This window comes from Eptesicus fuscus, chromosome 10 (genome assembly GCF_027574615.1).
Source record: "Eptesicus fuscus isolate TK198812 chromosome 10, DD_ASM_mEF_20220401, whole genome shotgun sequence".
Classification (NCBI taxonomy): Eukaryota; Metazoa; Chordata; class Mammalia; order Chiroptera; family Vespertilionidae; genus Eptesicus; species Eptesicus fuscus.
The window spans coordinates 66,484,958-66,771,326 of NC_072482.1; the positions used below are offsets into that span (position 1 = coordinate 66,484,958).

At 38.7% G+C, this 286,369-nt stretch overlaps 1 long non-coding RNA gene across 4 annotated transcripts; it reads left to right on the top strand.

Moving 5' to 3' along the window:
* Positions 1 to 64,947: 64,947 nt before the first annotated feature.
* On the top strand, positions 64,948 to 225,044 carry LOC114230431 (uncharacterized). Of its 4 annotated transcripts, none has more exons than XR_008557283.1 (6): positions 64,948 to 65,043; positions 123,966 to 124,097; positions 159,907 to 160,020; positions 174,423 to 174,620; positions 176,571 to 176,688; positions 200,039 to 200,509. It is a non-coding gene; the product is annotated as an uncharacterized LOC114230431 (long non-coding RNA). The 4 variants fall into 4 exon arrangements; XR_008557284.1 differs by lacking the exon at positions 64,948 to 65,043 and adding an exon at positions 121,491 to 121,534 and having other exon boundaries at positions 123,950 to 124,097; XR_008557282.1 differs by lacking the exons at positions 123,966 to 124,097; positions 200,039 to 200,509 and adding an exon at positions 224,765 to 225,044.
* The last annotated feature ends 61,325 nt before the right edge of the window (positions 225,045 to 286,369 follow it).

Genomic DNA, 286,369 nt, shown 5'->3' on the forward strand with positions numbered 1-286,369 from the left:
TAAAATAATGGACCCTCAAATTCATTATATTTCTTATAAGACAATTTTAATTGGCCACTGATTTTTAAATTAAGATAAAAAATTTAAGAATTTAGCCCTAAATGGTTTGGCTAAGTGGATAGAGCATTGGCCTGAAGACTGAAGGGTCCCAGGTTCGATTCCAGTCAAGGGCATATACCTTGGTTGTAGGCACATCCCAAGTAGGGGGTGTGCAGGAGGCGGCTGATCGATGTTTCTAACTATCTATCTCTCTCCCTTCCTCTCTGTAAAAAATCAATAAAGTATATATATTTTTAAAAGTTAAGAATTTAAATTACAATTAATTAGAAATTTTAAGTTTATAGTGAAATTATTAAAAATTTAACAATTTATATTACTCATTCTAAAATTGAGCACAAAGCAGAATTTTACCCATAACAATCTCTCAACAAAGTTTTACCTTTTTTATTTGTTTGTTCTGTTTAATGAATGAATCAATGTGTTGATTCCTAGCAACGCAATAGCTTTCTGCCTTTGAGCATGTGGCATTCTCCCAAATGTAATTCTTCCTTACCTGCTAATTGATGAATGGATCAGGAGATGATTATATAAAATATGTACCACTGGCAAATTATAGATATCTATATTACATTCAGCTCTAAACAGTACTCAGTCAATACAATGAAAATTAAAAGGCAAAAAGAAAATAAAAGAATCAACATAGAAATAGAAAGGCAGCTCGCTCATTAAATTATTTGACATTGGAAGGCCATAATCCCAGGACAGAGAATTCATGACATTTCTGAATCTGCCAATTCTCATTATCTCATTTAAAGGCTACCAGGCTTCCCTGGTGTTTGGCTCAGTGGTTAGAATGCCATCCTGTGCACCGAAAAGTCACAGGTTCCATTCCTGGTCAGGGCACATACCTGCTTGAGGGGTTTGATCCTCTGTCAGGGCTTGGGCATGAGGCAACAGATGGAAACCATGTTTCTCTCTCCCTCTCCCTCTCCTCCTTCCTCACCCTCTCCCTCTCCCTCATCCTCTTCCCCTCCCTGTGTCTAAAATTAATAAAAATATATCCTTGAGTTAGGAATAAAGGCTACCAGTCGCACTAAGGCTCTGTTATTGGTCTCAGGTGCAGCTGGATGCTGATTGAAAGGAGTAAAGTAGAAACTAAAAATACACATTTTAGTGAGAAATTATATTACTGGCCAAAAAATTTCTAGAAGGTAAATTATATTATTGGCAAAAAACTTTCTGAAAGGTAGACCAACTATCTCACCTACTAGCATTCATTTATATGGAATTAACTGTAATTTATTGAGTCCCGAAGGATGTCTACATGACAATAATTGATTCACTACACCTTTTAACAGCATACTGAATTTAAATTATTTGTAAATTGCAGCAGAGATATTAATTAGTTTGCCTAGCTCAGGATTGTTTTCTAAATGGGTATCCTAGGTCCTGCTGAAATGCTGGGCCTGGGCAACCATATTTTTGAGCAGGTGACCATGTGTCCTGATCCAGACTGATTGGATCAGAGGCAGACACCTGAAATAAGCCAAGGCAAGAGATCATATGGAATATGGAATTGAATCATAAAGATGATAATTTGTCTGAACCAGGAGATCATATAGAGCTGGGACTGAAGCAGAGAGTGCTCATACTTTTGATGGGTCACAAGAGAATGGAATAAACTCAAATTACAAAGAAGTGACTCTAAGGAGGTAAAGAGTAGAGTCTCTATTCCTAATCTCCAGTTCCTAGTTCTTATTCTGTCTACACTTTCTCTCCTTCTTTGTGTAAACAAGTTTGAGTGGGTTCCTGGTTCTTCCAATCAAATATTCTTATAAATTTAGACATTGCCTGCCCCAGAATGTAAAGAAATGTAGAGATTTTGTAGCCATCTTTCATGACCATATTTATCTTCTACTCACAGTTCTCCCCAATGTTAAGAGGCTACTGCAACATCGAGCAAAGAATTTGTGGTTTAGCCTGGAATGGTTAAAAGTAATTGTTGTGATGAGAAAAGGTCAGATTCTGGATTATATTCTAATGGTAAAGCCAAAAGGATTTGCTGACCCGATGGGGCGTATGAGAGAAAGAAGCAAGATGAGGCCTCAATTTTTGGCGTGAGCACTTAGAAGGGTGGTGTTGCCATTTACTTTTCACATTTATGACTCCTGGATAATTTCCAGTTACCATTTGTACCTGAGTGGACTTGACAAATATCATCAGCTAAATAAACAAGCCTTGTCTGGGAACAAGCAGGATCCACTACATTGTGATCATCTTTGTCAAGCTCTGGCCTTTCTAGAAAAACAGATTAGGCAGATATTAGTGAGCCTTTCTTACTCCATGGATTACATCTGTCACTATTTAATAATATGTGTAAAAGTATTATTAAACCATATACAAAAATATCTAGGCAAAAATCTGTACGTTCAAGTGAAGAGAAAATTCCAAAAACTGCAAAAAAAAAAAAAAATTAAGTGAACCAAATGAACACTTAAATGCAAAATACGAGGCTTTAATGTTGAAAAATATTGTCAAATTCTTAAAACTTAGAAAATGGGCAATCAGGAGGTTCTCAATACATTCTCATATGTTTCAAATGTTATTTCTACAATGGGAACAATATTTGAGGTAAGGAAGAATGTTCCCAGTATTTTTAATTTAGGTATTATATTTTAGAAATTAAATATTGTTGTAAATATTTTTGAGAACTTTACCAAAAGTTCACCTTTTCTTTTCAAATAACTCCTTATAATTTGATCTGTGAACTGAAGAGCTAGTGACAAAGTGTGTACTTTATCCAATTACTCCCAATTAATATTTTGTGATTAATGAATAAGCTTTACAAAGCAGTTAAAGTTACTATTTTGTTTCAGTCTCCATCCTCTGGGCTTCTTTCTACTCTACCAGCCTATTCCGTCCCTTCAACTAACTAACCATCCCCTCCCCCCCCCCAAAAAAAAAAAAAAGAGAGAGAAAGAGAATAAATTTGTATCAGAATACTTCTAAAAAGTATTCCCTTAGGGCAGGTCAAGCATACTGAGTGTGTTTCTGAGGGAATTGCCAGGCCAAGCTTTTTTTTTTTTTTTTTTTTTTTTTTTTTAACATACATCAATAACCAATAAAAACTGATTTTTTTTCCCCTCAGAGAGAGTTGCTTGACATGGGAGCCCAGTGAGATAGTGTCAATCAGAGCTGACTAATAGGACACATTACCTTCCATCCCAGGCTTTGAGGTTTGACACAGAGCTGGGTCACATCCCTAAGTCAGCTGGTTGTAGAACATTTTGATGCCAACCCTTCTTCTTCTTCTTCTTTTCTTCTTTTTTTTTTTTTTTTTTTGGTCAACCCTAAAGACTACTACCTGAGAAATTAAAAAGAATCAGAACAAAGACTTTAAAGTAAGGAGAGTGGGGAACAATCCCCTCCCCAAGGACCCATCAGAGCCAAGATAATAATACTAACAATGAAAACATGCAAGGGATACTAATTAACTCTCAGAGGTTTTATGTAGAAGGTAGGGAAGCATAGTCTCAATACAAGGATGGAGTTTCTCAAAACAGGCCAAGTATTTTGTTTTAAACTCAGAATGGGTTCTTTGACTGTGTTTTAGCAAACATCATCCACTTAGTCCAACAACTTATAAACTTGTAATTGTAGTATCTCCTTCCCTCCAGCTCTGAGTCAAACATGTTCAACTTTCAGGTAACCTCTGGCCTTGTCACCTGCTCTTTTTATGTAACTCTGTCATTCTATTTTCACACACCCACAGTCTCAATTATTCCTACAGTGACCACTACACTGTTTCTGGTTTTATGACCAATGGCACAAACTAAGTTCCTTTTGGTATGCAATTTTTAATGATAAGTAACTTACTAACATGTTAGTAAACCAATACGTTAATAAAGCCAATATAAAAGATATGGACTATACCCCAATAAAACTGAGCCTTTTTATTCTAAACACAATTACACACACACACACACACACACACACACACACACACACACACACACACACACCTAGCTCTCAAAGCCTGGGAGATCAATTTAGATATTTTCTGAATTATTTTTAAGATAGTTTAAAGGAAGATAAAACACTGAGCATAGGAACACTTCCCCATGTTTCTCTTCACCTATTTAAAAATCCCCTCACCCCTCTTTCCCCCACTTCTCATCAGTTTTCCCAATACCTCCATCACTCTCTTTAAAAGCCCAGCCCTGATCACTGTCTCCAAATCCCCCTTCCTCAAACCTCCCAGACATTCTCTTATCTATCTATACTAATAAAAGGGTAATATGCTAATTACACCAGAAGACCTTCTGGTCGTCCTTCTGGACAAAACCATGGTGGTGGGGCCGAGGTAGAGGTGATCAAGCCAGGAGGGGAGGGCAGTTGGGGGTGATCAGGCCAGCGAGGGGGGAAGGGGTGGCAGTTGGGGGTGAGCAGGCTGGCAGGGGGGAGCAGTCGGGGGCAAGCAGGTTGGTGGGGGGCGGCATTGGGGGTGAGCAGGCTTGCAGGCAAAGTGGTTAATGGCAATCAGGCAGGCAGGCAGGTGAGCAGTTAGGAGCCAGTGGTCCCAGATTGCAAGAAGGATGTCCTACTGCTGGCATCGGGCCTAAACCGGCAGTCGACATCCCCTGAGGGGTCCCAGATTGGAGAGGGTACAGGCCGGGCTGAGGGACACCCCCCTCCCTGTGCATGAATTTCATGCACTGGGCCACTAGTATACTTATGTAATACCCTCCACTCCCTTTTATCTGACACTCAGCTAATAAGATAAAAAGGGGGTGGATATCTCAGAAGCACAAAGAATATTCTTCACAAAGGAGGGAAGAAGAATGTGACTATATACATTATAGTAGTTAGTTCCAGTTTTTCCTGGCCCATAAATACTCCCAGAGAGATAATAATCATGATGTTGGAGATGCAAAATGAAAGGGAAAAATGCCCTAGCCAGTTTGACTCCGTGGATACAGCATTGGACCACACTCTGAAGTGTCCCGTTGGATTCCAGTCAAAGGCGCATAACTTGGTTGCAGGCTTAATCCCTGGCCCTGGTTAGGCTGCACGTGGGAGGCAACCAGTTGATGTCTCTCCCCGCCTTCCCACCTCCTTTCCACTCTCTCTAAAAATCAATGAAAAACTATCCTCCAGAAAGGATTAACAACAACAAAAGAGGGAGAAGCAGAGGAAAAGTGCAAGACTAGTGCAGTTTCCAAAACTGAGCATCAGAACCTGAATCCTGGTGCTTTTGCTGATTGGCCAGCAGAGTGACCTTTAGCATTCCACAAACATTTGCTCTGTGCCCACAGTGTGACACAGTGGGTGTTGTGGGGAATATAAACAGGATACAACTTGGTTGTGGCACTTTAAAAGATGGCCATATAGTGATAAGGAAGCAAAATCCCTAAAAGGAGTGACCAGACTAATGCCAAGTGCATCCTTTTATTCTCCTAAGGATTATTATCATATTCCACTTCAAACTCTCCATAGCAACATTCTCCCATTGGGTATGTACTCATCATCTTGGTACCTTGTCTCAGAGGACGAGCTTCCATGGAAGCAGCCTCTGGGGTTGGGAAACATGGAGGGAGGATGAGGAAAGACCCTGGAATCACTCAATTCCCTATTATTCATCCAAAACCTCCAACCCCTCCCACTAGGTTTCATCCAGACCAGCATGACCCAAATATTTCCACCAAGACAGTCTTGTTCAACAGGCCCCAAATACAACTTCCCTTCCTTGGTTTCCTCATAACCGTAATCAGGCTGTAACTTCGAGGTGTGGCTTCATGAATGGGGTAAGTGGTGTTTCTCACATCCAGGTAAGTTCCTACTCACCCTCCAGCATGGAGTGATGTGCCCCTTTGATTCTGTAGTGATAGAATAAGTGATTATTCCTTTCAGCCCAGGCCCATAGAAAGAAAGGGAAGGAGGGGACCAGGCTTTTCCTTATCCTCATTGTTCTTGGCAGTTGGAATGACTGCCTTTTTGAGAAGCCACTGGAAACAAGGTAATGTGAGACTACCAGTCAACCAAAACACTTACTTAGAACCAATACATTTATGAAGGTGAATGCGACACTAAATGGATTTTAGTGGCATTGTGGGTCACAGCTATTGCTGAGTAATATTCTCTGTCTCTGTGCTGTTTGAAATGATTCATGTTCAACTTTCAGTCATGAGGTTTGTTTCCTGTGATTTAATAAAGGGTTGTCCAGTGTCCTATAGGATCACCTAATCTTAGCAACCTTCGTTGGCCTAAAATGCATGACACTGATGCATAAATTTCTCTGCAGTGGCTGCTTCTTCATTTGCTCTTCAACTATAAGCGTTCTGCTTATTCATGATGAAAGCGTTTGTTAAATTCAGGAAACTGAGGAGGAAGTTCCATGATAGCATTATCATGGTTCACCAGCCTAGTGGTTTCCTTCAAGAGGCTCCTCACTGTAGATGAAACTTAGAGCAGAGGTCCCCATCCGATGACCATGTGAGTGCTACCATGCAGCCTCCTGGGATAATTCTACTGCCTCCTTAATATTCAAATATGCAGAGCTGATGTTTACTTTTTTTGTATTTCTACTTCTCTTGTCATGGCAGAACAGACAAGCCTCAGATCACTATGGCAGGCATACTTGCATTCTGTCACTAGCTAAGTAGCATCAGACAAGTCATTTAATGCTTAATCTTGTATTTTCTTATGTGTAAAATTGGCGAATAAATACCTTAAGTAGAATGTTTTAAGATTAGTGACAAAGAGTATAAAGATGGTAGTTCAAAATCTGTGATACACAGGGGTGGGTAAACGTAGGTTTACACTGTGAGTACACAAAACAGAGTTTATTCTTATATTATTTATGAATTATTGTATTTTCCATACAAGTAACTATAAACCTACTTTTGCCCTACCCCACATATATTGACATTAAATGGTAGCTTTCAAATCATTGTCTCATGTCTATAGCCACTCTCTAGGTGATTTTATTCTGCTCTTGTGACTTAAGAGATATCTAATCCTTCATTACTCCCAAATTTATATGTCTTTTCATACCTTTCAGGTTTTATTCATATATGCCTCTTTGACATCTCCACTTGGATATCCTACAGGCATCTAAAATTTAATGTCTATAGTAAGTTATTCACTTCCAATTGTAAACTATAGCTCCTGGATAATTATTTGGCTGCCACTACAGCAGCAATCTGAGTTGTACAGCAGCCAAGAAAATCTCAGATCCTATGTTTGCTAATTGGACAGAACAATTCATGCTCAGGGGTAGCAGGCAAAATGGCCTTACTTTGCTGGAATTGTTTTGGAGTTCATTTTTTGGTTCGCCCCACTCCCTCATTCCAGGTTCTCTGACCCCTAAAGCTACTCTCCTGGCAAAATAGCGCTCCAGTTCTCCACCCAGGTATAAGAAATGCTCATTCCACTATGTTTGGAGAGGCCACGCTTTCTGTGGGAGATGAGGGTTTGCAGTTAATTAGAGCTTTGTGCTTCTCTGAAACTTGATCACTTTAGAATTAATAAAAGCAAATATTGGAATTAAAGCACAAGGGAATCGAAGTTGAAAACATTAAGTAATAATATTCTGGCCTACAAGCTTTCCATACAAATCAAATTATTGAGAGAAACAGGTGGGTGGATGATACAACTTTAGATTTAATTAATTAAAATTTAACAACTTTTAGTTCTTAAATTATAAAACGGAGGCCCACAGGATGGCCTCTATGTGATCTCTGCAGTGAATGCTTAGATTATTAAGGGATGGTTGGGAAAAGGGAAAATCAATTAGATTGAATCTTTAAATGATTCCTGAAAGTTTCCATTCTCCCCCCCCCACCCCCCCGGATATAGAGTTTGAAATGGAGAAAGTTACCATAAAGAAGTCATTTAGAACTTTGAATACGTAAAAGTTCTTTGATTTATGAAGAACTTACATTTTTCTAAAAGAGATTAGGGTACAGCAAGTAAAAAGCAAAACTTTTATTTCTATTTTTATAGGTTTTGAGGTTGTTGTTATTTTACACTTACCATTTGATTTGCTATCTACGGCATATCTTATTTTCCCCCATTTTACAAAGAGACATTTATAATATTAGTGGTTAAGTGACTTGCTAACGGGTTATACTGGCTTTTACTAGAAGCCAGAAGGACCTCTTGCCTTCTTGGCCCAGAGCCCGTTGATTCATTCAATCTGAATCACTGTTCTATGCCCCAGGGACACAGCAAAGAAGAAACAAAATCCCTTACAAATAAATGTATCGTGTGTCAGGTAATGCTGCTATGAAGAAAAATAAGGCTGAGTAGGGCACTGGAGTGGGGATGGGAAGTGACTGATTGTGAATATGTGGGGGGCAGGGATGAGGGCGAGGAGAGGGTAAACTTGTTCCTATTTTATGGGGAAAGTCAAGGAAGGCCACATTGATAAGGTGATGTTTGTGACAATTGGGCAGGGACATGAAAGAAATGTGGGAATAGATTACATGTGGGAATCAAATGTAAGGAAAGAGCAGTACTGGCCGGGGTTGGCCAAATCCTGCTCACTGCCTGTTTTTCTAAATAAAGTTTCATTGTAACACAGCCATGCTCAGTCCATAACGTATTGTCTATGGTTGCTCTTGCACTACATTTTTTTTTTTAAGTTGATGTAGAGAATTGGTCTTGTCACACCAGATAGGCTCAGGGCTTTTTCAGGTTTTCACCTCAGTCCTTTCGAGATGTTCGCATTCTGACCCTTTCTCACAATGTGGGCAATGAAGAAGTACTGGCGTCTTAGCCTTGGTTGGACTTGCCAGGTACTCTGCACAGGTCGTAAATCACAATGCTTCAGAGGACAGAGATGGTTTTGGGAAGATAACTCGACTTCATGCAGGTGACAATTGGCTGAGATGTAGCCATAGACTCAACAGGTTCCTACTAGGGAATGCCCATGCCATATCCTTCCAGCCCTTTGTCCAGTTGTAGGACCCAAACCAGGGGCAAGCGCCTTTGCAGCCCGCTCCTGCCTACCGCCATGCTATGTTTGTACTTGCCTAGTTGCAACCACTGAATCGGGGAGTATGCTTTCTTTCCTGGGAAGCTTGACATTTCCTCTGACCTCCCCTGGATCAGAAGGCACAGATTCTCTGCTTTGGATGATCACATTTTAGGGATCGAAGGGAGAAAGAAGACACGTGGAGAGATAGATGGTTTATGGGGTGCCCTTCCCCAGCTCTCCACTCCTCTCCACCTGGAAAAGGAGGCAGAAGGCATAGGACTCTAACTTTTCTCTTCCTTTCTTCCCTTCTCATATCTCCAAGGGGAGCACAGGAAGAACAGACAGAATTCTTTTTTCCTCCCGGACTCCTTTTGTCTGCCTCTTAAACCTTTCTCTTTAAAATGTAAGCTTAACAATTAAGATGTCTCATTTGATTACCAGTAAAGTTTTCATAATCTTCCAGCGGGCCAAACAGGGACCCACCTCTCTAAACTTAACAGCAGAAGGGTGGTAGGAGGGGTGGATGGTGAGTGAGAGAAAAATCATGCTAATTAATATGTTTTCTTATCCTGCCATATTACATTATATTCCATATCCTTGTATTATTATTATTACTAGTAGCCCGGTGCATGAAATTCGTGCACATTGAAAGGGAATTAATTAGATGAAATATTTTAATATTGCTATTTGCCCTTTCTCTATAATAAAAGTGTGAGAGATAAAAGGAAATGAATGCAATGTATATGAAAATAATACATAATTTTATTAATAACTAAACAATAACAAAATGATATAACAACAATAACAAACTCATAGTATAAAAACAACATTGATGCAAATAATGACTGATAAAGTGATTAAACTTATTCTAATATCTTCCTGTATACCACATTAAGAGTAAAAACACTTTCAGAGGGCTTGACTAATTTCCCTTGAGATAAAGTATTTACAACTTTAACTTTAACGTAACATGCTCTTTGAACTCAAGAGAGAGCAACAGCTGTAACTGGTTTGGCTCAGTGGGTAGAGCCGTTGCCCTGTGGACTGAAAGATCCCAGGTTCGATTCGGGTCAAGGGCATGTACCTTGGTTGCAGGCACATCCCCCATAGGAGGTGTGCAGGAGGCAGCTGATCGATGTTTCTCTCTCATTGATGTTTCTAACTCTCTATCCTGCTCCCTTCTTCTCTGTAAAAAAATCAATAAAATATTTTTTAAAAATACTTAAAAAAAAAAGAGAGAAAGCAACATATAACTGACCATGTCCAAAAACGGGTTCAGGTAGGAATATTCCTACTCTGTCTAGAGTTTGTCCTTGTGATTTATTAATAGTCATCACAAATGTTGGCATAACGGGAAACTATCTTCGAATTAATTTAAATGGGTGGCCAGTGTCAGATGGGGACAAATCAATTCTTGGAATCAGAACAATCTCTCCCTCTGCAGATCCTGTTAATATTTCAGCTTTGATAATGTTAGGTCGCAATCTTTTGATAATAAATCTGGTACCATTACAAAGACCCCATTTACTATTAAGATTTCTCAATAGCATGATGATTGCACCCACTTTCAATTTTAATCTATGACACGGCATTCCAGGAAAATTTACCTTTTCAGCATCATCTGTTGAGTCAATGGAATCATCACTCAAATAGGTGTGAAAATCTCCATCAAGTAAATCCAAAATTTCTTCATTTAATTTTTGAACGTGCTCATTTTTTGGACAAAGAATTGCACGTTTAGATATATTTTTAATATTATCTATAGATATACTATTTCCAAAGGTGGCTTTAATAATAGATCCATTAAAAATCATTTCATGGGGAATTTCAATAATATCCATTTCTAAATGAAAACTGCTATCAAGTTTGCCATCTCTAGGTTTTACTAACCATTCACTATAAGCAAAATCCTCTGATCTCATATTTGTTTTAAGAGACAACTGTCTGAAACATCCCCAAACACTACAGTACATTAAACTCGTTTGTACTATGGCCAATCGTATAGCATGGTGACACAAATATCCCCTCTGAAAAGAACTTTCCCCCCAAATGCAACATTCAAATTAGCGCCAGCTAGAGCTTTATATGTACGGCATGTGTGCGAGTCAAAGTTTATTTTTAAATTTCCAGTGTGCGTCATATGTACCGGTTGGTCGGACGGATGGACAAATGTCGGTCACTTAGCCTTTTATCTATACAGATTATGAGTCATGATTTTACCTTTTAAAAAATTATCCTTTAATACCTCCAAAGCACAATGAGTAAGAATCTGAAGGTTTATGTGGCTTCTATTTGGTTTCTAGGACAAAGTTCTTTCCTTTACCCACCATTCACTTCTCTCCTTTTAATTCTTGAATGTTAATTCCAACATAATTTTTGTAATACCTCTTGAAAAGGATCCCACCAAGTTTTTGATAGTACACATGATAAAACTTACAGAAAAATACAGCATGAGACTTTCATTCTCTCACTAACTTCTTCATATAACTATAATTCCTCATTCTCTATAGAATGAAAAAAGAAAATAAAGGTGCCTTCTCTCATTCCAACGCCTTGCTCAGTCAGGCAACCACAAAAAGAATGAGCTTACAATTCATGCCATGTAATCTCTACCAGGCATAATTCAAATCAAATCCCATCAGGCAAAGTCTGGTATAATTAAAATGTATAAGAGAACAGTGGTGACCTGGGGGAGAACTTATGAAACATTGTATCCTGCTTTTGCTGAATATTCGTTTTGTTATGCTAGACTCCAAGCCCCGTTCGGGGACCTGGTCAGGCGGCTGCAGGCGCTAACCCATGCAGCCTGCCCTGGTCCGTCATCCGTGATCATGGACCTGGGCAGGCGGCTGGCGGCGCTAACCCACGCCGCCTGCCCTGGTCCGTCATCCGTGATCGTGGACCTGGGCAGGCTGCTGGCGGCGCTAACCGCCTGCCCCAGTCCACCATCATGGCTTGGATCCCACACACCCCCGCCATCTTTGCTGGTTTAATGTATATATTTGCTCCTGATTGGCTGGTGGGCGTGGCTGGTGGGCATGGCTTATGGATGTAGTGAAGGTACGGTCAATTTGCATATTACTGTTTTATTAGGTAGGATTATTATTATTATTATTAGTAGTAGTAGTAGTAGTAGTATCTTGACATAAGTTTTTATACACTCTAGAAATAAGGAAGTAATTGATTTCATTTTAAAATAATACCATAAAAATCCTAAGAATTGTTTATATGCATTCAGTAATTCCTTTCTCCACACTTTGAAAAATGTCACACTGTTTTTCTCCATTTAGGGAAAAATAACATTGACATCTAGATGATCCGAAGTCATGGGTTCAAGCTAAAGCAAGGACTTCTGTCAGCTACATAATAACATACTCCTTTGTGATAACAGGCCAAGACCCTCTGACATAAATAATCAAAGATACCCCCTTCAATGACAGTGCAGTAACCTTTGTATGACAGCCTGGTTCCTCCACATAGCAACTCTGAACCTATGCTCCGCTGAAGGACTGAGGTGATCCACCTGGCCAGGCCTTTCGTCTTCCCCTCTCATTTTACCTAGGACAGGGGTAGTTACGAATAAATCTCAGAATTTATGAAGATGAACATTATTTATTTTTTACATTCCAATTTCTGTCTCTCATTGCATTTTTTAAAAAGTTATTGTTTATAGTATTGTAAAACATTTTGTCAAATTTTTATATTACTTTGCAACCTTGTGGAGATGATTAGAACTTAAGGATCAATGAAAAATTCAAGATACTGAAAGTTATAAGCAGCATCGGTAGTAAATATTCCATTGACTCACCTTGATTTTGCCTTTCCTCCTAGGTTTAATTAACCAGTCTCTAGGGGTCAGTTATCTTTTTCTTAGGTGCTCATCATATTTGACTTCATTTCACTTGTCAAAGTTTTTAGTTGATTTCATTCCGCCTACTATCTTATTATCTCTGACTTTATTTTTAAGAAACTTGATTATTTTTAATGAAAAATAATTTACAATAACTTCAATACTATATCCAAAAATACTACTGTTAATTAACAGAATTACAAAAATTACTGAGTTTTGGCAAGTGATCATAGAACAGCATTTGGGTGTTTAACATTTATATTATGTTACTTTTATTTTATAATAATTAATCCACTCACAATTCAATTGACCCAGATAGAAAACTATTTACTTTAAATTTTCACACCTACAAAATAATAAAATGCATTGTTGTTATCATTGGAATTGCTTTTCCTTATAGTAATGCAAATAATATGCCACTTAATTATTCTTAAAATTAAAAGATAAAACACAAAACATAATTGTAAAAATGACAAACTGATAATCTGTTTAGAAATCTATTTATAATAAAAGGAAAAGATGCATTGAAAGAAAACATATTTATTATTGACCACAGTTCTTCATGATAATGCACAAATATCAAGAATAAACTAAATATAGCATACTTTATTTTTTTATTGTTTAAAGTATTACATATGTCTCCTTTTCCCCCGATTGACCATCCCCCCTCTCCCCCTCGCCACTCCCACCCTGCAGGACTTTCTGATTTCTGATTTTCCTTTGTTGGCATTAACTTTTTACTTTTTTTTTTTTTTTTTTTTTTTTTTTTTTTTAGTGACTTTTCTAAATCAGCAATTTTGAAAATGTAGCATGGACTCTTGACTGCTCACAATGCAAACAATGAGAAAACTCAATGGATCACAACAACCTGAAGGTTCAGCACCCTATCCAGTGGTCATGGCGATGTTGCCACAATGGTGCCTAGTGCGATGTCCCCATTGTCAATAACTTAGTAATTAATTATTTATTGAAACATTTATGTGTAGTGGTATTTATTTAAATGTTAGAAAAAGGGATATATATTTATATGCACTCTGCTTATATCATCCTTTATTGCATCCTCTTTTAATAAACCTACTCTGAGCGTCAGCACAGCACACTGAAAATTCTCTTAGGCTGGTTTCCCACCGTCTGTCATAGCCCACCCTCATTGGCTCAGTCACTCTGTCCTGTTTCACTCTGGACCATGGCTCAGGCTTTTGTTCTGGCCCTATGGGGACATTGTGCGATTCTCTACTGTTACCCCTGGTTCTGGCCTTGCATTACCTTGGGTACAACTTATATATTTTACTGACTCCAGCCATCACCACTATAACTAAAAGACCCTTTGTTTCCCCTACACCTGGCTTTATGCCATCGCTACCCTCCCAGATACAACTGAGTTCACTGGGACAGAGTGATTAGGAGGGGAATTGTACTCTATGATATACAGAGTAAACTAACAGCCAGCACACCTAAACTTCTTCAAGATTTAGATACTGGGATCATAAAACACACAATCTCTTTCCACAATACAGATTTATTAAGCTGATCTTTGCATGGTCTGTTAGGTTGTGTTTAATTTCAAGTTCAGTCTTATTCCCTGCCTAGGACCTTGCAAGGATAGATTCCATGACTGGCGAGGATGGGCTGAGCTGACTGAAAGAGTCTATTGACTTAGGACTTGGTAGCCTGAGCATATGGTTGATGAAATATGGGTTCAGAAATTCAGTCCTGCATCAGGCTAAGAAACACTTTCTCTCTGGGTCATCTAACTGCCTTTCTACTTAAGAATTTCAAAAGCTCAGCATAACCAGATCCTAAGCTGATGGCAAGATACTTTGCTATGCCAACAAGAAAAAGGATCAAGAAAAGAAAGAATAATGTTCAGTAACAACCTGAAAGCATTTTACAGTTTTAAAAGCACATTATCTAACTAATATTCACAACATCACCTACATATCATTGGTCCTGTTTTAGGATTGAGGGAATAAAACCCAGGGAAGAAGAGAGACTTGTAGCCATACAGCCAATAAATAGCAGAGCAAAGGTGAAAGATCAGCTTCTTGGACTCTTTCTAGAAAACTTTTTTCTGCACCACACTGCCCTTGTGAAAACCCAAGTTATAAAATCATAAAACACGGGAGTGTTTGGCTTTATTGTGTTTGTCATGGTTTTATTTTAAAGATTAGTCCCTATCCTCTACCAGATTTTCCCCAGGTCCCTCAATATCCTTTTTCCTGTGAATTCTTCTTCTATGTCAAATCTAACTCAGCTCTAAAATTTCCTTACTCTCCAGATCTGCCAAATTTTCTTCTCCTCATTAAAAATCTTTAAAATTCAATTAATATGACTATTTGAGAGTGCCCCCTTAAATTTCTTTTTGAGTATCTGAATTTAAGATTTGAAGTTCTTATAGTATGCCCTGCTCCCTGTTAATACACAACACACATTAAATAATATTTACCAGAAAAGTCCCAGGGCCTAAAACTGTAGGTAGTACTGACTTCTTCAAACACATAAGGTACTTCCTCAAAGGGAATTGTGGGGTTTAGGTAACTTAGAACATCAAAACACTTAGAACAATGCCTTGTACATAGTATGTGCTCAGTAAAAAATTGTTCTGTTATTGCTATTACTATTATTATTTGTCAAATAATGGCTTATGAGAAATGATTCCCTCTCAGGTCAGATTGAGGAAGATTAAAAATGTACTAAATTCTAAGTCACAATTGTATATTGTTTTTCTGACTTGTATAATAATAAAAAAAAATCACTGACTTTATTTGGATGGTTTTTTAAAATAAACATTATCATTAATTTTTACAGGTAATAAAAGAATCCCAGCCTGATAAATTTCTGTTTACAAGCTATAGTTTGCAAAATCTGTTCTGCCCTGTAGTTACTTATGGTGAAGGTTGTTCGGTTGTAGTTATAAACATGTTTATTGTACCAACAATTTGTGGCAGAAATAATGTAGTACTGAAAATGTCCTGGATTCTTTTCAGTCCCTTTTATTTTTTCACCACTAAGGATATTTGGATGAAAATAATTTCCTTGTTATTCAGGAATTCCCCTTCTTATACAACTTATTTCTCTCACTTGAAATAGAAAGGCATTTTTAATTCTAGAATATGCATAGTATCTCTCCCCAAGAAAACTGACACAGTTCTCCTTTTATCAGGTGACCCTACTCCTTCCTACAAACCATTCTGGGCTGGTTCTTTTATATGGAAATTCTTCTGTTCCCAGAATATTTAAGCTCATCTTTCTACACAGAGCTAAAATTTTGTGTCCTCAATGAGTTTTCTTTATGGTTTGAAGGGAGATGACTGCTTCTCTATATTTTAGTTTGTCTCCATGTACAACTCTCTAAGCTCAACATTCCTCAAATTACATACTTTGATATTCATATATTTGTTCATGTTGAATACTTTAGACCTGAGCGGTTGTTTATGTCTGTTGGCCATTGATATTTGAACTTCTGTTCTCTAAAATCTCTTAGATGATGGACAGAGTTTAATGATTTTTATGGAATGCCTACCAGAGAGCTGCATCCAGTTATATTAGTAACATTTTTTTTAATGCTAGTATCTCAAGATAGCTAATGGTTTGTTTTTCTTAATTGGATGTTTTTAATTGAATGTGTGCATAATTAGCTTCATTTGTGTCTTTTGCATCTGCAAAGTCACTAGCTAAACATAATCCTGATCAGAGAGAAGACATACTATGTCCTTCCAGCATTTTCCAGAAAAGCAGCACAACAGCAAGGGACGATGCTTTAGATTTTACTTAGCACAGAGGAAACTGTGCTCCTGTTGACCAGCATCAGTCTGGGAGAAGGTTGACTGAGCCGCCAGGCCCACTTCCCTCTTCAGGTTGCATGGTCCTCGCATATGAGAGGCACCAATTCTATGCCAGTGATAAGGATACAATTCAAATATCCAGTTGTCACCTGAACATTTCCATGTGGATGCCCAACACAGGCACTCTCCATTCAACATGTGTAAAATGAAAGCTCCTCATTTCTTCCTTGGAACGCGATCCTTTTGTTATACAGCAAGTCTTCACTTAACTTCATTCTTCGAAACTGTGACTTTAAGTGAAATGACATATCACAAAACTAATTTTACCATTGACTGATATAAACAAGAGTTAAGTTTTTAGTATATTTCTGGTTATAAAAACTTCACCAAACTTATAAAGACTCAAACACTTCTAATATTAAATATTGAAACAAATGTAAGCAATTTGAGCCTGCTCACTTAGGAGTTAGAATAATCAAATGTTCACTTTGAAAATGGTAAGGGTTTATATACAATAATCATATTAATATTCTGAAGTAGAATATTGACTAAGTGACTAGAGTGATTCCTAGGTCCAAGATATTACACTACCAGTCACTAGTTTTTTTTTCTACATAAGAAAGGATGCTTCTTATCCCCAGAATAAAAGAAACATGTTAAGTTACTTCCCTACAATATGGTAGTGTGTATCTATGTATAATGCAAATATTTTTACCAAAAAGAATAATTGCAACTAAATGTAAAAGGTTAATAAATTAAAATATTTACGAAAGAAAAAAAGAAAGAAAGATGCTTCTAATTATATGCTACAGTTATTATGAGCACAGGCTCTTAGTTTTCTCACCTGTAAAATAAGGGTCCAAAGAATGTTAAGTATAGAAGTAAAGGTTAGTTCTAATCTTTGACCCAGAATAGACTTTGGAGAAAGAGGTTACTGATAAGAAGTGTGAAGGTGACCAGGTGTAGAAATGTGGTCCCAGGTGTAGAGTTTCACAGCAAGTCATCTCTTTGCATTTACCTAACACTTCAGATATAGGATAGGGTTCCTTGCATTTGTCTCCTGGGAGGTGGGTTATTAGTGGTCATTAATGCCTACTAAATGTCAGCCAATCAGATGGCATTTGTCTGCCACTCATTTGCCAACCTAATTTTAGATATAATTGTTTTCAACCTATGTCTTGATGAAGCATTGTAGAACCAATCTAGTTCAAATTTAGGAAACATTTCACCAGGCCTACCTAGTTTACTTATGGTATTTTCATAAATATTTGCAGAAAGCTATCATTGAAATCCAGTCTATATCCTAATATAATGGTGAATAAAATATATGACAATATTAGAATGAATATATCTTTATATGTCAATGTACAATAAATACACGGAAAAAGTAGTGAAAACTTTATGCATAATAAACACAATTTTATAGATATTCATTATCTTAATTAAATTGGTGACAACAGTTCAAGAAGAATTTTAACTTTACCTTTCTAGATTTTTGTTAAATTAATTTTGACTATTGTTCTGAATACATTCATAATTTTCTATAAGATGTAAATATCATGAATTATAGAGTGAAGAGTATATAGTTGACTAAAAGGAGTAGCTGTCATTGAGAAAACAACTTCAGTTTAATGTGGCAATAATACTAATGAACTATGCACAAAAGACATGTAATAAGCAAAGACATTTTACCATAACAGTATAATAGCAATGTAATATTATATTCATTTTTAGTAAACAAGGATAAATAGCTCCTTTGTAATGAAACATTGGGCATGCCTCTTTGGGGATTTATCAATCATTAAAAATATAAGATGTCCCCCATATCCCTCCCCTTTGCTCACCTCTACCCAGACTTGCCCTACCCTCCCTCTGGCCCTCACCACATTGTTGGCTGTGTCCATGGGTTATGCATATAAGTTATCAAGCTATTTCTTCACCTTCTTTCATCCCATCTATCCTGCCCACCTCTGCTCTGACATCTGTCAATCTGTATCATGTATCCATGCCTCTGGTTCTATTTTGGTCATCAGTTTATTTTGTTCACTAGAGGCCCAGTGCACAAAATTCGTGCACGGGGAGGGGGGGAGGAGGTGTCCCTCAGCCCAGCCTGCACCCTCTCCAATCTGGGACTCCTTGAGGGATGTCCGACTGCCCATTTAGGCCCGATCCTACTGGGATCCTACTGGAACCGGGCCTAAACGGGCAGTCGGACATCCCTCTCACAATCCAGGACTGCTGGCTTCCAACTGCTCACCTGCCTGCCTTCCTTATTGCCCCTAACCGCTTCTGCCTGCCAGCCTGATCACCCCCTAACCTCTGCCAGCCTGATTGATGCCTAACTGCTACCCTGCCAGCCTGATGGCCCCCTAACTGCCCTCCCCTGCAGGCCTGGTCACCCCTAACTGCCCTCCCCTGCAGGCCTGGTCCCCCACAACTGCCCTCCCCTGCAGGCTTAATTGCCCCCAACTGCCCTCCCTTGCAGGCCTGGTCCCTCCCAACTGCCCTCCCCTGCTGACCATCTTGTGGTGGCCATCTTGTGTCCACATGGGGGCAGCCATCTTTGACCACATGGGGGTGGCCATCTTGTGTGTTGGAATGATGGTCAATTTGCATATTACTCTTTTATTAGATAGGATAGAGGCCTGGTGCATGGGTGGGGGCCAGCTGGTTTGCCCTGAAGGGTGTCCCAGATCAGGGTGGGGGTTCCCTTGGGGCATGGGGCAGCCTGGGCGAGGGGCCTGTGGTGGTTTGCAGGCTGGCCATCCCCACTGGCAACCCAAGTGGAGGCCCTGGTATCTGGGATTTATTTATCTTCTATAATTGAAACTTTGAAGCCTTCAGTGGAGGCCTGGGCCGGCAAGTGTGTGCAGGAAGCTTGGCTTCCTCCATTGCCAGGGGAAACACAAGCCTCCTGTTTGCTCCGTGGCTGCAGCCATCTTGGTTGGGTTAATTTGCATACTCACTCCTAATTGGCTGGTGGGCATGGCTTGTGGGTGTAGCGGAGGTATGGTCAATTTGCATATTACTCTTTTATTAGATAGGATTAGATTTCACAGATAAGTGAGATCATATGGTATTTGTCTTTCTCTGACTGGCTTATTTTGCTTAAAACAATTATTATTGTTTTAAAATTAAACAGATATTTATTTGTCTTACAATAGAATCTCACAACAGCAACAACAATACCACCCAAATTCACACACATAGTACATAGAGTGTTAGGTTTGTACTGAATGATGCTGATGGGAAATAGTGGCTGCAGGATGAGGAATGGTGCCAAACTTGTTAGAATTCTAGAAGTTCATCTGTGGATCTTCCATATTTGAAAAGCCATTTCCTGATTTAATGCATTTTAAAAATTGTCATGTTTCTAAATTTAATATATAATTTAAATTCTACCCTATATTAATGTTTAATTTTAATTATGACTTTTCTTTTTAGGGTAAAGTGTAATTTAAAAGGAAAATGGTATGAAACTAATACATTATTTACAGATGATAGTTCCCAAGCCATCCATTGGGTTTGAAATGCTTTAGCCCCATAGGTACAGTCTCTTTTCAGAAACACAACAGGATTAAACGCTTGCTGAACTTCTGTTTTAAGTGCCGCAAAACACAACACCTCACGCCTAATATAAGCTAAGTGCTTTCACCAACTTTTGAGTAAGACTCATTCTTGGCTCCCTCCCCAGCATTCAAAGGCAGATGAAAAAGTGACTCTATGAAAAATCATTAATACAATATACAGATGATGTATTATAGAATTGTGCACCTGAAACCTATATAATGTTATTAACCAATGCCACCTAATAAATTCAATAGGAAAATAAAAATAAAGCAAAAATTTATGTTAGTTTATATATTATTTAAACAGCTTATTTATTTTGTTATTTTCGCTTTCCAATACACTTTTTGAACAGCTCTATTGATATACAATTGAACATAAACTAAATATTTAAAGTAAAAAAAGGAAAATCACTGAAAGTGCACTTATGTGAAAGCACATTTAGAATTTATAAGGCAACTATTTTTTAAAGCAGATTAACCATGACAGTTTGAGATTTTGAAGTATATCGATTTATGAGTTAATAAAGTAGGAATAGTTTTTCTGTTTCAATAATTCCTCTTGTATTAACACACATAACGGATCCTATATGTCAGTGGTTCTCAAACTCTGTTTATGACAAATCCCGAATTGTATATTAAAACTGCATGTACCCAAATTCTAAATTCCTGCCCCATCCAGTAGGTCTGGGGTAAGCTTGGGAATACGTAATTTTCATAGACCTCACATGATTTTGATGCATGTGGTCCACCCATCCTATATGAGAAAAACTGAGAGTTTTGAAACAATTATGGGAGAAAAATCAGTTAATGTTGTAAGTTATGCATCTCTAATTTTAACCAATTTCTAGAAACATATAGACACCCAGTTCAGGAGAGAAGTATATTTTAACCAATTAATAATACTTGTCTTCTGGTCCCTCTGTACCCAGTTGCATATTTTGTGCATCACTTCTCTCTCTCTGAGGTTTGGTCCTTTGTTGTTAAACAGAGGGTGGTACTGGTGGTGTGTGGACTCCATTATTTCTAATGTGACTTCCTTCCATCTTAAGTGATTCTCTGCTTCTGTACATCTGCTTTTCTTGCCTCCTGGGCTGGGTTTCACAAGAGCATGAGCTCACTGCCTAGCAGTACTGGATGAGATTGGAGTAATAGTAGATGTTCTTCTAAATCTTAATAAATTCAACCATTATTATTTTTGAGAGTTCATGATTATCTTCTCCTATCTTGGGAAGGGACAATTTGGTTGAATGAAAGTATAGTGGGTCTAACACTTTTACTTATCAGTGGGAATACAGGAAATAAAAAAAAGGTATGGAATATTTAAAGAGCAGAGTGTGTCTTGAATTTCATTGGTGAGCAAATGTGCTTGTGCCACAGAAAATAAATTTCATGTCATCATTTATTATTCACAAGACATGATTATTTCAGGATACTAGATGTCATAGGATCTTCTGTTTATTTCTAGACATTCAAAAGAATTTTTGGGTACCTTTTAAAAAATAAAAACCTCCAGAATCATTGAATGTGGAAACAAACTGGAATGAAGTAGCAGGGCAACTTATATCAACCTTGAGCATCTGTCAATAAGTTTCATGCTTCACTAACCCAGAAAGGAGGAAAATAAAAGTCCTTTGATTTCTCTGCCTTGAAACTCGGGGACAGAATGTTCCTGACTTTCAAATGGTTGATCTCCAAAGAAAGGAAAATGAAAACATAGCCATACTATTAATTGCTAGTATTTTTAGTATTTCAAAAAATTTGCTGTATACACTCCACTCATTAAAATATGCGATTATGACATTTTGAAGAAGCGATGGCATCTGGTGCTAAGGACAAAATAGTGGAAATTTACCACAGGAAGCCTGATTCTCCCACCTGTTCTGTCTGAACAGGAAAGTTTTCTGAGGCCACTTATGGTATCCATAGCTGTCTAATGTGAGACAGACGTCTAAGTTTGTTCCTTTCCCCCAACCCTCTGATTTGTGAATAATAATAGCAAATATTTAAGACAGTATCAACTTAGATATTATTGTAAGTACTGTATACGTACTCAACACATGAACAATATATTCTGTCATTATCTCCATTTTATAGATGTGAAACTGAGCAATTACATTTCTTGAACAAGGTCACATAGCTGGTAAGTGGAAAAGCCTGAATTCAAACCCAGGCAACTTCCCCAGAGCTTGTGTTCTAGTATATAACGTATCTCTCTATTTCAAGTTAGTTGTCCTGCCAAATAGCCTTCCAGAGAGGCCAAACAGTTTCATGTATGTTGGCATTACCAAAACATTCTTGGACTTTCCTTAATGCGAGTGATTGCTGATACACTAGAAGCCAATCCAAGCAGCAGCTCAATCTGGCAATACGAAAAGGAAGTGAGCTGTCCCTCAGGCTAGACACAGCCCACAGACATGCTGGGTTTGGTCTGTGGTTTTGGCCTGGACAATGTTTTACATTATAATTAGTTATCAAAATAAACACAATGAAATTTAGAAGGCTTATATGCAAAATCTGAATTTCTGCTCTCTCTCAGAACATTAGAGCCTCACCTTGGGTCTGTGTCTCCAGTTTCCCACAGTCCCCAACATCTGTATCCTCCAGATACTAGGGCTGAGGGTCTCTTAACTTTTCATAACAACTCACTCATTCTACTTCATTTGTGTATCTTACCTGCCTGGCTCCTGTAGACATTTGACTTTGTGACACTTGAAGAAAAATATTGTTTTTAAAGAGTAATAGAATCAAAACCATTATTAAAACTTGTAAAAGGGAATTTCAGAGGGTGGCTTTAGGTTAGAAGGACATTTCTGACTGGTGTGTAACTATGAGGAGTCAAAGGATGAATGCTGTGCATTATCCTGAGCAAAAGAATGAAGGGGCAGATTAAAACATGGGGACACACAATTCTGGCCCTTCCTTGTCTATGTGGTCTCAATCAAATTCATCAACTTTCATGTAAAATAGCATATTTTCCAAATTCTGGGTAATGTTCACACTATAAAATGACATGAAGAAATATTTTCATACCATGGTCAATGTGTACTATTCCAGAGAAGATCAAAATGTTAGCAACATAAATAGAATAAATATTCCAAGGCAATATTGCAAATCCTTCTCTCTTCTAAGGATGAAATCATTGGTTCTTTAATAAACAGGATCCATCAAACACAGTTACCACAAGAACAGACACTAATTTGGTCATGTCTGCTGAATAAGCAATGAGCCAATGTGTCTCTCTAATGGACTGCTGATATTTTTATCATGAGTAGAAATGTGTTCACCAAGAATTGTGTCATACAGAATTCAGTAACCAAATCTGCTTTGGCCTGAGCCTTTAAACTATTTTTCTTTATCCATGATACATACAAACTCATTTGTGCTCTGTTTGTTGTTGTTGTTTGCACTGTCAGGATTGTGTAGCCATATACTCAAACCCCTAGTTATTAAGCTATTGGTTCACTTAGAAGATAGTTACCATGCCAGGTTCTCAGCTTCATTATTATAATTTACAATCTGAGACATAGTTGGAACAATGAGGGATGTTCAAAGTGATTATCGAAATGTAGAATGCTCAATGCGCTCATTGTTATGTTTTATGGTTTGAATGGGGTTACTGATATTACTGAAGGGATATTTCCTCACATTTGAGTTCCAAATTAGTAGCAAACATCCTAGACATACATTGTTCTTGAGGTTGCTTCTTATGCAAGCTAGGAGAAGTGTCTCCACAGTAGTTTTGTTTCTCTGCATCATCAGTCAACTGGCACTGAAGGGGAAGAGATGATAAGAATTCAAAGTACGTATTATTGTTCTTTGTGGAAAAAATCGCCATTTATTCCCCCTCTCCTATCATTCCTCAAAGTCTGTCTCAAGCCTTTGGCATTCTGTTTGTCTAATCCTTCAGCCCATGTTTCACAGTTCTTTTCCTTTTCTTCCAACTTTACCCTTATTTGGTCCATATAGAGAAATATTTTAAAGTCAAATATACCAAGGTTTCCTTCATACAATATATAGAATATTTTCAGTTTTTTCATCTTAGATTGAAAAGGTTTGTAACCTATCATTCTGTTGGGTTCTCTTAAGGTTTCATCATACAGAGCCTGTGAACAATTATTTATAAGCCTGCTTCCTTTCCTTAACAGCCTCTTGACCACTTGTACGCTGAACTATTGCAACAGGTTCCGATTGAGACTACCAGCCAGAAGCCTGTTAGTGCCGTAATGAAAGCAATTTGTATCAACTAAGTCACAATGAAGAAACAAGAGGGAAAAGGTTAATCCTGCCAAATGGGTGTCTTATTGGATTAAATGAAAACTGTAGCTCACTCTTTCCCCAGAATCTGATGTGAAATATAAAGATACAAACTACATTGGCTAGAAGTATTTTGGGATTTTGTTTTCTTTTCACTCTATGCTTTAGCACATGCTCATCTGAAATCTCTACTTTTAGTTCACTGTCAAGAAGTTTCTCCTCAGATTTTGAATATGTCAGAGAGGAATGATTGAGATGTGTGTGTGTACGGGTGGGTGAGTGTGTGTGTGTTGAGGAGGAGGCAGTCCCAAAGAGAAGGAAATCAAGAGAGTTCTAAAGGTCTCTTTGTCAACTGTTCAACCAAAGAACACATGTTTTATTGGGTACTCTCCAAACTCCCAAGTCTGTACTATTTATCTAATAATTTTAGCTGAATCTAAGTCTATCTTGTTAGAATTCTTAAAATGTGGAAATATATTTGTGTAGGAATTTACTTTCTTTTCCCTGCAGATGTGCAGCAAATTAGCATCATCTTCAAAATTTGTGAGCAAATGGGATGAGGATATCCTTCTAGGTCTTGGAAATACAAGAATATGGGAAAGTGTAGGGCATTCTCTCTCTCTCTCTCTCTCTCACTCTCTCTCTGTCTCTCTCTCTGTCTCTCTTTCACTCTCTTTCTCTTAGCCATCAGAAGCATACAATTTATTTGAGAAACAGATTATGTGCATGTACATATGCAGATAAAGATAAATTGATAAGTTATATAAACAATAATGATATGAGAGGACGAGATAGGATCTGAAATGGAAAGTTCCATGGAGATGTATTAGCAGTTTAATTTTGCTGAGTCTTAATGCTCTATGGCATAATATTAACCAGAAGAATGACAACTGTTAGAAAGAATGGAGGAAAGTCCTAGGGGCAGAAAACACAGTTTCTTTCCTCCTAAGCATCTATTTCCTTTGGCCAGACTAACTGGGCTTAATCCTCTGCCTGGTGCTTTTGGTATTGACCCGAATAATTGCTATAGAACAAAGGTCAGTAAAGTTTTTCTGTAAAAAGAGTCAGTAAATATTTTAGGCTTTTTAACCCATGTAATTTTTGTTGCAATACTCATTTACACAGTTATAGTATGAAAGCAGTCATAGACAATATGTAAAATCTAAGCCTGGTAAGATTCTATTAAAACTTCCATTTATATATACTAAAATTAAAATTTTATATAGTTTTTATGCATCAAATAGTACTTATCTTTGGATTTTTAAAAACCACTTTAAAAATATAAGCCATTCTTAGCTCGTTGCTGTACAAAAACAGGTGGTATACTGGATTTGGCCCATGAATAGTAGATTAGTGACCTCTCATAAGAAGACTTCAACATTTACCAGACTTTAGCCTCACTCCAGCTCTATTCAGTTTCCTCGTCTGTGTAGTGGAAACTGGTTCCAGTTGCTATATAAGAACTAGGTAACTTGAAATCTTCAAAGCATAAAGCTAAATTAATGTAATGACTTATTTGTTAATAAATGGCTCACATCACTTCAGATCAAAAGAAGTCTCCTTGACATGTTAAGCAACAAAGACTATTGTCCAGGGAAAAGTCAAGTAACTAGAACAGAGGATGATTGAGTCAGAGTCTATATAACTGATAGTGCAGCCTGGGTCCACTTCCTCTTTGACCACCAGGGCAGAAAAACAGAGCATTCCTCTTTGCAGAAGACATCGCCTGAAAGAAAAGACTCAATGATACTGATATTTGTTGATTTCTTCAGTGTTCCATCTTATTTTGACATATGGAGGTAAATACTAAATGTAACAGCTTTAAGCATGGAAAGTGGATGCCGGAGGGGAGCAGGACCTAGGGATGGGGAGAGATGGCACAGAGAACCTACTGATTATATTTTAAGCCTTGTAATAATATTTAAATTTTAAAATACTTTAAACATTTTTATTGAATTTATTGGGGTGACATTGGTTGATAAAATTATATAAGTTTCATGTATACAACTCCATAATACATTATCTGAATATTGCATTGTGTGTTCACCACCCAAACTCAAGTCTTCTTCCATCATCACTTAACCAACCTTTACTCTCTTCTACCTCCTCCAACCCCCTTTCCCTTTGGTAATCACCATACTGTTGTCTGTGTTCATTGTGTGTGTGTTTGTGTATGTGTGTGTGTTTATTTATTATTTTAAATGTATTTTTATTGATTTTAGAGAGAGAGAGAGAGAGGAAGGAAGAGGAATAGAAAGATAGAAACAGCAATGAGAGAGACACATAGCTCGGCTGCCTGCTGCATGCCCCCTACTGGGGATTTAGTCCTCAATAGGGGCTTGTGCCCTGACGGGAATCAAACCCTGACCTCCTGGTACATGGGTCAATGCTAAACTACTGAACCACACCAGTTGGAAGAGAAAAAAATATTTAAATAGCAGCAGAGATTTGAAGGGCAGAGATCACTGTCCTTGCATTGGTGGAGTGTCCTCAATTTGTGTCAGACCAGCTACTCATCTGTTTAAGGGAGAAGATAATACTTCCTAACATTCACGGGGTCTTTCTCACAAAGAAAAAGTTAATGTCGTTTTTTTTTAATCCCATCACCTTTTTACCCAGCCCTTTCCACCCAACCCTCCCTTCTAAGAGCTGTCAGTCTCTTCTCTGTATCTGAGTCTGTTTCTATTTTCTTTGTTTTTTAAATACTATAAATATTTTTTCATAAATATATATAAAAATACTACATATTTTTCATAAATATAATAATTTAATTAAAAAGAAGAAAAAACTACCCACCCCCCCTTAGTGACTCTAAGGCTTACAGAACAATACCACACCTTTTATTTGGCTTGTCACACAGGACAGTGTATAACTTGGGGATAGCCCACCTTTTCAGTCTCACCACAGTCACTCCCCAGACACACCAGGTAAAGAACTATTCTGTTCAATCCACTTTTACATCCCTGTGTTCTTGTTTCTGTTGTTTTTTCTTTTGTTCTTTCCTTGTTCTCTGCCTGGTGAAATACTTATCCTTCAGAAAACACCAGCTTAAATATTGCCTCCTCTCTGAACCTTCCACAGACCCCAGGGGAATCATTAATTGGCTCATTATCTATGTACTCCCATCACTTTTGACAAGTTTACACCATAGCACTTAGCACAGAGGATTACTTATTTATTGGACTCTCATGGTGTTAGACTGTAAGTATCTCAAAGCAAAAATCAGGTCTCATTAATCTTTATATCACCATTTTCTGCCATATAATAGGTGCTCAGGTAATAGTCATGGAATTAAGGATGCACTGGTATTTGGCTACAGTCAGATGTTTAATGAGGAAGAAGCCACATAATTAGTGATCAATTGAACTTACACTACAAGGACAAAAGTCAAAGATGGGTCATATTTTAAATTTTTAAATAGTTGGTAACTAGACGGATGGTACTATTGATAGGTACCATTGAAAAGGGAGAGGCTTCTTTTGTAGCAAATATAACAAGTTTGGTTTAATTCTTTCTGAGCTGTGGATTGACAATGATGAGTCATCTAATAAATATTTATTATCAGAAGTCAGAGAAACCAGTTGAATTTCAAAAGAGAAGCTAAGGTTAAAAATATATATTGAGGGAGGAGAGAAAATGGCGACGGAATAGAGTCGGGTTTGGAGTCTGTTCCTGGGGCGGAGAGTCGGAGCAGCAGAGGCTCGCAGAGGGAGTGTATGTGGGCAAGCCAAGGGACAGCTAAACTCCAGGAGAAGGCGGGGGAGTGCTGGGCAGTGTTCCTCTGACCGCGCAGCACCCACAGGGGCTGGGTCCCCTCCTGGAGCTGCGGGCTCGCCGGGCGCCTCGCCATCTTGCAAGGAAAGAAGGATTTTCGTGGAAACCTGACTTTCCGCGACAACTGCAAACACTGAGCTGCTGGGAGCACCAGACCACCGGTCCCCTATCAGCGCAAACATTCGGATTCAAAGAAACTCTTCACTGCACCACGGAAAGGTCAGATTTCGCCTGAAATGAGGGGCGGTTTCTAATCCCCGCGGTGGGTGAGGGAAGCGCTGGGTGAGGGAAGCGCGGCAGCCGCAGGACCGCAGGACCGGCAGGAGCCGGGAGGTCTGTGCCTAGAAAAATCGGAGGCAGTTGGAACTGCCCTGATCCGTGAATGAGGAGGGGGGTCTTCTGAGCTGCTAACAGAAGTGACCTCTTGAAAGCAACTCATTTTAATCTGACGAGGAGGGTCAGACTAAGAATTTTCAAAGGAGTGCAGGCTCCTTAGTCTGGGGCACAGACCCACGGTCCGCACACCTGGGCTCTTTCCGACTCTGATTGCTAAGCCCAATACAGAGGTAAACCCAGGTGGAAACCCTGAAAGACTGCAGGGGGAAGGTGTTTTTTCGGAACCTGGGGCCAGAGCTGCGTGTGACCATCAGAGAGGCAGCTCTGAGGCGCATACCTCCACAAACCAGTAGTGAGTGCCATAGAGGGGAAAAAAAAAAAAAAAAAAAAGAAAAAAGAGCTAGAGAGGCCCGGAAGTCAATTCAGAAACACTGCCACCCAGGGGCTGAAACGCTAATTGTCTCTGGTGTAATTAAAAATAAATACGAGAAATTAAGACACGGCTGGCTTAAAAAGCAGGACTGGCTTCCAACACTGAGGAGCCCTGGAATGAAGCTGAACTGAAATACCGCCCAGACTGGGAAAAAGGCGTACCAAACAGAATAATAGAGGAAGTGAATGACAGCCGCTACTGCACATTTTAGTCTTCCTATTTTTTAATTTTCAATTCTTTTTTCAATTTTTAAAATTTTTTATTCTCATATTTTTTTATTTTCATTTTTTGCATCTTTTACTTAAGAAACTAATTTTTTTTCTTTTTCCTCACTCGATTTTCACCTTTTTAATTATTACATTTTTATTTTCAATCAACACTATTATTACTATTATTTTACTTTTTTTTTTTTTTTAATGTCATTTGATTTTCTCTTTCTTTTTTTTTTTTGGATTAGTGTCCTACATTCGATTTGCATCTTTCCCTTACAATCGTTTTACCCTATCTCAAAGCTAACATTATGCCATCACTCTCCTCCCAACCTTTCCCATTTTGGTCCCCAGTTTATCTTAACCCTTTCTGGCTTTAGATTTTCCCTACTTTTTCAGTTTACTCCCTGCTAAAACTTCACCCTACTTATATTATCTAATTCCCAACCCCCTGCTCCAAATCCATACAAACCTCTCTCTACGCTACCTTAAAAAAATTATTTTTCTCTCGGGCCTTTTGTTGTTGTTTGCTTGAATGTTGATTAGATTGAATTTTTATGCTTTTTTATGAGATTGTTTTGATTATTCTTTTTGTTGGTTTGGTTGGTTCTTTTGTTTGCTTTGTTTTTGTTTGTTTTTTACTTTTGTTTTCCCTTGCCTCACTTGATATTAGCTGCTGTTGCAGTTTGTATTAATCTCCAGGCTCGTGTTGCTGGAATTTGCTGGGAATAGTGGTTGTTCTAGTGGAGTTTACTCCCCATATATATAGTTTGTTCCCCTTTTCTCTCTTAGTATCATTCTTGTCTCTCTTACTTTTTTTTTTCTTTTATTTTTCTTTTCTGTTATTTCTTTTTCTTTTCTTTCTTTCTGCTCTTTTCCCAAGTTCAGATTCACACTCGTTGTTTTTTTTGTTTTGTTTTGTTTTGTTTTTTTTTCGTTGTTGTTCTTTCTTTTTACTCTCCCTCTTCCACTCCTATTCCCTAATTTGTCTTTCTCTGGTGGTTACCTTTATTGGAGGTTATTAATATCGTGAATACAATTCTGTTCAGTGCCTTGTCTGTTGTGCCTGGTTGTGTTGTATTTTATACCTTTAAATCAACGCCAGAGAGAGAAATCTATATAACCAGACATCCGGAGAAGAGAGACCATGGGGAGACAAAGAAACAGCCCCCACAGGAAAGAGAAACAGGCATCACCAGAAAAGGAAGTAAACGATTTAGAGGCAAACAACCTATCAGAGAAAGAATTCAGAGAAATGATCATAGGGTGGCTGAAAAGGATGGAAGACAAATTCGACAATATGAGTAAGAACCAAGAAGAAATGAAGAAGAACCAAGAAGAAATGAAAAATGACATTGCTGCTGTAAAGAACTCAATAGAAAGCATCAAGAGTAGACTAGATGAAGCAGAGGACCGCATAAGTGAGCTAGAAGACAAGATGGAAAAAAATACCCAATTACAACAGCTTCTAGAAACAAAAATTAGAAAGATTGAGGAGAGCGTAAGGGAACTTCGGGACAATACAAAACAAAACAACATCAGGATAATAGGGGTGCCAGAAGGAAAGGAAACTGAGCAAGGAATAGAAAACCTGTTTGAAGAAATAATAACAGAAAACTTCCCTGATATAGGGAAGAAAAAACCCACACAAATCCAAGAAGCTCACAGAGTTCCAAGCAAAATGAACCCCAAAAGACCGACGCCAAGGCACATTATAGTTAAGTTGGCAAACACCAACGACAAAGTAAGAATCTTACAAGCGGCCAGAGAGAGACAGACAGTTACATACAAAGGAACCCCCATCAGACTAGCAACTGATTTCTCAACAGAAACTCATCAGGCCAGAAGGGAATGGAATGAAATATACCAAGTCATGCAAAGGAAGGGTCTAAATCCAAGAATACTGTACCCAGCAAGGCTATCAATCAAAATTGAAGGTGAAATCAGGAGCTTCACAGACAAAAAAGGACTAAGGGAGTTTATCACCACCAAACCAGCAATGAAAGAAATGCTAAAGGGTCTGCTGTAAAAAAAAAAAAAAAAAAGAAAGAAATAGGAAGCAAAGAAGGTACACAGGGGTATAGAATAAAAATGGCGTCAAATAAGTACCTATCAATAATAACTTTAAATGTAAATGGATTGAATGCCCCAATCAAAAGACACAGGGTAACAGACTGGATAAGAAAACAAAACCCAGATATCTGCTGTCTACAGGAAACCCACCTCAAAAAAAAGGATGCATACAGACTGAGAGTAAAGGGATGGAAAAAGGTTTTCCAGGCAAATGGAAATGAAAAAAAAGCTGGGGTTGCAATACTTATATCTGACAAATTAGATCTCAAAGTGAAGGACATAACAAGAGATAATGAAGGCTACTTCATAATACTAAAGGGAGAAATCCAACAAGAAGAAATAACTCTGGTAAACATATATGCACCCAATACAGGAGCACCAAGATACATTAAAAAACTCCTGGAAGATATCAAAGGAGAGATTGACAGTAATACAATCATAGTAGGAGACTTCAATACCCCACTATCACCATTGGACAAATCCTCTAAACTAAACATCAGCAAAGAAACATCAAACCTAAATGACTCACTAGAACAGATGGAATTAATCGACATCTTCAGAACATTTCACCCCAAAGCCACAGAATATACATTCTTCTCAAGTGCACATGGGTCATTTTCAAAGATAGACCATATGTTAGGACATAGGCAAAGTCTCTACAAATTCAAGAAGATAGAAATCATATCAAGTATCTTCTCAGATCACAGTGGCATAAAACTGGAAATCAACTACAATAAAAACAACCCAAAGAAATCAAATACTTGGAGACTAAACAGCATGTTATTAAACCATGACTGGGTTACCAAAGACATCAAGGAAGAAATAAAAAACATCATGGCAACAAACGACAATGAAAACACAACAATCCAAAATCTATGGGACACAATGAAAGCAGTCCTGAGAGGGAAGTTCATAGCTCTACAAGCCTACTTCAAAAAACAAGAAACAATGGTAATAAATTACCTAACCCAACAACTCAAAGAGTTAGAGAGAGAGCAACAAGATAAGCCCAGTGTAAGCAGAAGGAAAGAAATAATAAAGATCAGAGCGGAGATAAACGACATAGAGACCAAAGAAACAATACAAAAGATCAACAAAACCAAGAGCTGGTTCTTTGAAAGGATAAACAAGATTGATGGACCTCTAGCCAGGCTCACCAAGAAGCAAAGAGAGAGGACCCAAATAAACAAAATCAGAAATGAAAGAGGTGAAATAACAACAGATCCCGCTGAGATACAAAGGATTGTTACAAAATACTACGAACAACTCTATTCCAACAAACTGGACAACCTAGAGGAAATCGACATATTCCTAGAAAAATACAACCTTCCAAAACTTAATCAGGAAGATTCTAAACAGCTCAACATGCCAGTAACTATGGAAGAAATTGAAGCAGTCATCAAAAAGCTTCCGGCAAACAAAAGCCCAGGGCCAGATGGCTTCACAGGAGAGTTTTATCAAACTTTCAAGGAAGAACTAAAACCTATCCTCCTCAGACTATTCCAAAAAATTCAAGAGGAAGGAACACTTCCAGGCTCCTTCTATGAAGCCAGCATCACCCTAATACCAAAACCAGATAAAGACAACTCAATGAAAGAGAATTACAGGCCAATATCCCTCATGAACATTGATGCCAAAATCCTCAACAAAATTCTAGCAAATCGGCTCCAGCAGTACATCAGAAAGATAATACACCATGACCAAGTAGGATTTATTCCAGGAATGCAAGGATGGTACAATATCCGCAAATCAATAAACGTGATACATCACATAAACAAATTGAGAGATAAAAATCACATAGTCATATCAATAGATGCAGAAAAAGCATTTGACAAAATCCAACACCCTTTCTTGATAAAAACTCTCAACAAGGTGGGAATAGAAGGCTCGTACCTCAACATAATAAAAGCTATTTATGATAAACCCACAGCAAACATCATACTCAATGGGCAAAAACTAAAACCATTTCCCCTAAGAACAGGAACAAGACAGGGATGCCCACTCTCACCACTCCTGTTTGACATAGTACTGGAAGTATTAGCTATCGCAATTAGGCAAGAAGAAGAAATAAGAGGCATCCAAATTGGAAAAGAAGAAGTGAAGCTGTCCTTATTTGCAGATGACATGATATTGTACATAAAAAACCCAAAAGATTCCATCAAAAAACTAATAGACTTAATAAATGAATTCGGCAATGTAGCGGGATACAAAATTAACGCCAAGAAATCTATGGCTTTTCTATACACCAATAATGAACTTACAGAAAGAGAGACTAAAAAAGCAATCCCATTTACCATCGCACCAAAAAAATTAAGATACCTAGGAATAAACTTAACTAAGGAGGTAAAAGACCTATACGCAGAAAACTACAGGACACTGAAAAAAGAGATAGAGGAAGACGTAAACAGATGGAAGAACATACCATGTTCCTGGATTGGTAGAATCAACATCATTAAAATGTCCATACTACCCAAAGCAATCTACAGATTCAATGCACTCCCCATCAAAATACCAACAGCATATTTCACAGACCTAGAAAGAACTCTCCAAAAATTCATCTGGAATAAAAAAAGACCCCGACTAGCCTCAGCAATCCTCAGAAAGAAGAATAAAGTAGGTGGGATCTCAATACCAGATTTCAAGCTGTATTACAAAGCCACTGTTCTCAAAACAGCCTGGTACTGGCACAAGAACAGACATATTGATCAATGGAACAGAATAGAGAACCCAGATATCGACCCAAACCACTATGCTCAATTAATATTTGACAAAGGAGGCATGAACATACAATGGAGTCAAGACAGTCTCTTCAATAAATGGTGTTGGGTAAACTGGACAGATACATGCAAAAAAATGAAACTAGATCACCAACTTACACCATACACAAAAATAAACTCAAAATGGATACAGGACTTAAACATAAGACAGGAAACCATAAAAATACTAGAGGACTCCACAGGCAACAAAATCTCAGACATATGCCAAAAGAACTTCTTCACTGACACTGCCCCTAGGGCAATGGAAGCTAAAGAGAAAATTAACAAATGGGACTACATCAAAATAAAAAGCTTTTTTACAGCAAAAGAAACCATCAACAAAACAACAAGAAAGCCCACCGCATGGGAAAACATATTTGCAAATGCTATCACTGATAAAGGTTTAATCTCCAACATCTACAGGCAGCTTATGCAACTTAATAAGAGGAAGATAAATGATCCAATAAAAAAATGGGCAACAGACCTAAACAGAATATTTTCAAAAGAAGACAGAAGGAAGGCCAAGAGACACATGAAAACATGTTCAAAGTCACTTATTATCCGAGAGATGCAAATCAAAACAACAATGAGGTACCATCTCACACCTGTCAGAATGGCTATCATCAACAAATCAACAAACAACAAGTGTTGGCGAGGATGCGGAGAAAAAGGAACCCTCGTGCACTGCTGGTGGGAATGCAGACTGGTGCAGCCACTGTGGAGAACAGTATGGAGCTTCCTCAAGAAACTGAAAATGGAACTCCCATTTGACCCAGTAATCCCACTCCTGGGAATATATCCGAAGAAACTAGAAACACCAATCAGAAAGGATATATGCACCACTATGTTCATAGCAGCACAATTTACAATAGCTAAGATTTGGAAACAGCCTAGGTGCCCATCAGCAGATGACTGGATCGGAAAACTGTGGTACATCTACACAATGGAATACTATGCTGCCATAAAAAAGAAGGAATTCTCATCATTTGCAGCAACCTGGATGGAATTGGAGAACATTATGCTAAGTGAAATAAGCCAGTCAATGAAAGAAAAATACCACATGATCTCACTCATTTAGGGATAGTAAAGAACATTATAAAGTGGTGAACAAAAAGATAGATACAGAGTCAGTAAAGCATCAAACAGACTTTCAAAGTACAGGGGGAAAGTTTGGAAAGGTGGGGGAGTTATGAAATCAAACGAAGGACTTGTATGCATGCATATAAGCATAAACAATGGACGCAAAACTCTGGGGGGGGAGGGCATGTGTGGGTGTGGGGTGGGGGGTAATAGTAAGATATGTACACATATAATACCTCAATAAAAATATTAAAAAAAAAATATATATATATATTATATTGTCATTAACATATGAGACCATCTGTGAATCCAGGAGATTTGATAAGATTTCAGGGATAGATAATTGCTTTAAACAATAATTCTCAATTTCAGATGTGCATAGGAATCATGGGGAGAGCTTGGGAAAATACACATTTATGTGGCTCCATTTTCTGAGATTCTGATTCACAAGGGCTGGGACTGGGCCCAGGAATATGCATTTTGACAAGCACTGTTTGGGAAATTTGATGTAGGTTGTCCTGCATCTACACTTTGAGGAGTTACTGACAGAATGAGGGAAGGAAAGGATTGAAGAGATTAATTTGGGAAAGATTTGGTAGGCGGGAGAAACATGTATACTCAAGGTATGAGAAAGGGATAGACAGATGCAATTTGAAAATGGCTTTGCTACTATCTGCAGAAAACAGAAAACACTGGAATTAGAATTTACCAGTTACTTTATCTGTCTTCAAAGTGAATTCTTCTTACTCGTGGTTTGAATTTTTAAAGTCCCCTCACGGACCTCATAAACAGGTTATTGTAAGGACTTAGAGAAGATGTCTGGGAACTCATGTCCTTTTGCTGATTGAGAATTTTCCTGCTCTAAGAATCATGCCTTTTTCTTCCACTTACCAAATGCCTTTGCAGTAATACAATAAAATATATTTTCAGATTTGACATCCTTTTGTAAAGCAAATCACATAGAAAGTCTTTATAATTATGAGCATTGTTTTTCACTATATAAAATACTCTTTGGTGATGACTCATTTGTACATGCAAAATTCAAAAAATAATCTGTAATTGACTGCATAAATTATTATTGAAAATTTGCTTTTACTGCCAACTCTGAAAATAAATAAAGCCGTGAGAATATTTTTTAAGCAGTCCAAATTCCATTTTTAATAGAGCCACAGCTTGTTCTATAATGGAAACAAGTTCAACTGAAATTTTAATAATCAGGCAGGGGAGGGTTGGGTGGGTAAGAGATCAACTAAAAGACTTACATGTATGCATGTAAGAATAGCCAATGGACACAGACACTGTGGGGAGGGTGAAGGCACGTGCCGGGGAGTAGGGGAGGTCAGTGGGAGGTCAATGGGGGAAAAAGGAGACATGTACTACTTTTTGTAATACCTTAAACAATAAAATAAATTTAAAAATATTTATCTAAAAAGATACTTATTTGTTAAATTATTTAAATAATTAAATAAATTATAAATAAACACATGTTAACCAAACATGTTACAGTTTAATTTGCCAACTGCTTCATTACAAAAAAAGAAGATATTAAACATGAAAGCTACCATTGCCCACTACATGTGGCGATCAACAAAGACTAACCAAATGAGAGCAAGCAAAGATTATCATCTAGAGCTTGTTGTAGCAAAAACGTCAGCCACTGTTACTAGAGTTTGGCAGAAATCCAAAGACAGGCAGGGAAGCCGAGGGTGTGCTAACTAGCAGTGGGACACCCTATGTGATTGGTTAAGGGTGCGTGTCTAGCTTTCTCTGGTTGGCCCTAAGTTGGAAGCCAGACAAAAATTAGGGAAGCCATCAGTTATTAACCAAGTCCTGGCCACTTGGGCTGATTGTTACAGGGATTATTGTTTGACTTCCTGCACCAGTTGCTAGAGATAGTAATCTCTATAAGACTTTCCTTGTAAGTCTGACTTGTGACTAACAAGCTGGCTTCCTGGGCTGGTTACTATAGCTAATGGGTTAGTTGTCTCTAAACTGGTTGCTAAAGATTATGGGCCAGAGTTCCATTTGTATATATATCTGTCCATTGTCTGTATAATCAGTCTCACAATCACAATGATATATATGATTTTTTTTTAAATATATTTTATTGATTTTTTACAGAGAGGAAGGGAGAGGGATAGAGAGTTAGAAACATCGATGAGAGAGAAACATCAATCAGCTGCCTCTTGCACACGCCCTACTGGGGATGTGCCCGCAACCAAGATACATGCCCTTGCCCGGAATCGAACCTGGGACCCTTGAGTCCGCAGGCCGACGCTCTATCCACTGAGCCAAACCGGTCAGGGCATATATATGATTTTTAAAGGCAAAAATCAAGTGACCTACTCTCCTTCTCTTCCCACATCACTTTCCTTGAGAAATGGTAGGAGTCTCTATTTTTGCCCTCAGAGTAACAAACTGAGTGCTTTTAATGAAATGCACATGTGCCAATGTAATCCACATGTATAATGGAACCTTTTAAAAACTGGCTTCATTCACATAAGTAAAAATGCAGGTGAAGTTTTATTCAATCCACTGTATAAAAACATCATTTCAACACATAATGAATGTAAAAAATTACCAATGAGATATTTTGCATTTTTTACACCAACCCTTCAAAATGAATTGTGTATTTTACACTTACTATACATCTCAAATTGGGTTAGTCACATTTCATGTGCTCAATAACCACATATGGTGAGTTGCTACAACACTGCACATTGCAGGTAGGGTTTGTAGAAAGAAAGGGAGGGCAGGAGGGAGGATAATGAAAGAAGGGAAGAAAAGGAGGAAGAAAGAAAGAAAGAAAGAAAGAAAGAAAGAAAGAAAGAAAGAAAGAAAGAAAGAAGGAAGGAAGGAAGGAAGGAAGGAAGGAAGGAAGGAAGGAAGGAAGGAAGGAAGGAAGGAAGGAAGGAAAAGAAAGAAAGAAAAGGGAAGAGAAAGGAGAAATTGGACATGATTCCTTCAAAGCAGTATTTATTTTTTCAGAGGTGATAAGTAAACATCAATTGTAATTAAGGGCTCAAGGCAAAAGCAACTAACTATGTAGCTTAGGTTCCCTAACAGTGTCTCCATCGAAAATGAAGTGCTTAAGATCAGGGACTTTTCTTATTAATCTAATTTTTGTTAGAGCCCAACACAGTGCCTGACATATATTAGACACATGTATATGACTATTGAATATGTGACTAAATGAATCAATGGTAGTATTATGTCCTAAATATGTTTACTTTAAACATTAAAGATACCTAGTTAGTCACTTACATACTAGCAAGGGATTTAGACAGAGTATGTATGTTGGAACCCCACTTCAGAGATAGGAAGAGAAATTGTGGTTATGTTTTGCATAGTTAATACTTGTTAAATAATTTAAAGAGATTAAGAAATATAAATATAAGACCATCATAATACAGCATGCATTTAAAAAGCAAATTTCTATAAAGGTAGCTGTAAGATACTTAACTTCAGAGGATTGTAGCCAAGTTCCCAAACTAAGTAACTTGGTTAAACCCTTCATAATGAAACTTTTTAGTGAAAGAAAAAAATTAAAAATATGTGCCACTGTATCTCTAGTTCGCATCTTATTTTTATAATTTATTTCTCTTTTTCTATTTGCTTTAACCTTATGAATTAATTTCATAAGGCTGTTACTTCACTTTTGAAAAGGATTGAGATCCCCCAGGAGAAATCAAATTCATAGAGTCTCAAAGAATCAAATTGCTTGGGTTTCAAGGACAAGTGAAGTATGTATTTCACATTTCAAAGGAGACTCAGAATGCCCTCAACTGCTTTCTGTAACTCAAACTAACCAGATATCACTTTAATATAAAAACAATTTTACTGAGTATGATCCTAACACATCTTTTAAAAGTTTAATTTTTCTTTCTTATTTAAAAAACAATTTCTCTACAAGATAAAACATTTATAAAATACTATAAAGGAGAAAGCTATAATCACCCATAATCGCACTATTCAGAGATACTTTAATGTTTTAGTGTATTTTTCTGGTCATTTTAAGAATATAAATATATATGACTTTTATAAAAATTGTTATATTACATATGTAGCTTGATATTCCACTTAACATGTTATAAGCATTATATATTTATAAATATTCTTTGAAAATAAGATCTTAGTGAAGATTTGATATATATAGTGAAGTGGAAGCTTGTTATTCACACCATTCTCCTTTTTATGGAAGAAATCATTGACAATTATTGGTAGAAAGTAGGCCTCTACAACTTTCCTCTTTTTCTCCCCAAACCTATGGGCTTAATTATTGTTGGTACAAAGGTTTTAGAGGCATTGGTAAGTTGCTTTGAGTGGGACAAGAAAATGAAGTTTGTTTTGCTCCTCTAAAGGCAAAGACAGGAAGAGGCCAATAAAAAGCAGAAGGTTATTGTAATGTGGATTTCTGTATCTTCATTCATTCTATTGATCATCCCTGGTGATTAAGATCAGTAGGTTGCTACTAAACTCAGAAATGTTCTGGGTGTTATTTTTATGAAAATGGATGATGGTGATTGATATTGAGGGTTCTAGGATAGGTTGACATGGGTGAAATAAAACCCAGTATACACAGATACAGGGGCTGTAGATAAAGGGTCATGAGAAGTTCATTCTTCCGAATTCAAAAATATGCTAGAAAGGTTTGGGACCACCATGGAACATTTAGGTAGGTAAGATCATTGTCTTTGGTCCCAGGAATTTCCCTTTGGAATGGACGTATTCATCTTTGCTTTTCCTCTATTTTCCTCCTCTTTTCTCACAGGGGAGCTATCTCACTCTCTTTCTTGCCCTCCTCATTCATATGCCTGCCTCTCAGACCCAGCATCTTTGATTTTTCTAACTCAGTTGGCTTTGTTCTTTTTGTACCAGCATTTGCAAAGCTTGGGAAAGTCTTCCTCAGGGTCCATTCTGACTATGCCTTTCTGGCCAAAAGCTTCTGACTTCTCCAGTGTCTGGTTGTAACTGAATGAATCATGATGACACTGCTTACTGTGTTTCCTTCCTGGCCTCACAAATATACTGCCTATCCACTTAAAAAATTGTGAACAGACAAACAATGCTTTCCAGACCTTGTATCTATATTTTATTTAAATTCAGATTTGTCATTTGTCTCTACCATGTCCGCTACATTTATTATGCTATTTGAGTTGAAAAATCTTCTTGGTTTATAACACTTTGGGAGAGATGAGAAGAAAATTAAAGAATTTACAGTGTCATTAGATGAATTAGTCCCATAATCAGTATGGAGTCTTAGTCTCAATTTTATATTTTGTCTAGAAAGAGAGACATTTATGAGTTCATTTTAGAGAGTATTATAGTGTCTATTTTATAAACACAATCAGAATATAAAAATAATATACTTTGAAAAATGTTTAATTTATTCTTCCTTGGTGACTGTTCATCCATGAAAATCGTGTTGTAAGAAGCAGTTCTGTACAGAGTGGTTTCGGGTAAGGGTATATTGTGCAGGGCTCAGGTTACTTCATATCCCTTTCAAAAAGCTGTGGTCTGTCTTATCAAAATGTAATCCAAATGTCATATGGTAGAAGAGGAAGCTTTTATATTTTTAAAGAAGGATTTAAGACTCAGATACTCTTCCCCATGCTAAAAGTCTTCTAAAGTATTTAGAGAACATAGGTAATTCTAAGCAAAAAGTAATCTCTTCTTCATAGGCTTTGTATTTATCATATTTTAGTTGCTTCTTTAAATATAACACCTGATTTTTATATTGCATATTATATTTTGTCAACCTACTTTTATATATATAATCTAATATGTTCCTTATCACAACCTCATGAGGGAGACAGGTCAACAGCCCCCCCAAATTATTAATAGAGTGAGGATTGGTGCACATATACCTTGGATCCAAGTTTGGAGTTTCTGAAATTGTGCTAGAGGCTGGTCCTTTATTTTTTTAATTCCTTACATTTCTTCTAGAGGAAAAGGATAAATACAGGAAGACTTGATAAGCTTTGTGGAATGTACTACTAAAACACAGTAGTACACTAGATTTTCTTTCCCAATCTAACAAACAAAACTCTGTAAGTACCTTAAAATAGTACAAAATATCAGAGACAAGGCTTAATAATTGCTGAAGAGAGATTCTGCTGGACTAAAGAAATCTCCTGGCAATAAACAAACAAACAACAAACGAACCTTATATAAAAGTTTCTCTCAGGAGTACCTAAGGTGACATCCGGAAACTTCTGAAGAAGGCAAAGATAAGTCTATGATCGGTTCCTTCTCAACCTGTTTCATTGAAAATGACTCTAGAATATTTATGCACTATTTCCTGCTGTTGCCCCACTGGGATTAGGACATTACTCCAGAGTGGAGAACTAGTAATATGTTCTTATGTGGGCATCTGGGGATGCTGCTAGCAAAACAAAAAAGAGAGGAAGAATTACACTTGCGACTAATCAAAAATTGATATCTCACAACTGTTCCCGACTTTTACATTCTTCCTGGTTTCCTATTCTCTCTCTCCATTTCCCCCCTCCCTTCCTCTCTCTCTTCCTCCCTCCTTTTCTTTTATGTCCTTCTCTAAGGAGGATTTATTTCGCTTTTGTGATATGAGAAGGAGAAGAGTGAGAAGGCCTCAGGAGGCTCAGCAGTTTGGGAAAGTCATAGGAGTAGCTCTTGCGTGTACTGGAAATGGATGGAAGAGGAAAAGGAGATTCAAGAATTAAGAGTTACTGAGAGTTTGCAGGTGAGTTTGCAAAGATAGGGTATGGCCATACCATCTCGTTCCTACGTAGGCTGAACATTCAGCCTACTCACCTGTCCTGAGCAAAGCTGCAGTTGGGGCTGGAGCAGACAGGTTTTTTGGTGTCAGGGGGGCTTTAGGGTCTTTGGGTTACTTGACAGGAAATGAAGAAGAATCTCCTTTTTCACTGGATCACAGCGGCTTGGAATCCAGCATTGGAAGGTGCTGGGGTAAGGAATGTGCATTCTGAGAAAGTACAAATTCAGAGATCTGTAGGTCTCCAGGAAGATCAATATCAACCCGACTTGAATGGGCCTGCTCTTTGTGGCACTCCAGGAACTGAAAAGGACCCGAACAGGTGGCCTGATGCCTCTCTACCTCTGACGCTGGGAGGGCAGACACAGACTAGAAAGCAGAGAGGCTTTCTCTGAGAGAGAAAGATGGAGAGATCAGCTGGGGTTAGGTGTGCCCAAAGCCATGGTGCTTTCTTTTCCTGTTGTCAGTAGATTCTTTCCATTTGTCTACTCCATTCCTGCACCTGGGTGAGCCCATCCTGAGAGTAGCAGAGAAGAGAGTGGAGGGAGTCCTTTGAGTGTAGGTGCTTTCATGTGCATGGTCACATTTAATCCAGTCTCCAACCTGGGGGGTAGGTTTGCTCATCCCAGATTTATATATATGGAAACAGAGAAGTAAGGAAACCTGACATCGCCACAGAGCGCATCTACCTGACTCCTGATACATTGATTTTCCCAACATGAGAAATGGAATTTCCCATGCTTGTGGAGTGGGATTGCGGAGGGAGAATGGGATCCTGTTACAAGTCAGTGGAGTGAAAAAGTGAGATGGGAAATTTTGAATCTTCTAGTGGAAGGAAGGGGAGGAGGATTTGCATATGTTTGGTATGTATGCATTTCAGAGTTTTCCCACGTGTATCTCCCTTCACTAAACTGTAAGCATCTTGAGGAAACCTATCCCTCTTACCATTTAACACACTCTATAATGGTGGAGGAATGAATGTTGAATTAGAGGACTGTCCATAATCTATTATCACAGTATTATTGATACAAAAGGGAAAAACTACTGAGAAAGTCATAGGCATTAGAATTCCCAAATTGCTGCACCAGGTAAAGTTTGTGGCTTTTTGAGATAGAGTGGGCAGGAAAGACTTCATGGAGAACTGTGGGAAGGGTGTTGATGGTGCTTGTTGCTCCATTTAAAAATTAACCCTTCTCAAAATGTATTAATTTGCGTTACACTGAGATATATTATGAGATGAATTACGTTTTTGAGATGAATTACGGAGAGATGGTGTCCCTAAGATGATGAATTATTTGCCTTTAAAAATAAAACTAGGACAAATTCAAAAGTAATATTAATGCTACTCCTTCTCTTTGCAATGTTCATTCAATAAGGGGAAAAGATGAAATTACATCCAGCTCACAGTGACTTGTGTCTAAACCTTCATAAGTCTTCAAGAGTGAGCATTAGGGCCAATGTCATCGGTGGAAACAATACTGAGAGCTATAGATTCTTGTCTGTTTGGTCCTTGGGGCATTGTGCTTTGTGTTTGTCATCATCTCTTATATGCACCCAATAGCTTTCCTGTTACACTGTAAGTGACATGGGGTAAGTCTTGTACTTTTTTCCCTGCAACTCACAGTGCTTTGCATATTGTTGGTGTCTAATATAACCACAATTCAACCATCAAAATCAGCACATTAACAATGATGACACATTACTGCTCTCTAATCTTCAGACGCCATTCAAGCTTTGCCAATATTCCAATAATGTCCCTTATAGCAAAAAAATCAGGATATAGGACAGTCATAATATGACATGTGTCAACCTTATTTAACTACCTCTTTCTCAATTTCTATTCTATGTGAAAACTAAACACTCTATACAAAATAAATTGCAGCTTCTCAGCAGGTGTTAATCTTAATATAGAGGGTGTATATGATATGTTTAACCAGGCACACCCTTAAAAAATCAGCCCTGTTTATGTTTGCAATGAACAAACAGGGTTGAGTCATCATGCATTAGAAAGAATTTCAGTCATAGAGTTCAAACAATCTTCAGGATGTTCTTTTCTCAGGAAGCTTTTCTTTTGAGGCTGAGTCTACTCATTACAGTACCACAGTGCTGACTAGAAAACATTCATCAGTCTCAGGAATAGATCGCTCCAGGAGGCTGCCAGGCATCTGTGCACTGATTCTCCTGGGCAGCCACTGCCTGGACAAGGAATGAAAATGAGAGATGGCTGGCAGGCCCTGGGCTTTGTCCTTCACCTTGTCCCTTCCCTCTGCTCCATCATATGAGGGGGCCTGGGGCCTTGTCACTAGAGTATACTGAATGGTGTTAAGATGCCTGCCTGTGTATAAAACCAGAGGCTGAATACAGGCTGCCCCAGAGTGAAGAAATTTGAGGCCTAAGGGAGTGCTACTCCAGGGTAAGAGTGGCTATACTTGGCAGCGAAGTGAAATTTGGATGGAGTATGGGGCAGGGTGACAGTTTATGTAAATCTCTCTGCCTCAGAGAATTGGAGATGACAGAATAGAGGACAACTTAACTTTCCCCACTTCTGAAATGCTGGTTAGACAAATTAAAACTCAATTTTGAAATATTAAACCAAATTTCTTTTTAAACTCCCCTGCTAAGAGGGAAAAACTTGGACGGAAATATACAGGGTTGGCCAAAAGTAGGTTTACAGTTGTGACTATGTGAAACAGTCACAGAGTCACAGCAGTAGCAGAAATGGGTGGATATCTACCCACCTATGTAACATTATTTATTGATTATTGTCTTAATATCCATACAAAAGACTGTGAACCAACTTTTTGCCCCACCCTGTATATTTTCTTTATTGGTTTATATGTACAACTGCTCTCATTCATGAGAAGAGCAGCCTGGGGAATTGAACTCTATGTTTCTTTTCCATTCTTTTAATTCTATCTTCTATTGTATCTTGTTAATAGGCAAGCTCCTATTGGACACACAAGATGCCTGCATCAGTTTCAGATGTCAATTCAAAACCAACAGCATTTAAGGGCATCAAAGGAAGCAGTTTTTTCCTGTGTCTTTTTTTGTTGTTGTTTGTTTGTTTTGTTTTATTTGTTTGTTTGGTTTTGTTAATCCTCACCTAAGGATATTTTCCCATTGATTTTAGGGAGAGTGGAAGAGGGAGGGAAAGACAGAGAGAATCATGGATATGAGAGAAACACATTGATTGGTTGCCTCCTGCATGTGCCCTGACCAGGGCCTGGACTGGGGAGAAGCCTGCAATCAAAGTATGTGCCCTAGGCTGGAATCAAACCCAGGGACACTTTGATCTGCAGGCTCAATGCTCTATCCACTGAGCCAAACAGGTTAGGGCCTTCCTGTGTCTTTTATTAAGAGTGAGGGATCTGTCCCAGAAGCACCCTAGAAAACTTCAACTCAGGTCTCAGATTTATTTTTTAACATTTAATCACCTGTATTTATTTATTTTTTTGTTTGTTTTTGTTACTCCTCACCCGAGGATTTTTTCCATTGATTTTTTTCCATTGATTTTTAAATGGAAGAGAGGGAGAGACAGAGAGAAACATTGATGTGAGAGTAACATGTCAATTGGTTGTCTTCTGCAGGAGCCCCGACCAGGGCCCCAGGCTGGGGAGGATCCTGTAACCAAGATACATGCCCTTGACTGGAATCGAACCTGGGACCCTTTGATCTGCTGGCTGATGCTCTATCCACTGAGTCAAACTGGCTAGGGCATGTCTCAGAATTTTATCACATGTCCATGTCCATCCATTTACCAGCAAGGCAAATGATTCTACCATTATTGTTGGAAAGGACTTTCAACCACCCAGGACACATCAGGGCTGGAGCTCAAGGGTCTCATGGTGTAAATCTGAATAGAACAAAATTGGGGTTTTACTAGGAGGAGAATGCAAGGATGGATTTGGGGTAGATATCCACCTATGTCTGATAGTGCTGTGGCACCAGTCACTGGGATATGGAATACAAGAGGAGAAGCAGAAATTAGGGGAATAATATTGAGTTCAGCTTTAGATAGATTACATTTTGGGTCCTGTCAGACCTACAGATGGAGATATTCAGAAGGCAGTTGAATATGAAGATGTGAAGTTCTAGAGAAAATTCTTGGCTGAAGATTATTTGGAAATCATAAATTTAGAGCTAGCGATTGTAGCCAAAGAAATGGACGAAATCACCCATGAAGAATGTGGACAGTGAAAGGAAAGCCACTAGGATACCTGTGAGAAAAACCAGCATATGAGGAATACAATCATGAGATGGATCTGAGCAGGGGGCTGAGAAGCATAGTCCAGAAAGCAAAAGACAAACTAAGATAAACTAAGATGTATTGTATTAAGGAAGCCAAAGAAAGAGCATTTTATACATAGGAAAAGAGTGATCAACTATATTAAGTGCTAGAGAAACTTCCAGTAAGATAATGTTTGTAAAGTGTGAGTTGTTTTGGAGGAACACTTGGTATGACACCCATATTTTAGTGATAAGATATCGAGGAATAGAGACAGTAAAGCAGACAACCCTCTTCAGACATAGGACTGGACAATGAGGTTTTTAAGGTGAAAAATAACATAGGAGGAAGTTTCAAAATTATATTTTAGACAGGACAGAGCAAGTACAACATTTGAAAATTTCTTTCAATTAATGGTGAAGGCTTTATAGTTTCAAAATCATTTGAATGAATCACTATATAGTAAAGAGAAGAGTTGAGGCAATTGTTGCCCAGAAAAGGGCTGGAATGAAATGGAAGCAGAAGAGAATTTCATAAATAAAAGAGGAAATAAGACAAGAGGAGAGGGTAATATGGAAATTTAAGAACTCTGGGAGCATATTATCTAAATGAAGAGACAAGGTTAAGACACATAAAACTAATAGTAGACAATAAAATGTTCATTTATGTAGTAATTATTGTGAGTGCTATAGGAAGTCATATAAGTGAGAGATTAAGGATTAACCCGACTGTCCCCAAGAGATAGCCAAAAGCTTCGAGGGATAGTCATTTTTTAAGCCATGTGGTGCAATTTAAAGGAGGATGGTAGTCCTATAAGTATAATCTAGGGGTTTGTGATGACTTTGTAGGAAAGGCTTGGCTCTGTATACACTTCTAAATTGCCCTCTATAATGATGCACAATGATTAACTTAATGTCTTTGCTGTCTGTTCCCCAAAAGGTACCAAATTAAAGTGGCTTTTTAAATACTGAATGATTCAACTGAAAGAGCACTTAGCCTGTGTCATTCTAAGACATACTCTATCATTTAATTTAGAAGTCTGTGTCTCCCAGAATAGTTCTATTTATTTTATCTACCTTATCGATTGCTGTGAGGACAAATATGAAATATATATGATTTACAAACACCTCATTTCAGTCAGAGAAGATTGCATTTAAAAGTAAAACTATTGAATAGATGACAGAAAATGTACAGATGCAAATAATTAGCAAATCTACTTTGTTTTCACATAAAGCATTTTTTTAAGTTTGTTTTTGTTTTAGCACAGTATACTGTTAAATTTAGATGCTTCGGTGTTTTTCCATTATGAACTCATTTGTTGTGTAGTAGAGATTTGTTTTTTTGTAGTGTCAGCAAATAAAAGTACAGTCACACACAAAAAGAATGTTTCTTCTTAGTTTCTTCTTCTATCATCAATCATCTTTGATGAGAGTTTAAGTACAAAGTGAGTTTAACATTATTATGTAGCCCGTTTCTAATAAAGTACATTTACTTTCATTTTAATGAGTTAACTTTTTAAAAAAATCCTCACTCAAGGATACATTTTTATTGATTTTAGGGAGTTAAGAAGGAAGAGAAAGAAACATTGATATGAGAGAGAAACATTGATCCATTGCTTTGACCAGGGATTGAACCCAAAATCTAGGTATATGCCCTGACAAGGAATTGAATCCACAACTTTTCGGTACAGGGGATAACACTCCAACCAACTGAACCACCAGCCAGCGCAGATGATGAGTTAACTTTTCAAGTAAATTTACTCTTAAGTTATTTGCTGCACCGGGCGAGGCCTCGTGCACCTAGGTCCAGGTGAGGCCACGTGCCCCTGGGTCTGGGAGAGGCCACGCACCCCTGGGTCCGGGTGAGACCATGTGTCCCTGGATCCGGGTGAGGCCTCGCGCACCTAGGCCCGGGTGAGGCCACGTGCCCCTGGGTCTGGGAGAGGCCAAGCGTCCCTGGGTCCAGTTGAGACCATGTGTCCCTGGATCCGGGTGAGGCCTCGCGCACCTAGGCCCGGGTGAGGCCACGTGCCCCTGGGTCTGGGAGAGGCCAAGCGTCCCTGGGTCCGGGTGAGACCATGTGTCCCTGGATCCGGGTGAGGCCTCGTGCACCTATGCCCGGGTGAGGCCACGTGCCCCTGGGTCTGGGAGAGGCCAAGCGTCCCTGGGTCCGGGTGAGACCATGTGTCCCTGGATCCGGGTGAGGCCTCGTGCACCTAGGCCCGGGTGAGGCTACGTGCCCCTGGGTCTGGGAGAGGCCAAGCGTCCGTGGGTCCGGGTGAGACCATGTGTCCCTGGATCCGGGTGAGGCCTCGCGCACCTAGGCCCGGGTGAGGCCACGTGCCCCTGGGTCTGGGAGAGGCCAAGCGTCCGTGGGTCCGGGTGAGACCATGTGTCCCTGGATCCGGGTGAGGCCTCGTGCACCTAGGCCCAGGTGAGGCCACGTGCCCCTGGGTCTGGGAGAGGCCAAGCGTCCCTGGGTCCGGGTGAGACCATGTGTCCCTGGATCCGGGTGAGACCTCTTGCACCTAGGCCCGGGTGAGGCCACGTTCCCCTGGGTCTCGGAGAGGCCAAGCGTCCCTGGGTCCCGGAGAGACCATGTGTCCCTGGATCCGGATGAGGCCTTGTGCACCTAAGCCCGGGTGAGGCCACGTGCCCCTGGGTCTGGGAGAGGCCAAACGTCCCTGGGTACGGGTGAAGCCGGATCCTGGGTCCGGGTGAGGCCGTGTGCCCCTGGATCCATCCGGGTGAGGCTGGGTCTCAGGCCCGGGTGAGGCCACGCGCCCCTTGGGTATGGGTGTGGCCACGTGCCCCTTAATCTGGGTGACGCCGTGCCCCTGGGTCCGGCCGAGACCAAACCAGAGGGAGTCGGACCTCCGTTACCACCATTTGTCCACCATCCAGAGCTGAGGGGTCAGTGCTGACATGTACACATAAGGAACTGCTAGACATTGAAATTGGGTCTCAAAAGAACTGTTGGTCCAGGGGGAAGCTCGCTACAGACTGATTCATTTGCCTGTCAGCATAACTATTATTGCTCGTCTCACATTCAGTTCTTATAAGTATATATCTAGTGACATATGATCTCGCTCATCTAGGGGAAATGATGAACAACATAGACTGAGGAACAAGAACAGAACCAGAAGCAAGGAGGCATCGATCGGACTATCGGGCCTCAGAGGGAGGATAGGGGAGGGTGGGGGGAGGGGGAGAGTTCAACCAAAGGACCTGTATGCAAGCATATGAGCCTATCCAACGGTTAAGTTCAACAGGGGGTTGGGGCATGCGTGGGGAGAGGGGTGGGATGGGAATGGGGGGATGAGGACAAATATGTGACACCTTAATCAATAAAGAAATTTAAAAAAAAAGTTATTTGCTGCAACTTATAATTTGTTTGCCTCATTTTAAAAATTGTAATTTACTCCGCCATTGAATAGTGTTTCTCTTAAGTAGTTGCCCAAGTACCTGTGTGCTTATATTTAATTGTTCTTCATATTTGTAGAAGATGTTGCTATGTCAATCCCTGCAGTTACATTTCATAGTTTAAATGCTGAAATGCTTGATTTACTTTAGTATATTTTTTATTTATTTTATTTTACTTTGTTATTTCTTTTAGTATATATTTTCTCTGACAGTATGCAAGATTGCACTGACTTACTGGTCAGTACTTATGAACAGACTGTACCACATTAGTTCAATTTTGGTAAGGTTAACTTACTACAGACAGTGATGTATAGTGAAAATGACATCCAATTTAAAAAAACTGGCAAAATAGTAAAAAATCAACTTTTTTTCTGAACTCTGGAAATTACCCAAAGGCTTGTAGCAACCCAGGAAACATTTATTCAGGAGGAACTGCTGAGTGAGCAGATCAGAGCTGGAGCTATTTTGAAGCTTCATTCCCAAAGGATTAATATCATTCGATCTGTTAGATTGTTCCCTGGAAGACCCAACTGGAAAGGCTTGCCTTTATTTGACCTGACTCAAGCTTGCCCAGTGCAAGCTAAACTTCTTAGCCTCCATAATCATGTGAGTCAGTTCCTTGTAATAAATCTCTCTCTCAGCACATATATATATATTGTTATATTATACATAATATTTAGTATATATTATGTTATATTCAATTATAAATATATACCTATATAATATTATATATTAATATTATATGATTTTAAATGTAATAATATAATATTGATATATATTATATACTAGAGGTCCGGTGCATGAAATTCGTGCATGGCGGGGGGTGTCCCCTCAGCCCAACCTGCACCCTCTCCAATCCGGGACCCACCAGGGGATGTCCGACTGCCAGTTTAGGCCCGATCCCCCAATCACCCCTCAGGGGCAGGGGGAGGTGGAGAAGCCCTCAGGGGTAATTGGAGCCTGCAGCCACCGCTTGCACCTGCTAATGGTGCCGTGCGATGGGGGCTGGCGCTGGGTGTTGGCAACAGGTGCAACTTCAGTGCCAGCTGCAGGTGTGAGCAGTGGCTGCTGCCCCAATCGTTTCTCCAGAGCAGAGGGAAGTGGAGAAGGCCTGAGGGAAGATGGGGGCTGGCAGCCACCACTTGCACCCAGTGATGGTGCCGAGCAATTGGGGCCAGCGCTGGGCACCAGCAGCGAGTGCGAGCAGTGGCTCCAGTGCTAGCAGCGAGTGCAAGCACCAGGCAGGACCACAGTGTGCGGGAGCGAAGAATTTTCAGTAACCACCAGAAGCTCACCCTGATGACAGTGACCAGCACCCTGCTTTGGTCTGGCACCCCTGCTCACCTGCAGCTGGCCAAAGCCTGCCATGATCCGCGCTCTGCTGCCTGCTGTCCAAGCCCACCATTTTTCACGTGTGCCCCCTGATGGTAAGCTCACATCATAGCAACTGATTGTTCAGTTGTTCCGCTGTTTGGTTTATTTGCATATTAGCCTTTTATTATATAGGATTTCTTGACTTTGTGGATCATTTTAAGCTTATAGTTTCAATGAAGAAAATTGTAACTAAATTTAGAAATAACCCATTAGTATGTGTTACTTCATGGATTAATTTGTAAAATGTACTTCAATTTTATTAGAATGAAAATTATACAAAATATTTCTGTACAGAGTCCCTTTCTAGGGAAAAGTGTGTTCTTTATAAAGCTGCCACTAAAAATAAATATTTCAGTGTGTCTCATTTTAAATACATTAAGCCTTCCCAGTTTTAATAATAGTTCTATTAAGGTGACTTTAATAATAAGTATAGATAATTGCATACTATTATTGTAAAGTAAATTATTGAAACACATAAATGAGATTGCAATTATAAGCATAAAATGGAGAAAATTCATTTCTCTTCCATATAAATTCTGAAATGTGGCTTCTGAAAAGATCAGAGTCAAGATTCACCTCTAACTAGAGCATATACATCCTCGAAAAATAAACTACAGCATTGTGTTTTAAAGTTCACATGCATTCAGAAAAATTAAAATAATAAAAAAATCCCAAATATTTACATGTTACTTACTTGGTGCAATGTGGCTCACCTTGATTTTTTTTCTAGTAAGGGTCACAGAAAAAAAACTGAAAGACCAAAGTGAAGAGTGGTATGAGACTATATTTGTTAAATTCTACAAATAATTCAAAGAATTTGTCAATTCTCCCCAGTGATACCAACAATAATCAAGGCTTAACTACAAAAAGACTGTGCACACAGCCCACAAAGGCGTGCACCAAGAGTGTCCACCTCAGGTAACTGGGGAGGCTGAGCCACTGGGTCCTATAGGACACCTAGCACACAAAGCCACTCTGTCAACTCAGGGAAGCAGCCAAAATGTGGAGACAAAGAAACAGGTCACAAATGAAAGAAATGGAGGAAAGCAAATGACTGGATATAGAGTTCAAAACCATGGTTATAAGGTTTTTCAAGAATTTTCTAGAAAAGGCCAATAAATTTAGTGAGACCTTCGAGGATATGAAAAGGGACCAACTAGAAATTAACCATACACTGACTGAAATAAAAAATAATATACATAGATCCAACAACAGTATAGAGCAGTGATGGCGAACCTATGACACGCATGTCAGCACTGACACGCATAGCCATTTCTGATGACACGCGGCCACTGAGGCGGCCGCATGCCGAGGATGAAACATTTGCTGCTCCTGAGGATGAAACATTTGCGAAATAATGTTTTTTCCTCAAAGTGATACACTACCCGAGTTATGCTCAGTTTTTTGGCAAAGTTTGACACACCAAGCTCAAAAGGTTGCCCATCACTGGTATAGAGGATCGTAAGAATCAAGTCAAATATTTGAAATACAAAGAAGCAAAAAACAACCAATCAGAAAAGCAAAAAGAAAAAAGGATCCAAAAATATGAAGATAGTGTAAGGAGCCTCTGGGACAACTTCAAGTATACCAACATCCGATTTATGGGGGTGCCAGAAGAAGAGAGAGAGCAAGAGACTGAAAACCTATTTGAAGAAATAATGACAGAAAACTTCCCCTACCTGGTGAAAGAAATAGACTTACAAGTCCAGGAAGCACAGAGAACCCCAAACAAAAGGAATCCAAAGAGGACCACACCAAGACACATCATAATTAAAATGCCAAGAGCAAAAGACAAAGAGAGAATCTTAAAAACAGCAAGAGAAAAACAGTTAGTTACGTACAAGGGAGTACCCATATGACTGTCAGCTGATTTCTCAACAGAAACTATGCAGGCCAGAAGGGAGTGGCAAGAAATATTCAAAGTGATGAATAGCAAGAACCTACAACCAAGATTACTCTACCTAGCAAAGCTATCATTTAGAATTGAAGGTCAGATAAAGAGCTTCACAGATAAGAGAAAACTAAAGGAGTTCATCACCGCCAAACCAGTATTATATGAAATGCTGAAAGATATCCTTTAAGAAGTGGAAGAAGAAGTAAAAGGTAAAGATAAAAATTATGAACAACAAATACATATCTATCAACAAGTGAATCTCAAAATCTAGTGAATAAAAAATCTGATGAACAGAATAAACTGGTGAATGTAATAGAATCAGGGGCATAGAAAGGGAGTGGACTGACAATACTCAGGGGGAAAGGGGTGTGGGGGGTGCTGGAAGAGACTGGACAAAAATCATACACCTATGGATAAGGACAGTGGGGCGGGGGTAAGGGCAGAGGGTGGGGTGGGAACCGGATGGAGGGGAGCTATGGGGGGAAAAAAGAGGAACAATTGTAATAATCTGAACAATAAAGATTTATTTAAAAAAACAAAAACAAAAGAATTTTGCTTCAGTTTGTTTTAAGATAGGGAGAGAAATAAGGAAATTGTCAGAAGAGAGACTCAGCTGGCACCAGTTGGCCAGGCAGACATACTTTTAAGAAAAAAACACACAACATTGCAGAGAGCAAGCAACAGGCCTGAGTGGGAGAGGTAGAAAGAGAACATGTAAGGGAAGATGGAACACATAAAGGAAGATGGGGAGGGGATAAAGAAGAAAAGGGAGAGTGACCCTAAACAGACAGAAAAAGAAGAAGGTTGGATTGAGAGACAGAGGGTAAAAAAAAAAAAAAACAAACAGAAAAAGAAGATTATTTGGAGAGAGATGTGGAGGCAAGGATCATATCAAGAAATGCCCATTTCAAATTTAACCTGTGGGAAAGCCAATCTCAGAACTACATTTATAAATGAAAGTTTATATATGACTTCAATAGGTGTCTATTTCAAATGCATTTTTATCAGAGACCTTTCTAGACCATCTAACTAAAGTAGCACCCCCAGTTACACTTATTTTATATTCTTCATGCGCTTATTTCCAGAAATGATCTAATTTGTCTATTTACATGTTTATCTCCTCTCTTCTTCAGAGTGTAAGAGGTTACGAATACTGACTTGTTTCCACTGCATCCCCAGTGCCTACCTGGTTTGGCTCAGTGGACTGAAAGGTCCTCAGTTCGAGTCTGGTCAAGGGCACATGGCTGGGTTGTGGGCTTGATCCCCAGTAATGGGGACATGCAGGAGGCAGCCAATCAATGATTCTCATCATTGATGTTTCTATCCCTCACTCTCCCTTTCCCTCTGAAATCAATAAAAATATTTAAAAAAATCATTTCACTCTCAAGATAATGTCTTGCTTCTGTTCAGTAACATCATTTGTAGGATATTTAACTCTATTACTTATTAATTTACTGAATTTTTACCAGTCTAAAATTTTATAGACTCAATGGAGAAGAGAGATCATTGAATCCCTAAAAACTAGATCTTCTCTGGAGCATCTTTATAGTAAGTAAAATTACAATAACCAGGATTTATGTAAGGGAATGGGAAAGGTGGCTGTGGTCATTTTGGGAAAACAATAAATAGAATATCATTCACTACTAAATACTAGAAAGAATTGTTTATTTCTACCTCTCCTCCTAGCCTGACACCCTTGGGCCATCACCATCATACTATCTTTTAGCTAATTAATAAACTCACACCTGTCCAGAACCTAACAGTCTGCAGATTCGTTCCTGTGAAAAAGCCAGGACTCCCAGGCTCTATCAAAACAGAGGTGGTTTTATAAAATAAATTTCATGCCCCTGACATATTTTTTTCAAAAAAGGAAACTTCATTGTATTGGGTGTTCCTTCACATTGGAATGAGTAGTTTTCAGTCTGCTTTAGCTTGGGGCTTAAAGAAAAGAGATCCTACTCCTCAATATTTTTACTCCTCCCTTTTTAGTGAGGCTTGCTCATTTCTACTATAATTTCTTGTTCATTCCTCACACCACTTTGCTGAACAATAGCATGACATAAAAACAGGGTGTCAGAAGAAAAATAATTTTGAAAGTTTATAGGATTTAAACTGAAAGGCATCGATGATTTCACTGGTCCTCGAGAATCAAACCTGTGGCATGGAGAAGAAATAAGTTGAGGATCACTTCACATTCCAAAATATGTCTATTTGCGAGGTAAAAATCAGCAGATGTATGGTTGTTTTGGATATTTAATAATAGAAAAAAGAAGTTTAATTAAAACTGCAAAGGCACACTTTGGTGAACTGATTGAAATTACTTTGGTTGGGAACTGAACCAAATACCATAATTGGGATAAATGTAACTTTGACCTAAAGTTGCAAAAAATAAGTTTGGAGAATATTTCTGAGCCTCTATTTTGAATCCTGCACTCTGTAGGCCAATCCAGAACCAATGTAGAAGTGGGATTTGGACCAGGGGTGGTGCAAGTAGAGGAAAGAAAGATTTGAGTATTTCACAGTAGCCTGGACTTATGAACTTCCCTTGGAGGAGTCTTTTAAAGGACTCAGCTGGCATGACTCAGTGGTTGAGCTTCAACCTAGGAATCAGGAGGTCACGGTTTGATTCTAGGTCAGGGCACATGTCTGTGTTTCAGGCTCAATCCCAAGTGTGGGGCATGTAGGAGGCAACAGATCAATGATTCTCTCTCATCATTAATATTTCTATCTCTCTCTCTCTCCCTTCCTCTCTGAAATTAATAAGAATATTTTTAAAAATAAAGGACCTGTATTCAGAAACCAGATTTAGATCTCTTTGTATGTAAGGGTTAATTTTAAGTTAAGGCTGCTGTGCTGGGGAAAGTTAAGGTGTTAAATATATTGCTAGGTTTGCCCCAGGGAAGACACATTTCTGAGGTTTGACTATAAGAGAATCTTTTGCTATAGTGATTGAACATGTACAGACATAAATCATATTTTCAGGGTCTCTGTGGAATAGAACAAGATACCTGAGACCAGACCCAATCCAGACTCTCTGGATTCGTTATGAAATCAAGCCAGTTTCTAGAATTAACTGGAGGTGAGGAAAGGTATAAATAGCTATGCTGCCTTTTATATGACATTGTCTCAGATTTCCATGGGGATCTAATATCTTCAATATGTGTAATTTTGTTTTTATATTTACTTAAAAAAGACCCAGTAGCTTTAAAATGTTATTTCAATTTAACTCCACATGTCATTTGATAAAATATACAATAGCAGTTGTCACAAGTCCTATGGTTGAAGGAGTTTGAGTACCACAAAACAGCTTAACTTCCTTTTGTAACTGACTTTTAGATGCATAAAAAGGCAACTCACTCAATGCATGCGCTCTCTCTCTCTCTCTCTCTCTCTCTCTCTCTCTCTCTCTCTCTCTCTCAATCATAGACCCCAAACTTTCAGGTGCACAGAATTTTGTAAGACTTGTGAATTACCAAGTATTAAAGAATTATAAGTTATATAAGTTGGCTGCATTTGCTTTTTCCATTTCTCTCAGAACCTACACTCTGTAGGAATTTTGGCAGGGTGGAATTTTGGTTGGAAGTAATTTATAAGTTAGAGTTTCCATCTGGACACACATTACCTTTACCAGAGGAAGCCTTTTCTTACCAGTGAACAAGGCAGGAGCACTGAGCTGGTCACCAAGTTACCACCTCACTTTATACTTCACCAAGAAGAGAAAAGGAGATACAATGAATAGAATAATGGCTCATAGCCTCCAAATGTAAGTTGTGGTTGGCTCAGGGTGGTTGCACATGGAGACATTTGATATACGAACAAGGCCCGCTATGGCTTGGGAGTAGATGAGTTGGCTTTGAACTTAATGGCACTGAGCACTTAAGAAATGGTAAAAAAGTCTCTTTCCTTGTATGTGTATTTTTCTCCTGACCCTTCTAAGTCGAGAGCTATTGTCACTAGGTGTTTTAGGACCATGAGAAGAACACAAAATTCTAAGTTAATGCTTATATGATTCTAGATATGTTCTCCTTGAGAACACTGGGAGATTTATGGCATGTGACATAGAGTATGCAGAGAAGAGATGAATGGGATGAAAGCCCTGGCTGGTTTGGCTCAGTGGATAGAGCATCAGCCTGTGGACTGAAGGATCCTGGGTTTGATTCCGGTCAAGGGCATATACCCGGGTTGTGAACTCAATCTCCGGTGTGGGGCATGCATGAGATAGCTGATCAATGATTCTCTTTCATCATTGATGTTTCTCTCTCTCTCTCTCTCTCTCCCTCTCCCTTCCTCTCTGAAAACAATAAAAATAAAAATCATACACAAACAACCCCCAAACACTATATACTAGGGAGAGCTCAACTACCTGTTTCTACTATTGCCTTTTATCTCTCTGCCTCATATGCACCTTCAAGCCCCCAAAAGCAGGAGCTTCACAAAAGATTTACATTCAGACAGTTACATTTCTAAGTTATATGGGAAGGGAAAGGTCAACTTACTGGAAGTATATAGAAACTTATGTTATTATAATAAATAATATAATATTATATATGAAAATTATGAATTTATCTTAAAACTCATATTGCTTAACTATGTCTTTTAGTTATTCCTATAATGGCTTGGATTTATAACTTTACACTTTTAAAAGACAATAGTGCCACATAAAATGTTCTGTGCATCATGAAGTTTATTAGAAGATAGTTTTCTAGAAAAAAACTAAAGCTGTAAATTCTGACTTGAGAAGACAAAGAATGAAACGCAGGAAACAAGTGATATAAAAATCTAATTTTTACAGGAAAATCATCAGGTATGGATTTGTGCTTCTAGTAAGTCAATGTAATTTGTGACCAACCTCTTAGTTTTGATAGTTTTTCCTTGATCATAAAGGGCAACTTATCCTTTGATCTATAAAACAAGGAATTCTAAATAATGGAGTACTTAAAGTATTAGGAACTGCCTATTAAGTATAAAAATCACTTCCATCAACAAGATTTTTCTATAGGCAAATTAAAGTGGGTGATAAAGTTGTTGAACATATCAGGTCAGGTTCAAGGAGGGTCTAACTTTAAGAAGAGATTGCATATGAGTTGAATCCAGTATAAGAATTAGGGTTAGTTGGAGCAATGATTACAAACATTGAATTTTTAATAAAGTCCTAGTAGTTGATTGGTATATCTAATGCTAAATTATCCACCAAATAAAAAACAATAGTAATGCTGGTTATTGTTTAGTTTTTCAATTTAATGTAATAGTTATGTTTTTAAATGTTTTCTTTTTAAAATAAAATTTAAATCTTAAAGCAGTGTAAGATAGTACAGAGTTCTCATATACACCATACCTATTTTTCTCTATTATTAATGTACTAGAGGCCCGGTGCACAAAATTCGTGCATGGGAGTGTGTGTCCCTCAGCCTAGCCTGCACCTTTTCCAATCTGGGACCCCTTGAGGGATGTCTGACTAATAAACGAGCAGTCAGACATCCCTCTCACAATCCAGGACTGCTGGCTCCCAACTGCTTGCCTGCCTGCCTTTCTGATTGCCCCTAACCGCTTCTGCCTGCCAGCCAGATCACCCCCTAAACACTCCCCTGCCAGCCTGATTGCCCCTAACTGCCCTCCCCTGCAGGCCTGGGTCTCCCTCAACTGTCCTTTCCTGCAGGCCCGGTCGCCCCCAACTTCCCTCCTCTGCCGACCTGTTCCCCCCAACTGCCCTCCCCTGCAGGCTTGATCACCCCCAACTGTCCTCCCTTGCAGGCCTGGTCCCTCCCAACTGCCCTCCCCTGCTGGCCATCTTGTGGTGGCCATCTTGTGTCCACATGGGGGCAGCCATCTTTGATCACATGGGGGCAGCCATCTTGTGTGTTGGAGTGATGGTCAATTTGCATATTACTTTTTTATTAGATAGGTTAGAGGCCTGGTGCATGGGTGGGGGCCAGCTGGTTTGCCCTGAAGGGTGTCCCAGATCAGGGTGGGGGTTCCCTTGGGGTGTGGGGCGGCCTGGGCGAGGGGCCTGTGGTGGTTTGCACCCTGGCTACGCCTCCCTGAGATCCAAGTGGAAGGCCTGGTATCTGGGATTTATTTATCTTCTGTAATTGAAACTTTGTAGCCTGGAGTAGAGCCAAGCCTCCTGCTTGCTCAGTGGCCACAACCATTTTTGTTGGGATTTATTTATCTTCTATAATTGAAACTTTGTAGCCTTGAGTGGAGGCCTGGGCCCGTCAGGGTGTGCGGAAAGCTTGGCTTCCTCCATTGCTGGGGAAACCCAAGCCACTTGCTCCCTCTGTGGCCGCAGCCATCTTGGTTGGGTTAATTTGCATATTCGCTCCTGATTGGCTGGTGGGTGTGGCTTGTGGGTGTAGCAGAGGTATGGTTAATTTGCATATTACTCTTTTATTGGATAGGATTATATTTGTATATTTGGGTGGTATATTTGTTGCAATTATTAAATCAATATTTGATGTTATTTTAACTAAAGTCTATAATTTATTCTAATATTCTTAGTTTTTACCTAATGTTCTTTTGGTTCAAGGATCCTATCTGAGATACTACATAACATTTAGTCCTCATATGTCCTTAGGGTCCCCTTGCTGGTTTATCAAAATTTCCTTGTTTTTGATGACCTTGACAGTTTTGAGGAGTACTGGTCAAGTATTTTTGTATAATGTTCCACAATTTGGGATACTCTCTGTGAGGCTATAAAAATCACAAGTGGAAATTCATCCAGTTATTTTCATTATGAACTGGCTCTATTGATGTGGTACCAATGAATGAAAGAGTGTTGGGGGTTGCCTTATTAATTAGTAAGAGGCTTAGATTTATTCTAAGATTTATTTTTAAAAAATATATTTCATTGATTTTTTACAGAGAGGAGTGGAGAGGGATAGAGAGTTAGAAACATCAATGAGAGAGAAATATCAATCAGCTGCCTCCTGCACACCCCCTACTGGGGATGTGCCCACAACCAAGGTACATGCCCTTGACTGGAATTGAACCTGGGATCCTTCAGTCCCCAGGCCGTGCTCTATCCACTGAGCCAAACCAGTTAGGGCATTCTAAGATTTCTTGAAAATACATTAGCTTCCCAGGGCTGCTGTAGTGAAGTAACACAAATTGGGTGGCTTATACAACAGGAATTTATTTTCTCATAGTTCTGGGGGGTAGGTGTTCAAGATCAAGGCAAAGTATCAGTAGGATTGGTTCTTTAAAAAAAAATCCCCCCAGTAATATTGAGAAAGAACAAAGTTGGAGGGATCACACTATCTGATATCAAGCTATCCTACAAGGCAATGGCAATCAAGACAGCATGGTACTGGCATAAAAATTGACTGATAGGTCAATGGAATAGGATGGAGAGCTCAGACAGAAACCTACTTCTTTATGGTAAATTAATATTTAACAAAGGAGGCAAGAGTATACAGTGGAGTAAAGACAATCTATTCAATAAATGGTGTTGGGAAAATTGGATGGATTTGTTTTCTTGAGGTTTGTCATGGAAAACTGTTCTGAGTTTCTCTCCTAGGTTCTGGTGATTTGCTGGCATTTCTTACCTACTAGATGCATCATTCCAATGTCTGCCTTCATCTTCATAGGGCATTCTTTGCATCTCTTCATATAGTCTTCACTCTGTGCATGTCTGTCTCTGTCTCTAAATTTTCTCCTTGGTATAGGACACCAGTGATGTTGGGTTATTGAACATTTAATGACCTTATTTTAAGTTGATTACCTTTGTAAACACCCTATTTCCAAACAAAGTTACATTCTGGGATACTGGGAGTGAGAACTTTAGTATATCTATTTTGGTGTAACCAAAATTCAACCCATAACAATATCACTGATGTTTATTTTGCTAATACAAAGCCAAAAGCCTCTACTATGCTGTAATCATATGCCTTTCTCTGGTCCTTCCCACTCACTCTCCTCTCAAACAACAGACTTCCTGGATGACTTTAGCCTGCTGGATGAATCTAGGGAGAGAATGGAGTTGGGATTTGCATTGTGTAATAAAATGGGATTACATAAGGCTAACTAAAAACTCAAAGAACAGAAATTTCTGGGTAATTTATACTAAATCTGTTCCTTAACTGACATGAGAAGATGTAACCTCTGAAAATATTAGCTATAATAAATTGATTCAAAGATCACATTCTGCCTATTTTTAAAAAATTGTCTTTATTGCTGAAAGTATTACAGATGTCCCCCATATTTACCCCATTCAGCCCTTCCACCATGCCCTTTCCCCCACCCAGGCCTTCACTGCACTATCGTCTGTGTCTAAGGGTTATGCATATATGTATTTAAGTTATTTGTTTAATCTCTTCTGGTCTTCCCTTCTCCCTTCCCTCTTTAGCGAACTGAATTCAACAATACATTAAAAGAATTATACTCCATGATCAGTGGGTTTACCTTAAAGTATTGACCTGCAGGGCAGGCTTCTAATTAAACACACATCTAAGGGATAACTGCAATCCGTTCCACAGACCCAGAGGGCAGATGCTCCCTTCATGCTCCCCCTTTGCCACACACCATCCATATATAATAAAACTTTCAACAATGCGAGTATAGAGGTAACAGGGCCACATATGGCAAGCCCACAGCTAACATCATACTCAAGGTTGAGAAGCCAAAAGCTTTTTCTTTAAGACAAGTAACAAGACAGGGATGTCCACTTTCACCACTTCTATTCAACATAGTATTGGAAGTCCTATCAATTAGGCAAGTCCAGAGCAATTAGACAAGCAAAGAAAAAAACAACAACACACACCCAATTTAGAAAGGAAAAAATAGAACTGTTATTATTTGCAGATGACATTGTATTAGATACATAAAACTCTACAGACTCCACCAAAAAATTGTTAGAATCAATCCATGAATTTAGTATATTTTCAGGATACAAAATAATCTACAGATGGTATGCAATCCTTATCAAAATTCCAATTGAAATAGAACAAACTGTCCTAAAATTTGTATGGACCCATGAAAAATCCCTGGAATAGGAAGCTGAGAGGAGAGGTCACAACCAAGGCCCAGACCTCGGAGCTGGCAGAGACAAGGCCAGGTGGACAAGGAATGGACCCATATCACCAAGCTGGGTCACCTGATGACTTACTATATGATAGAAACACAACGTTCAAGAATGAAGTTTATTTAGAAGATTGTGTTCTATTCCAGACACCTACTATGTGCCAGGACATTTTATTTATTTATTTATTTATTTATTTATTTATTTATTTATTTATTTATTTATTTATTTGTTTGTTTGTTTTAGAGAGAGAGAGGAAGGGAGAGGAATAGAGAGATAGAAACATCAATGAGAGAGGAACATCATCAATTGGCTGCCTCCTGCACGGCCCCTGCTTGAGATCAAGCCTGCAACCGAGGTATGTGCCCTTGACTGGAATTAAACCTGGGACCTGTCTGTTCGCAGGCCGATGCTCTATCCACTGAGCAAAACCTAATAGGGCTCAGGACATATTATTAATAGCTGAGTTGATAGATTTAAAAAAGACGTGATTTGTGGAAAAGACACTCATTAAGATACTTTATTGTATGTTTATGGTAAATCATAAGAAAAAATTCTGACCAGATGGAGAGGGAAGATGTGATTCTTAAAAGATAAGTAAGAGTTACCTAGTTAAAGAAATGAGGAATGCAGGTCTAGGTAGTTGGAGCATTATTAGGAAAGGCACAGAGGTGTGAAATGTAAGGTATGTCCAAGGGAACACCACAGTTTGATGTACTTACTGAAATGTAAAGTAAGAAGTGGAAAATAATAGATTAAATGCTATAATGGTTGAACTTGGAAGAAGAGGAGGGACACAGCATTTAATTACATTGCTGGATTTTATATTTTGTTTAGGATTTTTGTATTTTTGATCATAGGAGATATATTTAGTTTTCTTTTCTCATACTATTCTTGTTTAGTTTTTATTTTGATCAAATTACACTAGACTCAAAGTACTTTATTGGGATAGTTCTCCCTTTTTTCAATTACTTAGAAGAGTGTAAGATTGGAGTTACCTATTTTTAAATTTTAGTAGATTTACTTGTAACACCATCTATGACTGATTTTTCTATCTGGGAAGATTTTATATTTCTAACTCAATTTCTTTAGTGCTTCTTGATCAATTTTGTTTGTCCTTTTAATCTATGTTTGCAAATGTATTGACATAAAGATCATTATATCTTATTTCCTTTTCACTCTCAGCTGTATTTCTAATTGTGTTCCCTTTCTCATATCAAATATTGTTTACTTTTGCCTTGCCTATGTTTTCTTGATCAATCTTGACAGAGGTTTGTTAATTTTATTTATCTCTTCAAAGAACCAGCATGGCTTTGTTGATATTCCCATCATATATTGCATTACATTTCCTTAGGTTTTCCTTTTATTATTTTCTTCCTTAACCTTTGTGTTTCTTCTGCTCTCTTTACATCATTTAGGGTTGAATGCTTAGATTATCTACTTTCAGCCTTTCTTACTTTCTACTGTCTGGACAGTTCCAATTTTACACTTATTTATGTTGTTATTTGATTAATGCCTTTCTCCCCTTTATAGATACTCCTTTAATTTGAGGACCATTTTATTTTTTTGCAGTAACTTCATATTCAACATTTAGCACAAAGCCTGACTCATCATAGTGGCTCAACAAATAAATGCTGAAGGGATGAATATTTAGTATGATTTGCAAACTGCAACACACTCTACACATTAAATTATTAATATATTTATCTGATTTGAAAATAGTATAGTAGCTTGGAGCATATTAGAATATCAATGTAACTGTCTAAGAAAAGTTATAGAACCAATAGTTCTAAGGGAATAAAAATATCTTCAGGCAAACACTTTTTGAAGTGCTGAGTGTTACAAAAACAGAAAAGCCAGTCATCAAAGTATTTGTGAGGTCAACCTGAAGACCATCACCTGCTTTCTGCTTCAATGAATTCTATGTCAAGTAATTCTTGCTCAGTAGGATTATGATGCAATTCTTAATTTTTACCACAGTAACAAGAAATTACCTTTAATTCCCGTTAAAACATAAATATCTGGAGTCAGTTTAAAGTTCAAATGCCAGCTGTGTTTCTAATTACCTGTGTGACTTTAGGCAAGTGACTTTATCCCTCTGAGCTTCAGTTCTCTAACCTATAAAATGGGGATAATAATACCTGTCTCCCTTAGTGCATTATTGTAGGGATTAAATAAAAAAGTAATGGATGTCAAGTGTCTGGCATGGTGTATGGCACATGGCAACTACTCAGTAACTATTATTTGTTATTGTTACTGCTATTACCTATGTGAACTTTTCATGGAAAGGCCTATGCCTTATGCATCTTCTACCCAGTGTCCAATAAATTATAACTCCAATATCTAGCCCAAATGCCTACAGCATTGAACTAAGGTTCTCATGTTGGCCATGGTGTAAGATTTTTAAAAAGGAGCCATGAAAGAAAAGCTTTGCAATTATTTAGATCTGTTCTTCAAATTCAGATTTTAAAAATTTGATTGTGAAGATTCTAAATATCTCCTACACAGGGAGTGGATTTAATCCATTTAAATGGAGGCATTGGCGAGATTATTCTAGGGAATAAGCATGTGCAATAAAAAGGTGACCTTTACTATCGTTTTGTTAAAAATAGGTACACTTGCTGGGAAAAGTCATCTAAAACTTCCTTCATATGTGCAACATTTTCTGTACAACCTTTCATTATAATTTCAGTAATGGGAAAACTGGATTGAAAAATCATACTGTTATGAGTTTATTCATAACAGATAATGCATAACATTACTTGACTTCTGGAATGGCACAATGTGTGGAATAATTAACTGTGACAATGAGACTCTCTTCTGCCAGGATCATGTGGATCTGTGACATATAATCAGTGGCAATGCTATTTTTACTGGAGAGTTTTCATTAACAAAAACCCAAATATATTAGAAAAATGACTTCCAGAATGACATAAACAAATATAAAAATCTATATTTAGTATAGCTTATATGAAAGATTTCTTTTGCAGCAATTATTGTTGTAATTTAGGCTGAATAATGCCAGCTATCTTGCTACTCTGCTAAAGTCCTCTTTTGAGCCTTCAATGAACCTGTAATACTTATGAAAGGAGTTACCATAGCAACCTATATTGATGTCACAAGCTCAGGCTTCTGACTTCATTGCATAATGCAGTAGCAACTGGCTTTGCAGCAGAAACACCCTGCTAAAGAACAAGTATCTTGGTTCACAGCAAAGAGGACAAAGAAAAACAGCAAGTTATAGAGGGTTGAATGCTGGATTGTGAGTCAGATTGCCTGAGATTTTATTTTATCCCTGCTTCTCACTTGTTGCCTTGTTTTTAGTAATTGTGTTTACATGTGTGCACTGAGTCTTGAAGCCAGAAATCTGTCTATACGTAGACATAGAAGAGAAAACTCAATATTTAATGTTTTAGCATTTGGTGGACATCCTAATAAAGCTAAAGCACCCTAAAAATAACTTGGAAAGGAATTACTAATGCCTTATACCTACTAGCTAGCTCACAAAGATGAAGAAGACACTTTGAAATAAGAAAGCATCTAGCTAGTGTTTTTTATTGTTATTTTCTGAAATAGTAATGTGTAAAGAATAAAATTGAATTCCTAATCTCAATTTAAGAGAATTCTTACATAAATACATCATATTATATAGCTATATCTATTTAAAGATTTTTTAATGTTCAGAGTAAGGTGAAAGATTAAGTTATTAATGGATGTGATGCTTCTCATGTTTATATGTGCATATTAAATTATAAGTGTTTCTTAATTTTGCCATGAAAATATTCATTCTCATTGAAAACTAAATATCTGAAATGGCTTTGCTAATATGAAATGAAATTTTTAAAAACCCCAATCATATTCTTTTTTTAGAATGGCCTAATCTTTTCATTGTGTTCCTTATGTCAATTGGTCTAGTTTTTTTATTATACACTAAATTTCAGATTTGAGGTACAAATATTTTAGAATTTTAAAAGGCATTAAACTAATAAACTTTTTCACCAGAAACTAAGGTTAAAACATGAGATGGATTCTTATTTTATCTAAGGTAACGAACTAGAACATTTTGATAGAACTGTGGCACTTTCCACGCCCTCTATCCATATGCTTCAAAATCATTCCAAGCTATCAGCAAAAATTTCACATGCCACAAAAACTTATTAACTAAATTCCATGTTTAAAAAAAAAAAACACCCGCAGAAAGACACAAGTCTTAGGAAAATTTTAAGTTACTGTTGGGAATGTAGAATGAGGTAGAAGTTGTGGCCATGTTTGGGGTCTACACTCGCTCCACATCATGTTGCATCACAAGTCATTTGCACAAGTCTGAATTTTTCAAAAGCCAGAGTTTAGTATACAGTGTTTTATAGAAAACATGAGAATGAAAATTAGGTCGTTCATAGTAGGCATTATGCCTATCAAACTATATAAAATTATACGTTTTTTTTATACTGGGAAAAGTCTTTCTATGTCCTTATATAAATTCATCAGAGTTTTACTGACTTTCTTGATGTGAAGAAGTCTTGAATATACATAGTAAAATTTTGCAAAAAGAAAAAAAACAGGTTAGTCTCCACTTTTTTTTTCCAGCTTAAGCAAAGAGAGCAAGCAATATTGGTTACCTTCTGAATGCTACTTTGTTCCTTGCCCTAAGTACCACCATTTCTTACCTATATCCCCTCTTAATAGCAGAAACTAAACCTACACTGAAAAGTCACATCCAGGGATCATACCTATAGAAGGAGCTTTAGGTGTTTTGTTTTTAATAAAACTGAAGTCTGATTGATTTAAATAAGTTCCTCAAAGTTAATTGATGGAAGAATTCATAACTCAACAAAGTACTTTCTAGTACATCACATTGTCCTGTTCCTGCCTGATGGCTTTAATCCAGACTCACCTCCCTGATACATAGTCCTTTTTCTTTTAATATGCTTGCTCTTAGTTTTATTCACCCCCCGCCTTGGCAAATACCACTAGAAATTATAGAGAAATTTTATTAGTCTTTTCAAAGAAATAACTTTTAACTTTGTTTATTGCTTTTGTTCATTGCTTTGTTTATTGCTTATTTGCTATGTTCATCTCATTATCTTTTACTGGGTAATAAACTACTCTCAAAACATATTGCTTTTAAAACAACTACCATTTCACTATCTTATGATTTTGTGGGACAGGAATTTAGGTCGTTTGCCTGGGTCATTCTTTTGCTTCATGTGGTTATGACTGGGTTATGTGCTGGTGTTCAATTGGTAGTTGGTCTGGTCTGGAGGGTCCAAGGTCGCTTCACTTACATGCCTGATGCTTTGGCTAAGAAAACGACAGGGCTAAGCTTAGGCTTCTACCTCTATTCATTGAGCACAGGACCTCTCCAATAGTGTTAAGACTGCTAACATTATTGACCAGAACTCTAGCGATGTTCCAAGCAACAGGAAGTAGAAATTGCAACGCCTCTTAAAGGCTAGACACAGAACTGGCAGAGTATCACTTCTTCCGTACTCTTGGTCAGAACAGTCACAGAGCAAAGATTCAAGAGGAGAGGAAAGAGACCCTTCCTATCAATGAGAAGGGTGTCAAAAATTGGGGCTATTTCAATAATCTATCTCTTTATTTCTTCCTCCTCTTTCCTTTGTTTATATGCCACCATGCCCCCACAAATCATTAACCCTCAATTTTTTAAAATCTTTATCATTCATATTATTACAGATGTTCCTCTTTTCTCCCCCCATAGCTCCCCTCCACCTGGTTCCCATCCCACTCCAGGCCTCCCGTCCCGCCCTGCCCCCCCCCCCCCCCAGGCACTGACCTTGTCCATAGATGTAAGCACTTTGTCCAATCTCTTCCTACACCCCCCACAACCTTTTTGCCCCAAGAATTGCCAGTCTGCTCCCTTTCCAAGCCCCTGATTCTATTACATTCACCAGTCTGTTCTGTTCATCAGGTTTTTTATTCATTTGATTTTTAGGTTCACTTGTTGATAGATATGTATTTGTTGTCACTTTGTTGTTCATAATTTTTATCTTTACCTTTTTCTTCTTCTTCCTCTTCTTAGAGAATACCCTTCAGTATTTCATATAATACTGGTTTGGTGGCGATGAACTCCTTTAGCTTTTTCGTGTCTGTGAAACTCTATTTGACCTTCAATTCTAAATGATAGCTTTGCTGGGTAGAGTAATCTTGGTTGTAGGTTCTTGCTATTCATCACTTTGTATATTTCTTGCCACTCCCTTCTGGCCTGCATAATTTCTGTTGAGAAATCAGCTGACAGTCGTATGGGTACTCCCTTGTAGGTAACTAACTATTTTTCTCTTGCTGTTTTTAAGATTTTCTCTTTGTCTTTTGCTCTTGGCATTTTAATTATGATGTGTCTTGGTGTGGTCCTCTTTGGATTCCTCTTGTTTGGGGTTCTCTGTGCTTCCTGGACTTGTAAGTCTATGTCTTTCACCAGGCAGGGGAAGTTTTCTGTCATTATTTCTTCAAATACGTTTTCAATATCTTGCTCTCTCTCTTCTTCTGGCACCCCCATAAATCGGATGTTGGTACGCTTGAAGTTGTCCCAGAGGCTCCTTACATTATCTTCATATTTTTGGATTCTTTTTTCTTTTTTCTTTTCTGGTTGGGTGTTTTTTGCTTCTTCATATTTCAAATCTTTGACTTGATTCTTGCGACCCTCTAGTCTGCTGTTGAATCTCTGTATATTATTCTTTATTTCAGTCAGTGTATGCTTAATTTCTGTTTGGTCCTTTTTCATATCCTTGAGGGTCTCACTAAATTTCTCAGAGGTTTCTAGAAGATTCTTGAGTAACCTTATAACCGTAGTTTTGAACTCTATATCCAGTATTTTGCTTTCATCAATTTCTTTCATTTGTGAGTTGTTTCTTTGTCTCTGCATTTTGGCTGCTTCCCTGTGTTTGTTTTTATGTACTGGGTAGCTGCTAAGTCTGTGTTTGTTTTTATGTACTGGGTAGCTCCTTGAGTTGATAGAGTGGCCTTGTGTGGTAGATGTTTTATAGGGCCCAGTGGCTCAGCCTCCCCAGTCACCTGAGGTGGACGCTCTTGGTGCACCCTTTTGTGGGCTGTTTGCACAGTCTTGTTGTAGTTAACCCTTGATTGTTGTTGGTATCACTTGGAGGAATTGACCTCCAGGCCAATTGGCTGTGACGACCAGCTGTGCCTACCCTGGAAGATCTGTTGAGCAGGAGACACCCTTATGGGGCAGGACTTGCTTCAGTGGGGCTTTGGTGATCACTGAGTCTTCCCCTTGAGTATGTCTCTTATGGATATGAAGAGTTGTAATCTGGTATGGTCTCACTCTGACCACTGGGTACACTGTCTCTTGGATCTCCAAGGAGGTGCAAGGTCAGCCACTGACTGGGGCTGCCCAGCAGGAGCTACAGAGACATCTACAGATTCCTCCTCTTTGTATGGGGTTTAGAAATGCCCATATGAGGCCCAGCTGTGAAGCAAGGTAGGCTGTTGCTGCCAGGCCTTGGGCCTTCTTTTGGATGCTCTGGAGCTCTCCGACCCAGCTGCAGTTTGACAGGTTTTAGGCAGAGAAAGGACAGGCCATTCATATGCAAAAGCTGATGTGCTCAGCTTGGGTGGGGTTGTAAATTGGGTGGGGCGGGATCTCTTGGAATCACCAGGGCGGAGCAAACAGCAATGGCTGCCAGTCAGCCCTGCACCGGAGAGGTCCCTGCGTCTCTGTGTCCCGCACCCCTGTGCAGGAACAATGATCGCTGTGAGCACCTCTGAGAGAAAGCCATCCTTGCATCCCTGTCCCGATGCCAGACAGTCCAGTTTCTCTCCATATGTGTCTGGGTCTCCCAGAGTCTCACCCAGAACTGGAGTTCAGAGCAAGCAGGAGCTTATATCTCCCTCCTGATTAAAAGAGCAGCACATCCAGGTGCCAGCACTTTCCACGCTTCTGCACCTCTTACCAGTCTCAATGCTCTTTCTTCACCTCTCTAGTTGTGGAGCTTCCTCTCAGCCAGCTTTCCCGTGGTTCTGGGTGGTAGTTGTTCTGCCTTTTAGTTGTAATTTTGTTGTGGTTGTGAGAGGCAGCAAGTATAGGTGTTTACCTATCCTGCCATCTTGGTTCTCCTCCTATCCCCCAATTATTTTTCACTATTTCTGCTTGTAATCTGAGCACTGAAATGTAAATTTTTTCTTAAATGATTGCTTTCATTGCATTTCAAAGTTTTAGCTATTTTTATATTTTCACTTTGTTCAGTTATAATTATTTTCAATGTTTCATTATCATTTCTTTTGTGACCTAGGACTTATATGGAAGTGTGGTTTTTAAAGTTTCAGTTATATTTGGCCTTAATAATGCATCTACTTGAAACTTAAAAGTCATAATCCACCAAATGCATATCAATATATGATCCTTATTGGACCATGACTTGAACAAACTTAAGAAAACATATGAGTTAATCAGGAAATTTGAACACTGTACATTTGAGGAAATTTTATATATTTTTAAAAATATAGAATAATATTATGATTATATTAAAAGAGCCCTTTAATAGAGTTAGCGGCAAATATTTATAGATAAATTTGCTTCTGGAAAATTCAGATGGGAGTGGGTGTATATGTGATAAATTGGCTATGGGTTGAATAATTATTGAAGATACCTGAAACAGTCTTTATACTACCCCATTTACTCTTGTATGTGTTAAAAATGTTTCATAAGAAGATGTTAAAAGTTCATCTCCTTAAATAATAATTTCTGATATAATTGCATTGTGGCTAGAGAATGTAGTGTGTGTATATATATGTATTTACATATATACAAACACACATATACTCATAGATTATATATATTCTCTATATAGTCTACTGGCATGCTGTAGAACTTGAATCCTTTCCACTATTAGGTCCATACTTGTACAAGCATATGTAAGAAATAGACTTGTGAGAGAAGCAGGTCAAGAAAAAAAAATAGACTCGTCAAGTGATGATGCACAATGGCCATGAATTGACAATAGAATCAGACAAGGGAAAGAATCATATGTGAACCAATTCTTCATTTGTGACTCTTAGATAAACATAAAAAAGGAGAAAAAGACTTGAGGTTTTGCCACTTACTGGGGTATAGGCTACAGAAGGAGAAATTGATCATGGGATACAAGAGATAAACAGTTATAATTTTATTTGTGTGGAGGGTCCAATTAAAGTTAGATGTAATGTTTTCCAGCTGTATTCTTGGGAGAACAGCCAACACAACAGCCCTCTGACATGAATGCCCTGTCTTGAACCATAAATGTGTAGAACATATAATAGAACTGCATGTTATTGGTCACATCGCATAATAAGGTGGAGTCTGTTTTGTTAATTCTTGGTACCAGAAATTCTTATGTACAAGTATAGGCACCTGATTTTTTTCAAAAGTCATTTCGGAGCAAAAAGGGTAGGTAATTACTGTGTGGGTGGGTGTGTTTTTTGTTTGTTTGTTTGTTTGTTTGTTTTTGCGGTAAATCAATTAAAGTAATACCTTTTTTTTTTTTTGTCAGATTGGCAAAATATATAATTTTGGGTGTGCTTCAGAGTTTTAGTTTATGTGTACCATGAGATGAAAAAGGTTGAAAATTGCTGCCTGTCGAATAGGAGATGTAGTGATCGGGGAGAGACATTTCAGAGAGGCTTCTAAAGGTGAAGTAGTTAAGAGAGATGGTGAGGTTTAAGGTGTGGTTTATTATTAACTAAGTGGAGTTGAGTGGAAAATTCTAGTATTGATATGATTGAGGAAGTGATAGAAGAGTCTTGTCTTTGATTGCCGAGGAATGACTGGGTACAGAGGAGTGACAAATCAAGAAAGAAAATGAGAGAAAAGTGTCATTTTTTACTTAGCCTAAGCTACAGTAAGCTCCTACAAATAGGATAAGCACTATACCAGGTGCTGGGTTACACTGACATATTAATGAACAGTTACTCCTCCCTCCCCTACTGAATTGAGCAATTAGACCATCATGGCTGTCTTAGCACCTTCTCTCTTTATGTCATAATCTTCTGCTAACTAGCTTCACATCTTGTTTTTCTATTTCCCATTTCCCTAGAGAGGAATTCAATTTGTGCAGCTCATATTTCCAAACCAGGTCTAGATTCTTGTTTACTGCCTTAGTCGGTGGGTTGGGAGCCTTTGTGTTAGGTGTTCATCCCTGTTCAATATCCTCTGTGAAAAGTGGGAGGGTTATCTGGTGCAGACAAGGCCAAGTCCCTTCATCAGGGGCTGTGTGCTGTAGGCAGGTATTTTAGCCTGAGTACCCCAGAAAACAAAGTCTGATGTAAGAATGGATGCTACTATTTTTATTAAGGGAGGCAAGAGTGAATGTGAAAGGAACTGAGGGAGGGAAGGAGAAATTGCTGATCGGAGGATGTGTTGCTGAAGGAGTTAGCACAAATGCAGATGACGTCATGTCGTGGGACTGTCCTATGAAAGGGTACATTAACTGCAACTCAGAAGGAGAAGTATTTAGTTTGCTTGTAAGCCATTATTTAAAGGTTTGCTCCACAGACATAATCTCCAGAAATTCCAGACTGTGCTTTTGTGGACACTAAGCAAGACCACTCACACCTTAATGCCAGCAAGGGCAAGTCCTGGGTTAGTGAGAGACACTCTGTATTAAAGTAAGGCATTGTCAAGTTCTACCTGAATGAAATCATTCCAAACACATGCCAAACAAAGCAGCTGTTGAAACAAAAGACACATGAGGTTGAGAGATTATGAATTGGTATATAAAGGCATTGGATATAGAAAGCAATGGTGGACAAACTAGTTAAGGGCATGCGAGACTGACCAGAGGAGGAGGAAACAAAGATGGTCTCATCAGTCTCAAAGTTTTAAACAGAATAAATCAAATAAAGCCCCAAGACATTTATTGAGCCTTTACTATTGCAAGGAACTGAACCTATATCCCCACAGGCAGTATAAATCTAAGCAAGAAGCTTTACCATCAAATGGAGGAAATAGATGTATATAAATCTGTAATACAAGATATCACATGTTAACATCATCATCTAGCATAAACACGTGCAAGAGTAACACAGAGGAGGCAGAGAGGAACTATATTTGGAGGAGGAGAGTCTTCATGAAAGATTAAATGTGACTTTACTGCTTAAAGTTAACATTTTAATAATAATGCCAGGGCTATTTCTGTATTACAAGATATTTACAACAAACCTTTAGAGCAATTTTATCTTTGCATTCTTATCTTATTAAAATGACATATTTACAAGTTAGGTATTTCATATTAAAAATAGAAATGAAAATTTAAGTATTTAAAAACATTATTTTTCCTGTTATAGAAAATATTTTTTCATTTTATAGCACAATTCATCTAGGTTTATTTTAATACATATATTTTTAATTGATTTCAGAGAGGAAGGGAGAGGGAGAGAGAGAGATGAAAACATCAATGATCAGCTGTCTCCTGCATGCTCCCTATTGGGGATTGAGCTCGCAACCTCGGCATGTGCCATGACTGGGAATTGAACTATGACCTCCTGGTTCATCGGTCGATGCTCAACCACTGAGCGCCACACAGGCCTGCATCTGGGTTTATTTTAGACATAGTATGCCAGAAATCTTAACATACATTCTTAAAATAAAATTAATATAGCGTTTTCTTTAGGCCTGTCTCCTTGTTTTCTTTCTCCTAAGCTATAAGGGCCCTTCTTTGGCCTCTGTAACTTGTTTCTTAAGCCCACACAGTCCAGCTGGCTCATTTCCTCCAGGGCTCACTTCTACCTCTGTGACTTTCTAAATAAACTTTTGCTTGTACTTGAAAAAAAATTCCTTTTTCTTTCTATGTAAAAAGTAAGTGGGAGAGTAGGTGAAGAGTTGGGTGGAATAGAGTGGCAGGAAAACAAAATACAGATTTAGAGGTGGATTAGAGAGATTAGGTATTTAAGGTTGGTGGATCAAAATCAGAAGCTGCAACCAGGGAATGCTCTGTTGATCTGAATTCTTTTTTCTAAGATAAAAAAAAATCCATTTGAAGAGATGTTGTAAATGGAACAGACAGAACCCAGACTCTGAGAGCCAGAGAAAGAGAGCTTGACAAAGGATAAGGAGAGATGTGACTCCTGGGCTAACCAAAATAGTGACTTGATTTTGCATCCTGACCGAAGCTTTGTCTTAATTCCTTAAAATGTGAATATGTCTCTGATATGTTTCCTTTGAAGGGCAGAGTTATGAGCTTTCATACGTGGCCTGGCTTGTGGGTTCACCATTGATTGCAGCCTCATTTTACTAACAAAACAAAATGTGGCATGGTACCATGATTACTTTTAATTAAAGCATAGTTAACATATGCAAACACCATCATATTGTTTTGCAAAATAAACAAATGTATCAAGTAAATAAACAAACATGCAGGCTATTCCACCAGTTATTCCATTCAATGTGTGCATGGAGATGGGAACTGCCCTTTTCTGAGTTGGTCTTAATAGGAATACAAATCAAGTATTAGAATATATATGTGATTTTTTTTTTTATAACCTGGATCTCTAACTCAAGGCAGTTGGTTCACTCAGACTCAACTGAAGAACCAGCAATCTGTCCCAATAATGGATGGAACATAGACTGTGCTGGACTTTCTGAGAGACTATTCCAATGCTATACCTTCCTATGGGATTATTCAATAGTAAATTTGATAAGATTTCACTTTTGATGTTGACTTTAAAACCAAGACATAACTTGTATAGAATATAGAGTTTTCAGAGAAGAGAAGGTCTACCAAAAAGAGTAAATGTTGGTATGGCTTAAGAAGAAAGCAATGTGGTAAGATTGAGTCCGTGTTCCCATGGATAGCCTTATCATTACTTTCCCAGCAGTAGGAAAGGTAAGCAGATCTAGTAAAATTCAAAGGCACTATAGTTGTGTGAGGACCCAAAAGCAGAAGAGTTCTTTCCTTTCCCTTCCAGTTAACTCCCCTCATTTCTATAGCGTAGATGTTGCCCAATTCATACTTTGGTCCACGTGAAGGCATTTGGGTGTCAACCATGTTATAGGTATTGGGTTCAGTGTTTTACATAGTTTACTGGTATTACTTTAAAAATTTATAACATTATTAAGAATTGTTATCACCAATTTACAGACGAGAAAGGCTGTGAAGTCAAGTTGATTTACTCAGCTAATCAGTGAAGGAGGTGGGATTGGGAAGCAGGTAGGTCTAACTGTAAAGCCTGTCCTCTTTCCAGCATCCAATATTCTGGCCTTTGAGTTTCAGACTCTCGGTCTTATTCGGGTTCCTTGAGGTTGACTTGGGTGCCCTTTGAAGGACTAAGTTAATTTCTTTTCACCCTTGTATGAGAAGTCTTTCCTAAGAGCCCATGAATTATAAGGCTGAACCCCTTCTGATAGCATTGCCCAAAGTGGAAGTAGGTGTGGTATTAGAAAGGAGGCTGTGCCCAGCAGCAGTGACTCAGCTATGCTTTCCTTGATATATGTAACTATTTGGACTTCATCAAATTTTTTTTTGTCTCATACTTTTGGTAGCATTTAGGTAAAGCCTATATATGGACGTGATTGGTTTCGTTTTCCTGATGGAAAGTTTAATTTAGCTCTCCAGCATGTTGTTTTTTTAGCTTGCTGTAGATATAATCGTTTACTTAATGAGGATGCATCCTCCCTTCCAGAGTACTGACTTTAAAATGAATTTCCATAGATTTACATAAATTCCCTGGGGACCACTATAATGTGAAAAAAGAAAGAATTGCCCAGCTGTGCACTGATTTAATGGGATTATGAAGCTTTAGGGTATGGGCTTAAAAAAAAAAGATATCTAGGGGAAATAGTCCCTCACTCTGTTGGAGAAATAAACCGTTAAATGAATTTGTTCTCACTCCGACAGAAGATGATTTGAGAAGCCAGCATCAGCCAAGGTTTTAAAAAATCCATCTTAGCAAAAGCTTGTGAAAATTCTGTACATTTCAGCAATCACTGTTATTTCTGAGGAGGGATGTTAATATTTTCTTACAGCATTTTTGGGTAGAAGCTTTTATTTTAAGATAGTTTTGTTGACAATGGAGAGAATTAGCAAATGTCTTGTATCTCATGCTGTCAACTCAAAACCAATAGCATCCTCAGATACACTTACCTTTAAATTTAATACGGTCCCCAATCTCATCTGGGCCAGTGATTATCAATGGTGGTTTGTATGTCCTTCTACCTTAATTCCTTGTCAGTGATGTAAAAAGATATAAGAAGTTATCAGCTTCTGGGGCTCAGTACTTTTACAATCCATTTAACTTCAAATCTTTCTTTAGATGGTGGTGTCCCAATTATGTGGTTTTGTTCTCTGTGGCTAGTTCTATAGGTTGGTTAGAATAACAATAGCAAGAGGAAGACCTCATGATTGTCTTGGCCTTTGATCATAGCAATGTGAATTATCTATTTTTTCAAGATAATACCTCAGCATTAGCCAACAGTCTATAAATGCATATCTTTGGTTCAAAGAGGCTTATTCAAGAATATGAATGGATCAATATTAATTTATATTCTGTGCTGAAAAACAACCACTGATAGTGAGTCAATAGATTCATCCTTTTGTATGAATACATAAATTGGTCAGTAAGTATTTAGTAACATATAGAACACACTCAATGGAGGATGCAGCAAAAGAAGAAATATTTGTCCATGGCATTGAGTTTTTAGCATATATATCAAAGAAACAATAATAATAGCTCATACATTTTGTGCACACATCATTTGACAGGTTTTTTTTTGTTTTGTTTTGTCATCTACCATAAACTTTACAACAACCTTATATGAGTTGACATTTTGATCATCCCATTTCACAGATGAGAAAACAGTCACAGAAAGGCTAAATTACTTGTGTCTCAGTTAGTGTGTGGACTAGGGTGCCAGCTATAGCCTCTTGATTCTAAACTTTAGGCTCTTTTTAAAAATTCACATATTTTGGTAAAATGTACATACCATAAAATTTACATTTTAACTATGTTTAAGTGTACAGTTCATTGACACTATGTACATTCACATTATTGTGCCATCACCACCACCCATCTTCAGAACATCTTCATGTTACCAAACTGCCCATTAAACAATAACCCTCCATTTCTATCACCCTCAGGCCCCAGGCAATCATCATTCTACTTTTTTGTTTCTATGAATTTGGCTATTATGGGTACCTCATATTAGTGGAATCGCATAGCATCCTTTTGTGTCTGGCTTATTTCACTTAGCAAAATATCTTCAAGTGTTATGCATGTGAGATCATATATTAGAATGTCCTTCCTTTTTAAGGTTGAATATTATTCCATTGTATGTTTATACTACTTTTTGTTTATCCAGGCATCCATCAATGTATCCTTGGGTTGCTTCTATCTCTTGACTATTGTGAATAATGCTGCTATGAACATGGGTGTTCAGATATTTGTTTGAGTCCCTGCTTTCAGTTCTTTTGGGTGTATGCCAAAAGTGAAATTGCTATAACCTATGGTAATTCTAGGTTTAATTTTGGGGGAACTGTTATACTGTCTTCCATAGTGGTGGCACCATTTTACATTTCTACCAAAAATGCACAAGGGTTACAATTTTCCCATATTCTTGCCAACATTTTTTTTTCGAATAGCCATCCTAATGGTATCTCATTGTGGTCTGAATTTGCATTCCCTTAATGATTAGTGATGTTGAACATCTTTTCATGTGCTTACTGGCCACTTGTAGATTTTTTTTTTTTGAAAAATTTATATTCAAGTTTTTGTCTATTTTTAAACAGGGTTGTTTTGTTGTTGTTGAGTTGCAGAAGTTCTTTATATATTCTGGGTATTAATTCCTTATCAGATATTGGTTTACAAATATTTTCTCCCATTCTGTGGGTTGCTCTTCACTGTGTTATTAGAGTCCTTGGTACACAAAATTTTTAATTTTGATGAAGTGCAATTTACTTATTTTCCCTTTTCTTGCCTTTGCTCAGACCATATACTGTTAACCACTACACTGAAGCATAGAACCAAGATTACAACATGCTAAATTATTTGGTACCAAACATATCTCATGATAATGCATTGAAGATGAGGGTTGGTGTTGTCTAGTGCATGTTTCTTGATGAGTCCATCTTTGCATAAAAATTGATTGAAAAAAAATAATTTTGTGGCATCTCCCTATACTTTCCTATGTGTTTCCTGGGCACTCATTAAGGGACTGGAACGGCTGGGGAGGGGGCAGGTGGTGTCTGGCCATGAATGTAGATAGATCTGCCAATCTCTTAGGTGTAGACACATTGCCAGGACATTTTCTGGTAGAAGTTTTATTCAACCTAATTTGAAGAGCTGAAATAAAAGCTCTCTGCAGTCTCATTCACTGCCTGCCATTGGAAGCTCACTTTCCCTTGGACCTTAACCAAGAGAGAAAGTAAAAGAGAGAAAAACAATCTTTTCCCTTGCCTTTTGCTCTTTGCCTGAGTCACTAAGCTAGGTCCTCCTGGGTAGTATTGGGGAGGAGGAGATGGGTAGAGAACTGAGCCCATATTGTGCTCCGTCATCTGAAGAAGGTGTTGTGAGTGTGGCTCATGTTTCAGCTAGAGAGCTGTGATTCCAGCTATGTACCCCCACATTTCTCTTTTAGTTTTTGAACTTGGGATGCATGTAAGATAACCTTTCCCCCCACCATACTGCTTGTGAGTTATTAATTGCATCCATCAGTTTAGGGTGGGCATGGATAAAATAAGAATCTATAAAGTAAATAATAAGAAAAGTTACTCTCATGTAAGTACATGCATATGCATCTAGTGCTCACATTGGAAGCATTTGCTTGCTCTAGGCTTTTAACATTCTACATGTTTAATGGAATCATCAATAAGTCTGCAAACATGGTGATGGCTTGAGAGCTGTCAGGAAGTTGGAAGGAAGAAGAGCCCTTTTGTAAGCCTCCCCGGAAGCCTTCACAGCCACAGTATTAGTGTAATAGTTTCCTTCTCCTGCAAAGGTTTGGTAATCAGGGTGAGAGAAGATTGTAATGAAGATAGGACTTCTGGGCCCTCCTGACTGCATCCCATGTAACAGGCTTCCCCCTAGTCTGGAGACACTGAGGTCCAGAGACCATGCCTTCCTGTAAGCTTAGGGTCACAGTGTCCTGGTCATCTCCAGACTCCAGACCATTTCAATGCATCTTCCAAGGGCTACTCGAGCTTGGCTTTAATCCTCTTACACAAGGGAGCAATGGCATCTCTGCTCCATGCCAAAGGCCAAGAAAAAATACATTTTTAATGTAATTTTAATAATAGAATTTATTCATTGTGTTTATACTCTGAGCTAGGTGTTTACATAATTTGTTAAATTCTGATAACCACCCTGAGATAGGTTTTAAAACACTAATCCCCACTTATCCACAGGGGATACATCCCAAGTCCCCCAATGGATACCTGAAGCCATTGATATTACCAAACTAGATATATTCTGTTTTTTTCCTATATGTATGTACCTATGATAGAGTTTACTTCATAAATCAGAACAGTAAGAGATTAGCTAATAAAATAGAACAATTATGAGGATATATTGTAATAAAAATTATATGAATGTGATATTATTAAGTAAAATAAAGATTACTTTTACTGGGATACCACACCAGTGGATCTGATAACCACAAGGGCTACTAAGTGACTAACAGGTAGGTAGTGTATGCAGCTTGGATACACTGGACAAAGAAATGATTCATGTCTCAGGCAGAAAAGAGCAGGACAGCAAGAGATGTCATCATGCTACTCAGAATGGTGTGAAATCTAAAACTTATGAACTGTTTGTATCTGGAGTTTTCGATTTAATATTCCCAGACCCTGGTTTACTGTAGGTACGTGAAACTGCTGAAAACAAGACCGCAGTTAGCAGGGTCTACTGACTTTCCTTTTGCTGTTGAGAAAATTGAGGTTGGGGAGGGGAAGTGAATTTGCTCATGGTAGTTCAGAGTGTGGAAGGCAAGGCTTGCAGTCTGAGCAGGTCTCACTGGATACACAGTCCCTACTCCAGCTCTGTCTGAGCAAGGACCTCTTCCTAGAGTTCTCTCTTTGACCTTTGACCCTCCTTCTTTAAAAATTCTCATTGTAGATTCCAGGAAACAAAAGAAAAAAGGGATGCCTTTTTTTATGAGTTGACTAACCAAAATTAGCAACAATTATCACCTTTTTGAGGAGCGAGTTGCTGTTCCCTCAGCATCTTAGAAGGACAACATCAGGTTGGGTATAATCCAAGCATTAGGGGGTGGTCCTATCCTCATGATAAATGAATCTAGTCCACACAGCTCACTAACGAGATGTTAGATGCCGGTTTCACGCTGCTTGTGAAAACCCTGGGCAGGAAGAATTGCCGCACAGGTGGAGATAGCATCATTCGGTGGCAATGAGGAGAATTTGCAAGAGAGAATCGCTCCTGTTCGTGCTGAGGCCCGTGGCAGAGTTTCGGCTTCTCATTTTGTGGCAGAAACTACTTCCTGGCAAATTGTTTTCTTTCTGCAGCTTAGTATTGGCCTATTCTTACTTGCTTTTATCGGCAGAATGATTTTTTTTTTGTCGTGTCAATTTCACGACATAATTATTTTCCTGCCAAATCCAGTAATCAAGTGAATTATTTATTGATTTTTAGAAAGAATAGGTTTTTTTGTGCCTTACTTATTCTTGAATAGGCTAATTAGATACTAAAACCCATTAGGATTAGACAGTGCCACAAGTAAATATAATTTAACCAATAATTTAGAAAATGTTGTTATTTTCTTAAATATAGTGCAAGTGTCAACGGTTCTAAACATTTTCAGATGATGTTTCCAAAGCAGCAAGAAGAAATTTGCCTTTGCCTTTTGAAAACTAGAGCAGAGGCACTTGGCAGCTGCTTTGGCTTCGATTTTTCATGCAAAAAAACAAACAAACAAAAAAACTGCAATCAGGTAGAAAGTGTCCCACTTGGTAGCTGTCACCACAATCTATATGTTAAAGGATATAGAAAGGGCAAGCATACCACCATGTAAGTTTCTTAGAGGGTCATAGGCACCAGGAGGTATGGCAGAAAGCATGTTCTCACGCGGTAGGGTATTTTTAAGGTTAGTGTTGGGGGTGGGGCGTCATCAGCCTAGGGCGTCATCATTATTGCAACAACAATAATAGCAAATACATAGCATTCCAAGGTGGTAGGCACTCTTCTGAGCAATTTACATGTAATAAGTCATTAATCCTCGTGGTAACCCTGGGAAGTAGAAACTATTCCCATCCCCATTTCACAGATGAGGGCATTTAAGCACAGAGACGTTAAGTAACGTGCCCAACATCACAGAGCTAACAAGTGGGAGAAGCAGAATGCACAGCCAAGCAGCCTGGCTGCAGAGTGTGCGCTCTTAACCACGAGGTACTCTACGTGGCAACGATTATGGAGGGCCTCCTCTATGCCACCCATTACACTAGGCACTGAGACCCGAGAGAGAGAAATTCCTCACGGGATTTAGAGTCCAGTGCCTGTAGACAGGAATCTGCCTCCCAGCTTTAGAGGTCATTTGAAAGGTTTCTGGTGACAGGGAAAAGCTTTCCCCAACTGTCCATGCCTCGGAGAGCCATCACCAGAGAAGCACTGCTCTCCACGACGGAAGCGGCACAGTGGTGCCCTTTGCTCGGAGTTAGAAGCAGGAAGGACGGCACCAATGCCCATTCACTGAGGGCTTCTGTAGAGGCAGCGTTGTGCCAGATGCTCACACATAACTCATGGCATCCTCACCACCGTAGCAACCAACCGGCTCTCCTGTGAATGATCACCGCCCTCAATCCCACGCCTGCGTGTTTGCTTTCGGCTTGGACGTATTCCGAAGCAGCATCCCTGCCTTGTGTCTCCAGTCCCCGGGAGGCGAAGGATAGTCCCTTGTCGGTTTCATGGTTTCAGCCATAAGACATCTCTTCTCACATATAATTCAGCAATCACTCCCCGAACTCAAGCTAGTCTGCTTTTATGGATTTTGTGGGGGAAAAGAGTCAGCTAATTTCCACACTCCCCTGATCTTGTTATTTTCATTATCACACTTCTCTGCATTTCCTAGTTTCAATTAGGACTAAAACAATGTTCCAAAATTGCTCGCGCGTCTCTTGTCGGAGGCTTCTCTCTCCACGGAGAGGAGGCAGCTCATCACCTCACCGGGGAGGTCAAGAAGCTCATCAGGCCTCTTGCCATTTGTTGGGTGTGTAGACTCTTAGAAACCAGGCAACCGATGGAAACTTATCTAAAATTTGAGGTAAATATTTAAAACTGAACTTCACGAAAATGCCAAGGTTTGCCTATGGATGCCCTTTTTCCGTTTTAGTGCCCAGAACCGTGACCTGTTGACTTGGACAACACAGGGCTACAAATATCCAGGATTCCTATTTGAAGCCTTCCAGGATTTCATCCTAAGAGGGTTGGTTTGGTTAGATCCTATCTGAGATGAGGGTGAAAGGTCCTAATTCAGAAGACTCCCACATCTGCAAAGATCCAGCGTTTGCTGTTGTAACAGCTCTCTCTCAGAATTTGATAACATTAGCAATACAGTTTAACGAATGTTTCTATCTCTCAGTGTCAGTGTCCATCTCCCTATTCATAAACATGTGTCCACATATGCACCCATGCAAAGGATACATGAAGAATAGAATCAAAGGAGAGTAGATGATGTGGGATACTCATATTTTAATTTATACTTTTGTGTACTGAATTTAAAAAAAAATAAGTACGTATTTCTTTTAAAATGTTACAAATACTTTTAAAATAAAGAAGCAGACAGATCTAGAGTAATCAAAAGAAACCATATCCTCCCTTTATTGAGAATGAAGAATATTCTCAGGAGATATTAGCTGTTACCTTTCAGAAGCTTAACCTTCACTTGAACAAATCTCTGCATTTGCATAACCAGGTACTAAAGTAATTCTCACATTAAAGCAACCATTGTTTACCTGCTATATGACAAAATAGTTTTTGAGAAGATTGCATAATTATACTTTTTTGACGCTCTGCCTTGACTGCCAAAAACCAGACCTGCCAATTTAATACATATTTTTATGTGTAAACAAAGACTAAAAATAGGCGATTTTAAAAAGTTTGCCATTTCATTGTGTCATCCTTAGTAAAATTATAGCTCCAAAATTGGTATTTTGGAAGCATTTTTAATAGGACAGACCTCCATCACAGTATCAAATTGTTTGATGCCAATATCTCAAGTGTCTGGATCATTGACAGAATTGGAAAGAAAAAAAAATAGACTAAAGCCCTTGGAAACTTATAATGAAATCTACTCTTCACCATTACACAAATGAAAAAACATATCATATGATGTTGTTTTTAAAGAAAAGCATTTCTCATCTATAAAAACATCTGGTTTCCCCCTGCCAGTGCTGGAGGAAGCTTTAGCTGGGGAAAAGTTTGTATTCACAGCATCTGTTCACCTTTCTTTCCCCCGTGAACAGTTCTACCCTTTCTGGTTCTAGGATATTTATGAATCCATACTCTTTTTTGGAATGCCTCCGATAACCTCATTTCCATTTAGATGTCCATATCTGATAGCATGTTGTCTTCCTGCAAAAGAATATGTTTTTAAATTAAAGGATTAAATCTCTAATGGTTGAATACTAAGCGTCAGCAAGCAGGAGACACTTCATTTCCCAGTGCCTCAGAAATAATAAAATGAATGTGTATTAGAGTGTGCTTTACCTATCTTGAATCTTCCCATAAATTCTGTGTTGTCAGTTCTATTAGAGAAAGAGCATGGGCTGGATAGATCTTCCCTATATTCTGGTGGTAAAATATTTTTATATTCTCTTTTTGTTGCATTTAATTTTGCTAGCATCATTATCATAATTTTACAGTCCAGATTTTAGCCCATAATTTAGCATTAGTTTGAATTTAATTAAAAATAAGGTAGCTCAAGTCCTGGCCAGTGTGGCTCAGTTGGTTGAGCCATGCCCCATGCATCAAAAAGTTGCCAGTTTGATTTTCAGTCCAGGCACATATCCTGGTTGGGGTTTGTACAGGAGGCAGGCAATTGATGTTTCTCTCTAACTCCAATGTTTCTCTTTCTCTCTCTCCCTCTCCCTTCTTTTCTGTCTAAAAACCAATAAGAACATATTAAAAAATAAGTTATCTCAAATAATATTTTATTTCAATATCTTAAAACATTTCAAAACTTAAAATCACTGAAGCATCTCTCTGAAACATTACATTGTGTGAATAATAACAACAAAAATATTTATTGAGCACTTATAATGTGCCAGATACTGTTCTAAGTTCTTTTTATGGATTATATTTTTTAATGTTTACAAGAACCCTATGTGGCAGGAACTGATTTCTCCTAGAGGAGAAAGATGAGGCTGAGAGAACTCAACTTTGGTTCAACATTCAAAACTGGAGAGTGGTAGAATCAGAATTTGAGCCTGGTTCTGTTTAATTCCATAGTTCTTCACTCCTGATCACTGCATTCTAGATGTCATGATATGCCATGCCCATTCTTATTTAAGTGCCAAGTGCATACCAGGCACTGGTTTTGGGTACTTAATATATCTTTCCTCCTCATTTGATCATGTTTAAGTGGCCTGTTCAGTTTTTTCAAGGCTAAGAACTAGCAAAGCCAGGTCTCAAATCCAGTATCGAGTGATGTTTCCACCACAGGAGACTATTCTTAATCAGCCAAGAATGATATCAAATAGGAAGAATTCTATTTCAATTCTAATTTAATTCACCCAGGAAACATTTAGTTTGCATTCCCTTTAAAATAAAGACTCTAGGTGAGTATAGCTACAGAGATGATAAATATTGTAACAGGAACAGATTGGTGACTTAAGATATCTTGGGTAGGACTCATTTTGGTGACACTCATTCTCAAACTGGAAGACGGATAGCAAGTCCAAGTTCCCAGGAGTGTGCATAATTCTGTTTAAAAGTTCTACTTTTTCTGTGCATTTTGCCTTCTTTGTCTGCAACTATTTACTACCACTCCCCTAGCAGCTTCAAGAGTGCTCCCATCATCCCAATCTTTCCCAAGCAGGAATCTCTGTACTACACTGCATAGAAATGAACTCCATCAGCCTTGCCGAACCTCGAAAGCTCTCAGACATGAGGAGCAGAGACAGTTGGTTGTGTGTGGGACTTTCGTTATGGGAAAGGAGGATAAGAAGCACTTTGTATCTGAGATGTCAGATTTGATTAAGTGGATTAATTATATTCCATGCCACACTGACTTTTAAAGCAATCATACTTCATAATGCAGTTTTAAAATGTGATACCCACTGTATTAGTTTCCTATGGCTGACATAACAAAGTAGCAGAAATTAAGAAGTTTAAAACAACAGAAAATTATACTCTCACAGGACTGAAGGCTAGCAGTCCGAAATCGTGTCAGCAGGTCCATGCTCCCCCTGAAGGCTCTGGGGGAGATTCCTCCTTTGCCTTTTCCAAACTCTGGTGGTGCCTGGCAATCCTCAGCCTTCTTGGCCTGTGGCTGCATCCCTCCAGTCTCTGCTCTGCCTTCCCCTCTTCACATGGCCTTATTCCCTGTGCCTATGTGTCTTCTCCTCTTTTCGTGGGGATGCCCGTCATTGGATTTAGGGCTTGTAGGGAACCAACTCATTATTTTGAAAACTAGTAAACAAGAGGAAAGGATCAAACATTAACTTCTGCTGCCTGTATGAGTGTCCTCAGAATAATCATAGAGTTGCAGAAGAAAGATTTCTATCCATAGAAGTATGTCAGCTAATGGATGACAAAGGAATGAAAAAAAATCACCACATTATAAACCCATCATGAAATAATGGGCCTAGGCATTGATCATGGATAGCCAATAATATCATTAAAAGAGAGAGAGCTGAATATTATGTACAAATGTTTGACCCCAAGTTTGAACCTAAATTAAAGCATGCTTCTAGGTCTAACTACAATTTAAAATAATGTGATAGAGATGAAGTCAGCAAAATCTTAGGATATAATAAACTCTACTGGAATAAATGATCTGGTTTCTTTAATAAATGAATTGACAGGAGAAAAATGAGGGATGAGAGACCTATCAATTAAAAGAGATAAAAGACCCATGTCCAAACCAACCCAATGGTAAAAAAAAAAAAGATACATACATGTCTTATACAATAAAAACTTCTAACACAATCTGGATATTTGATGACAGAGATATTACTTTCTTTTGGGGTGCAAGAATAGTGACATTTTGATTATGTTTTTAAAAATATTCTTATTTTTTGACATACATACTGAAATATTTATGATTGAAATAATATAATAGCAAGGATTTGCCTCAAAGTATTCCCATTATTGGGAAGGGAAGAAGCACTTGGCAACATGGATGAAACAAGCAAACAAAGCCTTGAGTTGAAGGGTTTTGTAGGTGCATGGGGAAATCATATTCCACTTTTTTTTTTTATTCTTTACTTTTGCCAATGAAAAGTAAAAGGGAAAGAAACCGAAAATAGAAAAGAACACTCCTTTGGGAATTCCTGCTTCTCTTCTATGTCATCATAAGTTTTTTTGTGCTCAACTCTGGGTAGCACTGGCTTCCTCGAGAGTGGTCATTGAGGTAACAACTCTGTTGTGTCTCCAGGCAGGGAGTTTGGTAGAGTTATAAAGTCGGGATCCCTTGAGGTCTTTTAAGTGTTGAATTACCAACTACCACAGGAAACTGTGAAAGGAGATGACAACTACAGGAAACTGTGAAGAAAGTTCTGTACCTTTATAGTTTTTATTTTTTTTAACCTACTCACATGCTTTCTAAGGAAAAGATAAACCCAGGGGAGGATGTGCATGGCATACCTAAAAATAGAGACCATGTTCTTTTCCCCTTGAACATAGCAAATTAAAGCTAAAAACTAACCCAACAATTTAAATAATGACTACTGGATAGTAGATACTACTTTTGAGTGAACAATCAATATTTGCTTAGAACATTGCTTATATCATTTGGATTGGTCTTTTTTTCTGAAATGAATTGCTACTTGAGACTTAAGTCAAGTTAGATGCATTTGTTCTTAAATCACTTGCATTCCTTTCACATTGTCTGATGATTCTGTAATAAGTTAGATTTGTTGTCATTTTAGAGCCTATTGGAAAATCTTCTGGTGAAAGAAAATTTTTATGGCTTATATATATTGCTAAAGGCACAGGAGGAAATGGTGAATATGTCAATATCTCCTCATTATTACAATATATTAAGCACATATAGCATTCATAAAAATAAAATCATAAACATATTAATCAAGTATGTCTTAATAAAATAGTAATGCAACTCGTGGACGTCAGTCAAAGTAAAAATGCTGACAGCATTCAAACTTTTTTCCAGCTTTAACCTTTCTCTTGAGCTCTAAAATGACAAATTGACTTCTGGACATTTCTATCTGGATGACCTTCCCACAGACAACTAAAAATCAATAAGCTTAATTGAGTTCAATTCAACATTTATTTATTGAACCCTTTTCAGGAGGTGTGCTAGAAGCCGGGGACACAAATAACTAAGATTCAGCTTCTGATCCAAAGAGGTCTATAAAAACCTCACGATTATAGTTCCATCAAAACTTTTACTTCTTCTGAATTCCATGTCTTAGTTGATGGCAGCACACAATCCCCAAAGCCAAAAACATTTGAATCATCTTTGACACATTTTCTCTCAGAACTGGCATTCTGTCCTTTTCCAAGTCCTTTTTATTCTACTTCTAAAAATTCTCTGATTTTGTACTCTCCCTGGCAGTCCTGCTGTTACAGATTAGTTTTGCACTTTGTCATCTTTCTCTTGGACCCTTGCAATAGCCTCCTGATTGATTTCTCTGCATCTAAATAGTTCCCTTTCCTCCCTGCCCACCACCACCCTTCACAACCAGAGTTGCTTCATGAAAACAAAGATCAGATTATACCCTTCTTCTGTTTTAAAACCTGTTCTGAGTGCATTGTGCTCCTTTGGAGTCTCCAAGACTTTCTGCAGGGGCCATGTGCAAGTTTTGTATCATAAGCAGCTGACACAAGGGAGAGACTAGCACAGGCAGAAGGATATGAAGAACCTGTGTTATCGCTGAGGAGCTCTCCGTGTCCCCCACCTGCTGCTGGTGGAAGTGGGCTTCTTGTGATATCACAAGAAAAGGAATTTTCTGAGACTTGCATGGGAAATGAATGGTATTTATTTGTGTGAAATTAATCTCCTGAATTTCCAAGTTCCCATCTCCGTCCGTCCCACCAAGGAAAACGTCAGGCCGTGTCTTTATCAGAGCTAGGATTAAAACCATTGACCAGAATTTTCACCCCATATTTGCACAGTCCAGCCCAGCATCTGGCTAGGTTAGCTTGTGTTCCCAGCTGCAGTCCATTGTGTGTGGTGTCAGCATGGCCATGGGCCATGTAGCTTCTAGGGACACATAGCTATGGAGGGAACATGAGCAAGTGTAAGAAAGCTAGAGCAACAAGAGAGAGAGAATTCCTTTGTCTGCAGATATTAACCTCCTAAGATTTCCCGTGCTTGCAGTGGCTCCACTTCCTCTAGCCAATTCATAGTTTCCAAGTCAGACTGACAGGCAAGTATTTTCCCTATGCCACTTGGACTTTACAACACATGTGTCTATTTCCTCTTTGTTGGACCCATTCCCCCAGTGATCTGTCGGGAATGGACTGGTGGCTCTCTAGAGAGTGAAAAGTTGCAGCTTCCTGGTGAAGCTGCCCCAATGACCATGCCTATAATGTCTGGCCTTTCCTTTGCTTCCTTCCTATCTATAATAATAAGAGTGTAATATGCAAATCGACCAGACGACCTTCCAGACAAAGCTGGGGCTGCAGCTGCGGGATTGAGGCAGCTACTGCCTGTGCAAGGGATCAAGGCAGCCACGGCACCTGCGAGGGACGGATCGAGGTAGCCGCTGTGGTTGCGAAGGCCTACTCTTGCACGAATTTCGTGCATCGGATCTCTAGTTGTTAATAACTACCTAATTACAGCAGTAACACCTATACCCTATCAAAAAGGGGCAGAACTACTATGCTCCAGCCCCATGGGCATGCTGGAGGGCTCAGCTCGGTTTTGCTAAAACTTTTACTTTTATTTCCCCCATCTGAAGCTAGAAATCCTACTTTTTATTAAAGCCTCTTAGGTTTAAAATATTGCCTTATATTTTGAAACCACGTAGGAAGACAAATTATATCTGTGGCCTAGTTTGTTAGCCCTGCTTTTTTGTTTTGAACCTCTCATCATTTATTAGTATGGAAAACTCCTATTCACTTATTAGGACACAGATCAAATATTCCTTAATCTGTGAATCCTTCTCTAATCTTAGTCAGAATTAATAGCTCACTAGTCTAATCTTCCATAAACCTTGGTTGAACTCAAATGTAATAATAAAAATGTATAATATGTTTATTTCATTTACACAATAGATTCTTTAATTATTTAATAGTAGAGGCCCGGTGCATGAATTCATGCACCAATGGGGTCCCTTGGCCTGGCCTACAGGATTGGGCTGAAACCAGCTCTCTGACATCCACCGAGGGGTTCAGGATTGATAGAGAGTGCAGGTCATGCTGAGGGACCCCACCGGTTCACAATCAGGGTCAGGGAGAGACACAGGAGGTTGGCCAGCTGGGGCGGGACCACTGGAGGGCTCCAGGGCATGTCCGGCCCGTCTCACTCAGTCCCGATCGGCTGGACCCCAGCAACAAGCTAACCTACCGGTCAGAGTTTCTGCCTCCTGGCGGTCAGTGCACATCATAGTGAGTGGTTGAGCAGCCTTAGCATATCATTAGCATATTATGTTTTGATTGGTTGAACAGCCAACCAGTTGACCAGACACTTAGCATATTAGGCTTTTATTATATAGGATAATAAGTTTTCTGGAGACAAAAATCTCTGTTGATATCAGAAGAAAAGAGAAACTTTTGACTTTCTCTTCCTAGTAAAAGTTGTGATCTAACAAACAAGTAAAAACTTCAGAATAAATAACTTTTTGAGAAATCAAGATTTTGAAATGGGGGAAAGAGATTCCATTTAAGTAATCCAAAAAGGTTATAAAGGCTGAAAGGAAATAGGAGGTAAATTCTAACAATATAGCCTTTGGAATCATAATGTGCAAATTAATTTAAAAGGAGAAACTGACAAATCTATAATCATACTGGATTATTTATATAATCAATTAGAAAGAGATTAAGAATGGCAAAAATTAATGAATATCAGAAAATATGAATAACACAATTGACAAGTTTGATCCATACAGATGATTATGCATATAGGTACATAAAATCTTAAATCCAATATAAAAAATTGTATAGTCTTTTCAAGTTTATATTGAAAATGTACAAAATCTGAGCACAGATTTAAGTCATAGCACAAAGGACTCTAGAAAAGTGATATACAGGGGCTGGAATATTTAAACACAGTCAATTAGATGAGAAATAAGAGTCTAAACAAGTTATCTACAGAGACTAGAATCTTTTTTTTTAAATTTCTTTATTGATTAAGGTGTTACATATGTGTCCTTATTCCCCCATTACCCCTCCCCATCCCGCCGACTCATGCCCTCACCCCCCTGGTGTCTGTGTCTATTGGTTAGGCTTATATGCATGCATACAAGTCCTTTGGTTGATCTCTCCCTCTTACCCCCTCCCTCTCCTACCTTCCCTCTGAGGTTTGATGGTCTGATCGATGTTTCTCTGTCTCCGGGTCTGTTTTTGAATCTTTATACACAGTCACTTAGATGAGAAAAAAGAGTGCTTCTCCAGGACCCCTGGATTTTATGTCTTATAGGGTACATATACCTTATTCCCTTTCTAAAATCTAAAAATATTTTTAAAAAAATCAAATTTCAAGACACATTAGGCTCAGAGTTTTTGCATGTAGAATTGTGTACCAATAATAGGACCTACCTTATTAGATTCTCATGTGGATTCCATGAATATGTCAAGTGCTTAGTGCCTGCCACACAGTTAACAATACATGTTAGCTGTCATTAGCATTCTAAGACCTTTTGCTTTCTCTGATGCTTCTGGGAGTGAGATCTCTCAACTCCTTTATAATATATTTGAGACCTGTTTGTATCAGAGGGGCCAGGTAATGTGCATTATGATTATTTTCTGTTGTGAGAGCAACAGGGGAGAGGAGGAGAGCTTGTTTGGATTGTGGGAAACTTTGTTTTATAGGCCTTGTTTCTATTCTCACTACTCCATTTGGGTCCAAAGCACTGCCCAGAGTTTAAATTGGGTTCTCATGTGGATTCTACATGAGACTAGAATCTTTATACACTATGTGAGGTCATGTCCAAGGCCTGGGGAGATACCTGACTTGGGGTGGATCTTGTTCTTTGCATAGAGACCGACTGTACCTTCTTCACCTTCTTCTCCCCGACTGCTGTTCATATCACCAAAAATAAAAAAATAAAAAAATGAGGCTCTGCCTACAGCCTCATTGTTTGCTGGGAAGGAGTTGGGTTTTGTGGCCTCTTCACCTTAGGCTTCTTGCACTTTCAAAAGAGCTTGTTTTATGTCTCCTCTGTTCATATTTTCTTTGTTTTTGGTCTTCTGTTTTGCTAGATACATACAATTTGTTGGATATGTATTTAGCCTTAGGTCATTGTGAATAGCCTGACTTCTCTTTGTAGTTTTGTTCTCAGCTAAAAAAAAAAAAAAATAAGACACCAAATAGAAAAGGAGCTCTGGAGAATTTTTTGGATACTGAGAAGGCAGGTAGAATATTGTATTTCTTTTCTTTGGATTTTCTATATACGTATTTTGTGTTCTTTCTGGATTGTAATCAATTGTGTGTGTGTATAATATATACATACATATATACATCTCTCTCTCTCTCTCTCTCTCTCTCTCTCTCTCTCTCTCTCTCTCCCCTTCAGCTTATGCTTTTCACAGAGTTGGCAAGAAGGCTCTGTTTCTTCTTATGTTTGATTGTTACTGCTTTATTTTTTATGTCTTGTTTTACTTCAGTTTTATAAATTTCTCTAGTTGTGGTGGGAGAGAATTTGTTGATGGTTTAATTCTGCCAGCTTATAATCTTTTATAGTATGAAGATATATTGTCCTATAGGACATTTCATAGGAATTAATGGGTGAGGGTAATTAGACATAGAGTAGTTAAATGTTTGTGTTCAAAAGGGAGTGAAAAGGGGGAAGGGCCATAGGATTGATCACTACCAAGTGCAGCAGTGAAAGATCTCCATCAATTAAGGTACACCAATCATTCACTCCATACATTCATTCACTCTACACATATTTTTGAACATCTACTATGAGCTTCATGGAGCTTATCTTCTATTAAAGACAAACACAATAAACAAATACATTATGTAACTAAAGAAAACATGTAACTGTGGAGAAAAATGCATCAAGAAAGGCTAATAGAGCCTGAGGCAGGAGAGGGTTACATTTTCCCTATTTGTGGAAGGCCTGACTGAGAAGTCGATATTTGAAAAAAGATTTGAAAGATATGAAGAAGCAAGTCATGCATATTGGGAGTGGGGGTGGGTGGGGGGTTGGGGGGAGACATTCCAAGCAGAGGGAACAGAAAGATAACATTTTCTCTCCTCCTTTCTTCTGGACATTGTAGATAAAAGTCCTTTAATGATTGAGGCGCTTGGAAAACTGTTTCAATTCTCTATTTCAGTATCCATGTATAACGTAGCCTGAAGGGGCCCCAAACTTGAAAGCAATTATTCACATTTGTAATCAAATTTAAGTATCTCTTTTGGCTATACAAGAATGAGTGTGCATAAATTAGTAACTGTTGAAAAATATATGTCCTAATAAATTTAGCTTTGTGCTTGTTCTTCTTTGAGTTAGTACATGTAGTTGAGCAGTTAAAATCCAAGCAGGGGGCCTAAGTGGTTATCAGCAGAGGCAAGTATCCAAGAGTTACAGATCTCCCAGATGTTTTCAAGGAAAAGTTTATTCTTTGTGTTTCTATGTGTATCTTGTTCTCTCAGTTCTTAGTTAACTAGTGGTCTGGTTTGAACTGTGGTTTCCTCTCTAGTCTGCACTGGACTTTACTTCCTATAGCAGAATCTGATCTGAATGGAAACACATTTCTGCTTCAGTGAGTTGGATGGTTTTTATCCAACTCACTGAAGATTTTTATCAGGTGGTTTAAATCTGAAAGTAAATTGTTCTCTGGAGAATATATGCTTCTTGCTGATTTTTTACAGAAAGAATTTAACAATTTTCAATATATGCCTAGTTTTATTTGAAAAAGACATAATAAAACAGCATTTGGGATTTAGGACAATGATCTAAAAATAGCTGAGAAACTGTTCTCTCCGGTTTGGAAAAAAAAAATCACTATGATATGATTTTCTTTTTCTTCTCATTCTGAGCATTGCATAAAGCAAAACCAATTCACAGCAACTCAAGTGTATTCTCAACGAGAAATCTCAAGTCATTTTCAGCCCCGGACCCTGGAGACCTCATTATGCTGCCATTACGAACAGACCTGCAGCAAGTTGTTTACGCCTTTCTGCTAGTGAGTTAAGCGAATGGCAGAGGACTGCTAGGCAGACACATTAACTAGTTGCTGGCACTTGCAAAAATATGCCCAGTGTGCCTTGCTTTATGGAATTAATGTGTCCTCATTTAATTCTTTCTTAAAAGTTTAGCATCAGTGACTCTCAAAGGGCACACGCCCTGAGCAGGTTTATGAGAATCATGGAGGTTTATGGGTTTGTTTGTTTGTTTTTAATTCTCATGTACAACTCCCGCCCCTCCCCCCCTCCCGCCCTCCCGTCCTCTCCTCCCCACCCCCATCCTCTGGTTCTACTACATCTTTCGAAGGGGAATGAGAATTCTTCTCCTCTTACTTCCAAAGAGAGTGAGAATTTCTGCTGTGGAGAATTACTGCTCTTGTTTGGCCTTCAGAAATGTTGGAGCGGAGACAAGGTTGAGATGTAGGAGAAGGCTTCCCCTTCTGTGGTCCCGCAGAAGCAAGTCTGCACTCCAATCTCACTCCACAGTGCAAAGCAATGCTTTGTTCATATGTGTACACCCTCTTCCTAGGAGCAGCTTGAGGGCAAAAGTGGCTGTTGTTTATTTTGTAAAACTTGTACATAGCAGCTGCTCAATAATTATTTATGGAAAGGGTGAATGAATGAATTTAAAGATCATTGTATTTTGAAGCATCAAAATAGTATACGTTTATCACAGTCCTTTTAAGGTTATCACAGTCCTTTGGGATTTAAAATCTAATTAGCAGAATAAACTGTATATATATATATATATATATATATATATATATATATAGAGAGAGAGAGAGAGAGAGAGAGAGAGAGAGAGAGAGAGAGAGAGAGAGAAAACAAATCGGGTTAAAGCACAGAAATTTTCTAAGAATAAATTATATTAAATGAGATACCATTCTATTTGACTGAGCACCTTGATGGATTTGCATATGCAATTAGAGACATGATGCTAATTTTGAGAGTGAGGACAGGAGGGAATTGAATTGTTTTACTAAATAGAATTTAAAAAATTAGAGTTTCTAGAAGGTGTTCCAGAAGGGAGGGAAATGAATTGAGGATGACGGGCTTGGGGGGAGGAGAGGCAGGTAGAAGCCAATGAAATAAAGTGAAGCTGGGGTGTTACATAAGGTGAAATACTCAATCTTAATCCCCAGATTTTAATATTAATTGTGCTGCCTTTTTGGATTGGTGTGATGTAGACCCCTACCCTGTCCTCCCAGTTATTCAGTAATGACCGTTGAATGCAGATCTTCAGATTACAAGGTATACACATTTCTCAGTCCTTGAAGAGGATATGTATATACACTGAGTGGCCAGATTATTATGACCACCCCATCAGCACTTCGTTGGGCCACCTTTTGCCTTCAATACTGCGGCGATTCTTCTTGGCATTGACTCCACGAGATGTTGAAAGGTGATGCGAGGAATCTGACACCATGCCTGATGAATAGCACTGTCCAGTTCTGTGAGATTTGATGGTTGTGGAACCAGCTGCCTGATGGCTCTTTTAACTTCGTCCCACAAATGCTCAATTGGATTGAGATCTGGTGATTGTGGGGGCCACCTAAGCAAGGTAAAGTCTCCCTCATGTTCTTGAAACCACTCCTGCACAATACGAGCACCGTGACATGGCGCATTGTCTTGTTGGAAGAAGCCATCTCCATTGGGATAAGCCATCAACATGATAGGATGAAGTTGATCAGCAATAATACTTAGGTATGTTGTGCTATTCAGACATTGTTCCACACGAATTAAAGGGCCCAAATCATGCCAGGAAAACATGCCCCAAACCATAACACTGCCCTCACCAGCTTGAAGGGTTGTACTCATGCATGTGGGGTGCATGCTTTCATGCTGTTTCCGTGAAATTCTCACTCTGCCATCTGCATGATGCAACTGGAAACGTGATTCATCGGACCACATGACTTTTTTCCAGTGCTCGACTGTCCAATCCTTGTGTTCCTGTGCGAATTGGAGACATTTTATCTTGGTAACTGCAGACAGCAAAGGTGTTGGAACAGGCCTTCGGCTTCCATATCCCATACGATGCAGTGTATGGCTAATTTGTCTACAAACGTCAGGTGGTCATAATAATCTGGCCACTCAGTGTATATCACAAACAGAGTTCTGAATAAATATGGTGCAAAATAGCAACTGACTAGATATTTCTGTAGCTGTGGTATGCATTTTTTTCTGTTTTTCCAAACCTTTGGTTGTCAATCATTTACATAAAATCTTACATGAGTGGGGTTTATTTGCTTTGGTTGGTTTTGTTTCATAGACATCAGAGAAATAGGCTGAACTCCACTTCTGGATTGACCAGGGACAGAAAAGGAACAGCAAGTACAGAAGAGAAAGATGATCCACTCACTGAACTAATTTCACAGAAGAAAGGATTCAGAGCTGAGATGACTATGCGCGTAAAAGTCTCTCCTCCCCAGGAATTTGTGGCATGTTAAGGGTTGGTAGGAGTGGGATTTGAGACACACTTAAGCAGATCTTAATCGATAGAGATGGCCTAGCTGACACCTGAGTTACAGATACATGGAAATAAAAATTGAAATCACAGTGAAATATATTATGAATGTCAGTTAAATGACAGAATAAATAGCAGGGAAGTTCAAAGTGGTGGAATTCATTTGAGCTGAGGCAGATTGAAACTTTTTTTTTTAAAGGAATTAGGATTCAACTTAAATCTTATAAAAGAGAGAAGTGAATTTATGATAAAGGATTATTATTTATTCAACAAATACTCCCTTTATTTTATTTTAAATATATTTATTTGGCTCCTAGAATTTGTCAGGCACTGTGCTAGATTGTCCAGATATCAAGATAGTTAAGACATGATCCTTGTCCTCAAGGAACACAAACGCAAGGTTGAAAACAGTTTCATAAGCAAATAGTGACGCTATAATATGGTAAGTTCTATAATGGCATAAGAACAAAGTTCTGCAAAAACTACACAAGGAAATGATGCTTCCTGCTTGGGTTGTTTCAGGGAAGATTTCACTAAGAACTGACTGTTTGAACTGCACCTTGAAGGAAGCATTGTGATTTGATAGAGATGAAGAAGGGTATTCCCATCAAAGGGAATGACATGAGCAAAGCTAGGAGTACATGGGTATATAAAACATGGCCAAGCTCAATGTGGCTGAAGGGAATGTGTTGGGAGCATGCTGCACTGTTAACTCAGGGCAAGGAGAGGAAAGATTTGAATGACATTATTTATAGACAGAAGAAACCTTCACAGGCCTCTGAGCTGGAAAGCATGATCAGATTTATTTTTAAAAGGTAGTTGTGGAGGATGACAACATAAGAAGAGGATTTGATGGCCGACAGTTGTGTGGTATTTACTTTGTTCTAGGTACATTCAAAGAGACACATAGCAACTACTCAGAACAATGCTAAAATGTAGGTCCTATTAGTAACCCCATTTTATAGGTGAGAAAGCTGAACAGGTTACATATAGCAAGTAAGTGGTGGAGTCAAGTTTGAATCCGCTGGTCTAACTTCAGAGTTGTACTTTTAAATGTTACATGAAAGACCTCTAAAAATTATAAAACAAAGGCAAAAGTGCAAGGTAGAAATAGGACAATGTGTACAGAATAGTAAAATGGGGTAGAACTCCAAACCACTACAGAAAGTGTGAAAAAAAGAGAAGACAAACTGAGTCAATTTCTCATTTGGATTACCTGATAACTGGTGAAGATATGAATTAAGAGAGATATACCAATTTACTGAGAAAAAAAGAAAAAATTTTGCTTTTCAATGGATTGTGATCTTTATGCTCTCAGTTAGCTTCTAACCAAATGGTAACATTGATGCACACTACTTTTTCAGCATGGATGGGCAACATCAAATTTATGGAAAGAATAAAATGCTGATGCTACACCTGTCAGGTTAAATTTAAATCTGTGACACACAATGCCAAAAATCCAAATACAGAGGGGAGGCTCAGTTAATCAATCAATCACTCCATTGTTTGGTGTCACATAACAAGAACATCTGGAAGGCTGAATGAGTTTCACTTTTTATATAGTTTCTTTGCCATTATGTAGCTGCCACATTTAAGAAATGAGGCCAACCTCTGATATATATGCAAAGAAGCAGGCAATAATAGCATCTGTGGCTGTTTCCGGATTGTAAAAACACTCTTAGCCCCTGGCATGTGCATATAGATTGCTGAATTTTAGGAAATAATAAAAATAATAATGCTTCATATTGGCATAATGTTTTACATAGTTTTCAACACTTTCCCAGAAAAAAGATGCAAAAAAAAATATGCATTCCTAAATAACTAGTGATATATCAATATGTTTGATTCTTTAATATTTCTTTGTGTTTCTTGAATCTCCATAATGTATACAGAACTAAAATATAGGGATTAAAAGGAATTCTTTAGAGTCAAATCACACGTTTTGTTCCTTGTATATTTTCTAAACCAGCTGGGGGAATGTTAACATCTTTTCTTTCCTGTAAGCTGACCTATTTAGGGGATAACCTCCCTTTGCTGAGCCCTATGCTCCCATGTTGCTCCCATGCTTTCTACTTACTTTGCTTTTAATCTGTTTACTCATTCAGTTGTTCTGTGTGCAATAGTATGTTTGGAGGCAGTTTTCAATTTGAAGGCACTGGAGGTCAGGGGGCCCATCTGCTCACTCATGATGCACAGCATGGCACACAGACAGTCAGAGGAGTGCTGGTCAATGATTCTGCTTGATGACAATCTGATGAACAATAATTTATGAATACCTTTGAGGATGCCTGGATAATTATTTGGAATATAAACTCATAATTTTTGGTTACGGTATATGTTATATGTAGAAATATACAGTATAATAAATATCCTAATATAATAGTAATATGCAAATTAACTGTCACTCCATTACAAATATGGCAGCGCCCATAGCCATAAGATGGCGGTGCCCAGTCCCCTCAGCCCAGCCGCTGGAGTGTTTGGGCCTGTCAGCTGGACCAGGGGTCACGGGGACGAAACCCAGAGTCGGGATCCACCCACTCCAGTAGTGGATCAAGCCTCGCTGCTCTGCCGCCTCTGGAGTGACTGGGGCTGAGCAGCGAGGGTGGAGTGTTTGGGCCTATTGGCCCACCAGGGGTTGCAGGGACCAAGTGGGGAGGACAGTTGGGAGGGGACCAGGTATACAGGGGAGGGCAGTTGGGGGGTAACAGCCCTTCAAGTGAGGGCAGTTTAGGGGAACCAGGACAGCAGGGGAGGGCAGTTGGGGGGGAACCAGGCTTGCAGGGAGGGCAGTTGGGTGGGATCAGGTCTGTAGGAGAGGGCAGTTAGTGGGGACCAGGCCTATAAGGGAGGGCAGGTTGGGGGGACCAGGCCTTGCAGGGCAGGGCAGTTGGGGAACCAGGACAGCAGGGGAGGGCAGTTAGGGGGAACAGGCTTGCAGGGGAGGGCAGTTAGGAGTGACCAGGTTGGTAAGGGAGGGCAGTTAGGGGTTACCGGGCTGGCAGAGGAGCGATTAGGCGTCGATCAGGCTGGCAGGGGAGTGGTTAGGGGGTGATCAGGCTGGCAGGCAGAAGTGGTTAGGGGCAATCAGGCAGGCAGGCAGGCGAGTGGTTGGGAACCAGCAGTCCTGGATTATGAGAGGGATGTCCGACCACCTGTTTAGACCCGATCCTACTGGGATCAGGCCTAAACAGGTGGTCGGACATCCCTCAAGGGGTCCCAGATTGGAGAGGGTGCAGGCTGGGCTGAGGGTGAATTTTGTGCACTAGGCCTCTAGTAATATAATCCTATCTAATAAGAGGAAATATGCTAATTGACCCTCATGCCATCTCAAAGATGGTGGCATCCACAGCCAATAAGGAGGGAATATGCTAATTGACTGCCACACCCACAAAGATGGCGGCAACCACGGCCACAAGATGGTGGCGCCCAGTCCCCTCAGCCCTGCCTGGGCGGCAGGCACATGGTACGACCCGGCCCACCCCCAGGTGGGCCCGGCCGCTCCACTCTCCTGCCTCCAGAGTCCCCCAGTTCCCTCAGCCCCCCAGCTGCCCAGGGCTAGCCTGAGGCGCAGGCAAGCCTTGAATGGCAGCTGCCCAGCCAACGCCTGAGGCGCAGGCAAGCCTCAGATGTCAGCTGCCCAGCCACCAAGGGCTGCCCGAGGCTCAGGTAACCAGGGCTGGCAGAAGCTTTTGCTTCTGGCAGTGGCAGCAGCAGAGGTGTGATGGGGCATCACCTTCCCCTGATTGCCGGGTGGCCTCCCGCCCCTGAGGGCTCCCGGACTATGAGAGGGGGCAGGCCAGGCTGAGGGACCCCCCTCCAGTGCATGAATTTTCATGCACTGGGCCTCTAGTATAATATAATCCTACATAATAAAAGGGTAATATGCAAATTAACCATCACTCCGCTATGCCCACGATTGGGCTGGCGGGAGGCGCGGGGGGCGGGACTCGGGGTGGCCGGGGTGGACGATTGGGCCAGCAGGAGGAGCAGGGGGTGGGGACTCGCGTGTCCCTGCCAACCGCGCCTCCCACCTGCACGATCAGCCGCTGCGCCGCTGAGTGGGGACTGATGGGGCCAGCGGAATGCTGAGCTCGTGTCGCCAGCGGCGGCGCGAGCTCAGCGTCTGCGCCATGGCTGTGCTGCGGCACAGAAGGGGCCTCTGGGGCAGCAAACCCATGTCCCCACCCCGGCCGGCCGTGCAGTGGGAGTGAACGGGCCTGTGGGGCCCGGAGCTCAGCATCCGCGCGGCAGGGGAGGAACCAGACAAATGGATCTTTCCAGTTCCTGATGCTGACAGCCCTATGGGTGCCGGGGTCCTCCACCTGCAGCCCCCAGTCGCAGCCCATCAGCCCCAGTCGCAGACTGGAAGCCCCCTGCCAGCAGTCCAGACGGGACCAGTGTGGCGCCGTGGTGGTGGGTGTCAGTGGGCATGCTACAGACATCAAATCACTGCCACCGAGGCCACCCCCCCACACACACACTCGCAAGTAGTATGGTCCAAGGGGGTGACTCCTAAGGCAAGGCTCCCATGGCAGCTGATGCTCACCATGCCAGGTGAGGAAGCCAGACCTGAAAGCCCAAGCCCCCAAGTACCCGAATTGCAGGGCGTTGTGGGCCAGGTCCCTGAGGAGGCCCCAGGACAAGCATCTTCCCAGAGGCTGTGCAGAGGAGGGGAGGAACCTCTGGCTAGAGGCCGGGGTGAGGGATACTGGCGTCTTTGCAGGCCAAGACTGGGCTAAGGGACACCCCCCTCCCCGCACCCCCATGCACGAATTTCATGCACTGGGCCTCTAGTATAATATAATATAATGTGGGAAAAGATACTGTTTTTCCACATCAAACATTCAAGAAAGTCATTCCTGAGACATTTAAAGAATAGCACTTGATCATTTTACATAATGATATCAAGAGCTGCCGGCTATTAAATGTCTTTCCTGCCATGCACTTTACAGAGGAAAGTGCTAAGCATTAAAAATTTTTTAAAATCTAATTTAATATCTACAGCACCCTAATGAGGTATTAATATTATTCCTGTTTTATAGATAAAGAGCCCAAAGCTTGAAGAGATAGAGTAATTTTCTGAAGGTCATACTATTAATGAGGCAGGTTTGAACACAGGGGCTCCAAAGGCGATGTTCCTTTTACCCATTGCAACAACCAGGCCTGTGGGTTAACATCTCAGCAGACTCAGCAAGATTTGAGGGATCCAGGGCTATAAGAGCTTCAAAGTACCAATGCTTCAGTTGGAATACAGAAGCCATTCACAGATTATCAGTCAAGCAAAGCCCTGCCCCCAACACTGCATTGATGTTCAATATTTATTTAAGCTTAATTCCCCACTATGTGGACTTAGCCATTTACTCATTTGATGAGCTTAGGGAAGGCAAACAATTCACAAGTGCTATTTATATGACAAAGTACCAAAAACAATAACAACAAAACCCCCGCAAAACAAAAAACACCAAAACAGTGAAAGCAAAACATATTTGTACCAGTGTATTTAAATTCTATTTCTTTCAGTCTATTTCCACATGTAACTATTTATTGATCATCTATAATGTGCAATTTTATTGTGCTAAGCACTATAGCAAGGTGTAAAAAACAAACAAAAAGAAGAAACATAGTGGCTTGTCTCCTTTTAGCTTGCCTGGGGAAGAGTAGACCAACTGTTCCCTGCCTCCCCTCCCCCCCACTTTTATTTTTTTGCTTATCCACAAGGCACATCTGTTTAGATATCTTCTAATATCTTTATTCAAAATATTCTAAACCAAAATTACAAAACATTTGATAATTCTTTTAGTTTGGAGCAATATCATAAAATTGAATGAGTGAAACTGACACACAGTTGCTGTGTTTTGCTATTTGGGGAAGTAAGCCAAGAGATTGCAAGTATGATAAAAAAAAATATGGGCAGACACAAAATGCTGAAGAATCGGAAGGTAATCCCGGGCCTGAAATATTATTCGGATTAGAAATCACATGTAATTGGTGGAAATTTCACAGGGAAAACCTTGAATGTATAAAACTGTTACTTAAATTTTCTGTGAAGTTTGAGTGTTTTATTTTTCATGAGACACCATTTCCATCAGATAGCAGAGAACTAAATTTGTTCACATCCGGGTAAACTTGGTCAAAGTCATGACTTTTCTGTTTCACATGCTCAGTCAAGTCAGGGGTCAAGTTTTCCTTGCTTCCACTTTCAAGTCACAAACTGCTGCGCTTTTAAGACTATGCTCTCTATTCGGATTGTTTTGAATTCCACCTAGAATCTAACCTAAATTTAAAACATCTCTAGATATAAGAACCTCTGAATTCTCTTGTGACCCTTCCTTGTGACAAAGGGATGCCCTGTGAGGCACTAGAGGCAATTTCAAGGAGTAGCAGAGGTCATAGTATGGATCTAGGGGAAATCTCAGTAATTGTAATGAATTTTGTCCTGTGACACTACTATTTGTACTTATTTGGTGAAAGACCACATGAAAAAAAGAATTAATCTCTAAAACAGAATGATAGTTTGTGTGTGTGTGTGAGTATGTGTATATATATATGTATATTCATATATATATATATATATGAATGGTAATAAGGTGGGAGGAAAAACCAGTAAAAAAAAAAGAAAAATAAGGAAAACAATATATAATTGATGGCTGAACATTTTCTAGGACGCCTCACGAACAATAATGTCAATATTTATAGTATAAACTTGAAAACATAGTATAGCATGCCATGTGAAAGTCAATAGAGATGAAACTTAATAGAGCACTATGGTCAGGAAGCTAGTCATGGAGGAAGGGCAGCCATATTTTATTGAACCACTTGGGCATAATTTGCATAGCATAACACTATTACATCTATTTGTCCATGGACCTCCACCTTGCTTGTTAGCCTATAAATTCCTAATGGATTAATTAGCACCTCTATATCAAGGACATGGTCTGAGATCTTATGAAAGTCTCAAGAAGGAAACAGCAGAATTTTCTTAGAGCACTTGTGATGCTTTTAGATGATACATCTGAATCTAGGGTAACACTGCATTAAAAACAAAACAAAACAGGCTAAATAGCATTTGAAACAACAACAATTAACAATAAGATATTTGATATCCATGGGAAGTATTTACCTGGTGACTTACAATTGTCATACTAACCTCACAAACCTGCTGTGTTGTCCACCCACATGGTTTTCTCCACTCCATGGGACTCTGTGGGAGGTGCCTCAGACAATATCAATGCTAAGATACACCTACCTACTTTTGGAGAGTTTGACTCATTCTTTGGCTGATAACCACTTAGAAACTGATATAAGTCTTAAATATTTAAGCAAACATATGTCTTTTGGGGGAAGAAGGGAAAGTGAAGGGGAATTTGAGGACAAAAGTGAGAAATCTAGTACTCCTCATGATTCAGGCTTTCCATTATTTCCTGAATTTTCATAGAAAATACTGGTTTAGAGCAGAGGTTATTCCTTGAGTCAGTGGATCTCAAGATTAATAGGTAAACTTTGGGAGTGCCAAACTACTGGGTATAGTGTAAAAATAATTTTTTTTTTTGCATATGTGAATTTTGCTGGGAAGAGGGTTCATAGTTTTCTTGAATTTTCACAAGTTCAGAAAAAGATGAGAACTTGTCTAGAGCAAATAAGTTTTATCTTAAGCACAAAGATAAAAATTTCAATAGTGGTTTCTTGGTGTACTGTGATGAGAAGGATTCTAAGTTTCAGCAGAAAAGACTGATAAGCAGTATCAGTCAAATTTTTGTGAGGTGGAAGAAGTGTTTGCATTCTTAACTTAAACTGAATTTTTCCAGAAGACTCAGCAAATTCTTTGTTCTTAACCGGGTTACTCAAGAAATATTACTTGTGTTCTAAGGAGAATGCAAAGCAAAAGGGATAGTCAGCTTAGCCTGTGGCTGAGTTACAAAGTTGTTTTTTAAAATTCTTGACCATGGATTTTGGTTGTTAGTTTCAATTTCTTCATATTTTCATATTGGAACCATTTGTACTTCTTGAGTAACATTTAAGATGTACAAATGTAGCTTCAAGTCAAGAAATATTCCATGGTAGCAGATTCCGTTGTTAAATGCATGAACACAGCTGCTGATTAATTGAATAGCAACTGTGAGAATGCATTAAAGACTAGAATTTGGCCCATCGCTTCTATGATTATGAGGAAACAACATGGATAAAATATGAAGCTATTTTTAGTAGATTCATAATAGAAGTGAGATGAGCTCTACACTTAATATTGTACAAGTCACTGTCGGCTAATCATTTAGGTCTTCTGGGAAACGTATACGTATCCTTTCTTCACTCAATGTTCTTGATGTCAGGGAGTAACCCAGATTTCGAGAAGAGAAGACATCTTATCTCCACTTCCTCCTCATAAGGAAAAGGGGGAAGTTAAGAGTGAACAGACATAGGCACAGATTAAGTTAATCTAGGATTATTGCATCTTTCATTAACAAGGGTTCTTGCAAGTGGTGTGGCAATAAAAAGACTTTCCATTCCTACCATTCCCACTGGCAAAGGTGACCACCTAGGAGAGGCCCTAGAAGAGGTAATCCAAGCCCTTTATATGAGGCTTTAGTAGGTCAACAAATACTTACTGGTCATTTGGGTTTGGTGGTGGGGACACAGATATGAATCAATGATGGGTCCTGCCTTCATGACTCTTACAATCTAGTAGGAGACCTAGAATGTGTTTATCAATCATTCTAATAGGAGATGGGAAGCAAAAGTGCCTTCAGAGAGTGCAGATGAATTATTACAAGAGTTCAGAGGGAGGATGACTTCAAGTACACTCAGGTACCAACCAGTCCTCCAAGTTTGCTTGCTGGCTTCACTCCACTAAGTTTGTGTGTGTATGGTTATAGGGCGACTCCCCTTCTGGTCAGTGACCAGGTAAAGTGCTCTCTGTTCAGCTATGGAAGTAGCTAGAAAGTATTAGCATTCATCTTCTTAGCTTTGGTGGAGAAAAGTCAACTCAACATGTTTTTAAGGCATTACATATATTTTATGTAACTTGGCTGTTTATTTAATACAAGCACTCTTGAGTTTGTCTTCATGCCAGAATATTTTAATAATGTATTATCTTAGTAAAATGTCATGTTAATTTTATATTAATGGAACCTGGAGTTGACTTGCTGCTTCAATAATAAATTAGTCCCCCTGACATAAGTCAAAGGGTAAAAACAAAGAAAACTATTGTGGTAAGCAACTGTTAATAATATATGTTTAATGCTTTTAGAAATGTTATATTTAATATAGTCAATCTCTTACTAATTGGAGGATTACAAGTTAAAATTAGAAAAGTGTCAAATACTTGTTGGATATCTTAAAATAAAAATGTCCCCCATAGAATGTAGAAATTATTATTATTATTATTTTTTTAATATATTTTATTGATTTTTACAGGGAGGAAGGGAGAGGAATAGAGAGCTAGAAACGTCGATGAGAGAGAAACATCGACCAGCTGCCTCCTGCACACCCCCCACTGGGGATGTGCCCGCAACCAAGGTACATGCCCTTGACCGGAATCGAACCCGGGACCTTCCAGTCTGCAGGCCGACGCTCTATCCACTGAACCAAACCGGTTTCGGCGGAATGTAGAAATTATTAACATTAAACAGGAATCACTAGCAAGGAAAATGGAATAATTAATTATAATTTTTAATAGGAGTCATAAAATACATTTTAAACAATTTATTGCTGGACTCCAAAGTTGAAAGCCAAAGCCCACTGAAGGAATTCTGCATTACCTAAACCTCTGAGATGATCACACAATGAGGAAATTGCATACTGTATACCTAGAAGTGAACCAACAACCATTATCTCTTAATTCCAGGACGCCAAGAGAAAACTAGAAACTTGGAGAATTAATATCTATTAACTCCACCCTTGTCTATTCCTTCATGTCATTCTCCCTCTCCTTGTCCTTTTGGAGGCAAACTCCACCCCTCGACTGACAAATTTCATGTAGCTATCATTTTTGAGGAATGCAAGCAAACCAGTTTGTACAGTGAGCTGAGATTAGTGAATATGATTCCTGTTCATAATGACCTTTATGTTGTACATATGTGTTGGAAAACTTAAATTAACAGAGTCAACACTCTGCCAACGATGCAGTGTAATTTAGTTTGGTAATCTTTGACCTTCTTTTATGTCACGTTTTATTATTTAGCTTCTTCTGTACACAGAATCTGTCCAACCATTCATGCATGTACATGGCAAGAACCAGGTTTGCAGGATGTTTGACAGCTCAGGGAAAGTGATGAAGCGGTGTTGTCAAACAGCAACGCACAAGGCCTAGGAAGTACTAAGTGAGCCGTCAATAAGGCTAACTTCACAGTAAAATATAAAATCAGATTTCACATTTCCAACGTGAAAACACTAACATTTTGACTTCCTAGGATTCTGAGAACTCAACCACTTGGAATCTAAGGATTTTGTTAAAATTCAAACTTCCAGAGAAGAAGTGGGAGATGTATTATTGCCTTTGATTTGGATCCTTTTTCTGTATAGGCTCTGTGACATTGAACAAGTCATTCAATCCCTTTTTATTTTCCTACTCAGTAAAATATCACAGATGATACCTGCTCTACTCACCTTTCAGAGTTGCCACAAGGGTCAAAAAAGAGAATGTGTGGAAGGGCTTTGCATACTCTAACTGCTGTGCAAATAGTAATTCTATCAAGCTTAACACACAGGGAACACGGGCTCAATAAAAAGTAAATAAACTGTGATCCTAACACACTTCAAGCTTTGAAACTATTAAAATTCACACTGATCTCAATAATCATCATGATAAGTTTGATAACTAATTTAATATATTTTAGAGACAAATGAATGAGAATGGCAAAAGGAGTCATACCATTGTTTTGTTTCTCCAAACATTTCTAAGTTTAATTCATAGATCAGAAAGTTATTCTGACATGCAAATATTAGATAAAAATATCACCTTGACTTAGGGATGTTTCAATATAAATTCACAAACTCTTTCCTCTATAATTTTAATTTCATTTTCTGATTTTCTTTAAAGACCATTTAATTTACTAGGCAAAACATTTTTCAGACACCAAGCCACATACACATTATTTTGCTAGGCTCTTTGGAAAACAGAACTCCTTTCCTTAGAGACTGGGAGTGTCGTAAGCAAGGCCGGGCATATGCATTATTTTAAAAAGTCAATTCAAACAACTAGATGGGTGGGTCCCCTTATGAGAGTGATGGGAGGTCATCCAGGGAAGGCAGCAATAGTGTAGGTGGGATCTGAACTACGTGTAAAGGAGCCGGGCCTCTGGAAGATTAAACAAGGGCCTGACTGTGTCATTTCTCTAGCAGTATATTATTTTCTGATGAAAATTTCCAAAAACATTAGGAAAAACACATTAAAATGGTTATTGAGGTATAACTGACATAAAAACATGTTAGATTCTAGCATACAGCATAATGATTCTTTATTTGTATACTAGAGACCCAGTGCATGAAATCCATGCACTGGCAGGGACCCTAGCAGCTGCCGGCTGCCAGCTGGGGCCTCCCTTCCTTCCCCAGGCCAGACCTGCCCCCTGGTCGAACTTCCACAACAAACTCCTGGTCAGGGGGACAATTTGTTTTTATTATATAGGATATTGCAAAATAATCACCATGATAATCCTAGTAAATATCCATCACCATATATAGTTAAACATTTTTTTATGATGAGGATGTTTATGATCCACTCTCTCAGCAACTTTCAAATGTGCATACGTATAGTATTAACGATAATTAACTATAGTTCCATGCTGTACATTACCACCCCATGAGTTATCTATTTTATAACTGGAAGTTTGTACCTTTTAACCTCATTTACCTATTTGGCTCCCATCACTTCCATCTCTGACAATCACCAACCTATTCTCTGTATATACGAGCTTGTGGGTGTTTTTTAATTCTATTGCATAATGCCCTTAGGTCCAGCCATGTTGCCACAAATGTTAAAATGGCATTCTTTTCTATGGCTGAAAAATATTTCATTGTATCTATCAAAATTAATTTATCGGATCATCCATTGATGGACACTTAGGTTGTTTCCATATCCTGGCTAATGTAAATAAGGCTACACTGAACATGAGGGTGCACCTATCTTTTCTAGTCAGTGTTTTCACTTCCTTTGGCACAATATCTAGAAGTGGAATTGCTGGGTAGTTTCATTTTCAATTTTTTTTTTAAATATATTTTATTGATTTTTTACAGAGAGGAAGGGAGAGGGATAGAGAGCCAGAAACATCGATGAGAGAGAAACATCGATCAGCCGCCTCCTGCACACCCCCCACTGGGGACGTGCCCGCAACCAAGGTACATGCCCTTGACCGGAATCGAACCCGGGACCCTTCAGTCCGCAGGCCGACGCTCTATCCACTGAGCCAAACCGGTTTCGGCTCATTTTCAATTTTTTGAGATTCCTCCATACCATGTTCTATAGTGGCTGAACCAGTTTATATCCTCGCCAACACCTGTTATTTGTTGACTTTCTTATAAACAGCCATTCTGATAAGTGTAAAGTGGTATCTTATTGTGCTTTTGATTTGCATTTCTCTAATGTTAGCGATGAGCATCTTTTCTTGTACCTATTGGCCATTGGTATGTCTTCTTGGGAAATATGTCTGTTCAGATCTGCCCATTTTTAATAGGATTTATTTTTGCTCTTGAGTTGTATGAGTATTTTAGATATTAACACATTATCAAATATATGATTTGCAAGTATTTTCTCTAATTCAGTAGGTTGCCTTTTCATTTTGTTGCTGGTTTTGCTTGGCAGTACAGGAACCTTGCATTTTAAAGGCAGACTGTTATGTTTCTATGAGCATTTGAGTATTTGTTATTTTTGTTGCCACAGCTTGTTTTCAAATTAGATAATGTTGTTTTGAAACCATAGAAATTGTCTGCTTACCAGTCTTGCATTGTGATTTTTAAATATTAGTGATATTAGCATTTACCCCCAATTGATGAAAATATTGAGACATAAATAGCCAACTTCAAAAAAAGTCTCTAACTTCATCTCTAATACCCATTGCTAACTTTTGCCACATTTTTCTATGAACATGAATTTATTCTTTAAAGTTCAGCATGACCTCAGGTAGAATTCCACACTTAATAAAGGATTAGTCATGGAAGTCCCCTCACCCCACTCCGCCCAGATGTTCTCCTGAGATGCAGTAAGTGTTCTGGTACCATTTTCAAAGCACTGATGGGATTTTAAACCGTGAAAGTCCAGTTATGTATTCATTAGCTCTCTCTGGGTAAGTAAATTCAATATGGTCTGATTCCATTTCATGAATGCAACTTTGAATTTGTGCAGGTTTGTTCCAATTTTGAGTTATTTTCTTGCGATAAAATCACTCCTTATTTTTCACTGACAAGTCAAAGTAAGTACAATTTTCTCAAGAGGTTCAAGGCAATCCCCTCCCCCCTCTGTTGGCCTGGGTGGTTGCAAAAGGCAGCTCTCTACAGGGACTCCTCGCCTTACTGCTTCGGCAATCAGGACTCTCTCCTCTGGTAATTCTAATAATCGACTGTTCCTTTTATTCTAAATGACATGGCACGTAAACATCTTTTATTGCCAGTTTTAGGTAAATCACTAAAATCAAGCACCAGGGACTCAGTCGGACGGGGGAGTAGTGAGCAAGCAGTAAAATGGAAAAATACAAAGAGAACCTTAAGAGATTGAATCTGAAAGGGTCAGAGGCCCCATGCCAAATCAAATTCACGTTGAGAAGTCTTGTTCCGGTTTTCTTAGCTTCCAATTTGTCTCTTTTTCTGCCCTGGTTCTTTGTAGGTTTGTCAAGTTTTATCTCTCATCTTTCTCTTTCTCCCTTCTGACTTGCTTCTTTGGGGCTCCTACAATAGTCTAGCTTAATTTGTGGAGAGAACTATTCAGTCAAATGACTTTCCTGTGATGACAAAAAAAAAAAAAAACAAAAAACACAACACAACAAAACAAACAAAACAAACCGGTTTGAATTTTTAAGTTAGGATGGAACTTACTGGTTCAAATGGCACATGTCCCTGACTTGTCTCCCTGGGGCAGTCTGGTTCTGTGGTTAAGAAAACATTGCCGACACCAGTTTAATCCTGTCACCACTGGTCAAGATACAGATAGAGATTTTACAACTTATCTTCCGTTGATCTGCTTTCTGAATACACGTGTTCGGTTGCCCTGAACAGATATTCTCTTTAGAAGTTTCGGGGAAACTGTTGTTTGTGCAGCATGTGTACCCTGTTTCTTCTTGGCTGTATATTGGCCTGTTAGTCACACAGTGTCCCTCTCCCAGGTGTGTGCTGGGCATATTAATGGCTCCAACTGTGGGGGCACAAGGCCAGCCGTAGGAGCACTTGACCTGCTTTGACTCAGCTTCTGTGCCAGTGTTTACCTGCCTGGCAGTGGCATCTCGAGTCATAATGTTGTCTTTCAGTCTGATGCTGTCACCTTCAACTTTAATATATTTTTAACATTTTTCCACAGTGTCTCTTAGTCTAAGGTGTCAGGGGGATTTATAGCTAATTATGAAATACACTCACCTATATTCCACTTACTGACTCACATCCATTATTTTAGGGCAAAGCTTTTCGGAGAGTTGATTGATTTATTGGGGCTACACTTTTATTTATTTTTTTAGGCACTAGGTACCCTCAGCTTCCTTTTTTACTTATGCCTATTGGTCTCAGGTTGTGTTAAGCAGGGCTCTCAGTAGTATTTCAGGGAACTGACTCCCTGAGTTGGAACTACAGCTACAATTCTTATTAGCATTTTGATCTTGTAAACATTACCTGTATTCTTACCTATAAAATGTGGATAAAAGTAATATCAAACTCATATTTTGGGCAGAGAGATTAAATGAAAAAATCCTTTTTATGAAGTGCATATCAGAGTACATGGTATGTACTAAATACTCAATTAGCTTGATTGCTTTAATAATTCAAGGAAATCCAACACAGAATATCAGGAACATAGTACTGAAGATAGTAGGTGTCCTGATTTAGATGTCTAAACTTTGGCATTTTTGGGGTACTCTAGATTTGGGATACTCAAAAGGTGTTCCAGCTAGCATTAATTCAAAATGATTTAAAGCTTTTAAGTGTTTGCTTGGCAAAGGGATCTTGACCAAGCTTACAATTTGGATTGGATTTATGAAATTAATAAATAACTTCATCCAATAAACATAGATCAAGGGCTGCTATGTGCCTGACCAGGCACTTTGGCTCAGACTGAAAAACCACAGGATCCCTCCTTTTTAAAAGGTTCTTGCTCCTCTTTGAATACACACTTTCCTGATTTCCCTTCTTCCTCATGGGTACCCTTGTTTTCCTGTATCTTTATTAACCGACCAGGTAGTCTCACCTCTAAACACTGACTATTGAGGATGCCCTGATCATCCCCACATTTACATCTTCCCTTAATCTCTTTAAAAATGAAAGACAATGTTTAAGAGCAGTTTTATATTGATAGCAGAAATAAGAGAAAGAGATTTCTCATATATTCCTTGCCCCTACCCCCACATGCATCACCTTCCCCATTAATAACATGCCTATTAGAGTGTCATAATCACCCAGAATCCATAGTTTACATTAGGAGTCATGGTTGGTGGTGTACATTCTATGGTTTTTGACAAATATGTAATGATGTGTATCCACCATTATGGTAGCATGTATTTTCACTGCCCTGAAAATCCTGTGCTCCATGTATTCAGTCCTCCATGTCCAATCCCTGGCAAGCACTGTTGTTTTTGTTTGTGTTTACTTTTTCATAGTTTTACCTTTACTAGAATGTCATAGAGATGGAATCATTCAGTACGTATCCTTTTCAAACTGTCATTTCTTTACTTAGTAATATGCATTTACGTTTTCTCCATGTCTTTCTATAGCCTAATAGCTGATTTATTTTTAGTGCTGAGTAATGTTCCATTGTCTGTATGTACTACAGTTTATTTATTCACTTACTTACATCTTGGTTGCTTCCAAATTTTGGCAATTATGAATAAAGACGCTATAAACACCCGTGAGCAGGTTTGGGGGTGGACATACAACTTAACTCCTTTGGGTAAATATCAAGAAACACGATTGCTGGATTGTGTGGTAAGAGTATGTTTAGTTTTGTAAGAAACCACCAGACTGTCTTCCAAAGTGGCCACACTATTTTGCACTTCCCTGTAATCTTCAGACATCTTCCCATGTGATGTTCTGTTATCTACCTATTTGCCTTGAGATGGTTTCTTCGCTCACCTAGAATGTCGGTACCATGAAGATAGAGGCTGTCTGTTCACTGTGCATGCTACCCCGGATGGCCTTTGTGCCTTAAGACGTTCAGTAAATACTTTCTCAATGAAAGAACTCCTTCGTCCAGGGCTTTGCCGTATGCGGTCAGATCCCATACGGTCGCCGTTTCTATGTGTGCTCCCATTTCCTGGCTGCAGTTTCTGTCTGAATCTGGAGCCATCATCGCTAAGGCTTCTCTAGTGTGTTCTGCGAATGAGACCATATGTTCAGCGAGGCAGCAGTTTTTTTTGGGGGGAGACTTTTTTGACCTGTGGGTCCGAGACTGGGATGGGTACTACAGTTAGGAAGCTGTGCTTACTCGGAAGGTTTCATCTTCTGATTTACAAAATCATTTGCACTCAGAAATGAAGTCTCTGTGCTGTGCCATCTGGTCTCGGTGCTGGGTGGCGGAGTGCACGCTTCCAGATGGATGCTCTGCGCATGGATGCCGGCCCTGCGAGCACACGCAGGGAGGGCTCAGGGAAGGGAGGTGGACTTTGATGGATTTCTCCTGAATGCAGGAGCTTCCTGTCCCCTGGGCAGCAGACCTTCCGTTTTATCTTTCTTTCTTTACCATCATTTTTCTCTTTCAGAATGCTTATCAATTTTTCTTAGGAATTTCATTAAATAGCACTTTCCATTTCAGTTTTTATCCTCCCAAGTTCTCCTGGCTCATAGAAGAGACAGCCTTTCAGGGGACAAGAAGTGAGAAATGAACATTTGGGGGAAAGTAACAGTGAACTTCCATGATAAAATCTTCATTTCCTCTGAATTTAATCCTCTAACTTGGTATAAAAAGAGTTTTTAGATATTATGTCCACACAATAATATGAATTACTAACATTTACATGCACGTATATTCTAGTCACTACTAAAGTGTTTTACATGTATTATCTCATTTAATTCTCACAAAAATCCCAGGAGGCGGGTTCTATTATTATCCATCCTTGAGAGGGGGAAACTGGAGAGGCATGGAGAGATGAAGTGACTTTTCCAAGGTGTTTTTTTTTGCTAGAATGTGGGTTTGCTGGGACCTGAACTCAGATGTCCTGGTTCCAGGTCTGTGTTCCCAATGCCTAAACTGTGCCATGATTTTTGTGAAGTAAGCTGATGTTCTTGCAGATTTAGGTGAACTCTTGCTGTCATGTAAATTTATCTGGTTCTCTTGAATGTAAGTACCTATTTTGTGCAAATTTTTGCTTAAAAGCATTTTTTTTAAAGCTCCTTTACTTATTAAATTAAAGCAAAATTCTTTAACCAGACATTTGAAGTGTTACCCATTAAAAGCCATTTGCTTTTCTTATTATTTTACCATCACTTTTCCCATCAATTTTGTCTCCTCTGTTTTGAAAAACTGAAGAACTTTTGTAAGTACAATTTATTGAAAATGTAATTTAACAATTCCATATCATAATTAACTTGTATTTTTTAGATGTGATATGAGTTGTAATGATCAAAATAGCAAGCATTATTTGAGGATATGTTTGATGCAAAATACTCTTTACAGTAAGAAACTTCCCTCCTAAAGTTTTATTTTAACTAATTTGTTATTGGCATGCATATTTTATTTATTTATTTTTAATGTTTCCTTAACTAACACAAAAAAATTCTTAACAAACATGAAAATTGAAAAAAACAAAAATATGAGGGTCTTATATGTGGGCATGATGTATAGTTACTTTAAAGTTTTAGTAACTTTTTAGTTTCATTTCTAAGAACTGTAATTTCTTCTACCTATATTGTTGTACCTTATTATTCTGCATATAGACAATACCATCTCCTCCTTGTCATGCTCATTAGAGTGCGAATGAAAATGTGACAAGTATAACTTCCCAATTACTTAACAAGCTCACCAACCAAACATGGGCTTATACTCCCTTTATAAGTCCTGGTCCACACCATCTCCCAGGTATCTAAGATGGATGCCTTTTCCACTTATATTAAGCTAGACAGGTAATAATTGTGTTTCTTTTTTCTCTCCCCTCATTTCTCTAAAGATCCATATCACCTCTTGGTATATTTTTTCATGCAGTTTTGATCTGCTTCTAGCTTTGGCCTTAAAGAGCCATGCTCTGTTTTCTTCTTGTCTCAAACAATTTCTCTGACCTACTAATGACCTGGGTGAGGTGTTTCTTCAGGACAGCTTCTTAAACACAGATGATGATAACCAAGCCTCTTCACTCTGCTACCCGTAACAAGAGTCTGGGTAGCAAAGGCCTGACTGCCTTTCCCCATAATTACTAATTCAGTAAGAACAAAACACAAATAAGTATGTCCATTTTTTTTGTCTCACTTATTGTATTAGTGAACTTTTTCTTGATTCCGGATTAAGAGACACAAACACAAACCCTTACATGCATCTTCATGACCTTTGGGTTTTCTAGACTTCTGTGGGATAGGGAAGCTAGGAACCGATCACATATTTATAAAGCTAGGTTAGATCTCATAGCTTTGCCTAATTCAAGATGGAGGCTATCTCCTCATCCTTTGAAATTTTAGGTATTATCACATAAACAAATTAGTACAATAAAATATATTATATTCCTAGTAATACTATTTATATGTGAAGCTTTTCAATATATCATTTCCAAAAGAGAATTAATACTCATTTCAATTTAATGCTGCTATTAATGAATTTATTGAGCACCTGTTCTATGCTTAACATTGTGCTTAGAATTCTGGTGGTATTAAATAATCTATGGCATGGTCCAAGCTACAAAGGACCTTAAAGTCTTATTAGATAGAAATGTTTATAGAAAATTACAAATAACAAACTTGTAATTGAATATTACAAGCAAAATATATAAAAGCCTAAGCAACTGTTACGACCTAACGACTGGAATAACCAGAACGACCAGTCGCTATGATGCGCACTGACCCCCAGGGGGCAGATGCTCAATGCAGGAGCTGACCCCTGGTGGTCAGTGCACTCCCACAGCCAACCTCCTGCAGTCCCCCCTCCCCCGTACATGAATTCGTGCACCAGGCCTCTAGTTAAACTATAAAAATATAAAACAAAAATGTTTTCTAAAAAGGATTTCAAATACTTACAATCCAATATACTATTTTTTATATTTTCTTCTATATGTTTCATTCATTCACTCAGTTGGTCATTCATTCATTCACTCATTCAATATTCACTGAGCAAATATGTGTATAAATCAGAATAAATCTTAAGGAATCCTGAGATTTGTTGTAATAGAGTTGGACCATCATTTTGATAGACAATAAAGACAAAATGTTTGACAATGACAGACATAAGTGTTTGGGATATCAAACAAGATTATGGCTTCTGCTTCCATTAACATAATTTTAGGCTGGTATTTTATATATATAAAATATATATACTAGAGGCCCAGTGCATGAAATTCATGCATGGGGGTGGGGGGAGGGTCCCTCAGCCTGGCCTGTGCCCTCAGGGGATGTCTGACTGCTGGTTTAGGCCCCATCCCCAAGGGGCCTAAACCGGCAGTCAGACATCCCTCTCTCAATCTGGGACTCTGCATGCACCAGTGATCATACTTTTCATACAGGTGAAAGACATCTTGCTGTTGTATGGACAGCTACATTATTTTGCCCTGATTATAAAAAGTAGTACATAACATGATCCTTCTGAGGCAGTAGTGCCATTTTCCCCATCTTATGGGTAGAAAAACTGAAGCAGAGAGAAGTTAAGTATAAGTGTCAGAATCAGGGCTGATCACAAAATGTTCAAGCCAGAGTCCATGCATGTCATCACTGCATCATCCTGTTTTATCAGTGTTAGAGTAGCCTTGCCAGGTTTTAATTTTTAACTCTAAGAGACTGTTCCCAATATATAGGGTAGGGTCCCTAGGCCTGGCTGGCAATCAGGGCTGATCTGTGGGGCGACCAGTGGGCGGGACGATCAGAGGGGCTCCCCACTGGCACCCTCCTTGGTTGGCAGCCTGGCACTGCCTGCTCACTGGCCACCCCCTGATCACTGCAGCCGGTTGCCTCCCTCTCGGGGGGCAAATACATTCATAGCGACTGGTCATTCCACCAGTCGTTCCACAGTTCGGTCAATTTGCATATTAGGGTTTTATTATATAGGATAATTGTTTTAAATCAAACACTGGACACTGATAGACCACTTGAATGACTGATATAGTTTCTATTATTTTAGAAACTATATCAGTCATTGAGAATTTTAAAAATGAAGACATTTTTCCTGAACTCAAGGAAGGAAGAAAAGAGACAAGTCCGCAGTTGATTATAATGCAATGATGAGTGCTAAAAATAGAAGGAGGCAAAGAGTACTCTGGGAGATGGAAGCACACAGAGAGCACTTAGAACAGCCTGGTAGAGGTCAGAAACTGTGTCTGAGAAGACGCACCCTTAAAGGGGAGGAGTTATAGGGATAGAGAGCTTCCAAGTCCTTGGGTTGAAAGTGTGGATTATTTAGGCTTATTATAATGGAGGGATGAGTTAGAGAAAAAGAGGAAGGTGGGGACTGGGGGTGAGGGGTTGGGGAGAAAGAATGTGTGTGTTTATCAAGAACTTTTTAGAAAATTATTTACTTAGATTGTGTTCTTCATTTGATTCACATAAACAGAAAATTACTTGAGTCACTATTTATTGGTTCTCCCAAGGACAGTTCATAATTAGTATTGGAGATGTCAAGGAGAAAAGTTAATTCACTCATTAGTACCCTAGGATATTCTAGTGTGTTAAGGCTTAAATCTCTGAGGAGCTCCAAGTGAGAAAAGCTTGAAAATGACTAAGATGAATGAAGGTGATTGTTGAATGTGACTCTTTGGTATAAAATTTTTGAATTCAAATTACTTTTACTTTTGGTTTTGTTCTTCTTAAAATATTTGTTCTAAATTTTGGGATATCACTTTTTGAGTTACTGTTGCTCCCTTTCTTCCCATCCTTCCTACCTTCCTTCTTACCACTTTGAAGAAATCCTTAAATAATTGATCAATTTAGGACTTTCTTCTCCTGCATGGGCCAGGGATTTTGTTAAAGGCTTTAAACTTTAGTATAAAATCCTATACTGTTGTGCCCACTCACATTCTCTGCATTTTGATGTTAAGCAAAAATTTCATAGCCAGAATCAAAGTCATGGTCTCAGTCATGGTAAAGATGAAATCTAAATTGGCCCAGAGGTATGTAAGCTGATTTGAGAAAGGACTCTATTTTCAAAGTGACTGATTTTCCAGAGTAAATTTTTGTAACAAGTTCCTAGGCCTTCACAGTCAAGGAAACTTTCTCTCTCTCTCTCTCTCTCTCTCTCTCTCTCTCTCTCTCTCTCTCTCTGTAAAGGTTAATGTTTTCAAATGTCCTCAAAACAAAGTACTGGGTGGGGAGTTAATCAGCATCTCTCCTAAATGTTAAGTCGCTCCTTTTGAGAGCAGATAAGATACAGCTTCAGCCCTTTGACTCTGCCAGCATATTTCTGCCAGTCAGGACACAGGCTTCCATTTAGAAAGCTTCCAACTTTTTGTTTCAGGGGCCTCCTGGCACAGCTTAGGAATAAGCAGGTCTAGGTTCACAAAGGTTGACCCACAAGCTGGCATCTGGTCCTCGCAGTTCTGCATGTGGGCCAAGAAAAGCAACTCTTGTGACCTCTTCCGTTTGTTTAGAGAGGTGCCTGCTTCTTCATCTAAGCCCTGAATATAAATTCTGCACAGAACACAGTGATTTGAAAAATCTGGTTAAAGTTACTAAATTTAGGGAGAGAGAGTTTGTGTGGTCATCCAAAAGGGATGGCCTCAATTGGACAGGATCAAACTTAGAAACAGTATTGGCTTATTTTCATGACGGCATTGTGTGACCCAGACTACATACTCCTCTAGTGTCATTCCTCTGGCCATGCTTTGATTAAACAAACAAACAAAAATGTCTTGAATAAAGCTGCTACGGGAGTAGAGAATACAAAGTCTTTTCTTCTTAATGAGAGAGAAGCAAATCTTTTTTTTTCACATAGATTATCTATTGATATATTATTAGACAGAAAAGGCTGAGTTCCATGGGCCACAAAACTGATCAATTGTCAAAATTCATATGTTGCTATGTATAACCAGTCTGGTTTTATTGGGCCTATTGCAGTGAGATGATGGCCTGCCTGGATGTAAAATGAAATCTGCATTTCTTTGTTTTTATCTTGACCAGGGGTCCTCAAACTTTTTAAACAGGGGGCCAGTTCACTGTCCCTCAGACCATTGGAGGGCTGGACTATAGTTTTAAAAAAACTATGAACAAATTCCTATGCACACTGCACATATCTTATTTTGAAGTAAAAAAACAAAACGGCAAAAACACCCGCATGTGGCCCCCGGGCCGTAGTTTGAGGACGCCTGATCTTGACAGTTTCTGGTGCCACCATTGTTTTTTGTTTATTTGTTTGTTTTCTTCCTATTTTTTTTTTCTTTCTTGACCAATCTCATTATGTGATCTGAGCATCTAAATAAAAGGTTCTTTTCTGCCAGCACATCGAATAAACCCTACTCCTGCTTCTGGAATCTGTATGAGCTCCTCTGTGTAGCAAGCAGCTGCATCACTTTATAGGAAGTGAGTTTGTTCCTAGGCCAGTATCTCTCAGTTAAGGGCATGCTTGGCATGGCAAGGCTAACAATGAAATCACTGTGATAAACAATGCAAAAATCTTAATGACAGCATGCTCTTCTGAGGTCTCTTTTCTCTCTAAACTTTAGCGTCTAAAGCAAGTAAGTTAGATCCCAATTTTCCAAATATTTACAGTAGTAAATTATATGCTTTTCACTGTTTGAAAAATTCATACTGCACAATTCTCCTGCCAAAATTGAGACGAAACCTCATTTTCTCATTTCATTTGCACTTTCTTTCAAGTCATCAGGAGTTCCACATAGAAACTGAAATGGGAATCAAGACTTTTGCTATAAAATAATTCTTTTGTGACCCTACCTGATATTTAGACATGGAGTAAATTCTAAAGAAAAGGCTATATTCAAACATTTCAGTGAAACTAATAATGCCACTATTTTAAGTTATTAACACATAAAAATTTCATAATGGGTTTTCATAATGCATTGGCTTAAAAATGTTGAAATGATATCCCAAGGGTAAATTATTGTGATTTTATTTATAACAACTGGGAGCTGTATATTTTTGCTCCCAAGATTTAAAAAATATATACAGCTCCGTGGTTCCATCAGAAGTCTATTACTTCCACATTTTCACATTTATAACTTACTACACTTATGTGACTTCAGCTAGCAGCAAGGATCTTGAACTTAAAAGCACAGAATCATTTTTCTCTACAAAAGAATCCTATTAAAGGCTGTAATAAGATTTTGAAAATTAAAAATAATGTTCAGGCCATTGACTTATAACGGTTCACCTAAGAGATCCCATTAGATGAGGCATGCTTGAATCTTACATTTCAGTTTCTAGGCTATTATTTCTCCTACCAGATTTCAGGGAGGTGAAGTTGATGCCATTAGAGAGGGATATGAGGAGGGTGTGCAGAAATGACAGCTCTCCAGTTCTGAAGGACCCTGTCCTTCCCCAGGCTGCAGGCTCCACAGGGCCATGGCCACTTCAGATACCCATCCAGCTTCCATTCTGGCTTCCATGCTGCTGCCCTTCCCATCAGGTTTTCAGGCACCAACTCATCACTGTGAAATCTTATTTCTTTGATCTGAGTTCACAAATCAGTGTCTGAAAGCTTATCAGAACCTTGACCTCATTATTTCTCATTTGGGTCACTCATCACTTTTAATGGCCACATTTGATGGCTGTTGATGAAAAAGAAAAAAGCAATGGTTTGGTGGAAGTATAAAGCCCCCACTCTATTTCCTTTTCTCCTTCACTTTCAATGCATTTTCATATGCACATGGGGCTGGGGGTTCAGGGACTTCCTGCTAGCATGCTTACTCTGGTGGCTTGTGGACCACCATGTAATTGAAATGAGCACAAGGTCTTATAACGGCACTGAATGAGCCTTAATCACTGCAGTCTGAGCTTAAGGAAGTCAAGTCTTGGTTTCCCTTTCCTTTTTCTGTTAAATGGGGCAATATTATCATCTTATGTCCCAAAGTCTTTTGGATAATAACATGGGATAATCCATAAACTTAAGTTTTTTTTTTTTTTTTTTTTTTTTTTTTTTGTTACAGAGAGGAAGAGAGAGGGATAGAGAGTTAGAAACATCGATGAGAGAGAAACATCGATCAGCTGCCTCTTGCACACCCCCTACTGGGGATGTGCCCGCAACCAAGGTACATGCCCTTGACCGGAATCGAACCTGGGACCCTTGAGTCCGCAGGCCGACGCTCTATCCACTGAGCCAAAACTTAAGTTTTTAAAGGCTGTCATTAAATGGAATGTGTCGATTGCATAGAGGATGTAAAACTCAGTATCTAGGCACTTTTACCTTCAAAAAATAAGTATGCAAAGGAAGAACTCTGTCCTGATATTCTTCCCTTTCTTTCTTATATTCCCACTAAGAACTAGAATCTGTGAGTGCTGTATAAATCTCTTTTGGATTTTTTTTTTAAAAGAGCCCAAAATATTGGAATGGATGTGATCATGTAAATGGTAGAAAATTTTCTATACCCATGTTGTGGGCCTTCTGCTTTTGTACCAAGAAAAATGGTAAATAACAGTTACCACTTACTGAATATTGTCTGTAATATGCTGTCCTTTATGCTTCCTCTGTAGTGTCTTTTTTAAAAAACATATTTTATTGATTTTTTACAGAGAGGGAGGGAGAGGGAGAGAGAATTAGAAACATCGATGAGAGAGAAACATCAATCAGCTGCCTCCTGCACACCCCCTACTGGGGATGTGCCCTAAACCAAGGTGCATGCCTTTGACCAGAATCGAACCTTGGACCCTTGAGTCCGCAGGCCGATGCTCTATCCACTGAGCCAAACCGGTTAGGGCACTGTAGTGTCCTTTTTAAAAATTAATGTTTTAAAGAGAGGAAGGGTGAGACAGAAACATTGATGTGAGAGAGAAATATTGATCAGTTGTCTTCTGCACAAGCCCTAACTGGGGATTGAACTTGCAACCTGGGTATGTACCCTGATTGAGAATCGAACCCTCAACCTTTTGGTGTACAGGATGATGCTCCAACCAATTGAGCCACATCGGACAGGGCTGTATTGTCTTTTAATTCTGACAAGATTCCAATGATAAGTTTTTATTATTATTCTCATTTTAGCGTTGAGGATATATAGCTCAAAAGAGGTTAATTAACTTGCTTAGTAGAGAGAAAATCTTCAGTGTGTGGAAAATTGCTCTTTAATATATATTTTCATTCCTTTTTTTTGTTTGTAATTGTGTGAAAATAAACTACAGCATCACTCAATATTAGTCTAGAAGGATCTGAAATGTGACAACAGCATTTGGTTAGTGGATAGCCAAACACAGATGTTGGAGGTGTGATGTCACAAAAGCACAGAAGCATCCTGGAGAGCTGGAATAATTAGTCAATAATGATTGTGACACTGGGCATTTCCTAAGGGAACATTTAACCAGCTGGGAGGAGTTGATGGACAAAAGCATGCTACAGGTCATTAACTATAAGTCATTATTCCTGTGAAATGTCTTACTTTGAAGGTAATACTCTGGCTCTAATATGTGTATTTAAAGAAAAGTGCTTGATATTTTTTGTGTGCTAGATGGACTGAAGTGCCTATGATAAGTGAAAGTCTGTGAAAGGGACCGATTGTAGTTCTCTAGAGCAAAATATGAGAAAATAAGTATGTATGTGTGAAAGGGAAACAAATTTGAGTAATTTAGACTCCATTTTTTTGGTCATTGAAATTGTAATTTTTATATCATCCCTTCCCCTCCTTCCCCCATGGCAATTGCAAGCATAATATGCTTCCAATGAGATCAAATAAGATCACCTGCAGAGCTCAGCCAAGCAGTGCTGCAGGGGAATGTTGAGCTTAAGATAAAGGCCAAAGGCAAGGTGGAGTGGGGAAGAGGGAGGAGAAAGAGAGAAGGGAGAAAGACAGTTTCAAAGGAAGTCAGCAGGAAGAATTGGCAAAATGGAAGACAATACGGAAAAGGTAGGGAAGTAATAGATGACCTCATAGAGAAGCTTTCCCCTTTTTCTCCTATCAGCCCCTTGTACAGTTGCTATCTTCACTACCTATCGGTGCCACTTTTCTCACAGAATCTATCATCATTCCCATCCTCTCCTCAGATAGCCTAACCCACCCCCCACCCCCTGGATTCTCAGCAGGTAATTTCCATTCCTAATGGAGGCCAAGAGTGGAGCACCCCATGCAGGCTGGATGTTTGGATAAAGGTTCCAGAGGAAGGAAGGGCTGGTGCCAGCTCAGCATTGCTTCTGTTAGTGCGTGCAGTTCTGCTTTGGCCCCAGACCTGCCCACCTCACTGGGCAGAGCCTGAGCTCTGGAGGTCTCAGGGCCTCCCTTCTTAGAAAGCAGCGCAGCAGCCTTCTGTTATTGCAAGGACTGAGCCTGGGCTGAGGGAAGAATGTCTCACTTTTCCCCACCTCAAGAAGCCACCAAATTTATGTCCCTATTAAATATAATATTGTAGTCCCTCTCTGAGAGAAGTTCAAGTAAAAATAATTTTCTCCAGTGACATTTTAATGCCTCAGGTAGATTGGTCCATTGAAAAGCTTTACTCTGGCTTTCTCCATACTTTTACTAACCAGATGGGAGTTCCCTCATCTTCCATAATCTCTTTCTTTTCTTTGACTCTACCTCCACCCTCTATCTCTAGTACATACACACTTATACTAGTAAGCTTAATTAAAAAAAAATGATGCTATTGACATTACTTGTGCCTTGTTAGAAAATCATTGTCCTTATATGTGTGGATCTATTTCTGGACTCTTTATTCTTATCCATTAATCCATGGGTTTGCCCTTCCAATAACTTAACTGTGTTAGATTTTTGTTGTTATTGTATATTTTAATGCTTTCTCAAAGCTCTTTGTCCTGAAGATCTATTCATTAATTTTTGGGCCTAGTAACACCATATGATTAATTATAGTTTTATAAGTGTTTTAATATCTAGCATGGGAAACTCTATTATTATTAGTTTTCTTTTGCAAAATTTCTTAGATTTTTTTGGTGTTTTCTAACAGGAAAATTTAGAATAATTTTATCACTCTTTTTGGGGGGATTTTAATTGGACTATCGCTAAGCCTATATTTTAATTTGTATAGTACTGAGTCTTTCCATTTAACATGAATAAATTCTGGAAATTTCATGTACATCATGATAATGGTGACTATTGTTAATGACATTATAATATGTACTTGAAATTTGCTAAGCAAGTAGATCTTATGTTTTTACTACTCATAAAAACGTTAACTGTGTGAAGTGACAGATGTGTTAATTAGTTTGATTGTGATAATCATTTTATAATGTATATGTATATTAAATCATCATGTGGTACATCTTAAATATATGTAATTTTTATTTGTCAATTATTCCCCAATAAAGTTAGAAAAATTGTACTATTTTATAACTTTAATTTTCTATTTCATTGATTGTATGTGGAAATATATTTTGTGTATCTCATAATCAAAGAATGATGTTTTTATTACCATTATATAAATGTGAAAATCTAGGCTCAAGGATTTTTATGACTAGTAGTAGCTAGTAAGAGGTAAAGCCAGGAATTGGACTCAGGCCTTATACAACTAACTTGTATGTTTTTCAGACCCTGCCATAACTTCCTCATATATGCAAGCTATAGGTCTGATGTAGTAAAGTAAAAATTCAAAGAGGTAATTCCTTGTTATGGTTTCTTAAATCACCTAGACAAAACATTCTCAACCTGCAGGCCTCAGCTCAAAAATACTCAAATGGATGAGGATCTGGAAAGTCATTTTCCTTTAGCCTCTTCCTATCTTTCAAAGCCTGATTTATCTAAGACTGTGCACATGTGACCATGTCACCCCACAGCTAAAAACAGACTCTATTTCAGGGATGCCTTAAGTTCACTGAAAATGAAACAAAATCCCAGATAATGACAACCATTTTAGAGTCCGTGTCCTCCAGGAATCAAAGACAAAGGCTCACCAGCATGTCACGGAAGGATGGACTCAGGAATGAAGCAGATTCAGCGGCACCTCCTGAAAGTAATGATGAAGCACTGACTCATGTAACGTCTCGCTGCACTGGCTCGAGCAGGTCATTGCTAATTCCCTTTCCCTTTCTGGCTATATATAGATCAATGCTTGGAATATTAAAGTGCCATGTAGACCAGTTATTTAATTGCTACAGATTTGGTTTCACGAAGGAAAGAAGAAACAGATTAGAGTCTAAGATGTAAATGTGAAACTTGACAGACTGCTGTGTGTTGCTCAGGTCTATCAATAGAACTGTCAGCCCACAGTTTCTAGCTGGCTAGTATGGATCCATGTAACAGGAGAACGCATTTGACAACTCTAGGAGCAAATGCAACTGCTCTTCCCTCCAGAATAGCAAGACATGGTGTGTTTTTGTCTTCTTATTTCCCACGCTACCTAGCATATTATGCATTATAAAAATAATTTTAGATTGCAATAGCTTTCGTGTTTGCTCATGAAATGTTCATGCTTTCCTTTTGCTCTTTTCTCCCCCTTGTTGATTTCCCACTTCAATATCCCAGGTGGTATGCTCTATTTTGAACACTAAGAGAAGCAAGTTTCATATTCTTGCTGTGTCTCATGACTACAAATGAGAAAGCACATAAAATGCTTTTTTTTCTGGATTTTTGCTTTGGAAAAATCTTGTCATTTAAGCCTAACTAGAGGAAGAGATATTCAAATAACAGAAAATTGGCTTAATATCACTTTAAAATTCATTTATTTAATGTTCATTTGTCCAGCAAGTATCTATACTGCTGTGGTTCAATGCTGCTCTATTTCAGGGATGCCTTAAGTTCACAGAAAATGAAACAAAATTCCAGAAATGACAACCATTTTAGAGCTCGTTTCCTCCAGGAATAAAACACAAAGGCTGAACAGCATGTTCTAGGGAGGTACACCAAAGGCAGAAAAGTAATGATAGGCCATACCTAAGTATAACAGAGGTATATTTATTGGTGCAGTTAATACATATTTTCTTTTATTGCAATTGTGAAGGTAGGATAGTGTATTTGTCTGCTCAGGCTGCCATACACACACTAGGTGGCTTAAACAACAGGAATTTATTTCTCCATATCTCTGTGCACATACATGGGCTTTCCTCTGTACATGTGCAGAGAGAGAGAGAGATAGCTCTCTGACATCTCCTCTTACAAGGCCAATACTCTTTATTGGATTACTAGAGGCCCGGTGCACGAAATTCGTGCACAGAGGGGGGTTGTCCATCAGCCCAGCCTGTACCCTCTCCAATATGGGACCCCTCAATATGGGATCCCTCTCACAATCCAGGACTGCTGGCTCCCAACTGCTTGCCTTCCTGCCTTCCTGATTGCACCTAACCACTTCTGCCTGCCAGCCTGATCACCCCCTAACCACTCTGCTGCCAGCCTGTTTGCCCCCAACTTCCCTCCTCTGCCGGCCTGGTCACCCCTAACTGCCCTCTCCTGCAGGGTTGATCACCTCCAACTGCCCTCCCTTGCAGGCCTGGTCCTTCTCAACTGCCCTCCCTTGCAGGCTGGGTGCCTCCCAACTGCCCTCTCCTGCTGGCCATCTTGTGGTGGCCATCTTATGTCCACATGGGGGCAGGATCTTTGACCACATGGGGGCAGCTATATTGTGTGTTGCAGTGATGATCAATCTGCATAGTGCTCTTTTATTAGATAGGATAGAGGCCTTGTACAGGGGTGGGGGCCAGCTGGTTTTCCCTGAAGGGTGTCCCGGATCAGGTGGGGGTTCCCTTGGGGCGTGGGGTGGCCTGAGTGAGGGGCCTGTGGTGGTTTGCAGGCCGGCCACGCCCCCTGGTAACCCAAGCGGAGGCCCTGGTATCTGGAATTTATTTTCCTTCTACAATTGAAACTTTGTAGCCTGGAGCAGAGCCAAGCCTGGGGCTCCCTCTGAGGCCGGCAGCCATTTCTGTTGGGGTTATAATTGAAACTTTGTTGCCTTAAGCGGGTGGGCCCGGCCAGGGTGTGCGGAAAGCTTTGCTTCCCCTGTTGCTGGCGGCAACCCTGGCCTGCTCTCTCAAGCTCCATCCTGCCGCCATTTGTTTGAATTTGTTTACCTTCTATAATTGAAACTTTGTAGCTTGAGTGGAGGCTTAGGCCTGGCCAGGGCAGGCGGAAAGCTTGGCTTCCTCTGTTACCTAGGAAACCTTGCTCTCTGTGGCTGTAGCCATCTTGGTTGGGTTAATTTGCATGCTTGCTCTGATTGGATGGTGGGCATGGCTTGTGGGTGTGTTGGAGGTATGGTCAATTTGCATATTTGTCTATTATTAGGTAGGATGGTCCCACTCTCATGAGCTCATTTTACTGTATTTACTTCCATAGAAGCCCTATCTCCAAATGCAACTACACTGGGGGGTGGGGCTTCAACATATGAATTGAGGGAATGCAAACATTCATTTCTCTCTCTCCATATATATATATATGCACACACATATATATATATCACATCAAATCTAATATATAATTATTAATATTTTCTATATAATATAAATTTATGTAATTTATAGTGTATGTAATTAGATTGTACATGGTTAGCAAGATTAGAATGTTAATACACTTTTAAAATTAAACATAGTTTAATTACTAGCTCCTTTCCTATCAGGATTTTCTATTTTGCTGTTGGAGTAGTAGGCTTTATTCAATAAAATACATAAGAAAATATATTAAACATTGAATTCTTTTATCCTTCAAAAGTTAAACACTAACTCTGTTATCACTGTAAAGAATATTGTAAACTTTGGTTAAAAAGTTGTAGTCACATGATTAAATGACAATTTTTGCCTGTCCTATCTGGATGCATCATATGCTTTGGGATTTATAAAACAATTTCCTACGTCCCTGGTGCCTTGGGTTGCCAGATTACAGGCTACTGGGGGCAATCTTGTCTTGATGAGGAAGTGGGAGGAATAGTGCCACACCTGCCCTGGAAAGGATGGAATGATGGAGAGAAGAGAGGGTAGGAGAGTTACGTTAGTGTATCACTTTCTGTATGGAAAGAAACATGAGGCGTGGGCAGGAGCACCCCCCCAAAACACACACACACACACACACACACACACACACACACACACAAAACAAAACAGGAGGAAATCTCTCTGCCTACAGTTTGTGAGTCCTACTTAAGTTCTGCTGAGGAGTAATGAAATTATGTGGTCATCCAGCCTTGGTTGTGTTCAAAGAAAGACCCAGTGTAACAAATAGGTTCCTATTAGCAGGGATGCAGAGACTTCTCCGTGACTGAAGAAGTAACTATGAGAGGCATCAGATTTTATTTCACAGAGGTTGAATCCTGATGAACCAAAAGGATATTCCAAGCACTAAGGATTTTGCCTTGCAGCCATCATTCCAGCTTGAACAGAATTTGCATGGATCAGCTGTACCAGATGCAGTGTTTTGGCTTGGTCATTAGATTTTATATTACTGCAGTGACAAATAAAATCATTTCAGAAGAAGAAGCTTATTAGACTTCAGCATTTTGGTTATGAGTCGCCTGCTTTTTACTGAATATGAATTTAAATCACTGCAAAACCGAGAGAAGAAATATTAATTTTTGGTTACTTATGATGTGGGACTAAAAGCTCTTTAAAAAATAAAAGGAAAGTGACCATATTAAGATTAGGAGATAAAAGCTTTAATACATTAAATATTTATGTATAATTCCAATTTTATCCCATTAATAATAGTGTTGATTGGGCTGGTTAGCTCAGTTTTGGAGAATAACAGTTTTCTCCTTATATCTGCTGTTTCTCATGGCTGTGTTCCATGGCCAAAGGTTTTATTCTTCTAGTCTTACATAGATGTCTCACTTGTCATAAAGAGAATAAAAAAGAGGAAGAGAGAGGCATCCTATAAAATAAAAGGCTAATATGTAAATTGTCCCCTCAACTGGGAGTTCAACCGGGAGTTCAAACAGGGCACGGAGCCTGCCTTCGAACTGCCTGTGGCCCCTCCCCTTGGCTGGCCCCACCCCCAATCCCCCCCAATTGGGGGCGGGGCTGACCGGACCTCACCTGTGCACGAATTCCTGCACCGTGCTTCTAGTCACTATCCTATATAATAAAAGGCTAATATGCAAATTGACCAAATGGCAGAATAACTGGTCATTATGACATGCACTGATCACCAGGGGGCAGACACTCAATGCAGGAGCTTCCCCCTGGTGGTCAGTACGCTCCCACAGGAGGAGCGCCACTCAGCCAGAAGCCGGAATCACAGCTGGCGAGTGCATCAATGGTGGCGGGAGCCTCTCCCACCTCCCTGGCAGCACTAATGATGTCCGACTGATGGCTTTGTCCTACTGATGGCCTAAGCTGAGGGACCCCCTCCCCCCCCAGTGCACAAATATACTGGGCCTCTAGTATAATAATAATAATAATAATAATAATAATAATAACAACAACAACAATACCAACACAAGGCCTGGAGTTAGTTGAGAAGGGAAAGGACATGGATGGGTGCCCCTACACTGTGCCCAGGATCTTCCCATTATTATTTTATTTGAATACACATATGTCTTAGGGGCAGGGATTGCTATCATTGAAGTTTGGAGATGTTCACTAATTTGCTCTGGGCCACAGAAAGTTTTGAGATCCAAATTCGTATCCATCTGATTTAAGAGTTGTGGCTCCACCTGCCACAGAGCTTCTTAGTAAAGGAGTTCTATTTGATAAGCCTTTTAGTATTTCTATAATTTAGGAATATAATCATAGAATATCACTGTCAAAATTAAAATGACACCATGTATATGTGAATGTGCTTTGCAAACTCTCAAATTCCAGACAACAGAGATGATGTATTGTGGCGACATTATTAAAAATTTAATGCAATGGTTACAATGGGGAAGACACTTTAAAACACCCATGCCTCCAATGTGGTATTGTTCACTCGAGTAACCTTCATAATCAACATGGACTATAATAATTAAAACACACATTACTTGAAAACTCTTGCCGAAAGCACCATGTAGAAAACCAGGATCACTAAGAAGGAAACATCTGTAACTGCTTTGATGCTGCTAATTGACCACTGAAAATCATTATGTACCTAGGTATGGTTTTCATAGGTGAGACACAGCTGTAGCATAGGAAAATATTACTATGATTATAACTTAGCAAGTCAGTGGGTATTATTAAATATAAGATCTTTTTCTAGGGATGTCAGGGAAATCCTTATGCTTACTACTCTTGTAAAAAAGGAGAGAAGAATAAGTGGTGATAAACATATACACAATTTTACCCTTCAAACATGCATCCTTTTCTTTCTTTCATATATAGTAATCAAACTATTTCTGGCTCACAAATCGTTTGCAAATTGCCTGGCTACCACTCACCTTGTTTTATCCTTGCCTACATGTTTGTCAGCCATCAGAACCACCTACAGCAGCTTCCACTCAAATGGCATGGTTAGTAACAAATCCCCTCAAAGTGAAAATAAATGTGAGCAGTTGGGTGACACCTTCCTTTCTCCTCCTTCCTCATGGCTGGGGCCCATTTGGCATCAAGCGTCACACTGTCCAGATGGTGGCCACTTCTCTGCTCCAGCTTTAGCACATTCTCTGCCAAGGCACCGAGTGCCAGTTTTCCGGTGAGAATCTGCTTTCAGGAAGATAGCTGCCTGGGTTATGTCACCTCCCTTGTAGTTGACAATGAAAAATGGGGCCTAGTGAAATAAGGGCTAGAGCTAGAGAGAGGGAGGAGGCAGGCCAAAATCTAGTTCATACGAAAAAGGGAATTATTGGATAAATGAGAGGCACTCACTTACCTGTGTGCCTTTTGGTGAGGTGAGTCTCCAGATTTCAGTCTTCTCATCTCTACAATGGAGTTGAACTCAAGGATGATCTGTCACTCTTCTACCATTTGACAGCCTTGTGATCACTTACCATTCAGGAGGGTGTCTATGAGCAAGATCCGTTCTACATCACAGTGATGACGACATTATGGCCAGCCAGCAATCTGGGAGAGGAATAAATAAGTTTCAGGTACATATGGGAGGTAGTTTCTTTATAGCAAAACTAGATCTGCCTGATGAAATGTCTTCAGTGAGATCCTAATTTCAGATTGTCATGGTCTCCAATGTCGAGAAGAGTTTTTTAGGCAAGTGCTGATGTCCTGTGTGCAACTGTCTAGTGGGTACTGTGCTGTTGATGTAGGAAACGATAATTTACTGGGTTTCTACTGTAAATTAGGCACTGGGGACACTGATGAATAAATTTGAACCAGATGTCCAAGGAATAGGCTGTGTAATGGCTCACACCAGCAGACTATGGACACTTTTTCCACCAAGAGTGCCAAAGTGGATGCCCTTCAAATATGTTGACCAAAGTGAAAGCTGTCCTGAGAGGCTTTCAAAGGGGTCTGGCCTTATCTTGTTTCCTTACTCTGGCCATCAGAGCAGCAGTGAGAGCAAAGCTTAGGAGACCAGGGTGCATTTCAGAGCTACCCACTGTCCTTATTTCCAGAGAGGGAGCCCACAGCCCTGACATAGGGCTTTGGGCTTTGGTCCTACTCTGCTGTGCTGTGCTGTGTGGCTATAAATATTTCTTTGTAGATTCTGTTATCTACTATGTAAAAAAGTAGATATCAAGAAGAATGCTCGTAGAAAGATCCTGCTGCTTTGATATTCAGCTTACTCTTGTCTAAATTATGAATCATTCCTTTATTAATATAATTTTAATAACTGTTTAGAATGTGCAATAACACTGAATATTTTGTCATGGCCTACCCAATTTTTCATCCTATTTAAAGTTTCAGCTTGGGGCTGGGGATGTATACACATAGCTTGACAGAAAAATATTGTTTTTTCTCTTCGAATATGCTGAGGTTCTGCAGTTGATTCTGTATTAAAATGGACTGTGGTCTTTTGTTTCCTATGCTTTTCATTTGACATACATTTTCCCCCTGTGGCATGTACCCTGTTGTGCATTGGACTAATTGGGGTTACAAGAGTTATATAAGGCTTAGACCTGGGGAGCTTCAGGTATCAGAAGTGTATTAATACACTCAGACTGCCATAGCAAAATGCCAGGCTGGGCATTAAACAACAGAAATTTATTTTCTCACAGTTCTCCAGACTAGAAGCCCAAGATCAAGGTTTCAGCTGATTTGGTTTCTTGTAAGAATTCTCTTTCTGGCTTTCAGTTGGCTTTCTTTCACTGTGTTTCCACATAGCCTTTCTTCAGTGTATGCGAGGGGGGTGAGAGAGAAAGAGCTCTTTGGTGTCTCTTCTTTAAAGACACCGATTCTGTTGTATCTAAGCCCATCCTCTGAGCTCATTTGATCTTAATTACTTCCTTAGAGGCCCTGTATTCAAAAATAGCTGCACTTGGGGTTAGAGCTTCAACATATGACTTTTGGGGGATGCAAACATTTAGTCAATAAGAAGGTTATAGCTTCTCAGGGGATGTGTATTATAGGACCGGAGGTGGTATTGTTTAGTGACTAAAGTGTATAGTTTTTGGAGTCAGTCACATTTTAGTTTGGTTTCTGGGTAGGATTTGAATTTTAAAAAAGGAGATAAAGGGGACTGCCTTAGACCCTGAATATATCAAGAGCAAAAGCAACATTGCACAGGCAGGGGTGAGGTTTTGTGTGAGTTCTGTATCAGGAAATTAACTTGGAAAGATACAGAGCAGGTCTAGGTATAAAAGGCCATTCAAACATCTGGCTGGGAAGTTAGGGATTGCTGGAAAGTTTTTAAGCAAAGATGCAATCTGAGAAAATGTGTCTTCATGCATTTGGTCAGGTAGTGGATTGCAGAGGACACAGAGTAAAGCTGGGGTAGATTCATGGATTTGGACTAGAGAACAGGTAGCAAAAATGATAAGGAATTTATTCTGAATGATGTTTAAAAGAAAAGCTAGCCCTAGCTTATTTGGCTCAATGGATAGAGCCTTGAACTGTGGACCATAGGGCCCCAAGTTTGATCAAGTTCGATTCCAGTCAAGGGCATGTACCTAGGTTGCAGGCTTCTCCCTGGCCCGGACCTGGTCAGGGCGTGTTCAGGAGGCAACCAATGTTTCTGTCTTTCCCTCTCTCTTCCACTCTCTCTAAAATCAATAGAAAAATATCCTCAGATGAGATTTTTTTAAAAAGCTAGATTTTGGGACAATCTCATTATAGGGGATTCAATCAAAGGAAATATCAGAGATGACTAAGACTTTTTGTTTTGTTCTGTTGGATTTCTAATAAATGTTATCATTACCATACTACTCTGTTTATGTCCAATACTCAGATTTGAGTTGTGTGTGTGTTGTGCTATGATATAAACTCTGTTATTCCAAAAACTTCTGTGAGGTCTGCCATACATAAAAGAAGTTTTGAACTGTTCTTTTAGTTTATTTGTTCTGTTTTTGGTGGAAATCAAGTAAAAGAGCCGAATTACTCAGATGATAGATATTGTGTATCACTTGACAGTTTGTGGAAACCGTGAAATGAAGCATACACTGAACTTATCTAGCAGAAGTAAGCGTTTGGAGGTAGGCCATCACATTAAGACCTACCCTGCCCACCCCAAACACACATCCCCACCTACCTCCTTCTTAAGGCTTTTATTAGACTTTCAACAGGATGTGGACTGGAAATTGTCCAGTCTTACCTAGATCAGGAGAAAACCACAACTGATGAATGTGTTACATATGGAACTGTAATTAAGGAAATTAGAAAGGAAAGTCAAGTCATTAACAGTAACCTAAATGAAGTAGGACAGTTCTAATCCTATGAGATTCAGTCATAGCATGATTATTAATACATAGCTTTACTTATTATTTTATGTCCCTTTATAAAAGCCCATTGGAACCTTCAAAAATGAGGAAGCCAAGATAGAGACAAATTCTTCTAAAGCACTTTCTGGCAGATTTTCAGGAAATTATGCATTTGACAGTCAACATTGGTTGAGTACCAGTTACCTTCATAGAGGGATAATATTAGGTCCTGTGGATTCCCACAACAAAGGAAACTCATGATCTCTGGCTTGTGACAAAGAGTTTACTTCAGGCACATGGGGTCCTTTTCTATTGACAGGAAGAGTAGTAGCATGGAATCTTAGCTTTTGAAAGGAAGTTAGGATACTAAACTACTCGTCCTAGCTGGTTTGGCTCAGTGGATAGAGCATTAGCCTGCGGACTAAAGGGTCCCAGGTTCGATTCATGTGCCTGGGTTGCAGGCTTGATCTTGGGGACGTGCAGGAGGCAGCCAATCAATGATTTTCTCTCATCATTGATGTTTCTATCTCTCTTTCCCTCTCCCTTCCTCTCTGAAATCAATAAAGATATATTTAAAAAAATACCAAATTACTCTTTTCCAAATCTGCTATTTCTTCCTTGTATATCAAGAGATATTCCAGCAGCATACTTTAGCCTGTTTTTTAAAATCTTTATTATTGAGAATGTTACAGATGTCCCCTTTTCTTCTTCCTCCATTGCCCCCCCTCCACCCAGTTCCCAATCAGCCCCAGGCCACCACCCTATTGTATGTATCCATGGACAATGCATATATGCATATAAATTATTTGGTTAATCTCTTCCTGTCCCTCCTCACCCCTTTTCTTCTGAGATTCATTAGTCTGTTATATGTTTCCATGCCTCTGGTTCTATTTTATTCATCAGTTTATTTTGTTCATCAGATTCCACATATAAGTGAGATCATGTGATATTTGTCTTTCTCTGACTGGCTTATTTTGTTTAGCATACTAATTTCCAGGTCCCTCCATGTTATCTCAAAGGATAAGAGATCCTTCTTTTTTAAAAAAAATATATATTTTTATTGATTTCAGAGAGGAAGGGAGAGAGAGAGAGAGAGAGAGAGAGAGAGAGAGAGAGAGAGAGAGAGAGAGACATCAATGATGAGAATTATTGATCGGCTGCCTCCTGCACACCCTTTACTGGGGATCAAGCCTGCAACAGGGGCATGTGCCCTTGACTAGAATTGAACCTGGGACCCTTCAGTCCAAAGGCCAAGGCTCTACCCACTGAGCCAGACCAGCTATGGCAGAGATCCTTCTTTTTTAACCTAAGTCTGAGAGAAGAGATTGAGGGAATTGAAGAAATATCATAGTAGTCTTTATAGTGATTAGAATTTGTGTGTGTGTGTGTGTGTGTGTGTGTGTGTGTGTGTGTGTGTGTATGTGTTGGGAAGCAAAAGGAGAGGGGCACAGAAGATTAGTATACAAGATTGAGAGACAAATTGGGAATTTTTAATATAATGGAGTACTTATAAGTCTTACAACTTTTTCAGCTGATTTAGAAAGCTGGAAAAATTACTAAATCAGATTTTTATTTGCAAGTTATTGAGTTTTATTCTATGTTTCATTTGTAAATATATTCTCCATGTTCATTTGCCCAAATGATACATTCAGTACAAGGTAGTTAAATTATTTCATGCATAGAATAAAAGTATCGTAGTCTGACAAAATATTGAGATTATGTAGTTTGACCACTAACCCCACAAGTTTTTCATTTATTTTAAATCTTCGAGGAGAAACTTGTTCTCTCAGTGGAAGCTTAGGACATCCTTGGAAAGCTTGGATTATGTAAAAGATTCTGAATTAATTTAAAATCAGTCTGCCTATAATTTTCATTTGTTTATAACAGTTGATCATTTGGAAATACAACAGAATAGGATAATTCCTATTCACAATAGACCCCTGAAATATTGAAGCTTTCTACCATATGAAACCAATCCATCCTCCTCACTTCCTCCTGTATCCTCCTCCCTAGGCAAAATCTCATTTTCTTCCTCCATTCTTTGTCAGGAGGTATAAATTTATTTAGACAGATATGTGCTGACCTATAAAGTCTTTGGCTTCATTGAACTTAAATTTCTCTCTATAGTGTTTAGTCTGAGTTTTGGAGGTTGAAAAACGTTATCTTTATATCATCATTATATCATCAGTTCAAAGTTATGGCCTTCTCATGCTCCAAATAAGCCATAAGCTACTTAGGTATTTTATTTTCCCCCCAAATCTCAACTCATTCAGGAGCTTAATCTCCCTGACATGAGTCTTACTGGGCCTACCACTCTTATATCCAATGTTTGTTTGTTCATTCATTCATTTGACAATACTTTTTGTCTATTTGCTATGTTCTTGTAACTGATGGACTAAGACAATGAATAAGATAGATAAGGATACTTTTCAGTTGTATTTTATTTTTATTAAAATATCTATAGCTACATTTTTTAGTATTCTTTCTACTTTCCTGTTCATTTTATTACTTGCAATTGCACTCAAAATTGTATTTTTGAGAACATAATACTTTTGAGTCATAATCTCTTTAGGAGTCTTATGCCATGAATAATGCATATCTTTTCCTCAAACATTTTGAAGACATTCACAGAGTCTAGAATACCCAATTCATGATGTCCAGTCTTTTTTTCCTCAGAAAAAAATAAAATTCAAGACAACACGGTCACCTTATTCTTTGAGACAGCATGGAGGGACCTGGAGAATAATATGCTAAGCAAAATAAACCAGTCAGAGAAAGATGAATATCACATTATCTCACTCACATGTGGAATCTAAAGAACAAAGCAAACTGATAAACAAAATAGATCCAGAGACATGGCATCATGGAACAGACTGTGGAATCTCAGAGGGAAGGCAGGGGGTGAGTGGGTGGGTGAGAAGAGATCAACCAAAGAACTTGTATGCATATATGCATAACTAATGGACACAGACAAAAGGGTGATAAAGGCCAGGGTGGGGGGAGGTGGAGGTTAGAAAGGGGTCAATGGGGAAAAAAGAATATCTATAATACTTTCAACAATAAAGATAAATTTAAAAAAATAGCACGGTCACTTGCAAAGTTCACATTATTTTCATGTTATCAATCAATGCTTTTTGTTGTCAACTTGGTCCAAAGTAGTCATTTCTTCTGGCTGTTTCTTTCTTTAGAGGTTAAATTGTCATTTAAGATATTTGAGTACCTGTTACATGGTTGGCTTTTAGCCAAATAAAATGTTTGGCCTATTCATGGATAGTTGAAGTTTTCTTTTGCTGCTCATAGGGATAGAAACCTCACCTGCCTTGTTTACCCCTAATTTGCCTCTTAAAAATCTGTTTTTTTTGTGTGCATGTTTTTTTTTGTTTTGTTTTTTTTAGTAAGATAAGTCCTTCTAACATGTTCTAATATAGAGGATGATTATATCACATACTGGAGATTCATTTTTTAATATTTTATTCATTTGACTTTCATTGAGTGCCTATACTAGTATAAGAATAGTAATAATAATTTATTGTACATTAACTGTGTGTCAGCCATTTTTTTAAGCACTTTAAATGAATTAACTAATTTGATTTTTATAATCTGAGATATTAAAAACATTTTCCACCCTGGCCCATGTGGCTCAGTTGGTTGAATGTTGTTCCCATGTACCAAGAGGTCACTGGCTACTTCCTGGTCAGGGCACAAGTTTGGGTTGTGGGATCAATTCCCAGTAGAGGGCATGCAGGAGTCATCTGATCCATATTTCTCTCTCATCGATATTTCTCTCTCTCTCTCTCTCTCTCTCTCTCCTCTCTCTCTCTCTCTCTCTCTCTCTCAAATCAATTTTAAAAAAAACATTAAATTTTTTTTCCCCAAAGTCACGCAGATTGTAAGAGGAGGAGTGTGACAGTATTCTGGGTACTTGTGATTTAGTAATGGAAGAAATGAAGAAGATTTCTTTTATTAGAGAGTCTCCAGTCCAGGGGAGAAAGCAAATGTAAATACATATTCAAGATACTTTCAGATGATAGGTACTATGAAGAAAACTAAGCATGGGAATGTGATAGAGAGTGACGGCGAGAGGTGAGTAACTTTTTCAAGGTGGTCAAGGAAGGCCTTTCTGGAGAGGTGACTTAGTTGATCAGTCAGACTGCTTTTAGCAGCAAGTCTGGAAAACTAAACACAAAATCATTTAAACAGTAAAAAAATTATTACTTTATATAAAATGTTTTCTTAAGGTAGAAGAGCTCTAGGGCTAGTTAATCAGAGGCTAAGGGAAGTAAGAGAATATTGGTTCTTACATGCCTATCTCAGCATGCAGACGAGCTACCTCCTTGCTTGTAGGATGGTGGCATCACTCTAGGCATTTCATCTTCATGCACCTCAAAGTTTTTAGGTAAAAAGAGGCAGTTTCTTCCCATATATCTTTTTTAAAAATCATAAAAAATCTCTGTTCCCAGTAGAGTTCACATTATATTTTATTGACCAAAATTGAATCACCTTTATGGGAAATAAAATTACCATGACAGGTCCTAAAGTCTAAGACTTGAAGTGATAAACTCAGCCCCTGGCACTTTGGTTTGGGTCACTTTTCGTAAGTATCAGAATGACCAAAGAAGATTAAATAACCAAAACATTAGGGGGGAAAAAGGGAATAGATTTGGATAGGCAGCCACAAGTGCTTGTAATGCCCTGAGTGCTGAGCAATGAGGAGTCAACAATATAAAGATATGAGGAAAGAATATCCCAGGGAAGGCAACAGGAGGTACAAGTCCTTGAGATTAGGAACTAGCTCAGTATGTTTAAGAAACAGAAAGGTATGCAGTTGGAGCACAGTGTTGTGAGAGGCAGGGGCATGGGAAGTGGTGAAAATGAAATGGTATAGTATTTAAGAATCCAGGTTCAGGACACTTTCTAAATAAGAAATCTAGCCTCTAGTGCCTAGGTTCAAATAACAGACTTCCCATTTATTAATTATTTGGCCTTGCACAAATTACCTAACCTATCTGTGTCTTGGTTTGCATGTCTCTAAAGAGGGTATAAACAATAACAAACAACGCATGGAATTACTGAAAATCTAAAAAACACAAGTCATAAACAACCATTAGAACAGAGCCTGAAATATGAAGGTGCTTAATAAATGTTGGCAATCATTATTATATTAGAGGCCTGGTGCACAAATTCGTGCATGGGTGGGGTCCCTTGGCCTGGATGGTGATCAAGGCCTATGGGGGGGGCGGGTCAGCTGGCAGGGAGGAGGAACTGTGGGAGGTTGGCCAGCCACAGGAGGTTGGCTGTGGGAGCGCACTGACCACCAGGGGGCAGCTCCTGCATTGAGCATCTGCCCCCTGGTGGTCAGTGCACATCATAGCAACTGTTCAACTGGTTGTTCCAGTCATTCCAGTTGTTTGTTCAAAACTGTCTCTCAGGCTTTTATATATAGAGAGATCTTTTTAGAGCTCAGATCATGTAGGGTCTCATAGACCATAATAAGATGTTTTTATTTTATTCAGAGTAAATTGTGAAGTCATTGGAGTATTCTATGCAGAGAATGAGCTAAAATGATTTGAATTTTTAAATAATATTTATTTTCTGCCATGTAGGGATTGGAGTGTGGGGCTGGGGAAGAGTACATACAGTATAGTTAGTAAGACTTTGCAGTAACCTAGATCAGGTAGGTTTGACTAAGGTGAAAGCATTGGGGAAGGAAGTAGAGCTAATAGAACTTGTTGACGACTTATATCTGAGATTGTGATTAAGGGAAGGAAGGGATCCTGAATATTTGACTTGGAAAATTGGGGAAATGGTGCTACCCTATAGATATTTAGAAAGGAGCCTAGGGGATTCACAAAACTGTCAAGGGGGCGGGGAGGGAAAGGCTAAGAACCTTTGTCCATAAATTTGTTCTCCCACATTTCTTAAGAGAGATTTTCTTTTATCTTTCTTATATTTTGGGGGAATTTCCTTTCCCTCAATTTATATAGTTGATTTGATAATGAGACAATTTTTGAAGATGATCTTTGTTAAACCAGTTTACTACAGAGCAGAAGTGAGAACATAATCAATTTAGCATTCTTCTGTTGAATATGCTACAAGATTTCAAGGCCCAGATGTTCAAGTTTAGCAAGTGACTCTCATGAAAAGTGACTTGTAGTTCTATTTCCCCAGCCCTTCCAGCTGCTAGAGCCTATTTTTTCCTGCAGGTGGATAATAATTTTAATTTCTTTTGGTCTCAGAGTCAAGTTGAAAGGTCACACTAGCCATTTCAGTTTAGCCCTTCAATTACATTTCTTTGACGTGATCCAGTTGCCCTTCAATAGTGGGTAGATAGATGCTCCTTTCCTGCATGTCCCTAATCCCTAACAATTGTCCAGCTTTGCACATCACATGGGTTTTTCTTTCTTATATGTTTTACTTAAAATCAGTAACATTTTAAAATGTTCATGGAGTTCTTGCCAATGACTCAAACCTTGTTACATTTTGTTGACAATTTTACAACAATAACAAAATCAAAAATTTAAAAATATAATTGTTCATTGGCAAGGACTACTTTGTCTTTGTTTGGCCTAAAAGTACTGTAGCTCAGAGGATATATATACATCATTGTACAAAATATGTAAAGTTTATATCATTGATGCCACTAGTATTTGGGCATTTATTTTTCTAGGAGTGATAATAAAATGATCTAATCCACCCTTTTCCAACTTTTCTTCCATATGGTGAAAATTCCTTTATTAGTCAGGACCTTTTTGGTTGTAAAATACAGAAATCCAACTTGAACTAATTATGGCAGAAAATCTAGGCTTGAGAATAAAAAGGACAGAACAGTAAAAGAAATTTTTATAAGGAAAAGAGCAGTTCCAGGAATCTTAAGGACTAACATTTGAACCTTGCCAGGATTCCTTGTCTTTCCATTTTTCTCTTTTACATTTTTCTCAGCAGAACACTTTCCTCCACTGACAGCTTAAAGGCTGTCTTTTTCTAACTTTAGCATCAGAAAAGAAAGGATTCTCCCTCATAGTTCTACATGGAAAAATCCTAAAGAATAATACCAGTCAGATTAGGTCAGAAACCCACCACAGTCAAATTGCTGTGACAAGGGAGTCAAGGTTACATAGTAAGATAGTGGCCCCCTGACCAGGAATCTAGAGAGGATGAAGGAGCAGGTCCCCAAAGGAATGGCGGATGCTGTTCTCAGAAGAAGAGAAGGCTTCTAGACAAAAGCAAAACAAAACAATAAAAACAAAGACAAAAGCCTAGCTAGTGTTCACTAAAAGAATCAATTTGCAAGATGGCCAGTGAGAATTAGGTGCTAATTTAGCAACTAGGGAATAAAGATTTACCGGTTCAGAAGTGGCATACACCTCTTCTTATTTTCAGTTGCAGACAGTTAAACTCATTGGGTGATTTTATTAACAAACTTAGGTATCTAATTCAAGATCAGCACTTTTCCAGCAATCAAATCCCATTGAATTGTCTTGTTTTCTTTAAGTCTTTGTTTTAATTTAGAGAAGTTACTTTTTTTTTCTTTGTCCATTGTGCTTCAGGGACTTTCATTTTCATGGCGTTATTTAGTATACAACCTATCTAAACTTCTTTGGGGGTTAATCAGTATTTTCTTTGAATACTAATAACTGGTTGATAGACTAGAACAGAATTATTTGGAATAAACAACAGACATATCTGGAAGGTTTTTATTTATAGTTGGGGTAATACCCATTTTATTTTATAAGTATATTTTATTGATTTTTTACAGAGAGGAAGGGAGAGGGAGAGTTAGAAACGTCGATGAGAGAGAAACATCGATTAGCTGCCTCCTGCACACTCCCTACTGGGGATGTGCCCACAACCAAGGTACATGCCCTTGACCAGAATCGAACCTGGGACCCTTCAGTCCACAGGCTGACGCTCTATCCACTGAGCCAAACAGGTTAGGGCAGTAATACCCATTTTATAGACACAATGAGATTCATAGAAGGTACATGATTGGCCCAAGGTCACATATCTTATTACCTCAAAATCCAGTATTAAAATCCCAAGACCACTTGAAATATATTGTCTACTGTCATTTCCATTGCATCAGGCTTGGTGAAGAAAGAGTGAGAATAAATTCAACAATAACCAATGTGAAGATCAGATTGGATCATCCCAGTTGACTTTGAAGAACACTTTCTGCCACTGGGACTTAGAATATGAAGCAAGCCTGATAAGTAAGGGGCCAAGGGGAGGTGCCTTGGAAGAGAGATGCTTGTTTGCCCTGTGCAGGCAGGATCCTCCATGTTAGGAATGTTTAGGCAGCATAGGAGAGCTCTCAGAGGAGATAGAGTCATAGATTCTTCTCACTCCTAACCCAGGTTCAATCAGATTCTACTCAGCATGTATCTCTCCAAGCAGCGCCGCGCCCCGCCCCCCCCCCCCTCCCTTTTTTGTTGTTGTTGATTTTTTTTTTTCTCTGCCTGGGCTGCAGCTATACTTCTGGTCCCTCATTCTCCCTGCTTCTCAAACAGCTTCCTAACTCATCATCACCATAGTGATCTGTCTGGAATGCAAATTGGATCACATCATGCTCCAGCTTAAAATAGTTTAAGGTGTATCCCTTCTTCCAACCACAGGAAGTAAAGGTCATTTCCTTCACCTGACAGCATTCCTCTCTGCCTCTTCAATCTCAATTACTGCCAACCTTGGTCTCTGATTGGCCAAGATTTTGAACTGACCTAGTGATTAGAACTCCTAGAAGTTAGAGCTATGGAGCCTTATTCCTCTTCACTTATCTGATAGTGCAATGCAATGCAATAACTTATTATAATGGGTCCCTGTGTGCCAGACATATGTAGTTTGGAATCTGATAGATTCTCTTTTGAATCTAGACTAGGTCTAAACATCAGATGAAACAAATCCACCTAGTGAAAAAGTCAATGTTCTGTAGACAAAACTGTAACTATAAGTCATTGCCTTTGTATTTTACTTCCTGAGTCTTCTGAAACTAGATTCATTGCCATTGTAATATTATAAGCTACTGATTAAGTAAATGGAATTTGAATCTTGAAATCTGATTTGCGGCTTGAGGGAATATCTGGGTACTTAATGCAAGGCTAAATCCTAACTATATCTAGGCAAAGAATTATTTATTTGCTTTTTGAAGGTGTGTGTGTGTATGTGTGTGTGTGTGTGTATGTGTGTGTGTGTGTGTTTGTTTTTTCCTTTTTGGATCTCATATATTTCTGGTCCAATTTCAGTTTTGAAAAGAGTGAATGAAAGAAAAAGAAATTGCTACTAACGGGCAGAAGACTGTAAGCCCTGATAGACAGAAATAAACAGTTGCTGAAGGGCAGATGTAATTCTCTCAGGGCTATCTGACTGAGAGTTCACTGACTCCCATGTCTGGGGACCTCCCTAAAGGTGGAAAAGTCCTTCTGCTTTGCTCAGTTGTCAAGTGGAAAGTTAGAGCTGAAGCTACCCTTTGCTTTGAAAGAGTGAAGATTGTTTTGAGATTGTTAGTGAATGTGTATCTTGAGATATATGAGAAATTGTAGAAATTGTACGTAACTGTACTTCTCTTAGATCCCCCTTAAAACTGTAGCCATTAATGATTCATCCGAGTGGCTATATGTAGGGAAGTTAAGAAATCTAGAAAAGGATGGGCATAATTCAGTGCCATTAACTCAACTCTAGGAAGGCTGAACTTAGAAAAGTTCAGCAGTTGTCCAAATTGCAGTATCCTCAGGGGAATAATTTTTTATTATGATCAAGCTATATAATGGGGATAAACTTAGAAAATTAGGGAGCAGCAGTTTTAACTGTGGATATATCTAAATATCAACTTCAAAACATCAGCTTTCCCACAGCAAGACTGATTCTGGGTCCTGCCTTCCTGATACTAATTTCATTGGTCTAGATGGCTCTGGACCTGGGTAAGGCTGGGCTGTCATTGTCAAGCATCAGTGACTCTGAACTGGGAGGAGGCAAAGACTGAGGTCCTCATTTCTTTTTCTCTGTCCCCGGTCCTTGGACTATGTCTGGCACACAGAGACCCATTATAAAATGTTATTGTATTGCATAAATCATAAGTTACCATTTTTGTCACATATGTAGTTTGGAAATTGGGTGGAACTTATTTCATAAAGAAGATTTCTGAGAAATTCTTTATTTTAAAGCCTTTTCCCTTCTTCCTACAGCCCCCTTTTCCCATTGGTTTCTGTGACTTTAATGTCTTCTGGTTATGAGCATTTCCAAGATCAAGTCCCTGTCCTCTGACTCTCTAGATGCCTTCTGCTCTGATGGCTCCCACATACATCAAAGTTGGTGGTGCCCAAATCTACTGCTCCATTCCTAAATGTCTCCACAGGCACACCTGTATCTCCACCTGTTTGGTGTAATTTTTATGTGGCTCCTCTCTTCTTGGCTCATTCTCTATACTCTGTTTCTGTTGGGATTCATGGCTCTTTTCAAGCAGCCAGGCTTAACCCTGGGATAATTTTTACTCATTAGATACTTATATTTCCCCATATCCAGGCAGTTAATATGTCTTACCCATCTTCTTTCAGACTTGTTCTCATTACTGCTTTTTCATTTTTATTCCTCTGTAATTGCCCATGCCCAAACCCTCTGTGCCTCATTATTATCGTCTTTATAGATTATTACAACCTCATTAATACTGTCTGCAGTCTTTCCCATCCACACATCATCTGGAGTTTTGATGTAGACTAATTTTTCCTAAACAGATTTTCTCAAGTTATCAGCTTGCTGATTTATATATAACTTTATATCTCACTATTTGGTCAAATGCTTTTCAAACTACTGGTTTCATTGTTCCTGCAAACATGTATGTAAAGTTGAATCCTTTTTCCATGACTTGGTTTATGATAAAGCTCTTGCCTGGAAACTCTTACCTTTGCACTCTACTACCTCTCAGGGCTCGGTTCAAGCATCTCTAACCACTTTTATGAAATTTTATGTGACTATTTCTTAACTGATCACATTTTTAGCTGACTGCAGCTTTTAGAAGCCATGCTATTTTGAATGGTTTACTTTTGTCTTACCTGTAATAATATGTTGTAAGTTTCTTGACATTAGAGATCGTGCCTTGCATGTCATTGGTTATCTCCTCGGTAAAAGCCTAAGTAACTACAATATTCTATGAGCTTAATAAATATACCCGCTGCTTAAAACATTGCTATTGGTACATTTATTTTAGTTTATCATTTCCAATTGTCAAGCAGTAGGTATTTAAAATATTAAAAATGTACTCACTTGTTATTTGATATTGCTTTGTAGTCCTTGATTTCCAGGGTATTTTGAGTGAACTTCCCAAAGGATAGCATGGCTTAAGAGAAGGAATTTTCCCTGTGTTGTAAGAAACTATTCTGTAAGCATGCCAAGCTAATATTAATTCCATAATGATTTCTGTAGAAGAAAATTTAGTAAGGATAAGCCAGTATCCAGAATGTTTATAGTTATGAGTTTATTCTTGTATTTCTGTAGTTGAAAATGAACTCTTCTTACTGCTCTCAGATGCAGAGTTTATAATGCTCACCCTTGGTCACTTAGTAATAGTAAGTAAATAAAAGTTAACAGTAAAATTAGTAGATGCAATAGCACTAATAGAAATAACAGTATCTACCATTTATGTATGTATCATGTATCAGAAACTATGGTAGGTATGATGCATACCTTATTTTATTCATCTTTAAACTCTATGGGGTATTATTAGTCACCATTATAGGGTTACCAAAGTTGCTCAAAGAAGCAAATAACTTGTCTAAGGAATATAGTTAGTAAATGGTAGATCTGGAAACCAAGCTCAAGTCTACATAATTTCAAAGCCAGATCGCTGTAATATTACTTACCTTAGTGGAATCAATGCAAAATAAAAACTATAGACTTTTACATACATTAGTTGGAGCCTTCTTTTATGATGTGTCTACATGAGATTAGTTGAATCCTGAATTTCTGGAGATACTAATGTATGGTCTGAGCAAACTTGGGAGAGTGAATTTGAGCAATTCAGAGACCCAGTGTAGGAAAATCAGCCCTTAAACCTCATTACCCCTTTATAAGGCATGTAGGCTTGAGTTTTTGAGACATTTCTATTCATGTAAACCAAATGTGTAATATTTTGTAGTTTATGCTAATCTTGACTTTCTCAGTCTGAAATAATAAGTCCATTCAAAAAATTGTATGAAAGTCCTGGGCTTTCATGATATAAAGGATGTACTAGTGTTTTTTGAAAACATTAAAGACTGAGATAGTGGAACTCAAGTCATTTTATTGAGTTAATCCTAATAATAATTTTTCAATCTTTATTTATTTAAGATTTCAACCACAATGTGCTCTTTGCAGTGCAGCTGCTGTGTTTGTTGAAGTGCAATGTGTGAAGCTGGTGTATAGTTGAGCAAGTTGCTATCTGATAAGTCTTAAGTTATTTGTGGTTCATATTACAATCCTATGTGATATATACATGATTTGCTCTTGGCATTGATTCAGAAGATAAAAAACAGAAACATTTAACATATAAATAAAAGAGTATTTTATATGGCCTTTTGGAAGCTTTAAAATTCAATAGTTGTTTCAAAAATACGTGCATTTTGTTTTTCACCTGATCACACTGGTTAAGAGTTAAGAGGGGCACAGTGATAGAATTGGTGTTTTTCTGACTTTATCTCTCCCTACATTTCTGGAGCCTTCAATTCCTCTTAAAGACGTCTGTAGGTGGTGTCTCAGGACACTCAAGAGCAGTCTCTTGCTAGAGTGTTGATGCCATAATGCTGGGGATAATTCTAGAAAACTCCTGCTAATGTCATTGCTATAAGGAAGTCAGAAGTTGTTCTAGTCTCTCAAAGCTGAGCATCTCATGCCCTTACATTGTGCCCTGTGTCTTACTAAATAGAGAGACTTCCTCTTCTGCATACATACTCCCCAGTCTCAAATCAGAGCCATTTGTATTCCTCATCCTCACAGACACTTCAGTTTAGTCATGGTCACTTATCTTAGACACTAGGGGTCCGATGCAGAAATTTGTGCAAGAGTAGGCCTTCCTTCCCCTGGCTGCGGGCACTGGCTTCTCTCTGGCACCCGGGACCCAGGCTTCCCTTGCAGCCCTGGCTTTGTCCAGAAGGTCGTCCGGAAGGACGTCCGGTCTAATTAGCATATTATACTTTTATTATTACAGATGGGCCAAGTTCATGGGCTCTGGGGCTGCGGACATATCTAATATCAGTTAGATGCTATATTTGAAATTGCTCCTCTTCTTCAGCCGAGGGTGGTACCTTCCCAAGAGGCAAGGGTCTCTCATGCAAATTAACCCCTGGATGAGAGCTGCAGAATCCTCCAGGTTTGCCCTTTGAATATAGCTGAGTCTTAATGAATTTACAAGTTAGGTCTGCGCTATTTTTACATGTAATTGTCAGCTAAGCATTCCTGTGCCCTGTAGATGTTAGCAAAATGTGTATTCTTTCTTAAAAGACGTGAGTCATATGTTCTAGTTAATGCAAGAAGAATTTCAGGTAAATTTATTTTAAGCGACCTTGACAATAGGTTTCTTCTCCCTCACTCCTCTTTCCTCCTTCACTTTCCTGTCTTCCTCTGTCCCTTCCTTCCTCTCTCTCTTTCTTTCTTCCCTTTTTCTTCACTTCTTTCCATCCTTCCTCCCTCACTTCCTTCCTTCCACTCTCACCCCCTTCCTCATTTCCTGTATTAATTTGGTTTCCCTATGTGGGAATGGGGGTAAGCTTTCAGTACAAGTCATAGTTTATCTGCCTAAGTTGCACACAGAGCATTGCTACATTAGAGTTCTGTGACCTCTGACTTTCGGTTGGCATCTAGAGATGACTTACATTGTCATCATTTCAAATCTATAACAAGTCTACCTCCTAAAAAGCACTTCCGATGCTCTGCTAGTTATAGAAGGTCATACTGCTTCCCAGTTAAGGTGAATCCATGCTTATTTCCCATCATAGTAAGATCACATGACACATTACGCATTTAAACTTTTCTCAAGTTATGATGTTGGTTATGATGTGATATGCTGCATTGCAGCCAATCTTTATTCAGTCAGAAAATCATCACTGTAAATCTGAAGAATCTGAGTTGCGGCATTTTGTGAATATCTATCTACAAGTTTAGAATGTTTCTGACAGAAGGATTGACTTAAGTGAAAATTCACTATTGAATATTGAGCAAACTTAATGTGCAGAGTCACTTATGTGTCAGGTACTGTCCTGGATGCTGGTGCACAGTGGGGAGCAGATCAACCTGGAGCTTACAGTGCATCAGGGAAGACATTAATTGAACAGGTAACTACACGCATTGTATGTCTTGTGAGCACAGAGCTGGAGGGTCTAACAGAAAACTGTCCCTTCCCTGTAAAATCTTAAGAGAGAAACAATGTGGACATATTAATTTTTACCTAGTGGCAAATATAAGTATTTGGTTATATGTAGAATATTTTAATAATAAAAAAAACACACAAAATATAAATTATTTTTAGACTGAAATGCAATGTTCTCCTAGAAGTAACTTAAGTTCTATGTAATACTTAATCTATCCCTTTTATATGGGCAATCACATTATGAACAACAGCAAACCATAAAGAGATGGAAAAAGAAAAATAAGACAAAAAAAGCTATAGAATGAGCTATGGAAAAATAAATTGGTAAAGGCTTATTGCCTAGTTTCACTCTGCCCTGCTATCCACCCCCAGTGCTTTATCTTGATTGCCTATTATTACTGAGCTCTGAGATGAACTTGAAAACTATAATATAATCCTTATTAAATACACCTCATTTACAGCTATAAAGGGATCAAGCTTAGGTATCTATGTGAGAATCATATACTTATGGCTGGCACAGCCTGGCCATGCCTTCAGCCTTGGTAGTGTTTAGTGTAGCTTGCCACCCCATTGCATCACCCCCAATGAAAGACTTAGGAATGAGTATGGCAATTTGAGAAAGCTGTTGAACACTTGGTGGTGGTCAGGTGGAATAGGGGAAAATATAGGAATAGAATACTGAAAGAAGGTATTATTTTTCAGTAATTCAAATACAGACTCTTGAACAGCATGGGGGCTGCTATGGTTGCCAACACCCTGTGCAGTTAAAAATCCATGTATAACTTTTGGCTCCCTTGAAACTTAACTACTAATAGCTATTGTTGGTTTTTTGTTTGTTTGTTTTTGTATGCTGACGTGCTAACCACCCAGATACATTTTTTTTTTTCTTTTTCTTCTTTTTTTTGGGGGGGAGGGGGGAGTCCAGGTTGCTTCCTTTTATTTTATTTTATTTTAAAAAAATCTTTATTGTTGAAAGTATTACATAGGTCCTCCTTTTCCCCCCCATTAACCTCTTTCAGCCTGCTCCCATTACCCCTGCTCCAGGCCCTCACAACCCAATTTGTCTGTGTCCATGGTTATGCTTATATGCATACAAGTTCATTGGTTGATCTTTTCCCATCCACCCTTCCCTGCCTTCCCTCTGAAGTTCAACAGTCTGTTCATACTTCTATGTCTCTGGGTCTATTTTTGAGCCTATTGTTGACTAGAAGTCTTACCAATAACATAAACATTTGATCGACACATATTTTATATGTTATATATAATATATACTATATTCTTATAATAAAGTAAGCTAAGGAAAAGAATATTATGAAGAAAATCAGAGGGAAGAGAAAATACATTAACAGTACTTTGTGTATTTATTGAAAAAACACACGCAGTTCAAACCTGTGTTGTTCAAGGGTCAAATGTATAGTCATCATGGCTCAGTTTCAGACCCCTTTAGTAGGAGTACTTAAAAAGTCCATGCAAGAAAAAATAAATTTTTTGTCTTCTTTTGGACAAGTGCCTGAGTAAATAAATAGATGGAATTTGCTTAATACCCTGCACTGTCAGCTCATTTGGCATTTTGAACCAGAAGAGAAAAGATTTCAGAGTTCTACTACCTTTGCAGAAGAAACAGTTTATAACCTTCTACATTCAGTTCTAGACATTTTCATCATGTGCAGGAAGAAAAGCATCATAAGGTCAGCAGGCTCCAGGCTTCTTAGGACTGCATGGGTTCATGAACAATACTTGGAAGTGCACCTGGAGGGAAATTGTTTGGCAGGCTGTAGGGCACAGGTGTGAAGCCAATACACTATACTAATTAAGCAATTTCTGTTTTTTCAAACAAGCTGCAAATATTGTAGATTTTACCCATTTAGACCATTGCCACTTATATTAAGTGATATAAACGTAAAGATTTTGCAAAGCACAGCACTAAACAAATACAAGGTGTTATTATTGTATCTTTGTGCAGGTAATTCATACAGTAGTTGTGACTCTGTTAATGTCTAGGAAGTATCAACCTGAAAAGATAATGCTCCCATAGTACAAGTATGCATTTGCCTGATTAAATTAATTTTGTGGATTAAATTTATGTTCTCCACCCCAGCTCTTTCTGAAGTTTGGACTACATCAATTACTGGTGACCACAGTCATAAAGTTTTAGTGTTCCAGGACGGACCACATACTATTACTAATTTGATAATTTAGGAAATCTCACACACGTGTGAGTGCATCAAATGAGTTTTTGTTGGTAGGTTGGTTTGTTTTTTAGGGGAGGCAACTGTGTCTAAGAACCAGTCTGTAACCTCTGTGTTTTACTCCCCCCGCGCCCCCAGCATAGTCAAGTAGAAAATGGCTCTTTCTGGACCTTCCCTATCCAACATTTTATAAAAGTATTTAACATTGCTGTGTTAGGTACTGTCTTGGATGTCAGAGACAATAGAGTTTGGTTTACAGCTCTGTCAGTTATTAACTGTGGTCTTTTGATAAGTTATTAACCTTTCTGGGTGAGTTGGCTGCTGTATATAATGGGGCCTGAGAAGGAGCTGCCAGATGGGTAGGAGGGAAAGTGATATAGGATGGTGTCCTAGATGCCCTTATAGACGGTGTGTCCTTGAGAGTTGTTAAATCCTGAATCTTGACTTTCCTAAAGATATTAATGTCTGCTCTATAAATTGTGTCAAATGCTGCCGATTGGCTGCTGAAGCATCAATCAAATGCATGATCACTGAGAAATGAAAGACAGAAATGAAATGAAGATTGTTGGGGTGGAAGAGCCAAAGGAAGTGTTTTCCACCTTTTATGATTGAGGAAATAACAGCTTCATTATATTGTATTCAGAATCAGTTAATAAACAGAGAGGAAATAATTGATGATACTGGAAAGAAATGGACAAAATCCTGGAACAATATTCTTGAATATGATATTAGAGGTAGGGGAGATGGCATAAAATGTTCAAGAGAAAGTGCAAGTCTTTACCTGTATTTTTCACAATCTGTCCTGAAGTAAATTATCTTTTCTTACATATAAAGCACAGCTTCACCTCCGTGCTTCTGTGATACCCATTTTCCATGGGTGGAATATTTCTGACATTCATTATTAAAGGGTTATTATTCTTTCAAAACCACCACTAGGCTTTCCCTTCTTAATGAAGTCCACTCCAACTGCAGAGACCATCTAGAACGAGCAGCAGGTAGATGCTACCAGACACCTAAGATGATAAAATTAGAAACGAATTTGAATTTGATTTCAGTTTTCTACCAGTGAAAGTAAATAGCATGTCATATTAATTCACATGATTTTTTTCTGTCACAAGAAACCTTTCAAACTCCACTATTTACATTTAAATTTATTAAAATGAAATGAAATTGAAAACTAATTTTTTCAGTCACACTAGCCACATACTAAGGGCTTATTAGCCATACATGGATAATGACTACAATTTTGGAGAGTGCTAATAAATAACATTTCCATTTATTGGAGAAAATGCCGATGAACAGCAAGCACTAGGATCAACTTAAGATACAATTCTATACAATGCTTGATGCTCCACAGTGATGCAGAAATAGACCCTGCTCTTGCCCTCAGGGAATATACAGTCCATTAGTGGAACAAGACATGTAAGCATGACATAGACACAAACATAGACATGTGTGCACACAGAGCTGACTCTAACTGGGAAGTATCTAGATAGTTCATGGATAATGCATTTGTGTAAAATTATTATGAAGAATAAACTTTTGATTGGCAAAGGGAGAAAGTATTCCTAATTGAGAAAACAGCATGAACAAAATTAATGGAACATGAGAATGCACATGAGGAAGTGAATGTGCATAACATTCAAGGTGATAATCTGATGCTATTGAGCTGTATTATGCAAGAAAATAAAAACAAAGGAACAAAGAAAAAACCACCCTCCTCCCCCCAACAAAGAAGGAAATGCCAAATTCTGTCTCAACTAGTTATCTTTTCCCTTGACATTCCCAATGGGATAAACAGGATGCAAGATGTCATTTATCAGTTGGTTTACTGCCAATGCCTCTTGTGCTGACGTCTAATGAGGCTCATTTTACAAAACAGCTGGCCTGAGTATGGAAATGTCCCCATATTTGGACTTGAGCAGAGAAAACAAGCGAAAAGGCCAGTGATAATCTCGCTTGTTTTCTCTGCACAAGTCCAAATATGGGGACATTTCCATACTCGGGCCAGCTGTTTTGTAAAATGAGCTGAAGTGATGCCAGCATACTTAGGCACACAGGTGAGGGAGGGAGATGAGCTACATGCTCAGTCCCAGCTCATGGAGGGAATAGGAAGAGGACAAGTGGGTTGTACATGGGTGATGCTCTTTACCCTCATGCAGTGACCTTATCCATTTGTAATCATGACCCAATTAGTGTTCTATCGTTTGTATGTGCTTTATATATCTGGCAACCTTATTGAATGCTCTTATAAATTCTGTAAAGATGAATCATCTGTTTACTCATGTTTCTTGAGTAGGTGATCATATTACCTAAAAAGGGGAAAAAGGAATTTATATCTTTTTCTTCAGTCTTTCTATCTTAACTTCCTTTTTACAGTATTATTGTATTGGCTAGAACATCCAGTACAATATTGTATAGTAAAAGTATTAACACAGCTTTTTTGGGGGTTATAGTTGACATTAAATAAAATGTTTTCCAAGTTCCATCTTTAAGTATGATGCTCATTATAATGATATTTTTAAATACATTTTCTCAGGTTAAGACAGCTTCCTTTTAATTCTAATTTCACAGCTTTTAAAAAACTAGGAATAAATAATAAATCTCATGTTTTGGGGTTTTAAAAGTAGATTTAGGTGGTAAGATGACTTATCTCCCTTAATCTGTTGATATGATGAATTTTATTAATAGATTTTTCTAATTGATTAATACTCTTATCTGCCAAAACATGACATATTTCTGAGCAGATTTTTGATATGACCTACTGGATTTGATCTGCAAATGTTTTATTTCATTATTTATGTAAATTTTAAAGTAAAATTGGTCAATGTGTTTATTTTTTGTAGTCTGATAGTTTCAATATCAAGGGTTTATTGGCCTAATAAAATAAGGTGAGTGGCTTTTATTGTTTTTTATTTCCCTGAAAGAGCTAGTGCAAGATTGGGATCCTCTGTTCCTTGGAGGTTTGTCCAGTAAGCTCCTAGATCAGAGAAAAAATTTGAGTTGTCGAAGGTGGAGAGTGGGGGGTTGGCAAAATAGGTTAAGGGGTCAAAAGGAAAAAAATTTCCATCATAAAATAAATAAGTCATGGATATATAATAAAAAGAGAGAGAGGGAGAGAAAAAGAGAGAACTGGTTCACTTAGACCCATTGCTCAGGACAGGTGATAACTGCCCTTTGACATTATTTTTGTATGCTTCATATTAATTGTTCTCATTTACATATTAAAATGACAAATGATTGCTACCACAATTAATACTATTTCTACAGCTATAATTCCAGCCTCCATCACATCTTATTATTCCTTACTGTGTATAGATTACATATACATTCATGCATCTAATCTTCACAATTATGTGAAGTATCACTAACCTTGTTTTACAGATGAGAAAACTGAGCCATAGAATAGACAGATTGAATAAAATTACAGTAGTAGTTTGGCTTGCATTTAAACTATCTGTTGCCAAAATTTCATGTCTTTATTATCCAGTTGATTAACTCAAAGCTCAGATAGTCTGCTGGTCTCAAGAACTGAGACATGATAAATTTCTGTTGTTTTAAGCCACTAAGTTCATAGCACTTTGTTATCTGAGCCCCAGGTTCCTTTAGGGAAAGCCGAATTTTCTACATTTATGCCCATTGGATTCTTAGTGAAGTCTTTACACTTGGTCGAGATCACAAAATGTTGTCATCAGACTTTAAGACCTTTAAGATGAATAAGTATCAGTTTTCACTTTTGTTCTCTTTTTTCTCATAACTGGCCATCTTTTCTTCAGCTCTATGAGGAAATGAGATACCCACCCTTTCTTCATTCCGCTATATCACTGTTGAGGAGTTGCTTGGGGCTGCTGCTTCTTCTACCCCACTGTGGCATCTCTCTACCTTCCAGCCCTGGAGTTCAGCCTGAAATAAAATGCTGAAATGGAAAACAAAAGTTGAAGCAGGTTATTATTTTGTACCTATCAATTTTTTCCTTAGATATTTCCCTCTGGCTTGTCTGTTTATGCTATATCTATGATGAGTCAACAAGAATAACCACCTGCATTTTCTTTAGACTACACCACCCCTATACTTTTAAAAAATGTATGTGTCAACCTTTCTGAAACTCTCCTTGTAGTTAACAGCTGTACTATAGCATCCCACTACCCTTGGTGAAAGTGAGCCCTTATGGATTGCTTCAAAATGACTTGGAGTGGGAGAAAGTAGAATCACCCTGCTCTTTTTGTAAAGGTCAGACTGACTGACTGTCTCAAATGATCACAGCTATTTTACTTACTCATTTTTTCAACACATATGAATATAATTCTGATTTCATTTTTTTCTCCAGTGACCCCCAAACACCCACTTACCACTTTTTCTTCTTTTCTTTGCTGCTTTACCTACCTACATACCTACCTCCAGTCAATTTCCAAAAGAAAGCTTTACATAAAGGATGTGCCTGTTAAAAAGAACTATACATGATGAAAGGTATGGGAGGGAATGAAAGCTGTTTGTTAAAGATGAGTCTCTTGGGAGTGTGGAGGTGCTAAGACTATATCTCAGGCACGAACTTTCTCTGCCTTGTATCTCAGGCACCAACCTTCTCTGCCTTCACTTCACTTCAGTCCTCCCCACTTAGTGCCTTGATATGGGCTCGTGGCCTTAGAATGAAAAAGTAACAGAGTCAGGCTCCCCTACTTCTTACCTCCTTTTCTGATACAATCTGTTCCCATTATCCTTTTTGAGAAGTTTGTATTAGCCTTTTATTCTGTGTGCCAAGTGCTAACTGATGAATACTTTTATAGGGTTCTCCTCTTTCACATGGGTTCAAATCCTCACTCTATTAGCTATACACAAATTATTTAACTTCTTTGAGCTCCAATCAGTTTGGTATGAGTAAAGTAGAGGTAATAATACTTAACTTGCTGAGTTGGAGTAAGAATTAAATGACATAATGTTGATTCCTGGCCTTGAACAAGCATTTACTAGAACTGGTAACTGGTTATTATTGATATTATTGATAACATTTGGCGCCATGCACATTTCCAGTTAGCTATCAATATGCTGCTGTAGAACAGGTTCTTATGTAGGCCCATCAGGAAATAGAGATCTTTGTCTACACATGAACAATTGTGCTGTTTCTTTCTGATATTTCTGAGGCACCATCCACCTTTGGGAGGAGGCAGTGCTGAAGGAATGGAAGGCAGCTATTCCTTCTGTGACTTGTCTGGGAGCCTTTGTTGAAGTGGGAGTGCGAAGACCTCCCTGACAGACAAAAAGGAGCCAGGCTGAGTTGGGCCTGGAATAAAGGGCAATGAGACTGTAGACATGAGAAGGCCTTGCTGAGGTGCCTTGGGAACACACAGCACAAAGGCATGGGTAGACATGCTTTGAAGCCAGATCTCCAACTGCTTAGTTGCTTATTAATGCAGTTCCCCCCAACACTTCTCTGAAGTTGATATTAAACTAATTTTACAGATGGAGACCCAAGGTGCTGAGCTTGCTCTCTCCAAGGTCAATTAGCTAGCTAGTGGGAGGGAAAAGGTGACACCTAAGGAATTTCTTCCATCTTTTCCCATAAAAGCAAATGCAAATGGTGCTTAAATAAATGACCCTTTCGAAGTAGCTACAAAATGAACTGAATAAACGGTTCATTTATACTGAAGTGTGTGTGTGTGTGTGTGTGGGGGGGGATTCTATCCCTTTAAATTGGAAATTTAGAAAATAATAAAAATTTATGAAATAAGTTTTATATGTTATTTGTTAGTTGGTGAGAAAAAATGGCAGTTAAATAAATTAGCTTGGATGGCCCATAGTTTATCATTTGGTAATTTTTTTTCTTACATTTTCCTTTTCTACATCTGTAACAGGTTTTTCATGACTTTCTCTCACCACATTAATAATACTGTTTTGGAAATAAATAGCAGGAAAAGGCCAGTAGTAAATTCATTTTCAGATGTTGTGTTTTGTTTTTTTGCCTCTATTTAATCAGTGGTTTGCTTGTTCATTAACTTCAACTTGTCCTGGGCTAAAAGTGAAGTAAGTCTTTATAAAATATATTATTGATTTTACCTAACTCTAAAAGTGAACATGAAAAATTAGATAACCCTTAAATGTCTTGGGCTTGGAGAAATGCCAGGGGAAAAATTCACAAGGAACAAAGGATATATTTAATTCCTCCTCTTACTGTCTCTCTAGGGCACTGTGGTCAAAAGAGCATGCAGTTCAGAGATAAGATAATTGCCCTGAATTCCAGAGCCACCCCTTGGCATCATTTAACTTTTTCAAGTTTCAGTTTCTTGGCCAAAATATGGTAGAAGTTGTAACTTCTATCTAATTGGCTCATGATGAAGAACAAATGAGATAACATGTACGAGTATAGTAGAACTTTGTAGACTGCATATTGTGACTGTTAATTTTATGTGCCAAACTCACTATGCCACTGTACCCAGATATTTGGTTGAACAGCATTCTACATATTTCTCTGAAGGTATTTTTTAGATTAGATTAACATTTAAATCAGTGGACTCTGAATAAATTATATTACCCTTCATGTGGGTGGGCCTTATCCATTCAGTTAAGGCCTTAATAGAAAGAATGACTTCTCTGGAATAAGAGGGAATTCTAACAGCAGAGCCTTCAGACTTGAATTGCAGTTCTTCCCTGGGTCTCCAGCTTGCTGGACTGACTACCCTGTAGATTTTGGACTTGCTAGTTTCTTAATCCTGTGAGCCAGTTCCTTAAATCTCCCTCTTTACCTATAATATACATACATTCAGGTTTCTCTGGAACCCTAACGCACATAGCATTCTACAAAACAGAAAATATGTTTGATAAGCATCTTTTTTTAAATTAAAAAATAATTTACTTTTATTTGTTATTTTCTATTTTTGGAAAGGGCATAACTCCTTGGTAAAGAGATTTTTCTTTTATTTATTTATTTTTGGTTGCTTTATTGATTTACATGTATTAAATTCAATAATTTTGTGTCCAGGAAGGTATCTAAATCCCCATGGCTTTGACAAAACCAGCCTGAGTTATGGTAATGCATGAGGTTTTCATGATCAAGTACCTTCACTTCAGCTTTGGCAGGTGATATGAACCCCATGAGGCCAGGTAAAAACTACGTGTCATTGTGTGACTGAGACAGCTAGCTGAAGCCCTCAAATGCCCAAGTCTCTTGAATTTTTTAAGCACAAATATGTTTATAGCAAATCCAAAGTGATTTACATCAAACTTTTTATCTGATTATGGAGACCATAGAACAAAATTCCTTACATTCTCTTTATTCTTTTCTTTTGACCTTTAGGATCTTACCTTTCTTACACTAACATAACATGTACACCTTTTAAATATGGTCACTCACTATTAGACCTGGAAGAGGCCTTAAAAGGGCATCTTGAGTAATCTACCAGGGGGAGATTTCTCTTTATCGTATGTCATAGAAGCCAACATTTTAAAATGTTATAAATGGAAATATTTTGTAAAACTTCTTTAAAATACAAAGCACATCTTATCAAGATTGGCATCTGAAAGTTGCCTGCATTAAGTTACATAAAATGCCTGAGGTGGTATAAGGTAAAGGTTGGGTCCTCAAGTTAAAATGACAGGAAATATCAGCAGAGGAAGGATGACTGGGGTGGAAAGGATACCTATGATACCTGGTATGTTTTTTCATCCAAAGGCCTAATTTTTCATTCCTGTGTGAGTAGATCTAACTCCCATCTGCTTTTCTCATTCAACCAATATGTTTACTGCTTCTGATACTTTCTTTGCTTTACTGGCTTCCAGTCATGAATCATGAATGTGGAACACAATAAGCCCCAATTAATTTATACCTAGGGAAAGCTGGGCAAAGGAGCCGAATAGGTCTTTGGTAGTGCTTGAAGTTGAAAAGAGATTAAGAACTTGCTGTGATTCCCAATCCTGATCAATCTAAACAGATTTGAAAGGAAGATAAGACAACAAGGTATTTGGGGTAGTGAAATGTGTAGGAGTGTGCATGGGTTTTAGAAAATTGTTGCCTGTCCTCCCAGTCTTTGACTATAAGTTGGTCATTTGGTCCCTTTACTCTTGTATATACACTTTGGTTGATTCCCGAGCCAAGGCTGTATGAAGCCTGTCATGTGTATAGATGGCCCCTCTAAATTGGAAATGGCCCTAGGTGTATCTTAATAAATATTCTGCATGGAGTTACCAAGAAAAAAGCAATCCAAAGTGGGGCAGTTGTCCGAGGCAAAGGCCAAGAAGAATAAACTACATGGACACATGAACTATGACAGTTTTTGTTCTTTACTCTAAACCTTTACCTGTACAGTGACTGAAGTGACTCTTGGCCTTGACCCAAAACAGGTATTCTCCCTCAGAATAGCACAAGAATGAGGCTGAGTATCCCTGGAGGGTGAAATGTGCACACAAAATAGACCAAGTTTGTGTTCATCTACAAACGCAAGGCAGTAAGGTCAGATACAGGAGATGGCAGAACGTTTACTATCCTTCTCTGGCTTTCTCCTTAGGGCTCGCTTCCCTGTTGTCCCTTCATTGTACTGCTTCAGTGCTCTCACACAGTCTCCCTCTTGCTCTTTGGTTCTATTAGCTTAAGTCAATTTGTTGTCTTTTGCTCTTAGTTTACAAGTGAGTTTTGCCATGAGTATCATACTCAGAGAGGGCCTTCACAGTTATTCTTTGTCGCACTTTTGAAAAAAGATTAGTCTTCCAAAGTTGTAAATAGGTATTCTAAGAAAGAGAATCCTGTGGTCAAACATGTTTGGCAAAGCTACATTCTACATCTCTTTATATTTTTTACTATTGAAAATATTAAAACCCATCTCATACAAATTTAAGCAGAAGAAGGGGAAAAAAAGGAGTAGTGGATAATTGTTTGACTCATATAACTGGGTAATGTAGACTGGGGAGCTGACCTCAGGGACTCTACTGAGAACCCAAGCTATGTCATCAGGTCTTCTTTGTGTCTCTTTACTGGTACTTCCACCTCAAATCTTGTAGTTATGGTTGTATCTATGAATTGTGTAGTTTTATTGTGTGGAAGGCTTTCTACCTTACACTGGAGTGATGGTAATGACGGGGCATAGATAGAAGAACATTCATAGATTTTCAGGCTAACACCACCCCAGTTTCATGACCTCCTAGGTAAAATACAGAGCCATTCACCACAGCCAGAATTAATGGGGTATTGTAATTTGCCAAGATATGATCCCAAGACTACCTCTTGTGATTGTGGGAATCAACTTATTATGATTGACAACTCTACCAGGATTGAGTAGAAAGTATAAGAGCAAGTTTTTAGGAGGAAAGAGTGTTTTGTTGACAGCAGTGGGAGAAGTGATGCTGTATACATAAAAAGAGCAGTTGTCCCTAAATACCTTTGCACATTGGAATCACCTGGGGAGGTTTAAAAGCTACTGATGTCTTTCACCCCCAGTGAGTCTGGTTTCATTTATGTGGGGTATAGCCTGGGCATTGGGGTTTAAAAAGTTCCCCAGGTTATTCTAATGTGCAGTCATGGTTGAGGACTCCTTGCCCAATTGCTTTTCCAGGCCATCATTTAATACATTACCAAAGATTAATCCTTTGAAATCTCAGTACTCTGTTCTAAACAAAGCCCTGCTTTTACATGAATGTATGTAAGACTCACTAAAATTGATTTCAACCTCCCTTTCCAGTCTTATCTTTCATCTGCACCCTATGCTCCAGCAACATCTGTAAAAGACCCTTGTTTCTCATAAGTGATTATCCCATTTCTTCAACTGTGAGCACAGCTGTCCAATGAAACTTACGCAATGATGAAAATGTTCTTCTACTCTATTTAATACGGTAGCCACTAGCTACATGTAGCTATTGAGCCCTTGAAATTGTGGCTAGAGTGAGTGAAATTTTTATTTTATTTCAGCGTACTTAATTTAAATTTAAGTTGCCACATGTGGCTAGTGGCTGCTCAGAAGATAGAATGTTTTATTCAGTATCTCAGCAACATTCTGTCCAAATTTACAAGGTCCATTTTGTGTAACCATCCTGTTCTAAACTTTTTCCTGATGTGTCTTCTTCCCATTAATTACTGAACACTCTATTGGACACTTTAAGTAGCACTTAACCTACCCAACCCCACATTGTTCTTTCTGTCACCCTTGCTCCCATTCCAGATGTTAGAAATTTCTTGAGAGAGGGAAAGCAGGCTTGTGCTTAATAAAAACTCAGTGAGCACTTGTTAAATAAATGAGACAAAATTGCACCAGCCATAAATGGCTGTATGCACTTAGTGCTGCCGAGGCACAAAGGCATATACATATTAGTCGGCAGCAGATACATACGCATGGAGGTTCATGTGTTCAATGGTGTCACCAGTTAGATGGGAAAGCTCATGTCCTGGCTGTGTGAGAAAAACTGGGTTAGTAGAATAGGTGGGAGAGGACAACTAATCCATAAAGTGACCTCAGTGTGTTAGCCTATTTTATTTGCTTGGAGGCAAAAATAATGAAGACTAGAAGCACTAACGATCTTTATTAAAGTCAATGAGGAAGTGTGGCCACTCAGAGTGCCTCCAAACTAACAGTGCCTGAGGAATTCCTGCATCAGTCCTACAAAATAGTTATACATTCGTCCTGACCCACACTTTTTTCCAGAATTAGTTTGTAAGATGATGAACTCTCACTTCCTAGATTCTCTGCAAATACTACCACTGCTGAGGCAATGTTACTGTGAGAGAATAGAAAATTATTATTCCAAAGGGATTTGAAGACTGACTGAATCAGGTCTGGAACATTATTGAAATGGTAAGATAAACTCAAGTTCTTTCTGATAAAAGAAAAATTCTTTTTAAAAAATATGGTCCCTTCTGAATTATAGCCAAATGTCACCGAATCATTTTCAATGAAATTTTATCTATTAACAGCGAGGAAATGGGATGAGGCTCTGAGCTCCTCCCGGGAGCCTTGCAGCTGAGCTTTCTCTCCCTTGAGATCATGGGTGATGGAAACTGCTGAAGCTGGAGGTCATTAACATTTTGAGAACACCGAAAACTGACACTGTGTAATGTTATGACATTTTATCCCAAGACATTTAATCTCTTTTAGTCGGTGTTTATGTTGGTGATTCTTCATAGTTCTTAGCTTTCACATAAAAATGGAACTCTCTGGCATGTCATTAACAAAAGACTAATTTACTTATTTCCCATTGCAATTGTATTAGATCTTTTTCTCACTTCCTTCCTCCTTCCTCTCTGTTTCTCCTTCTTTTTCTCTCATCATTGTTTCTGGCTTTTGCTTTCATTTGTGCTATCTTTTACAGTGCTTCAATTTTTTTCTCCTTCTGATAGTCTTCCTGGCAAGTAGGTGATCTTGGGTTCTCGGGTCACCTTCTTAGTGAACTTTAAGTATAGACTGGATGAAAAACAGCTTCATCTCTCAGAAATATTCTTATGGTCCCCCGTTGTCCTTGGTGAAAAACAATGCATTCTCCTCTGAATGCTGCTCCATGTATGACTTACCGGAACATAGTTCTTTTCTCCCCTTCTTTCCCTCTTTCCTTTGCTTTGGATATTGTTGTAGGCTTTATCAACAGAAGTTTGCTGCCACCAATCTAATGTCAGCAAAGTTTTCAAATCTGGGGTGTGGAAAGAGGAGAAACTTCATTCCAGTCGAGTTTAGAGAAAATTTAAAATCCCATTTTTGATAATTTGATGATGGTTGTCTAATATTTCTTTTCTTTCAAAGTATGTGTGAGCTTTGGAAAACATTGGTAACAACTAGAAAATAATCCAAAGAGTAAACTCCAATTTCAAAATACTATGCAGCTATGAACAGAAGGATCACTTACTTTTTGAGATAGCATAAAGGGACATGCAGAGTATTATGCTAAGTGAAATAAACCAGTCAGAGAAAGATAAGTATCACACGATCTCACTCACATGTGGAATCTAATGAACAAATTAAACTGATGAACAAAACAGATCCAGAGACATGGAATGGAATAGACTGATGAATCTCAGAGGGGAAGCGGGGGTGGGTAGGGGTTGGTGGGGAGAGATTAGCCCATGGACACAAACCATAGCGTGGTGAAGGCCTGGGAGGGGTGTGTGCAGGGTGGAGGGGGTCAATGGGGGAAAAAGGGGCACATCTGTAATACTTTGAACAATAAAAATAAATTTTAAAAAATCATTATATGTATTTTTTACAGATGATCTAAATTATAAGTAAATAAATAAAATGTAAATGTCTTTTTTTTACCACAGCATAGTATTCCATGGTGTAGATGTACCACAGTTTTTTTAATCCACTCATCTGCTGATGGGAACTTAGGCTATAAAAAGAAGGAGTTCTTACCATTTGCAACAGCATGGATGGAACTGGAGAGCATTATGCTAGTGAAATAAGCCAGTCAGAGAAAGATAAATATCACATGATCTCACTCATTTATGGAACATAATGAACAACATAAACTGATGAACAAAAACAGATCCAGAGACAGAGAAGCATCAATCAGACAATCAAACCTCAGAAGGAAGGTAGGGGAGAGTGGGGGTAAGTGGGAGAGATCAACCAAAAGACTTGTATGCATGCATATAAGCCTAACCAATGGACACAGACAACAGGGGGGTGAGGGCATGAGTGGTGGGGTGGGGGTGGGGGGCAATAAGGACACATATGTAACACTTTAATCAATAAAGAAATTTAAAAAATAATAAAATGTAAATGTCTGGGGGATGACAGTGAGAAGGACTGCATAAAAGATCAGTGATTTCATTCTACTAAAATGTTAATTCTTAATATTTAAAATCCCAAGCAGTACTACTCTGAGAATAGTTGGAGAGGCAGCTCGACAGGGAAATAGGACAGAGACTGAAGTGATAATGCCTGGGACAGACAGCACACAGGGCAACAATGAGGGGTGTACAGAGAGAGTCTGACAGGGAAGAATACATTCTTTTAGACGGATTCATGAAGGAGTGATTAGTATGAGAGAAATGTAGGGGTGTCATTTATCTTGATTGTCCCAAAGCTCTTGACAATATATTTTCCTGAAGATTCTTTCACAAAAAGTGAATTCAAATTGCCTTGAAAATTGGCAGATGAGTCCAAAATAAAGAAAAATGATAAATAGCAAATGCATTCAGTTTCAGGAAAATGGCTGAAAATGACAAAGAAATTGATATCATTTTTTTGTCTTTCTACAGTTTCAGAAGTTACCTGAAAAGTAGTTTTAAAAAACTGTATGGTGAGTTTACCTTATTGTGTTAGGTGCCCTGAGTACAGTGGCTATATATTCTGAGCCAAAATAAGGAAGGGTTTATGTTGCTTCTGGGTGCCAGGTGTGGTGATATGCTGTTTGGGGGGCAACTTGTTAGAATGTCTAGCGTGTTCTGTATTGTATATAGGACTCTCAGGACAAACTTTTAAATCAAGATAATTCTAGAAAATTCTGGATATATGTTATCAAGAAGTGTGAAATTTGTGATTCCTGATAACAAGGAGCTTAGACTCTCGGATAAGAGAGCTGAGGCATACTCACACACACCTTATACATGACATATCTGAAACCTGGAGACAACAGCATATCCACATCACTTCTAGTTTCTTTGATTCCCTTTTTCTCCCCACTCTAACCCTTTCTAATCCTTTTCCTCTTCTCTTAACCTGGGATTTTAAAGTGTAAATTGGATCATGTCCTTAACCTTAAAACCCTTCAAGGACTGTCCATCACCCATTGTAAATAATACAGAGATCTTGTTAATCACTATTTTCTACCTGCCCCATCACTTACAGGTCTGGAATATTGTAGAAACTCAGTGTATGCTGGAAAAAAAAGAGAAAGGAATGAATGAATGATGAATAAATATATATGTAGTATAAAAATATTGCTGAATATTTAACTTGAGTTTTCTTCAGAGCTGCCTCTTTCTAACAGTTATAGTGATGTAGTGACAATTCCTATCAATAAAAATGATTGATGAGGCTGACATGCAACATGGACTTTATAACATTATGATGTATTTTTAATGCCTGTGTCTGATTGGCTCACCAAACCAAGGATGCATTTCATTTTGAACACATTATATCCATCAGCACACTCAAAAAGGTTATGCAAATTGTGACCTGCACAACAGCAGAGTATACGTGAGGTCCTGAGAACTTTCTCATATGTAAGAAATCTGTGAGTTTTCAGCACCTTGAAAGTAACTACTTAACTTTATTGTTTTTCTATTCCCCATAGTAGCTATCATTATGCCTAAGACTGAGTTGGGAATAAAGCCATATTTATTTGTTTAATAGAATTTTTAAATAGTTCTATGTTCTTATATATTGTCATTTTGAAACAATTCCAGTTTGCAAACTAATATTTTAATAATGTATAATTGTTCAGTTTATTTTTAAAAAGTCAAAATAGAGAATCATAAAAATGATTTGGTTATACCTTAAAAATTCAACTTTTAAGACATGAAGCATACATTTATTCAATTCATTTATCATTCTTTTTGAGATAGGGCTGAGGCCTATTCCTTAGCCATTCAGACCCTATTCTTGGGTTCACTGATAAAAGTTTTAATTTATCTTTCTTACATTAACCATAGCTTAAGGTCTGATCCTAAATTTCCATATTCTTGAAAATAGAGGGAGAAGTTAGATACTTCTGACACAATATCAGTTCAGAACCCTTTTAGGTTTTCTACCTTCCTTCCCCTTAACCTATACAATTGTCCACAGTCATTTGAAAGTGAATTTTTAAAGTGAGTTGCCCATGTTTGAATCTTTCCAAACCATTCAACTTCACATTGATGAGAACAACAATTCTATTTTCCCACTTACATTTAATTAGTTTATGCAATAGTAAGTTAAATTATATTTTTATAATTAACAGTTTAACCAACACCAATAGATTGGAAATAGATAATCTACTATTAGAAAGCATATCACTCAAATATTTATTTATTTATTTATTTATTTTTAAAATATATTTTATTGATTTTTTACAGAGAGGAAGGGAAAGGGATAGAGAGCTAGAAACATCAATGAGAGAGAAACATTGACCAGCTGCCTCCTGCACACCCCCACTGGGGATGTGCCCGCAACCAAGGCACATGCCCTTGACCGGAATCGAACCTGGGATCCTTCAGTCCGCAGGCCGACGCTCTATCCACTGAGCTAAACCGGTTTCGGCATATCACTCAAATATTTAAACAGAATGTCAACATTCCAGAGAATCTGTTAACCTGATGACAGTTTGGAGAACTTCTATTGTTTTGTAACAGTAATTAGAATGTTTTTTCATAATTAACAAACTGTCTAAATAATGAATATAGTCTGAAAGAATAAGCACAGCATATCCTAAAGTACCTCAATATTTAGGCTACAAATAACTTGACATTCTGGACCACATACTGATCTTAGTTTTATTAGGAAATGACTGTGGCTTTAAGATGAAGGAAAGCAGCCATTATCTTTGTGGAATCAAGATCCTTTGTACACTATTCACTTAAGAAAGTGTTGGTTTTAAGAAGTGGTGACTGAAGATGGTTTTCTAGAGCAAATGGATGAGTGTGAAGTTCAAATATACTTGTGAAATTCACAATCATTTACACCTTGATGCTAATGGTGTTAATGAAAATAACTTTTGCATATAACACATTTAAAAGGGTTTTCAGGAACATTATCTCATTTGAGCCTCACACCAGGTGAGCTCAGCACTGTAGCCATAGTCATTACCCTAGTTTCTGAGATGAGGGAGCTGAGGCTCAAGGAGATCGCGTGATTTGCCTAAGGTATACAATATTAATACACAACTGTAACTCAAATCACATCAGTTCAATACTTTTTCCTTCTAAAGCTTATTGTATAATAAATTGTCTTGAGCAGAATAAATTGTCTTTCTTCAATGTGAAAAAGAAGCAATAAATTATATTTTTTTTTTTTCTTAACTCAATTCCTACATGTGTACTACCCTAAAAATGCATTTCTCTGTATTGGTTTCTCTTCCCTACTAGACTGAGATATAGAAGAATGATCATCTCCCATTTGAATGCCAGTTCTCCTTATCTAGCATGTATCTGGAGGCATATTAATTTGGATAAAACATTTTAAATACTCTTCTTGTATAGTTTTTAGATTCTATTTTACTTGAATAGCACAGGTTTATCTACATTTGTTGCCCTCAAATAGTAGGATTTGATTCTTGGTTTTGCTGCTTATTTCCCAGGAGATTATTCAGATCCTTCTCTTAAAATGTAAGTTGGGCAATTTAGCTTTATCTTACATCAGGTATTCCACACTTCAGGGATTTAGAAGCCTGAGAATGGTAGAAAGAAAGTTGAGTTCCTTGTCAGTCATTTGCTGGGTAATTTGATAAATTCTGTGAAGCTTTTATCAAGGTTTGAGTAGGGGTATCAGGGTCCATTTGGAAAGGTAAAGATTATCCTTTTGTGCCAAGGGGCAAAGATATCAGTTGTGGATTCACCTTCTTCCTGATGAACTAAACACATTAATGAGAGGATGCTTAAGATGAGTGGTCCATGGTCTATGGACTTTCTGTTTGGGAAGGTGTTTTCTCCACCATAGATACCTGCACTTGTACTATGGTTGGGAGCTGTGGAAATGTCAGAAATTTAATTAGTCACTCTCTCACAGCCCATCCTCATCTCCAGACGTTGCCCCTTTAACACATGTTTTGATAAAGACATAATCTATCACAATGCTATTTTCAGATAAGGAAGCTAAGGCATAAGGAGATCAAGTAAGTATGTCAATCAGCTTTAAGTTTAGAGATGGGATGTTAACTCAAGTAACTCAAATCTACAGCCTATCAGTGATGGCGAACCTATGACACGCGTGTCAGCACTGACACGCGTAGCCATTTCTGATGACACGCGGTCGCTGAGGCGGCCGCATGCCGAGGATGAAATATTTACTGCTCCTGAGATCTGATGTAGGAGGCTAATAGAGGATGAAACATTTGCGAAATAATGTTTTTTTCCTCAAAGTGACACATTACCCGAGTTATGCTTAGTTTTTTGGCGAAGTTTGACACACCAAGCTCAAAAGGGTGCCCATCACTGGCCTAGACTCTACCACTTTTCTATACTTTCTTTCTAATAATATTTGTTGAATGCTGATAATCCAGTGTCCTGACATCATAATACAATTTCAGGGAAAGCATGGGATTTTTAGATCTATGAGTAATACATAAGCCTCATTTAGTCAAAGTGCTTACTATCCCTTGCTTTTATCTGTCCTTCAATTTGTAAGCTTGCTGATTTCTCTCCCTGCCCATTCTCTGGTGGAAGTGGACATGGACACAATAATAGCCATAAGGCACTCAGCCAGGGAGAGCAGAAGGAGAGCAGAGATATGAACTACCCACAAATGGAACAATCAACCTCTGGATAATTGAAGATTGATTAAATAGTATCATGATTTCTTTGTTCATTTTCTCAGAGATGTACCCAAGACTTTCTAGGAACAATCTAAGGTAGGGTAATTATTTTGTAGCTTTTGTTATAAGCCCACTCTTTTGGGTGCCTGCTAAAGATATGATTAATTGATCAAACATCCTTTTTTATCTAATTGAAGTTGATATTTTTCTATGGTACAAGAAGTATCATGATTCAATTGGATCAGGGAAGCAAACAGAGCATTTTTCTATAACTGCTTAGTCAAAGGTCAGTTGTTATGATTTTGTTGTTCATCCCCATGTAGTAAAGTATTTTTTCTGCTCTTTTCTTTAAACTTGACACCAATATGAGACAGTTCAAGTTCCATCTGCTATTTGCAGTGATTGATTTTAAAGCAAGGGAAATATTTTTTACTGCATGAACTTACTAAAGCTTGTGGGGCACCACAAATTAATATCAAATTTTGCTTTAGAGAGACTTGGAAAAATTTTTTAAACTTACCCATATAATTATGCAAAAAGCCTAATACCGACAGACAACCAGGGATGGCAGGTACAGAGTATCCAACCCCTCAATCTGATACAGCTTGTTGATGAGGTTCTCTTGACCATGCTGTGCTCACACCCAGCATTCAACTTTTAAATTATTTTCAAAATTTCATAGGTTAATAGCACACTTCACAAGGCTAAAATAAAATACTCCAATAATGCAAGTAAGCAAGAAAACACACACACACACACACACACACACACACACACTTATTTTAGACCCTTGAAATAGAGCAACAAACCACCCAGATAGCCCTTACATTTCTTGACTTTTCCTGTCACATGAGCCAGAACTCTCAACCATCTTGGATTTTGCCATGTTATTTAGCTCCTTCCTTTATTACACAAATTAAAAAAAAAATCTTAAAAAATAATTGTAATTATACTTGTTGCAAATACTGAATAGAAGTAGAATATTGGGTGTCTTGCTCTGCATTGAATTTGGCTTCCTGATTTTGTTTGAATTACAATCTGATTTTCTTTATTCCATTTAGTTTACTTTTAGCTTCCCAGTCCTCCTCCTCCACTATGGAGATGCTATACTATAAAAGCAACTACTAGTTATTGAGAATCTATCATGCTTATACACATATTAGATCATTATCTTTTTTAAAATATATTTTATTGATTTTTACAGAGAGGAAGGGAGAGAGATAGAGAGTTAGAAACATCAATGAGAGAGCAACATCGATCAGCTGCCTCCTGAGGATGTGCCCACCACCAAGGTACATGCCCTTGACCGGAATCAAACCTGGGACCCTTCAGTCCACAGGCCGACGCTCTATCCACTGAGCCAAACCGGTTAGGGCAGATCATTATTTTTAATGTCCCCAGGCACCTTAACAGGAATTTATCATTTCAGAAATAAAGTTGAGATTGAACTAGAAAGCCATGGAACCTTTATGGCGGGAATGGGGAACCTTTTTTCTGCCAATGGCCATTTGGATATTTATAACATCATTCATGGACCATACAAAATTATCAACTTAAAAATTAGTCTGCTATATTTTGTCAATTAACTCACCCCTAATGCTTTGACAAGACCAGACCAAATGATGTCTCGGGCCTTATATGGCTGGCGGGCCAGATGTTCCCCACGCCTGCTCTATAGGAACCTATGACTTGATGCAGAGACCCATGTTCCATTCAGTACTCTCTCACTTAAAGTAACCATGGAAGTTTTAATTTATATAAAAAGAAGAACCTTTCTGTAAATGAAAGTTTGCAGGGTTTGGGCAGGATATCCATAAAACTACCCTAAACAATTTCATTTTAATATTTTTCATATAGGTTCACATTTAGTTTTTGTAAGCTTTTTTTTACTCAGGTGTTTGCTTTGTGTACTGTCTATTTCTGTGGAGCATGATATGAACAGAGTGAGTTAATATTCAAAATCCAATAGCTCCTAGATCAATAAATGTAGATGTCATCTCCAGATAATACAGGACCCTATTATATAAAGAGAATTAAAGCAAGTTTTCAAACTTGGAAAGAAGAAGGGGCTCTCTATTATTTTTATAAACAAGAATAAAAACTTGAATAGTTCATTAATTATAAATCCGCTCTGTCCCTTTCCCAGGAAACATGGATTCTCTTTCAAGTGGGTGACTAGTAGTGTGTAGATTAGTTGGTGCTTGTGTCTCTTCTTCCCCTTTTCCGTTTCTTTCTGTTAAGAAATTTACGGTTACAAGTATTTGGAGGTTGTCCCAACAAAGATGTGAGATCTGATGTAGGAGGCTAATAGAGAGAAAAGAAAGATAAAATCAACATTGGGAGCAAGTGAAAGGATTTTCAGAAAGGTAAAAGAACTATAAATAGCTAGTCAGAGAAGGAGATCAGTTGAGGAAGGGGGTAATTACCAGAGTCAGAGGCTGTGTGGAATAACAAGAACTGAGAAAAAGGCCATCAGTTTGGATGATTAGGAGGGAAATTATCCCTCTTTTTTTTTTTTTTAAATCCTCCCCTGAGAATGTTTTTATTGATTTGAGAGAGAGAGAGAGACAGAGAGAGAGAGAAATCATTGTGAGAGAAACATTGATCAGTTGCCTCCTGTTCACATCCCAACTAGGGATCCAACTACAACCTAGGTATATACCCTGACTGGGAATCGAACCCACAAACTTTTGGTGTACAGGATGATGCTCCAATTGACTTAGCCACGTGGTCAGGACAATAATCTATTTTAATAATATCATTTTAGTAGTCAGTGATAAGGACAAAAGCTGGATTCAAAGAGTTAAGAAGGAAAAAGTAAAAGGATCCACCCATCTGCGCTATGGTTAGATTATTCTATTATTTATTTCATTGTCTTGAAATCCTTCCCTAATGATCCATCTTAAGATCTGATCCAAAATTGATTTATGTACATATGTGGTTGCTGACACTGAGATGACTTAAAATGAGTTATGGAAATGCCTTTTCTAACTAAGGCTAATTTTTTCCCATCAAAGCTGAAAAGATTGCATTAGGACCATTTTGAGCAGAAAATTTATTATACATGACACAATCTCACTGGGTATGCTGACTCAGTAACCTTGTTTAGAAGGAGATAGATGTTAGTTCAGATACAAGTGGTGAACTGGGAGTAAAGAAAACAGCAAATTACAAATAAGATATATTACCTACCTTGTGTGTTTTTTCTTCCTCCCTACTCCAAAACATCTATAAAACACGATGAGCATAATAAGATTAGGTGTTCATAGTTCCCCTTTATGGACTGTCAAACAGATCAGACCTAGAAGCTCTGTGGTTGTAGATCGATGCTCCAGAATAAGAGCGGCTTCTTTTCCACAGGCGACAACACGGATCACACCTCCTGCAAATGCCAAGTGAACTGCTTAAAGAAAGTGGCAGTTAGACCTCCACTATGTCATCATCTAGTTAGAACTGGAATAATAACATATAGAGAAATAAAAATGAACTAAAATGAGACTTTCTGGGACCTTGGGAACATTACTTAAAGTAACCAGGGCATATTGTCTCTAAATCAGGAGATCTGAGCTCAAGTCATGATGTCACTTGTGTGATTTTAAACAAGTTATTTAGCCTCTTGATGTGTTTCCTCCTGACACAGAAAATTAGTGATGTAATGACATCTGGACCACCATCCTACAGTGTTGTAAAGAAAGCCACATGCAAGATCTCAGGTAACTACACATAAAAATTGTGAGTTTTGATACTTACATTTTGATTTTCCCAAAATTTGGATTGATATTTGGCATTACAGATATTTCCTGGATAGATCTTAGAACCCAGGAAATGTTAGTGATTGAAAATTCTTCAGAGGTCATCCTTTCATTTAATACATTGAAAACAAATCCAAAAACCCCAAACACAACTGACCCACAAATAAATAAATAAATAACAAACAAACAAATAAATAAATAAATAAAACTGAGTCAGGAGAGAAGTCATTTGTCCAAGTAGCAATTTGTACAAGTAGTGAATGGAAAACTCTAGATAAAAACCACATTTTTGAACTCCAAGATTTTTGTAGTCATACAAGCAGGACCAAAGCAGGTGCATATTAATTATAGTTATTTTAATGAGACAATAAAAATGCCATATTTTTCAAATCCTGTCAGGACTATCTTTCTGTGAAATGGACCCACCTTCTAACATTTTGTTCAGAGTGGTAGTACCTTCTTCCTATTTCTCTTCTCTGAAGACCACTATTCAACTGCAACAGGAATAGTCAGATTACCCCCTTGTCTTGCCCCTAGAATGGGTCTACTGTGGAATACCCTGGGCATTTGTTGTCTGGATTCATAGGGTATGAAATGAGCAGTTATCAATGCCCTGTTTCTTGCCTTAAATTTCTAAAGACCTAGAGAGGTGATTTGGATTCCCCGATGGACATGATGATCAGGATATGGGCTTTGGGGTCAGTTGAACTGAGCTTGAATTCTAGAGCCACAAGTTCTGGCCAAGTGACCCCAGGAAAATTATTTAAACTCTAGAGCCTCAGTTACTTAATCTGTATAAGGGGATGCATAGTCCTTGTAAGATCTTTCTAAAGTTTAAATAATATACTGTGTATAAATGCTTACTTCAGGGCCTGTACACATTAGCCACTTGGTAAATGGCAGCTATTAGGATTTCATAGATTTGTGGTTTTAGAGAGAGCTGGAGCAGAAAGTATTCTTTCTTAGGAACTACCTGGTCCATTGAGTCTCCTAAGAACCTTTGGAGTCATAAGGGCTTTGCAAAGGCATTGGGAGAGGGTAGGTAATATAGGGATAAAGGACTCTGCACCTCAACTACTTAAAACAGAATGCCTCTTTTATCTGTCATATTTTTGGCTTCCTAGTTTTAAAAAATAATATAAGGAAAGAGTTCTGCAAAAGAAAAAAATGAAAATAATTTTAGTATGACTTTATAATTTTATAAACGAGGAAACAGACAGTGAGTCAAGTGATTTGCTTCACTGCCCATTTGCCAGATGATTCCGGTGGGTATACAACTCCTCACTAACATCAGCAACACTGAGAGGGGTTTGTATCCAGTCAGTGAGTCACCCTCAGAGCCAATTTCTCCAGATATGAGGTTACAGCCCAGAGCTGGTGCAGTTTGCCTTGCCCACCAGAATATGACTGAAGTTGTTGATGGGGTCCCCACACAGAGTAGTCATCTGAAACTATGAAGACAATGTACAGACAATACAAAAAGGGAATGGCTGCCCTCATTCTGTGAAATAAAAACTCTGTACTGTTCTTGCAAGTTAATTTCAACATAATTAAAAACAAAGAACTCTGAAGAATATAAAGCAGGGCTTTGAAATTAACTTTCCATTCTTACTGGAAATTGGTAAAATCCTTAGTCATGTGCCATTAAGGGAGTTGTCTCTGTTATGGTCCAGTCTAGATGTTCATGTTCTGCTGATATAGTTCATATCCCACTCCAGACAGGGATGAGGTTTTCACTTTCTTCAATCAAGCTTTTAGGCATAATTACAGTGAAATCTTAGTCTCTGCATCTGCAATTGCTCAAAGATTATACTGTAAATCAACTGATTTCTAAGAAAGCTTCAATTCTGAAAAATGCCTGTTGTCTGTTAGGAAATAATCACGATGAAGATGACATTAATGGGCGCTGTTTATTGAGCACTGCAGTACTTCAGCCAGGTTACAGATTGACAGGAAGAGACCCATGCCCAACACACGTACTGCAAGGTTAGATTAAGCTCCTTATTTAATTAGCCAAGGATGCAAACCTAATCGGAAGGGAGGTGGCCACACAGGATAGGAAGAGCGGCAGCACATCTCAGCATAGCTTCCTTGGCTCCCCCCAAATCTAACAGGAACCCAGAGTGGCAGGAGGCACTGTCCACACAAAGAGGACACATGGCCATTCGTGCCTGGCCCGTGCCCTTTAATAGTCAGGATTTACATCATTTTCTAGAAAGACTTATATAACAACCTGTCTGCCTCTTGAACCCAAATCAGTGTCTGCAAGATTTCATTCCCCACCAGGGAGCAAGCAGTGTCAGGGGCTGGATGGCCTGCAATACAATCTCTGTTTGACTTTTTAGGGTTCTGGGAAAGCCCATTTTCCAGTGACTACTCACCACTCTGTGATGTACTTCCATGCAGCATCTCATTGACTTCCCACAAAGAGCTATTATAAGTTCACAGTCATTGTCTAAACCCCTTAGGCTCATATTCGTTTTTGAATTCAGAACTTTCAGATTTCAGAGAGGCTATAGAATGCTTTTGCCATATCTTTAATTTGTACCACCCCCAGTGAGATCTGGGGAGGCACCCCATAAGTAATCACGTTATACATGGGATAAAGAAAGACTGTGAATTGTCTTATCTACTTCAGTCAGATTTGCTGCAAATTAGTTTTTGCCAAAAGTATGAAAAATCATTTGTTTCTCAGAACATTTTGGATGTTGCAATGCAGATTAGGGTTTGTTGACCTATATTATTATCTTCATCTTGCAATAAGGAAATTGAGGCTTAGAGAGTTTAAGAAACTTGTCCAAGGTCACAGCTAGTAAGTGTTAAGGTGATATTCAAACTTAAGTCTGTCTAAATTCCTGGCTTCCATCCTCAATAACAGCTCTCTTTCAATGTGAGACAACTTTTTATTTTCTGACTCTTTTGAACAGGGCCTGGAGTAAGGGGAGGAGACTGAGGAACTCACCTGGGTTCAAAATGTAAGGGGATGCTAAAAAAAACCTCAGTAACCAAGATAAGTAATTTAAAAATGCAATATATTACAATTAAAAGTAATGCAAACAACCTCTGGTGAACAAAATATTAAAAAACTTAAGTGAAGATAGAATCAGTGTTACCTCAATATGGCTTGGTTGGCTCTATTTTCTAATTGCTGTCTGCGTACTGCTCTGTTCCTGTCTGTTCTCATTGAATTAAGAGGGAGTATGATGTTCCACTCCTTTTGGGTGACTGCAGAATGGGGCCCAGGAGAAGCAGTTCTCTGGTATATGAAGTTTATGGACATCACTATGCTTCCTGACTACCAGGATTAAAGAGCCCTTCTGGCTACGGAAACTGTTTCATCCCAGCCTCAATAATATAAAGTAGAGGGACATCATTTTTTTATAGATATTTCAACAGCATTAAAGTATTGGAATGGAAAAGGTCTAAGTTGGTGTATTTTCAAGATTCAAATTGATTCATTGGAAATATGGTGTTAGAGGAGAGTTCTATGGATGTTCTGGACCAATTAAAAAAAAAAAAAGGAACAAGTGGGTCCTAGAGCAAATAAACCCCAAAATATTGCTGGAGGCAAAAATGACAAAACTTAAACTATCCTATTTGGGCATATCATGAAAAGGCAGGGGTCTTTAGAAAAGATAATAATTCTGAAAAAGTAGAAGGCAGTAGGAAAAGAGGAAGACCAAATATGAGATGGATTGACTACATAAAAGAAGCTATAGGCAGGAGTCCACAGGAGCTGAGCAGGGCTGTCTAGGATAGGACATTGTGGACATCACTCATCATGGAGTCACCAGGAGTCAGAGCTGACTCAACAGCAGGTGACACATACACTTTCTTTTTTTTCTTCTTTATTGATTAAGGTATTACATATGTGTCCTTATCGCCCCATTGCACCCCCCCCCCACTCCTGCCCTCACCCCCCTGTTGTCTGTGTCTGTTGGTTAGGCTTATATGCATGCATACAAGTCCTTTGGTTGATCTCTCCCCCTTATCCCCATCCTCCCCTACCTTCCCTCTGAGGTTTGACGGTCTGATCGATGCTTCTCTGTCTTGTTCACAAGACGCAGGAAGAAGCAGAATCCACCCCAGGGAAGAAAGTTTAATGAAGGGATGACTTCCTGAATTAGGGAACAAAAAATGTATTAGACAACAAGAAAGAAGCAACAGAAGAAGCCAGTATTGCTCCTTGGTCTAAAAGGAAAGTGAGAAAATGGTTTTTCTGAAATCAGAGAACTTGAACAGTGAGGAGGGGCTACCAGGTAGGACCTGTAGTTTTGTGGAAGAATGCCATCCCTAAGCTAGAGAGGGGAAAATTTCCCAACCTTTCACTCCTGTTATCTTCTTCAGTCTCTTGAGAGGAGTACCTCCCATTGGCTACACTGAGAGGGAATAGAGTGAAAGGAGCTTGGCTGATGTAGTGGGTAAGGATCAGGTTCCTGGGGCTCAAGCAAAGGTATCAAAGTGTCAAACAACGACTCACTTTTCAAGCTCCATTTTGGTAGAGTTAACTAAAATACTTGAAGTCAATATAAGTCATCACATAGAAAACCCTTAACTAAAAAAAGAAATAAATTATATCAGACAAAGAACATACATATTTTAAAAAGTAGTTTTCAGGCTGCCTACCTCATTGGTAATATTAGTTTTATACTGATACTACTATTTCCTCCTTTGCATGGATGCTTAAATATTCTGTTTCTTTTTCTGCCTTAGCTTTCTCCTTTCCACTTTATTTTTTTATTTTCTTTTTAAAAAAATATATTTTCTTGATTTTTCACAGAGAGGAAGGGAGAGGGATAGAGAGCTAGAAACATCGATGAGAGAGAGACATCGACCAGCTGCCTCCTGCACACCCCCCACCAGGGGATGTGCCTGCAACCAATGTACATGCCCTTGACCAGAATTGAACCTGGGACCTTCCAGTCCGCAGACCAACACTCTATCCACTGAGCCAAACCGGTTTCGGCTCTCCTTTCCACTTTAAAAGAAAGAGAATCTGGGGCAGGGATCAACTGGAAAAAAACAACATACACACACAATGAGTTTTGTTCATTGATTATCACAAGCTCAGACACCTGTCAAAGTACTTCTGTCTTCATAGTTACCCAGCTAAAGGAGCTATATAAGGAAAATAGGAGGGATGCAGACAGTCACCATTAATGTTATCACTATCACTTAAAATTAAAATAAATACTCTTATACAAAATTGATATTGATTACACAGTATTCTTCCCACTGTACAGGAGAGATAACGATTTCATTCTCCTTTTTTTTTTTTTTATCATAAGAACATTTAAATTGCATGCTAAAGAGAAATACTTATGCTAATGTGAGTCCTTGGCAGTGTGACTTAGATTTCTTTATTCTCCCATCCAAAATAATAAGAGAAAGATTAGAAAAAAAGGAATTAAAGATTTTAAACACAAGATTATCCCTCTGAATCAACATTCAAAGACAACAGAAGGACTCTGGGGATGTAAATAAAGTAGCTATTTGTGTGCATAATTTTAAGAGCATAGTTAAGGAGTGATGGTCATTTATTTGGTGTGACTCATGGCCGCTGATGTGGACACATTCTTTAAATACATGAGAAATCTAACATGGGACAACTATAGATTCATTTTCTATGCACATAACCTCTCTGGGATATTATTTACTCTAGGATGTCAATGCATAAGGAAGATGAGGAGAATGAGAGCACATCTACCTGCCCCTGAGGACCACCAGGGAGAGAGATTCTACTATGGCAGCAGAACCCTTAGTTCTAGTCTCTTTTCATACTTTTAAGTTTTCATATCGTAATTTAAGACCACATTCCTTGGTTAGTGTCTTCTATCTCCATGTTCCTTCAGCTACTATTCGGCTCAGTTCCCATGAGTCATCTGGATCTGGACAATGGCCCATTTCTCAAATTCCCTTTTGATAGAGTTGGATAAATCACTTGAAGTCAATATAATTCATCATGTAGAAAGTGATATTAAATTTCTTTCTATAAATATATCAGATAAAGAACATACACATTTAAAAAAGTAGTTTTCAGACTGCCTACCTATTGGTAGGGTTTAGTTTCACACTGATACCACAACTTATTCCTTTGCATGGATATTTAAGCATATTTTAAACATTCAGTTTCTTTTTCTGCCTCAGGTTTTCCATTTCCACTTTAATGGAATTAAACATTTGCCATTTAATTTTTTTTTTTCTTTCAGAGACTCACCAAGGAAGAGATGCTAAGGCGAATTTTCAAGATAAATTGGTTTTGGGGGATACTTATTCATTCAGTTATGCATGGCCACTGTTTATTCTTTATTCTATAAATAACATTGGGTATGTGCTGAGAATTTAAAGATAAATAGGGCTTAGTTGCTTGTTTTCAGAAATGTCAAGTCTAATGAGAGAAATAGACATGTAAGATGATTTCTTCTAATGGGTTAAGGATAATAATGGAAGTATAAACACGTTTTCCTAGATGTAGACATTGTGAGCCAACATTCATAACAACTGATAAGACAAAGTCAAATACTTGTTGTTTCTTCCTTAGGTTTGCCAAAACATTTATTTCTAAGACTACATTTTTTTAACCTTTTTTAGTTGTGTAGTACAGTGGTGTAGAATGAATATTTATGTTATGGACATTCATGCTAACAACAAAATGATGTGTCATTTCTGTGACATAGAGACAAACACTTGTAATTGTCATGTACACCTGAAAGATGAAACTTTATGAATATGGCTGCTTTGGAATTTAACTCAGAGGTGATGTAGTTAAATGCTTAGGCTAGGAAGTCTGAGAGACCTGGGTCTAAATTTTGGTTCTGCTATTTACTAACTATATGTGACTGGGCAGGTTATATAAACCTTCTGAGGATAGGTCTTTTAAGTTTTGAAATAAGGATAAAATACCCATAAAACAGCATAATGCCCATCACATAAGCATCTGGTAAGTGGTTATTATTATTTATTGACTCCTAAATATTATTGGCACCAATTCCTTCTAAAATTTTCTGTTAAGGGACCACAAGGATCCCTTAAATAGAGTTTAAATAGAGCTCAATTAAATAGAGTTCAATTAAATAGAGTTTGTAAAATTAAAACCTCAGTGTATACAAGTGTACAATTATAGATGCATGGATTTTTTTAATAGTGAGACTGACCCTATTTTGAAGATAAAAATTCTGAGGTTTAGATAGTTCAAGTGGCTTGTCCAAAACATTCAGTTATTTAGAAAATGCATGTCTGTTAATCCTATATAGTGCCTTACAGTTCAGAGAATAGTTGTCCTTAATCACCTCAGCCCCACTCTCCCTATAGTTTTCATGTGCATTATATAATCCCTTCTCATGAACATGTCTGATTCATGCTCCTTTGACAGCGAGACTGAGTTGTTCTATCATTGATTAAGTATGAATGAGATCCGTTATTAGTACAAACAGAGCAGCACCTCTGGGTATTATGCATTCGTCAGATCAAGCATCAAAACACGAAACTACAAAAACAAACTAATAAAAACAAAATGAATATTGTTACCTACATTAATGCTGTCATCTTCCCCAAGTGTGTCTACAAAATGAAATGGTCCAACAGCAAAAATAGAACAAGCCGGGAACACTTGGTTCCACAGTATAGAGGATTTGAAGCACAGACTTATTTTCCAATGTGTTAAATTACTCAAACATCAGTGGTGAATGATCATTAGCCCGTGAGGACTCCAGAATAATCCAGTATCCCTCTTCCCAGTGTTTCAAATAGAATCACAGCATAAAACAGCACCAGCCATATCAACAACATGAATCTGTTTTTAGGAGCCTGACTCAAAGATAGCCTCTCTGCCTCCTGCTCACATACCTGTTCTAAAAATTTCAAAGCCACTGTCCCCTTCCAGTTCCAAAATATTTGTTTTAGCTGCCTTCTCAACTGTGCTTCAGATGAAGCCAAAATCCTAAATCAAGAAGTATATTGCATGCCCCTGGGTCAGGGTGAGGCTGGAGCCCGGGTCCGGGTGAGGCCGCGCGCACCTGGGCCCAGGTGATGCTGGGTCCCAGGTGCAGGTGAGGCCGCGCGCCCCTGAGTCCGGGTGAAGCCGTGCCCCTGGGTCCGGGCGAGACCAAACCAGAGGGAGTCAGACCTGCATTACCACCATTTGTCCACCATCCAGAGCTGAAAAGTCAGTGCCGACACGTACACATAAGGAACTGGTGGACATTGAAATTGGGTCTCAAAAAAGACCCAATTTCAATGTCCACCAGTTCCTTATGTGTACAATAGTTCAAAAGAACTATTGGTCCAGAAAGAAACTCACTACAGACTGATTCATTTGCCTGTCAGCATAACTATTATTGCTCGTCTCACATTCGGTTCTTATAAGTATATTTCTAGTAACACATGATCTCATCTAGGGGAAATGATGAACAACATAGACTGATGGACAAGAACAGACCCAGAAACAAGGAGGCATCGATCGTACTGTCGGGCCTCAGAGGGAGGGTAGGGGAGGGTGGGGGTAGGGGGGTGAGTTCAACCAAAGGACTTGTGTGCATGCATATGAGCCTAACCAATGGTTAAGGACAACAGGGGGGTGGGGGCAGCCGTGAGGAGGGGTGGGGGATGGGAATGGGGGGATGAGGACAAATATGTGACACCTTAATCAATAAAGAAATTTAAAAAAAAAAATAAAAATAAAAAATAAAAAAAGAAGTATATTGCAATGCAATATTTGTTGACACTAAATAATGGTCTGTAGAGCAGTAAAATTAGTATCTGTACCTGTTAAACTCATTTTATCTCCTTCTCAAGTTAGTGCCAGCCTTACAGTGTGGTTCACCCCACTTTGGTCAATGCTTACAGAAACACTTGAGAATATCTGTGTGCTGGGATCATGATGGTAGGTCAAGGTTTTCTCAGTCACCTGGAGAGTTGCTTTGGTTTGAGGACAGCAGTGGATTGACTACTGTTGGTTCAAGGTAGTTTCTTCATAAAAGAGTGGGTGGGACAGGGCTGTGGATGATCCATTTCCATTCTTTACTGTCCAACATGTCTCAGTGAGGATGGTATTCTGCTGGAGGAAATCTGGGTGAGAATAGGTAGTGTGATTCCAATTTTAGGAAAGATCAATGTACTTTTTTACTAACCCTGATAAGGCAGCTTCTCCTGTAAATTCTGTCCCCAGTACACATGTTAGAGAACTCTGATCATGACATGCCGACTGGCTGAGACATTCTGTCACTCGGCAGCTCACAATAATATTTTGCTTGAGATTCAGGATTGCAAAGTGTAGATTCTATAAAAGAGAGGCTTTGTTTAAGTACATGATCTAAAGACATTACAATGTTACCTGGTTTACTCCTTTAAATTCCAAACATTGTTTAATACTTTATTTGCTTTGCTCTGAGAAATTAGAGATAAATAAGATATGGTATCTAGCATCTAGATGGTCACAGTCTAGCAGGAAAGATATGGACAGATATTCCCTAGTGATAGTTACTATGAGGTCAGAGGGGAAAGAGAAAATGATTCCCTAGTGGAGGCTGCAGTGATGAGTGGAGAGGTACCTCAGAGTAGTAAGACAGTGATTGACATCTGAACTAATCCTTGAAGAATAAGTAGGAATTTCAGAACAAGGTGGAAAGGTGTTAGAAACAGGAAATAATGCATGTAACAGATGCTATGGATGAAGGCTGTGATGAAAAATGGCTGCTTGAGGACTTTTGAAAAGTTTAAGATTAGTCATTTTATTTCTTGGTATTCATTTATTTGACATAGTAGAAAATAAATTACTAGAGCATGTGAAAAATAAAAATAAAAACAAAGCAAAACATATGCTCCTTCAGTCTTTCAATATATCTATACTAATAAAAGCCTAGGTGGCCCTCATACCCTCACACAATGCCCTCACATCATCACAAGATGGCCACCACAAGATGGACAGCGGGTGGTGGGGGGGGAGTTGTGGGTGATCAGGCCAGCAGGGGAGGGCAATTGAGGCCATCAGGCCAGCAGGGGAGCAGTAAGGGGGCGATCAGGCTGTCAGGCAGGCGAGTGGTTAGGAGCCAGCAGTCTTGGATTGTGAGAGGGATGTCCGACTGCCAGTTTAGGCCTGATCCCGGGGATCGGGCCTAAACCGGCAGTCAGACATCCCCTGAGGGGTCCCAGATTGGAGAGAGTGCAGCCTGGGCTGAGAGACCCCCTCCCCCCATGCACAAATTTTGTGCATCAGGCCTCTAGTGTCATCATAAAAATCTTTATATCCAGGCCACCCTTGAACTATGACTGAAACACTTCTGAAACTGTTGAAATACTGCAGAAAATCTCATTGACCATTACTATTCAGTCATGATTGAAGGTAAAGCTTATACTTTTATATTCCGAATAAAAGGTTAGATATTTATGCTACTTCACAACTTCATCATCTTTCCAAATGCTATTCATTACTATTATTTCATAGACAACTTGGTGCTGGACATAATGGATATGAAATTTCAAGCTGAAACCCTTTAATGTGCTTCTCAGTTTAACATGTGAAATGCCTCAGGAGGAATTTCTAGTCAAGTAAGCCTGCAAACGTATGTGTTACAGAAATGAAAGGACCAGCTATTCACACACAATATTTTTAATATGGGGAAATCAAGTTATGTTCTGGGTCAGTGGAATACAGGAAATATAAATTCTGGGAAATTTCTCTGATAAGTATAGATATCCAGGCTTGGAAAACTTTACCAGGAAACTAGCTATAAATTCAAAGATAAAGTGCAGGTTCTGCATAAGCAAGGGTTATAATGAGAAGATCTCCCATGCAGAAACCATTAAAATGAAACCTACAAATGGCACCTCTCAACTATTCACATAACTTAGCATTAGACATCCTGATCATTAGCAGGAAAGCCTAGGAACTGCTTAGCTAACAGCATTGGGGACGTTTTGGTGTTGGTAAACACATCTATAAATAGCATGAGTGTATGTGTACTTGGTATGGTATATCATTAACTTTTAAAGATAGTTTTCAGAACATTTTTAAAAAGACTATTTGCCAAAATTATTGAAAGAACTATGCGTTCTTCAGCAATTCAGCACTTATCGAACATTTTTTATTTTGTCCTATATATTAGGTACAAAATACCTAGCATTAGCATTCAACGGTGCAGAAGACAAAAAGAGACGGCCTTTGTTCTGCAAGGCGTTAATGAGTGCAGTTTCCATGATCAGAACTGCTGTTTTTTGTTTATTTGTTTGTTTTTTTCCTTCACAACCAAGCTTCCCCAGTCATCATAAATGAATGTGAGAGAAAGAGAGATTCAAAGATGAAACCAATGGATGTGGGCAAAGAATCTGGAAGGATGTCGTTGCTATCAGATGAGATGAAGACAATGGTAGAGCAGGTTTGAGGTGAAGATCCACTATTTTTTTTTTTTTTTTGGTCATGTGCAGCTTGCAATGTCTAGTGTACTTCTATGTGGAGATGTGAGGTGGGAAGTTGCATATAGGTTTGTGTTTCAAGGGAGAGGGCTTTGCTGGACATACAAATCTGCCTCTTTACAACATAGACTAGGTTGAATAAAGCCCTGGGACTAAAAGTGATCACCAAAGAATTCAACATTGGGGCATTCCAATACTTAGAAGTTGCAGGGATGAAATCCCAACAGTTTCGTATACACAGTGGAAGTCAATGTTCATAATTATGCCCACCGGCATGAGGTAAAAGAAACCAAAGATAGTAGAAAAGAAATATAATGAGCTAAATGGTAAAGTGAAATAATTTTTGGTTATATGACTAGATGATCTAACATAAAGAATCCATTTACTATCGAAACCACATGATGACTTTGCAAAAAACATGTTACTTTTTTAAATGCTTAAAAATAGGCATTTTAAAATGCTTAAAAATAGGCATTTTATGACAGTGAGTCATAAAACATATTCTTAAAATCAAGCAATGCTTATTTTTTCAGTAAGAAGATGGATTAGTCTGACTTACTACTGTTGTGGCAAATTAGAGATTCATGTACAAAGAAAAATGTACTTAACTTTATAATTTGCACAATCAGAAAGTTTTATTGAGAACTTTTACCTAATAATAAACTTACACATATATACTTTCTGACCATGGGTTAGTTCTGGAATTTTTGTTTGTTTCATGCATAATTTTTCTCACCCCATATCCAAATCTGTTACGCTAATTCTACTGGAAGTTTTGATCTTAGAAGAAACCCCTGACTTACCTCTTCAAACGAAGCAAAGCCCTTTATTAACTACGTAGGATCTTAAGTTGACTTGTACATATAGTTTTGTATCTCATATTTATAAGAAGGGAATAGCTAGAAATGAGAAAGCCAGTTGAAGCTACCCATTAATAATTTAATAACTTATTTCCTGCTCATCAAGAGTCTATTTTGACAGATCAATAGTGTTATTATTTTACAAAGCAGTTGACACATTGTCTTGGTAACATGAAACTTTTCCTGGAGTGATTGGTCTCAGAGCTTTGGTGTAAATTATATTTAGTGGCCTAAATCTAATAAAAAAATAAAAGCATGACAGTGTATCCTTTGCCTGCCAGGAGACTTGGAATAAATCTTAGAAGACAACTGCTGTTCTTGAGAAGTGACTAAACAGGAACTTTTGGATCCTGATCATATTTTTCTGAGAGTAGCTGGGGATCTGTTGAGTCCTATCACAAATCTCTCAGGCCTGCAAAAATCAGAGTTCTGTAGTTATATATGAAAATCAATCACCAAATACAGTCGTTCTTTCATGTTCTCTCAGTATTTATTTATTCGTTTAACTATGGTTGAATAAATAGTTTATGGGCAGAAATATTAGGCACAATGTCACCATTGCATCTCTTCAGTGGAAAAAGAAAAATATATCTGAGAATGAGGTACAGACACTACAGCTGCCCAAAATGGAGTGGTCCAAAGTTACTTACCAGGTTTCTTTCCATGTTCAGTGGTAGGAAGCGGTCAGTCTAGCTGAATTCCATATAGAGCCATGTCTACAATGTACCACAATAGTCTCTATCAAGCTTAGCTTTGGTAATAGAAGCAAGACCTAACTCAGGAGAACCTATTCGTCAGTCACTTTAACCACAGAGGGGCTGGGATTCACTATTGAAATACTATTGTTTAGCACTTCTGTTAATTAGGGGGAATGTGTCCATAATAATGATAACCAACCCCAAATAAAACCCAACTAGATATGTTCCAGGTTTCTCTGTTTTCTGTTTCACTGCTATCCAACCCAAAAAGTATGATAGGAGATTGGTATTATCTAATACTAGAGGCATAGTGCATGAAAATTTGTGCACTCGAGGTGGGGGTCCCCCCTTAGCCTGGCCTGCGCCCTCTTGCAGTCCAGGAGTCCTCAGGGATTTCCGCAGTCTGGCCACCCTCTGTGGGAGGCAACCAGGTGGCCGATCAGGGGATGGCCAGCCCCGCCCCCCCATTGCCCCTCCACTGCAGCCGGTTGCTGCCGCCTCCTCCCCCATCGCCATCCCCTCCCTCTGCCCGCTGGCACACAACTTGGCTGGCCTGGCGCTGCATACTCATCGGCCCCGCTCCCCGCCCACTGGTTGTTCCACCGTTCAGTCAATTTGCATATTATGCTTTTATTATATAGGATGAGATCCTAACTTACACCTGATTTGTGTACCACATGGTATGTTATAGACATTAAGTACTAGTATATTGTTACTGTTTTGGCAGTATTATCACTTTTTACATTGTCTCAATAATTACAGACACGTATGGATGCAAATATTTGAAGAATTTGTCTAATTTCTCATAGTTTCAAGGAAGGATGGATTTAATTTTTTTCTAGGAATGCATCCAGAGGAATTCCCCTAACCTCAGTGACTAAACCAATTTCCCTTAAAAATAAAGACTGCTTATGTTAGAAAAGGCTTTCTCATTGTTGGCTTCTCAGAAAAGCTCCAGTTGCCTTCATCCCAACCCCATTCACTTCTAAGGAGGTGACTGAGATGGTGCAATGCAGATCAGGGCAATTACTACACTACATCTCCAAGAGAGCAATTTCTTTTTGGCACATCATAGGATTTGTTTATTCTCACAGGAAATTATACATTACTAAATTGATGTGCTGATTATATTTTAAAAATATATTAAAACAAATACATAAATATTAAAATATACTGCTGCCTTTGTATTACCTAAAGTCAGATATATATTGAAAAACTGATCTATAAAGTGTTAGTCGGCCATGCCCTCAGCATATCGATCTCCTTTGTAGGTAGTTGTGGATCCTCAAGTTCAGGTATTTAGTCCTAAGGGTTATATGTCAGCCATAAATGTCTTAGCTATAAAGTGAGAATGTTGGGCCAGATGAATTCTAAAGTCCCTTCAATCAGTATAATGTTCAGGTTTCTATTTAGTTTAGTCTTAACCAAGAACAGTGTGCAGCAGGCCCAGCAGGCATGTGAACTGATCTGAATCCCATGGCTTGTCTTCTCTTCAGCCTTCCCTCCCCTAGGCTATGTCCCAGTTAGTACTGTTTTTTGTTCATTGTTTTTCTCAGATAGTATCTCAGCTTTCCCAGTGACACCTTCCTGGCTGTACTTGGAGAGGAAAGGGGATGCTGGAGTTGAGATCCACACAATATCTGTGAACAAGTGGCAGAGTTAGCAAGTAGATACAGCCGGAGGATGGAGAAATCCCAAAGGTGTTAAGTCTCTGGCTTTTTTTTTCTACTTTAGTTTTCCTTTTCATTATTATTTCTCTTTGTTCCCCATACATTTACCATCATGTTCCATGATGTAGCAGGATTCTTTAGCAATTATGAAACATGCTTTCTTGAGTCTGCCAGCAAATATCTTCTGATTTAATTTTAAAAATCTAATAGGTGGGCCCTATCTATTCAGAAGTTCTTGTGAGCACCATGAAGTCCTCAGCAAGGTTCTTGGAGCAGGTCTGATGAAACATTAGGGGCTGTGGATTACAGAGTTAGTTTGGCCCAATGGAGTCAACCTCACTTAAACTTTTGGACTTAGGCCAGGCTAAAGGCCAGCAGGATAAACAGGAAAATCAAGTTCCATGTCTTATATCATGAATTACTTGGCTAGAAAGTTGACTTGTTAAAACCTGTTTCCATCATCCTGTTTTTATATTGATCTCACACAAAAGGGAAAGCTGTAAGAACTCCAACATTTTCAGCCAAAGAGAGAAAATGAGGGGGTTAGCATAACGATGGATCCAGTGCGTAAGTGGTCAAGATTTAATACTTTGTGGAGGACTCTGTTTTCCCATGGACCAGGCACATTGCGTGCTTTTCTCCACAAGCCAGGTATGTTAGACCAATTATCTCCAACCAGACAGACAACTGTGATATTTAGATCTAAGCAGGTAAGTGTATTGTGCTCAGATGCACGTTCCACAGAGAGTCTGAGCTCAATGTGCTCACCTGAATTCACTTCTGCCCTTTGTCAGCCCCCACGCACTAATCTCCTTGGTTACCACAACTTGCTGCACATAAGGATTTTCAGCGTCTGGAAATCACTGTGATTTTCAATTTTTAAGTAATTATAGATTCTCCTATTAAGGGGAAATATTCACCTAAAGTTCTGCTCAAGTCAGCTACTGTTTCTAAATCAAATGCATGTGGTCAAATTTGTGTTTTCTCTTCCTCTGAAATACAGTATATCCTCTATATTGCTCTACTTTAAAGGAATTTAAAAAGGAGGAAATTATTTCCTACCTAATATTTCTAGGTAATTTATTTATTCATTTTTTAAGCAAATACATTTATTTAAAAACCTAGTAGAATTCAGGCACTGCTCTAGGTATCGAGGTACAGTGGTGAACAAGAATAAACATTCCTTACTTAATAGGCCTTACATGTCAGTTTGGAACTCATGCCATTAATTATTGTTCTGAATATTGCAATTAAGCTGGTCTTCATTTATTTGTAAACACAACTACCTACGAGGATATTAATGGAGACTAATTATTCAAAAAGTAATTGTCTACCATGCAGAATGCCATTATTTATAATATCATAGTGTGTGTGTGTGTGTGTGTGTGTGTGTGTGTGTGTGTGTGTGTGTGACAGTGTTTAAAGAGAACTGAACTGTGTGGCATATGTGGTCAACTATATTCACAAGACTATGAGTTCAAGTGAGTATTTTCTGCTGACCTTAAGTGCTAATAAATTTCAGTAATAAATTCATCTAGAAGCACAGAAGATGCTATTTGCATGTTCATTTTATGAGAGCTTTTCAGAATTATATGAGTAATAGAATTAGGTGAGAAAAACAATAACTTGTAACTAGTGAGTGAAGTGGATTGCAGCCAGCAAGGATGTCAGAATAACCATTTTATGTTTAGCTTAATGTATGGTAGGAAGCCAAGAACTCACAGTTTACATAGTTTTCCTTCATAATTTTATTGGAATAACTGGGAAATTACTTGTATATTTGATTATTCCAGGGGAAAGACATTTATCAGATAGTAATGTTACAGTCAGACACCAAGTGAATTTCTTCAAATTTTAGAGAAAAAAACATAACTACCAATCTAATAAAAGAATGTCCTGATTTTTTAGTTCTTGGGGGAATCTAAAGTGAACTAAGAGAATGCAAACATTCACTAAGGTTGGTAATTCAGTAAGTCCGCCTATATAGATTTGTGTTAAAAAGCATCTCCCTTGAATTAAAACACTGACTAGGATCACATTTATTCATGAATTTTAGGACTAACTACTGATTCCTGCATAAACTTGGTTTGTGAAAATGTGCAAAGCACAACATCAGAGGAAAGGAGGGGGATCCTGGCTTTTATATGCACATGGAAGAGTTTTCAGGCAAAGCATTTAAACATCAGAGATATCTTTCGGCGAATTGGCCAAGTTTGAGAGCACTTTCTTTTCTTATGTCTTCAAATGAGAATGCAAACCTTGCTTTAACTGGGTAGTGGCAGGGGGGGCACAATTCAATGTGCTGAAACCATTTAAACGTGGAATAGAATTAAATATTTCCCTGAAATGAGCCATATTAGTATTATTAATTATTATATCAACTTAGTTACTTAGAGAATATGTAATTGTGATTACGCTCCTAAAAGCTGTACTTTTAGAAAAAGATGATTATCAGAGTGAGCATGCTAACTCTCTGTGATCTCAAGTTGCAAAGAAAAAAATAGGTTGATCATATTCAGTGTTATAATAGAAGAAAGATCTGGTGACTGTGATAATTATCCTAACAGTGTCCTTTGAAGATTCGGATGGGAATGGCAGCAACAGTCAAATGAAAGGCTGGCAAAATTAAAATTGATGACCACATTACAGATTATGCTGAAGCTCATACATTACAGTCAATGAAAGGAACCATGCAATACAAATAGGAAAGCCACAGTTTCTGCTGACTTCTAATTATATCTCTTTCCCCCCCATCTGTTTCTATCCCAGCACCTTAACTCCTTCTAATATATAAATAGAGAGATGGGTTTCTTTAGGATTTAGAAGCCAACCTCAGAGCTTTTAAAGCTATAAAATATAATACATATATGAAATAGAAAAATTGATCACTATTTATTTAAGGATAGTAAGGCCCCTGGAAATATGAGATGTGAAAGTTAGTGCAATGTAAGGAGAAAAGATGGTTCCTACTCCAAGCTGTTAATATGTGATTTTTGGCTTTGCTATGCCAAAACTGTGCCAGGAACTGACAAGTTTGGAGTACATATGAAATTAACTCATTACTCAAGAATGGAAACATAAATTCAAGTAATATTGTCTGCAGAAAGAAAAATATTTTTTCAAGTTCAAAGCAAATAAATAGATGAGTAGACAAGGCACTACAAGTAGTAATCAATGATGTCACACCATGGCAAGTACTTGCTGGGGAAAGAAGGGAAACTATAGTTTGGGCATCAATGAGAAGTAAGCTTTGTGAAGACCAAATGTTAAGAAAATTGGAAACTCCATACAGAATCATTAGTTGATGTAACAATAAAATTTTTTGTTCTAAAGACTGGCCTGTGGAAGATCATGGGTGTTTTCCGTGCTATTCAATATGATTGATTTTTGTTTTTTGTTTTTGTAGGGCAGGAGCTCATGTTCTTAATCTCAACCCTTGCATCACAAACATATACTTATTTAAATGTTTTTCTACATATATGCTTTAATTTTCTCTTTATTCTGGGACATTTTAGCCATCCAATTTGGCCTCTTTAGCCTTCTCAACATCGCTTTACTTTCAAGCTCACATCAGTTGTGCTTATAATTGCAGAATAATGTTGTATTTCTGCCCAGAATGCCTCTTCTAACTCTTCCATCTGACAACCTCACCTTTCAAAGTCCAGCTCAAACAGTCCTTCCTCTGTGCAACTCTCCTCTGATTGATTCAGTCGATGGCCACATTCCCTCTAGCCTACCATGGCTCTTCACCAACACTTCTTTTATGACACCTGCAGTATGTTGAAATTCTGTTTGCATTCTTGTTTCTCTTCTAAGATGATAGCTCTATAGCTGGGGACCTTCTCACCAGCACCTGGCTCAGTGCATAACATGTAGTAGGTAGGTTCTTAAGTATGAAATATTTACTGACTAAAATTTCAGCATGCACTGAATAAAAGAATGAATGAATAACTGTAAAAAGGATCAATTGTGTCATAGAACCAGGGCCATACTGATTAACCTAACTAGCTGAATTCCCTTAATAATTGGGATATTCATGAGAACTGATATCACATTTTTAAGTATGTGATCTGCTTAGAAAGTTGAGGAATAAAAGCAGCAAATCAATATTTGAGATGGGGCAGAAGGCTAAAACGTCTTCCTGGTAAAATGCATAAAAATCTGAGTCAGATGAAAAATTATAAATTAAAGAAGTGACCTTAGAAAACATTTAGCTAAACTTCCAGAGAGAATGAACTCTCCATGGCCTCCCACAGGGTTATTAGCAGAGGACCAAAACCCAAGCTTCTAAACTCGCAATCCTGTGCCATTTTCTCTGTTCTCACTGTGTGACAACTCCATTTCCAAAGCTTATGCGTCCAGCATAGAGAGCAGATAATGTGATTCTCTTCTCTTTTGCTCTCATGAATAGTTTTCAGCAGCTCCCCCCAATTGCTTTCTAGGGCCCTGCTGGGTTCACCCTTGAAAAGGACATCTGATCAAATAGCAAAGAGAATTACCCAGTACCTTTCCAATAGCCCTTCAGTCAATCAGCCAACAAGTTATTCAGCAGTTGCTGATGTGACCAACACAGGGCTAATATGATAGAGTTGGCTGCTTTTAAGCTCAATGCAGCAATTAAATAGCACTTTGCATGATTGACTTTGCATCCCTCGAAGGACAATATTTTTCAAGGCCACTGTGAACTCAGTAATGGGAAGCTCACCCAGTAATTAATTTTACGTGGAATCATGCATTTTGGCCTGATCCCCGATATAGGCTTTAAGACAGTCAGATACAGCCCTAGCCAGTTTGGCTCAGTGGATAAAGCATCAGCCTGCTGACTGAAGAGTCCTGGGTTCGATTTCGGTCAGGGGCACATGCCTGGGTTGTGGGCTCAATTCCCAGTGTGGGGTGTGCAGAAAGCAGCCAATCAATGATTCTCATCATTGATGTCTCTCTCTTCCTCTCCCTTCCTCTCTGAAATCAATAAAAATATGTTAAAAAAAAAAAGTCAGCTACAAAACATCCAGGACCCAATTCTGTCCTCAGACGTTCAAAGACTACATCTATCTGGTCTCTAAATTTAATGATGCAAACTGAACACCCAGAAAGCAATAGAATGAGAAATACGAAGGCCTTTATATGAAATTTTGAATGTTTTATTGCACTGAGGATTGGAGACCAGGAATATGGTGGGAGTGAAAATGACCATTAGGAGTTTGTGACAGTTTTTGCTGATGCTTTGGTAATTTTTGCTGATGTGTGACTCAGGCTTCAACTGAAATACAAAGGCATGGAGTAAACCCTTTGGAATGGAGGCCTTCCTGTAAATCAGACAATTAAGTCACACACAGACACTGGACCTGAGGGGTTGCTACCACAGGGAAGTTGGTTGGCTGAGGAGTCTGAACCATTCTTGGGATCATCCTGATGATTAAGATGGGCTATCACATTTGCATAAGGGTGTTCACTTCCTATTCAGTGGACATCATTAGAGAAAGAAATGAAGTCAGGATAGGTTGCCAGAGAAAATACAGAACACCCAGTTAAATTTGAATTTTAGGTAAATAACAAATATGTTTTTAGTGTAAGTATGTCCAAGATATTACATGAAACATACTTACATTTTTAAAAATTGTGTTTACCTAAAATTCAAATTTACATGAACAGCCTATATTTTTATGTGCTAAATCTGGCATTTCTAAATCAAGATCTTCTGTCAGTTAATTTGGGTAGTTATTACCAAACTGTAGGAGCTTTGGGCGTTATTGCAAAATTGTAAATTTCATCCTGCAAAGCTATGTGAATCAGTCACAACTCAGCTGACAGAAGTTCAGTAAGGTCAGGCTCTTGGGTAATATACGGATGGGAAACTGCTGGGAATAAGAGCTAGGGACAGTATTGCATACCGGTTAAGAACATGAATTTGGAGTCAGGTGGCATGTGTTGGAATTCTGACTATGCCACTGTTTGTTACATTACTTTGGCCAACCTTCCAGTACCTTAACTTCTTCATCTGTGAAATGGGAATAATAGAAACTAACTTAAAGTTGTTGTAAAGATTAAGTGGACTGATAAGCATGAAGTGTTTGGCACATCTAAAAAACTGTATATATATTAATAAGTGATTAGAAGATCCACATAAATTTCTGGGCATGTTTTAAAATTTTATCTTAGACTGCTTACATGTAATGTAACATTAAACTCATGAGTCATTTAAAATTAATTTAGTAAATAAAAGGGATGCTTAACTTAATTATATGTTCCTGAGCATTTATTTGTTTACTCAAGCAATGTTATGTGTAGTTTTTAAAATATATTTTTATTGATTTCAGGGAGGCAGAGAGAGGGAGAGATAGAAACATCAATGATGAGAGAGAATCATTGGTCTGCTGCTTCCTGCAAGGCCCAACTGGGGATCGAGACCACAACCCAGGCATGTGCCCTGACCAGAATCGAACAGTGACCTCCTGGTTCATAGGTTGACTCTCAACCCTGAGCTACATTGAGTCAGGCTGTTATATGTATGTTAATTGCATGACCCTGTACATAGAATTATTGGAGTCTTTATTTGTCAACTTCTATGATAATATCACCCCAGAGGAATTAAAATATCTCATGATAAAGATCCAAGGGAAAGTAAGAACTTTTAAAATTATTTTAAACATAAATAAAGCAGTCATAAGAGGTAAGTGCTTTCATGATGTCCAGACATCATGAAAGTTACATGCAACAAGGTTGTCTTAAAAGGAGTAGTTATCGTCTCTAATTGTCAAGATAATGTGTGACAACTATGATATCAATGTGAGGGTAGAAAAGGAAAAGTGAGACAGTGAGTTCATGAGCTTTTAATAAGGAAAGAAGATTAAAAAGTTGCTGGCTGAGTAAGAAAACTCTAGACAATTTAGACATGTCACAAGTCTGATTCACTATAATCATGTCACTAAATTGAAAAGTATAAATATAATTGAGAATTCTATCTTTAGTCCATGTAAGAAAACTCATTCTACTCAATCTTTTTGTTTTTAATAAGCCAGACATAGTGACTTTTTCAGCTTCAATTGAAACATAAATGAAAATGTAATTTCATTTACATAGAAATTAAATTATATCCAGTTATAGAGTGTTTGCCACTTGATATTGGGGGAAATAAGATATTTCAGAGGTTTTGGATAAGAGACTTTTGAAGAAGACCTATGTACTTGGAATTTAAGGTACAGCGACCACTGCAGAATACTTTTACAGCCTCGGTCTGATGCCTGCATGGTGGAAGCTGCTTTTCTGGTCTTGCCCCTTGTGATTCTGTGGGTGCAGTACCCCAGGAGAACTTTGGATCTTACACAGATCATTTTAGCAATGGTGTTTGCAAAGGATCCCTCTGCATTGTGTGAGGGGCATGTTCAAGTCCTGAGATCCCTGGTGAAATCCCCAGTGATAATTCTTCCAGATGGCTAGGCTTCCTGTTGCTACTGTAAGAGCATCCGGGGACATATATAGAGAAGCTGGAGTAGTTCTTCAGAACTTCCAGAGCACTTTTTTTAAAGGTTACATATTTTATTGATTTTTTAGAAAGTGAGGAAGAGAGGGAAAGAGAAAGAAACATCAGTGGCAGAGATACACTGACCGCTGCCTCCTGCACGTGCCCACAACCCAGGCAAGTGCTCAGACCTGGAATTGGATCCACGACCTTCATGTGCACAGGATGATGCTCCAACCAACGGAGCCACGCAGGCCAGGGCCAGAACATCTTTTAAATGCTGCATCTCATGCAATCACCAAAGAGGCAGAGTTGCTGGGATTGAGAAACTATCCACTTAAAGGGAGGTAAGGTTGAGATCAATACAAAGGAATACAGACATCACATAGAAGGGCTCATTGCAGGTTTGCCTATTTTCATGGCTGGCACTCTATCCTGGGCCTCACTATAGAACTTTGCAATCGTTTATTTACCATTGAAATTAGTTTTAAAACTTTACCTAATTGATACCTAATATGCTTCAACTCAATTCTCAAAAAGAAAACAAAGAACCCTAACGTATAAAGATGAGGTTTTTTTGATCTTTGAATAAGAAATTTGACCTATTTTAGGTGTCAAGAGAGAAAAGAATGAATACTTAATAAATTACATTTATTTTTTATGAGTTCTGACATTTGGAATAGACTAAACAAAAGTTTTAACAAGTTATTGCCTATAGAAGGATAATTGTGGCAACCTAATTATTCAATTGTATCCAAGTTCATGGAAAATAAAGGTAATTCACTATCTGCTGATAGATACTCTGGACAATTTAGATGAGTTTATTGTTTAACTTCTTTTTGGCAAAGCTCATGGAAACTATATGTATATTTGCTTATGACTCTGAATAGCATGTATAGATAACTAAAGCAAGAGATAAATGTTGCAGACCAGACAGCTAGGAACAAGAACAGTGTGGGACAAGTAGAGAAGAGGACTCGGAAGGAACTAAAGCTGGCATAGTTGTTCTAGCTGTTCTTGGTGATAAGCTCCAAGAGATGGCCATCTGAACCTAATGCATTTTCTATACTTTTTTATAAACAAGAATGTTAGGGAACATCTATTTTGTTCCATTCTCTAGAACAATGGTATATTGGATCAGGCTAGTCTTTACATCATTGTAATCATAAAATATTTGAAATACTTTGTATTGACAATAACATACACTGAGTGGCCAGATTATTATGATCTCTGAACACATAATAATCTGGCCACTCAGTATGTGTGTGTGTGTGTGTGTGTGTGTGTGTATACATACATATACATATTAGAGGCCCGGTGCATGAATTCATGCATGGGTGGGGTCTGGCCAGCCTAGCTAGGGGGAGGGGACATGGGCGGTTGGCCAGCCTGCCTGCTGGTCGAACTCCTGGTCGAGGGCACAATTTGCGTATTAGCCTTTTATTATATAGGATATACACTGAGTGGCCCGATTATTATGTGTTCAGAGATCATAATAATCTGGCCACTCAGTGTATATCCAAATGCTTGTACTATTTTAATTAATAAAAAGGATAGGTTAAGTGAATTTTTATTTATCTTGATTTATAAACTTATATTGTTAATAATATTTGGAATTGTAACTTAGTCTCCCCTCTCTTCCCCCCCCCCCCCAAAAAAAAACAAAACAAAAAACAACTTCTAAGCAATTTCCCTTTTGTCCTACAACTCTTCTGAGCTGTTTGAAATAGATGACCTGAATTGACAAGTCAGTTTAGTGTGATCCCTTAAGATGGAACATTAGGGTCAGGTATATTAAGGTATTATTGGGCAAAATATGATTAGGAATAATTGCTTAGTAACTGAAAATAGAACAATAGAGGTAAGTGTAACTTTATATAATAGATTTATAGTCCAAAGGAAAATTATGGCAATTTCAGTCCAAGTATCCATGGGAGATTTCTGTTTATGTCTAGTGTTTATAGTAAAACTAAAGGCCCAGTGCACGAGATTCGGAGGTGGGGGGGTGGTCCCTTAGCCTGGCTTGTGCCCTCTCGCAGTCTGGAATCCCACAGGGGATGTCCGCCTGCCGGCTTAGGCCCAGGGCGGGGCTGGATTTCAGACATCCCTCTCACAGTCCAGGACCCCTCGCTCCTTACCACCCTCTTGCAGCGGAGGTGGGAGAGGCTTCCGCCACCGCCGCTGCACTCGCCAGCCATGAGCCCTGCTTCTGGCTGAGCTGCACTCCCGCCGTGGGAGCTCACTGACCACAAGGGGGAAGCTCCTGCATTGAGCGTCTGCCCCCTGGTGGTCAGTATGTGTCATAGTGACCAGTTGTTCTGCCGTTTGGTCAATTTGCATATTATGCTTTTATTATATAGGATTATCTTGGATCAGGAAAAAGAAAAGAGAGAAAATAGCCAAAACAAGGTAAACCAGTTGGTAGGAACAAAAGCTCCATTGTCCGCTGAATGCTAGAAGATGAATTTCCATGCAATTGTAATAATTTGGAGAGAATAAATGCCTATGTAGGGACTTCCACTTCTCTGAAATGTTCTTCCCATTTTTTCACAGCAAATTCCCAAACCAGACCTGATGTATTCTTTGGCTTGATTAACAACTCAAGCAATATGAGATTTCAGAAAATTCTGATGTCCACATTTAGGGTTCACCACTTAAAAAATGTTTAGTAATAAACATTGCTTATAGTATAATAGGGAACAATAAAACTTGTAACTTTGCTGTGGTGGTCACTGATGCCCAATGGATCCTGCTGCTGGTAGGTTATTTATGGCTGTACTATAAACTTAAGCAGAACACAGAGAAGTGGCTATTTGGTGTTTTAGTTATTAGGCATCAGCACAAAAGGGTTAGGAGCTTTTGGGTTATTATTCATTGACAATAATCTGTACCCTGCTGTGAACAATGCTGCATGCTGTGCAAATATAGCAAGAGTGCCTTCATAAATAATGCCAGAAACACAAGCTGTGCCAAGGCAGATAGAATATATAGACGGCAGGTTGATGTGTTAGGCCTGTGGGTTTGCTTACTTGTGCAGGCCGACTTACCTTCAGCAAGTGAGAACTGTCTTCGCTCAAAGCAGGCTTTGGAGTCCATCGTCCTACCCTTGTGCCCTTGTCTCCTTTTAAAAAAGCAAAACAGAAGTTTATATTTTAATAATATTTATAGGGATCTGAGGTCTTTGTTTTACAGAATTGCTTCTTTTCTTCAACTGTCTCCTTCCCATCTCTGTTTGTAGAGGAGAGGAGGAGAGGACTTGGGTCAAACACTTGTAATTTTGTATCCTGGTGTCTGTTCTGAGTGTGAAATATTCCTTTTCTTCATTAAGATTCTGAGGAGTTATTTTTTAAACTTTTCATAATAAAAAACAAATCCCACCTTCATCCCTTAAAAAGATAGATTCTTCCAATAATGATGCAATTGGCTTGACGCTCACTGAATTTTATCTTCTTACATTATACATGTCATCCTTATTTTGATGATAGGACTAGAATGTGTTTTCTCTTCTTGTAATTATCTTCTACCAGCAACAGAAATGAATCTTTAGCCTGTCCAGAGATGTCAATGTTTACTTTTAGGCAATTTATATGCATATAAAGTAGTAGTTCAATTTATGCAAAATAGTATTACTAACACCCTCAGGCCACAGCCCAGAGAGGGATAAATGAGAAATAAGATTATTTATGGGAAATTTATCTCCAGAATTCAAACATGTAACACATGCTTGAAAGAGAAGAGGTTTCAATGGATTACCCAAGACAAGGGTGATTTGTTCCCAGAATCATACCAAATGACAATGTGGCAAGCAGAATAATGGTCCCCAAAGATACCCATGTCCTAATCCCTGGAAAATGTGAATATAATGACTTTGCAGATGTGATTAAATAGGGTATTTACGTGAGATTCTTCTGGATTATCTAGGTAAGCTCAATGTAATCACAGGGCTGCATATAAGTGAAAGGAGTCAGGAGAATCATTGTCAGACTGATACAGCATGATAAAGACTCAACTGGCCACATGGCTTTAAAGATGGAATTGGGGCCACGAGCCCAGGAATGCAGGCATCCTCTAAAAACTGGAGAAGGCAAGGTGACCGATTCTACCTAGATTCTCCAGAATGAATGCAGCTCTCCTAATACTTCGATTTTTGCTCCATGAGACTCATGTTAGACTTCTGACCTCCAGAGCTATAAAGTAATAACTGTTTTGTTTTAAGTCACCAAGTTTGTGGAAATATTTTATAGCAGTGATACAGAATACATAGTAGATAATTCATACTGACACCTTTATAAGAAAGTGATAAAGGTTCACTCATTCAATTACATTAAGAAAATACTTTAGAAAATATTAAATTGCCTACTACATACCAAGCATTTTCCTTCAGCTTTAATGATGCATCAGTGAATGATATATGATTGTAGAGGGCCCCCTGGGAAGGCACATGGGCATTTCTTTAATTATTGTCAGCTGAACTCAGGGCGACAGGCAAAAAGGCAAGAGTGTTATCAGCTTGGCCTTCATTTTAGCCCAGGTGTGGGACTTTGATATGTAAATCCAATTAAGCACCAGAAATGCTTGGGCCTACTCAAGAATGCAAATAAGCTCCTTTAATCCTAACTTTGGTGAAACCCCCTGGTATTTGGGGGTATAAATAAACACCCTGTGTGGGCTCTGGGTCCCTGTCCCTCCATCTGAGAGGACACCCGGCTCCCAGCTTTGCTTCTATCTCTGCGTCTTCTTTCTTTCTTTCTTTCTTTCTTTCTTTCTTTCTTTCTTTCTTTCTTTCTTTCTTTCTTTCTTTCTTTCCTTCTTTCTTTCTTTCTTTCTTTTATTTCTCAATCCCCAGCCGCCTCCACTCAGAACCGGTTCATCTCTCTTTCCGTGCTCCATGCGGAAAAGGGAGGTCCCCGCCATATCTGGCCCCCTGCCACATATGATCATTCATTTATTCTCAAAATACTTATTTAATGCCTACTATTTGCCAGGCACTGTTCAAGGGGACACATGGTGGAATAAGGCTGCTAATGCTCTTATATATAAGAAAGCAGGTAAGAAGTAATCAGATCATTGCAAGTTGTGGTAATTGCTATAGAATAGGTGATAAAGATTAACTGGAGAAAAGGTCCCTCTTGTCAGCTGGACAGGGAATGCCTCTCTGAGAAAGAGGAGGTGACATGTAAGCTGAGACCTGAAGGCCAAGAAGGTGGAACTGAGGATGTTTAAGGAAAAGAATGGGCAACATCCTGAGACAGACATCAGCTTAGCAAGTGTAAATAACTGACCTAGGCATGTGAACAGAGAGTGGTGGGAATGAAGAGAAGCTTGTGGAGAGAGAACATTCAGGGCTTCCTGGGCCATGATAAAGAATTTGGATTGTATCCTAAGAGAAATGGGAAGCCAATTAAGGCATTTCAGCATTGAACAGCATGCGGTACTGAAGGTTACAGTTTATTGGATGACCTTAAAATAATTAAAGTGCTTTTGTAGAATTATTCATATTTTGAACTGAAAGTGAATTTAGAGATCAAATAGCTTGATTCTCCTTTTTTCTTTTGTTTTTGAGTTCTCTTTATGATCTACCTCTTAGGATATTATTAATTTTTGAATTAATTAGAGGTCATATAGCTTGATTCTTCTTAATAGAAACTGGTACCTACATTGGTTAATTCACTTGTCTGGATCTTGTCTCTAGTCCATATACTTTTTACTGTGCTACCCACCACCTCCACACCATTTCACTAATTTTCCTTTAGTATAGAGGCTCTAATTTCTTCTTCCTTTTCAGTGAAATCACTCACAAACCAAGATCTATTGTATAGATAATAAAGAAGTTCTTACAACTAGTGGAACTGGACTCAGGAATTGAAAAGAAAGACTTTATGTGAAATAGACCCTCTACTGTGCTCTTCTTTGTGATCTTATATTCATGAATGACTTATTCCAGGTCATTCATATCGTTTTATGAAATACATTATTTTTAGTAACAGCCTGCATAACCTTTTGATGTTTTTCTTTTTATTTGCCAAAGAGAGAAAAAGACAGCATTGAAAATTGGATGGTTGGCAGTTGCTAGGCACCAAGCAGACATTCAGGAAGTGGCAATGAAACACAAGGAGATTTAAAAATAAACAACCATTTTAATCTTTAACCACAATTCCAATGAAGCAGACTGTTATCTGATTACTCCAAACAGACATAATATTTTTGAACTTGCTGTGTTTTATCAGTTGCATCTACTTACAGTTATTTTTCCTTCTGTTTGTCAGGTTCACTAAAATTTACAATTTTTAGGTTTAGTGGTTGGAGGGATGGACAGTTGTTTGGAAAGCAAAGTAAAATTGATGCCATTTAAATTTCAGTAGAATTGGCTTGCATATTTCCCTTAAGAGATCCTTGTAATCTGAGTAGAGATTTATTCATTTTCTGATCCCTGTTTGTTTGTGTGTCTTAATATATATTTTTAAATTGATTTCAGAGAGGAAGAGAGAGGGAGAGAGAGACAGAAACGTCAATGATGAGACAAAATCATCAATTTGCTACCTCCTGCATGCCCCCCTCCTGGGGACCGAACCTACAACTTGGGCATGTGCCCTTGACCAGAATTGAACCCGGGACCCTTCAGTCTGCAGGCTGACGCTCTATCCACTGAGCAAAACTGGTTAGGGCCCTGTTTTGTTTTTTTCTCTACCTTCATGCTGGGAGACACAACCTCCCCACTAAGTTGTATGGGGTCTTAGAAATCTCTGTTGCAAACAATGCAGTTGTATGTATTGAATTCTGTATCATAAACTATAACAATAAATGAACTAGAACACTCTACTAGAAAGAGCAATGACCTGATAACATGTTACTTGTGGAATTAGTGACGCATGTAGATGGCACAAGGCAGCATTATGGTGGAAAGAAAGCACACCTCCCAAAGCCAGAGTGCTTGGGTTTGAATCTTGCTCCTCCTTTTACTAGCTGTGTAACCTTAGGCAAGTCACGTACCTTCTTTGTTCCCATTTCCCCATCTTTAAGAAGCAAAATGATAGTAACTAGCTCATTGCTGCTAAGATGATTAAAAGAGATCATGTTTGTAAAGCTTTTAGAAAAATGTCTGTCATAATAAATATTATGTAAGTTATTTAATAAAGTACAATGCAGATATGTACAAGGGAATGAACTCTCATTAGATCCTAGTATTCTGTTTGCTTTTTCTCCATATTCTTAAAGTACACCTAGAAAGAAGAACTAGTTGTTTCCAAAAGTAAGGCCTTATGAATAAAGAAATAAACACATCATTTCTATTTATAGCAAGTCACTATTTGCTTTGCACAGTTTCCACATGCATGAATTTCAGTTACTGTGGCTTACTTAACACCGGTTCTTCAACAATATGGTTGAAATTTTAGTTACCAAGGCATATTAACTGAGTAAGTGCGTATAGTGCACACTTCCTGCGAGCTCTTCAGTCCATAATCACGGTGTCAGTAACAGGTGCCCATCGTGAATCATGTCACTTCTTTTAAAATTAGTTGGTGATTGGTCACTGCATATCTGTAATTCAGCCTGTTGTTGTGTTGTTTCATTGTCTCCCAGGGATAGACCCATATGACATTGGACACAAATGGATAATCAACAGAAGAATTGGTCAACAAAGATGAAAGTACCCTGGAGAGACAAGTGATAGCAGATGAAATGAACATAATGGAGCTGTAGAAGAAATAGCTGACTGTGGGAATGTTGACATGGGCCCAGTTGAGAGACTGTGGATATGTAGCCAGAGGAACTTAGTGCAAGTGAATTTATTTACATAAATCGGGCAAGAGGTTGTGATAAAAAGGATAAAGCTGCTCTAGAGAAAGTGACTTCACATTGAGAGAACTCTCGGAGATAGTTAGATATTTTACAATATTGAAAATATGAAGGTTAAAATGTTTGAAGCTGATCAAAACTTAGAAAGCACCATGACAATGCCCCGAAGCAGGAAAGATGCTTTTTTTGTATCTTAAGTTATACAATGACAAAGAGAAGGCAAGCACTGTTTAAACTATTCTTGTTTGAAAGTACAAAGAAATTGAATTCTCAATGGTTCTAATATTTTAAATCACAATGTACTAATACTATTTTTACTCTTTTTGAAATTTCCATATATATTTATAAGCTATGATGAGAGAATTTTTAAAGTTTTAAGAAACATTTTTAAAGACCATGGGGCATTTGTGATTTTCCCCATCACTTATGAAGATCACTGTGTGGTCTCAGCTTACTTGGTCATTTATATGGCCCTGCACTGCCGTGCAAAGTGAGGATTACATGTACTATTTTGGAGTCAGCGCCAATTCAATAAGAGAGGTGAGAAAAATCACCCGAGCAAAAACGATTATACTGTTTGGGTAAGAAGCTTGAAAACAATAAAGGTTTTATTCGAACATAGCAAGTTATTTTATCCTTGGGATGTTTTTTGACCCAATGTTTACTCATTAAATAGTGTCACAAAACTTTACTTACGTGGATTACTCATAAATAAGGATTCTCTAAATAGATCAAAATACCTGAAGTCTGCATTCTCATTTCCTGGCCCTGTATTTTTCCTGGGGAAGGAGTGAAAGGAGTTTTTTCTTTTACCGTCAGCAGTTCAGGAGAGCGTGTCATTGGACATAAATTATACGCTCGATATAGAACTTGAATTGTGTAAGATCCCACATTAAAGGGCACTGAATGTCAATGTTCATCTGAAATAACAGAGAGAGCATTATAGTCATTTTATCCAACTTAAAAAAGAACACAAACTTTAAGGTTTTCTAAGCAGGCATCAATATCATTTTGACATTTGTAGACTTCTAATGTTTTTAGGTTAAAAATAGCCTAAATATTTTGGTCATTCGTTTGCTAGTGATGCATACCATTTAAATATAATAAAATCCAATTGAAAAAATTATCATTCAGAATTTCTGCATATTTTAAGGATTGCTCATACACCAGCATTCTTAAGGATATTCCCTCTTGATTTCCTTAATACTAACTCTACCCTTATCATACTGAGCTCCAACCAAAGAGAGACTTCCTCCACATTTCTCAGAATGCAGCCTCTGTTTATGTATCCTCTGCTAAGAGAGAAGGGGATAGTATGAGAGTCATAAGAAGATATTCATGATCATCACTCTTTAAGCTGTCAGCAACATTTAGAAGAATCTGAAAAGTTGAATAGTCTGAGGCTTCACAGCTCTGGTTATTGACTACCATTGCTTCAGATTCTCTTTTCCTAGATTTTTTTGCCATGGGAAGCTTCTCAAAATTTGTTCCAGCCACTCTGGCTTCATACTACTTGAATTCTTAGAAGTCATTTAAAAATTCAGAGTATTTTTAAATAATTCTAAAACATATAAAAACACATAGGAAACAATATGATTACAAATAGTTCTCAATCATAACTCTTCTATTTCTAACCAAAGAAAGAAATGCAATGAAATATATTTTACCATCAATTTAATAGGCAAAGCTCAAAAAGTAGACAGTATGTCTTGTTAGTGGTGATGTAGGAAAACAATCTCCCTTAACGTTTTGCTCCTGGGAGTATAAATTGATGTATGCATAAATATAAGAGTATAAACCTGGGAAAACATCAATTTAGCAATATCCATCAAAAGTTAAAATGAGGATCCTTTAGCCATTAATTCTACTTCTTGGACTTATCTAACATATTGAACATGTATGAAATGGTGTATGTACAAAAACCTCCACTGCAGAATCATTTGTAATACTAAGCAACTGAAAATACCATGTAACAGGATGTTTAAAATGACATTTTCACTAAGTGCCAATAAATTGAATTTCAAATCCTAAGTCTTAAGATAGATTTCCTTCCATAGGACTTACAAAGAAAATACTATCGAAGTGATCTTGTGACTCTTGAATCCATCAGCCCAGGTCAAGGATGATGAGGAAGGGGCAGAGACTGGAGAGGCTCTGTAAGGACATTGTTTCTAAGAGGGAGAAGGAAATATATGATAGCAATCCAAGTTGGGAGCTCTAGAGAGGATTCCTCGGAAATATGTTCCTCCAAGTTGAATGTTGCAGAGAACGTGGTGTGTAGTCTTGCCCAAGAAAGCTCAAGTGCCCTGTGGTTGTACATTAAAGTGGCTGAATTGGGATCAGCTAGCACGCCATTTGTCAGAGCAAGTCGGGCATAGGTATGCCTATGGACAGATGTGACCTACTGGATAGTGGAGATAACAGGCAAGAGTAGTGGCCTCTTAAAGATGTCTATGTCCTAATTCTTGGTACCCATGAATAGGTTAAATTACATGACAAGGGGATTATAGCTGCAGATAGAATTAAAGTAGGTAGCCAGTTGATTTTGAGGTGGAGAGATTACTTTGGATTATCCTGGGCCCAACGTAGTAGAGAGTGTGCTGAAACATAACAAGAGAGTGAGTGTTTGGAGTGTAGCTGGGTGTATACTGCTCAGTTATCAGCACCTTCCTCTACCAAGATTGGTGTTAGAATCTAAGAAAGAAAAGGGAGTAACAGCTCCCACACAGCTTGTTGTCAGTGAAAGGTATTCCAACACTTCAGCAAGGTGACTTGTTTGTGTCAAGAAGACAAGGCAAGAAAGTAGCGGGTGACATCAGAGTAGTCAGTATCAGGAGCAGGAGAAAGCATGGCGACCTGAGCAGCATGCCCACAGCCCATGGCAGGTCGCAGAAGGCTTGGGGGGTAAGCAGGGACTATGACATTATGGACAGGAGCACTGGAGGAAAGGAAGGGCATGAAAGCAGGGATGGCCCTGACAAAGGAGCACCATTGCCTACACAAAATGAAGAAATTCATCCTTCCACAGATCCAGAAGTTTAGGAAAGTTTGGGGCTGATGGAAAACAGGGTATGGCCTTCTGAAATTCTGCTGGAGGAGACTGAGTTAGAAAAATGTGTTTTAAACAATAACTTAGGAATTCTTTAGCTCTCATTTAATGTGATTTGGGAAAATATAGGTAAAATTACATTAAAACCTATCCACACTTTAAAAATCTACCTCCTGCTTTACTTCTGTCTTCTCTAGCAGCAATAATAATTTTCACATTAGGAAAAGTTGAGTCATTGTGGTTATGAAAAATATCAAATGACAATATAGGTGAAGAGATGATTACAGCATATTTATCACATGATGAAGAAATTGCTGATGTGATTGTGGAGCCTTTATGAATTATCTATAAAAGTTATGGAAAGTAGAGACAGTTCTTCTTTTCTTTTTTAAGTTTTCTAAGAGAAAAGAGTCTACTCTGGGGTCATATATGTGACTTAAATGCTTAATACACTTTCAAAGAGGATTATGAGGATGTTTTTTAGATCAAAAAGAGCTAACAGATTCATCAAGAATATGTAATGTGATTTAATACAATTAAGTATAGTATATTTGTGAAAGTTTCTAAATTTTTTCATAAATGAGATAGTGAAATGTGACTTTAATCATAGTAATAGAGTGGCTGTTTTCAAACTAAGTATATGGCCCTGTGCTTTTCAAACTTTTTATCCATAACTTGAATGAAAACAAAGTCAGCTAATTTATCCAATTTTTGAATGATACAATGATCAACATAAACTGATGAACAAAAACAGATCCAGAGACAGAGAAGCATTGATCAGACTGTCAAACTTCAGGGGGAAGGTAGGGGAGGGTGGGGGTAAGGGGGAGAGATCAACCAAAGGACTTGTATGCATGCATATAAGCCTAACCAATGGACACAGACAACAGGGGGGGTGAGGGCATGAGTGTGTGTGGGGGCAATGGGGCAATAAGGACACATATGTAATACCTTAATCAATAAAAAAACATTATAAAAATAATAAAGAAAATAGGATTCTCAATAGGGTGAAATGATGGATTAAATATAATAAGATGCGATGCAACAGAAATAAATATAAGTGATGATATGTATGTTTAAAGCAACAATGCAAAGTACAGATTTTTGGAATTCTGTAATTAAAATTAATGTAAGACTTTAGTTGCAGTGCAAATTGGAGTGGATGTGGATGATAAAAAGATGTATGAAGTTTTATTTTGCGTACAAGATAGTGCCCACAATGAGGAAAGTAAAAGCTCAATGTTCTCTGAAGAGAGTAGACAATATCAAAATACTGGATTCATTTTTTTTCAGATTCTACCAAGACATGGGTACATTAGGGCATAATTATCGAAAAATGGCCAGAATCAGAACAATTAACCTGAAAAATAGAAAATTGTGGTAATACACAGTACCTGCACTTAAATATTTGAGAGATGGTCACAAGGAAGAATTATTAGATTTGTTCTCTAGACTTTCAATTGCAAAAATTGCAACATGGTGGTTAGTTGATGGCTAGGACCTGAAGTGATGAGAGATGAGGCTGGATGATAGAGTCCAAAGCATCAACAGATAATCCATGTTAAGGAGGTTAGATGATGAGAAAACACAGAGGGCTGTAAGCAGTGGAAAAACATGAGCAAGTTTTTCTATTTTTGGAGCTCTCTTGGGAAGCACTGGTCAAGCAGAGGCTGCCATCCAAAGAATATGTTGTGAAGAGAGTGCTCCCAGTGAGTGGGGGTCCGGAGAGAGTAACCTTCAAGACTTGTGAATTTTAACTACAAATGTACAACTTTGGAGAATATCATAACACTTCTTAATTGCCTTTCCATAATTATCTTGTGGTCACAGTTGCTCTTATAATGAACAGAAATGCAAGGCTTATATTTCCTTGAGAAAATTTCAAAATTCAATTCTAGAAATAGCTCACAGAAATACAGTGAATGAGAAAAAGGAACACTGTTATAAATTTTAAAATGGAATCTAATTAGCAAAGAAAACTAAGCATAAAACAGTTCAAAATTAGCTTCCTGGAGACAAGTTTGAGCTTCTGAAGCTCTAGAAAATAAGGTTACTCATACATAGAAAAAATTGGAATTGAGATATTGTTACTACCACGAATTGCGATCATCAAAAAGAACATAACCCCCCAAATTGCCATGAGTACTACCAATATAGTATATATATATTTTTTTCCTTTCAGGTAGATAGCAATTAAAATTTAAAGGGTGGTGGATTCGGAATATCCAAGATTAAGTCTTGGCAGAGGATTTGTCTGTTTACTATCTCCTGTGAGGAAGACTTAATAGTAGAGACTAAAAGACTTAAGTTTGTTAAGTAGGTTCTACACCTCATTTCTCAATAAGAATCACATCCCTTGTTTTCTTGAATTAACCTCGTTTTCTTTATTAACTTTGTTAGTGATATCAGTGAGTACATGTGTGTGATCATTCCAAGCATTCATTTTGTAGCAAGAACCAGAATTAGCCAATATTTTTATGCCCTATTTAACTAACAAATGGAGATAGAAAGGCATGGTAGAATGAGGGCAAGATTAACAGAAGGCCCATTGAATAAAGTCATGGTAAAGCATAGGTTCTCTGGAATCAGTCTGAGTGGAGACAAATCTTCATTCTGCTGTTTACAAAGCTATGTGACTAGGTATGAATTAACCGTTGTAACTATTTTTCTATTAAATCAGCTATTAAGAACTTCACAGGATTGTTAAACAGTTAAGAAAAACTTGAAATAAGTCTTACAGGTGTGCCTAGTATGTTAGGTAGTCAAATGTGTTAGCTATTAGTCCTGGCTCTGGTTCAACTAGCTATTATGGAGATAAAGATTATTAACTTCTTTAGATTTAGTTTCTGCATCTCTAAAATGAAGGTGTTGAACTAGATATTGGCAAATGATCTATTTAATTAATATGATCATTATTTCTTTTTATTATCTTCATTTATCAGTTTTATATTGATTGTCTATTATGCACAAGGAATTATCCCTTGAATTAATGGGTTATATGGATAAGATATTGACCTTCAAAAGTTTACAAAATATAAAGGAGATAAGACATAGAGATGTAACCTCAATGCAGGCTCCACAGGGCAACTTGATTATACTCCATACAAGGTTCAGAGAGAGCAAAAGAGTGGAAAATAAGGGAATGGAGAGGGCAAAATCATGAAGGTGGGAAAGGACAATAATATTTAGGAATGAGGCATACACCGATTTAATTTGGCTAAGGGTTTCAAGATGTGCTACATTGTAGTGCTTGTTGAATGCCTGCCTGAGAAGCATGGATTATTCTGCAAACAGAAAGAAGCTGTTGAAAATTTCAGAGGAGAATCATCATCCTGCTAAGAAGAGAGAGAGGAGAAAGCTGAAGAAGAGAATGTAAGAGCTTAGGTAAGAGGTAGTAAAAACCAATCTGCCCTTGACCTGGGGATTGGCATCCTTCTCACGAACTTTCTTGACATTTAGCACTTCTTTAGATTTCCTGTTCACACCCATGCTTCTCTTCTCCGATGTTCCTGTTGGGTAGGTCTTCTTTCCTAAGACCTGAACTTTTCATTACTCTATTTCTCTTTCTGATGCTCTGAAGAATTGGGGAGACTGGCTAACTGCATCTTGCTGCTGCAACTATCCCTCCCTCCCATGGTGTACATGAGGGAACCCTCACCTCCATAGGACTTATGCTTTATCCAGCCACCTACAACTCTGCTTAGATGCTAATTCAAGTAAATTCAGAATTTTTTTCTACCTGAGGGTTTTACTTTGAAACCTTCTCTGCTCCTCTGCCCTGAAGAACTCAGTGGGGCAATGTAGACATCCCAAGATCTTTTCCCCTTTCCCTTAAAGCCTTACATATAGCTAAGTTGTCATCTCTGGTCCTTCGACCACTATCAGATCTCTAGGGCCGAAGGCATATAGCAACAAAAGGGAATACCTTGCTCCAAATCTTTCCAAATTAAGAGAGTGCAGGAGAAGGAAGAGAGCTTTGGTAATTCCCTGATTCTTTCTTCCCAAAGGTTCCACTGCCAACCCTGAGCAAGGGTTTGCTGGGCATTGCTGCAGAAGGCTCTTGTAGGTTCCTGGTGGAATATTCATATTTGTATTTCCTGAGGAGGTTAGAGTGACAAGGTCAGGTGAATGGAACAAATGATACTCTATAAAGGGCATAAAGTTTGGAATCAGACAGATGTATCTGGATTCAGATTTTAGATTTAGCACTTATCTAGTAGCAAATACTTATTTAAACATCTATGTTCTTATTTGTAAATGGGAACCGCAGCTGACAGGGTTGTTTTGAAAACTCTATTTCCCTTGGTGCCTCTGGTTGATTTGTTATTAACTTAAACTTGTAGCAATCTGTTATCTATTATTTTGATAAGGTCTTAAAATATATTGGTAGTAAAATAAAATGTCTTATTCCTTATTTAAAATGCTTCAAACATCTTACCCCTTGGAAGTACTTTTGAGTGCTTTGGAAATCAAAATTGCAGTAATCACCTACTATAGCTCATCTTCTGCCTGGGGATCCTCCCATTCTTTAGGAGCTATCTTCCTAAATGTGTCTTTTCTCTGACCTCTCTCCCCACCCCTGGTAAAGTCAGTTAGTATTCTTTTGAACCTTGCACACATTATATTAGAACATGTGCCTATGAGAATATAATCATGTGTGACATATCTACCACCCTTCCTGACTAAGAACTTCTTGTAGGATGTCCACTGGCCATTGATTCTTCCTCTTGGGACCATTATGTCCTCTACTGTCTCAGACTAAGCATTAACACCTTCTTGGCTTCCAAGGTCTCCTCTATGATAACCTAACCTTCTAGAAGGTTCTCCATTATTTTAGTCATTCTACATTCATCTCCCTTAATGTTTCTGTCTTGTGACCCAATCCTAATAGCCAAACTATGCAACTAGCAACCAGCTAATCCAATTAAACAATTCATGATAAAATGTTTTCAGACACAGGTTTGAAATGTATGTTGTATGTATTATATGATATATGTTAATATTTGCCTTAAAATGTAACTAGTAGAGTCTATGTCAGACATTGTACCTGGCTAAGGAGACTCTTACCATCCTAAATATCATTATATGATAAAGGGGAAGCTCTGAAGCCAAATTACCTCAGATTAAATCTGTCCCTTTTTATTTGTATCACCTTGAACAAGTTATTTAACTTCTCAGTGTTTCATATATACAGAGAGATTCCTCATATATACAAAGGGGATAATAAGAAAAGTTAGCTCCTATGGTTGTCCTGATGTTTAATTAATTTAATATACATAACGTGGTAAGAAAGGTACCGAACAAGTGACAGGCCCTATATAACTCTAAAGTCTATGTTACTGTTTGCGTATGAGCCTCTTGACTACAGAGTGGTAATTTGATATAGTGAGAGACTTAAGAAAATATTTTCCTAAACCCATCATTCCATAACCATGAATTATGTGGGACAGAGAACTAGAAAGGAAATGTATTTATATAATCCCATTCCCCACAACATACTAGTATACACATACTGTGTGTTGTGATTGAAAGAACACTGACTTAAGAGTTAGATGATTAATGAGCATATCTGGATCCCACCACTTCTAATTAGTAGTACAAACATGAACTTAGAGCTGCAAAGTATCTAGACAAAATAGAAAAGCCTGCTTGCTAAGTTCACAAGATGTGGAGACCAAATGAGTTTAGAAAAATATCCTTTCACAAATTATAAAGTGCAATGAAAACAGGATGTGTTCTACCAATAGAATGGAGTTTTTCCAGGGGAGCGATAGCTCTTATCTTGGTGTCTGCCAGACAATAAATGTTCACTAGCTTTGTGCAATATGAATTCTTAAGGAGAGGATGTTTGCAACAGGCCAGGAAAATATTTAAAACTAGAGGCCCAGTGCATGAAATTTGTGCACTCGGGATGGGGGCATCCCTCAGCCTGGCCTGTGTGGGGAGCGGGCCTAAGCTATCCTAAGCGGGCCTAGTTGGACATCCTTAGTGCTGCCACTGAGGCAGGAGAGGCTCCTGCCACCCGACTGTGCTCGCCAGCCGTGAGCCCAGGTTCTGGCTGAGCAGTGCTACCCCTGTGGGAGCACACTGACCACCAGGGGACAGCTTCTGTGTTGAGCGTCTGCTCCTTGTGGTCAGTGAACATCATAGCAACCGTTTGTTCCACCATTTGGTCAATTTGCATATTAGCTTTTTATTATATAGGATGTATAAGACTTGATGTGAACAGTAAAACAGAGATGTTAAGATTTTATGCATTCTCTGTTTTCAGGGTGTTTGAAAAGAGTTGTTTTCAAGAGTGGGCAATGTTTTAAGGGAAGCTTTTGCTTATAATATTGCCTATAGTAATTTCCTGAAGTCATACCTGTCCTTGTCCCCTTGTGGCAGGCTGTGGATCTCATCCACCTCAAAGCATTGCAATACCCAAGAGAAAGCAATGCTCAGCACGTGCTTGCTGAATAAATCAATAAATAGGTGAGTGAATATTTTCTATATTCAGCCAAATGTACAAAATCCTGAAGTATTCAAACCAATCCTTCATCTCCTAACTATTAATTTTGTAAGGAATTTTGTTTTGTTTTGATTTCTATTTACAGAAGCCTAGCAGAGAAACAGAAAGTCTTTTTGTAGAGTGATTGCCATTAAAATTCTTTTATATCAACTATGATGTTAAATTCACAATGTTAATTGCTGCTTTTTCCACTGCAGTTTGTTTACTGCTGCAAAATCACAACGTATCAAATTCTTGTCTGCCTAAGTCCCCTGATAACGCTTCCCAGAGCAACACAAAGGCTTAGATGCTACCCTCAGAGATGTGTGTACTTGAACCTCGGTAAATTGAGGAGAGAAAAATGCATTAGTCAAATTTTATGTTGAGAGCAAAACAATGAAACTATGGATGACATCAAATACATCTGACTTAATCAGCATTGATTATTTTCAAATTCAGTAGATAAATCCATCTTCCTAAAATCAACTGAAAATCTAGTAAATGCACAATACATATAAGTCAGTTATTTCCCATTATAAATGTACTTGAACCTAGCCTCATGTTAAAAATTGTTGACGAGAGCGTCATGGTTCTTACTTAAAATAATTTTCATGCACAGATACTTCGGACAAAATTTTAAAATGTCAGTTCAGACCCACAACATGGCAAAAATTGAAGTAGTATTTATCTTCTCAGACAGGTAAGCTCTTATTAGTAAAATTCCACTCCATATGATGTTCTTCCTTAGCTTAGAAATTACAGTCAGCATTAGCATATATATTTTTAATCTTAATGCTTAGAAAATAGGATTAGATTTTTGGCTACTGTCTTTAGAATCTTCCCTGAGGCTTCCTCTGGGTGCCATGTCTTTTTTTCCATTTATAAAAGAACCATACCAGGCAATTGCAGGATTCTCCTGTCTCTGTCACTAAACTTTCTACCCTCAAGTACAAATAGCTTTTATGCAATCAAGATTCCAAAATCTCTATTTGACTGTGCCAGTCCCATGCTCAAAAGCATTTATTGACTCTACAACTGCTTATGGAATAAAATCCAAACTCCCTCACTTGGAACTGAAGTTGCTCCATGGTTGTGACATTATCTATGTTTTAAAGCCCAGCCCTAAAAGTCTCTGAAGTGAATCTGATGATGTCATCTGATTGTACTCACTGTCCCATGCACATACGCTTCTTTGCGTCATATCATTTTATGTTAGTTCTCCAAATTAGAATGATCCTTCCCGCTCCTACTGAACTTCTTTAAAGATAAGTTTAACACTCAGGTTCTCTGTAGTTCTGTTCCTGACCATAGCATCCAGAAGAGATCTCTAAGAACCTTCTTCGTCCATAAGGACCTTCCATAAGTCTTTGTTAAAATTATTCTGTAAGATCCTGTAATATCATTGTTGAGAAGTGTTCCCTACTCCTCTATTTTCTTAAAGAATGTGTGTGTGCTTTGGATTATTTCTTCTTTAAACATTTGATACAATTTTGCAAAGCCATCTGGACCTGCAGTTTTTGTTTTGTTATTGTGGTAAGATTTTAAATTAAGGATACAATTTCTGTAATAGATTAGGGTTGTTTGGATTTTCTATTTTCTTGTACTGGCTTTGGCAATTTGTGTTTTTCAAAGAATTTTCTCATTCCATCTAAAGTATCAAACTTATTGGTATAAATCTGTTTTCTAAGTGTGTTTCTCTTTATATTGTTCTGCTTTAAATTCACTGATCTTTTTTTCTGTACCATCTAATTGGCTTTTAAGCGCATCCAATAAATTTTTTATTTCATATATTGCATTTTCAACTCCAGAAATTCCAGTTGGTTCTTTTTTTTATAGGTTCTGTTTCTCTTCTCATTTTGTGAATGATTTTCTTTAAATCCTTGATTATATTTATAATAGCTGTTAAAAATATTGTCTGTTGATTCCACTATCTCAGTAAATTCTGGGCTTATTTCTATTGATTTCTTTTTCTTATGGCTATGGGTCATATTTTCCTGCTTATTTTCATATATATTAATTTTTATTAAATACTGTACAATTTGAATGTTTATGGTTGACACTATATGTTATTATCTTTCTTTTAAAAATATTGAGTAAGTTTTGGACAGAAAGCTACTTAGGGAATCAGCTTGATCTTTTGAGTATTGGTTTTTAAGCTTAGGTAAATGTTATCATTTAGTCCTCATCTTATTTAATTTTGAAATTATTTAGATTATCTTCTACTCTTCAGCTAAGTTGGCCTTCTCCTAGGCCATGGCCTTTTTCTGCTCTCTACTGAATATTCAGAGTGTTCATTGAAGTCTCTTAACTCTGGTTGGTTGGAACTTGAACCCAGCCCAGGTCTGCAAGCGCTAATAGTTGTTAAATTTATAGCTCCCTGGTAGTTAGTTTTGTGAAGTGTCCCTAGGCATCAACAACTTTGTATTACACCAAATTTTTTAAGGATAGTTCTGTGCAGGTTTCTAGAACTCTCATTCACTTCACTCCCTTCTCTCCCTTACTCTGTTTTGGTATTCCAAATACTTCAACCTCTCCAAACTCTGATTAGTGAGATCTCTGCTTTGTAAGGACTCCTCCTCCTGCCTCTGCCTCTGCCAGAAAGACTGGCTCATCACAAGGATCATTTTATATATGTTAAAAACGTATATACAATATATAGTATATTTTAGCTTCTAGTTGTGTACAACAACAAGACTAGTCCAGTATCAGTTGCTCCATAATAGCCAAAGCTGAAGCTTCATATTCCCCAAATACCATTATTTTAATCAGATTTTTAAAGCAGTTTTCTTCTAGAAATGTAATTTCTAAATCAATATTTGTATTAGCATATGCAAATACTTCTTTGTTTTTAAATGAACTTAGTCTTTTGAATAAGTTATTTCTGTGTAATTTTTAGAATTGATGAGTTGATCCGTTGATAAGATTGGTGCATATTAAATTTTACTGGTCATAGCCTCTGCAATTCACCATACTAATTTGCTCTGGCAAAGTTTACCAGTGACATAATTATAGGCAAAGACAATGTTATCATTTAGTCCTCATCTTATTTAATTTTGAAATTATTTATTGCCTTCCCTTCTGAATCATGACTCTCTTGGTGGTCCTCCCTCCTATTTAAAAATTCTTCTTTGCTAATTTTTCTTCTTCTAATGATGGCTTAACTGTTTGTGTTCTCCTGGGCTCTGATACAGGGATTTGTTTTTTCTTCAAATAGGCTCTTTCAGAGCAAGCTCATTAATCTCTGGGTTTCAACAATCACCCATGTTGATGATTCCCAAATCTGATTAATTGTTTTATCCATCTCAGGCCTCTCTTTCCTGAACTTGAGACTTATATGTCACAACTGTCTGTCACTGAGATGTGTCTCATATACTTCACAACATGTTCAAAACCGGCCTCATCATCTCTCACAAGCCCACCTTTACATCTGCCTTCCTCACTTTACCAAGCTGTTCAAGCCAAAAAGCTCAGAGTCACCCTAAACTTGTGTCTTTCTTTTGACACTGATGTCAAATCATCACTACATTCTATATATGATGTCTTTTTAAATTTCCACTTTTCTAGTCTTAATTAAGGCCCTTCTCATCTCTCACCTTGACTCTAATAATGGAATCCTAATAAGTATTATCTGTAGTTTCATATCCTCTCATGACACCCCTCAATTGCTGCCATTGGGAATATCAAAGGCAAATGAGAATATCTAAGGAATATGTGATACTTACCTGCTCAAAATGAATCAGTTTTTCCCCTACCTATGGTAAAGGGACAAAATCCAATTTCCAGTGTAGGACACAAAGCCATCTAAATTCTGTCTCCCATTTATGCCAGTTATGACCCCCTTCCTATGCTACAGAGAAATCAAGATAATCACCATAAATGGCAGGTGGTTTCACCTCTCCATTCATGGGGCAACTCTCTGCCTGAAATATTCCTAACATTTCTTTACTTTTCTTCTTTTTGACCTACTCCCATCCCTATACATATTCAGAGTGCTGGTACACAGTGGGTATGTCAGGTGAACAAATGAGAGAATAAATGGTACAATAGAATTACCATGAACGTTCAGAATAGGCATTGAAAGAAAGCTAAAGCATCTGTTTTATTTATTTATTTATTTTTAAATATATTTTTATTGATTGCAGAGAGGAAGGGAGAGGGAGAGAGAGAAAGAAACATCAATAATGAGTGAGAATCATTAATTGACTGCCTCCTGCATGCCCCCTGCTGAAGATCATGCCCTTGACTGGAATTGAACTTGGGACCCTTCAGTCCACAGGCCAATGCTCTATCCACTGAGCCAAACCAGGTAGGGCTAAAGCATTTGCTTTTATGTTTACTAATATATGAACACAAATATTCTAACATTCTTAAATTCTGTTAGAATTTTAATAGTGTTCCACTTGCTTAAGTCTCGATTTGACCCAATAACAAACTTAGAATTTTTATTTAGAAAGAATATTTTTCACTTACTATAAAATATCATTCTGTTCTATTTAGTTGGTTTTAGAGCAGGGTAGGCAATGGGATGAGAATCCTGTATCATATATTGCATCACCACTTCTAATAAACACTTTGCCATCTCTGGCTTATTTACAGTTCCTAGGATCATTCTGGAAGATTTGCTTTCCATTATTTTGGAATTAAAGAAATGCAAAATCTGCACTGATGGTAGGAGTGCTTGGCTACACAGTAATCAAATTGGTATTATATAACTTTATTTAAAAATTTGGCAGAGAATTTGATCAGAGGAAATGAAAGAACATATCAAACATAAAACCTTTCTTTCCCTATCTTTCTCTTCTCTTCATTTATTTATAGCCATACTGTTCACTTTCTCAGAAACGCTTTTAGAATAAATATCTGGCACTCCTCAACATGAAGCTTAAGACCTTAATTTTGGAAGCTGTAACATATGCTAGAAAGAAAATCTGGTTTAAATAACCAAATAATTTTTTAATTAAAGGTTTCCCTCCTACTGAGCCACAGATTAAACATAAAATAAAATCTAAAAGGGGGAAATATATAAAGATGCATTAGGGGATCAACAATATCAAGGAATATTAGTATTCATTATCAGAGAGCAGGTAGATGAAAACTACCTGCAAATGGACAGGTCAATTGCTTGGTCAGTTCTTGCTAGGGACATATCAGCTATTCGAAAATCAAACGTGAAGAGAAATGTATTCTCAGGGTCAGTTTGAGCAATCTGGACAATCGCTGATGTGCCCTCAGCACACTGGTTAATTATATTTAAAGCTGGTTCTATAAATACAGAGAAAGACAGAGAATAAGGGTGAGAGAGAAAGAGAAACAGGAGAACACTCACCTCTTGTTAGTTATGTAAGAAAGATATTTGACTGAGCATTTGGTTCCAGTCTGCAGTTGTGTGAAGGAACGGAAAAGAAATTAAGAGATTCTGGCATGGAGTTCATTCCATCACATTAGCGGAACTATAAATTAAATATAAAATGATGATTGTTGCTAAGCTATGACACTCAATATAAGCTTCAGGAAGGAATTGATAAAACTGTCAGATGGCCTTTTAGGGCAAATTCAGTGATCTTGAAAAGGAAGAGGGGAGAGAGCACAGAGTGCTGGTTGCCTTGCTTTTAAACCGTGTTGATTTTTCAGAGGCAATAACAGCAGGGCACTTTCTAAAATGAACAAAAAGACAACTTCTTATGGCGGACTGCTTACTCCTTGATGAGCCATGAAAAATCTATCTTAGAAATGAATAAAAGTCATGATACTAAATCAGATTCTCTGCAGCAGTGTTTTGTTTCTCAGACAGACTTTTTAAAATTTTTGACCAATTACCAGATTTCTCCAAGTGGAACAATATTAAAAAAAAAAACCCTCTAATATTTTCAAAAAAACTCACTTCAAGCAAAGGAAAATAAAAAAATATAATAACACAAAATCAAGACTATAAACTTGACAATAGTGACCTTGCAAGAACAAGTCTCACACCTGCATGATTCTCTCCTTGCTTTATCTTTCAACCTAGCCTAGACTCACTGTTAAATCTCAGTGGGATATAACCTCTAGTATAAAGAATAACTCTCACATGAACTTTTAATTGCACACCCAATACATTTTCATAATGATTATGATAGTTGCAAATCCTTTCTTTTAGAAGGGAATTAGAGAAAAAAAAACATAAGGAGGAGGCTACAAAACTAGCAGAATATGATACATTCCTTATTGACTGTATCATATTCTGATATGAGCCATATGGACATTTGTAACTGTGGTTAATGGGGAGATCAAAGACTATTATAACTCTGTAATAATAGAAGTAATTCTCATTAGTCCATGTACGAAGCAACTGAACTGCATGCTTTGCATACATTATATCCTTTAATATAGGTAGGTATTGTTATGGATGCTTAACAGATAAAGTAACAGTTTCAGAGAAGCAACATGGCCAAGGGATCTTGTTCAATAAATTATGTAACTAGGATTTAAGTTCAGCATATTCAAGCCTTGAGTTTTTGCCTTTATACTACACTAGAGGCCTGGTGCACAAAATTCATGTGGTGGGGCAGGGGGTTCCTCAGCCCAACCTGTACCCTCTCGCATCTGGGACTGCTGGCTCCTAACCACTCGCCTTCCTGCCTGATCACCCGTAACTGCCTCTGCCTGCCTGCCTGATCACCCCTAACCACTCACCTGCCTGCCTGATCACCCCTAGCTGCCTCTGCCTGCCTGCCTGATCACCCCTGACTGCTTGCCTGCCTTCCTGATTGCCCCTAACCACTTCTGCTTCTGCCCCCGCCTGCCATGGCGACTGCCTCTACCTTGGCCCTTACCACTGCAGCTTCATCTGGAAGGTTGTCTGGAAGGACATCCGGAATGACGTCGGCAAGGTCGTTCAGCTGTCCAGTTATGGATGCTTAACAGATAAAGTAACAGTTTCAGAGAAGCAACATGGCCAAGGGATCTTGTTAATTATAGCATATTACACTTTTATTATTATGGATTGTCTCATCTCTGAATCTTGTAGAATATGCATAATGAACAAGTATCTTATTTTACATGAGCTTAAATATGGCTATAAAATAAAAGATAAAAATTTGAGGTCTAATAGGAAAACTAAAATTTTATATTAATATATCATTTTACATTTTCTGAAGCACTTTTACAAAATTAATATTTTATGTTAATATATTCTTTTACAGTTTCTGAAACATTTTCACAATCCTTAGATCACTTGATCTTTATAACATTCCAGTAATATGGGCAAAGTCATTATTTTTTCCTACTTTACAGTTGAAGTAAGCGGAACACAGAGAGATTAAAAATGATTTATCAGTGGTTCCAAAACTTGCAAATTGAGATTCGGGTGCAGGCCTTGAGATTCCCAGTCCCAGGTATCTTCCCCTTCTTCTGGTGTCCTGGGTGGTATAGCACCAGCTACCAGTACAGATTCATACAGAGATTAGAGTTTTATTGTGAATTCCCTAAAATGGCACTGCTAAGGTATTTGGAGTCTAAATGGCCCATTTTAGTATGTTTGATTCTTGTGCTCTATACTGTTTAGCCCACCCAATTTTCTTTAAAGCTCAAATTTCAGCCTAAATAACAACATAGATTGTAGTGAATTAAATTATTAGTAATAATTGTTACAATTGATACCATCTGGAAAGTGTCACCTGAAAGGCAGGAAAGCATTATCTCCAATAAATATAGAATCACTGAAAAACAAACCAACAGTTCCCCAGATATTTCTGAGTATCTTCAGTATCATTTAGTACATCCTTAATGTGAAATGGGTTTTCCAACATAAGCAAATGGCTATCTCAACAAGAGGGTACATTCTACTTTATCTGGTAAAACCCAACTGCTTGGCATATTGTAGACCACTGTAAATCGATATTGAAATAAATTTTAAAATATGTGATAAAGTAGCCAGATCCATTGAAATCACTTCCTATGCCATCCTTAGGAGTTTTGCTATTTTCTAATGAAGTAATTTACTCTGTTTTAATCTTATCAGAAGTCAGTACGTTAGTGAAGCTGTGTATGTGTATGTGCAGAATATGCCAGTGAAGCAAATGAAAGATGCAAATCATTCATGTTATTGTTAGAATACTGGTTACTGTGAAATTGTGTGCAATATAAACAAACTACCAAAACATATGACAACCTGAATAACTTGAGAACAGATTATCTAGAAATTCCTTTACTTTAAGTAAATAGGATAACGCAGGAGCATGGAAATTTACAAAGTGATGTCACAACATTGTGTTTTTTCCTGACCACGTGTTTCTAAGGATTAAGACATGTTCTACCAAAAATCTTGGCCAACAGAAGTGAAGCAGACTAGGGAGGGGATAAGAATGGGGGATGTGCTTGAACAGGCTGCACAGGTGATTCTGATGTGCACCTCTTCCCCGACTCCTCTCACTGAGAATTACTTTGCCTATATTTTACAGTATTCAAAATTATAGATGTACTAATGGAAAATCTTGCTTCATTACGTTCTGGTCTATGATACCTCTTACAATTGTATAACAAAGATATTAGTTAATGGTCATGCATTTTGAAATATGTGCGTGCATGTACTATGTGTACAAAAATTTCACCTGTGTCATTATTAGATGGAAACTAAAACCCACCTGGAACTGAATCTCAGCCCCTTCACTTACAACTGTAGGCTCTTGAGGAAGTAACAGAACCTTTCTGTTTCTCAGTTTCTAGTGAAATTGGCACCGTTTTACATCTCATGTGGTTCTTAAAAACATTCAGTGCGAAACAGACAGAGTTCCTGGTATGATAACTGACATACAGTACTTGCTCAATAAAATGCTCAATGAAGTCCTTGCTCAGTCCCTCATTTCTGGCAATTGCCCATATTTTAGTAACCCGTATTCAGTAGGCAGTTCAGTTGTTACATTTCTGCAGTTTCCTTCCTTTTTAACCCTTTGTACTCGCTTGCTTTTTTCTCAATTCCTTTATTCTACTCGGGATTTAATTTTTTAAATACCCCAGATTTTACAAAGCGCAGCAGTAGAATAAAAAACTGGAGTTTCTTTTCATACAAACTTATTTATTTGGATTTTTTTTATATTTCAAATTATTGATTTATTTGGATTTTTTTATATTTCAAATTATTGATACATTCAATACAATTCGACATACGAGCTGCTACCAATGATAACTGTGTCGAGTCACACTCGACATCCGAGTGCAAAAGGTTAAAACCTGGACTGGGGCTGGGCGTTCCTGAATAGAGCCGAGCCACAGCTTCTGTACTCTAATGGGTAGAAGAGTCTTCCAGGGAATATTACAGGCACTGGAGCTGGCACAGAGGGTCACAGGTGGCCAGGGTGAAAGGTCAGATCAGAGGCCAGCTCTCCCAGGCCAAGGCCACTCTGCTCTGCACTCTCTCATTGCCATCTCCATATTTTGCTAATCTTTGCCATTATTACCTTTTTCCTTCACACATGTTCTCTCTGAAAATAAGCAGGCTCTCAATCCAAGTCCTTTTCCTTCCATTAGTTATTTTTTGCATTTGAGAGACATGCTATTTTGACCACTTCTGTTCATTGGACACTTGGGATATGGGCACATGCTTGTGAAGGACTAAATTAGCCTTTCCTTTAGTGGGCAAGAGCAGAGAATTTATTTCCCTTGCTAACCTAGCCATCTATTATAAGAAAATATATGTCAGGATCAGCTTTTCAGAATTCTGTTTAATATCCTTGCCCTGAGTCAAACACTTTTAAAATGGAACTTGTTTCCGGTTCTTCCCTGGAGCCTATGTCTACACCTCAATCTTTAAACAATGGGTCATTGGAAAATTGCTCCTCTTGTGTCAACTTGGATTTTCCTTTAACCTCAGAATTTGGCTTTTGTGCTTGTTGATCCAATGATCTATTTTGTCTTTTCCCTTCCCTGAAAGAAGTGGCAGGGTCTGATGGATGTCCAAGTTAAGTCACAAGGGAAGGAAATATTGATTCCAGTTCACTCCTTGGCTGTCGTGATGTGGGGAAGTCACTGACTTGTTCTAGCCTCGTTGTCCTTGTCTGTTTACTAAGGATAGAAATTTTAATATAAATTCCTCCTTTTGAACTTCTGGCTTGGACACTTCCTCTGGAGTCTAAATGCAAGGGCCATGCTGTCTGGAACTCTGGAAACTCCTCCTGTGAGTGGTATTTGAAACAATTCAGGTTCATGGTGATCAGCCTTCAGATACTGCCCACAGTACTACTTGATGACAGCCCTAGGGACTCGAAGGGATGGTGGTGGCTATGTCTGTCCTCCTGACTCATCCTTCAGAGTGGGCCCCAGGGCTAACCTGACCACCAGGATCATATGCACTAAAGGTGAATGGCTAGTTGTTGGCTCTGGATCACTTCAAAAGATAAAGTAGGAATCTAGTTGTTTGGATGATATTAAGACTTGGCATTCCAGAGTATATTAGAGAAGATAAAATTCTGATTTCTAGTAGTTTTATTGTAAAATGGTAATAAGCATCTCAAGATCGTAATAGGTGCCGAACTGATTAAGGAACACACCAGTTATAAGCAATTTATAAATACTGAAAACTTACAGGCAACCTCTAGTTCTCTGTATCTCAAAATGACCTCTTTCTCAGGACTTTGATATGAATCTTACTCCCCTGTGATGCAAAAAGAAATCCTCATTGTTATTCTGCCTTGTAAGGAATTTCTTTTCCGTTCTCTGTGTTTATCACCATATCACGTTTAAAATCAGCTTAGCAGAGCAACCGTGACCTTCCCAATTGAAACCAAACATCTTCCTTCTTACCAACGGGATGTTGTGGCTTTTGGCATGGAATTACCCAAGGTGATATATTGATTAATTTTACCATCTTAAAACAGATTCACCCAAACCCACCTAGCTGACAAGTTTCCAGATAAGAATAGGCATATTTCAGAATAGAAACAACTTCAAATCTAAGCTGAATTTGTTTAGGGAATTTTGATTGGTTCCTATAAGATCACTCACTTTACAGTAAATTCTAAGTCTGTGGTCAGAAAATATGTGAGACTCAGTCAGATAGAAGAGAACCTTAATAAAACAGGAGCTAGCAGCCTTGGCATTGCACTCAACAGTGCAGAGAACACAGACACGAATAAATTGCTTTTGGAACTGTCTTTCTGGGAATATCTGTATGTTGCAGAAGGCTTGTTCTTTCTGCAGAATCGTCAGCGCTTTCCTGTGAGGCAGCTATTGAAGCAGGACCTGCTGTGCTCTTGTGTTTTAATCACTTGTGCAGCAACACAGGGTAATATTATTGTATCACCCAGCCAGCTGACAAGAAGAGATTAAACATTATTTCAATACAATACATGAAAACTCCCAATGAGTCCATGGAACGAGGGTGACCTCCAGTGAACCTTCGCTATATGACTCAGAAGTCAGATGCGGCCAGGTTGTGGCCAAGATGGATTTAGAGAAAAGGCAAATCGCGACTTTTCTGCCTCACTGGATTCAGCACCGGCCACTGACCCAGAGCTATTCCACACAAAGAGAAAAGCTACCCGAGTCTCTTAAAACAAGGTTACTAAAAGGGCTGAGAGGACATTTATTTTCAATGAAAAGAATTATTGCTCATAGCGATTTAAAATCCGAATGGTCACCACGGGCCCCTCCTGTATACCACATCTCTTGTTGATCCCTTACTGTGGGCATCGCAACAGAAGGGGAAACCCAAGGCCAAAGGGCCACCTTGAAATCTTTTGTCCTTTGTTCCTTCCAAGTGGCAGACCGTATTTTTGTCGTTTCAGTTCAAGTCTGCCAATTTGCATTAGCATATTATCCGCCTGGTTACCAAGAAAATGTGCCTGAAGAAAAAAAAAATCAGAGAGTGTTCCTGGTCATTAGGCTGGTATCATGAGCATGAATCGGCAGTTTTGAACTGCGCAGCTGGGGAGGAAAGAGGCCTGCGGCCCGCAGAGCAGGCAGGAAAACGTCACTGCCTGGGCGCGCTTCGCCACTTCCCTGGGCACCGCATCCGCTCCTGACTACCTCCGGGAGCCAGGGGGACGCCCGTGGCGCAGAGGCTCCTCATTCCTGCAGATCTGCATTGTCCTGACTCCTTTACCAAACAGCAACCGACTCTAAGGATGAAAAATGCTCTTGACAGTAGTTAAGAATGTGAGAATCTTTGCATTTGAAAGAAGCAGAAATGAAGGCAAAAAGAGATGAAAATTCATTTACAGTACTCGGATTTGCTTTGGACATTTTATATCATTTGGTAGTTGAAAGCAACACTAGTAGCATGGCTGATTTATACCATGCACAATAAATGCACAAGGTATGCGAAATGATTTTAAACTCCTGTAATGCCTGCAGGAATATAGATCATTGACAATCTGTTTTATTCCCTCACAAACCACCCTTTAAATCTTCATTTATTAGATGGGAGAACCATCTAATAAGGCAGGTCAAGTGACTTACTCAAAATGAGAGGAGTTACCTGATGGAAAGTCAGGTCTTGAACCCTGCAACTCATGATTTTTCAGAGCTTTCTCACCCTACCACAATTAACAAGGCCATTGGTCAAAAACTCTATCGACTACCTGTCAGCGCCTTGGGCTGAGGCTTTGAGCTGCTACAGCTTTGCATCTCTTGCAGAGTCTGTGATCGGGGACACAATATCATTTGGTCCCATCATCAGTCATGAACCTCTTAGACAGCTTTGTATTTCATCCAACTGTGTCCTAAGGAGTCAGAACCTTGAAAGTAATTAACCCTAGGAGTAGCGTCTAAAGGAGATGGGGAGGGCTGGAGCAGGAACAGTATGGTATTGAGGAGCTGGGCATGGGAGGTGTGTGGGTGCAGGATCCCTGAGTGTTCACAAGAGGGACGGGAGGGAAGGGAAATAGGTAATGCTTAAGACCTTTACTGCCCCCAACCCCACTTCTTCCCAGGACATCCTTCTCTCTCTGTTCTGTGTGGGGTGTCATCTTTTTGTGACTCTCTGTTCCAGAACATTCTCTAATGCTTACAACTTCATGCTGATGGGATTGTTTTGTTGGCTTTATACAAAGTCAGAATGTTCCTATTAATGATTTTGTTGGTTTTCTGAATGCATTGGGTCTAAACTTGTTTCTGTATTGGGGTCCCTTAGAGCAGTGGGAGCTTTTATTTATTTGTAAATCAGGGAGCGTCTTTTCAGGATAAGCACCAACCACTAACATGAACCACTATCAATCTGCATATTGAACACTGATTTCCATACATTCCTTTTTCATTTTAGAAAAAAATATTGCTATTTTTGTAGACTTCTATGGAATTATCAGAATATCACCTCATGGTAACACAGCCCTCTTGGGAAACCCGCCCTCTTAGGGGTGAAGAGAGAAATAAAATATTGTGAAGCTAAATCACATTGCCTTTATCTTGGCTCCAGCAGCAAAGCAACTTTAAAAAATGAGATTATAAATTATTAAAAATTATGTTAAAGACAGAAAAATGTAAATAGAAGTCATCCAGAGAAAAATAATTATTACGATGATTTGTGTGCATTTTTAAAATGATTAATAAAGTAGCAATTAAAACAGAAATGTTTGTCTAGAATCTAAATGCTTATTTGTTTACCAAATGATCTTGTCAAAATAATTTAAACTATAACTGCTTTTATTAAATTCCAATTTGTAATTTAAAAACTAGTGTACCACAATATGGGATTTGTCATCCATGTTAGAGACTTGAGGATGAATCAGATAGCACTATTTCATCAAAATTTACTTGTAAGCACACAAGTATGTTTGGCCAGGTGCTAGGTGGGACAAAATGTGAAATTAGATTATACAGTTGTTTCTTCTCATCAGTTAAAGCTTTTCTCATTCAGGACGCTTTAGCTAAGAAAGTTTGGAATCTTTCATCAGTTTGGAATGGGCTCTAAATAGATCCCAGACTGGAGGAAGATCTCCTTGAGTGTGAAATCATGTGACTTGGGCAGTAGAAAGGTTTCTACTTTGGAATGTTAGGTATCCTCATCTATAAAACAGAACTATTAATAATATTAACCTCTAAGGGTGAGAGTGAGGGTAGAATGTCAGCATGTGTATGAAAGCTCTTTATAAATGCAGATGGTATGCAAATGTCAGCTATCTTTTCTAGATAGAGGATAAAGAGATCATCATGGTATTGGTGTTCTACTCTGCTCTGATGGAAGTACTATATTGGTCCAGACATGAAAAAATTATCAGCATGAAGATTGATTTAAACATATTCAATGGGTGTGCATGATATTCACACACACACACACACACACACACACACACACATATATATATATATATATATATATATATATATATATGAAACTATAGCAAAATTCTTTCACTTATGTGGCAGTTAATGAAAAAAAAAAATCAGAAAATCTAGGGTACTGTCCACTTTATTCCACAAAGTAGCTGTGTAATCTTGAGTAAGTCATGTAGCTATTTCAGGCCTTATTTTTCTTATTTATAAAAACATAACATTGTATTGGAGCACATTACCAGTTATAAAACCATGAAACTAAAAGAAATGTGCTGAGTTGACCTAAAACTCAAAAGATAGCTTATTTAATATAGTTTAAGGTCTGATAATTATCAGAAGAAAGTAATTCAATTCATGGTTTAATTTATCATGGTTTTCAAATAAGAAATATGATCCTTCCAGAGGAAAGGAAAAAGCATAAAAGGGACATAGCACCTTGCTATGCAATTCCAAGGGAGGACATACATTTTGCCTGAAGAGACAAACATTTTAGTTAAACTGCACTGCATATCTTTGGGATATTTACCTTGGTGAAGAGGATGAGAACAAGGTGATGTAAAATGTATCTTTGAGAAGTAATTAGCCCTTGAAAAGAAATGGAATCTCCAGTTAGGAAACATGAGACAGAATCTAAATGTTACAAAGGAAATTGTGATTAAGTATTCATAATGCTATGTGCCTTGTGTCTCACAATTCTGTTGGCTGAATTCAGCGTCTCCCCTTGCAGGTTTATCTTGTATCCTGTCCCTCAGCTGTAGCTGAGCACATGGGAGTAGTCAAGGAGAAAGATGCATGTCAACCCACCCTGACATGGAGACACAGGGAGAGCAGTTATTAACAATCCAGATGTAAGACAGACTTGGAGACAAAGTCTTAGAGACAAAGACTTAATGGTGAAAGGAGTTCTGGTAATGTCCATCTTGTGTCGACCGAGGTGGCTGTCCACACAGCATTCGCCCTGTCTTTGTCTTTATTCTCTGGATCATTGGAAAAATGCAATCAATATTCTCTTCTGTCTTGCTTAAATTTTTGTTTTTGAGTGGAAGGAGGATAGGAAAGAAAAAAATAGTAAATAATTTAGGAAGAATGTAGAGGCTAGAAATAGTCTTTGTGGACAGAATATCAGATGATATGTTTACAAGAAGGTAAATTTTGTTGCAAGGGAAATGAGGAACAAATCAATACGAGGTAAAGGAGGTGCCGAATCATAGGAAAGAGGAGAGACAGAATCATTTTTTTTGGACTTGTCAAGAGAAACTCATTATTGTACTCTGTGCCAAGGTCTTAAGAGTCAGAACATTTATTTATGTTTGCTCTTCAGAGCACTGTAACTGTTTAGTTTTAGCATTCACTTTTCCCTACAGACCAGCATTACTTTATTTCTAAGTCATTAGTGTACATACTGCACAGATTATATTATAATTGAGCATACTTTCTTACAAGTAACTGACTCTTTATTTTCTCTAATCTTGTTTAAAACATTTATTTTACTAGCATTGACTTTGAGATTTTTCCAAATACTTGGAGACACCATGAGCAAAGCCACAGTGTACAGTGTACTTAATGTCAGTGCACTTGCTGCCAGAATGATTAAGAGTCAAAAGAAATCGCACACAAAGGCCGACATAGGAGCAAATCTCCAACTTGCTTTACTTGAGAAGTACACTGCAGATAAATGGATGGTGTTCTTCTATACAAGTGTAAATGGATAAGGTACTTCATCATCAGACTGCCTTGTACTTTAGCAGGTCTGCATCCAAAGATAGCTCTAAATGTACATAAATGACTCAGGCTCTGTAAACCAGGGAGAATGTACAGGACAGAGAGATCAGTCAATATCTCAGATAGTTGATAACAAGAGGATGAAGGTAAAAATTGAGAGGAATTTTCTATATCCAGGTCTGGATTTAAAAAAGAACATTAGTAAGAAAATATACACTGAAAATTCAGAGTATCGCGTGTTCAAGAGAAAGCCATCTTGGCAGAGATGGTGCCACGAAGGATAAAGGAGCAAAGTCATTTCTCCACATTTGTTACTGGTATTATTACTACATTTTTAATTGAAGATTGACCTGAAGGAGCTAAAATATGTATCTTAACATGAAATAATTAATAATAGCCATGTCCTCTTATGCATAGAGAGACTAAATCTACTTGTGCTTAATCAAAATACTCTGCAGCAAACAATATGTTCCAAATATCCTTAGCCTCATAAAAGAACTTGTAAAAAAGAATTTACTGCCCGGGATCCAAAATTTGATAATGAGGTTTGCAGTTTTATCCTATTCCTTCAAGACATTTTACTTCCCCTGTATGTTGGAAAGGTTTCTTGGGACCTAGGGCCCTCCAAGAAAATACTACACTTTTTGGGGGGGTCAATTATCTGTTCTTTATAGACCTTAGACATATAGCTGGCTGGAATGATTTTCTAGTCAATGCTATATTTGTATTTTAAGTGTGATTCGTTTGTAGCTACATTTTAAAGATGACCGTTGAGTAACATCTTCCTTAGGGACCCTCAGCAGCTTAATGCTGTTGATGTTTTTCATCAGTCTGACCCAGATATCTGGTGACCCTCCAAAAGTTAGGCTGATTGTTCTCTGACTGACTGGTTACACCTAATACTCTCAGGATACACCTCACTGGATTCAGAAGCAGGGAACCCAGTGTCCTAATTCCAAGACAGCCTTAGGCAACAGGGCACACACTCAATGCCTTACTGCTTTCAGCACCGCGAAGTTCCTGTCCATTCTCCAGCCAGATAAAAGTGAACTCTGATTTCTCAAGGACCCACGAGTGTCCAAAAAATTCCACTCTCCCTTCTCAAATGCAAACATCAGATTCTTCCTGGGAGAGGTGAGAAATTTGAACATTTTTCTCTTTGGTTAGGGAAACTTCTCTTTCAGGAGGCACCTGGGTGGTATTCATACTTACTAGTACTTGTGTTTCATTCATTCCTTTTTGAGTCTGAGTCTGTGAAGGGCCAATTGTTTAGGAAAAATAAAATCTGTTCTAGCTCTATTTATTGAACCAGATCAAGGTTTTAATTAAACCAATGTACAAGGAAATATTACTGATTTCTACAGAGAAAATAGGTCTGCTGCTTGAACAGACACTTGAAGACTCCATCTACATTGAATCACCAAAAAAATTCTATTTCATTTTTCACAATCCTCAAGCCCTCCTGCTTATACTCCAAAGTATATGTTGACTGGATGAACAATAAACTTTAAAATATCTTGTTTTTCTATCACCTTTTTAGTCTGATTGAGGACAATTACCTCTTGTTTGATTCACTCCTTTATCTTTCAGTGTGGGATTCCATCCATATCGGTTGTTGTGAAATCTCCCAAGGTTATCAGCAGAGCCCAGCTTTAGAAGATGTTTCATTGGCTTAATAAAAGGAGGAAAACAATTGGTGCTTAGGTATTTAATTCTCTTTCCACAATGTACTTCTTTCAAAGATTTTGAAATGGAGATAGGAGACTTTGCAAAATAATTATTAAATCTTTAAATATTCTTGGCCATGGAAGATAAAATTGCAAAAAAAGTATATCATAAAACACTGAGGGGTAGAATAGAGGATGTATAATGTGAAGAGACTAAACGATGGCATCCTTGAGTCTCCATCAATGCCTATATTCACCAAGCCACCTTAAGTAATCACATCACCTAAAGAAAATGAGTAGTCTTACTATGCAAATGCTACTTCATGATAATGCCCAGTTCCTCTTCCAAGCATATGGCTGTCATATAAGTTAGAAATTCTTGTAACTTATAGCTTCCTCATCTCTTATTCTGTGTTGTTATCAAGTTATGATAAACCTTGAATTCAAGTATTTACAAGTAGATAATATTAACAATGATCATATTAAAAAAACCACACTAGTTAAGCACTTACTTATGCACTTACTATAGTAAGTACATTATTAAGCACTTACTATAGGCCAGATTTTGTTAAGGCCTTCTTGTGCATTCTCTCACTTGTTTCTCACAGCAGCACTTGGGTGAAGTAGATACGATTATTTTTCCCATCTTAATAGTTGAGAAAACTGAATCTCGGCACAATAACTTGCCACGGGTCACATACTGAGGGGCAGAGCTAAAAGACTAGCACAGGCTGGCTGGCAGCAGGCCCCAGTTTGCACCCACCATGCAATAGTACCAAAAAGGTAAGGAGCTATTTGAGTTTATGGAGTCTGTACACACACACACTTGAATGACTGCTGGGAAACAAAATATGGAAATAGCTTGGCTTGTGCAGGGCAGAAAAAAACATTTATTCCATTTCCTAGGATGCAGGCTGATGACTGAAAGGAGACCCTGGAGAACAGAAACACTTGGTTTCAGATAAAATATCTGCATGAAATATTCAGCTTTCCTGCAGCTTTATGTGAGCTGAGCACATTACCAGAGGAACAGGCAAGCTGGCAGGAGCTCAGGCTGGGCACGAACAAACCCATACATTGCCCTATTGAAGAACTAACACATTATCAACTGGCAGGAACCAGGAGGGGGTCCAGGAGCACAGTTTCTTGGGGGCCATTGCTGGTTTGAGCAAGATGTCAATCAGACCTGGACTCTGGGTTGGTGTGAATTGATGTGGGTTCGTGTCATATAGCTAATTCTCTAAAGCACCACTCAAATGCAAGGAAAATGTGAGCTTTCAAGGTGAGCTAAATGCTGGCCCTGGGAGCTCAGTACCTTTGCTGTTGTTTGGATAATAGGTGTGTTTATTTTTCCTGTGTAATCTGGGCAAGAGCCAAGGTCCAGGCCTCTGGCTAAAGAAACAGAGGGAGTCAAAGGGAATTACCGAAGGGCTGGCTCCAGCTAATGGGTTCTGCTAGCAGATCCTTGCTCATTCCAAACATAGAGGCGGGGGAAGAGCCAAATTCATTTTGCAACTGGAGTTCTTCATGTGTTCAGTCTCTTTGTAATATACTGTTAATGCGATTAAAATGGAGGCATTTAGACTTAAATGGTTGTCGGAATAAATTAGAGATATCAAAATTGGCAGAGTTTAGGTTTTGAAGAACTCCATTCTGTCAGCTCTCCCTGAAATTTAATCACTCCAATATCAAGCTATTTTTTTTCCACCATATGAAGTTTGGCAGTGAGCAAAATCAACAGGGTCACAGCTCTGAAGACCAATCCGCTGCATTTTGGCAGAGGAATGATGGAGTTTCTAATGTGAAAGCATGCTTCCTTCTAAGGACTAAGAGGGGGTGAAAAAGATGTGTGTGTGTGTGTGTGCGCGCGTGCACATTAGTACATGAAAACAGAATCAAAAGCCATTTTGGTGAAACAGATTTTTTATGCAATCTGTTGTCTTTTAGACCTTTTCCATTGGTCTTTCAAAAATAAGAAGCAGCAAAAATTAAAATGGAAAAATGACTTTAAACATACATATGATGCGCACACACAGAGGGAGAGGGAGACAGAGAGAAAGCCCGTAAAGAATAAAAATGTGAGAGATGCAGCTGTATTTCTTCTATGCACACATGCACGTGTGCACAGTGACATTTTGGTTGCCTGGGCAGCAAGCAGAAAGCAACTTGACAGAGTAGAGTTAGCCATGCCTTTAGGGTCTGTCTCAGGCAGCTCTGGGTAGCTCAGAGCAAAATCTTTAAAGAAGCAAATTTGAATGTTTTTTAGATAATATTAATACCCCAGACTTTTGGGTTTTTCTCGGTTTGCCTGTATAGTCTCAGACTCCTTCAATCCAGTGGGGAAGGGATGGAAAATAGAGGATTGACTCATTGGCCTATGAATTAAGAAGAGTCTCTGGACTAGTTATTTCTCAAAGAACACATCTCCTGTTCCTACACACACACACACACACACACACACACACACACACACGCACACACACTCAGATTAGGCACTATTCTATTCATGTGTGTCTACTAGATAGGAAATAGCATTCATTTTCATGGTGTTTTAAAGTTTTCCCTGCAGGTTACCCAAACATTGGCTTCTGGGGGAAAAACATAAACGGCTTCAATTCAAACTGTCTTTTGAATGATGCCTTGGCTAGCCATGAAAATAAGCTTTTCCCCACATGCCTGGGGCAGTACCAAAAAAGAATCAGGAAGTGGCCTCAGCGAAAATGCAGTCTGGGGACCGGGAGAAATTTAATATGCTGTCTTTTCTCTGAGCTCATGACTCTATCCTCAAGCAGGTCATAGCAAATAATATTTAGGGGTGGAAAGCACCACATGTCAAGTACCCTCCGGGAAGGGAGTTTCACACACTGTCCTGCATCTGCCAGGGAAGAAAATGGAGCCTTAGTTCCTATGTTGTGTCAATATTGGGCTTTTCACATGAGCAGGCGGAAGGCAGAGTAGGCTGGGGTCTGGGACCAGGTTCTCTCCATTTCAGGCCTCAATTCTGTCTAGTTTATGACTTTAGACATGTTACTTCCCCTATTCAGGATTCTTATCTGTAAAATTAGGATGGACATATCAACCTTCATACCACTGTGGTTGAAGAGAACAAAGAAGATTCTTAGATGTCAAAGTATTTTAGAATGAACAAAGTGCTTTATAAATATAAGCCACGATGTTAGGGATTTACACAGAGCAAAACTGAAGCTTGCAAGTAGAACGTGCAGAGCTTTCTCCTAGAAAGGAAGAGGCCACACGAGGAAGAGGCTCCAGAAAAGGCAGGCAGGCTGGCTGCCATCATTGAAGGCGTGTGGCAATAAGAAAGGGCTAAAGGGCCTTTCCCATCTCTGTCCCCCAAGCGTCCACTTGGTTTGAGTGCCTTCAAAGTCAATTTGAGTTGAATATCCAGTTTGCTGTTGTGTGTTGATGTCATTGTTGCTGAGAAACTTGTTTTGCCCCCATTGATTATTTGATACGCTTTTCTGGAGAGTCTGAGTTCCTGATCTTTGCCCTTCTTTTAGTGCTAATGTAATGAAAACAAAATTATTTCCTTGTGATTTAAAGCCCCGGTTGATTCTCCAGCTGACTGTAATTGTGAGTCTGACCTCAAAATCCAAAGTAAGGTCAGTCATTGATGGTACATCCTAACTAAACACAAGACTGCAAAGGACAGTGGGAGCCCTTCCAGTAAAGGAGACCTTATTTTAATTCCTATAAGACCTTACTAACAAAGGAAAAGAACGGTACTCTCAGACCTCAGATACTACCAGAAACAAGATTCTTCCTGGGTGGAATAAATCTCAATGTATTTTTTTTTTTCTAAAAAGTTACCAGCTTTTCAAATTCCTACCTTGCTCGGTCCCTTAACAATCTAGATAGGAGTCTTTCTATAAACAGCTTATCTGATGAGACAGACTCCTGTTCATTGTCGTTCTCTATGGTTTTGTACTTCCTCCTCACTTAGTGTGGTAGATTGCTAGGCTCCAAGCAGCTTGATATTTTCATCCTTTGGCATAAGCAGAGCATAGGGTGAAAGTGAAGAGGATGAAGATAATGATTCCCTCTCCATACCCACCAACACAACACCCTACATACTCCCTGTCCCAATCACTGCAAGGGGCCCAAATAAATGATAATTTTGTCAAAATGTGATTAAATTTTTTAAAAATATGAACAATCTAGGTAAATTATAAAACCTAAGATAGAGACACTAAATACAAACATGCCTATATGCATATGTACATATACATATGTGTATATATATTTAATGAATACATCAAAAACTTTAAGCAAAAGGTAAGAAAGACAATGAGTGCCATCTCACTGAGAGACCTACCACTACATTTTTCAAATTGTCTCTACTTTAAATATTTTTTAATGCCAAACCAATATTCCTTGGAGTGAAAATTTTCTTCCTACCTTTCCAAGTTTTTCATCCAAATTATAATGTGTTTACTACATAAGCAATGTCATGGCTCAATGTGCCAGCATACACTTTAGTGAATGAACTGTGTTCACAGAAATGGGTGTTGTGCTGAGTCAGTAGAAAATGCATTCACTACTAGTACTGTCCCAGCTCAGGCAAAATTCTCAAAAGTTGGAATAATTAATGGTAATTACAATAAAATCTAGGACCCTTAGTATTTTATTGATGATGCTTCCCTGTGACTAGGTGATGTTGCTGTAGCCACCATTGCCCACAATGTAATCCTATATAATAAAGAGCTAATATGCAAATGGTCATCACGCCCTCACACCATCACATCATAACGGCTTAGACAATCAACACTGGGGAGAGAGGAATGGAGACCAGCCAGGCACAAATGAGCTCGCAAGAGAGAAATGGGGACCAGCCAGGCTGTGACCTGGGAGAGGGACAAGCTGCCCATCCTGCGGTCCTGGGTGCCTGTGGCTGTGGCCAGCCTGGGTGAAGCTGGCCCAGGTCCTGGGTGCCTGCTGCTGGCCAGAGGGAGGGAAACCCAGGTCCCAGGTACCTGCGATCAGCAGAGTAGGGAATCCTGGGTCCCAAGTGCAGGGCGAGGCAGAGGTGGTTAGAGGTGATCAGGTCAGCAAGGGAGCAGTTAGAGGTGATCAGGCAGGCAGGCAGAGGTGGTTAGGGGTGATCAGGCAGGCAGGCAAGCGGTTAGGAGCCAGCGGTCCTGGATTGAGAGAGGCAGTCGGACATCCCCCGAGGGGTCACAGATTGGAGAGGGTGCAGGCCAGGCTGAGGCATCCTCCCTCCCGTGCATGAATTTTGTGCACTGGGCCTGTAGTCCTATCATATTGAGACAGGCCATTAGGCCAGGACAAGTGCAATAGAAAAACTGAGACCAACAGTTGAACAATTTACAGCAGATACCAAAGGTCAATTCCCTAAAATAACATCTGAGTCTCAGTTGTATTTCAGTTCCAGATGCAGAAAAGCAGCAAAACCAGGTGGACTACACCAGGATCAGTTGCAATGACTGGTGACCCTTGTCCTGATGAAGACCATGGCCTTGGAGGAGCACACCTAGAAAACTGATTAATATTCTGCTGAAACCCTCCCCTGAAATCTCCCCTAAGATTCCTGCCTTTGATAAAGAGATAAAGGCTCAAGACAAAGGACCCAGTGTGTGCTCTCCCTCTGGGGAGCAGCCCCTGCCATTCCCTTTCCCCTCTTTTCCCACCACTTTTCCCCACTTTTCTCCTAAACTCTAAGGGACCCCATGAGATTTACAACTAGGGGAGCAATGTGCAGCAGCAGCTAGTCCCAGGTTAAGCCCTGAACCTGATCCCAAGGCCCCCTTTTCTCTGACTTCCCAGAGAGCTAGGGCAGCCAAACCTGGGCTCTCCTGTTACTTCTTCTATGCTAAGCCCTTCCTTGTTTTACATCCTCAGCTTTAATAAATGTTCCCTCATAGTCTTCTGGATTCATGTTAAATTTTTCCTGCACAAAGTCAAGAACCCACACACTACTGGCTGGCACTAGACAGACCTGCCAAGGGCCAGGTCCCCTTTCTGGTAACAACATTGTTTATACTCTATCCATGCACAAAAGCTCAGTTGATGATAAAAAAAAAAACATTTTTTACTTTCTCTCAATAAACTGGCACCACAATCGAGTAGCCTATCTCCATGGATAGTCCTAGAAGTAGTGCACTATTGGGTCAGTTGCCTGAGATACATGGTCAAATGCCTATTCCTACTCTGTTGTATCTGGATATGCAAAAGAAAGTGAACTTCTTTCTAGTTCAAACATGACCAGGATTATAGGTTCTCCTTTAAGGATTGGAGGAGGTGAAAATTTATAGAGAAATGGGGTTTCAATTACATGAACTAATAGGAACTCATCATTCAGCAAAGGGAAAGGAAGTATTTTTGTAGACATTAAAAAAAGAATAGCCACATCAGGGGAAAAGGGCACTAATAGTAAAAGTAGCTTTTGTGTACCCTTTCATTCACTCATGCAGCAAATACTGTGGAGTGAGTACTGTGTCCATAGTCTGCCCTGCAGATAATACAAGAAATCAAATAGACAAGAATTGATAAAACTCTCTGCCCTCAAGGGGCTTACATTCTCATAGGAAATACAGACAATAAGTAAGTAAAATATACTGTTTGTTAGAGGATGCTAAGAAAGAAGGAGAAAAAAGAAGCAGGGAAGGTGAAGAGGGAACACTGAGGGGGATATCAACATCGAATGATGTTCTCATTCCTTGATAGTGTCACCTGGCTAGTCATGAAGGGTACCTGTGAGCTTTCCTGCTGACAAAGTCACAGGTGAGAATCAATTCGAGGCTGAAGTCTCTCTGAGAAGACTTAATAACCCCCTTGAGATCCCAGTTCAATATTTAAAACAGCAATAGAAAGTTTCTTGGAACCTAGTTTATATCCCTCATGCTTTACAATTTTTTCCTATTTTTGAAATTAAGAAATAGTTATAATTTTTGAAGTTAAATTTATTGGCTGCTTAAAAACCATTAAATTGTCCTAAAGAATTTGGTTTCACCTCAATGTAAGGTTGAGAAATCACATCTTATGTTCTCTGTTTTAAAAAGTGATCTATGTTATATATATCCTGTTCCTTCCTGGATTTGCTCCACCCCCCCCCCCCCCCCCGCGCCCCGCCTCCCTTGGTTCTTATCTAATTGGCTCCTTTCTATCTCCTATAAAAGAACCCTTCATTATTTAAAGAATGAGTACCCACTTAAAGGCTTATCCAGAATTTTATCATGGAAGATTCTATCATAAGTATACTTATAACCAAATGGGATGTGAGCCACTTTACAGATGGGACCTCCAAAAAGGCTATTGCTGGCTCCCTCCCCAAATGGAAGTAGATTCTTTTGGCTCCCCTTCTGGATGGCATGCCTTCTGCCTCACTCCCTGGGTCCTGCTTTCCTCAGGGTCTTTCTTCTCTTCCTCTCTCAAGATTTTCAGATACTAGTACTAATGCCAGCTACCAATACTTGAGCATGTTTGACAAACACTTTCTATTGCTAGTCCTCATAAAAACCCTGCATCTAGTATAGAAGGAAATACAAAGAGATCAAGAGATTGGTCAACCTAATGGCAGAGCTAGAAATTAAACCCTGAAGGCAGTCCATCCTCTATGCTGTGTGACAGCTCAGTGCCTGGGTGATAGCCTGTCCTAGACCATTTGCATTTAATCATGAACATGTTCAGACAGTGAAAGATAGATTCCACAGTCAAACTTCCAGTCGCTGGAGAGGACAGGTTGCGATAGGTCCCTGATGCAGTGTATTTGCTCTAATTCATGTCAATTCAGCTAGCATTGATGTTCATATATGTTCAACCAGTACAAACATCTGCCAAGTTCTGTGTGAGAGATCCTGGAAATGATAACAGGATTGTCATAAACCACATTTCCCTTTTCTCTTCCTTAATAATCTATCCCTCTTTTCTGGAAAGTTCAAGTTGTGGAACAACGTCCTCAGTACCTTGTTCTTCTATTTTACATTAAAAATAATTCTCATCCTGCCTTAGCAGAATCTATGATACTAGTTACGAGGGATGTCTAAGGTTTTCATTCCATACCCAATATTGACTGCATTTTTGAAGTCTGCATTTGGGCTAGTTATCTTTTAGAAAACAGTAATCATCTGATAGATAGTATTTAGTATGCCTGGTATTTAGCTTATACAGAAATAAAGGACATGAAAAAGTCTAAAATTTATCACCAAATTAACCAGTAGAAGCTTGCAAAGGGTCACAAAAAACACACAGTACCTTAAATTTGACAAAACTAGTCCCTTTCCACAGATACCTAGGCAATTACTAAGACAATTTTCTTGTCCTTTGACTTTTTAATTATTTTCAACCCAAACGAGAAATAGCCAATTTCTTCATCTGCTCCCTTGATTTTTAGACTCTCCACTTTCTCTGTGGCCCCCAGCGTACAGTTTACTTTCATCTTATCCATCTTAAAATGTCACGTTCAGAGTTAAAGATGGTATCTCGCTAGGGACCCAAAGACAGAAGTTCATGATTCCGTTGATCTGAAAACAATTTTTTTGTTGGTTTAGAATGGTGTCTATTTGTTTAGCAGTTCTCTCACAAAATTGGTTTATATTGAGCTAACCCACTAAGATCTTTTCCTCACAAAGTTCTTTAAAACCAGTCCTTCTCCATCCTTAAAATTAATCACATTTGATAAAAAAGCATACATTTAAAAATCCTCAAAATTAGAAATTTCTACTTATGCAGATGATTAGTATCTTGTTAGTATCAATATATCTACTTAGTCTTTTGAGATGTTTTTGAATCTTGGTGGTTGAGGGGAGGTAATGGTACTGATAAAATGAAATTAGCCATAAAAAGAAACAAATTAGTCATGTGATGAAAATGGTTAAAGTTAAGTGACAGATACATAGAGGTTCATTCTACCATTCTATTTTTATATGTACTTAAAAGTTTCCAAAATAAAAGGTAAAAATAAAATTGCCCATGCATTATCTTCTTATTTATACTTATCCTTAGTAATCTTATCTGACAATACAGCAGAAAATTTGCCCAGTGTTCTGCTAAAATCAAAATACATTTTGTCAAAAACATTCCTCTCAGTTAATTGTCTGGTAAATTTATTAGACTTCCCCAGACATTGGAATTAAGCATTAAAAAATAAAACAAAACAAATCTTTAAAAATTTCCAGAATCTCCATTAGGTTTTTTTCCAATCTTGACCATTGCTTTGTTATAATATAAAGATACTGCCTTGCTGTTCTATTGCTACCATTGCATCAAAATCAGTGACTTCGATATATTTTGGTATGTTAGTTATCAACAGAGTTGAGTTAAAGGGTAGATGGCTCAGGGCATCCATCTGTGAGAAGAGCTAAATGTCATTGGGTGCAAAGACATCCATGGGGATATAAGTAGAAGAAATAATATTTACCAGAATTCCTCTTGGGAAAAGAATGGCAAGAATTACTCTGATGAGACAAGATGTGAGTAGAGTCTTCCAAGACTAATGCTCTCAAAACAGAATTTCCAACTTGATTCTGAGGATAGTGAGTTGGGTAAGGGAAAGACATATATTTGCAGAGTGATTGTTTACAAACATCTGGGATCTGGACTGAATCACTCAGAACAGTTCAGCACAGCTAGGAGCAGCCTTCCTCCTTGGCTTTGTCCCACAGAATATATAACCTCTCTCCTTAATGCATGTTGAACACATATTTTTAAACCATCATTTTGAAGGGACAATCAATGATTAGGTCATCCTGGGCCTCAGGACTTAATTTTCAAAAATTAAAATTATAAGCAGATTATTTGAAAGTGAAAGAATACTTTACTATCACTTTCCTAAAGAGTTGCCTCTCAGAATGATTTTGCCTAATTTTGCTTCTGAACGTAGTGTTCAGTGTGATCAGATTCAGACTGTCTTAACCATTCCAGGTTCGAAGACTTAGAAGGGGAAACTGCACACCTAAGAAAGGAAATGCCAGGGGAAATGGGCTGAGCACAGCTCAGGAACACTACTGACACCCCCCGGGCAAAGAGAGGCTGTGCCTAGGAAGACTACCAACCCCCTGCGGCCAAAGTAGCTTCAAGGACTGTTTTCACCATTTTCCATGACCACTGTAGACAAAAGTGCTGCTCTACAGAGAACATCAAATTCAGCTAGCCAGCTGCAGGTTAAGAGAAGGGCAAATATACTATTGACAGTGGTTCAAACTGTTTAATGAAGTTTTTTTTTTTTAAATCTTCCAGGTGGCAGAAATGTGAAAGGCATGGTCTTGGTGGACCTCCACATCTTTCTCATCAGGCTGTGGAAAATTACTCCAGAGTCAGCTCTTGTTAAACAGGAAAGGTTAGCATTTAATAGTGAAGGCAAGGGAATCTGAACAGATAAGGGCCCCAACTGGTCTGGCTGCATTTGGACACTCCCAGATCCTCTTATCTCTGCCCAGAAAGTCTGCTGTTTGTGAGATATTGTTTTAAGCAGAGGAAGGACAAGGACTGCAGCGTATACAAAGAACCACACTATCTTTTCAAAAGAATACTGAGGCAGAATAAATGAAGAGCTGTTGCTTTGCAATTTTATCGGGTGCTACAACAATATGCTGTATCTCCCCACCTGGATTCAATACACTAATCCCCTGGTAACTAAACTTTAAAATATTTACACCGGTATGAACATATTGTAAGATTCCTGCCTTTGCTGTTTGCACTGCAGCTCTGTGATCTATATTGTTTTATGCCCACTGTGTCACAGTACTCATATGAAGAAATGTTCTGAGCTCAGTAAACTCCAGGAGGGAGTGAAAAAGGTTCAAGCTTTTTCTTTTGGAGGAGACATTCAGCCAGCATGCCTTTGGGTTCAAGGTTATTTCGGGCCAGAGAGTAAAAAAAAAAAAAGTATCTAGTCCCTATTCAACATACCCCCTCCCTTTTATGTCTCTTCTCTTGGGACAACTCTAACTCAGCCTCCCCAATTCTCTAGAAAGTACCATCAACACAGGTCATGATTATTTTCTACCATGGAAGTTTTATCCATGGATCCCTGGCCATATCACCTCCTCATTTACTGGGGACAGATGTAACAAGTGGTTTCTGTCCATTACTTTGGTGACTGTTCAACATGCAAGCTCTTCTTCCACTGTCCTGTGCTTTTCTTCCTATTACCAGACTTTTCCTTCCTCTCCTTCCTCACAGACTTTTCTTTGGTGCACACTCTTGTTCTATATCTACCACTCCCTATGCCCTCGGCCCTTTAATGAATATTACCGCCACATTCTTGCTATAGCTGGTGCTTGACTAGCCCTGAAGACATGGTTTCCCCCAAGTGGAGGCATCCCAGTTCCCACCTCCAGGAACTTGGGCGCTTCCTCCTCCTCATTAAAATTGCTTCCAAGTCATGAGTCCTCTTCTTTCTCATGTAAAAATCATTACTCTTTTGAGACTTGGGACATCTGACTAAATCACCTCTCCTCATCTCACTCCTTTGCTAAGTTCCTAGGTCTGCCCCTCATTTTTACCTGGCTTACAGCCTTATTCTCCTCCCCAAGCCTCATCGCCATTGTGAGATACTCTCCTGTTCGCATGGATCATCCATGCAACACCCTGACCAATTGAGCTTTTGATCTCAGATCCAATGTCCTTCACCTTTTTCCACTTCGGCTCCTAACTCTAATTATCCCATACTCACTAACCTTCTCAGATCATGCACCTCTATACTTTCTGCCTTCTCAACCCAAGAGGCCCACAGCGTCTGTTCTTCAGCCTCATCAAAAGCTTCAATCCATCTCCTATTCTTCTTTCTGTCCATCAACCTCCTCCCACCTTTACTGCTTTCTCATCCAATTTGCACCCTATTACACATCACTTCAGTCACTTCAGATTAATATTCTTGCCTGCCCGTCCTCCTACTTCACGTGCCCAGCTGCATCCCAACCTTGGATTAATCTAGTTACAGATCTTTTCAGTTCTTGCCTCTCACAACTGATGATTCTGGTGAATATTACACAGCCACGTGTATTCATGCCACTCAAATCTTACGGCCTCTAAACCCAATATTGTCTTTTCAGTGTTTGTCCAAATTATTGACTCCCTTTTCTCTGATTTTATGATAAGCCATCCCTGCCTCTAGTGAGCATTTTGGGGGGTCTGATATGGGTCCATCCAGCATGATTGTCAGTTCCTTCCACCCTTCATGAGATTGGTCTCATTTAGAATTTCCCTCATGAAGGGTGGAAGGAACTGGCAATCACACCAGATGGACTGATAAACAGGGAAGGTTGGGTCATCCGATCAGAAAAGAGGAAGTTAGGATGACACATAAGCACAAGACCACTGACTTGAAAGCATAGTTATTTACAGGAAAGTTTGGGAAGAGAAACACCATTCTATTTAATAATTTTATTCCCTTTGTAACACAGAAAACACATTCACATAAACATTTATTACTTTAAAACAAATGATTTGGAGTTTGCAGCAATGCATGGTATGCATCAGACTCCAATGAGAGTGGAAACATTCCTCATTTAAACAAAACATGCAGTCCTTATTTTAATCCTGCAGTTTTTAAGCAACATTGGCTATCTTAAACTAGAACTGAGTCACTCATAAAAGAGCTATAAGACATCATTATCTGCCTCTAAACTCTTGTATGCCAAATCCCTCACTTTGCTTCCAGGGTTATTTTCCTAAAACACGGGTCAGTGTGAGGCACTTTCCTCTTCAAAACGTAAGTGGCTTCCCACTGCCTTGGGAGTACATTTCTAGCAGTGTTCCAAATTCCCCAACATGTAGCACCTTTCTGCTTCTCTTGGTTCATCACCCAGAGGTCTCTGAATTAATCATTAGTCGCCTTCCAAAGCTTTGCTCAGGTTGTTCCTGAAACTTGTTTGCCCTTCCCCATTGCTCTGCATTTTAAGATCCTTTAGTCCTCATTCTACTATACCCTTTCCCTGAATCCCCTATTAATATGCCAATCTGAAGTCCTCTGTGCCTCCATGGAACGCATCAAACTCTGTCACACTCAACTGCTGTATATTGCCTAGTGTGGTAGCTATTTGAACTCTGATCTTCACTGCATTACAATCCACTTATTTAATACTAATACTTTCTCTTTTTTAAAATATATTTTATTGATTTCAGAGAGGAAGGGAGAGGGAAAGAGAGATAGAAACATTAATGATGTGAGAGAATCACCGATCGGCTGCCTCCTGCATGCTCCCCACTGGGGATCGAGCCCACAACCCAGGCATGTGCTCTTGGCCAGAATCGAACCTGGGACCTTTCAGTCCGAAGGCTAACACTCTATCCATTGAGCCAAACCAGCTAGGGCAAATACTAATACTTTCTTGAATTTCTTTTTTTTAAAAATATATTTTATTGATTTTTTACAGAGAGGTAGGGAGAGGGATAGAGAGTTAGAAACATCGATGAGAGAGAAACATCGATCAGCTGCCTCCTGCATACCTCCTACTGGGGATGTGCCTGCAACCAAGATACGTGCCCTTGACCGGAATCGAACCTGGGACCTTTCAGTCAGCAGACTGACGCTCTATCCACTGAGCCAAACCGGTTTTGGCAAATTTCTTGAATTTCTTATGACAGTGATTCTCAAACTTAAGCAAGTATCAGAATTACCTGGTGGCCTAGGTAAACACAGATTTCCGGGACCCAGAGTTTTTGACTCAGTAGTTCTGTGGAGAGAACCAAGAATCTACTTTCTAATAAGTTTCCAGGTGATGCTGATGCTGATGCTACTGATCAGGGACCCCCTACACTATAGAGTCTAGCATAATACCTTAAACCGGTGGTTCTCAACCTTTCTAATGCCGCGACCCTTTAATACAGTTCCTCATGTTGTGGTGACCCCCAACCATAAAGTTATTTTCGTTGCTACTTCATAACTGTAATTTTGCTACTGTTATGAATCATAAATATCTGTGTTTTCCGATGGTCTTAGGCGACACTGCTAGTGGTTCTCAACCTGTGGGTCACGAACCGCTGCTGTAGAGCCTAAGACCATCGGAAAACACAGATACTTACATTACGATTCATTAACAGTAGCAAAATTACAGTTATGAAGTAGCAACGAAAATAATTTTATGGTTGGGGTCACCACAACATGAGGAACTGTATTAAAGGGTCGCGGCATTAGAAAGGTTGAGAACCACTGCTTAAACATAGTAAGCTCAACAAATACTGGATAATTAGGTAGGTGATATAGCCATACTATTGATTGAAAATTTAGGTGCTTTATTAAGACTTTGAGCAGTGTTGACACCAAGCATGTGCTGTCTGTTTCTTGGTGGTCCCTAGACGATGCTCATTTCATGCTTCCTAAGCCATGACATTGAATGTTGGCCTTTTCTCTTTGCCTGGTCAGATTTAAGGCTCAGTGGTATTAACTTTTTTTTTTTTTTTTTTTCAATGTACACACGACTTTTTTTTTCTCTCTCTCACTCTCTCTTTGGGAAAATGGGAGCGATTAGAGTTGCTGCCACCCAGAGGTCAAAATAAGTCAATGAAACTGATAAATTCTCAGAGAATAAATCTATATCCGGATGTAGGAAGCAAGGTTTTGTAAGAGAATTATATTTCTAAACATCATTTATCTGCTCTAAGAGATTTAAATAAAAAATAGATCAAAGCCTCTAGACAGTCTACTGGGTTATTCCTGGGTCCAGACAACCTTCTAGTGTGGAGGTGGAGGCCGGCCTTGTAGGGTGGAGGGGACTGTTCTCCCTGGACCAGCATCAGCATCATCTAGGACCATGTTAGAAATACATGGTTCTATACCAAGGATGTGCTGAATGAGAAATTCTGGGGCTGGTGCCCAGAAATCTTTATTTCAGCCAGCCCTCTAGGTGATTCTGATGTTGGCTAGTGTTTAGAGTCACTGCTAGTGTTTAGTTATCAGCAAATTAGGCAAGCCTCCAAACTTCTTTTCAATGACTATCACCAACTCAGAAGCAAGCAGTGCTTTGGGCCAAATTTTGAAGATTTTCCAAAGTTGTTTGTGATGATAAAAGGCCTTAATTTTTGGAGAGATTTTAGAAAATGCAAAAGCATTTTTTTTAAATTTGGAAATATTGTTTCGAATGTACATTTGAGAGCAAACATTTAAATCATAATATAGAAAAGGCTTTGCTATAGAAATGTAGAGTTGAAAGATCACTTGAAATATCAGATCTAATCCTTATTTTAGAGTTGATAAAAGAGGCTTAGATGGTGGAATCCCTGGGACCCCAGAGCATTGTTCATCCTGCTGTCTCTGTCTTCCATGAGGCACCCCCCTACTTCCACTGGGTTTGTGCATAAGAAAGGGAAGGTATAATAATAATAATAATAATAATAATAATAATAATAATAATAAATAGTGTTTTTCATTTACCTTGGTCATCATTTACCTTACCCTATAAAACAATAACCATGTATAAAGTCTCCATACAGTAATTCAGAATTTCTCTCTTTCTCTTTGCATCTCTGTAAGTTATAATTTTTATTTAATTATATATATATTGAAGTCATGAGCTATCCTTTGAGACTGATCATATTTTAGAATCATATTCTTTCTGAAAATATTCTCCTCACCCAATACACACACCACATCCATACACATCATGTGACTGTATCCAATTGCAGAATTCCCCCCCATCCCCCCTCCTCCATGAATCCTAAGGGGTTCCATAGAGCCCAAGTAAGAATTATTTCTGCTTTAAGAATTTCTCATTTAATACCAGGGTGAAGAAATATTCTCTCCAAATTATCCTTTTCAGCCAAAGACTTTCTTTAGGAAACTTGTTTGCTTCTCCATGAATCCCATAAAAATAACCACCACCTTGTTTCTCTCTGCTTCACCTCCGAGACCCCAAACTCAGCCCTGCATCTGCACATGGCCTGTAGCAGTGTTGAAGAGGCAGGCCCTCCAGTTTGTCCTCTGTAGCCAGTCTATCTCCTGCTGCACAAGCTCTCCTGTCCTGCCACACCGCACTGTCAATATTACTGGAGCATGGAGCAAGCTCTGGAGGCGATTTTCTTATGCCTCATTATACCAGAGATAAGTGGGACATACAACTCACTGCTGCCTGCTGGACATACAGATGCAGTAGAAGTGTTGTGCACATTTGGAAAGCCTGCTTATTTTAGGATTTTGTTTAGAAATGAGTCACTTCTTCCTTGCTCATTTTCTCCTTTGTGGCTCTGTCTCTCAGAATAATAAAATTTTCTACCAGCTTCCACAGAGAGCCGATTAGTTTAAAATGTGTTGTAGTAAAGAAGCTTGTCCAGTGAAAGTGCCAAAGGGACAAGTCACAACCAATTTACAGTTTGCACAATAAATCAAGAGCTGAAGAGGCCAAAGGGAGGGCTTGAGGTGAGTGCAGAGGATGCCCTGGAGCAGTGAAACCTGAGGGGGCCACAGAGTCCATAAATACCAAGAGGACATTTAGAGGGCTGACAACCTCTGCTGTGTGAACAGACTTTGGAGGACAGACACCCTTATTAGGAGGTCCCAGGTAAAAACGTGAAAGTCTTACTTAGGTGTAGTTACTTTAGAATTCCTTAACACAGATTGATTGATTGAGCACATAAACCACAAATCAAAATTTAAAAGATTCATCATGGATTCAGTTATTTGAATTGGGATGGGTTAGGCAGTTAGACGGACAAGCGAGCTGACTGTGGCGCTAGGCTGAGAAAAGCACATACGTGGGTTGCTTCGCTGGATCGGGTCAGTAACATCAGTGGGAGGACTCAAGAGGTCTGATGAGTGGGCAGTACTCCATCAACCAGGTCTATTTTTTTTTTTTCCTAATATGCTGGCAATTTTCTGAAACATTTTTACTAGCTAGGTTAAAAAAAAAAAGAAAATCTGGCCCTAGTTGAATCCTTTTGTGGAATGCTCAGAATGACCTGGCAGATAATGAGTCATTATGTAAAATGGGACTCTAAATAAACAGCTAATAGTTTGAAACATGAAAATTATTTTAAAATCTAATTTAAAGCTACTAGGTCATTTTTTAAAGGGGCATCCTTTTAAATTGAACTATCATCGAGAAAAATGGCACAGGTTTCATAGCAGATCAGCTTTAATACCTCTGTTTGGAGTGACAAATCACTCATGTGTTCATTATTCATGACCATTGTATATGCATCATTTTAATCTTCATTTTCCTCTGTAGACATTAGCTAATTTATCTGCAGTAGGGCTCCAGAGCAATGCAGTATTGTGCTGTTATTGGGCAGGCAGAGGAATAAATGCAAGGTGAAAGGCCTTGATTCTCCAAGGTCTCATTTCTGAACATTGATCAGGCTGAAATCAAAGACAAATGGTCGACAGCGAGCAAACACAAAGGTAAAATGTTTGATTGGAAATTGTTGCTGGTGTTTACTTACTCAAAAAGGCTCGAATGAAGTAGGGATCTGGAAACAGTAAGAGCCCCACCTGGATTTCCACTTTAAGGCTCCAGTTACAGCGCCAGAATCTTTGCTGTCTGAGGATAGCATCAAGGAGTTCCCCATACCTTTCCCTCTAGGGAGACAGAGGCAGCTTAGCTTTCCTGAGAGCTTCCCATTCTCTTTCTACTTCAGTCCTAAAAGGACCTCGTGGAAGTGAGCATTCTTACCCTCAGGCAAGCTTGTGCTGCTGTCTGTTTCTCTTTCTGCCTCCAACAAACAACCTTTAGTCATTCTTTTCCCCCACCCTGCAGGCATGTGAATATCTTTCCTCTAATGCATTCAGGATAACAGAACAGCTGACTAGCTTCTTAGCACCAGTAAAACTCCACTACCCTCTTTTGGTGGTCTATTTTTGTACATTTTTACTTGGTTTACCTAAAAGTGGTACTGATGACACTAACCAGAAGTTGATTTGGGGAGATCTGGTAGAGCCACAGGTAGGATGTTAAGATTGTATCACTCTTGATCCCCCATAGACCCAAATCTTTCTTCAGGAGTTTTTCTGTATTGGCTAATTCAGCTTCAGAGTACAAGGTACTGAGTAGGTTGTGGAGGTCTGCATGGTTTCACCACTTACTAATTATGTAATATTAGAAATTTGGGAAATTGTTTTATTTCTTTAAGGTTTAGTTTCTTCATCTATAAAATGAGAGTAATCCTAGTGATATACAGGGTGTCCCCAAAAATGTATACACACTAATAGCTGATAGCTCAATTTTGAAAATGAAATGTATTTTAATATACACTGCCTTTGTAATTATTCAAAGTATGTGAATACGTTTTTTGGGGACACACTATCATAGACAGTTAGACAGACATGAACAGAGGAATGATTGGCCAGGAGCAGAAGGTCACCAGGGTGGAAAGTCCCAGGTCCCTAGCAAGGAGCAAAACTGGGAGGACAAGGGTTGTAGGATAGGACCTTGCCCCCAGGCTGACCTTTTCTCCTGTGGCATGCCACTAGTCATGTGGTAGACCCCCTTAGAGGAGGAACTAGGGGGCCAGAGCAAAGCCTATGACTCGTATACAAGCCCTTGCATAACCACTCCCTTAAGCATTAAGACCTCAAGACAATGAGGTTATGACCCACGTCAAATAATATTGGGAATAAATCCTCAGGTCTGTCGACTACAGAGACAGAGTTTTGGTCAAACTAGAGACAACATTTAGGCCTCAATTGTGTTTCAGTTTCAGGCTCAGAAAAACAGCAAGGCCAGGCAGGGGAATGCCATGGCTGACCTCAGGACCAGCTGCCATGACTAATGACCCCTGCCATGGTGTCTACCAATCAATAGAGAGAAAGAACACACCTGGAAAGCTGATGAATATTCTATTGACACTTTCCCCTAAGACCTCCAGATAAAAACCCTTTAAGAGAAGGACCCAGTGCGCATGCCAGTACCTTTCCTCCCTCAAGGTGCATACCTTTGTTTTCTTTCTCCTAAGCTCCAAGGGCCCTTCTTTTGCCTCTGTAACTTGTTTCCTGAGCTCATGCAGCCAGCTGGCTCACTTCTTCTATCTCTATGACTTTCTAAACAAACTTTTGCTTGCATTTCAGTCTTGGCTTTGAATTCTTTTTTAGCTAAAACTAAGGACTAAGATCTAACATCTGGTGCTATTTGCTGTTAACACTTGCAAAACACTTAAATAACATGTAGTTCTACCAACTATTAAACAATTGTGAACTATTATTTATTATTTCATAGTAATCATATTTTGATAATTAAATATTGTAAAAGAAATGGAATCTTTTTATCAGGCTAATAGATTCCTTGACATTTGTGGGGAAATGCCCACAGTTTGTTATATTTTCTACTCTTAGGAAGCTATAACCTTCCTTAAGAACAAAAAATGACTTGCTTATTGGTATTGAAAGGAGTTTTTAGGGGTAAAATAGTCAGCTTTAGGGAGTTTTAGAAATAAAGAGGGCTCATGGGGGAGAACTGCAAAGTTGGGGGGCTGGGAGCTGCCAAAAAGCATACATTCACAGAGAGAGAAAAGAGATGCCACAGGATAAGGGGAGAGGAATACACTCATTCACAGAGGACAGGGGAAAGCCATAGAGAGTAGAGAAACAAAAGGGAGAAAGAGGAAAACAGATTTTCACAGGACATAGAGAATTCTACCCCAAAAGGGGGAGAAAATGGGTGGGGGGCGGCATGTGGGGTTTGAGCTTTGAAGCTGCTGTAGTGACCAATCAGCGAGGAATATCAGGACACAAAGAACTGCTACCTATATAAACCTTAGAAAGAGGGGCTTAGTGGGCTACCCCTTTGGAACCTCCTCCCCATGTGGGAGTCTGTACTTGTTTCCCAGAAATTTCCACTTTTTCATATACTACCTTTTGTTCGTGGCTTCATTCTTTGAATCCACCTAGACAAGAACCTGGGAAAGAAATTACCTGTGCATGCTGCCCAGAAAGAAACCACGTGTTTCAGTTTGGATTGCACGTTTCAGTACCTGAACTACTTGAATTTTGTTACCACTGGCAAACAACATCTCTCCAGATTTATGCCACCCCTCTGCCCATTCTTCCTTTCCTTTCTGAAATTCTCCTTCAAAAAACTACTGACGCTTCCCTACATGTTCCCCCAAATCTTTCAAAGTCATCTCTCTGATTTACCCTAGACTTTGTCACCATTATCATTCTGCAGTTTTCTTATATTCCATGTAACTTCTGGAAGCTAGAGGAAGACAAAAATGCAACAGGTCTGCCCAACAAGATATTATAACAATGATTAGAAGAGGAAGGGTGCTCAAGGGAGTAATCATTCACCTTGATCCTGGCTAAAGAGAAAAGATCTTCAAAAGACTTAAATTTAGCTTAATTCTCCTTGGCTTTTCTTCTTTTTTCCTCTTAGGAACAATTCTTGTCTGAGTTATTTTTCTTGAGATGGTGTCGGCAAAAAGGCACAGGAGTGGTGAGACTCTTATGAACTCTGACACAGTCCTGGCCACAGGGCAGAAAAATCTTTCATAGCTGGGTGGTTGGGAAAAATATATATGATATTTGGGAGGAGAAGCGAGGTGGTCAGGGGTATTGACAGGCCTCAGGAAACAAAGTGGTGTCAACTCCAACTGGCATCTTTCAGGGCAGTGCACACACAACCAGGGACTTTGTCTTTTTTCACAAGTTGTGTTTGCTCTCCTGTGACAAGCTGTCAGAGTAGCCTACTGGGAAATCTTTTGTATTCTCTTCCATTCCTAAACAGCATATAGACATCAACATTGTTGTTCTCAACTTCAAAGCAGTCAAAGATCCTGTGTGAAATGAGCTGTATGCTCCACAGTCTGACGCCCTGAATTTGGACAGAATGAAAGAAAAGGCTGGTTGGGAAAGTTGGCTGTCTCAGGAATGAATCCTGTTCTGGGGAACATTTTGGCAATGTAATTTGAATAAAATTTATTGAATGTTTACAATTGAATGTTCTTACATTTGAAAAATTATAAGAGATCTTGTAATTGAGACATAGGCAAGAGATAAGACTTAATTTAATCATTAATGAGTGATAATGGTATGGAGATTTTGTGGGAAATCATCCTTGTTTTTAGGAGATATATTCTAAACTATTTACAGGTGACATGTCATGATATCTATATGACACTTACTTTAAAATTACCACATATATACTATATATATGTGTATATAAAACACATATACATACACATATACACATATTTATATACTAGAGGCCTGGTGCACGAAATTCGTGCATGGGGGGGGGGAGTGTGTCCCTCAGCTCAGCCTACACCCTCTCCAATCTAGGACCCCTCGAGGGATGTCCAACTGTTGGACATCCCTCTCACAATCCGGGACTGCTGGCTCCCAACTGCTTGCCTGCCTGCCAGCCTGATCACCCCCTAATCGTTCCCCTGCCAGCCTGATCGATGCCTAACTGCTCCCCTGCCAGCCTGATTGCCTCTAACTGCCCTCCCCTGCTGGCCTAATCACCCTTAACTGCCCTCCCCTGCTGGCCTAGTCGCCCCTAACTGCCCTCCCTTGCCAGCCTAGTTGCCCCTAACGCCCTCCCCTGCCAGCCTGGTCCCTCCCCAACTGCCCTCCTCTGCAGGCCTGGTTCCCCCCAACTGCCCTCCCCTGCAGGGCTCGTCCCCCCCACAACTGTCCTCCCCTGCAGGCCTGGTAGCCCCCAACTGCCCTCATCTGCTGGCCCGGCCACCCCTAACTACCCTCCCCTGTAGGCCTGATCGCCCCCAACTGCCCTCCTTTTCAGGCCTGGTCCTTCCCAACTGCCCTACCCTGCTGGCCATCTTGTGGCAGCCATCTTGTGTCCACATAGGGGTGGCCATCTTGTGTGTTGGAGTGATGATCAATTTGCATATTACTTCTTTATTATATAGGATATGTGTCTATATATACACATTAATATGAGTATCTTTATTGCTATATATACACACATATATGAATATACATGTCTCTATATATCTTTAACATATATGTATAATCTAATCTATTGTATATATATCATGCAAATGGGACAAATATTAAAAATCAGTGAATATAAGTGAAAAGTATTTGAGTATTTATACATCTCTTCCAAATTTTTCAAAATGTTTACTGTGTAAATAATTTAAAGTAAAATACCTAGCATCACATCAAGTACCATGTCTGTTCATCTTATGTTGATTACCTTTTCCTCTTTCTTCCTTTTTCCTCTTCTAGTTTTGCTCACTTTCCTCCATTGCAATAAGCCCTCATTATGGTTATTTAAATATACATTGGGTCTAGTTACAATGCCCTAAAAAAAGTAGTTTCTGAAAAAAGCATAAAGCACAAAAGGGCAGCGTGTTGTAGAAGTGCCAGGAGTGGCGATAATTGGCAGCTCTGCAAGGTTGATCTGTTCTCCAAAAGGGGCAGCGCATGGTGCTGCATGTTAAGTGTTTTGCAGAATTAAGAGGACAGAATTAGCAGTCTGCACTACAGCAAAAACCAATACCCAGAATATTAACATTTTTCAATAAATACAAAAATAGAGTAAACATGCTTATTTCAGAGTGCTGATTTAGTAATGCAGATGCCGAGATTATCTTTTCTTAGAGCTTTCCTCCCCAAGGTAGTAGGTTTTATTGCCTGTGGAAATGATGAACATTTATTCGGAAGTTGCCTGGGGGGCTGGAATTACGTGCACAGTTAATTATATACCATTTGAAAGATATTTCTGCCAAACTTGCTGGTCAACTTAATGACTAGCCAGTGTGTGTCTTGATTTTTAGGATAAAGACCTTAGGATTCTGGGATAATTTTTCTTTTGCTTTGCTTACTTCTTAAATTTAAAGCTAGGATGGCTCCAGGAAGGAGACAGGAGGAATATGCTGATCTGGGTGCCCCTTTGGGCCATCATTCTCTTGAATTTCACTTCTTCTCTCGGTGACTGTAAAATGAATCCTTTCCAGATTATGTAATGAATCCTCAAAGCTCTCCTGTAGAGGAGAGGGTGTAGCAAACTATTTACCTCCCCAACCTGTAAATTAAGAAAATCAGAAGGCTCAGGGGAAATTATTTTCTAAAATTATGCAATGGAAACTCAGTTTATCCATCTACCTTTTTTCACTCAATGTGTATGAAACACTAAATGAAATATAGGAAGATGTGAGGAAAGCAAGAGTTCAGGACATAGTTTCTGCTCATTAAAGGACAATATAGTACAGTGTGTGTGTGTGTGTGTGTGTGTGTGTGTGTGTGTGTGTGTGTGTGAAATTGCTATGCAAACTTTTGCCCACATGTAAGCTGTGACTACTACTTTAGTCATCAAAGATATCATTATCTTCTACTTCATCATCCTCTATGTTTATAATGGTAGATTTCTCAGGAATTGAGAAGGAAGAAAAAGAATGATTTACTGTTTTGGAAAATGAATTTTAAGCAAGTTTTGAGTTAAAGCTGTCATCCAGAAGGTTTTTAAAGATGTGGCTGGGGCACGTATATTCAAATGGAAGATGTAGCATGAACAATGAGGCATGAGAAAGAGGATGGCCTATAAAAAGCTCTGATAGCAGAGAATGGTAAAATAATAGGAAATATGGTAGTCAGGGTCGAGATCAAATGTGGGAGGATGGGAGGTCCAATACCTGGGGGCAATAAAGCCCATTGTCTCGGGTTTTAATGGGATTCAGGAAGCAGTGAAGAACAATGTAGGATTCTGGAAAAGGAAATATTGTGACAAAGCAGTGCCCCGGCAGATGCAGTCTTTTCAAGTGTTCTGAATAGATTGTGATCCATTGAAACCAGAAGAGGAAGGAGGTTTTTAAGATAAAGCAGATTCAGGAAATAAAGATCTTGCTTTGATTAGCCATGTCAAGACCAAGATCGTGGAGCTTTAGAGCACAGCTGGAGCGGATTCTCACAAAGTAAGGCTTCACTAGATGTTAGGTTTGTGGGGACAAAAGAAGGAAAATGGACCTAATGTCAGCAAAGACTCCCACTGGGGCCTGGGAAGTAAGACAGCCCTCCGTGTGACCCAAGTGTGTTAGAGGAGACTGGAAACCAGGGTAGCATAAAGACAGATCTGTTAAGATCATGTCACCCCAGTTGCCCCCGGAGAACTCATTCCTGGCTTCTGCTCTCTAGTTCTCCATCGCCCCGGGGTTGCTGTGAAAGAAGCTTCTCTCCCTCTCAGATCTGCAGGTCTCCAAGTGTCCTGCTTGTGACTCCCCTTCCGAGGGCACAGCCAAGGCCAGGGCAGTGACGGGCAGCTTGCTGGGGCATGCAGTCTAGTATTGCTCTTGCTTGCTGTTGTTTTGTTTTAGAGAATTTCTAACAGGGAATTTTAAAAGGCCTCCATGATGTAACCTTCACATTACTGGCTCTTGCCCTCTCCTCGTGAAGAAAGAATCGAGCTCCCTGCATGTGTGGTGCAGTCGCCCATATTTATGCAAAGAGAAGGTGCAAGGATGGCTGGGACTACCTGGAATTGTTGTCACTCCCTCTGTGGTACTCACCCCCTGGACATGAGGTCCCATTGTCTTCTTTTCCTGTTACTCCATGTTGTGGGAAGAAAGATATTTTAGAGTCCTTTAAATTTTTTTATTTTTATTATATTCTGTTAGCAGGGTACCTAAGCAGGACTCCCTATACCATCATATACATTGATCATGAACATGACTGTTAGTGTTTTATATAAGTCCACAGGGGCCTGGGATGAGGGATAAGTCTATGTGACATACAGTAACCCCTGCATTTTTTAAAATATATTTTATTTTATTGATTTTTTTACAGAGAGGAGGGGAGAGGGATAGAGAGTTAGAAACATTGATCAGCTGCCTCCTGCACACTCCCTACTGGGGATGTGCCCGCAACCAAAGTACATGCCCTTGACTGGAATTGAACCCTTCAGTCTGCAGGCCAACACTCTATCCACTGAGCCAAACGGGTTAGGGCTGTAACTCCTGCATTTATATGGGATCTTTGGAAGTAAAAAGATGCTATGCTTCTTTAACCACGCTTATTTAATTCTTATTATGTCCCATGCTCTTTTCTAAGTGCTTTATTTAATTCTTGTAACAACCCTATGAGGTAAATATAGCTATTATCCTCCTCCTCATTGTTTTTTGATGTGGAAACTGAGGCACAGAGAAAGTAGCTTGCTCTACATTAAATAGCTAACAGGTGGGGAAGCTGGAGTTCCTTTCCAAAGACTTGGTGCCAGATTTTCGGTGTTTGAACCCCTATACTATACTGTCTCTTGAAATGAAAATGGAGATATGTGTCTCTCAGGTGGCATTATCTATGTACAGATGGAAAGAAGCTTCATATACTGGAAGACAGCAAGGCATCTGTGCTATCTCCCTCTTCCCCCATGTTACCCTACTCTCACATTTCTCTGGCCATGGGGCTGGAGGACCTGAGGCATTCTGTATATTTCTACAAATTCCCAAGCCATAAGTAAGGGCTAATGCCCAAGGCCCCACCCCATGACCTCATCCTCCTATCTCATAGAATAAGCCCTGGGATCCTTGGAATTTTGTGGACGTGAGGAAGAGAGGTAAGATATAAGGGGAGTGTAAGAAGGGTTATCATCCTATATAGTCTCCCCATCGTATTGGCTTTGCTGTCCTTTGCTATCACATGACCAATCTTCAAATTCCAAAGGTAGCTGATGTAAATAACTTAAAGTTAAAATATCTTGCCAGAGATTGTCAGGACAAGGACACCATGGTGGCAATTGATTGACTTTAGAGTCACTTGCCCCAATCCAGTTTAACAAGTAGCTATTCACCTATGTAATTAAAAAAAAAGTGGTGGTGGGAAGTGGCACTGTGGCTTCTGCCCTGAGCAGAAGGCTGTGAGCTGGGCAGTTTCCAAAAGGTGTCTCTGGGTATGGCAAGCCCTCTGACCTACATTCCAAAACACCTCCAGTCAAGCTAGTGTGTGTGCTCACTGCAACCCAAACCTATTTGACACTTTGTTACTGATTTCATTCTTCGGTTTATGTCTGCTCTGTTATTGGATGTGTCTATTTTTCCCCTTTAATGGCCTCAATCCTCCCTGTCCTTGCTACTGTCCAGGAAGTCTTCCATGCTAACTCCAGCTGGAGGTCATTGTTATCTGATTATGTGCTTCCAATTTCTTTCAAGTATCATTTATTTGGTATTCATTATTTACTCTTTCCATAGCCTACTCACGAGTCCATGTCTATTTTCCCAAACTATATTATATACTATTTGAGGCTGCATAACATGTGATTTAATAAAGGCCTGTTAATTGAGAGTCTTTTCTATTATAATTTCTGAGAAATCTCTGGGGTCTTGGTTATCTTTTATAAATCAATATCCTGAAGAGCTGCCCCATTTCCCTGTGGTATACGTGTTATAGAAGCGTATGAAGGTTCAACCTGAAGAGTAGAACTCTATATATTAAGCAAGGAGGAGGGGATGGCATAAACACTTAAGGGAAGAGGTATCAGAGGAGGCTCTGGCATAGAAATACAATGACCTTGATTGTCTAGTTTTAGAGGGGCAGGGATATCAGACCCCCAGAATCCAACTCATTCCAAATAAACTCACCAAAAGACAATGGACAAAGAGGGGTGGATTATCGGAACTCCTCTCCACTAAGATTATGCCATCCTGCAGACAAATATAAAAAAGGAGATTCATGAACTAGAACATCAATTTATAATCTAAGGGGAAGCCAATGGGTATCTTAGTTTGACCTTTAGCACATAGTCTATTTCAGACTAAATTTTATTATAGAAGCACATTCCACAGTATGCTTGTAGTGAGAAACAGAATCTAATCAGAGCTGACAGCAGCTCTTAGTTTCAGTAGAAGTAACAACAGGCTGAGCAAGAACGTGGCTTGGTAGGAATGGGAAAGGGAAATCTGGTGGACCTATAAGAAGACAGAGTGCCCAGGGTAACTCAGGGAGTAGCGAGGCAGGCACAAGGTGGCTTCATGGATTAGATTGGCAATGGTTAAAAGGTTGAATAACTCACTGCATTGGCAGCAGGAGTTAAATAACTGCTGTTTTTGAAGACAATCAACAAAAACTCAGATGAAAACAGAAGTAGCTAAAATATATGAACTCAAGTCAGGGAAAAACATTAGAGAAATAAATGGTTTAAGAAAAGTTTTCTTTGAATTAAAGGATTAACATTAAAATATTCTCCTCTTTCCCTAAGGATCCTAAGAAACAATTTTTAGAACTATGGAGCCCATTTGCTAATAAAAACATTTAATTCTGTGGTCTATTTTTCACTGTTACACTTGATATGAAAAGAGGATAGGAGTCTTATAATCATTATACAAGGAGTAAGATATAAAACTACAAAAAGATAAAACTACTTCCTCACAGTTAGGCAATGAGTCAGCATGAGTCCAAGTTTTGGAATATAGATCTCTTGGCACCAACTCTGGGAAAATGCTTTCAAACTCTAAAATCCTATAAAAGCAGAGAGAATAATTACCAATAAAGGCTGATTGCCTTTCACACAGTGAGCACTTTACTCATCATGTTGAATTGACTATACACAAAGAATTATTTTTATGCTCTTTTCTCTCTTTAATTATCTTATTAGCTATCCTTTTTCCCTCTGGGTAACATCTGTGTGTGATATAAATTAAAAACTTTCTCCATTTTTATGTCCATATGTAACCACTTTTGTTGGTTCCTTACGTATCCTTCTGGAGCTAACCTGTGTACTAATAAGCTTATATGTGCAAATAGAGTTATATTTTGCACATTAGTTGCTTTTTGGTTTTATAATTAAACTTATACCATATCAATTTCTATGTAGTTTTCTGTCTTATCCTTTTTAGATGCCATATAATATTTTATTGTACATATTTAGAAGTTAAAAATACATATTTAATAGCCCTCTACTGATGCCCATTTAAACCATTTCCATTTAAAAATATTTTTGGTATTACCGGCAGTGCTTCAATTAATAGCTTTGTTCAAAGGCATTTTGCATGAGTGGGAGTATATCAGTAGAATCATTTCCTAAAATTGGAATTTATTGGGTGAAACAGTGTGGTTCATCTATAATTTGGATGGATATGACCAAATTGCTCTCTACCAACTTATATTAACCACTACAAAGGATGAGAATGCCGGGTTACCCATACTCTGGTCAGTGAGCATGTTAGACATTAAAATATTATTGCCAATTATCTCAATTATATTATTTTTCATTTTTCTTACTTTGAATGAGAATAAGCATCTCATTATATATTTAAAAGTTACTTTTATTTATTTTTCTTGAACAGCTAGCATCAGTTTTAAAATGTATTTTTGTGTCTTTTAATTTTTTATTTAAATTAATAAAAAATTAACAATAGTTCAAATAGATTCATAATTTATATATTGGTGATATAAATTGTTAAATTTGCACTTGACCTCTCACAGCTTTCTCTGGGCCTCTTCATTTTTCTCTTTTAAAAGTAGAGAGGAGTGTATATACAAACTGGATTATCATCAAGATTTTTTTTTAAATATGTTTTTATTGAGAGGAAGAGATAGAAACATCCATGATGAGAGAGAATCATGGATCGGCTGCCTCCTGCATGCCCCCTACTGGGGATTGAGCCCACAACCCGGGCATGTGCCCTGACCGGGAATTGAACCATGACCTCCTGGTTCATAGGTCGATGCTCAACCACTGAGCCACGCCAGCCGGGCATCAAGGTGGCTTTTATCAGCATATCCCTTATGTGACTCCTTTGGCAAGCATATACCTGTCCCTTTGTTATCAGTCTCTAAATGTCGACATATTCATGAGTCTATCTGGGTACCTTAAACAATAAATGACTGGATTGGCATCAATGAGGGAAATAGCAGAATAAAGCTGAGAGTTATCCTTTTTATTTCCTTTGGAAAGGACTATAAAGGGATTAATAGACTTTTTCCCTGCGATGAACACATTTCACAAATTCTTTATGTGACTTCAATTCATGATTAAAACTAATTTCCTTATTTCATCTCAGAGATTCTTCTCTAGTTTCAGGAATGGGAGAAAGATAAGCTGTTTGAATCTTTTGGGAGGTTCTTGAGGTCAGTATAGCAAAACCCATGTCAAAGAAGATGACTTTTACCAGAAAAGGGACTGACTTCACCCTTTAATAGAGGAAGGCTGCCCTATCACTGACAAGGTCCCATGTGAGACTTGGTGGTGAGTGATTGATGCCCTCCCTCCTGTCTGCTGAAAACCTCCCTGGGTTTGTGCAGGCTACATTGCTTTAATCTTATTTCCACGAAAACGCCAGTAGAGAGTGATGGCCTATATCTGGCAACACTCGTCTATGTCACATGACTTAACAAGGCAGAGCAGAGGTGGGCAAAGGAACTGTGCTGGTCTGTGTTGTCAATTTTATTGACAGAAAAATGAGTCATTAAAAAAGGGCATCTGAAATTATAGACCTAATTTAGTTCCTGTGTATTAACCAGCAATTCAATCAAGCCGGAGAGAGTCTTCATGCACCTGAAGCAGCTGAGTGTAAGTGGCTTAAAAATCTGCTTAGTTTAGTCCCAAGAAAAGTCAGAGACCTGCTGATTTCTCTCTCTTTCTCTAAAACGTTGTCTGCAAACCTGGAAAGTATTCAGCCTTATGCAACATGGTGGTAGCATTTCACTTCCTTGTCAACCTCTATCTTTAGACACATTTTTGGAAGAAGAAATAACTTGAGTCTTTTGTTTCCTGATTTGAAGATTTGGTTTCATCCTTTGAAATGTTTTATTAAAATCTTTGACTTCTTAACTTTTGATACCACTGCAGGAAAAGGGAATTTGCTTTGAAAGTCACCCATTTGGCTCTAATAATATTTCTCTATTGTTACCATAAGCACTGCTGGAGAAATTACTATTGAGTGTGGAAATAATTAGGGAAAATTTAACAAGCAGAGAGATTCATTTAAAAAATCTAAGTGCCTGTAAATTTTAAAGTACTGAATATTTCAGCCTTCATACACCTTTTGTGTGTTTTTTTTAACAATGTATCTTAGTAACATTTTTATATCTAAAGGTAAAATCGAATTAAGAAAACAAGGAGAATATTCTATGATTCTTTCACTAGAATGCCTTTTATACAAATATATTTTTAAAAATAAGGAACCACACAAAAAAAGGAGCTATGCAAGTAATATGGCATTATATTCTAAGTTCATGCTGCATATTCCTTAGACTGTTATCAGAAGGGATCTGTATAATGTGAACCAGCCCTCCCTGCCTAGGCCTGGAAGGCTTTTGTTGTACCAAAGTTACCAATGCAATACCCCATCCCTTTCCATGAGTTTACTTGATGTCTCTTCTTGTCAATAGGTTTTTTGGTCATTTAGGATACACGTTATTGAACTTCAAATATCAAAGTTCTTCATTTCCTTGCTTCCCAGAAGCCTCTGGGATTTTTATGCAAATGAATACACCTTCTCTTTAGGCCTTAGGGAGGGCAGCCTTCAGTCCAGGTCTGTTCTAGTGTCTGGTTCTAGTGTTTCTTCCCCCAGGACTGCAATGGTCTCTGCAACCTAGACATAGCCAAGGGGGCTTCAGATCACCCTGGGAAGAACCAGGAATATCCACCCCAAGGTACCTCAACACAGAAGAGGAAGGCTTATTTATAAAAGTATTCTATCCTACTCAACACCAATGGCACCTGGCATTCCTTTGCTTCGTGAAAATTCTAAGTCAATGGTAGAAATATCCCTGGGTCATGTTTTTGCTCTAGCTCCTGTTATTTGTGACCTTGGGCAAATTCCTGAGTTTCTCTGTAGGAATGGACAAGAAATTTTCAAACTTCTCTGTGGAATATATCAGCATTTTTGAAAGTTTATTTTAAGCCTCACGATCTTTTTTGTGTTTTTTTTCACCCAAATTTTTTCAAATAAAATACAAACTTTACCATGATAGTCTCAGGTGACACTGAACTATAACTTTATTTTCTAAAACTAAATTTTAATGCATGACTCTGAACTCCCAATTTGTCTTATGTAGAAGATTTAATTCTACCAATTCCATTCAAATCTAATAAGATTTAATGACTTCTCAGTCAATCAGGGTTGAAAATTCAGACATATTCAAGACCACTTACCTTTTCCTACTTCCTGGTCTGGAGAGGAACCTGGTAAAAATGAATGTGGTAAGACTGAAGGCAGTATTTCAGAAGGGAAGCAGGACACTTTATAGTTTCACATTTGCATCCCGCTCTGGAAAATGTTCCAGGATTTGTTGAGAGGGCCAACTTCCCTCTGGACACACAGCCATGCTCAGTTCACTCTGTTCTGTTCCTGGACTCACCACTTTTTTCCACATCATCTGTTGCCCTTTTTAATGGTTTTTCTAAAAGACTCAGAACTCAGATCTTTATTCCCCATAAGAAGTGCTGTGATGGTTAATGTTAGGTATCCACTTGACTGGCCACCAGTGGGGATGCTCAGCTTAAACATCACTGAGTATGTCTTTAAGGTGTTTCTGGATGGGTTTAGCATTTGAATTGGTGGACTCAGTAGAGTAGACTGCCCTCCCCCATGTGAATTGGCATCAACCAATCTGTTGCAGGTAGAATAAAAGGCAGAGGAAGGAAGTATTTGACTTTTTTTTTTCCTGCCTCATTGCTTAAGTTGAGACATCTCATCTCATCTTCTCTGGCCTTTGGATGGGCATTTGTACCATTGGCTTCCCTGGTTCTCAGGACTCATGACTCAGACTCAGACTTCATTACAGCACTGGCTTTCCTAGGTCTCTAGCTTACAGATGGCAGATCATGGAACTCTCAGCCTCCATAATGTGTGAGCCAATTCCACCTAATAAATAAATCTCCATACATAACATAAATTCATTTTACCCATAAGTATATAAATCTTACATAAAACATATAAATGTCTCTACATATAGATATGTATATATATTTATATCTTGTGGATTCTATTTCTCTGTAGAACCCTGACTAATAAAGTGGATTAAGACTAAAAAGACCAAGCCCTTTCCCATTCCACTCTTCATATGACCTTAGCAATTTGCCTGACCTCCCTGAGCCTTACTTTCTTCATTGGTAAAACAAAGAAGATAGATGATCTCAAAACTTCTTCCACTTCTGAAATTCTGTGACCTATGAATTCTGGATGCTCAGGTTCTTGGACTCTCCCAAGTCTTTCAGAGCCACCCCTATAACTCCTCTCAAATAAATATTAGCACAACTGTAGCCATTAGCATCTCTGCAATTTGCACGCAGTTCAAGTAGCCCAAGCACACTGGGTTTGCTGCCACTTATCGTAACCTATTATAGTGCTCTCTGGACGTAATGGTTTTGCCTTCCAATACAAACTCAGTAATGTGAGGTGCTTTGGAGCCACAGGGTAACAACTTGGCTTTGAGAATTGGAAGTAAGTCAAGTGAGATTCAGATTCTAATTCCAGCACTGCAGTCAACCCCCCAAGTACTCTTGGTTTAGTCACTTAAACCACTCCTGTGCCTCATTCTTATCACTTGTAAACTGGATGCAACAATCCCTTCACTGCCCAAGTCATAGGATTGTGGTAAGGTGCTGAATCCGAAAAGCTGGTCAGACCAGACGTACATTCACTTAGTTACCTGCCACCGGACACTAGAACCATAAGCTCACCACAGGTCAGAAAATACCTCATTCCAGTTAGGGAAGTTTGACATCACTGAGTGGTTAGAGATGCCTTTTTTATCAGCTTATCTTTGCAGCTTAATCCCTTGCCTGCCTTAACATGCTCTATAGCATCCATTTGATCTGATATATCACCTAGCACATAGTATAAAATGTAAATTGGTTATTTATTATTATTACAGTAATGGTTTTCAGAATTGTTAGCACCTTTGTTTATATCATTCGCTCCTTCTTGAAGGCCTTTTTCTTCAATGCATAATTACCCAGCAAAATCCTAACATTTTTGTGGAAACCAAGGGGATGTTTTGAGCTCTCATGACTCAGACAGTGGTTTTCACACCTACTTTTATTGTGTTATTTCTTCATGTAATATTTTTCTACTGCACATATGCTCCTGGGGGTCACAAAACTGTGTCTTATACATTTTTATGCAGTCCCAAAGCAGCTAGCCAACAACACTTCACATATAGAACTCAATAAATACTCAATACATAATGGATAAAGAATTAATAAAAACAGAACCAGGAACCCAGAAGTCATTTCTCGGCTGTGTAACTTGTGGGGTTTTGGCTTGTGTTGGGTTCAGGCAGGGCAGAGGGCATTTTCAGACTTGCCTGAAGTGGAGTTATGTACCTGATGTCATTAAACCCAAAGCCCCATTGCTCCAGAGTCCATTCCATTTCTGAGCATGTCTATTGGGCTGAAAGAAGAAGTCTTTATAATAGGACTAGACATTTTAATAACCCCTTGGGAAATAAAAGCACTTCTTGAAGGTTATTTCCCCCCCTGAATAAAAGCAGTCTATGGATAGAACAGCTAGAAAATGTGTAGTAATTAGAAAAAATATTATTCTGTCCTCCTGAAATTGTAACACTGATAAGTGACATTTGTTGAATTTTTGTCATATGCCACATCATCAGGTGCATTCTCTTATTTAAGCTTCGCAAAGACTGCATTGTAGGAATCATCACTATCTTAATTTTACAGAAGAGGAATCTTTAAATTCCTCAGGACAGAATAGATAACTTGGCCATGACTAGAGTTCTCTATCTGGGCTTAAACATGTGAGGCATTTAAAAAAAAATGTGGTTTTCTTATCCTGAGACTCTTAACCTTTGGTCTCCAAGGTATCTGAATATGAAAATGGATAGGAAATTTCACGGTCACTGCGCAATCTCTGTTCAATTAGCTTGAGAAGTTTATTTTTGTTTTCTCTCTTTGTGTTCTCTCTCTCTCTCTCTCTCTCTCTCTCTCTCTCTCTCTCTCTCTCTCTCTCTCTCCCTTTCTCTCCTTTTCTTTGGGGTTAAAAAAAGAAGATAAACCTGGTTTCCTACAGTTGTTATCAGTGATGGCTACAGGAGATTTCCCAATGCTCAAGAAAAACAGGTCCCTATGACATTTTCCAGGGATTTTCTGAGCATGACTCAGTCATCAGCGCTGTCAAAGCCCAAGCAACGAGGATGCCTGCGATCAAGCTGCTCCTCCCGCAGAGGAGCAGGGGCTCCTGGCTTCTCTGTCCTGCTCTGCCAAACGCTGGAGGCACAAGGTCCTTCATACCAGTTTTACTCGCCAGACACATACCAAAAAGCCCATTGGTGAGGCCTCCTACCCATCTAGGGAAGCTGAGAGGCAGCGCTAGGCAAGCCAGGTGCTGGAGAGGAGAGAGGAAGAGAGGGGTGCAGTGGAGGGGGGTGCACACGAGGCTGTACATTACAGCGAGGAAGACCCTTCTTCCAATCATGGCAGCACACTCTACTAAAAGGAACTATAGACCGTGAGTTCCTATTGATGAAACTGACATACACGTGGCACAGGAAACATAAGTTGCTGTTGAATCTTCCACAAAAGGACCTCATTGTGACTGAGTGACCTTTAATCCATCACACCACGAAAACCTGCCCCATCTTGTTCTATCACCTAACACAGCCCTAACGAGCTGCAAGTTCAATGCAGCATGTCTATTCTCCAGACAGCTCTGGAGAATCACTTAAATTACAATTGATTTTTCTTTTTACCATTACCTGACAGCTCCATCTGTTACTTATCCATAAAAGATACAGATTTTTGTGCATTTCATGCATTTTATAGACATTGGTGGCACCGGGCATCTTCCTGTTTGTGCCACCCTCCAGCATTTTTTCTCTCACTACAGTTCCTAGGCAGCTATCTCCTTCTTCTAATAACAAAGGTGAGGCACACAATATTGATCTGATTGCAGCATAGAATCCTCCTGAAATACTGAAAACCGATGACCTCATATTGCACTGTACAGTAAAATTTAGGATAGCCCTTAGCAAAAAGAGTGAGTCAAGTATTTCATAAGAGAAGAAACTATAAAAGAGAGTGTTCTTCAGATTTTTCTCTTGCTATTATCCAGTCAGGTCATATTTTATTGGTGTTCATTACCAAGGTAGAGAGTGATAAGTGTGGAAACCATGGAAACATATTATGGTCAAATTGATGTTGCTTCGAAACCCATGCTGTGAAACACTACCCATTATCCATTAAGGTGCCTCTTAGACTTTTGTCAGGAGGGCCTTTTACATGCTCATTCTAAGTTCAAGTTCAGCCTCAAACTCACTGGGAGAGTGAGTGTGCTTTCTGGAGTAAAAGGTAGTGCAAGTCTTTTTTTCAGAACAAAGGAAAAGATTCACAAATTGCACATCACCCCAGTTTTATTCTATTTAATGCCTTGAGTTACAAGGAATATTTAAATATCCCTAAATGTTTAAGACGTTTACAGCATGCTTACACTCTCTCTCTTAAGCCCAATTATGTGGCTCCACTCTTTAAATCTTCAAACAAGAATCTACGTTATCGATATCATTATATCCATGAAAATGTTACATTTCAATATTCTACATCTAAAAATCCTAATATATAAAAACCCTGGGTTGCAACCACTAGTAACGACCCGATCTGACCAATTGGAAGTCAGTGCTGGCCCTGCCCCCAACCTAGCAGATAGGGCCAATCAGGCAGGCAAGCCGAGTGCTTAGGGGTGATCAGGTAGGCAGACTGGCCCTCTCTGGGCTGGCCCCGCCCCCAGGCAAGTGTTAGGGGCAATCAGGCAGGCAGAGTGGTTAGGGGTGATCAGGTAGGTAGACAAGTGGTTAGGGGTGATCAAGGAGGCAGGCAAGTGGTTAGGGGAGATCATGTAGGCAGACAGCCCCTCGCTGGGCTGGCCTCGCCCCCAAGCAAGTGGATAGGGGCAATCAGGCAGGCAGGCAGAGTGATTAGGGGTGATTAGGTAGGCAGACCAGCAGTTAGGGGTGATCAGGTAGGCAGGCAAGCAGTTAGGGGACATCAGGTAGGCAGATGGCCCCTCACAGGGCTGGCCCCGCCCCCCAGCAAAGAAAGAGGGAGGCCCAGGCCAGCCAAGCCATTGCACCCCAGCCTGTCGCCTGCAGAGGGAGGCCACTGGTGGCAGGAGAGTGGGGCAGTGCAGCACAGATGGCAAGCAGTGGCAGCGGCGGGGGTGGAGCCAGCTGCCTGCAGACCTGGGAAGGAAAGACCCAATAGGCCCTGATCTCAGTCCAGGCCTAGGAACCCTACCCAAGGGGTCCCAGATTGTGTAAGGGTGCAGGCCAGGCTGAGGGCCCCCCTGCCCCCCCCCACCCCCCTCCCCCCGCCGAGTGCACGAATTTTCATGCACCGGCCTCTAGTAAATAAATAAATCTCAGTAGGTCATAAAATTGTATAAGTTCCCCAAACCTATGAACACATAAAGCCACATCCCACCTCAGAGTGTCACCCAAACAGATAAGATCATATGTTTTTCCTTTTATATATGGTCCTGAAAGTTAAATTTATTTCTTAACTTAATATACAAAATTAAAATATAGCACTAAATAAACACAAAATTTCAGGCAATTTACATATAAATGATAGTTTTTAAATTTTTGATTGCCATTTTTTTCAGGATCAGAGATGCAAAGTTTCTGCAATGTAAGTGAGTAACAGTAGGAACTTCCAAAGACATCATCAAATATTTATTGGCTGAGTACAAGGTACTTTTATTCAGGTGATGCCTTCTCAGTGGGATGTACAGCAAAGCTAGAACTGAAGAATTGGTTAGTGCACAAGTCCCATTAAATATTTCCACTCCTATCTCATCATCCCATCTTGTGAGATGTTGCAGTCTTCTGTGATTACAGCAAATCAATAATCAGGAGAATGATTCTTCTGGGGATAGGAACCCTACTATGTAGCTGAAGCTTAAATTACTAATTTAAATCATGCTTGTATAAGCATAGTGGAAATGCAATAAACTTTTTTATTTTTTAATATTTTAATAAAGTTTCTTTTAAAAATAGTTACAGAAGGATTACATGTTCATGTAGATAACTTAAAATATAGAAAAATCATAGAGAATAAATAATAGTTATCTATAAGCTGGCACTAATATAAAATCAATTATATTTGCTGTGTACTATGTTTTTCATTTGTTTATATATTATTTTTAAAAAATAACATCATACTCTTACAGCCTGCATTTAATTACTTGGCTCTATTTTGTAAATATTTTTCTTTTCACTAAGTATTTTCTCTAATATTTTTAATGACTAAATAGAACTCTATAGTAAATATATAACAGAAATTAATAATCCCCTACTTAAACGACTTTTAGATTCCTTTAAATTGCCCCTTTCATAAATTAGGCTGATTGGATATATGTAACTTTGACTTCATCTTTAATTATTTACTTAGTATAGATCCCCCAAACTACTAGGTCAAGATGTATGAACATTTTAAGAACCTAGGAAATCTATGTTTAAGTGCCCTTTAAATGTTAATTTCTGTTTACTTACTCCTCAGCAACAAATGAAAGTGCTTAATGCCCAACAACCTAGCCACCCCTGGGAGTCATGAATTTTTTTGTCTTTGTGAATCTCACTCTGTTTTCAGTTTGCATTTCTTTATTATTAATGATCTTTAACATGTTTGCATAAGTTTGATTTTTAAAAAAAATCATCTATATGAATGCCTGTTCATGTCTTTTACTTAAAAAAATCTGTAGATATTTATCTTTCTTTTCCTTATAGGTTTGCAGTAGGTTTCCATTTGTTCAACATTGTCTGACACATATGTCCAATTTAATGCTGTTAATATTCTACTGTTGAGGTATAGAAATCTTCATTTTAGCTCATCAAATCTCATTTGTTTTTCTCTGCAATTTATGTCTTCAGTTTTATTCTTCCAAAGGCCTCCTGAACCTAAAATATTTGTTCATATTTTCTGGTAGTTTTTTTATAGTTTTGTTTGCACTTAGTTTTAAATTCATTTTAAATTTATTTGGGTATATAATAAAAGAGTGCTTTCTATTATATTTTGCATTATAGTGCACATAGAAAATGTTTATTTTTATGGCACTCTGGGGTAAACATGAGGTTGCTCTCCCAGAGTTTATCAGCCACCCTAATCACTGAAGGGATCACATCCCAGCTCATCTGTAACCCACTTCCAACATGCAATTGGCACTTGTGTAATCGCCTTTTAAAAATAATTAAATCATCCAAGTTAATGAATAATTCATCATTTCCCCCACTCATTTGAAATGTCATCTTAAGTGCACACTAAAAAGTTCTATGCATGGGCCTTTTTCTGGTGTTTGCGTTGTTTTATTGATATGGGTGCCTATCGTGACACTGATACCATACTGTTTCACATTTTGAAGCTTTGGAAGATGTTCAAATCTTTGGCAATGCAAATCATACTGATCACTTGGTCTGATTTTTTTTTTTTTACTCCATGCACACAGTGGTGGGTTTTCCCATTTTTGTGTGTGTAGACAGTGTAACTGAATCATGGTCAATGCTGAATTTTAAATTTTGATAATTTGAATATTGGTAGAAAGATTCTTTTGGATGAATGCAGATTTCCTAAGCATTCCTTAATTTACTTTGTCACTAGGCTCACCGTTAAAGGGTGTGTGGTGGGGGATACCATTATAGACTTAAGTATGAGAAACTGGGAAGAAATTCAAGGTGAAGTAAAATAGTAAAGAATGTTGAGAGAAAGTAACCATGTAATTTCTGTGTTTATAATAAACTAGGAGGAAAATACGAAGAATAAATAGCACAATCCACAGGTTGAAGTTTTTACAAAGTAAAGACAGCTCAAAAGGAACAGTCTAGTATACAATCTTGGAAGATATGATAATGAGGCAGTTTAAGAAACCAGTGCAGGAGGAGAGCACTCAGTATCTACTTTTAAAATGAATTTGATTTGAAAAAAAGAAAGACTCAGTGCATAAAGAAAAAACAATGTTTGTTAGATTCCTAAGGGGCAGTGTTTCTAAAAACGACAACAGCGTGGCTCTATTTTATTCATCTTCATAACACCAGTACCTACTATAGTTCTAGAGTCACCACCTTTCTTTCATTGATTCTACAGTTTGGAGAAATTTTATCCCAGGTTCTTAAAATAACTTGTTGATGTAATCCAAGTATCACTGCTGGTAATATGTGATGAGACATGAAGAATGAGCGAGGGGTCAAAGGATGCAAAAGTATTATGGCAAAGATATTTAGTTGCCTATTCCAATGGCTAGCCTTCTTTCTACTTTAGTAGCATGACTCCTATTTCATTTGGGGCCTCCTGCATCCAATGCAAAACATACATTTCCCGGTCTCTCTTATGGTTCATTATGGCTATGTGATTATATTTTCGGGTCAATGAAATAAAAGAGCAGGTGTTAATGTAACTTCTAGATTGACTGAGATCAATGACCTGGAAAGAGTGGCCCTTTGGTCTCTTTGCTCTTCCAACTACTGTCATACTGTAATGAAACCATTTGAGACCATGCCATAGTCTGCAAAAGGAAAGTTATATGCTGATAAAAGTGAAAAATAAAGATTAAAACTTGGCTTCTTGGTGATTCCATGGTGCCATCATGCCCAACTCTGAACTGTTTACCTCCAGACTTCTTTTATTTCAGAGAAAAAAACCCACACACCTTTTATTTGATTAAGATTATGTTATTTTGGAGTATGTTATGCACCTTAACTTAATTCTAACTGATAAAATTTCCAGAGACCATAAATGGATTTTAGAGACTAGACATAAGTGAGCATAAATCCCAGGAAAAACCCATAAAAAAGTATTTTAAATCACCTAGAAAGTATTTAGGGAATGAAATGGTGATTTTTAGGAGACAAGACACATTCAATAAGAACAACTATAGCTAAATTACCTTAATATTTTGAGACCTTATTATCAGATTAGTAGTTTTCATTTAAGAACAACAATCTTTGGAAGACATACAACTTTCCAGGTGCTATTTTAAATACTTTATGTGTGTTATCTCTTATAATCATCACAACAGGTACTATTAAAATCCCTACATAGCACAGAGGTTTAAATAACTGATCTAATAGAACAGTTATTATCTTAACTAGTTATACCCACTGCCTTTTAGGGGAAAGATCTGGACAATGACTGTATATTAATTTTGACTGTTGCTGGATACAAACTCATAATGAGAAATTATAGATGGCCTTTAGATAAATTCAAGATATTTTCCCAGCCTGTGTAACTCAGTGGTTGAGCATTGACCTATGACCCAAGAGGTCATGATTCAATTCCAGGTCAGGGCACATGCCAGGGTTGTGAGCTCGATCCCCAGTAGGGGGCATGGAGGAGACAGCCAATCAATGATTCTCTCTCATCATTGATGTTTCTATCTCTTTCCTCTCCCTTCCTCTCTGAACACATAATAATATGGCCACTCAGTATATATATATATTAGAGGCCCGATGAATGAATTTGTGCATGGGTGGGGTCCGGCCAGCCTGGCCAGGGGGAGAGGACATGGGCGATTGGCTGGCCTGCCTGCTGGTCAAACTCCTGGTTGAGGGGACAATTTGCATATTAGCCTTTTATTATATAGGATATACACTGAGTGGCCAGATTATTATGCGTTCAGAGTTCATAACAATCTGGCCACTCAGTGTGTGTGTGTGTGTGTGTATGTGTGTGTGTGTGTGTATGTGTGTGTGTGTGTGTGTGTGTTTAAAAAGATACTCAACCAATGGCAGCTTGGAAGGAAGTGTTCTGGTGCTAGTCAAGGTATCTTAGTCCACTCGTCTTTAATAATTTTATTAATGGCTATAAACATAGAAGATATATTTATCAAATGTGCAAGAACCAGAATAAGTTGAGGCTGGAAAAGAGAAGAGTCATGAAAACATGGGAGGTCTCATCAAATTCTTATTCTATAATTTGAGAACTTTAGTGGCCTCCAACATTATCAGTTTGATGCCTCTTAGGGATGGTGGGAGTGCAAAGGAGACCTATGAAGACAATATTGTAATATTTTACAGTATTGTAAGAAATTATATTTTCGTTTACCCTTTGACCCAGAAATTCCACTTCTCTGACATTAATGTGAAAACAAACTGGTGAAAATGAAAAACAAAACAAAACAAAAACACAAAACACAAATTTACTAAGTTATCCACTGTGCAGTGGTTACATGTAATTTAGTTTTTAACAAAATTGTAAGGAAAAAGTAGACTGAAAGAGACTTAATTAATTGTAATGGTAGGCCCTTATTTGCATCCTGATGTTAAACAAGCAGAGAGAAAGAGAGGAATAGAGGGAGAGGGAGGTATGTTGGAAAAATGTGAGCACTGCCTGTATAGTTTAAGATATTTAGGAATTATCTTTTTAAATATATTTTATTGATTTTTTTACAGAAAGGAAGGGAGAGGGATAGAGAGTTAGAAACATTGATGAGAGAGAAACATCAATCAGCTGCCTCCTGTACACTCCCCACTGGGGATGTGCCCGCAACCAAGGTACATGCCTTTGACCGGAATCCAACCTGGGATGCTTCAGTCCGTAGGCTAATGCTCTATCCACTGAGCCAAACTGGTTAAGGCTAGGAATTATTTTTAATTTGGAAGAGAATAAAATTGGTATTGTGGTAGTTACAAAGTCAGAGTCCTTATATGTTATGGATGATTTTGTAAGGCATCTGGGATTTGCTTCAAAACAAATCCAGGGAGGAGGGAAAGTGGGTGAGGATAAAGATGAAATAAGATTGATCACAAGTTGATAATTGCAGCTGGCTGTTGACTACCGGGGCATTCATTATTCTATTACATCGACTTTTGCCTTGAAATTTCTCATAATAAGAGTAAGAGTTAAATCCTACCTCCCAATTTAAACTAAAATGATTTGAAAGAAAAAAAAAAGTATTTTCCCTTGAAATGTACAGATGCAGATCTTTAAAAAAAGAAACTCGCCAAGCAGAAAAAAAAAAAAAAGAAATTCTTAGGAAAAGGCTAATTGAGTTTAAGCACAGGTCACGCATTTGATTTGCAGCAGAGTGAAGGAGCAAATTCGGGACTCCGGAAACTTACCCCAGCGCTCTTTCCATTTTATGTCTGACTTTTAGACAAAGGCTCTGATGTCAAAAGAGGCACCTTGTTTTCTGGGTTGCTAGAGGAGAACCTATGAACCAAAGTTAAACAAAGAAATATGTTTTGACTAAAAATAACAAAAACTTTTCCTGCAATCGAGGCCATCCTCAGCACCCTGGGCTTTGTCTGGGTTCTAGACAGCCCAGGATCAGAGGGCCCCGAGAGGCCTGTTGGGAAGGGAGTGCCTGTGTCAGCCTGGCGGCTGCGGGAGGTGACTGGAAGCTCCCCTCGTCCTGGATGATGCCCTAAGTCTCCCCTGGTGGTCCTACTGTGTCCACACCCAACTCAGAACTCCTGCTGGGGGGCTGGCAGGCACCAGGGGCCACCTTGGATTTTCAGATATAAACTGATGCTGTTCTTCACAGACTGGAAACATAAAGACTGAAGTAATTCATGCTAAATAATTGCAGTCAGTAGTTTGGGCTTTAATGAATAGATTGGATTCCTAGAAAGTGTACGGTGCTTAGCCATAGATTCTAGAGAGTGAAGGGTGCCCAGGTCCTGGTCCATGTGTCCAGTGCCCAGGTGGGCTTGGTACCGGCAAGCCCTGGGTCCCCCTCCCCCTGAGCTGCCCGTGGCACACTGCCTTTAACTTCTTTCCTGCACAGAAACCTGCTCCTGACAAAGTTCTGACACCCACCTTGTACAGCCAAGTGTGAGCTTACCCATGTCGCCATTCCCATCCATTTTTCTTTAACCTTTATTTCTAATCAGAATAAAAAGATTTCTTCCTCTTGTAAAAAGAATTCCTAGTGTCAATCAATAGATGAGGTAAGGCTTGAGGGGGGTGTTCTGAAATGACACAGTAGAACCAATCCAGGGGCTCTGCTACCTCAGGCTGATGGTGACCCACCATCCAGGACCTCAGAATATAGTCTTTCTGTCTCCTTGTCTCTTTCCTCTCTGTCTCTCTCCTCTCTGTCTCTCTTCTCTCTCTCTCTCTCTCTCTCTCTCTCTCTCTCTCTCTCTCTCTCTCTCTCCCTCTCTCTCCCCATGAATCTTAACTCCATTCTACATGGAATATTTCTATCTAATTCTAATAGCCCCCACATTTCAAGAGATGGATATAAACAGCAGATGGATATTACAAGAAAATTGAATTGCTCTGCAGTGAGAGAGAGATAGGAAGGCCCTTTCCCAAACAAGTAGCAGACAAAATTGTAACAGTAAATTGTGTTCGAAATAAAATGGTTCATAGATCAGAGGTGACGCTGCCTTTTTGAAAGCATGAAATTGTTCCTTCTGTTGGGCAGAATGAGAATTTTTAAAAAGAACACAAATGATTTTCTATTTATTAGGTTATGATCTGCCTCAATTCATAATTCAGAAATACCTACCTATATCTATATCTGTAAATATAGCAATAAGATTCTCTGAAAGGCTACATATTTAATATGTTTTCATGCTTGGTCCAGAGCAAATCTGGTTCACCCCTGCAGATAAATCATCCCTGGGTCTAGAATTCTATATGGTTGGCTGTAAAGAGGCACCTGCTAGATTTCCAACATGATGGATGAAAGTGTTCTGCATCCATTACTCAATTATTATGTCTCCTCTTTTATACTTCAGGTCATATATCAACGTGCCCTTGACACTGTCTTCCAGCTCACTCTTCCATCTTTCTTAGTCATTTCAGCACTTGGCTCACAATTTTGCTTCTGATGTCACCTCTGCCAACATCCTTGATGTCCCAGTGAAGTTTATGACCATTCTGGTGCCTTACCAGTTAGCACATAACGTCTTTTCTTGAAGTTTTTATAAATATATTTTATCTCTCTGTACTCTGTAACTATAGGCCAATTTACATTTCCCATACAGAGATCATAATGGTGGCTGCAAATAACGGGAGCTTTGCCAATATTTGCTATGACCCAACGTGTGGCAGGGATAGCTTATTTATGTCGCATTTGTCTTTTTCACCATCCCCATCACCTTAATCCTCCCTGGAGTCTGGCATCTATCAAGGCTGCCATAGTAGAAGAGGAATTTTCAACTGTAAGCAGGCTGAGAAGGAGATGCACTTTTATCTTAGGGAAATTCTTGAGAAAACTGGCAGGGAGCTAATCTCAGTGCAACATGTCTTCTCGCCCCTTTGTCTCTCCTCCTCAGGAAAGGTCACGCCGAGAGACTGGCTGTCCTTGCTAATCTCCAAGCTTTCAAGGCCTCTGTCCAGGGTGGATCAAACCTCCAGGAACTCACCCCAGGGGCAGAGGCAAGTGGAGGAGGCATAGGCTGCTGTGTATTGACTTATTTATTTTGATCTGCAGGTGGTGATCAGAAGGACTATAGACGGACTGCAGGAAAGGGCTTGCAGGGTGAGGAACAGGGGTGCTCTCTGTCCAACAGTGGGGCTCATTACCATAGAAGGAGCTGGACATCAGGTTAGAATAGGTAAGAGAAGCTGTTTCCAAATCATCATCATATTATGGACTTTGAATGTATTATCAGACATCATTAAAGGTTCTCTAAGATTCCACAGAGCATTTTTTTTTTTAGCCAGTTAACAGTTAAATCTTTCTGTCCTAAAGCAAGTGGTGAGTGTTAGGATTACACTTATGAATACCATGTCCCAAGGTCTAGGTGAAGTACAACTTTGGGTAGAGAAGGACTGGGAAAGGAAAGGGAGACATTTCCAGAAGAAGGTGGCAAAGCAGGACCCTGGGTCAATCTATTGAAAGCCACTCGACTAAAATTAACTTCATGAGTGACCAATTTCTTAATTCATTGAGGAGTTTGTTTATTCGTGTTAGTTTCGCCCTTCCTTCTGCTTCCTCTTGCCCCTGCCTCTAATAAAACAGCCTCGGCAAACTGTTGAGACAGGACAGTGGAAAGCACAGGGTGAGGATGAAACTGAAACTGTTAAAACATCTCTCCAATTTTGGAAACTGGGCACCTGGCAAATTATTTTTCAGTAAATGTGTTTCCGTAAATTGAACTGTTTCCCCAAAGCAGAGCTATCTCCTAATTGTCTCTCTCTTTTCCAGAACAGGCTCCTGTCTCATTCACACTCGATGAAAATAAGGAGGGATGACACCTGCGAAGACAGGCATACCCAACGATGCACATATGCACACCACGAGATGACATGTGCACACCTGTAGGCACACAGTCATGCAGTTCCAGTCACAAGGTGAAGAATTTCTTCTCCAAGGTCTCCTCTTGCCCCATGCTGCAATGTTGCCTTACATTAGGACACGTTGGGACCAAAAATCACCAGAATTCTCCTGTTTGTTCTTTCTGACCATGGTGGGTCTTTTAGTTATTAAAGTTGAATAACCAAATTTAAGAATTATTCCCACCTGGATCCCCATGCACAGTTCCTCTCTAATTTTCTTGGCTGTGAATCTCTCCCAGTAAATAGCTCCTGAGTCTCTATAAAAGCCTCAGTCTATTCAAGGGTCAAATATCTTAAGTGCCAGCGCATCTCACTGCATATATCTCGTTTATTTGGCTGCTAAACATTCTTACTTTTTGTTGCTTACATCAGAATATAAACCTGTTAGAAAGGTCCTTAAAGGAAATTCGAAAGAAAATGACAGTGGAATACAAGTTAGAACAACAAAATATTATTTGTTACCTATCAAACTGGCAAAGCATACAAAAAGGAATTATACCGGTGTTGGCTCATAATTGATGGTCAAAATACAAATTGACACAATGCTTCTGGCGGGGCATTTGTAAACACACACTGAGCATCTTAAAACATCTGTTGATCTTGGCCCTGACTGGGTAGCTCCGTAGGTTAGAGCGTCATCCCAATATGCCAAAGTTGCAGGTTCCATCCCCGGTCAGGGCACATACAAGAATCAACCGATGAATGCATAAATACGTGGAACAACAAGTCCATGTTTCAGTTTCTCTCTTTCCCTCTCTCTCGCCTTTCCTCTCTCTCTTTAAAATCAATCAATAAATTTAACAAAAATCTGTTGATCTTCAATTTCTCCTCTAGGATTTCTCCAAAGGAAATACGAATGTATAGAAAGACTATTGTCCCAGTAATGTTTACCATTGTGAAAAATAGAAATAACTTTAATATCTATTGCGATGTGATTAACTGAATATGTTTGCTACATTTATATGACATAGGATCAGAGATACTATGCAGGCTTTAAAAATTATCAGAATATATTAAGTGAGAAAAACAACAGATTTTTAAACCAGTATGTGTAATATTATAACACTTTGTAGCCTAGCATATGTAACATTAGAAAAAATGGCCATTAGTTCATTCACTAAATTAAATAACAATTATATCTAGATTAAAGGATTATGGGTGAATTTTATCCTCTTTTTTTCCCAGATCCAAATTTTCTACAATTAACATGTCTTCACTGAAGTAAACTTGGTTTTGACCGTTTTCTTATTTATAAAGAAAAATTCATGATTTTCCTTATGACATAACAAAGAAAAGAGATGAAAAGAAAAAAAAAGCAGCACTTTACCCAACCAGAAAAAAACTCCAAACTGCCTTTTCTCTCTCTTTTAACCAGTATCCTTCGTTAAAATATGGTATCAGAAAAGATCAACACATTTGAGGGAAATTGATAAATAAAACACACACACACACACACACACACACACACGCCCCATGAGATTCAACTGGTTTCAAAGAAGGAAATCCGAGGATAGTTTCCAGTTCATTCTCTAAACTCAAGTTCTTTGATAAATCGAGTTCATTAGGGGAGGCATTGATTTCCTCCCTGCCTCCCTTAATTTAAAAACAATGTTTGAGGCTGCGGCCAGGTGAGCTGCAAGGCGCTGGTGGGACCCCTGGCTGCAGGGTGGGGGATAGGAAGCGCAGAGCTGGAAAAGGTACACTCCGCACCCCAGGAGCCGGGTTCCGTGAAGGCACCCAGGGGAGCTGCTCAGGAAAGGGAGCTAAGATAACCATTATTATTTACTCTAAAAAACAACCAGGACGACCCCTTTTGGAAAACAATCTGGAGCAGCGGCTAGTGTCCCCGGGTTCACAGGCAGCTGACAGCTGTACGCAGCAGCAAGTCAACCAGAAGAACTACGGAACCGTTTCCAAGGTTTCACGGGAAGGATGCAGAGTCCTAATGGCCTGTCCTCGGCTCTGGGGAAATGGGCCGCTCGCGCCCCAGATGTGTCTCTTCCCGACCCGGGCCTGCGTCAGCGCCCCGACTGGGCGGTCCCCGCTGAGCACGCGCCCTGGGCGTTGCATAACCATCCCGCGGCCGCTCCCGCGCTTGTCGAAGGCTCCCCCTGCTGGACAAACAGGAGAACGCCGCTTTCACCGACATCTCCTTGCCCCGGCCTTCTCCACTTAGTACAGTATTTTCTCACCAGGCCACCACCAGAAGGAAATTTTCTGCAGAGTAAGAGAAGCAAGGAACTTTCACCCCGCAGCACGGAACATCCACTGGAGCACCAATCAGTAGACAGTGTCCGTGGGAGGAAGGGCCCGTTCCGAGCAGCTTCCCCACACGGCTCCGATTCTCCCTTTAAGCCTGCAGGGAAGGATGCAGAACCCAGGCAGAGAGGCGGCCAACGTGAAGGGGCCGGGTTGGCAGCCTTCTCTCACCTTTCAGTCCTCAGCATAGCATCCTAGAAGCAGAAAGACCCCCAGACGGCCGGGATGTCCCCCGCTTCTTTCCTTGCCCTTCCTCCAATCTTGACAAATTGCCAGTCACTTGTCTAGAACTGCAGGCTTGTATTGAATGGCAAGCTGTTGCCCTCACCCAGTCATAAGAATGTCAGAGGTGTTCAGTCTTGTCTCCAAATCATCTCTTTCGAAGTTTTATGACCCCTGACCTTAGGTGGTCTCTAGCGTCACAACTCTCATACCACCGTGCATTTTTCACTAGGGAAGGTGGCCTCCTGATTGCTCAGCTGAGAAAAAGGCAACCACACTGTTACCTTCTCTTTGCTCAGCTCCTAACAGATGTGACACATCTCCCATCTGACCTGTGGCTCAAAGTGTGGCCTTGGCTGAGCGGAGACTCAGGGGTGGGCAGTGTTGTGCAGGCAAAGAATGTGGGCCCCAGAGTAATTTCTCTGAATCTTTTAGGGAACCCTTGCCATTTAGTATTGGTCCAAGCTATTTTGTGTACTGGTCTTCTCATGTTCTCCATCCAAGCTGCACTTCAGAATCACCCAGGGAGCTTTTAAAATTCAGTGATGCGCACGCTCTGCCCCAGAACAATTAAATCAGAACTTCTGGGGAGTGCAGCCAGGACATCTGTATTTAAAAAAAAAAAAAAAGATTCTCAGATGACTATGAGGATGAACTAAGAATTAGAACCATGGTCCTAGTCTTTATCTCCCCAGTGTGTAGCACATGACCTTATACAAAATAGGAACTCAGCAATGTTTGATGAATGAATGAGTGAGTGAGTGAATGAATGAGGTCTGGGAAGGCAAAAAATGGATATATACTCCTTTTATGACAAATATGCTAAAATGTTGTAATGAATGAATTAATGGATAAGTAATACAATAAAGGCAGTCCCAAACCTATGGGTGGAAGGCTGCAGGGACAGACTTCAGGAGACGGGTCAGGTGGCTAACGCTGATGAGAAAAGCACCCCAGCAGCCTGTGTCTATTGTTGTGCTGGACTGGCAATATTCTCCCACCCTTGGAGGGTAGAACTGGAGGGTAAGAAGGAGAAGACAGCAAGCAGGACAGGCAGGGTGGGGAACAGGGGAGAATTTAAAGCCACCTGATGAGGAAGAAAGCATGGCATGCTGCCTGTGTTTGAGGGAGGCAGCCTGGCAGGAGGCCTCGCCGGGCACACAGAGGGTGCTCTGGGGTGTTTGAAGCAGAAGAACGAGGTGCCAGGTGTTTAGAGGAGGCAGGACACAAAGAGTCTCAGGAACAAAAATACACCTTCTAGGAGTCTAGGCAAGTCCAATCTCTTGGCCAAATGAGAAGGTGAACTCCTTGAGTCCAGGAGTAGTAGATTTCTCAGAGTCTTTCTAGAAAGTTCCTCTTTCCCCACATGTGTGGGGCTGGACTGGCTACTCAAGTGAGTGCAAACAATAGGAGAACAGAAAGAAAAATGGAGGACAGAACTAAAATTACATGGGATTGTAAATGGTAAAAATTCCTGCAGTGAAGGGTGGTACCAGATGGAGTCAGGGAAGTAAAACACCCCTAATGTCTCAGCAGATTAACACCGGGTGTTTATTTCTTGTTCATACAAAATCCACTGCAGATCAGAAGAATCTCCATGGCTATTGTCTTCCGCATGTGACTCGGAGACCCAGGCTGCTTGGGTCTTATGGCTCTGACCGTTTAATTCAGGGCCTCCACTTGCTGCAAACAGGGAAACAAAGGAGCTGAAATCACAAAGGGGCTGTTTTCTGCTCCAGCATGGAAGTGGCACCTGCAGTACATCAATTCATGTCCATTTGTCACAACTGCCTGAAGGCTGAGAAGTATCGTCTGGATAGATGTCTAGGCAGGAAAGGAGAGCTAGGTAATGGTGGGCACCAATGAAATCTCTCACACATACCGTGATACAAGTAATTTTTAGTTATATTTAATATCATATGTTGTAAGCATGGCAGAAAAAATGTTGGACATGGTTTGTAATAAACTAATAATGGATAAAACCTATTTAAGCAAGATAAAGAATTCAGCTACCATTAAGAAAAAAATGACAAGTTTAATTGCAAGATATGTTAAAATGTTTGTATATTAATGAATACCTTACAAAGTAAAATCTAAACAAATTGAAATGTCAAATAGCACAATATTAATATCACTAATGTACAGGTAAGCTCCAATAAATGGATAATGAACAAACAAAAACAGAAAAATGGAGAAAATATATTTGTAGAATATTTATAAAAGAGTTACTTGAAGAATATGAATGAAATGGTAAATTGATAATGATGCTTATACTGACTAGTAATTAATTTAAAGTTTTACTTATCACAACCACAGAATTGGTTTAAATTGATAATTCTCAGTTTCAGTGAAGTGATAAGAAAATAGATATTTATTTCACATAGTATTAGAGGGAATATAAGTTACACTAATACTTTTGAGAATAATCTGATGTGATTTATTAAAATTCTACATATATCTGTCCTGTACAGCAATTTCATATCAGGGAATCTATATAAAGTTAGTTTAAGAAGGCTCATTTAAACACTGTGATTAATATCTATTAATAGGGAACTGGTTAAACAATTCAGAGTTTATCCATTCTATGCGATTCTATATGCCACCAAAACTGTAGACCTATTTCACAAAATGACCATTTAATTGCTAACTTTTGACCATAATGTCTTTTGAAAATTTATACCACTTTTTGGGTGACTATATATATATTTTTAGTAACAATGCTTTCACCTAAAAACATACAAAATAAATATAATAAAAAATAATATTTGACTTTATAATTTTAGGTAAGGACACGTTCCACATTTACTCAACACAATTTCTGTGTGCAGAGAAGATACGTGGGACAAATTTGAGTTGCTGTTAGATTTTTCTGGCCCCTAGACATCTTCCTTTATGTGGACGCACAGACCAAGAGGGATAAAGTAGCAACTTCTAAGGCTCTTGGTCTTTCACGCACATGCACTCCTATTTCCAAATGTCCCCACCCACTCTTATGTTTAGTCTTCATTTTCAAGTATACTTTAAGTTAACCATGAGCCCCCGTATGGCTCACAAATCGACAAAGTAAATGTTGCAGAAACAAGAGTGAGATCAACTTTAATCATGAAGCAAAGGATGGGTGGGAGAAAAGAGGATTAACTTAAGCAGGAGAGGAAAAAATTCTGAAACCTTTTAAGGTAGTTCACTCTACTAATATATAGTATTGAATGCCTGGCTGAAAATCCATGGCCTAAGCTTTCTCAGTCTTCATCCCAGTGCCTCCCCTCCACTCCTCTCCTCCCCACCATTCTCTCTCTCCCTCCTTAGTGAGTCCACTGACCTTCATGACATTATCACATTTACTGCTCTTATAAAACAACTCATTTTGCTTTTCCTCACATTATTTCTCATTGCTTATACAATCTTGGTTTTGTTGTCAATTAATCTATTTTTCTCTGTGAAAATCATTTTGGTATCTTAGGTTGGGGTGAAGGGAATCACTCTTTCCCATTAAAGTGGATATAAATATTTCCTTTCAATTTAATGATTTACACTTGGTCTCACAGTGTCAGTTATGAATTAAAGTTGTTAAGCAGGTCATGAACACATTGACAACATTTATGCATAATGATGTGCAAGATTATCTGTGATTGGTGAGTGAAAAAAAGCAAGTAGCTGAATATTATATGTAATATAATATATAAAAATGATGTGGAATGACACTATTAATAGTGATGATGTCTGGGCTTATATAACATGCTAGCTATTAGTTGTAAGATCCTGAGACACAGAGCTAAAGATCACTTCCCAGTCCCTTAACTTGTTAACTATAAAACTTTGGGCAACATAACCCCTCTACTCCTTTGCCTCGCCTTCTTTTTTTATCCTGAATATCAAGGATAATAATGATTTTACTTCACAACATGGTTGTGATGATTAAGTGAAATAATTAGCTACCAGACACGGAATATTACCTACACATTGCAGCTATCATTATGATTTTGTATACATCTTATTGTTCAATTAAAAAAATTAATCCTCATCCGAGAATATGTTTTTACTGATATTAGAGAGAGGGAAAAGGAGAGGTAAAAGAGAGAGAGAGAAACATGGATCGGCTGCCTCCTGTACACACCCAGACTGGGGATTGAACCTGCAAACCAGGTATGTGCCCTGACCAGGCATCGAACCAGTAACCTTTTGGTGCTCAGGACAACACTCCAATCAACTGAGCCACAGAGGCCAGGGTTCAATTTTATTATTAAATGAATGTGTATTCACTTTTCAAAAAAATTAAAATAAGTGTATAATGTGTGCTGAACTTTTGAAATAGGTTTTCCTATACCACACGGCTGTTCTTTCCCTTAAAAATTGGAATAAATGTAGATTTGAATAAATTTGAGTAAATGTTCATATGAACTGACCATGGATCCCTGGGCCTGGTGCTGGCTTTGTTCCACACTCCTCATGGAGACAATTCTCTAGTTTTGGACTCCTAGGGAAAGTAGGTCTTTTCATTTTGAGTGCTGTACTTTTAAAAGATAAATGGACAATATTTTTTTCACATTCTAGTAAGGTATAAAATACCATTTATTAATTCTTGCTTCTGTCTCTGCTTTTGTTTTCATTTTTTGAGTGTGGAAGAGTCTTGATAATGAGAACATTTTATTATGGAAACCCTGAGTTCATGGTTTCAACTTATCTGTTGTCTGGAGAGACTAACTGGGATTGGGTAAAGAAATTGGGGAGCTTCCGGAATGTGATGGTCCAACTTTGTCCACTGCCACACCGGAGACAGAGGGACCTTACAGGTAAATTAATGTGGGCTAGGGGAAAGCCATGTAACACTAAACTAGACTTAGGTTATCAACCCAGTGACAACATTCTTCGGCAGAGTGTGGCTATATATGAGATACTCAAAGAGCATGGAGCAAACAGGCCTTCTTTTCCTTGAAATACAAACAAATGCACATCTCCTAATGATTATGAGGAGGAGGAAGGATGGAGATTAAAGTTAAAAGGGAAGAATATGGGGGAAATGTAAGAACACTGAATCACTGAAGATGTATAAAGTGGTAGCTTTTATTACTTGCTCTGTTCATGAAAATATTTACATAATGGACTTTAATTTTGTTGGGAATTGAAGTCTATCAATTTGCAACATCAAACTTTCTTCCCCATGGCCTTCCCTGGTTTTGGGTTCTCACAGATTAGAAGTTATTCTGGGTGCTCCATTACTCAGTCTTGTATCTGAGGCTTGGGAATCATTTCACACTTCAACAGATCTTTAAATGTAGCATCAAGTTATCTCATAATTGACTTGTCTCCACTCTGTTGTAACACACACAATTCCAGCCAAAATAAAGTAGGACAGATGGGAAAAGCCACTTGGAAAGTAACACAAATGAAGTAGCTCTACTTTCTCTTTGAAAGCTAGGATTCGTGTACTGATTTCAATAACAGGATAAGTTTCAAGTCCTTGAGGTTTCAGGGATATAGGTATGTGGGTTGAAAGTCCAAAAAGAATTAGTTCCTTTGAGCCTTTAAGGAAATCGCCTCATTTCAGATGGTTCTTATCATGGTCATCATGTATCGTCACTATCATCCCAGGAACTGAGCTCTTGCTTGGACAGAGAACTACTCACTGCTTGTGACAGCAGATGACACTACCAGTGTCAACCTGGTCCTTGTCAGTCCCGTTCATACATAGGAAGAAGCAAGAGAAACATTGCTTTCTAAAAACCCCAAGTCCCAACCTCTTCAAGGACTTAGTTTGCCTTCTGCTAGACTATAATGTCATCTCCAGGGCATTGACATCACCATTCTCATTTTGTTCAAAAATTAGTTGGGCATATTTGTGCAGATCTCTTTCTAGGTTCACTACTCTGTTCTCTTGATCTACTGTCTATCATGTTGCCACTACCACATTATTTTGAGTAGGATAGTTAGAAAGTTAGCCTTAATATAGGATAGAGACTATTTTCCTTTGTCAATAGCTATTCTAGGGCTTGTGTCCTAGAGAATTTGGTCCCATGGGGACAAAGATGCTTCTTTGACCAGGTCCCTCCTTTTAGCTCCACTGACCTGTCTACGAATCTCATTGATAAAGGGAAGCAGACCCAGCAGGGAAGGATAATGCTTCTTCTAACTGCTTATTTGTGGTGGGACCCCCAACTGACCATCCTTACAAGGGTGTCAGCTCACCTGATGTTCTCAGGACTCCCATTCTGACCATGAGAATAATAACCCTCCTTGACAGCCTTCTTTTGCTGGCTTGGTGATCAGAAGACAATGGGTCTGGGTGAACCACCTCTGCTGTGTGGGCAGAAGAAAGATGACCCACTGCTGCTGTGCTGTTTCTCCAGTCCCAGGGCCCAAAGCCAGTTCACCTTCTTACCGTTTTCAAGAGTTCTCTGGTATCCGAGGCATCCAGAGTTTATAGTTGCACTTAATGGGGAGAAGCAAGGACAAGACTAGAAGTAAGGCTCTATCAAAGAGATATTTAAAAACACACACAACCAAATAGATAAGTAACTGCTGATTTAATCCAAAAGATATTGGTTAACAAGAGCAGCCCATGACCCCTTATGCAGAATGGAACAGAAATTTCAGAGCCTAGAAAATATTTGCCACAACCCCAGTTAACCAATGCTCTTGTGCTTTCTTAAAATGCTTAAACTTTTTTTTCCTTTGACAAAAATAGAGTCTAAGCTAAATTCCAATTTGAGTAAGTATACTGATCTTCCAGATTCCCTTGTAAATCACATGCAGTTCTTTTCATGTTCTGTCTTTAACTAGTTAGTGGCTATGCACACCGAGAGAGATGTTGAGTTCTACTGAACTGCCTGGAAATGAAACTCCTTTCCCTTAATTATGCCACCAGGCTTACATAACACCAATGTCTGCAACGTTGTGGACTTGAATCAGCGCTCTGTGTCTCTCCCTACGTGAACCCTCCTTATTTTCTCTGCCATTGTGTTTGTATCTACCTAATACTTCTATGAAAATAGAGATCTGCTCGCTGAATAAAAAATCATGTTGACATTTCCAAGTGCAACATTTGGGTGAGTGGACTAACTCCTGCCAATGTATCTGTACACACTTCAGTGCTTGACCCTCCCGCATGATAGTTCTACTGCAGAAGCAGGCTCCACTTTTACCTCTCAATTGAACAAACACCTTCCAGTTGAAACTCTCTGCTCTTATTTCCTTAATAACTTCTGGCCCAGAGCTCTGACACCACGCAGTATTTTCTATTTAAATGCCATTCTACCCCCCTTGCGCCCCACTCCCCTGCCCCCCAAAAAAGACAGAATCTTAAAAACATGAGATTGGGAAGGGTTCAAAATTCATAAGATGTCCAACTCAATCTTTTTAAAGAGGACACATTTAAACCAAACAATTTACATTATATTTTAAAATCTTATTGGGAATAATTTTCATGTTATATTTGCAGATTTATCCAAATTTTAGCAGCTTTATTTGCAAATAAATTTCTCCAAGTTTATTAGGTATTAGCCTTTCTCCAAAGAAAAGATAATTTATACTAGAACAAAATATTTTACCATTTTACTTTCCCTTGTGCAAATTGAAAACTGAAAATAAATTTCTAGAGTAGTATTTGTTAAAATTTTATGAGTTACAGACTCCTTTAATCATTTGATTAAAATGAGAGATTTCACTAAAATAAATAAATATATATACTTGCAGAAGTCTCAGGTGCCACCTAAGGCCTCACCCCCCCCCACCCCCCACAAGCCCCCAGGTTAAGATCCTCTGCCTGGAGTATAGGTAATTTTATTAGAGAACTTCTAAGGTGTCTCCTAAATTTCAAAGTTTCTCAAATAGGAACTAATTAAAGAAGTAGAATCCAAAGTGAGGTTTGAGTGTATCAATTATGATTCTTTGGTTATATTTAACAGAATCAAACTCTAGCTAACTAAGGGCAGTGGGGGGCAGTCACTGGTGATATATTTGAGTAACTCATAGATTTGAAGAAAAGTCTTACTAGACAGAACAAGTGAGGAAGGTGCTAAGGGAATGGAGAGTCTCTTTGAGATGCTCATATGGACACAGCTTCAGCTTTTTTGTTGCTGCTATCAAAAGACAGTAGAGGGTATTCAGGGCAGGCAAAACCAGCAATGTTTATTACAGTATCCTCAGACTTCTTGGGAGGTAAGAATGGAAATTATTTCTATCCCTTATTTTTACTGCCTTTGATATTTACATTATGGTGACAATCATTCTCTTACTTATTAGGTCTACACACAACATACCTATATGACTTTTGAGGAATCAGGTCAGCTTCCAAGAAAGATATACTTTCAAACAACCACTTCAGATGTGGCCAAAACGTGTAACAGACAAAAAGAAATACTCAGAAAACAGAACCAGGGGTCATGGAGATCAACTGAACAGAGAGGTCCTACAGTACAAGAGCAGACCTGACTAAGGATCTTCCCTACTCTTGGTGGGGCCTTCCTCATGTCTCCCTGAGGAATTTCAGAATTGCTATGAAGCAGTGTCTCCTTTCTGAAGAGTGTTTATTCATTATTCTTTGATCTACAACTGTTGATTGGATTTGTGTGGGGAATGGGCAAAAAACAAAGGGATCTTCTGGCCAAAGACATCAGTAAAAGCTATATACTGCCATAAGTTTGTAACATTCTCACTTTAATTGCATGCATATGAACTCCTTGTTTGCTTTAGGAGAGTGTATAAATTAAGATCCTATTTGAAAAATGAAGCTGTCTCGACTAGACTATGACACATGTCTTCTGTGAACATTGCAAAATACCTGCCATCTGGTATTATCACAGTCTCTTAAGGGTGTGAATCTTTCTTTTCTAAGCTCTGTAAACTATATTTTTCAATATTTTCACTTGAGGCCAATCTAATGTATTTTGAAAATCAGCATAAGCTTCACCCTGGCCAGTTTTTCTCAGTGGATAGAGTGTTGGCCTGCAGACCAAAGGGCCCCAGGTTCGATTCTGGTCAGGGACATGTACCCTGGTTTCAGGCTCCTCCCCGGCCTGGGCCATGCTCGGGGCTCATGCAGGAGGCAACCAATGTGTTTGTCTCACATCGATGTTTCTCTCTGTCTTTCCCTCTCTCTTCCACTCTTCCTAAAAATCAATGAAAAATATCCTTGGGTGAGGATTAACAAAAGAAAAAAAAAAAAAAGAAACTTAGCATAAGCTTTTATGTAGACCCATTTTAGCATCAGCCTAATAGCCCAAATAATACAAATAGTGTATTTTATTAAACTATAATCTACTGAGAGCCTATTCTATGAGGTTTCATGCTATAATCAGTGGGTAATTAAAATGCACAATATATGACAATTATGATACAGTTCTTGCACTTAAGGAGATTATAACCCATTATATAACAGGTAAATAAAATCTTTATACAAAGTATTATAAATGGTCTTAATGTGATAAACTAGTTAAACAGTAATGGCACAATTGAAGAAATAAAGCTTAGCCAAATTTGAAGCATCCAGGGTATTGAGGCCAAGGATTATTGAAATCTGCAAATGACATATGAGCAGCCTCATGATGAATTTTAACTTCCTTTCAATAACTTTTTTATCATATCTGAAAACCACAAATGAAACTTTGGATTTTCCCCTGCTTTCTTTCTGTCTTTATCAAGCAAAAGATGACTTAAATGTTGATAAATGGAAAAACACCCAAGAACTATAAGGAGTCTATGTGAATTATAATTGAAAAGCAGCTTTTGAATTCAAGTTGACTATTCTAAAAATTGTTTTCATGGAATCTTATTTTAATAGTTTAATGACTTCAGATGATTTGCTATGGAAATGATGGTCCTTAGAAAAATGTTAGTATTATTTGCCAAAGGTTGTTTTGCAGATATCGTATTGTAAAATATGTAGACTTTGGGCATATGTTACACCAGAAGTAATTGAGTTAAAACTGGGCTAAGTTCCAGGTGAAATACATGAAAACATTAAAGTTCCTTGAGGAAAAAATACATAGGAACAATTTTATATCATACCATTATTTTATTTTTTAATGCATTTTATTGCTTTTTTACAGAGAGAAAGGGAGAGGGATAGAGAGTTAGCAACATCGATGAGAAAGAAACATCTATCAGCCGCCTCCTGCACACCTCCTACTGGGGATGTGCCTGCAACCAAGGTACATGCCCTTGACAAGATTCGAACCTGGGACCCTTCAGTCCACAGGCCGATGCTCTATCCACTGAGCCAAACCGGTCAGGGCATATACATACCATTTATTTATTTTTTTAATTGATTTCAGAGAGAGGAAGGGAGAGGGAGAGAGAAATAGAAACATCAATGAGAGAGAAACATTGATTGGCCACCTCCTGCATTCCCCCTACTAAGGATTGATCCTGGGCTTGTACCCTGACCAGGAATCAAACTGGCAACCTCCTGTGTCAACTCTCAACCAACTCGGCTGTACCGGCAGGGCTGAATCATACTATTTTTAAACAATGGAATGGTTATGGACAGATTATTATATCTCTTATGATTTTGACCATTGGCACAAGTTTAAACTAATCTTCCAGTGAAAAAAGCATGTAAATTTTCTTTTCAAACCTGTAAAATGTTGTAGAGATGTTAACCAATTTTTCCCAATTTCACTAACAAGGTATAGTCATGATTTATATTGTTTAGTAATTTAAATATTAACTAATCAGTCTTTGTTATGTAACATATTAATTTTGGAATCTTTTCCACACAGGCAAATATCACTTTTACTAGGTTTCTTTGTATCTGTCTAAATATATCAACCATTAACAGTAGAATGAAAGAGACATCATATGCTATTTGAATTGTTGGTTCTGAAATAAAAAAATTGATAAACATTGAAAATAAGGAGTGCCGTTATATTATATACCAGATGGAAAAGGGTTTTACTGATTAGATTAACAAAATGTATTAAAGGTGGCTTCCTGTGTGGTGATATTGCCATCTGTGCCCATACCTAAAACAAGGATGTTTAACCTAAAGTTCTAAGTATATGCAAAGCCTTCAATACATAATAAAACTATTCCATGAAGACACACCTGTGGTTGGAAACTACCTAAATTGAGATGAAGAAAATCTGTTTTATAATTTACTAGGCAAAAGATGTTAGAACAACAGCTAGAAACCAAGTTCCTTCATAATATTAATTTCAGAAATGTTCTGTAAAGGTCATTGGAAACTCTCATAAATCTGCTATAAATAATCCCATCTGGGATATGACCCAAGCGGAAGGGTGAGAGAGGGGGGTGCTAGTGGGGCACACAGTTTCTTTTCAGAGGCAAATTCCAGAACTAAGAGGTTCTTTCGATCACTTCTCCCTCTATTTCCTAGAGACAGTGGATGCAAAGGTTTCTTTTGAATGAGAGAGAGAGACACTAGGTAAATTTCAGTTAACATATAACACTATGCAACACTTTAACGTG